The sequence below is a fragment of the Cibotium barometz genome, chromosome 62, assembly GCF_041138505.1.
Source record: "Cibotium barometz isolate CiBa-2024 chromosome 62, ASM4113850v1, whole genome shotgun sequence".
NCBI lineage: Eukaryota > Viridiplantae > Streptophyta > Polypodiopsida > Cyatheales > Cibotiaceae > Cibotium > Cibotium barometz.
Window position 1 is genome coordinate 15,093,111 of NC_141107.1, and position 271,504 is coordinate 15,364,614.

The 271,504-nt window shown below is 45.5% G+C and overlaps 1 protein-coding gene across 1 annotated transcript; it reads left to right on the forward strand.

The window, feature by feature from the left end:
- Window positions 1-10,060: 10,060 nt before the first annotated feature.
- LOC147604175 (calcium-dependent lipid-binding family protein) lies at window positions 10,061-239,026 on the forward strand. Its single transcript, XM_086795561.1, has 66 exons — window positions 10,061-10,326; window positions 10,440-10,525; window positions 10,994-11,075; window positions 31,958-32,061; window positions 32,596-32,691; window positions 51,829-51,876; window positions 57,355-57,411; window positions 92,919-93,022; window positions 93,254-93,371; window positions 93,620-93,721; window positions 93,905-94,105; window positions 94,248-94,408; window positions 95,880-96,038; window positions 96,208-96,303; window positions 96,502-96,862; window positions 96,995-97,108; window positions 97,244-97,339; window positions 97,460-97,527; window positions 97,627-97,750; window positions 97,842-98,081; window positions 98,176-98,403; window positions 98,503-98,612; window positions 98,763-98,859; window positions 100,832-100,930; window positions 101,018-101,158; window positions 101,528-101,596; window positions 101,711-102,199; window positions 102,290-102,610; window positions 102,841-102,972; window positions 103,238-103,351; window positions 103,444-103,628; window positions 103,745-103,853; window positions 103,935-104,078; window positions 105,391-105,705; window positions 151,617-152,258; window positions 171,614-171,838; window positions 195,874-195,977; window positions 196,106-196,398; window positions 196,481-196,565; window positions 196,646-196,954; window positions 197,174-197,563; window positions 197,657-197,975; window positions 204,671-204,829; window positions 204,973-205,136; window positions 205,266-205,449; window positions 205,543-205,809; window positions 205,893-206,102; window positions 206,197-206,251; window positions 206,359-206,528; window positions 206,773-207,306; window positions 207,386-208,207; window positions 208,316-208,392; window positions 209,756-210,215; window positions 210,363-210,449; window positions 211,864-212,019; window positions 212,168-212,352; window positions 212,445-212,993; window positions 235,528-235,705; window positions 235,813-235,961; window positions 236,145-236,271; window positions 236,405-236,626; window positions 236,760-237,119; window positions 237,410-237,568; window positions 237,681-237,995; window positions 238,072-238,226; window positions 238,416-239,026. The coding sequence occupies exons 2-65, from the start codon at window positions 10,511-10,513 to the stop codon at window positions 238,213-238,215; spliced, it is 12,999 nt and encodes a 4,332-aa protein (XP_086651687.1). The 5' UTR covers window positions 10,061-10,326; window positions 10,440-10,510; the 3' UTR covers window positions 238,216-238,226; window positions 238,416-239,026.
- Window positions 239,027-271,504: the final 32,478 nt, after the last annotated feature.

Sequence of the window (271,504 nt, forward strand, 5' to 3'; positions counted from 1 at the left end):
TAAATCATACCACCACTAAATGTCCACAGTTAAGGGTAAGACCATTACTTTATTGTGTGCACTGTGTAAAATTGGGAAATCATAACACATCAGTGTGTAGATTTCCAAGGTTTCAAAATGTGGCATAAGTACCAGCAAACAGAGCCCCATTGGCTTTGCTGGCACCACCCATGCAGATCACCCATGCAGATCACTGCCACTTCTGGACAACCCAACTCTTCCTACTTACCTAGGGGAATGTTCCGAGTACAAGACGCTTCGCCCTCGCGACCACCAGTTCTACCGCCACAACCACCACAGGCTAAGATCAATCAAGTAGTGATTGAAGAGGCATCAGAGAATGTTGAGCTAGTGCGGGAATTAGAACTTAACGGGGAATACTACGAGGACATGGGTGAGGTCACACTAGAATACTATGTCCTATAGAATAATACGCCGGTACCTGTGTTTCAAACCATGGTACAATGAAAGGGAAAGGAAATAAACTCAAATTTGAGAAGAGGACCTTTACAATGCTATGGTTGCAGTGGGCCATAATCGAGTGTCCAAACAAGAATTTGAATCATACACACCAACCACAACAAGTGGTGACCACACCCAATGACATGTTAGTGCTCACCTGCACTAAATGTGGAATTGATCATTTGATCATTGTCCCTACCGAGCAAGTGGTTCTGCTTCTACTGCCAATTAGGCTACCATCCGTACCATTGGTGTACAATCTGGGAAGATCACACCGCTCAATGTCCTAACACGAGCTCAAGCTTAATTAGGAGATAAGGGAAGGAACTGGGCAGCTGCGACTATTTCCAGATCTAGCCGCAGGAGAAGAGTGAAGAAATTAGGAAAGGGGGACACACGGGTTACAATCCAAGACGGATTCGAAGAAGATACAATTGATATCCGATCCACACAATCAAAGGAAGAAGGGGGTCAAGGGACCAACCTTGGAGGATTAGACCAAGGAAAGCAAGGAGAACAACTAGTAACTCCAAAGGGGGTTGGTGAATATCCCAATGTTGAGACGAAGAAATAAGGAAGCTAAAAGATGCCAAAGAGTACGAACAACTTCATGAAACTAAGCCAAGGGCTAGTCGAGTAAGGGATACCATCTATCCACGAGATGAACTACCCCAGAGTAGGGTCTTGAACATGCTAATCTCGATTTTGGAAGAAACAGAAGAGGACTCCCAAACAAACACAATGTCTAGAATGTTTGAGGGAAATGAGTTGGGGGGATCTATTCATTCCTCCCCATGGAAGAATACGAAGACACCTACATGGGAAGAACCCTCTATATCCAAGGAACCCATGGATATAGGAAGCCTCGCAAACTGTACTATCCACACCTGTCTAGATGCCCTTGGGGCAACCGTTACACAATTCACCCACCTTATGGATTGATGTAAAATAATGGGTCATCGAGGGAGGTCTGAGGCCAGCCAATAATACAGATGAGACTCTGCCACCCCTGGCGGCAGAAAGAACCTTGAAGCATACAAGGGAAACCCGAGGCGTTAAGATACCAGTTAACCAACTGGGACGCTACTATGAAAGTGACGACACGAACGCTACCATTCCGATTCATCATATGAATACCAGGCATTGGCTATCCTGGATGATGAAGTAGGGGTTAGCATCATTACCAAACGTTGCTGGGAAAATTGGGAGAAACTTGATCTAAAAAAAGCAGATCTAATCGAATTTCATAAGGGAATCCAAATTGGTGCATGATTGGGCTTTGGATCATGTGTATGTACGTAGTGTATGTACGTAGGGACTCACAAATCTTGAAGATTGATCTAAGAGCATAGAAAGCACACCCCATGGACGAGCAATTGTTCGGTAATGACTCGGTCACAAAACAAAGCAAACCACATCCCTATAGATATACCAACCTATAGAGGGGGAAACCAAGGATAAGGAGGAAACAAGAATGTATGTGTCACTACCTCTCCTAGATTTCAGTGAAAATTGGATGCATGTGTTGGCTACCATTGATGTAATGCAACCCAAGGGAACCCAGTATTTGGAATCTGGAACCGTTCCCACAACTTCTATCTGCATGGTTAATTGGCAAACATGGATGAGGAATCAAGAGGGGAAACATCAAGTACATAAGGTAATGTGGTACGAAGCCATAGTAGTGTCCAACGTCTCAGGCGATGGGCGGAGACAGAAACGGTACCTAGCCCGATGAAACGCCCTCCTACACACGGAGCAGACCTACGGATGCCCAATGGTTGAGATACCTTGAGGCTACAAAGGTACATGATGAATTCTCAAAGGACTGGGGTGAGAAGTTGAGCAAAATATCATTAGAAGGGAGGCACCAAGAGAAAATCACCCTTCAAGAAATCGATACACCCAAGCTTACAAAAGCGGGACGCTAAAAATGCAACAAAGCCTTAGTAGAGGCAGAGCGTGAGGCCAAGAAGATCATGGCAGAAGCCAAAAAGGACAATGAGGACAAAACAAATGTGCTTTCAGTACTCAACCATTTCAAGAACTATACAATAGATGATCGGAGAGTGGTATGGCTAACAGCCACTAGGGTAAAAGAGGAAGGGCTGTCTCGGCATCATACAATGGTCTGATAGAAGTCAAGGAGGTTAATATTGTGGGACCAGGGGAAGAAGCACGGCCCGTATACATTACTAAAGATTTGACTTTTGCAGAGGAAGAAGAACTCATTACTCTCCTCAAGGAATATAAGGATTGTTTTGCCTGGAATTATAAGGAAATGAAAGGGGTACCGCCGGAAGTGGTACAACATACGATTCCAATCATGGAAGGCTCAAGACCACAACCAGGCAGAAACCATACCAGAAGATAAATCCAAAGTATGTAGCAATTGTAAAGGAGCAAATTGATAAGCTCATTGCTGCAAACTTTATCTATGAGATCGAGCATATAGATTGGTTGTCACCTATTGTGATACTGCCTAAAAAGAATGGGAAATTGAGAGTATGTGTCGATCTTAAAAAAGTAAATGGCGGCCACTCGGAAGGACCATTACCCACCACTACCTTATACTGAACATGTCTTGGAAAGAGTGGCTGGGAGGGAAGCATATAGCTTTTTGGATGGGTTTTTCGGGTACAATCAGGTGTCCAGAGCACGAGAAGACCAACATAAGACAATGTGGGGGACATTTGCTTACAAGGTCATGCTGTTCGGTCTCACAAATGCCACGGCAACCTTTGAACGATTGATGTGCACAGCTTTTAAGGACTACTTGCAAAAGTGGTTGGAAGTGTTTTTTGATGATCTATGTGTACATTCTGGATGGGAAGATCATTTGACCTGCTTAAGGAAAGTGTTTGAACGTTGCCGATTATATCAGATATCATTAAACCCCTTGAAGTGTCAATTCTAGGTCAAGCATCGATGCATCAAATTTTGCTATTGGGGTTGTGTGCTAGCCCAACCTCATTGGACTATCCAATTTGCTTCGCTAGTCGTTAGTTGAATGATGTAGAGGTGAACTACACCACTACAGAAAGAGAAGTATTGGCCATGGTCTATGCAGTCAAGAAATATTGACATCATCTCTCTTGGCCAATAAATATTGACATTATCTCTCTTGGCCAATAAATTCATATTTTTTGTAGACCATCAAGCCTTGCTATATCTAGTGAATAAACCTTGCACTACAGGAAGAATAACCCGTTGGCTACTATTGTGTGTTGGAATTTGAATTTACTGTCACGGTAAGGAAGAGAACACAACATGTGTTGGCCGACCACCTGTCCAAAATTCCGAATGGAGAACTAGCAACTGGTGTCGATGATGACCTTCCTGATGCTTGTTTATTCAAGTTGGATATGGTACTTGAGTGGAGCGAAGAGATCTCGGAGTATCTAGCTTATGGTTTTCCGTAGCTTACCCTTGAACAAGGATAAGATGCGGTGACAGCTTATCAAGCTTGTGGCACCATATCAATTGATTGCCCAGAGAACTATATAGGCTAGGCAAAGACAATGTGCTCAGACGATGCATAAGAGAGGATGAATTCGTGACCGTACTGGAAGAATTTTATTCAAGGATAGCATGCGAGCATTTTGCTAGAGAAATTATAGGTCGGAAGGTGCTTCAAGCTAGACTTTGGTGGCCTACGCTATTCGGGGATGCCATAGAGTTTGTCAAAAGATGCGAGGAATGCCAATGTTTTGCTATTCTGCCAACAAAGAGACAAGATGCCACTAACCCCCATCATCGTAAGGCAACCATTTGAGGAATGGGGGATAGATTTTGTGGGGCTGATTAGTCTAGCGGCACATCCATCCTCCCAAGCCCACTTCATAATTATGGCCACGGACTATTTCACAAAGTGGGCGAAAGACAGAGCTTCGAAGAAAGCTTATGTGCGAACAACTGCAAAATTTGTATATGAGCAAATCATATCAAGGTTCAGCTGCCCATTAGAATTAGTGAGTGATCGTGGCTCACATTTCATCAATGAGGTGATTAATCATTTGCTTGCAGGATTCTTAGTAATCCATCGAAAATCATCACCTTACTACCCACAAGAAGCCAATGGTCAAGCAGAAAGTACCAACAAGATTTTGTGTACCATCTTGACAAAAACATTGGAAGCAAATCGAATAGATTGGGAGCATAAGCTGACAGCAGCTCTTTGGGCCTACTACACTTCATAAAAGGTAGCGACTTAATATACTCCTTTTCATCTAGCTTATGGTGTTGAAGCGATTATGCCCATGAAATACCTAGTCCCAAGCTTAAGGATTGCTGTACAGGAGCATCTTACTGAGAATGCATTAGCTGAAAGGCTAATTGACTTGGAAGAATTGGATGAGACCCGATTGATAGCATCACATGGGCTCATGGTCGAAAAGTTACATAGGAAACACTAGTTTGATAGAAACTACAAATAAAAAGAACTAAAAACGAGGGACCTTGTCCTCATGTATGGTGTGGGAAACGCCAGGAAAAAGAAACTTAAATACCGAGGCCTGGGACCATTCCGAATATCAGAAATCACACCTCAAGGGTCTGTCCGAATAGAAACAATTGGCGGCATCCAAATGGAGGGCTATGTCAATGGGAGTAAACTGGAAAAATATTTTGGATGATTAACCTAAGAGATGCTCTTGCAAGAACACCTCTTAAAACAACAAAAACAACTGGCAAAAGAAAAAATCTAGCAAGCACAAAACGAAGCTAAGGCTAGGCAAGTCAAAGCTAAAATGCAGAAAGGCCTGATTCATGTCAACATGGTGTTCGTAACCCTTGTGAACGAAGGAGATCTAAACACTGAGGTAGCATGACTCAAGTTGGGACTCACAACAACTAAGGACATTGCAAAAAGTGTTGCATTAACAGATACAGGGTCCAACCCCACAACTCAATCTCATATGATACTTGGATAGCCTTAGGGAGACCACACCTTGAACACACAGATGCGCAAGTTAGTAGTGTGCACCTAACAACCACAAAGGCCGAAGGGTATTTAAATGTTAATATTTCCATCAGTAATAATCCCTTGGTTGGAAAGGTGTTTGTGATGCCTACAGGTACAGTGGAAGAAGAGATGATCCTAGGACAATCCTGGATCTGTGCCAACAAGTGCAATATCCAATGGGAAGAAATAACAGCATCGCTGAGCATTGGTGAGAAGGTCATGTCCGTACCATTATGGACCTCGGCAAATTAAGGGAAACAAATCACTGCAGACAACACCTCGAAAAATAGAATCTGCACCCATTATGTTGAATTTGCCCACATACAAGGGCACACATAAATGGGTGATCAAGAATCAACTCAAGGATCAACTAGAGAGGAAGGACACAATGAGTAATAAACGTATTCTGTGTCTTTAACTCAGACTACTCAGCTATGCATGATATATCAGGTCAATGACGTTGTTGAGACTCATAGAGTGCATATGCATTATACGGGTTATTGTTGTCTCACACAGGAGTAATAAGGTGCAGTATCTGATTTTTTGACAAGTTTCCTATCATCGATTTCTTTGAGTTTGTTATTCTGCACCTTTTAAGGTTTCAATGTGTTTTTTTTGGGCATATATAATAATTTATGGATGCCCCAACATCACATGAATATCGGTTTAATATTATCTCTGTGTGTGGGGTTGATAGTCGATAAACATAATAGCATGTTGTAAAAAATGCATGCATTCGCACTGTTGAACATGTTAAAGCACGATGTTAAAAATGCATGTATTCAAGAAGATTTTTCGATATCTTTCTGAAGTGTTGCAGGACATCTCCTATCGGAATCATTTAGGTTATGTTATAATTTTTTTTAGAGATAACCGGATGTATATTTGGATGGATATACATAACATATTCTGGTTTCTAATGATACCATAGGATTATAATACTAAGATTACTATGCAGGTTCATGGTCATTAATCTTCGCATATTTGATGGGACCTTGTATTAAACATCATGTTTCAATTACATCTAAAGGATAGGCAGAGGGATTAAATAGCTTGACCGAGTTGAAAACCCCAAGATCAAGAAACCTATTATTTAAAGCATTCAAAACATCTTGTACAAATGTCCTTCCAATGCAAATACATTCACCGAGGGAACCACTTGCACTTCCAGCATCATGAGGCAGTACATTGAGATCAAGAGTTGCATCCTCCTCTTCTGAATCACTTACTGCTCTGCCTCGTTTCTTTTTTTGAGCTAATTTTGGAACTGGTACAAAAGTGTAGCACATGCTTATGAGTAAACCCATTAGAATCAACATATAACATATTCCCATCTTTTGACATGTTCAAAGACTTTGTAAGCTGTTTTGAACCAGCACCAAATTGGCCCTCATAAGATATATACCTTTTAGTGAGCTTCTCAAATGTCAAATCCAAGTAGACTCCAATCATAGTAACATCCATGTTCTCCCTCTGAAATTTTGCATTTAATTTATTCAATTCAACCAAAACATCAGCCAACAAATGCATCATAAGCTAGACTTGAAAGATTGTAGCATAATTGTACCATTTTTTCTCATGCATTGCTCCAAAATAGCAGGCATTAAGGGAACCAATCTTTCCATTACTTGGCCTCTAGATAGCCATCGAATTGCATGGATTTGTAAAACTTTCAAGTCTGCAATATGATACTCATGCATCAAGTTTTGAAGTTCGACATGTCGATTTGTTGATTTCCCTAGCCATGCATATACCTTGTTTGCAACCTTATCAACAAAAGCAAACACATGAGGATTCGATGCAAAACCATCCTTTGCTATAAGTGCCTCACGGTGGGCAATACAATGCACGCCCATAATTCGTGAAGCCGATGCTTGAAACCGTGCCACTACACCTGTCTTATGACGTGTCATTGCGAGGCACCATCCGTTAAAAATGCAACTAGTTTCTTCAAATCCAGATTACTTTATGGAGATGCTTTCACCATCATATGGTATATGCTTGGAGCTTGGTTATGAGATAATACCACTTCTCGAGCATGCCTATACTACACATCCACATTCGTACATCCACTTCCACATCCGCATTCATACATACACATCCATACCCACATCCATACATCCACATCCACATCCACATCCACATCCATACATCCATTTGATCTGTAGATTTTGCATGCTCATTCAAGGCTGAAAGCTGAATGCTTTGGGATCCACCCATTGTGAAAGTATTCACTCTTCCATCTTCTTCACACCAAGTGCATTTTATGCGGTCCTCATTGCATGTAGACTTGCATAAATATGCCCAAGGATGTAGTAGAGTCCATCCACTTCCTTTTGGGTTTATTGGAAGAAGACTCTTGGGAAATCTCATTACAAGTTTTCGAGCTCCCACCACTACTCTCATGTCCTACATTGGCAATGGTTTGTCTTGACAAAAAAGAATCTATTGAAGGCTGTGACTTTTTCTTTTTGCTGCGTCCTCTATGAGGCACTAGATTGGGACGGTCAACCATGACTGAAAATATAAGAATAAAATAAGAAAAAGAAGCCACATGAGAATAAAGAGAAGAGAGCATACCTTAATGGTTAAGCACGTTCATTTATACAAGGCCGTTATACTCCTTAACAGTGGTTAAGCATGTTCATTTATACAAGGCAGTTATACTACTATAGCAGGGGACAACATATTAACAACAAAAACAAGACACAAAAGGGAGACACCCAATAGCTGAAGATAGCTTAACAAAATGTTAAAACAATCAAAATAAGAATCCAACCTGGAAATAAATTGCAGCCAGAGGTCCACGTCCTCCACCAAGATCAGAAGTAGCTAGCTATGAGCACAACTCACTAATCAAGATTCAAGAATCATAAAAGTAAGTTAAGAGAGAAAGACAGATAGAGAGCAATTTCATTTAACACAATCATACAATACAAAACCACCTCTACATATTATAACATTTGTCATGTTGTGGTATATGTCCAAGATGAGGACAAACAAGAGGATGTTTAGATCATTTGGAGGGCTGTGTAGGCTATTTGGAGTGCTGTGGACAGTTCTATGGATTGAAAATAAGCATCAACTTCAAGATTCCCAAATTGGCCTGGAGATATTGTACTATCCCAAAGGATGGAGAAGGTTTGGGCTTTTTTAACATCATTGATTTGGTAGACAAACTCTCAGCCAAATGGATCGTGAGAGCCTCTACTTCCCAAGGAGGATTGGGCTCTCCTGTTAAATAGGTACTTACATTTGAACTCCATCAAATGCTTCTAGAGATGTAAGGATCTTCCCTCCCTTCCTATGTTTTGTGGACCAGTTCAATAAAACCTCATGCTAGCCTCGTCATTAAAAGCCCTTTCAGTCTAACCTCCTGCCTTTCCTTCTCCCCCCTCTCTATGTCAGACTTAATGAATAAATGGCTCATTAACTGGCATAGTAATGAAAGTTCAGATTTCAACATGTTTGGTTTATAAGAATAGTTCCTTTTTGTAGCTTATCCTCCAAAAAGCGATATGGACAAATCAACGTGCTGCGAAGATTGGTATAGGCTCACGTCTCTGTCCTAGATGCAAAAGTGTGGAAGAAACCATAACCTACATGTTCACAAACTGTAATATGAAACTCTTGTATGTTGGCTTTCCTCCATGTGTGCATCAAATCAACTCACCCTATTGCTCTCAAACTAGAAATAAAATTTTATTAGGAGAAGCCAACGGACTGTTCAACCAAGCTGTGTAATATCATCGGATCAGAATTTCTATGGACTGTATGGAAGAATAAAATGCCTTTTCTCAGATAAAAGAACTAATATGTGCTTGGATTTGAAAACTTCATTTTTTTCCATATGAAAGGCTTACTGGACCTCAGGAAGAAGGCTATCTTTGGAGGGACAAAAAATTGCTAATATTCTGAAAACAAAATAAGATACAAGACCTTCCGAATCACGAGGACGATTTCTTCCCAAAAAAATTTCGATGGCAAGGAAGCTGATGGCGTACCGCAGCCTGCACAGGCAAGTAGCACTCGAACATTGGGCGTTGCCGCGTTCAGGGCCCCGGCCTAAATTTACAAGGGGACATGGGGACTCGCAGCCTGCAGGCTGTCCACGGTGACGTGTCCACCCATGCAAAATTGCAAATTATGCAAAATTCAAATTTCAAATCATGCAATAAATTACAATTTATGCAGTGTATTGTAATTTGTGCATCCGAAATTATATATATATATATATATATATATATATATATATATTATATATAAAATACACATTGCAAACTTGCAGTGATTGCACATTGCACATTGTGCAATGTGTATTTTATTTTATATATATATATATATATATATATATATAACACTTTTTAAAAAATGACATGTCATTTGAAAGGCATTTGAAATTAATGTATTTCAGAGTGAAAAGTTAATTCTAAGGCATTGCATGTTTTTTGACATAGTAAAAAAAAAAACCTTTTGTGACAGGCAAAATCGCCCTTGACAGGTAAAACACCCGGACGAACCAAAGGGCATATCACATGTAAACCTTTTGTGACAGGCAAAATCGCCCTTGACAGGTAAAACACCCGGACGAACCAAAGGGCATATCACATATAAACCAAAGGCATATAAAAACGAACCATAGTTTACGACTGTATGTGGCACAGTGTACACATACGCGAGACGCAGCCTACGACCAGGTCTTTCCCTGCGCACACCTCCTGTCCAGAACATCGATCTTGATCGCAGCGACGGAGAAGCGCCACCCTCATCGCGGAACTCTAATTCTGATTGCAGTGGTTAATCTTCACATCAGGGGTTTTTCGAACCCCTTATCATGATCGCAGCCGTTGAGAAACCCTAATCTCGCCTGCAGTTGTAGCTTTCTGCAGCAATTTCAGCTCGTGAGTGCGTTCAACTGTTGATGATTTAGTTTGCTGGTTTATGTTAAGCATTTTCCTTCAATTTTGTGTACTTTATCGTTCTTGTATTTTCTGCTTTCTGCTGTGGTTGTCAGATGGCCATGAAGATCAAACAGAGAGGGGAGAGAGGGCTAGCATTGTGAATTGCGGAAGGCGCAGCATCATCATGTTTGAAGCTCATGTAATCTCATGACCTAAAATTGTCATTCATCACTCAATCGTTTGCTTCATCATGTTTAAAGCTCATGTAATCACATGGTTCGATAAAAAAATGCCATCAATTATTCACAATCAACTAAGAGTCTTAAGGATTAAGACTGCCATTAATCACTTAAACATTCGCTTGATTTAATATTGTGATATATCACTTACATTTAATCACATGATTTATCCATGCTTGAAGCTCATATGATCACATGATTTAAGACTGCCCTTTCTCGCCCAAGCATTCTGTTCACATCATGGACAACTTACATGATTAGATTGTATGTTGGAATCTCATGTAACTTGTGGTTTAAAGCTTTGATTAATTTCAAGTATTCCTTTTAATAGAATGATTTAAGAACCCAAGCATCAGGTTCATCATGCAAATCACATGATCTAAGGATATTGATCTAGATATGACCTTTTTTTTGCCTACATGTGGCAGGTTTTGCATCTTTTGCGGCAATATTTAGGCGAATACGTCCATGGCTTGTCAGCTGAAGCTTTAAAAATCAGCGTTTGGCAAGGTATTTTTGTTAATCATTTCATTACCTTGAGCTTAATCTAGCAATTGATCGTCATGTGGGAGGTGGGCCATCTTCATGTCGTGATTCTATGGTGGTGGTGGTCTTCTGCAAGGGCACATCATCTGATCCTCATTTTAACCAATTCAAACTTGATCTCTCTACTCTCTCCCCTCAGAGACATAGTGGTCGGCGGTGCCGCTGCTGATCTTGTGCAAAGCCTTGTGGCATTGCTTGTTTGTATTTTCAAATGAGACATAGTGTCACCAGTCCTCTCAACTTTAGCCAAGGAACCCTTCTTTTTTAAGTCATTTGCCTTTGAAAAAAACATTACACTCCAGCTGATCCGCTGAAGAAGGTTCGTTCGATATCAAACAGTTCAAATAGATCTTTGAAATCTACATAATAGGTTTTGCTAATTGCATTGAATTCCGTCTTGCCTAGCTCTTCTCGCCCCCTACTCTCTCCCACAATGTTGTACTAATCTTATGCATGAGGTAGTTGCCAATCCACGGATGAATCACTTCCATTGCCATGAATATATGAGGAGAGGCATGCAACTGAGGCTTGCCCTTGGGGGAGTGGTTTGGAGATGGTAAGATGACCTGAACCAAGGTGGACAACCTCTTGGGCAACAACTTCTCGGTAACCCAGCAATGAGGTCACAAGCTGTGAGAAGAGCAAGCTTCAGAATGTGTCCCTGTGTCTGTGGAGCTCGAGCAGGAAGAGCCCTAGGCAACACTGGTTCGGGAAGTCAATGACCTAGAAAGTGGGCCTCTCCTCCTTGGGTCTCCGTATGAGCTCCTTGGTTTTGAAGGCGCACTCAGATCTCCCTGTTTCCACTCTGAGGTGGTCGGATGAAACTCGTATGTGGCCAATCGCAATCCGCATGGCATGGGACATGTGAACACTCAGGTAGCTTGGCTGTTGGATGAATCCATCCTTAGCGAACCCAAGGAAGTGATCTCTGTAGAAGTGCATCTTCGGTGGGAGCTTCGAAGGTGTGATCCATGTGCAGTGGGGTGTAGATGCTGAGAAGATCTAACCAGATAACCCGGTTGGTGTCCTAACGAGAGAGCTAGAAGAAAAGGGAGTCCAAATCATATTGAAGGGTTGGAGGCGGCCCATGTGGGTCCATATCATAAGAACCAAGTGGAAACTTGGGCATACCATACTCCAGGATGACCCTTGAGTGCTAGTTGTCTTGAGGACTCCAGGGCAAGCCTCGTGTACCTGAGGGGATCCATCTCAATGATGGTGATGGAGGTATGTGATTGTCTGGAAGAGTGCATCCACTACCATTGAGGCTGCAGCAAACTCTACCGGGATAATTTGGTGTGGGACTAATAGTTTGATGTGGATTATATGGGAGAACAGCATGACATGAGGCCTCTCAACTCGTTGCCAATTCTCATTGGATAAATCTGGCCCTAGAAGGCTGCTCCATACGTCAAGCTGGTGACAAAAAGCCAACCCTTCATCCTGGGCACCTAGAAATGTGCTTGGAAGCATTACCGCTCAAGTAAGCTCAAGGTTGCATATCCTTGTGTCACTCTGGCATGTGTTGTTGGAAGCATGGTGAAGCACAGGCCACTAAAATTGACACCAAGGTAGACATAGGAGGAGACAATCTTCAAAGGATGTCCTCTGTATGTCAAGCTCAATGTGGATGTGAAGGGGCGAGAGGTATTGAAGACCATTACCTTGGTTTTACCAAGGTTAATAGTGAGGTCCTTACTGATTGCAGAAGTCCTGTAAAGCATCCAAATGTCTTTGAAGCCCCTCAGTAGAATATGAAAGAAGGACGATGAGTACAGGGATCAATATTCGTAGCCCCGTTTCACCCTAATAGTGCTAGAAATTTCTTGCAATGTATCTCTTGGGGCTCTCACTCGTCCGTGGCCTCATAGAGGACAATGATGCTCTAAACCATGTTAGATGGGACTCATATCTCCTATAGACACTGGAGGAGGTGGGCTCGGGGTACACTATCAAAAGCTGTGTGGAAATCCACAAAGTAGACGTAAATCCTCTAATGTCATGCTCTACCCTCCTCGATGATGGCATGGAGGGTGAAGATGTGGTCAAGGGTAGAGTAGCTACTCCGAAAGCTTGCCTGTCCCGAGGCTCTGCATCCCTGTCTTAGTGCAAATGTACTGAGCTCTGCCTCTAGCACCGATCTATAGAGTTTGGCCAATGTGTGGCTGTCACCATTTGGTCCCTTCACCAGTCTTGACCAGTGTTTCACACACTTAGTAGAGCCAAGGTGTGAATGGGAAGGAGAAAGAAAGATAGCTGTATTAACGTCTACTAGAGGCCGAACTCGACCTATGAGACAAATCAATGTACAACTGTCAATGTCTTCTGGATGTCCAGAAAAAAAAAAAAGAACAAAAGGAACATGAAATAAAGTATGAAAGTACTGAGCTAGTGGGGGGGGTGATGGATGGAGCACTACTGCTAGAGGTTCAATATGCAACCTATATGCGTAGGGTATACAAGAATGCAATGCAGATCTGTCTTGCTCCAACCAGTATCATAATGGGGGTGTAATATGTGATACATAGGCGATGGCGAGGCAAAAATACCTCGGAGCAGGATCTCCGAGTGTGAGTGTAAGTGAGCTAGCCGCTCCTAGATATGGTGCTGATGTCGAGCCCGTATCTCTGTGATCTCCCTCTGATGTAGTCTGGGAGTCTGGTAGCCTGGTGCTCTCGGTCTCCGTCTGGCTCGGAGGTCCGCAGCGCGTTGAAGTGTAACCCCCTCCTGTGTCAGGGTAGGCATTGGGATAGATCTCTGGAAGAAATCAGTGAGCTGGAGCTGTCGCCCACCCTCCCTGTGGTATGAGTTTGATATCAGTGTCTCTCTGTGGTGTTGTGTCTCTAACAAGAACTGGCCAAATGAGAGAGAGAGAGAGAGAGAAATGAAATGAAATGTTATATTAACGTCTTCAAAAGGCCATAATGACCTATGAGACCAAAAGTTACATCATGGTGGATCTGATACAATGTCTGGATAAAAAAACCCAAAAAATTAAAAATAAAGATGATACTACTGGCACCTAGAAAATGAAACTGGAACATGAATATAGCGAGGGGGGGGTACGCTATGGAGGTGAGTGGAATATAGTGAGGGGATACAATATCATGTGGGACGGAGGGGTACACTATGGAGGTGCCTCCATCTCATAATATGTGCCGCATCGGACACTGGCGGATCTCCTCAATATCCTCTGTGGTCAGCACCCTGACTGGGTGTCCCGCATGCCTCGCAAGAATAATCCGAATCTGCCGCTGCAACCTCCGTCTATGCTAGGATGCCCCCCTCCGTAGTCGTGGGCGTCTGGACCACCCAAGCTCAATCGCACGATCAATCAGTGTACCCCTGGTGTGGGCGGTATCCATGTCCTGCTGCTGCTGTGGTCCATCTGGCGCAGTGATGGCTGGACTAAAGAAATCTCTAATGTGCCTCTGAGTCTGGCTCTCTGTGCGCCTAAGCAGGCTATCTCTATGTCTCCGCAGCTCAAGCAAGAACAATCCCAAACACCTCTGGTCCTGGTACCCCATGACTCTGGAAAGTGGTCCAAAACCCTCTCTGAATAAACAGTGGAAACGACCACATATCTCATAGTATGCAGTACAATGGCATATATAATGCAGCTCTGTCTCTGGCTCCCCATGGCATACTCGGCATATCCTGGCCTCAGCTGGTATACCTCTATATCGGCCAATCTCAATCTCAAGCTGGTGCGAGGATGTGCGAATTTGATCAATAGCACATCGTACTGCATGAGACAAGTGTACATCCATGTAACTGGGTCTGATCACAAAACCATCTGCTGTGAGCTGAAGAAAATGCTCTCTATAGAAAGCCATCTTCGTGCCCAGCTCCTCAGTCGGCTGTATCCATGTCCTCCTAATGTCCAGCTGAACTAAATCCTGACGGATGAGTCTGGTAATCTCTGTCCGTGTGAGAGTGAGAGAGGGTGCCTCCAGAGAATACTGGAAGGGAGGCAATCTGTCCATGCTAAAACCATGTGCCTGGAACCAAGATGTCATCTGTCCATACCAACAAGCCGTGTCTCCCTGTAACGCTAACTGTCGGGAGGACTCCAGGGCGAGGCGTGCATATCTGTCTCGGGGGAGATCCCACAAGCCATGTATGTAGGAGACTGATCTCGTAAGAGCCTCAATCACCAGAGGGGCAGCCGCCAGCTCTGCTCGAATAATCTCATGAGGTACCATGGCCTTGGCTCTAATAATCCTAGCAATCATAGATACCAAAGGCCTCTCCATACCTCTCCACCCGCCTGCGCTGTGATGGCCCACTGAAGGTCCCCATATCTGCACTCCATAAAGCATAGCTGATGTCACTAGAGTGTCAAAAAGCCAAAGTTTCGTTTGAGGTTCTTGAAACTGAACCTGCGAACACATCCTCTCCAAACCACCCAGGGCTGCATGTGCTCTAGTCAATCTAGTCTCTGCTGCACTCCTCATCGAAAACACTGGCCCACTGAATACTACCCCAAGATATGTATATGCATCTGTATACTCCACAATCTCTTGCCCATATGTAAATGTGGAAGCTGATCGCCTAACCCACTGTGGCGTGGTGTTAAACACCATAACCTTGGTTTTGCCAAGGTTGACAGACAATCCACTATCATGTGCAAACTCATGTAAAGCATCCAGATGACGCTGCATACCCTCAGGGGAATCAGAGATCAACACAATATCATCAGCATATAACAATAGTGGGATCCATGTACCTGCTAGCTGGGCTCCTCTGTCTCAATGTAGTCAGAAGCCTCATCCACATACATACCAAACAGTGAAGGAGATAACGGGCAACCTTGCTTCACTCCTATAGTGGAGTGAACCAAAGTAGAGACCCCCTCTGGGGTGCGTACCTGTCCAGCAACTGATCTATATAAAGCCATAATCCCCCATATGAGCTCTGTGGGTACCCCCATCTCCTGTAATCGCCTCATCAATCTGGCTTTGGGCACTGTATCAAATGCTTTGCGGAAGTCCACAAAGCTACAATAAATCCGTCGCCCATGCTTGGTCACACACTAGCACGATTGTATGCATCCATTCTTGAGCAGCAGTTGAGTAGATGGGCAGAGAGAGTTGGCATTCGAGCAGAGGGACAGGCAGGGTTCAGGAGAGGTTTCTCTACTCTTGACCACATCTTGACTCTGCGGGCCATTATTGAGGAGGGCAGAGAGAGAGAGAGAGAGAGAGAGAGAGAGAGAGAGAGAGAGAGAGAGAGTTGTATTAACGTCTACTAGAGGCCGAACTCGACCTATGAGACAAATCAATGTGTCACCAATTGGCCGACCATTTGGTCCATCTCCAGTTTTTGCGTCTCGTTCACTTGAGGCCAGGCCAGTGTCTCGTGTGAAGAGGCCAGTATCTTGCTGACATGGACGGGAGCCAGACTGGTGCCACCCGTGTGTTAGCAGGATGGTGTCGTATGGACGGGAGCCAGACCAGTGCCACCCGTGTATGACCTGGACTGTGTTCGACCCATGGGACTGTCACGCCATGGAAGAGCCAGTATTCGTGCCGTGTTTTGCCTATGGGACTGTCACACCATAGGGAAACTCGTGCCTGGAACCGTGTCTTACCTATGGGACTGTCACTCCATAGGAAGACCAGGTTTTTATGTTTTTATGTCGTGCCAGTTTTGTGCCGACAGATATTTTGTACTTGTTCCATGAACGGGAGATATGTCCATGTTACTATTTGCACATGCACACATGTTTTGCATGCTTGAAACTGTTTTCGCATGACATGTATTTGTGTGTTTGCCTGCTTGACGTGTTACTTACTGAGCGGGGACGCCTGCCAGTGAGTCGTGAAGTCTGCCCTGTATTCTGACGAGTTTTGGTGCATGTGAACAGGTGGTAAGTATGTTGCACATGTAGCTTTTAATATTTTATTCTAACCCTTTATTTTATAAGGTTAGGTGTTCACATTTATTTAAAAGTGGGCAACCCCTTTGGGCACCCACTTAGGGGCCAAGGTGGGGAGCCCCACTTTTAAGTGAGTGTGGGGGTGGGCATGGTCACCAACCCCCACTAGTCCCCCTTCATGCATGCGTGGGAAAACTCCAGTTGTAACTCCACATTAATTTTATTAAAAAAAGCATCAATCGTTTTCTCTCCTTCAAGCGTGGGCATCCATCGCTTCTATCTGGCGCATGTTCATCAACCGGCGATCATCTTCTCTTGCGCCTGTTTTTCCCCAGGCGGCTGGCTGCAACTGCTTCTGTACCCTCTGTACTGCAGGCTGTACCTTCTGTACTGCAGGCTGTGTACCTTCTGTACTGCAGGCTGTGTACAACTTCTCTCCCTCAAGCTGACGGCGGCGCTCACAGTTCTACAGGCTGCTGCGTACCTTCTCTCAACAAGGCATCTACACCATCTCTCAGGCGACTGTTGTCCCTTCAGCAGGTGGTTGCATATATACAGGCTGCGCTGCCTTTCACTCCTGCACACAGTCGTGGGCCTCCATCTACAGGCGGCTGTTAGAAGTCATCTCCTGTCTATTTGTATACACCAGGGCCTCTGTTGTGGGTGTGCCCGCCCGTATATCATTTTTCCACACTCCCCGTATTTTTTTCCCTATTTTTCCCATTTTTTCCTAGTGGCTGGAGGGCTGCCAGTTGATGCCAGGAGCACTCTGAAGCTGGCCGACTGCATCTGTAGCAGTCGTGGGCTGTCTGAGTGCTGGCCGACTTGTTCTGTGCAGACGTGGGGCACCAGATGCTGGCCGACTGCTGTTTTTCAGCAGTCGTGGGTTTTGTCCAGTCGTGGGCCTCTTTTAGAGCTGGCCGACTGCCCTCATGGGCTTGTATATATTGCCCCCCATCCTCCTCCACTTTCTCATTCAGTTATCTCCGGGATCTTGTGTATAGAGAAGAGTTTACACACATCTCTCAGTGTTTCTTGTGCTGATTATTTTCTGCAGTCTACTTGCTCTTGTCTACCCAAGTTTGGATATCATTTCCGCTGCATATTCTGACATGGTATCAGAGCCCTAGGCTCTAGTAGATCTTGGGCGTTTTTCTGAGCAAGAGGGGGAGCAACAGGTTGCTGATCGGTGGACTATTTCGGGCTGAACGGGAAGTGAAGGTGCAAGAGGAAGGCGGGCAGAGGGGCTGGACAGCCACTTGCATATATTCTGATTTTCAGATTTTTCCCACCCACCCACCCTTTCAGGTTACTCTCCGAGATGGCGGATTTACTCGAGATGGCAGAGAAGCACGTGAAGATTCCGACTCTTCCCACGTTCCCAGTGGATCGGCAGTTGGACGGGTCCAATTATGGCATCTGGAAGGTCATGATGGAGTCAGTTCTGGAGTCATATGATCTTGCTGATTTTATTATCAAAGGGGTGCCAAGGCCGGAAGCTGAGGAAGGGGAGGTTTTATCGACGAGGAAGGACCGAGAGGCACAGGCACAAATGTGGGACCGTGTCAACGCCAGGGTCCGGTCATTTATATTCCTCAATTGCACACCACAGGTGATCAACCATGTGAAGCACATGACGCTGGCGAGAGGCATATGGGAGCACTTGGCTTCTTTGTACAACAGGGTGTCACCCATGAAGCGGATATCCTTGGAAGTGCAGATGCGGGTTATGAACCCTGCAAAGTCTTCGACGATGCGGGAACACATTAACAAGCTGCAGGCCCTTCAGCAGGAAGTCCTTCAAGCTGGGAAAGAGATATCGTCCGAAGATATGGCCATCACGTTACTTTCCCACTTGCCTGGTCAGTATTCCGCTTTCTATTCCTCGTTGATCACTAGTGGCAGGCTCAGCACCATTACTTGGGAGGAGCTTGTGCCAATGGTCTTGGACCAGGAGGAACGTTTCACGAACCCTCCTCACGGCGGAGGTTCGGAGGCCTTAACTGGCCAACGGTCGAAAGGCCGTAATACCAACAAGGGCAAAGGGAAGGCTTCACCAGATAAGTCTTCCGAGAAGAAGCCTGATCCAGAACGAGAGAAGCTGAAGGCCGAAAGATCTTGTAATGATTGTGGCGAGAAAGGCCACTACTGGAGGAAGTGCCCTAAGCGGACAGGGAAGAGTGCTGAGTCCTCAGCCTCAGCTGCGAAGACTCCGGCATTTGTGCACTTGGAGATGGTGGACTCCGATGATTCATCGTCTTCGAGCGAGGAGGCAGTTGGCTTCACCGCAAAGGATACTCGGGAACGGATTCTCGACAGTGGTGCTTCCAGGCACATGACTCCATCATCCCGTGACTTCTTCCTGGATCTGAAGCGGCAGTCAGGTCGTATCTTTATTGGTGATAACTCCACTATTCCGATTCATAGTGAGGGCCGGATGGAGATCATTCCCGACGGCAAGGGGGGCAAGCATGCTTCCCGTGTTCTTTATGTCCCTGCTCTGGGCTTTCATCTTTTGTCAGTGCATGAGGTATGCAAGACTGGCTTTCGGGTGGAATTTGAGGAGCATTCAGTTGCTCTAAGGGACCGTGAGACAGGCAAAGTTGTTTGGGAAGGCGGTGTGGAGAACGGTATCTACAAACTCTCTGCACTCTCCTCACTGACAGGCTCTCAGGTCGGAGATTTGTGACACTTTCGTTTTGGCCACTTAAATGTGGATGCTTTGCGGCGCGCCTTCCGGGACCAGATGGTGGTTGGCTTGCCAGATGTTGGTAGTAGGCAAGGACGCTGCAGTTCTTGCATACGTGGTAAGCAGCACAGGGAATCCTTTCCGAAGCAGGCTTCCAGGCGGGCTTCGAAACCCTTGGAGTTGATTCACACTGACTTGTGTGGACCACAGCAGATACCATCCTTGGGAGGATCTCTCTACTTCATGCTGCTTGTTGATGATTGTACCAGATTCACGTGGGTCTACTTTCTTTCACAGAAGGACCAGGCTTTTGCTCGGTTCAAGGATTGGCACGTGATGGTGGAGAAAGAGTCTGGATTTCAGGTCAAGACTCTCAGGGCTGACAAAGGAGGGGAATTCTCCTCGACTGTATTCTTTCGGTTTTGTGCAGATCATGGCATCAAGAGGGAATTGGCCAATACCGGATCGCCTTCGGAGAATGGAGTTGTTGAACGTAAGAACAGGACTGTGGTGGAGATGGCGAGGACCATGCTGGAGCATCGTGATCTTCCTCGTCCACTTTGGGGTGAGGCTGTGGCGACAGCTGTCCACACCATTAACCGCTCTCCGACGACTTCTGTACCCCATATGACTCCATTTGAGGCATATTTTGGCAGGAAACCCGATGTCTCGCACTTCCGTGTCTTTGGGAGTGACGCGTATGTACATATTCCGAAGAAGCAGAGGGGGAAGCTTGACTCCAAGTCCCGCAAGCTGGTATTTGTGGGGTATAACTCTCTTTCCAAGGGATACAGGTTGTATGATCCAAAGAGGAACGAGATTGTTGTCAGCTGGGATGTGGTCTTTGACGAGCATGTTCCAGCATCCACTGTCGAGGAGCCGCCACTTCTTGGAGATCCAGAGTCTGATGATGATTCCCAGTCTACCACTCCAGTTGATCCACCTCAGTCATCACAGGAGGTTGAGCCCGCAGCTGGAGTTGAGCCCCCGCGACCACCACAGGAGGCTCCACGATCTGTTCGAGTACCTAGGTGGTTGATGGACACCCTTCGGGAGTCAGGTGTCACGGAGCTACCCTCCGAGTGGACCACAGAGGACGGCCCTCGAAGATCACATCGAGTTCGAGATAAAAGCAACACGGCGGAGCTTCTTCAGGTGAACTATGCTCTTATGTCTCGTATCATGCGGGATAAAGAGCCCACTTCCGTAAAGGAAGCCCTTTCACAGGATACTTGGAGGGAAGCCATGCAGGTGGAACTTGACGCCATCGAGAAGAACAACACTTGGGAGTTGGTACCGAGGCCGTCGAAGCGGTCAGTCATTGGTGTCAAATGGGTCTTTAAGACCAAGTACGCGGCTGATGGGTCGGTGGACAAACACAAAGCCAGGCTCGTGGCTAAGGGTTATGCTCAGCGGCCAGGCATCGACTACGAGGATACCTTTGCACCAACAGCGCGGATGACCACGATTCGGACCGTTCTTGCCCTTGCTTCTTCTCAGAGGTGGCCCGTGTACCAGATGGATGTAAAATCGGCGTTCCTTAATGGTGACCTGCAGGAGGAGGTGTACGTAGAGCAGCCTCCAGGCTTCATTGTTCCAGGATCGGAAGGGATGGTTTACAGGTTACGTAAGGCCTTGTATGGTCTTAAGCAGGCTCCGCGGGCTTGGAATCAGAAGATTGATTCCTTCTTTATTCGGACTGGATTCCAGAGATCGGTTGCAGATCCAAACCTGTATCTCTTTCGGGAACGCGGCATGGTCACACTCATCATCCTTTATGTGGATGATCTCATTCTCATCGGCGGTCATGTGGAGCACATTGGAGTGACGAAGGCTGCCTTGTCAAAGGAGTTTGAGATGACCGACTTAGGCTTACTCCACTTCTTCTTGGGATTGGAGATCTGGCAGACCCAGAGGGGGTTTTTCGTCTCTCAGCAGCGGTATGTTCATGAGTTGCTTGAGGCCTTTGGGATGGAGAACTGCAAGCCTATTACTTCGCCGATGGACCCGAACACGAAGTTAACCGTTACAGATCCTTGTGAGCCAGTTGATGCCTCGCAGTACCGGAAGTTGATTGGTTCATTGATCTGGTTGCTGAACACCAGATTGGACTTGAGCTTCTCCGTGGGGCTGTTGAGCTCTTTTATGCAGACGCCATTGAAGACTCATTAGGACGCAGGATTGCGGATCTTGCGGTATCTGCAGAGTACGAAGGATCTGGGACTCTTTTACACAGGAGGGAATGGAGTCAAGCTCCAAGGTTGGAGTGACTCAGATTGGGGAGGAGATCCAGACATGAGGAGATCTACTTCAGGATACACTTTTACCCTCGGCTCAGGAGCGGTTTCTTGGAGCAGCAAGAAGCAGCCGACTATTGCCCTTTCTTCGACAGAGGCAGAGTATCGGGCTGCTTGTGGTGCTGCTTGTGAGGTTGTATGGCTGCGGAGGCTGCTTGGCGAGATGGGGTTTCCACAGAGGGAGCCCACAGTCATCCAGTGTGATAACCAGAGTTGTATAGCTATTGCTCGGAACCCGGTTTTCCATGCCCGGACCAAGCATATAGAGATACAGTATCACTTTGTTCGTGAGAAGATCTTGGCGGGTGACATCTTGCTACTTTATTGTTCGACGGAGGACAATGCGGCGGACCTCTTCACGAAGTCTCTACCTCAGGCTACGCTCAGGCAGCACTCCAGCTCCCTGGGGTTGGTTACACAGCCAGGAGCTGAGAGGGGGTGTTAGAAGTCATCTCCTATCTATTTGTATACACCAAGGCCTCTGTTGTGGGTGTGCCCGCCCGTATATCATTTTTCCACACTCCCCGTATTTTTTTCCCTATTTTTCCCATTTTTTCCTAGTGGCTGGAGGGCTGCCAGTTGATGCCAGGAGCACTCTGAAGCTGGCCGACTGCATCTGTAGCAGTCGTGGGCTGTCTGAGTGCTGGCCGACTTGTTCTGTGCAGACGTGGGGCACCAGATGCTGGCCGACTGCTGTTTTTCAGCAGTCGTGGGTTTTGTCCAGTCGTGGGCCTCTTTTAGAGCTGGCCGACTGCCCTCATGGGCTTGTATATATTGCCCCCCATCCTCCTCCACTTTCTCATTCAGTTATCTCCGGGATCTTGTGTATAGAGAAGAGTTTACACACATCTCTCAGTGTTTCTTGTGCTGATTATTTTCTGCAGTCTACTTGCTCTTGTCTACCCAAGTTTGGATATCATTTCCGCTGCATATTCTGACAGCGGCTGCCCACCATCTACAGTTCACTACTTGCGCCTGTTTCTTCAGCAAGAATGCCCACAAACTACAGGCGGCTGCTCACCATCTTTCCTCCACGCTGCAGCCAGGCGGAGGGTATTCCTTCTCTCACAGCAGGCGGCTGTGGCCTTCTTCGGTGGTACCTGTCTTGGTGGTTCACCACAAGGCAATTGTTTCTTCAACAAGGGTGGCCTCAGCGAACCACAAGTATTGGTTTTCTATCAACCATCTACAAGTAAGTGAATTTTCAGATTTAAATAAAGTACTTTGTATTAAATCTGCTAAGGGATTCATTCCCTCTACGGCCACACCCGTTCGGTGCCGGGTTGTCCAAGCTCTATTGGAGAACCTCGGTCCAAAGGTGCTGAGATCGGGAGAGCCAGGCGTTAGTACGAGAGCGCCTGTTTGTGCGTGGTCTCGGAACACCAGTGAGGCGCTCTCGGCGGAGTCCAGTGAAAGCACAGGACCATAGCGATTGGACCACACTAGTGGTCGTTCTGCTTCGAGCTTCTACATCGAAATTCGAGCCTATTTGTTTGGTACTGTTTTCATATGTACATGGACATTATCTGGTTCTTGGCTCCCATGGAGCATTGTATTTATTAAATACTCCCAATAAATATATCATATATTGAGGGGGGGGTCGGCCCGTTCCGGCCCCAGTGCTGGTGTCCATTTTTCCATTTCATTTCATTTAAAATTCAAGTTGTTTTAAGTTGTCCATTTCATATTTGTGGTTTTAAAGTTGTGCTATTAAGCGTGTGGGTGTCCAACGGAGTATTTCCCACTTGACGGGATCGGTTTCATTGGTATCAGAGCACGGTTGTTTCCCTCTTCCTAGTGGGGAAACGAACCTGTGTACTGGACATCCCGCTTTTAGCAAACTTAAAACACAATGGACAGCCAAGGCAACCCTTTGGAAGTACCAAATTCGAGGGGTCCATCTAGTGCTTCTCGTGGGTCTGATGCCCTGCGTGGTAGGCACAAGCCCCTTGAAAGGGTTCGTGATAGTGAATCCAAGGGTCAACTGTCTCCAGGAAAGACAGTTATGCTTGAACAAGAGCCTGAAGCTATGAGGGCTGAAATGGAACATATGAGAAAACTTTTGCAGGCTCAAGAGCAAGAGTTAAAGTTCTTGCATGAAGATCCCCATCTACAAAGTGCTATTGAAGCCAGGAAGGCTGATGCTATGGTTGATGTAATTTTTGAATCAATGGCTCGTGAAGTGGGTAAGAAACCAAGGGAGTTGGCACTTGCCTATCTCCTTCGCAAAGGTGATATCAAAGAGGGGGATGACGGAGAGCTGAAATTCAGAAATCCACTTCGTTTGAAGCATGGAGATCCCGCATCCCAGAGGCTGAAATCTTTTATGCAAAAGGAAGAGGTGACTGTCACCTCTCGTCATGCATCCTCTCCACAAGGCACAAAGCCTGATAGATATATGTATGCTAGTGCTCATGGAGGGCATGAAAGTCACATGCATGCAAGATATGTATCTCATGGTGACAGGTCTACTTCTAGAAAAATTTTGCCTTCTGAGTTGTCTCATGGAGAGACCATGCCATATGCAGGTAAGTCACATGCATCTGAGTTTCGAGTTCGTGGAGCACATGCCACCGTGTCCCATGAAGCTTCTATGACGGCCCATGGAGTCCATGCAGATAGGGCTACCCCGTTGGATAAGGGGAAAAGAAAAAGAGAAGACCATGAGCCTCATGCCAGGAAGCTCAAGGAATTCAAAGCAGGTGATAAATCTGTCAAATTTGATGTCTTTCATGGTGAACATGATGCTTCTAAGGTGTTAGCATTTGTGGCACAGTTGGACATTGCTTTTAGCGATGAGGATTTCACAGAAAAGTCAAAGGTGCGCCATGCTAGCATGTTTTTAAAAGGGACTGCTGCTCATTGGTGGATCACTGAAAAGATCACCAAGGATCCCATCTCTACTTGGAAGGATTCAAAGATAGATTTTATGCTCAGTTCTTGCCACCCAATGCGGAGCAAACTCTCACTCAGCTCAAGATTAAGCAGGATCAAGGAGGTTCCAAGGGGAAGGACAAGGCTGTCCCAAATCAGCAAAAGGGTGGACAGCCACCTAAAAAGAACTTCCGGGAGCCTTACAAGGGTGGTAAAGCTGAAAATAACACATCTAAAGAATAGGGCCCAAGGAAGAACAAATTCGGCTTAACCCCGGAGCAAAGAGAGCAATATGCTAAGGATGGAAAATGCTTCTCTTGTGGTAGCAAAGACCACATGTTTCGGCAATGCCCAGATCGCAAATCAAAGCACGAGGACAAGCACACCAAAGCAAATGTTCATGCAGTTCCTGATGTGCAAGGTAATACAGGTCATGATGCAAAAGAGCGTATGGTTTGCAAAGCTTGGGGGCAAATCAAGGATAAGCCCGCACTCTTTATGTTTGATGACTGTGCAACTGACAATTTCATCTCTATGCAAATGGCAGCTGCATTGGGTATTGAGGTTGAAAACATGGGACCTCAGATTGAAGCTGAAGCTGCATTTATTGGCAAAGAGGTGCAGGTTACCCCTTTGATAGGGAAGTTGCGCATCCATATACAGGGCTATCTTGATAATGAGCATTTCCTAGTTGCTCCTCTGAATGGATGTGATGTATTGTTGGGCAAGCCATGGCATCATAGGCTTGAGCCCCGCAAAGACTACAAGTCCAATATGATTTCTTTTATGCATAAAGGCCGCATGCATTTTATTGATGCTGGCAAAGAAGGGGATTCTATCCCAGTTGTATCACACATCCAAATTAATAAAGCAATGAAAAAGAGTCTTTCAGCGTACTTGGTTTTTGTGCGTGATAGTCTTGTGCCAAATCATCAAAATGTGGATGCTATGTCTAATGATAGGCTGAATTTTCTTAATGCATTCAACGATTGTTTTGCTGACCCGTTGCTAGGTGAATTACCTCCCCAAAGGCCCGAAGATCACCGCATAGATCTTGTGCCAGGTAGTTCTCCTCCTAACAAACCCGCATACCGAGTGAGTGCCGCACAACAAGAAGAAATTATGAAGCAGGTAAACGAGCTTTTAGAGAAAGGTTTGGTTCAGCCCAGTTCCTCACCTTACTGCTCTCCTGTGCTTCTTGTTCAAAAGAAGGACGGATCATTCCGTATGTGTGTGGACTATAGAGCTTTGAACAAGCTTACCATCAAGAACAGATTCCCAATTCCACGTATTGATGATATCTTGGATAAGCTTGATGGTTCAGCTTGCTTTAGCAGACTTGATTTGAAGAGTGGTTATCACCAGATACGTGTGGTGCCACAAGATGTCCATAAGACTGCATTCAGGACAGCCTTCGGATTATATGAATTCTTGGTAATGCCTTTTGGTCTCACCAATGCTCCTGCTACTTTTAATCGTATGATGGATAGGATATTCCGACCCCATCGCAAGTTTACAGGAGTCTTCTTTGATGATATCTTGGTTTTCTCCAAGAATGAGCAGGAACACAGAACTCATTTGGTCACAGTGTTCGAAGAGTTGCGGAAGCATAAACTTTTCGTCAATGCCAAGAAAAGTGAGTTTTTCCTTTCAGAGATTCATTATCTGGGACATATTGTATCCAAAGATGGAGTTACAATGGATCCTGCAAAGTTAGAGACTATTCGGAATTGGCCCGAATTGCAAAACGTACATCAAGTACGTAGTTTTCTGGGATTATGTTCATATTACAGGCGTTTCATAAGGCATTTTGCTATGATTGCCACTCCTCTACATGATCTCACGAAGAAGAAAACTGCTTTCAAATGGACTTCAAAGGAACAGGATGCTTTCTTGGAGCTCAAGCATGCGATTATATGTGGTCCAGTATTGATTGTTCCTGACTTGCACAAGTCATTCGTGGTTGAATGTGATGCTTGTGGTGATTGCATAGGAGCTGTCCTAAATCAAGAAGGGCATGCAGTTGCATACGAGAGCCGTCGTTTGCATGATGCTGAGCTTCATATGGATATCTATGAGAAAGAGCTCTTGGCTGTAATTCACGCCTTAAAGATTTGGAAACACTACCTTCTTGGGGCTGAATTTGTAGTCAAGACAGACCATCAAAGCTTGAGATACTTTCTATCTCAAACCAAGCTTTCAGAGAAGCAGATGAGAATGGCAAACTTTCTTTCCATGTTTCATTTTCAGATTGTGCATACTCCAGGAAAGAAAAATGTGGTGGCCGATGCACTATCTAGGAGGCCTTATGTTGCTGCAGTCTCAGTGGCCTCTCATGGAGATCTATCTGCTATGAGAGATTTGTATCATTTGGATGCTGATTTTTGCCATATATGGACTGATTTGATGGCTGGTCATTCACATGCCTCTTATGTTATCAACGAGGGTTATCTCATGAAGGATAATTGCCTATGTGTGGTGAAGGATTTGCGTCCAAAGGTTATGGACGAATGTCACGCTCCACCTTATGCTGGTCATAGAGGTATTATGCCTACTACTTGCATGATTCAGAGGTATTTCTTTTGGCCAAGCATGCGTAAAGACATTGAGGCTTATGTGCGTGCATGTATTACTTGCCAAAAGGTGAAATTTGATAGGCAAAAGCCTCCAGGTTTGCTTCAGCCATTGCCTATTCCCTCGCAACCTTGGGAAAGTATCACGATGGATTTTATTATGGATTTGCCTAGATCCCAGCATGGGAATGATGCTATTTGGACTATTGTGGATAGGTTTAGCAAGCAAGCTCATTTCTTGCCCGTCAAGAAAACCATCAAAGCTGATCATATGGTAAAGCTTTTTCTTGCTAATATTTTCAAGCATCATGGTATGCCTAAATCCATTGTTGGAGATAGAGATCCCAGGACTACAAGCCTATTTTGGAGGGCTTTGTTTGATAATATGGGTACTAAGCTTGAGTTTTCATCAGCTTATCATCCCCAAACGGATGGCCAAAGTGAAGTTGCAAATTCAGCCGTGTTGGATTTGTTGAAGTGTTATGTGGCAGATCAAAAGAGTGCATGGGAGAAGTATCTTCCACTTGTTGAGTTTGCCTACAACAATACAATCCATGCTTCCACAGGAAAGGCTCCGTTTGAGATTATTTATGGCAGAGTGGTCTTGCCACCCATCCTTCGTACAAAGGATGAGATTTTTGCAGCTGATGAATATGTTCGTGACTTGGATGTTGCCTTTGGTCAGGTGCGGACAGCCATTGCAAGATCTCAGGATAAGCATAAAATGGCTGCTGACAAGCATAGAAGGGACATGGAAGTCAAAGAAGGTGATTGGGTATTGCTGAAATTTGAGAAGGCTAGGCTTCGGAAGAGGCCAGGACGAGAAGGATCATATCCTAAGCTTTCTCCTCGTTATTATGGACCCTTCAAGGTGATTCAGAAGATCAATGAAGTGTCCTACAGGCTTGCTTTACCTAGTCATTGGAAGATTCACAATGCTTTTCACGTGAGTCTATTTCGGAAATATGTGGGGCGAGATCCTGATGAGCCTGTCACAGAAGATCCGCCAAAAATTGAAGAGCTTGAGGAGATCCTCCAGCCAGAACAGATTGTTTTTCACAAGGAGAGAAAGCTACCTGCAGGAAAGCTTTCCAGGAGATACCTTGTGAAGTTTAAGAATTATTTGCCTATTGATGCCAAATGGGTAAATCAGGATTATTTTGCAGATTATCCGCAATTGTTGCAGGCATATCTTGAGGCTTTTCAGTTGAGGTTAACTCTTTAGAAGCCCGGGGGGATGTCACCAATTGGCCGACCATTTGGTCCATCTCCAGTTTTTGCGTCTCGTTCACTTGAGGCCAGGCCAGTGTCTCGTGTGAAGAGGCCAGTATCTTGCTGACATGGACGGGAGCCAGACTGGTGCCACCCGTGTGTTAGCAGGATGGTGTCGTATGGACGGGAGCCAGACCAGTGCCACCCGTGTATGACCTGGACTGTGTTCGACCCATGGGACTGTCACGCCATGGAAGAGCCAGTATTCGTGCCGTGTTTTGCCTATGGGACTGTCACACCATAGGGAAACTCGTGCCTGGAACCGTGTCTTACCTATGGGACTGTCACTCCATAGGAAGACCAGGTTTTTATGTTTTTATGTCGTGCCAGTTTTGTGCCGACAGATATTTTGTACTTGTTCCATGAACGGGAGATATGTCCATGTTACTATTTGCACATGCACACATGTTTTGCATGCTTGAAACTGTTTTCGCATGACATGTATTTGTGTGTTTGCCTGCTTGACGTGTTACTTACTGAGCGGGGACGCCTGCCAGTGAGTCGTGAAGTCTGCCCTGTATTCTGACGAGTTTTGGTGCATGTGAACAGGTGGTAAGTATGTTGCACATGTAGCTTTTAATATTTTATTCTAACCCTTTATTTTATAAGGTTAGGTGTTCACATTTATTTAAAAGTGGGCAACCCCTTTGGGCACCCACTTAGGGGCCAAGGTGGGGAGCCCCACTTTCAAGTGAGTGTGGGGGTGGGCATGGTCACCAACCCCCACTAGTCCCCCTTCATGCATGCGTGGGAAAACTCCAGTTGTAACTCCACATTAATTTTATTAAAAAAAGCATCAATCGTTTTCTCTCCTTCAAGCGTGGGCATCCATCGCTTCTATCTGGCGCATGTTCATCAACCAGCGATCATCTTCTCTTGCGCCTGTTTTTCCCCAGGCGGCTGGCTGCAACTGCTTCTGTACCCTCTGTACTGCAGGCTGTACCTTCTGTACTGCAGGCTGTGTACCTTCTGTACTGCAGGCTGTGTACAACTTCTCTCCCTCAAGCTGACGGCGGCGCTCACAGTTCTACAGGCTGCTGCGTACCTTCTCTCAACAAGGCATCTACACCATCTCTCAGGCGACTGCTGTCCCTTCAGCAGGTGGTTGCATATATACAGGCTGCGCTGCCTTTCACTCCTGCACACAGTCGTGGGTCTCCATCTACAGGCGGCTGCCCACCATCTACAGTTCACTACTTGCGCCTGTTTCTTCAGCAAGGTTGCCCACAAACTACAGGCGGCTGCTCACCATCTTTCCTCCACGCTGCAGCCAGGCGGAGGGTATTCCTTCTCTCACAGCAGGCGGCTGTGGCCTTCTTCGGTGGTACCTGTCTTGGTGGTTCACCACAAGGCAATTGTTTCTTCAACAAGGGTGGCCTCAACGAACCACAAGTATTGGTTTTCTATCAACCATCTACAAGTAAGTGAATTTTCAGATTTAAATAAAGTACTTTGTATTAAATCTGCTAAGGGATTCATTCCCTCTACGGCCACACCCGTTCGGTGCCGGGTTGTCCAAGCTCTATTGGAGAACCTCGGTCCAAAGGTGCTGAGATCGGGAGAGCCAGGCGTTAGTACGAGAGCGCCTGTTTGTGCGTGGTCTCGGAACACCAGTGAGGCGCTCTCCGCGGAGTCCAGTGAAAGCACAGGACCGTAGCGATTGGACCACACTAGTGGTCGTTCTGCTTCGAGCTTCTACATCGAAATTCGAGCCTATTTGTTTGGTACTGTTTTCATATGTACATGGACATTATCTGGTTCTTGGAACCCATGGAGCATTGTATTTATTAAATACTCCCAATAAATATATCATATATTGAGGGGGGGGTCGGCCCGTTCCGGCCCCAGTGCTGGTGTCCATTTTTCCATTTCATTTCATTTAAAATTCAAGTTGTTTTAAGTTGTCCATTTCATATTTGTGGTTTTAAAGTTGTGCTATTAAGCGTGTGGGTGTCCAACGGAGTCTTTCCCACTTGACGGGATCGGTTTCACAATGTACAACTGTCAATGTCTTCTGGATGTCCAGAAAAAAAACAAGGACAAAATGATTGAGAGATATTAAGCGTCTACTAAAGACCCAATGGGCCTATGAGACCAAAGTGGTATAATAATGTCCATGGCATATCTCATCATGGAATGGAAAATAAAACAGAATGAAAACGTAAATAAAGCTATCTCACTGGGATGATACAAAACTGTCCATGGAAACTCGTCATGGAAAACTAAGAACATAAAAACATGGGAGCAACATCAGCTCCGAGTAGATGGTATACCACTCTCCAAAATGTCAAGCATGGGGTTGATGAGTATGGCCGAGAGGTCTCCCTCAACTATGTCACGTGGAAAGGTAGCTCGATGGCGGTGGAGCATGTCGTGGATCTGGAGCTGATGAGGTGATCGTGGCCGACGGGGGGGTCGAGGGCGTCGGGCACGCTGGAGTGCAGAGGCTCAGTCCGAGGTAACTCCTCTCAGGCGAGGCTCCGGTGGAGGGTCCACAAGATCGAGAGGAGAGAGAGAGAGAGAGAGAGAGAGAGAGAGAGAGAGAGAGAGTTGTATTAACGTCTACAAGGTTCCATGAGATTACTTGGGACCATAAGTAATACAATGGTACCATGGATATACTGAGCCATTGAAGAATTGAAAAGGAAATGAGAAAATGGAGAAAAAAGACCAATGTGTGTATACATCCAGATAGCGGATGATGATCCTATGATCCCTCCTCAGCAAGTACGAATCTTAGGGCAGAAAGAGGGTCAGGCTTCTGATGGGAGCATGTCATGTCTGGAGAATCTCCCGGATCTGTCTGCGTGTGATGGAGGGTCCTGATGGTAGGGTTACATCTTGATTGAATTGGGAAAAATATATACACTACATTTATGTCTTTCTATAGGCCTTCAAGCCCTAAACAATGACATCATTGATTCAACATGCGTACCTCCTTTACCCTAAGAGCTATTTACACACAAAGCTACAAAAGAGTGACATCTTTTCAGAAAATATTTTTATCTAATGGTTGAATGGTTGGCTGGTGTAGTAGTAACAAGGAAAACAAGTGATTAAGGAAGCCTTAAAAAAAAAAAGTTATGAGGATTTTTGTTACTGAAATTATGCCATTCAGGCAGACATCTTGCGGGTGTAGTGCAGCAGGAAGTTAAAATAGAACCAGTAGGGGGCTAAGAAATATCATAGGTGGCCACACAACCGTTGAGTTCTCACTATCATCTCTGATTGATTAATGTTCAAATTTGTAATCATTGCAGGTGATGTGGTTCTTAAAGATCTGCAGCTGAAAGCTGAGGCTCTCAATTCGTTGAAGCTTCCTGTTACTGTTAAAGCTGGATTTTTGGGATCAGTCACATTGAAGGCAAGTTCCTGAACTATTCCGCAATGGCTAAACTACAGAGAAAATATACTTTCCGCAGCTACTATCTATATCCATTGTAGCTTAAGGAAGATATGTGCACATGGTCAGTTGAAAGAATCTGTGCAATCGTGGCATTTTGTTTATATGTAAAGACTGTAAAATTACTTTACATGATGCGTCAGTTTTCTTAGTACTGCAATGGTGCTTCTAAGGAGGTGGGCAGTCTAGAATGTTTGTGTGTGTGCTATTTTAATTCTACAATGGAATTTTGGGTTGTTGGTAAGTGTCTCATATTGGGAGGTCTTGTACCTTTTGGTCAACACTATATCTGCATTTGTTAGCCTGTTTACGATCAAGTGCCAAGCATTTTGTTAGCCTGTTTACGATCAAGTGCCAAGCATTTTGAATCGAATTAGTGGATTGTAACTGCTCAACATAAAAATGTAGATAGAAGTTTTAATTGATGTGGTAGCACAGTTGTTTGCAGCTTGTTGACTTCGGATGTTTGGTAACTTGGTGGAGCGACTTTTACAGGTTCCTTGGAATCGGCTTGGGAAAGAATCGGTTGTAGTTCTTCTAGATCGCATATTTATTCTTGCTGAGCCTATTCAAGATGAAAGGACCTCTAAGGTACGTCGGCTTTGGCTCAATTACTTTAACCCTTTTTGTCTCATTCTCTTACATATTGTTCTTATACCTTCTACCTGGCAACCCTTGTCTTAAAGGTGAGAAATGGGAAAGGTTCTCCATTGTACACTGTAGCTGCTATAGATGGTTGCCACCTTTTTCTTTGTGTGCAGCTATTTCCTCCTCTCGCTGGGCCAGCACCCCTGCCTTTTGGGTGCAAACATGCTTGCAGCACGCACCCGCCTCTGCTCCTCATTTTGCCTCTTGCTGCTCTGAGTGTCGTTAATACTTCCGGTGTCTCTCTGCCTCCACTGATCCCACCACTTTCAGCTTCCACTACCCTTTGCTCCTTCTATGGCTGTCAGTATGTACTGCCAGTGCCTCACTGAGCATTTTTGTAAAAAAGTTTTAATAGGGTTTTTAATCTGGAGAATATGAATACATGTCTGAAAAGTACTCTGCATGAGCTTTCTGGTAATATCTAATACGTGCAACATTAGCAACTGATGTGGCACTCTCAGCTTCCACTGCACTTTGCTCCTATGCGTGCCAGTATGTACTGCCATTAACTGTGCATTTCTGTAAATAGGGTTTGAATTAGGAGAATATGAATACGTGTCTGGAAGTACACTGCAATATGTGAAACATTAGCAACTGACGTGGCTGCAGCAACAGCAAAAATGCCATGCCTTTTTTTATTTGGGGGGGGGGTGGGTGGGGCTGGTTCCTAGGGTGTTGCAACATTTGGGACAAGAAAGGCAATATCTGGCAACTCCAGAAATTCTGGGTATGTAAGCATTTTTATTTTAGGACTGTTCTAGAGGCTTGTCTTTGACTTGCCTAAAAGATCTTAAATCAAAATAATCGTCAGATTTGAAGCTAGAATCTAGTAGATACTTATAGGAAAAGATTTCAGCAATTGATGATTGAAATTGTTGGCAATTTCTAGCATTGTTTTGTAGGTTTAAATAGAGAGCTTCTCTCCCTTACGTGTAATGAGTCTTCAGCCTCTTTCTACTAAGTGTATAGTGTCCAGATTTGCCATTGTACATTTTCTTTTAAAACAATTCAAGCTATTTCTCTCTACGAACAATCTTTTGTTTTTGCAATCTGAAATTGCTCTGCTCTCCATTCTAGTAATACAGATTTTCATTTCTATTGTATCTAGCATGTGCTCAGTTCTTTGGTATATTGCTCTCAGTTCTTTGCTATATTGCTAATGATGTCCAAGGAGTCTAGAGCATAGTAACAGGAAATGACTGTTTTCTAGCCAAAATTGCGGAAACTCCATTTCTCTAGAGGCATTGTTCCGTTTCTGTTTCCTGCTTCCTAATCTCACCTAAGGATTCTTTGCACACTTTTTTCCCTCTGGTTTTTTCGCAATTTGCCTTATTATCTTTTTTAAATCATAATCTATCCCAAGTTTCTCCTCTAATTCTCTCAACTTTTTCTCATCATTTTTATTTACATCTAGCACATGACGTTCAAGACAGCTGTTTCCGTTTCCTAGTTTCACGCCATTTCCATTGCATGCAACTATGTGGAGCCCTTGGAGCCACTGGAACACTAGTAGTGGATTTCCTTAAATGACTGAGCATAAGCGTGAACCTTTGCCATCCTTCTCGTAGAGGAGTGTTGGTCCTGCATCCATACGTTTTCTGACGTGACCATATGAAAGATCTTCAAATCCGAATTGAACAAATGCAAGATCCACTACAAAACTTGTTTTGCCTTCGAGCAGTTGCAGAAGCAATGATGCTTTGATTTCTGTGGAGCCCCACACTAGCCACAAGAGGTAGGGTGGTCGACAATGGCAACTTGCCATAGTATGGGTCTTTTGAGCTTGTGGGTTTGCCCATCGTACCTTACCTCACTCTTCTACATGCACTATACATTTTTTTGAAGTACCTGGCCTTCTTTTCTTGATTCCACCTTATTATTACTCAGCTCCATTTAAGAGACCTCTTTGAAGGTTGGACCAATAATAGTACCATAGTTACATGGTTGCATTGGCATAGCGAAGACTCTTAGGACAGTTTGGTGATGCAACCGACATATTTCAAGACTTGAGGGTGATGCATTATCCACATTTGGATGTGGGGGTTGAGGAGATAGCTATTGTTATGCTCATGCAAGTGCAAATTTGGATGGCCAAAGGCAGATGGACTAGGTCGGCTATAAGCAAGAAAGTTAGGTTTCTAAAGCTCACAGATCTTATAACGCTACTGGTAAAACTAGTTGAAGACAATCATGCAGTAGAGAGGGAGAGAATCCCATGGAGACTGGAAATCCATCACTCTCAACATGGCATCATTGTTTGCTTGCATTGACTCCCCTCAGTGATTTTGCATGTTGATGGGTGCAACTACTTCATTTGGAAATTCAAAGTGAAAAATGCCAACTTGTGAGAAAGAAATTGGACAATATAGAGAAAAAGATCATTTGATTGTTAAACATACAGTAATGAAAGCGTGCTATTTTAGAGTACTAATATGCATAAAACTGAATATATAGAGAGAATAGCAAGAGAAGAAGAGAGACGGCAACCGAAGAATTACTTTCTCAACCTAAACTATTGCATATATCAAATGATTGACTGAAAATTCGCAAGATCTAAATCCTAATGTGCATTACTCTAATGCTGGTCTGGATTGAATTCTACTACTTTCTTGATTGGACCTTCTCTCTCTTGGCTGCACTAGAAAGTCTTGTAGAAGATATGTAGAATGGGAAATTAGAAAACCTTTTCAAAGAAAAAATCAGTTGGAGGTGGGGGGCCAAGTATCGGGAGGTCACCCATCCCAGTTGTGTTCATGCCAATGCGTGCTTAACTGGAGGTTTCCACAGATTGGTCCAGCCATCCCAACCCCAAAACCTTAAGGCAATGGAGACCTCAAGTCTATCCATTTTGTGGAAATCTTCTAGTGCCACACTTTGGCACCACTTTTATTGTCCAATAACCCTAGTCAGCGAGCCTTTGTAAGCCGAAAAATAATATCACAAAAGTCACTATATGTGTTCAAATTGCGCACAAAGTTACCCAACCCTTGGCTCGTCATAGCGAGGCTGGTTTATAGATGTTTAGGTTGTCCAAAATTTTCCCCAAACCAGCACATTTTTACTCCATACTGATTCACCCCGTACAAGTATCCTCAACACTCATGGCACATGTATGTGAGGACGGATGCATGTGACATTACCATCCTAGGGATGCCGATGTCGGAATGCACAACGGAAAATGAGAGAATTTGCTGTGAAAGAAAATGCAGAAGTGTAGAGAGAGAAGCTGTATAAACTCTGCTATATACACAAGATCCGGTACAATACTGATACAACCAAGTGTGGGGGGCCATGGGGCAATATATATGGCCAAGGGTTGCTGGTCGGCTAGTAGAGAACAGGTCGACAGCCCATGAAAAAACCCATGATCGGGAAACAGTCCAGTCGGCTAGCATATATGGAGTGGGCTAGCCACAAACAAGTCGGCTAGCAAACAAAGAGCCCCTCCTGGTCGGCTAGCAACACTACAGCCGACAGCAGAACAAAACTGTCAGAATACGCAGCGGAGATGATGACCAGATATGGGAACACGAGCAAAAAAACGCATGCAGAAAAACAGCACAAGAGAGAGAGAGATGTAGGCGTGTAACTCTGCTCTGATATACACAAGAAGATCCTGGTATGATACACATGTGGTATGGGGGCTGGGGGCCTATTTATATGCCCCCAGAAGGGCAGTCGGCCTGCTGAAAAGTCCCTCCACGACTGTAGCAACAGTCGGCCAGCAGCAGCTGATAAGGCCCACGACTGCATACATCCAGTCGGCCAGCATCACAGGGGTCCACGACTGATGTCTGGGCAGTCGGCCAGCTACTGGTTCTCCAGCCGCCTCAGGGCTGCCTCCCAAGCCACAGAAAAAATGGAAAAAATAGGGGAAAAATGCAGAGTGGGGAAAAATGATAAAACACCTCATAAGGGCGGGCACACCCACAACAAAGGCCCTGGTGTATAAAACTGGACAGGAGATGACTTCTAACACCCCCTCTCAGCTCTTGGCTGTGTAACCAACCACTGGGAGCTGGGGTGCCGCCTGAGCAAATCCTGAGAGAGCGACTTCGTGAAGAGGTCCACTGTACTGTCCTCCGTCGAACAGAACTCTAGCAGGATGTCATCAGCAACGATCTGTTCACGAACAAAGTGCCTCTGGATGACCATGGGTTCCTCCAGTGGAAGCCCAAACCTGCAATGTAACCTCCTCCTGCTCCGTAAAACTGCTCCTGGGCCATAAGTAGATCTCCTCGTGTCCGGATCTCCTCCCCAAACCGAGTCACTCCAACCGTGGAGTCAGACTCCATCCAACAATCCCCCTCCTGTGTACAAGAGTCCCTGATCCTTCGCATGCCGCAGAAACCACAGGAAACGCAATCCTGCCTCCCAAAGAGACATCCGCAACCATGAGCTCAACCGCCTCATCAGGAAGCTCCCATCCAATCTGGTGTCCATCAACCAGATCAATGAACCATACAGCTTCTGAGTCACAGAGACATCACACTGCTCACAAGGATCAACACCTGTTACGGTGCACAAACAAGTCCTGGAAACCTGATGAAACCTGTCAACCACCCCCTCTGAATCTGGAACCACAAAGCCTGGAGAAACCACCTCCTTTTGCAAGTAAGCACCTGCCACCTGCCTGGCTTTCCGAAAGGTCCCTGTGGAAGGAACATCCTCAACTACTGGAAGTTCTATGTCCCGAACACTACGAGACATCAGAGCATAAGTGACCTGTTCAGCTTCCTCTGACTGATGAACACAAGAACTACCAACATCAGTACTGGAAAGTTCCTGCCAACTGCTGCCATGTACTGGCAAGCTATCCACCACCTGGAAAGCCCGCACCTGCAGCGTATCCACACTTAAGTGGCCATTACCAGACTGCCACTCATCACAACCCTGAGGACCTGGGAGAGAGAGTGCTGAAAGCTTGTAAACTCCATTCTCCACTCCACCTTCCCAAACCACTTGGCCTGTTGCTTTGTCCCGAAGAGCAACAAAATGCTCATCAAACACCACCCGTACGCCAGTCTTGCAAACCTGATGCACTGACAACAGAAAACCAAGTGCCGGAACATACAACACCTGGGAGGAATGCTTTCCCCCTCTGCCATCGGGAACTATCTCCATCCTGCCCTCACTGTGAACTAGTGGATGTATCACCAGTAAGAATATGACCAGAAAGCCTGCAGAGATCCTGTAAACCGGAACGGGAAGGAGTCATGTGCCTGGAAGCACCACTATCGAGAATCCACTCCCGAGTATCCGTTGCGGAGAGTCCTCCAATCTCCTCCCTGCCTGAAGAAAATGAAACATCGGTGTCAACCACCTCCAGGTGCACAAAAGCCGGAGTCTTCATGATTGCTGCTGAGGAATCTTCACCCTTCTCGGTCTTCCGCTTGGGACACTGCCTCCAATAGTGGCCTTTCTCGCCACAATCATTACAGGTCCTCTGTGCCTTCAGTTTCTTGCGGTCAGCGTCGAACTTCTTCTCAGAAGACTTCTCCGATGAAGCCTTCCCTTTGCCCGAGTTACGGCCTTTCGACCGTTGGCCAGTAAAGGCCTCCGAACCTCCACCCTGAGGAGGGTTCGTGAATCGTTCCTCCCGGTCCAGGACCATGGGCACAAGCTCCTCCCACGTGATGGTGCTGAGCCTGCCACCACTGGTAATCAAAGACGAGTAAAATGCTGAGTACGAAGAGGGCAAGTGTGACAGCAACGTGATGGCCATGTCCTCTGATGATATCTCCTTCCCAGCCTGAAGAACTTCTTGCTGAAGAGCCTGCAGCTTGTTAATATGCTCCCGCATCGTCGATGACTTTGCAGGGCTCATAACCCGCATCTGTACTTCCAAGGAAATCCTCTTCATGGGCGATACCCTGTTGTAAAGTGAGGCCAAATGCTGCCATATACCTCTGGCCAGCGTCATATGCTTTACATGATTGATTACCTGTGGTGTGCAGTTGAGGAAAATAAACGAACGGACCCTGGCGTTGACACGATCCCACATCTGTGTTTGGGCCTCCCGGTCCTTTCGGATGGACGGTAACTCCCCTTCCCCTACTTCCGGCCATGGAACACCAACAACGACGAAATCGGCGAGGTCGTAGGACTCCAAAACAGATTCCATCATCACCTTCCATATGCCGTAGTTGCTCCCGTCCAACTGACGGTCCACCGGGAACGTGGGGAGTGTCGGGATCTTCACATGTCTCTCGGCCATCTCAAACAGATCTGCCATAGCGGGGATGTACTCTAAAAAGGGTGGGTGGGTGGGAACAAAGAAGAACTAAAACCTGCAAGTGGCTGTCCAGCAAATCAGCCTGCCTTCCTCTTGCACCTTCTCTTCCCGATCAGCCCAAAACAGTCCACCAATCAGCCACAAAACAGTCCCCCTCTTGCTCACACAAATCCCAAGACCTATCTAGAGCCTAGGGCTCTGATACCATGTCAGAATACGTAGCGGAGATGATAACCAGATCTGGGAACACGAGCAAAAAAACGCATGCAGAAAAACAGCACAAGAGAGAGAGAGATGTAGGCGTGTAACTCTGCTCTGATATACACAAGAAGATCCCGGTATGATACACATGTGGTATGGGGGCTGGGGGCCTATTTATATGCCCCCAGAAGGGCAGTCGGCCTGCTGAAAAGTCCCTCCACGACTGTAGCAACAGTCGGCCAGCAGCAGCTGATAAGGCCCACGACTGCATACAGCCAGTCGGCCAGCATCACAGGGGTCCACGACTGATGTCTGGGCAGTCGGCCAGCCACTGGTCCTCCAGCCGCCTCAGGGCTGCCTCCCAAGCCACAGAAAAAATGGGAAAAATAGGAGAAAAATGCGGAGAGTGGGGAAAAATGATAAAACACCTCATAAGGGCGGGCACACCCACAACAAAGGCCCTGGTGTATAAAACTGGACAGGAGATGACTTCTAACAAACAGGAAAAAAATGGACAATGAGGAAAAATGGAGAGAACTCCTATCCGGGTGGGCACACCCCCATGGGTCTTACAAACAGGAAAAAAATGGACAATGAGGAAAAATGGAGAGAACTCCTATCCGGGTGGGCACACCCACAACAGAGGCCCTCACTCCCTACTAAGTAATATGGTACAGACAGGAGATGGCTGCTAACACCTCCTCTCAACTCTTGGATGTGGAACCAACCCCAGTGAGCTGGAGTGCTGATGGAGCATCGCCTGAGGTAGAGACTTCGTGAAGCGGGTCGCTGCATTATCCTCCGTCGAACAACAGATAAGCAAGATGTCACCAAGCAAAATCCTCTCACGAACAAAGTGATACTGTATCACTATGTGCTTGGTTCGGGCATTGAAGACTGGGTTCCGAGCAATAGCTATACAACTCTGGTTATCGCATTGAATGACCGTGGGTTCCTTCTGTGGAAACCCAATCTCGCCAAGTAACCTCCGCAGCCACACAAACTCGCAAGTAGCACCACAAGCAACCCGGTACTCTGCCTCTGTAGAAGACAAGGCAATAGTTGGCTGCCTCTTGCTGCTCCAAGAAATAGCTCTTGAGCCAAGGGTAAATCTGTAGCTTGATGTAGGTCTCATCGTGTCTAGATCTTCTCCCCAATCTGAGTCACTCCAACCTTGGAGTCTGACTCGGTCATTTGTTTTCCCTCTAGTGTCATAGAAGAGTCCAAGATCCTTCGTACCTTGCAGATACTGCAAGGTTTTCAATCCTGCGGCCCAATGAGTCTTCAAAGGTGTCTGCATGAATGAGCTCAACTGCCCCCACTGGAAAAATCAAGTCCAATGTGGTGTTCAACAACCAAATCAATGAACCAACAAGCTTCCAATACAAGGAGGCATCAACCTCCAGCAACTCATGAACATACCGCTGCTAAGAAAGAAAGAACCTTCTTTGGGTCTGCCAAATCTCCAATCCCAGAAAGAAATGGAGCAAGCCTAAATCCGTCATCTCAAACTCCTTTGACAAGGTAGCCTTCGTCACAGCTATGTGCTCCACATGACCGCCAGTGAGAATGAGATCATCCACATAAAGGATAATCAAGGTGACCATACCGCGTTCCCGAAAGAGATACAAGTTCGGATCTGCAACTGATCTTTGGAAACCCTTCCCGAGAAAGAAGGAATCAATCTTCTGATTTCAAGCCTTGGGCCTTCCGTAACCTGTAAACCATCCTCTTTGATCCCGGAATCTCAAAACCTGGAGGTTGTTCAACATACACCTCCTCCTGCAAGTCACCATTAAGGAACACACATTTTACATCCATCTGATACACCGGCCATCGTTGAGAAGAGGCAAGGGCAAGAACTGTCGGAATCGTGGTCATCCTCGCTGTTGGTGCAAAGGTGTCCTCATAGTCGATGCTAGGCCGCTGAGCATAGCCCTTAGCCACAAGTTTGGCCTTGTGCTTGTCCACCGACCCATCCGATGTATACTTGGTCTTATAGACCCACTTGACACCAATGACTGACTGTTTAGACGGCTGCGAAACCAACTCCCAAGTGTTATTCTTCTCAATGGCTTCAGGTTCCACTTGCATGGCTTTCCTTCAAGTCTCGTGACAAAGAGCTTCCTTAACGGAAGTGGGCTCTTTGTCCCGAATGATAGGAGACATCAAAGCATAGTTCACTTGTAACAACTCCTCTGATTGACTTTTATCACGAACTCTGTGCGATCTTTGAGGTCCATCCTCTATGGTCCACCAGGAGGGATACTGCATAACACCTAACTCCCGAATGGTGTCCAACAACCACTTTGGTACTCGAATAGAATGCGGAGCCTCTTGCTGCTGTTGGGGCTCATCTCCAATCTCGGGCTCAACCTCTACAATTGTTTGAGGCTTGAGCCTTGCTAGTTGGAACAATAGCCTGGGAATCATCCTCATACTCATCTGGTTCTCCAAGAAGTGGGGGCTCATCAATAGTGGAAGCTGGAACATGCTCATCAAAGACACCATCCCTGTTGACAACAACCTTGTTCCGCTCTAGGTCATACAACTTGTAGCCTTTGGAAAGAGAGTTATATCCCACAAATACAAGCTTCTGGGACTTCGAGTCAAGTTTCCCCCATTGCTTCTTTGGAATGTGAACATAGGCATCACTCCCAAAAACACGGAAATGGGAGACATTTGGTTTTGTGCCGAAATAAGCCTCATATGGAGTCATCTTAGGTTGAGGGTGTGGACAGTCGTAGCCACAGCCTCTCCCCAAAGTGGACGAGGAAGATCATGATGCTCCAACATCGTCCTTGCCATCTCCACCACAGTTCAGTTCTTACGCTCAACTACATTTTTTGAAGGCGATCTTGTATTGGCTAGCTCCCGCTTGATGCCATGCTCTGAACAAAACCGCACAAAAGCATTAGAAGAGAACTCCCCTCCTTTGTCAGCCCGAAGAGTCTTCACCTGCAATCCAGACGACTCCACTATAACATGCTACTCCTTGAACTGAGCAAAAGCTTGGTCCTTCTGGGAAAAAAAATAAACCCATGTAAACCTGCTACAATCATCCACAAGCAGCATAAAGTACACAGAACCTCCCAAAGATGGGGTCTGCATAGGTCCACACAAGTCAGTGTGTACCAACTCGAAAGGTTTCAAAGCCCGCTTAGTAGCCTGCTTTAGAAAAGATTCCCCGTGCTGCTTACCACGGATGCAAGAACTACAGTGTCCTTGTCTACTGCCAACATCTGGCAAGCTATCGACCATCTGGGCACCATTGGAAAGAGGAGATTGAGCCGGACCAAAAAGCTAAAAGGCTCTTTCTCAAAAAGCAACTCTAAGGCCAAAAAGCAAGGCCTTAAAGCTAGAAAAGCAATGCACCAAAAGTTGAGTAATATTTTATTAATAAAAGTAAAAAGAGCAAAAGCAAAGGCAAAAAGAAAAAAGGCAAAGCAAAAGCATGGACAAGCTTTTGGCAAAAAGCAGAGCCCTTTTCAAGTATAAAAAGGCTTGAACCTCTCTTGTAGCATCATGAAGGAGATCGTGGAGTGTGTGTGGGCATCATTCTGATCATGGAGAGCTTCTTCTTCGCCATCAACACCTTCTCCAACTTGCTTTTCAAATGTACGGTTAGCCCTAGACTTGTATGGGCATATGCATGGGCGATATGGATGCGTGTATGGAGCTGTACGGACATAAATTTCAAAAACCCTAAAATTGTCCCATAAACCCTAAAAACTGCTTTTTGGAGGTTTTTATCACCAAAAAAACCATTAAAACAAGTTTTATATTAGTTTTCTTGCTAGAAAGAGCTTTTCCATGGTTTTCTTCATCGACAAGGTTGTAGGAGTTGTGGAGATTACTCATGGGAACTTGGACTACTTGAACTTGGATATGGAACATAGAGCTTGGACATGGAGCATAGACATGGAGAGCTTGGACATAGAGCTTGGGCGTGGAACTTGGACATACACATGGAACTTAGACATATAACTTGGACATGGATCTAGACTAGGTTTTGGATTTGATTTAGACTTGGATTCATTGGATTTGGATTTGGATATTGGGTTTGGCACTAGCCTGGTGAGAGTTACTTGTGGGTCATCCCTATGGTGTGCTCGGCATCACAGATCTCGTGCATCGACATCAATATGGACTTGGATATCCTGCATTGGCATGTGTGTTTGTTTTGTATTCATCGATTGTATTGATCCTGGCCAGCATGCTCGTGGATTGTTCCTGAATAAATTCTTGAAAGAGGGCGGGGCTTGTTCCCTGCTCAATTTGTTGTAATGTACAAGATCACTATTCCCTTCTATCTCTCCCCTCTCTCTCTATATCTCTATCTCTTGGACACGTGGTTGAGTCTGTCACGGCACGCCCCGCTGGGCTTATAGTGGTATCAGAGTAGGATTTCTCTTGAAGAAACTTTCTTGGGGTGACAGAGCCATGTCGAGAGCAGAGGGAGACCAAGGGCCTAATGAAGGGAATAACTATAAGGCCGAACCAGGACTTTAGGATGAGAACCAGTGTCATCAGAAGAGTATCATGACTTTCAGCAGTTCAAGAGATTTCTCAGAGACAAAGTAGTCGTTGTTTGGAGACCCAAGAGGGAACATGACCAAAGAAGTGCTCAAATGTTTGAAGATTTCATCAATGATCAAGCCACCAAAGCCAAAGGAGTTGAAGCTGCTAAAGCCTATCTTTGGGCCAAAGGAGTCACAATTGCAGGAGGATCTAGAGCTACCTGCTCTATTTATCATGGAGGAGACAAGGAAGCTACTCCTAGGTCTACTCTTTCAGATGCAATTTCCTCAGGACAAGTAAGGGAAAGGAAGGCAAAGAAGCGAGAGAGATCGGAAGAAAATCAGATTGACATCATGCTAGGAAGTTCACCGAGTGGTTTGCAGTGGTGTTTAGCCCTTGCATATTTTGACAAATAAAGCCATGGAATCTTTGTGGACCAAAGCTGAAACAGAATTCTTTTGAAGCATTGAGACTTTATGCTAGCAAAGGACCAGTGTTGGATATTCTAGACTTTTTTTTGTGGTTGAACATGATGAGCTTGCATTGGAGTAGTCTTGAACCAAAAAGGCCATGCTGTGGCCTATGAACGTCAAAACCAACAAGGTAGCAGATGCATTATCTTGGAGAGCCTTGAGCCATGAGGTTTCTATAGGTTACCGTATAGATTTCACTTTGATGAAGGATCCTTATGCTACCAAAGAGGATTTCAAAGATGTTTTGGAACAGATTGTAGAATACAGATTTGGTGACTTTTTATGTCATTAAGAAGGGTTTTCTTATGATACAAACCCAGGTCGTGTGCAACACAAGGAATTGAGGCCAAAGTAATGGAAGAGTGCCATGCTCCTCCATATATGGGACATAGAGACACCTTGACTACAGTTCAAGGCTTTGGAGAGCTATTTCTATTGGCCTACTATAAGGAAGGACATTGAACTTTATGATTCGAGAATGTTTGTTTTGTCATAAGGTCAAGTTTGATTGACAAACACCAGCAGGATTATTGCACCCATTGAATGATCTATGGGGGAATATTGCTATGGATTTTATCTTTGGATTGCCAAAGTCAGGGAATGCTGATATATGGACCTTTCAGATTACCAAGAAGATCATTGGTTGGACCTTTCATATCATTGGAGGATGCCTTCAATGACAATTTATGGAAACCATGTACAGGGTTACTCCCAGAGGGGCTTATATTGAAGGATCCATCAGGGATGAAAAAGCCAGAATAGATGTTTCATTCTATGAGAAAAAGAGGAAATACAATGGTTAGAAAGTTTCTCTTGGACTTCGAGAATTATTCACTATTGGATGGTACCGGGAAAGTACTTCAAGGACCATCGAGATATACTTCAAGCTTATGAGGAAGTGGTTGGTCCAGATGTATTTGAAGTATAGATATGGACGTCTTGCGATCAAGACAGATTCAAGAGGGAGGGATTGTGCCTCTAGCTCTCTTCATTATATATATATATATTGGATTGGAACTGACCATTATTTTGCTTATAATGGTTACTTGGACATGCTCTATTTGGGTGGCAACGATGCCAAATAGCCCAAGGAGCAAGATTTGTATATGGATGGCAACGATGCCAGATGACTCATTGGACGGCAACGATGCCAAAACGAGATTTGTATATGGGAGGCGACGATGCCAGATGACCCATTGCATGGCAACGATGCCAGATATCTTGGACTTCGCAGTTGGGACGGTCATTGTGACCAGATGGCCTAGATGACTGTATTGGATTTCGAAGTCGGGCGGTCATTGCGACTAGATGGCCTAGATGACTGTATTGGATTTCATAGTCGTGCGGTCAATGTAACGAGATGGCCCAGATGACTATTGATGAACTCTCGGGCAGTTCTAGTGACCAGATGGCCTTGAGGTTTAAACATTTCCATTAATGCTTATTTTAAACCACAAAAAATAGGAAAAAAAAGCATTAAACTCACAAAATTCCCCCGCAACGTCGATTCATCCATTGAATAGTAATAACACGCATTCCAATCGCCATATCGATGATCCACGTGCAAATCATCAACACGAATCAACAAAATAACATTTTTATTAAAAGTGTTCCTGTGTTGCTAGTCATAGGTCACTAAACCCAAAGTTTTTGCATCAAAATCATCATGAATGTCATTACGTTTGAGCAGTCCTAGTGGCCAGATGGCTGAGCACAGTTTCGATGAAACTAGATAGGATAATCCATGAACAGGAGGATCATTACTTGTGCATTGCATACTGATGTATATCTGAATTTCTTTGACTTTGTGTGCTGTTTTGGATGCGTGGACAATGCTTGGATTTATGGCATGTGATAGTCCACTGGGCTCCAGACTACCTGGCCAGTACCTGGAATACCCAGTAGACGCGAATGATGCATACTTGTTTGTTGACTAGCTTGTGTCTAGATTTTGCAGGAGGTAAGTATGGAGTTATTATATCTAACACATATGACAGGCCATGAAGATGTACGATCAAGAACAAGGACATCGATCAAAGAAAAGACATTGAGATGTTGCCAGATGAGCAGATGACACAACGGATATGGGGAAAGACCAGATGCACAAGCTCACCAGATGGGGCTAGTATCTTGAAACATATGGATATACTTGATGTACTAGAGACATACGGACGTAATTGGATGCTTGGAACACTTGCGGTCCGCAGTTGAGGACAACTGTGATATAAGAGGGAGGGAATGTAACTATTTGGTTCTTCTAGCTCTATTTCACATGATGAAACCCATGCTCGGACACCACACAAGTGGAAGAAGACATGGGGATAGGGTCCATAAGGTTTGATTAAGAAAAAGCACCATTCTTGGTCAAAAAGTAGCAAAAAGCAAAAAGTCAAACAGGGTTGACCGCGAGCCAAGGGTATCATTGGAAAGAGGAGATTGAGCCGGACCAAAAAGCTAAAAGGTGCTTTCTCAAAAAGCAGCAAGGCCAAAAAGCAAGGCCTTAAAGCCATAAAAGCAAAGCACCAAAAGCTGAGTAATATTTTATTAGTAAAAGTAAAAAGAGCAAAAGCAAAGGCAAGGCAAAGCAAAAGCATGGACAAGCTTTTGGCAAAAAGCAGAGCCCTTTTCAAGTATAAAAAGGCTTGAACCTCTGTTGTAGCATCATGAAGGAGATCGTGGAGTGTGTGTGGGCATCATTCTGGTCATGATCATGGAGAGCTTCTTCTTCGCCATCAACACCTTCTCCAACTTGCTTTTCAAATGTACAGTTAGCCCTAGACTTGTATGAGCATATGCATGGGCGATATGGACGTGTGTATGGAGCTGTACGGATAGAAATTTTAGAAATCCTAAAACTGTCCCATAAACCCTAAAAATTACTTTTTGGAGGTTTTTATCACCCAAAAACCATTTAAACAGGTTTTATACCAGTTTTCTTGCTAGAAAGAGCTTTTCCATGGTTTTCTTCATCGACAAGGTTGTAGGAGTTGTGGAGATTACTCATGGAAACTTGGACTACTTGAACTTGGATATGGAACATAGAGCTTGGACATGGAGCATAGACATGGATAACTTGGACATAGAGCTTGGGCATGGAACTTGGACATAAACATGGAAGTTAGACATATAACTTGGACATGGATGTGGACTAGGTTTTTGATTTGATATGGACTTGGAACTTGGACTTGGATTCATTGAATTTGGATTTGGATATTGGATTTTTTTACTAGTCCGGTGAGAGATACTTGTGGGTCATCCCTGTGGTGTGCTCAGCATCAAAGATCTCGTGCATCGACATCAACATGGACTTGGATATCCTACATCGGCATATGTGTTTGTTTTGTATTAATTGATTGTATTGATTGTGGCCAGCGTGCCTGTGGATTGTTCCTGAATAAATTCCTGAAACGGGGCGGGGCGTGTTCCTCGCTCAATGTGTTGTATTGTACAAGATCGCTATTCTCTTCTATCTCTCCCCTCTCTCTCTATATCTCTATCTCTTGGGACATGTGGTTGAGTTTGTCATGGCATGCCCCACTGGCCTTACAGAATACAAAGCAACCGTCTCCTAAAATTTAACAAGGTTATTGTTTTTGGACAACTCCCAATGGAAATTCTGTTTGTGTCATTACGTCCGAAGTTAAGCAAACGGGGGGACTTGCTCAAGCACCTTTGACAAAATGTGTATGAGTTAAGATATTTTTATAGATGAAGTTTATAGGTGAGAACCATTTCTTAAATTGGGACATGTGGAACGATATTGGATCAAAGCGAGACAAGTGGCCTCACACTTGTCACCTCAGCTTTACATTAGTCATTATAGCTTTTACTTGCCATTGTAACTCATGAGAGCCGCAACTCTATAAATTGGAGTCCTCTCTCTTCATTTCAACAAGCTCTATTGGTGCAAATTTGCCTCTTATCATGTTGGCAACTCTCTTCTAGTCTTGGTGGTTCTGTACTTCAAGGTTATAGCTCTCTACCACCACTACAGGCTACCCTAATATTGGTTGTTCTGTGTCTCCCTCTTTGCAAGGCTGGCCATGAAGTATACCGGGTGTTGGGGAATGTTTAGATAACTTCCATCATGAAGAAATCTTGAAGGCAAGGGTATTTGATCATTATATTATGAATTTTCAGCCATTGGGCATTTGTCTTTTTAATTGGTTATATATGGACAGCCATTGGCCTCTTGCTATATCAATTGAGCATTTATTTGAGCCATTCGGCACTTGCTATTGCCATGCGGTATTGTATCTCAGCCATATGGGTTTATAGACAGCTTTATGGGCTTATGATTCAGCCATACAGGTTTATGGACAGCTATGTTGGTTATTGGATAAGCTTTATTTGCTAGTGTCCACATAGAATATACATATTCATATTCTTGGCATTTTCATGGGGCTATGTTTTTTAAATGATGACAGTTGGTGTAAATGAACTATTCATGGTTGTATGTGGATAAATCTGAAGTGTGTGCTCCTCCAAAGCTTGTACATGATATTATTCTCTGTGGTAATAAAATACTCCAAAGGGGGTCGACCCTTTTCGGCCTCTCTGTGGTGTGTGATGTGCACATCTTTCTTTCACAGTTTTGTGGAATTAAGTGCCTTCTGTTTGAGGTTGTACCAATTTTAAGTGTTTACTTGCATTAATGGTCAAGTGTTTTGGAAAACCCCTACCCATCACCGAGTTACATTGGTATTAGAGCCTTGGCTCTTTCACACGTGTGAAGATGATCCTATCGGGATATAAACATTGACTATTAGTGTAGTTAAACACTATGAGCCTATCCACTTATGGAAGCAGACATGCATCATGAGCATGAGCAGAAGAATGTCCAGCTAATGGATATATGAGTTTGTGTAATCTATTTTGGAAGCACGTACTTCACTTTTATGCATGGACCAATTTATTAGTATTTGGGTTATTCTATCAAAGCCCACAACAATCTCTTTTGGACTCACGATGAACTTGACAAACAAGAGATAAATACTTTTCCATTGTTGTCTGTTTTGTGTTTAGCAAATATGTATTTTGAATAAGGGCTTATCCTCTAGCTAATGAGAACCCCAATTCTATAAATTGCAGCCCTCTCTTTTCATTTGAGTAGGCTCTATTCCTGCAAACTAGCCTCTACCATGTTGGCAACTCTTCTCTAGTCTTGGTGGTTCTCTACTCCAAGGTTATGGCTTGCTACCGCTGCTATAGGTTATCCTAATGCTGGCTGCTCTCTTTCTCTCTCTCTTTGCAAGGCTGCCCATGAAGTATACCGGCTGTTGGGGACTGCTTAGAAGACATTCATCATGAAGAAATCTTGAAGGCAAGGGTATTTGATCATTATATTATGAATTTTTAGCCATTGGGCATTTGTCTTTTTAATTGGTTATATATGGACAGCCATTGGCCACTTGCTTCAGCAATTGGGCATGTATTTGAAGGAGCAGTTGTAGGTGAACGAGTAGAGGGTCCCTGCTGCCTCCTAATATGCAGCCTCCGGGGATGTGGGACAATCTCTAGCAAGATGACCTTGTTGGCAGCAAATATGGCACTGATATGAACTGCCACCAGTCGCCATCCTCTATTGAATGTGAACCATTCGGTCAGTGTAACAAGATGTAGCCATTAGTGATGAATGGGTGAGGAACAAGAACAAAAATTTGCGGCACCCCATCAAAAGTGGCAGTTACTGCTCCGAAAGCAGAGAAAGGTAATGTTAGAAGGACATGTGCTTCTAGGACCTAACCAAATGTAGCTCCTATGGAAGCCAACAGCTTCCAATAAACCCAATAGGCAAGAGTGGAACCTCATGTGTCGGGACTGATAATGGTCCTTCTCCTCATGAACAGGTTTGCATGCATCATGTTTAGCATGCTAGGTCAATGTTGGGAGGTGTAAACAGGAAGAAGCTCACTTTATGCTGTATCTAAGAATTGTTTTCGAACAAGCAAGCAAACAATCCCACATAGTTATTGGGGTTTATGGGCTTAATACTTATTGAAGATCTTATATTGGTGATTCCAATCCTACTGTAATCAAGAACAAGTAGTTGTGATTGCGGGCTGATGAGGGGACAACCTGGCAGATTGCCCCTTCTATGATTTTGGCAGGAAGAGACTTGAGTCGGAGATTATATCTGAGAGAGGGCTGAGCGAGACCCAAGAGAGTGGTCCCTTTTATGATTATGTAGAGCACAGTTTGAGAGAAACAAAGAATGAGGGATTATGTAGAGCACAACTTGAATGAAACAAAGAATGGAGGATGAATTACCGTCAGCAATAGGCTGACATGGTATACGATACGAAAAAGGTACAATGTGCATGCAATCTGTATTTGGAGATGCCTAGGGCACTGCTTCAAAACTATTCCAACAATGAAATGAGCAGGCAACTACAACACAACTGATGCTAGAAGCACCTTTAAGTACTAGTATGTTCTGGTATTCTCTTGTGCTAAGGCTGTATGTTCACTCAATGGGGTTACATATGCACCATAGAATCTTACCTTTGAAGGGCTTAGATGGTGATGCCTCCATGTGTCCATGAAACTTTTTCATGACCCCAATTTCCCCCAATTATTCCAATCGTCCTTGAGTCGTCTTGATTTTCCCGAGGTGTCCCGAATTCCCCCATTTTTTCCCAATTCCTCAATTTTGAATGTTTCCAAATGTTTTATTTATATGTTTTTTTAAAAAAAACATGAACTCTCTTAACGTACCTTATCTTGATGCATACTTTTCGTACTCTTACCGAACACATTAGAAACGTACTCTACCTAACGTTTCCATCCACCTTGGACCGAAACCACATTCACTACCCAAAGGAGATCACAGAGCAACTCGAGGAGACATCAACCAAGAAGCCAACTCTTTCAGATATGGGAAATTGGAGGGACTTGGGAGAAATTGGGGGAATTGGGCAATATTGAATAAATTAGGGAAATTGGGAAATATGGAAAAATTTAAGAGAATTTGAGGAAATTGAAAAAATTTAGGAGAAAAATACGAAGCAAGGCACCACATTCAAGTTGTTAGCAATTTTCTTTCCATTTTCAACCCAAACAACGCGAAAAAAACCTTATTTTCCATAGGTGTGGGGCAATATGAAGCTTACGGATCAGTACACGCAAACTTGTTTCGGTGTGTGGAATGCTGAGTGTTTTGAAATGCTGTCCCATGTGGTTTGGGTCTTGTAGACTAGTTTTCACCTCTTTTGCACTCTGTGTTAGCCAATCTATGAAACGAAAAACGTAGGGAATGCCTCCCTGTTGTCTTCCTCCATGCTATGCTTAGAGGAACCGAGGAAACCCTTTGTATGCTAAACAAGGGACTTTAGCATGTTTTTTGGTCTTCACCTCTCATGTGTTTGCCCACAAATCAAAGCATAATACGGTGCTATGAATTACGAAATAATGATTTATACCCAAAAATGATTTCTTGTCTTATTGTGCAGACTACTCTTAGCCTTATGTTGTTTTTGTTTTCTTTCTCAAGTTCAATTTTTTCTGTCACAAACCCCAGCTGCATAATATTGCTTCCAAATCTTATATATATTTATGGAGCATGATTGTTTTCTGTCTTTTCTTCCCATATCCTTTCACTTTCTTGAGTGAGTGAGCGAGAAGTGTTTGACATGTTGATGGGGTGAGCAGGAAAATGAGAAAGAGAAGCTTCTGGAGGCCAAGAGACGCCGACTTGAGGTTTGATAATTTCACATCTTTTTTTTCCCCCCCAAAACAGCCCTGCTATTTCAATATTTTGCCGTTTTTTGTGTGCTTTCAGGGTCTTGTCTTATTCACTGTTTCTGGCATGGACCTCTGAAGTTGGAGAGATGTTGTTATGTGAATTATTCCCATTTATTCTGTTAAGAAGTATATGTGAAATTTTGCCGAATGACTAAAGTCGAGTCTTGAAATTGATGTGCTCTTTTGTCTTTGAGCATGAGAGAAAGTCATCAGTTCAATGTTTTTTCTAGCTCAATCCTTCACATCGCTAGCATGAGACTTGTCGTCTCTTACTTATTGACAACTTGCTTGACCCATCTTGACCTCTTCCCATTCTGGGTACAAGGTACACACTGCCGACTTACAAGGCTCTGTATTACCCTTTTTGTAACCATAACATGGAATCTATAAGCAGCCTTAATAACAATCTCTTTAATTAGACTTTATCAAATCAGGGTGTACATAACGGATTGATTTGGGGTTTGAGCTCAGAAGTAACACCACCCCGGGATTCATTTGCCTCATGTTTGTGCTTTTTATTCTGCTCATCGTAGGGGTCAGTCAACCCCCTCATTTTCTATTCACTCTGCAGTCTATTGGCCTCTCCATGACTGCCGCAAAATTTATTGCACCCTGCTGGTTGCTATGCTTGCAAATCTTCTCACCTTAGGTTATCCACTAGTCTTGACTCTTCTCATGATGTTTATTATGGACCAGAAACTGCCCTTACAAACATCTGATGTACAATGATCTCCAGTTGCAAGTTGCAATCCATCATTGAATAACTTGAGCACCCTTACCATGTCCTATGATCCTAGAGTTGACAGAGCCTTCCTGACAATACTTGAAACGTAATACGATAGTCTAGTAAATGCTTAATCATCTTTTTGTTTTTACAACATTCTTCCCCTAAAGCTTTTCCTTCTATAATTGCCGTCAGCTCAATTGCACAAGAAGCTTTAAAGATTAATTGCATAATCACTTGCATGGACGGTCCTCGACTTTAACAATAGAAGAGAGAATTTTGATATTTTTTGATGCAGATAGTGTACCATGAAAAGATAGCTCGGATCAGCTTGCCTGCCTTGTTGACACAGAAACCACATGACTTTTGCCAATTGATCCGAGCTCTTGAGGCGAGGCAAAAATCCTCCACCATTGCCCCAAATTGGGGAAGGTTACCCTCTGAGCTCTCAAGGTATGCAATGATGTGATTGGCAAACTCGGAATCAAGGAGCTCCTTGAGAGTGCGGGTTCAAAGGCGAAGACCTTGGAGTCTTGTGTCTGGCACCTAGAGGTAAAAATGCATCACCTCCGCTACGAAAAAGAAGAGAAAGGGTGTTACTGGGAAGCCCTGCTGCAGAGTGCAAAATGGAAAAACAGTAACCTTGTTGAAACCCACTTGGAGGCCAGCCTTCATGAGGTCCCAATGCTGCATGAAGAGAGAAACCGGCAGTCTGTCCTTCTTAGGGCACTTTCTATGAGGGAATGTTACAAGAGCAAGCAGAAGCTTATCTGAGCAGAAAGGTAGAGGCGGTGATGTCCGGAGGGAATCTGAAAGTGCGAGACCCCGCCTCAGGCTGGGGGCAGTCTGTAATACTCTGAGGCGACGTCGTGACATAACTTTTTCGGAGATGAGGGGAATCTCCAGAGATTCACCGATGCAATAGAGGTCTTCTGCCATGCATCCGGCGCAAAGATCAACTGGCACAAGTCGTGTGGATTCTGGGTTGGCACATTGCCTGGCCCAACTTGGAGGCCAGCTGAGGCTTTGTAGTGGATCCCGAGTGGCACTCCTGTTTGTTATCTTGGATGCTAGGTTGCTATTGATATTTCCTCGGAGTAGCAGTTAGCCCCTCTTCTTTTGAGCATTCAGAAGAAGCTGAAATACTGGAGTTCAGCCATGCTTTCCTTAGCTGGCCGGGTTGTGGTGGTGAACCAGGTTCTTTTCACCACTATGTTTTGGGCTGGTAGTGTTGGGGGGGGGGGGGGGGGTTGGGGGGGGATTGTTGGGGGTTGGGCATCATCAACCCGTGTGAGGACAAGAGAGGCTCTTAAGTGGAAGATCAGAGGTTCTGGAGGTGAGAGCTGACCTGGGAGGACAACTGGAGGAGGCAGCTGGACCAGAAAGGGAGGTTGGGAGGGTGTAAGAGTGTCCGGATGTGTCAGCTAGAGGGCTGAGGACCTTGGAGCTGGGATTCTAGTGTCCCCTAGTTCTGATCCCGTTGTGTCTTCTTCTTGTGTGCTTGTCGGTGGTGTAGTAGAGGCCATCACCCAGCCACCACACAACATTAATATATCTTCATCTTCTTCTTCTTCTTTCTCTCTCTCTCTCTCTCTGCGCCAGATGGACCACAGCAGCAGCAGCAGCAGCAGCAGCAAGACATGGATACCGCCCACACCAGCGGTACACTGATTGATCGTGCGATTGAGCTTGGGTGGTCTAGACGCCCACGACTATACGGAGGAGGGCATCCCAGCATAGACGGAGGTTGCAGCGGCGGATTCGGATTATTCTTGCGAGACATGCGGGACACCCAGTCAAGGTGCTGACCACAGAGGATATTGAGGAGATCCGCCAGCGTCCGATGCGGCACATATTATGAGATGGAGGCACCTCCATAGTGTACCCCCCCCGGTCCCACATGATATTATATCCCCTCACTATACTCCACTCACCTCCATAGCGTAGCCCCCCCTCACTATATTCACACCCTATAAGGGTTTCTGTTTACCTTCGAGTTCCAGTTTCATTTTCTAGGTGCCAGTAGTATCATCTTTATTTTTCTTTTCCATTTTCTGGTTTTTTATCCAGACATTGTATTAGATCCACCATAATGTAACTTTGTGGTCTCATAGGTCATTATGGCCTTTTGAAGACGTTAATATAACATTTCATTTCATTTCATTTCTCTCTCTCACTTTCCCCGTGTGCACCATTGCCTTGGCTTGAGCTTCCATACCATCTCTCTACTTGCACTCTACTCCTACACATCTATCATGGATATCTTTCATCCTCCATAACTCCTCGTGGGAACTCCTCGTGGGATACCTTGATTCCAATATCTGAAACTTTGAGTATCACTCGGAGCAAGGCTCATGATCTTGGGAGAGCCACCAATCGAGTTGCCATGGGAGCCGACACAAGCTGCCGATCAAACCGATCTCAAGAAAGCCACCCTGAAAGTTGACAAGAGAGTTGCCACGATGATAGTCATGAGGGACGACCAACAGAGTCGCCATGACCATCATCGTAATGAGAGCTGACACTCTAGTCATCACATGTGTTGTTGGTTGCTAATGATTGCCATCATCATCTTTGGTGTCTCTCCTTTTTGAGATCTTTCATTGTTGAGTTTCACTTTTAGTTGTTCTTGTTTCCTTTCTCCATTTCCCCGACGATATTCCCGCAATAGATTGATTGGCTTAGATCTTGTTTTGAGACCTAGTAAACCCACATGTTGAAGATGATGAAGCCTCCCAAGTTCAATGGAAAGATGGATGTTGAAGATGATGAAGCCTTCCAAGTTCAATGGGGAAGTCACCAAATGGGCTCAAGAGATGTGGTTCCAAATGGTTCTAGTTGCACATTGCTTGGACAGCTTAAATCAAGTGAAGGGAGCATGATATTAATAGGCAACACACACTCATCACCATACACCAGACGTGGGAGGACTTTCTGAAGCACCATGGGTTCGGACTTGTGGCGGTTGTCATGGGAGTGGGCCTGCAGGAGTTTCCTTGGTGGACTACCAAGGCAACTTAAGTAGTGGGAAAATTTCTCTAAGAAGCAGGGTGTCAATTGTATCATTTTTGGTCTCATAGATCCATTGGGTCTTTTGGGGACATTTAATAAAACTTTCTTTCTTTCTTTCTACAAGTCCATTGGGCCAAAAGGGAGGTCGATAGATGCGGCCATATTTCACCTAAGTGCGTTTCAATGGCTCCATCTCATTGCTCCACTGCGTATTTCTCTCTTGTTAGGGCTGTTGTGCACAAGGACTCATCAGAGGCTCAATGCAACTGATTGCTCTCATGGCCTTCTTCGAACTGGGATGTGCACAATATGAAATTTAAAGCATATTGGATAAACAACTTTGTCGATTCCTTGGTGCTTTCTTATTGCATGCTTCTGAATCCTCACGTTTGATGCTTGTTTTCTTTAGAGATCTGGTGGCAAGCAAAGCCGTCTTGTGGGGTTGTGGAGCAGAGCTAGATTCAATTGGAGTAGTTGGGATTTGTGATTGGCTTTGCATGTCATCGTTTGCACCAACCTTGGTTTTCTCGGAAGCGTAACAGCTCTGTGGCTGGGTGGTGAGCTAGATGCCAGTGTCTGTGTGTTTCGTTTATGTTTATGCTTAATCGTAGGGTTTGTTAGCCTGGGGGCTTTACAACGGTCCAACCTCTTGCCTTTTTAAACTCGAGGAATGGGTCCTCACGCAGGTTATGCTACCACCAAATCTCTTCCGAGAGAAATTGCATTTCCATTTTTATGAGCTAGAACCCCCATATTTTGCCTAGGGAGTCACATGGGTCCACATGGCATCCCTAGAGCAAGGCACTGTGATGAGACAAGGATCGATGGGGCAGCTTGGCAAAAAGCTACAATTTCAAAAACTGTTTGTTTTTTCAATTAGATAAAATCAGAAAAAATTAAAGCCATCATTCCCAAAATTAGGATGCACAAGTCCCAAGGAGGATGGAGTGGATAGATTTTCCGCAGAAACAGAAATCAACAGGAACAGGGTAGACGGAGATGCTCCTTGTGTGGGACATCTTGGAATGCGAAGGTCCCTAGTATTGGTATGGAGGTTATTCTATTGGCTGAAGTTGTTTCCTTTTTCGTTTTTGTAACCAGCGCACATTTACCCAAAGACCTTGAATACTCGCTTGCTCATACATTGCATCATGCATAACTGAAAATTAAGCATTTGCAAAATATACACAATTGCTTTGCTACCTTATCCTAGAGGATCCCAGTCTCGGCACTCACTAGATCAGGCTTCATAGGCTGCATTACGGAAAGATTCAACATGCCATTGTCTCTCTCTTTGGATGTGTATCTTCTTGATGTTGCCAAATTAAAAGTTTTTTTTTGTGTACCGATATTCCTCCTGTCCAAAGTCATGATTCTTGAACTGAAGTGAAGGCTCAAGGGTGGAAGCAATTTATCGAGCATACGTGCTCAAAGTTCTGCTAGGATACACTATATTGTATTTGAAAATGCTGATTATGCAGTACAGTGTGTCACTTATGTGTGCTGTGTGTGCCAACTTTCGAATGGCTTTAAATTCTCTATGTTTCAGTCGGGTCTGCTGTAGAAGTGTGGACTCATTCTTGCTGTACGGTGGTGTGTTTTGATTGATGGAGTTTTGAATGATTAACAGGGGCTATCTTAATAAGCTTCAAATTAGCAAAGGATTTAATGGTAGTTATGGTTTTGACCTTTTACAGGAGGCCGAGTCAACAATGCTTGAAGCAAAGGAGAAGAAAACTACCAAAGCAGAGAATGTACGTGAAATAAGAACGTTGTTGTTTCTTTTCAAAAGTATGATCCTGCAATAATTTAGTCTGCAATAATTTAGTGTACTATATAGTTTATGTGAGGCATGGAGTTTTAATAAATCATGTTTGGTAAAAGAAGATGTGCTGTGTGCGGAATTCAATGTTGATTTAGCTGATTCATTGAAACGTGTCTTGTGAGGCCTCCTTCCAGCACACTGTCTCAATCTTCAGATAAAAGAATAAGAATAAATTCTAAAGATGGAGTGGCCTGACTGCACATCGAAGGCCATGGTGTCTGAAGGCTTGGTCACATCCTTGTGCCCTAGGGGAATAATGCATACATCCACGTTGTGTATGATGCTTTGTAGTGGTCGAAATTCATGCTCTATGCGGCGATCTTCTAGACATGCTGCAAATTTGGGCAAACATACCATGGTGATATGAATTTAAGTGACAAGCTCTGCCAATGCATAGAAATTTTATGTAGTGACAATATCTTGGCCGGATGGTCCCTAACAGTGAACGAGTCCTCACGTTTTCCAACATGCCCCACTTTCTCATCTTTCCCTACTTTCCATGTTATATTATTATGGTTGGATTTATTATTGTTTCAATGTTTGATTAGTGTGGAAAGACTAGCGTTATAGGTAGGATCTACATTGTGGTCCATAAATCCATTATAGGTAGGATCTATGTAGTGGAAAGACTAGCATTATAGGTAGGATCTACGTTGAGGTCCATAAATCCATTATGTGCTGATCGGTGGCTGCAAGCTACTGCTCTGTATGTTGAGTTACAGTAGCATAGTTGCACAAAATGGGCTGGGGTTTTCCAGGTTCCATTTTGAAACATTTTGTCTCTCAGAATGAAAATGGTGTGGTTTCAAGCAATAATATTTTTGAAGCTCTCAAATATAACTAAGCCTCTAGAAATCACTAGAAAGCAGTTTATGTAACCAGCACGTGTATCTTGGAGACCTTAATGATTCGCTTAATCAACAACATTGCACAATTGACCAAATGCGATTTTCATGCTTGTGCATAAATGTAGTACAACACACTAGGGGCCGAAGATATCCCCCTCCCCCTCCCTCCCCCCCCTCCCCCCCCCCCCCCCCCCCCCCCCCCCCCGGTTTCTTTATTTTTGTCTTGCCCTGGATTCTTTATTAGCAAAGAAACATTTGAGTACAAAGCTTTGCGGGCACCTAGGGACTTCTTCACCTGCGTTATTGGATTTTCAGGGCACCTAGGGACTTCTTCACCTGCGTTATTGGATTTTCAACACAACACAGCTATCCATTAGCTTACTGATCATCTCCCAATCCCATATTCTAGGTTGGGCCCGACTATATTGGATTTTCAAAACAACACAGTTATCAATTAGCTTAATGCCCATGTCTCCCAATCCCATATTCTAGGTTGGGCACGAGTTTATGGAGCTTGTTACAATCTGCTGGGAGCTGACTGCTCAATAGCTTTGGCGTGTGCTTTGCATCGCATTGTTGTTGGATGGTCTGAAATTCCCGGTTCCTCTAGAGCTCTAATTTTGATAAAATCTTTGTTGTTGTTGTCCTTGCTACCCAAATGATGAGTTCTCACTGTGGCTTTGTGAAAGTAGGACAAAAGAAGGAGTGGATTGGCCATTTCTCCATCCTTGTGGTAATCTCCCATAGATCCTTGTATACCAACAAGTTTGTTATCTTGAACTTTCATATTTGGTAATTTTTACCATCCAATTAACTATTCTCAGGCAAAACTATTACATCTGATTTCTCACCCATCTTTGTGTTAGCACATTCATCCCCAGTTTCTGCCCATTTCTGGTGTCCTTTTGGTCCCTTTTGCATGGCCCTTGATTGTGGGCTGGCCACCCCTATTTTACATATTTTTCTGGGATTTTTCCCAGCCCGTATGGCTTTTTCCCCAGTAGGCCAGTTCAGTCCTCCAGTAACAGGCTTTAGTAGCTCCAGTCGGCCAGCTCTCCCCACATATAAATAGGTGGGCTGGCCTCTCACTTTTTCATCTTGCCTTGTCTATCTTTTGCTCCCTCACTTATGAGACTACTTCTGTCTCTTGCTTGGGACTGTATTCCTTCAGTATATTCAGCATAGTTGCTCCATATCTCTCTCTCTCTCTTGCACTCTGTATTCAGCACACTCTAGTGCTCTTTTGCTTCCGCTCTGTGCACTCTTTCATGGTATCATCGCTCCCGGTTCAGCGATTCCATGTGCTGCCGCAGATTTAGCCCTATTTACAGCCCCTTAACCTCTGCATTTTTCTCAGATTTGCAGCCTTCTGCTTGCTACGTTTTCTGGACAGCTTTTGCTGGTTGTTCTCCTTCAGTTTGGCTTCATCGCTTTGATAGAAGTTGTTTTCTTCTAGAGGAGCAGTGTACCTGGCAGCTTGTTGTATTGCTTTTGTAAGTGAGTTGCTGTGGAGATTGCTTGTGGAGCTTTCCTGTCTTTTGTCTTTGACAGAGGACGACTTCTTCAGCTTCTCGGAGTTTGTTCAGCATGTGGTGCTGAGAGGGGGTGTTAGCACATTCATCCCCAGTTTCTGCCCATTTCTGGTGTCCTTTTGGTCCCTTTTGCATGGCCCTTGATTGTGGGCTGGCCACCCCTATTTTACACATTCTTTTGGGATTTTTCCCAACTCGTATGGTTTTTTTTTTCCCAGTCAGCCAGTTCAGTCCTCCAGTCGGACAGCTTCAGTAGCTCCAGTCGGCCAGCTCTCCCCACCTATAAATAGGTGGGTTGGCCTCTCACTTTTTCATCTTGCCTTGTCTATCTTTTGCTCCCTCACTTATGAGACAACTTCTGTCTCTTGCTTGGGACTGTATTGCTTCAGTATATTCAGCATAGTTGCTCCATATCTCTCTCTCTTGCACTCTGTATTCAGCACACTCTAGTGCTCTTTTGCTTTTGCACTGTGCACTCTTTCACTTTGTGACCCCTTTTAATGAAACAAAGTCGCGAGGTGAATGATATTTCCGATGGAACGTTCGAGAATGGCAAGGGTCTCTTTCCAAACATGGTGCCCGTATGGATGGAACACGGTCTGTTAACGTGGAGGGGTTCTGTGCTTTTTGTTTTCTGTCCCAAGCTCGTGGATTGTGCTCCATGAACTTGTAATTGGAAGAGATGACTCTTGTCGTCCCCCCAAACTATGCAGGCCTCCCATGCCGAGGAGCTGGAGTCAAAAGAGTGCCCAAATAGAATAAAAATCGAGTTTCACACTTCATTAAGCATGTGTGCCCGGGTGTTATGTAGCTAGGACTAACCCTTGGGGTTAAGGACTAATCTAGCAAGGTTAGGGGAGCCCTGGCATTAGGGAAAGCAGGTTGATTCGGGTGGCCAAGGTTCATATTTAATAAATCCAAGGTTATTGGCTATTTATGATTGGACTGTTATTTATAGCAGCAATAAGCACTATATAAGTAACTCTTGGGTTATTATTGATTATTGTGGTTTGAACTTGGACCAAGAGGCTTACTCCTGCCATGGACGTGGCAGATCACGGCCACTCTCTCTCTCTCTGCCTGCATTTCGCACGCCTGCACCTCTGCGCCCCCTTTTCTCTTCCCACACGCCTCGCTTCTCTCTCTTCGCCCCCCCCCCCCTATTTCTCTTCGCTTCTCTCTCTCTCTCTGCCTGCATTTCACCCACCTGCACCTCTGCGCCCCCTTTCCCCCGCTTCGCTTCTCTCTCTTCGCCCCCTTTCTCTTCGCTTCTCTCTCTCTCTGCCTGCATTTCGCCCGCCTGCACCCCCGCGCCCCCTTTCCCCACCCACCCTTGCTCAGGCCCCTAAGGTAGCAACATAACTCTCCCCTGCACCTGTAGCTGAGCATCTTGTAGGTCGCATTTTCTGAGTCTCCCCCAAAGGGGAGAGGGTACCCTTGAGGGGGGACTCGTTCCACCAACAGCCCTCTCCTTTATCAGCAGCAACACATGGAAAGTAAGAAGTCTTTTGCCTCAGTCACCGCTTCACGATTACCGCCCATTCCTCCACCCGTGAGCAAGCCGATGTCAGGCAAAAATCTGAAAGGTGTTTTGAGTCTGTGTACATATGGGATGCATGGTTTGCGGATAAGCTTTGCTCTGAATGCCCTGGCAAATGTATAGAGCGGGTGGTTTTGCAGTGAGCTGGTATGCGTGTCGTTTTTTTGGGAGCAGATGCTGGAGATTTGGAAGTTTTTTATTGCAACAGTGTGGTGTGCGGGTGGTTACCAAATGCAGGGCACTGACTGCAATGGTCGTGTTTGGTAATAATGATGCTGCTAATTGATGGCTGTGGGCAGCATTGTTTTGGAAGGTTGTGGGCGCCATTTGTTCAGGAAAAATACAAGGAAAGGAGGAGCCCTTGTAGCATTGTGGGGCCATCCTTGAGGCTTTGAGGCTTTAAAAATAAAAAAAATATATGAATTAACGTGGCCAACTTGTGAAGGGTCCACGTTGGGGTTCATTTTGGCTGCCAGCACACCATCTAGAAGGTGGTGGCGAAGACGCAAAGCTGTGAAGATGGCCGCCTCGTGAAGGGAGAGAGACCGCTGCTGGAATCGTGCAGATACCGGGCGCGAACAAGGGATAGTAGCCGCCTTGTGAGAAGTCGCCTGGCTGGGAGGATTCTGCAGACCACGGCGTGGAAAAGAAAGGTTGGCCGCCTTGTGCAAAAAGGCTCTCTGTAAGGTGTGCTGGCGGACGCACAGGGTTAGCTGGCGCAGAAGGGCTGGCAACGGCTGGGTGAAGACGCCTTGATGAAGACATTGGGCAACTGTGGTTTGCGATGACAACCGGGAGAAGCCGGTAGCTGGAGGTGGACCGCCGGGAGGGTTAAAAGCCGCCTAGGACAGCGGAGCTGAAGGTGCTGCAGCGAGTGTGGAGAGCAAGCAGTCGGGCTGGTGTGGTAGCCGCTGGGTGCGCAGGTGTAGCTGGCGAAGACGGGGAGGTTAGGAGCTGCCTTGGTACGAAGGACTGGTGGTCAGTTGAGGAAGGCTGGCTGCAGGCAAAGAGATGGACTGGTCGATGGGCCAGATACAAGGGGTTGCTGCCTTGTGAGAGAGAAGTTGACGAGCAGGGAAAGCTGCAGAGGCTCTGTGGTTGGCGAAGCTGCTGGTCATCACGACACACAGAGAGTGAGAGCTGCTGAAGTTGAGAGTTAGCTGGTGGGGCGCCCTCTGAAGAGAGAGTGGCTGGTTTTGTGTGGGCGACGACTGCAGGCAGAGAGTGGATGCTGACGAGAGAGAGAGCCTAGAGGGCAGTGCAGAGTTGGAGGCCGTCTCAAGTGTCACTGGCACGTAAAGTAGCTGCAGAGGTGGCTGGTAGTGCCGAAGACTGGTGGATGGGCCGGATGCAGGGAGAAGACCAGAGAGTTGAGGGTTGCTGGTGGGGCGCCCTCTGAAGAGAAACAAAGAACGGGAGACAGAGGCTTGGTTGTCAGACGCAAGGGTGAATTCCCTTGGCAGTAAATCCTGGCCAGAGTCCTGGTTTTTGGTATAATTGCTGAGTTTATACAGTGTGTATGGTGCTGTGTATGTTTTTTTGCTGAATGATCAACTGTCTATCGTGGTTTTGAGCTATCTTTCTGGTGTGGGTGGGTGGTGTTCCAGCCGGTGGGTGGCTGGTGGTGCCTCCGTTGTGTTTGTATTTCCAAGTTTGGGAGATGAAGGGCTATAGAGGCAGTGGTTCTTTTTTTTCTTTTTTTCACCTCTCATTCTTCTGGCGCCCCCACTGAGGATAGCTCAGGTATTTCTCTTACGAGGGTGTATGCCCCAGAGTAAGAGATTGAAGGAAGGTGTTTCCAGTTTTTCTTGGGATTTGAAGGTGAAGCTTGAGGATAATAATGATATCGTATCCAGAGTTTTTTGGTGGGCCTAATGAAGATGTAGCAGATTTTCTTGAAAGGATGGAGGTTGCATGCATAAGTAATCACATCAATGAGCCGGCACAGGTGTTGCGGTTGCTGAATATTTGCTTGAAGGGGGATGCAAGGATTTGGTACAGGACTTTTGAAGAGTCGTTAAAGGATGCTGAGCCACGCATTCTAATGACTGAGGATGGATTGAAGACTGCACCTTTGAACAGGTTCAAGAAGATTGAGGATCCAGATAGAGTTTGGCATGAAGTGCAGGGGTTGATACAGGGTGAATTGGAGCCAATTGATGATTATGTGAAGAAATTCTCTTTGCTGTGGGAGACTTTGTGCAGGGCTTTGGGGGAGAATCAAGTACCTTCGGACATGATGAAGAAGGATCGTTTTATTGCAGGATTGAAGGGAGGCATTCGTTGGAAGGTGGAATTAAAGAAGCCCAGATCTTATGAGGATGCAGTGGAGATTGCCAAATCAAAGGATTGGAAATTGCAACGGATGAACCAGCTGGGGATGGTTCCAGTGGCAGTAAGGTCTGAAATGAGAAGGGTAGAAGCAGTACCGATGAGAACCGTGCTGGAAAGAGTGCAACCAACAGAAGTTCAGGTGAATAATGTCACACCACAAGGGACCAAGGTGGCACCCATAGCTGTTACAGCTTCTGATGAAAGGCTTCAACAGGACATGAGGCAAATGGTGGATTGTATGAAGAATCTGAGCTTGAAGATGATGGAAAACACAGGTGGTGGACGTGGCCGAGGCAGAGGCTATAATCAGGAAGGAGTTGAAGGTTAGACAACAGGCTATGGAAGTGGCCGTGGTTTTGACAGGGGTAGACGGTTTATTCCTACATGCTGGAATTGTGGTGAACTTGGACATCTAAGTACAGATTGTGATAAGGAAGGACGTGGCCGAGGCAGAGGCTATAATCAGGAAGGAGTTGAAGGGTAGACAACAGGCTATGGACGTGGCCGTGGTTTTGACAGGGGTAGACGGTTTATTCCTACATGCTGGAATTGTGGTGAACTTGGACATCTAAGTACAGACTGTGATAAGCCTCAGCGAATGGGAGGTGATATGTATCCCTTACCCTCTCAGATTCCCGATAGGGCAAATGATTATGGAATTGAAATTAAAGGTCAAGCAGGGACCAGTGGATTGACAAATGAGGAGAAGGGTAAAACTAAGGTGATAGATGTGGTCACCCTCGAGAGTATCTGGCCCATCGACCAGTCCATCTCTTTGCCTGCAGCCAGCCTTTCTCAACTGACTACCAGTCCTTCGTACCAAGGCAGCTCCTAACCTCCCCGTCTTCGCCAGCTGCACCTGCGCACCCAGCGGCTACCACACCAGCCCGACTGCTTGCTCTCCACACTCGCTGCAACACCTTCAGCTCCGCTGTCCTAGGCGGCTTTTAACCCTCCTGGCGGTCCACCTCCAGCTACCGGCTTCTCCCGGTTGTCATCGCCAACCACAGCTGCCCAATGTCTTCATCAAGGCGTCTTCACCCAGCCGTCGCCAGCCCTTCTGCGCCGCCAGCTAACCCTGTGCGTCCGCCAGCACACCTTACAGAGAGCCTTTTTGCACAAGGCGGCCAACCTTTCTTTTCCACGCCGTGGTCTGCAGAATCCCCCTAGCCAGGCGACTTCTCACAAGGGCTACTATCCCTTGTTCGCGCCCGGTACCTGCACGATTCCAGCAGCGGTCTCTCTCCCTTCACGAGGCGGCCATCTTCACAGCTTTGCGTCTTCGCCACCACCTTCTAGATGGTGTGCTGGCAGCCAAAATGAACCCCAACGTGGACCCTTCACAAGTTGGCCACGTTAATTCATATATATTTTTTATTTTTAAAGCCTCAAAGCCTCAAGGATGGCCCCACAATGCTACAAGGGCTCCTCCTTTCCTTGTATTTTTCCTGAACAAATGGCGCCCACAACCTTCCAAAACAATGCTGCCCACAGCCATCAATTAGCAGCATCATTATTACCAAATACGACCATTGCAGTCAGTGCCCTGCATTTGGTAACCACCCGCACACCACACTGTTGCAATAAAAAACTTCCAAATCTCCAGCATCTGCTCCCAAAAAAACGACACGCATACTAGCTCACTGCAAAACCACGCGCTCTATACATTTGCCAGGGCATTCAGAGCAAAGCTTATCCGCAAACCATGCATCCCATATGTACACAGACTCAAAACACCTTTCAGATTTTTGCCTGACATACTTTGCCCAACCCCTAGCCTGCTGAATCATTCATGATCAGCAGCAAAAAGCATATGACCACGTTTATAGTATGTACGCATATCTTTTTAGTTATATGGTTATAGAAAAGAGAAGAAGAAAGAAGAAAATTCAGCCATTCATCTCTCTTGTGTTTCTCTCTCTCTCTCTCTCTCTCTCTCTCTCTCTCTCTCTCTCTCTCTCGTGTGTGTGTGTGTGTTTTCTTCTCGGGGGGTTCAACTCAAAAAATGTTAGTGTAACACGTGAGTTCAATAGGAGGGGTTTTTTAATTAGATACATTGAGAAAAATTAACACAATTACATTAACAACAATAGGGGTTTTTTAATTCAATTTTAGAAAAAAATCATTTAGTAAAGAGGGGTTGTTTATTGGGGGGAAAATTTTAGTTAAGGGGTTTTTAAAATACCTCTAAAAAATGCACACCGCTCCGTCAATCCTTTGAGCATCATACAGGGTAACCAAAACATCTCTATTCCATGTGATCAAAGAAACACTGTCATCTTCCACAGGCATAATTTTCCATCCCACATCCCACAACATAACATAAGATCTTCTGGAAACAAAGCTCTTCACATACATACCATCCTTCCTCATCTCAATTCCAAAATTACTGATATGATCAACACCAACATTGGAGAACCAGTGAAGTAATTCCTGTTGAGGGTAAAAACTGATGAAAGCTTCATCAAGAAAAACCTGCTGCACCATAACACTTTCTTGTCCATCCACATAAGAAGCATCACCATCAAAGCCAACCACTACAGGCAAAACAAACTCCTCTTCAAAAGGCACCATTCCCAAAGCATCCACCTCTGTTCCTGTATCCTCATCTTCATCAAGGCCAATAAGAAATTCATCTATCACAGCATCCATAATCTCATCCATAGCATCAATCTCATTCATAGTCTGCTGGCGTTGCTCTTCTTTCATAGCATCAATTCTGGTCGTGGCTTTCTTAACATTAATGCACATCTGGTCATCCAACTCCAACTCTGGTTCATCATCCTGCAGACTCTATATATCCCACTCATCCCATAAAGGTACATCATCCAAAGACTCAAAAGCAGACTCATTCACATCACATGCATACCTTTGCTCATGATTCACTTGTACCTCCTCGCATTCTTCCTGTATGGCCTCTTCTTGTTGGGCAACCTCATCACCAAGCACTTCCTCATCAATAACCAGGGCATCCATGTTTGCATCCTCCTCACTGGATGAAGTATCCTCTCTTCCCTCACTAGTAGTGGTGCTACTGGTCGTGTCATCAACACTCGAATCAGCTTCACTTTCCCTTTCATCATCAACAGGCTTCTGGTTAGCCTTCCTTCCAGCCATGTCCTCCTGCAAATTTTGTAGCTTTTCTGCCCAACCCCTAGTGGAAAATCAGTTACCTGAAACTTCCTACGAGACTTCCTCTTCTGCTTGATCTTTACATCCCCTTCTTCCTTCACTTTACCTTTCTTCTTGCTAAGGGGTTGCTGCCTTGTGAGAGAGAAGCTGACGAGCAAGGAAAGCTGCAGAGGCTCTGTGGTTGGCGAAGCTGCTGGTCACGACACAGAGAGCGAGAGCTGCTGAAGTTGAGGGTTAGCTGGTGGGGTGCCCTCTGAAGAGAGGGTGGCTGGTTTTGTGTGGGCGACGACTGCAGGCAGAGAGTGGATGCTGACGAGAGAGAGAGCCTAGAGCGCAGTGCAGAGTTGGAGGCCGTCTCAAGTGTCACTGGCTGAAACCGGCCTCTGATAGAAAACCAGAGGGCGGTAGAAGCAATCACCCGTCCACTTGTAGTCTAGATGAGAAACAAAACACAGATTGGAGCTAGAGTGCCCAAATCTGAAAACACAGCGACACCTGTTGGCCCCAAAGCTTGGCGCCCCTTGCGGTATTTCTTTATTCAATTATAATAAAATGAATGGTTGAGTACAACACAAAGACCAGCCAAGAGTTTACACCTGTAAGTCCAATCTGACGGCCCACAAATCCTTCTCAGCACAGAGGATCTATGCACACAGATCTGTGTCTTCAAACAACACACTGTGCCTCCCTCTGATCAGCCAAGATCACTAAGCAGGCCAGCCATGGGCATACATCTGGCATAACTCAAGTGCATGATACATCTTCTCAGCTCAAACATACATGTGCTGTCCAGTCTCTGTCTCAACCCTTGTCAATCTGCCATACCCCTCCTCTCACAAAGGGCCAGATAACACATATCTGCAACAGACATCAAGCAGTAGAAAGAGAGATAGATGAACAGAAACAGAGCTTACCAAGTTCAGCTCGTGAAACAACACTGGAGGAAGCAACAGCACCAATCTGTACTTGCAGGCACTTGTATCCACAACCCTGCTTCACACGTGTGCTTGTACTTGCCTGTATCCACCTCCTGATGTTCACTCTTATGCTGTCCTTGAAAAATACAGATCTGAAAATCAGCACTGTACCCGTCTGTACCGCCTCGGGATACGTGCCAAGAGTCGTACTTGCACAAACAGTCCGCTGTCCACTCCTGTACCTGCCTGAATCTGAGTACACAGACCTGTCCAGCACCTGTTTACGCCGCGCCTACAGCAGTTGTACTTGCTGTACCTGACTGTCCGTACACTGTACGGCAGTCGTACAGTAGGGTACGGGCTGTGTACTTGCTGGTACAGCCTCTACTGGCCTGTGCGCAGAGTATCCAGCAGAGAAAGGAATCAGCAGCAAGTCCTATGTGAAGCGTGGACCAAGAAGAAGCCTGCAGCCTGTCCGTACAGGGCTGTACGGCTGGTTTGCACAGTGAAAACAGCAGCCAGCAATCTCCAGCAGTCGCCTCTTCCTTCCCTTGTGCTTTTCCACGCTAGGGAACATGCGCATGAAGGCTCTTCCACTTTTGCTACACGACTCCCCAAAAAGGGAAGAGAGAGAGAGAGAGGAGAGAGAAACACTCCTCCCCAAAATTAATCCCTAGGGCCCCAAACTTTAATAAGTTCCTAGGGCCACTAAGGCCTAGGGGCAAACTTCAATAAACATTAAAACTTAATGTTTCTAGTTCCCCCCTTCACACCTAGGGATGTCCACACATCTTAAACTCTGTCCGGGCACCCCCCATGTGAATCATAAAATATTCTGACTCTGCAACCACCATGCCCACACTTGTCCTGCTCCATTTTCACAGGGCCATGACATACCCCCCTCTTGAAAAATGGCAAGCGTCCTCGATTGCATTCTGGTGATGCATCAAAATATCCAAAGTGAAATATACAATATGACAAGATCAGCGTCCCAATCTCTCTAAGCCGTACACATGTATCATCATTCACTGCAAACCAATGGCATAGTAATAGTCCAAGTTGTATACCACTGTGAACCATACATATCCACAACAATCTCCATGTGACTAGTACACATATATCATAGAAGTCCCATAAACAGATGTACTGTCAGCCTCAGTACTTTCGGATGAGATAAAATCTGCACCAAGCAACCTCTAGATGTCATCTGAGCCTGTCTGTATCAAGGGAGTGGAGGTGCTACCCCCCTCTTGAGCATCAGGTAATGCTCCAGACCCATGCTCTGCTGAACCTGAATGAGCCACAATAAGAGTCGGCTCTAACTCAAAGGCATCGAGATAAAGCTGCAAAACCTGAGGTGAATCTGTTAAGTCACCTTCCTCCATCCACTTCGCATCCATCGGTGAATAGTTCTTGAACTTCACAAGATAGCGACGGGAAACTTTACCTCGTACCTTCCTTTCTTTATGTGCCAGTATCTGCTCTGGAATCAGAACCTCATCAAGTTCCTCAACTTCCGGCTGAGCCTCATCTGATACATCCTCAGGCACATCCCCACGGAAAGGTCTAAGAAGACTCACGTGAAAAGCATTGTGAATCCTCCAGTGATCTGGTAACTTCAATCGATAGGTTATCTCACCAATCTTTTCCAAAACCTGAAAAGGCCCATAATAACGCATGCTCAACTTAGGGAATAAGCGCTCTTTACCCTTCATCTTCTTGAGTCTAGCCTTTTCAAAGCGCAAAAGAACTCAATCACCCAATGCAAACTGTAAATCACGTCTGTGTGACGGTCTGCGGCTTTCTTTTGCTTCTGCCGAGTTTTCTGGAGGGCCAACTTAACTCTCCGATAAGCTTCATCCAAGCTCTCCACATACTGATCAGCCTCAAAGATCTTATCCTTTGTATGCAAAATGGGCGGTACCTTCTTCCCTCCTTCTACAATCTCAAAAGGCGCCTTGCCTGTCGAGCTATGTACAGTGTTGTTATATGCAAACTCCACCAAAGGAAGATACTTTTCCCATTGTTGCTTGTGCTCTGACACATAACACTTGAGAAGATCCAACACTGTAGAGTTAGCCTCTTCTGACTGACCATCTGTCTGTGGATGAAATGACGATGAAAACTTGAGAGTTGTACCCATGTTGTCAAACAACCCTCTCCAAAACAAACTCGTCATCCGTGGATCACGGTCACTAATGATAGACGTAGGCAAGCCATGATACTTGAAGATGTTCGCCATGAACAACTTCACCATATGATCCACTTTAACTGTCTTCCGCACGGGAATGAAATGAGCCTGCTTACTGAACCTGCATAAGATAGTCCAGATGCCATCATTTCCCGTTTGTGTTCGTGGAAGATCAAATACAAAATCCATGGCAATGCTCTCCCAAGGTCTATCCGGAATAGGTAAAGGTTGTAATAACCCAGGTGTCTTCTGACGGTCAAACTTTACCTTCTGACATACGATGCATTGCCTCACAAAGGCATCAACATCTCTTCTCAAGGTTGGCCAATAAAAGAAAGTCTCCACTGCTTTGACCGTGGCGTCAATACCTCTATGACCTGCATACGGTGGAGCATGACTTTCAATCATAACCTTGAGTCGCAATGGCCTGGTAACACAGTCTGCCATGCATCAATAAAAACCCATCTCTAAGAGAGTAATGCTCATGCCGCTGACCCTCAGACATTTGATCATACAACCTTTCAAAATCCTCATCATGGGCATACTGCTCTTTCATTTCATCAAGCTCATGATGATAAGCAAGTGAAACTGCAGAGACCTGGGGCTTGCGCGACAAAGCATCTGCCACTACATTCTTTTTGCCTTCCACATGCACAATCTGGAAGTGAAACATTGACAAAAAGTTTGCCCAACGCATATGCTTCTCTGAAAGCTTAGTCTGCGTGAGGAAGTAACGCAAGGTCTGATGATCTGTCTGTACAGTGAAATCAGCCCCAAGCAAGTAGTGTTTCCATGTAGAAAGAGCGTGAATTACAGCCAACATCTCTTTCTCATACACCTGTAAATGCTTCTCAGCATCTTGCAAAACTCTACTCTCATAGGCTATGACATGTCCCTCTTGCATGAGAACTGCACCAATGCTACTTCCACATGCATCACACTGGACAACAAAAGCCTTTCGGAGGTCCGGTAACACCAATACTGGGTCCGAAGTATGCTTTTATTTGAGCTTTTTGAATGCTGTAATTTCCCGATCAGCCCATCTAAACGGAGTTGCTTTCTTCGTCAAAGCATGAAGAGGCGAAGCAATTTCAGCAAAGTGCCGTATGTAACGCCTGTAATAGGAACACAATCCTAGAAAGCTGCGTACATCATGCACGGTCCTCAAAGCTGGCCAATTAAGTATTGCTTCCACCTTTGCTGGATCCATACGGACTCCATGACCAGACACAATATGCCCCAAGAAATGTATCTCCTGCAAAAAGAACTCACTCTTCTTGCCATTAACCACCAACCTATGGTTTCTGAGTTCTGCAAACACAATGGCCAAATGCCTTCTATGCTCTTCCTCAGTTCGTGAATGCACAATCATATCATCAAAGAATGTGCCCACAAACTCTCTATGAGGCCTGAAAATCCTGTCCATCATTCTGTTAAATGTGGCAGGCGCATTCGTTAAACCAAAGGGCATAACCAAGAACTCATACAACCCAAACGTGGTTCGGAATGCTGTCTTATGCACATCCTCGGGTCTAATGCGTATCTGATGATACCCGCTTTTCAAGTCAATACGACTAAAAACTGTGGAGCCCTGTAAGCGGTCCAAGATGTCATCGATCCTCGGTATGGGGAATCGATTCTTGATGGTATTCTTATTCAGCGCCCTGTAATCTATACACATGCGCCAAGAACCATCCTTCTTCTGCACTAAGAGCACAGGTGAGCAAAAGGGTGATGAGCTAGGCTGAATCAACCCCTTATTCAATAGCTCCTGCACCTGACTCATAATCTCTTCTTGTTGGGCTGCACTAACACGGTACGGCGGTCTATTCGGTGGAGTACTACCAGGAATCAGATCTATAGCATGATCTTCTGGCCTCTCAGGAGGTAATTCTCCTGGCAATGACTCAGAAAAACAGTCTTGAAACCCACTTAAGAAATCAGCCCTGTCCTTATCTAACATTGACAAATTAGATTTAGACTCATCATCCTGTGCATCCTTTACATAAATCAAGTACGCGGAAAGATGCTTTTTCATTACTGATGAAATCGCCGAAGCGGATACAATAGGGACAGATTCCCCTTTGAGTTTTACATCCAATACATGCTCTTTCCCTCTATGAGTCAGAGTAATTTTCCTATTGTAAGTATCCACCACCGCATGTACCCTGTGGCACCATGGCAAACATCACAGCCATCCAAAGGCATGATGAAGAACTCCTCGCTGTCCACATAACCCTGCAAATGAAGCCGAAGCTTCCCAATGATAGGAGTAACGGGTTCTGCATACCCTGGACAAGCCATATTAGCCTCATGTAACGGCCCCATCTCCTCTGCGCGAATCCCCAATCGGCCAGCCAAATCTGGTGAAATGAAGTTGGCTCTAGCACCTGTGTCAAAGAAGATCAAAGCATTCTGATCTCTCACTTTGCCCCATGCCCTGCACAACTCTGTAGCTTCACCACTTAGCTGCTCCCCCACAAGATCAGGAACTAAGCCTGCAGCTTTGGTTTCTTTGGCTTGGGCTCTCCTTTATTGTCAGGGTCCTTTTTGGACGTTCTTTTGGGACAATTGAATGACATATGCCCCTCTTCAGTACAGTAAAAACACTTTTGAGCATCTCTCAAAGCCTGTCTTTCCTCAGAAGTCCTTTTGGGCATTGGCAACTTCTTATACTTTGTCTCTGAAGACCCTTTAGTATCACGAGAAGCATGCCCAAATTTTTCAGCTTTCTTGCCCAATTTCTTACTGCCTTTAAATCCAGATGAACCACCCGTGAGTAACGCATTAGCTGTCATAGCATTTTCAATCATTTGTGACATGTTCGTTACTCGTCTTTATACAATAATCTCGTACCTCCTTGGGCAGCCCACAACAATACTTCTCAACCTGCTCAGATAATGGCACGGCACGATAAGAAGTCACTGGGAGTAGAGCTTCCCAAAACTTCTTGTTATAATCCTCCAAACTATCACACTTTGAAGCATCTAGCTTGTGCCATGCTGTCATAACATCCACCTCAAATGTAGATGTGAGCCATACGGAAGAGAAAACATGTTTGAATTGGACCCATGTGGTGGGTGCTATGCCCTGCAAAAGAAGAGTAGACCACCACTGCAAAGCATTGCCCTTGAGAAAAGTGGCAGCTTTCCTCACCTTAGAGGACTCTGTATAATTCCCACCAGAAAAAGCAGCATCAAACTGCTGTAAAAAGATAAGTGCCTTCAATTTATCCTTGGCCTCACTGAAAGTGTCAAACTTCACTGCAGCTCCCCCTTCCTTGTAATCCTTCGCCTTTCCCATAGGCGTTAGATTATCATATGGAAGTGGTTTCGTAAGATTGCTGCCCCCAACATTCATACCCATCATTGGGTCAACATTTGCCATTCCCATGCCAGGCATACCATACATTCCAGCCATGTTTCCATACATTCCATTATGCATACCTGGCTGCATGCCACCAAACATATTGCCTTGCATCCCAGGTTGCATGCCTGCAAACATATTTCCAGCCATACCGGACTGCATACCACCATACATATTCCCCTGCATGCCAGGCTGAAAATTGGCTCCAAAAGGCCCATACATACCCATGCCTCCCTGAGGATAACCCCCAGTCATGGATTGGAACACCGAGCCACCACCAAAATAACCTGGATGCATGTTCTGCTGAGGAATAGGTGGCTGTCCATAGAAGGAACTCTGAGAGTTTGCACCATAAGCATGCTGCATATTCGGAAACTGGCCAAAAGATGGTTCCTGTGGGATGGCACCACTATGACCCTGAGGAAGATTCTTCGAACGAACCTTCTTCTTCTTTTTCTGGGGCTCTGTGCGGGGCTCTGTGCGAGATCTCAAAAATTCAGCAAATCTCTCGCTCTGTGTGAGCTGCATAAAAGTATCCATAACACTAGCCAAGCGATCTTTGAACCGAGCATCATCATCCTCTTTACCATGCACATCTTCTGGCTGTGTTACATCCTCATAAGGCTCAACATCTGCAGCCTGTTCTCCTGCAAAAATATCCTCAGATACATCTCTTTCAGGAGAAGTCTCTTGCTCTTCTTCTTCATGATAGAAGTACTCTTCCTCTGTATCAGACATGATTGCTGAATTTTCAGCGATGGCTTTCTTCAAAGCAACCACGAGCTCACCCCCTTCAGAAAGTTGATGATTGGTCCCGGGGACGGAACCTAGAAACCGGCCTCTGATAGAAAACCAGAGGGCGGTAGAAGCAATCACCCGTCCACTTGTAGTCTAGATGAGAAACAAAACACAGATTGGAGCTAGAGTGCCTAAATCTGAAAACACAGCGACACCTGTTGGCCCCAAAGCTTGGCGCCCCTTGCGGTATTTCTTTATTCAATTATAATAAAATGAATGGCTGAGTACAACACAAAGACCAGCCAAGAGTTTACACCTGTAAGTCCAATCTGACGGCCCACAAATCCTTCTCAGCACAGAGGATCTATGCACACAGATCTGTGTCTTCAAACAACACACTGTGCCTCCCTCTGATCAGCCAAGATCACTAAGCAGGCCAGCCATGGGCATACATCTGGCATAACTCAAGTGCATGATACATCTTCTCAGCTCAAACATACATGTGCTGTCCAGTCTCTGTCTCAACCCTTGTCAATCTGCCATACCCCTCCTCTCACAAGGGGCCAGATAACACATATCTGCAACAGACATCAAGCAGTAGAAAGAGAGATAGATGAACAGAAACAGAGCTTACCAAGTTCAGCTCATGAAACAACACTGGAGGAAGCAACAGCACCAATCTGTACTTGCAGGCACTTGTATCCACAACCCTGCTTCACACGTGTGCTTGTACTTGCCTGTATCCACCTCCTGATGTTCACTCTTATGCTGTCCTTGAAAAATACAGATCTGAAAATCAGCACTGTACCCGTTTGTACCGCCTCGGGATACGTGCCAGGAGTCGTACTTGCACAAACAGTCCGCTGTCCACTCCTGTACCTGCCTGAATCTGAGTACACAGACCTGTCCAGCACCTGTTTACGCCGCCTACAGCAGTTGTACTTGCTGCACCTGACTGTCCGTACACTGTACGGCAGTCGTACAGTAGGGTACGGGCTGTGTACTTGCTGGTACAGCCTGTACTGGCCTGTGCGCAGAGTATCCAGCAGAGAAAGGAATCAGCAGCAAGTCCTATGTGAAGCGTGGACCAAGAAGAAGCCTGCAGCCTGTCCGTACAGGGCTGTACGGCTGGTTTGCACAGTGAAAACAGCAGCCAGCAATCTCCAGCAGTCGCCTCTTCCTTCCCTTGTGCTTTTCCACGCTAGGGAACATGCGCATGAAGGCTCTTCCACTTTTGCTACACGACTCCCCAAAAAGGGAAGAGAGAGAGAGAGGAGAGAGAAACACTCCTCCCCAAAATTAATCCCTAGGGCCCCAAACTTTAATAAGTTCCTAGGGCCACTAAGGCCTAGGGGCAAACTTCAATAAACATTAAAACTTAATGTTTCTAGTTCCCCCCTTCACACCTAGGGATGTCCACACATCTTAAACTCTGTCCGGGCACCCCCCATGTGAATCATAAAATATTCTGACTCTGCAACCACCATGCCCACACTTGTCCTGCTCCATTTTCACAGGGCCATGACACTGGCACGTAAAGCAGCTGGAGAGGTGGTTGGTAGTGCCGAAGACTGGTGGATGGGCCGGATGCAGGGAGAAGACCAGAGAGTTGAGGGTTGCTGGTGGGGCGCCCTCTGAAGAGAAATAGAGACCAGGAGACAGAGGCTTGGTTGTCAGACGCAAGGGTGAATTCCCTTGGCAGTAAATCCTGGCCAGAGTCCTGGTTTTTGGTATAATTGCTGAGTTTATACAGTGTGTATGGTGCTGTGTATGTTTTTTTGCTGAATGATCAACTGTCTATCGTGGTTTTGAGCTATCTTTCTGGTGTGGGTGGGTGGTGAACAGTGAGAAGTGTTCCAGCCGGTGGCTGGTGGTGCCTCCGTTGTGTTTGTATTTCCAAGTTTGGGAGGTGAAGGGCTATAGAGGCAGTGGTTCTTTTTTTTCTTTTTTTCACCTTACAGCGACACCATGGGAAGCCTACCTCATGCAAGAACTGAAGAAACTCCAGGGAGAATTAGCAGCACTGAAACACGAGACTATCAAGAAAGATGAACAAATCAACAAACTGAAAGTGCAAGCGCAAGCCATGAAGACGAAGCAAGAGGAAGCACGAGAAGGACCCATACCTACAACACTACAAACAGAAACGACAAACCATGTTTCAAAGGTAAATTCAGTTAACTCACAAGATTTTGTTAAAGAAGTCATATTAGCGGTCAAAGAAAAGGAACGAATGGAAAGTAACAAAAAGGTAATCAGAGTCGGTGGTCTTCCTCAAGGCTGGGATAGGGCAGACATAGCTCAAGGGCTTCGAGAAGACTACATATTAGATACAGATGTACTTACAGCACAACTGAGCAAAGTAGTCCCCTTCGTGGTCTTAGGAGACTCTATCTCTATTATAGTAAAGGGTACACAGGCAAAAGTCTTCTATATGGACAACAATGAGAAAATAGCAGTGATGAAGCAAACAAGGTCTCTCCAAGGGACAAAGGTATGGATAGCTGATGAACTCACCCCGCTACAACTCAAGAACAGATTGACAGAGCTGAATAAAGTTAAAGAAGCAAGAAAGAATGGCAAATGGGCAATATACAGAGGAGGACAAGCAATCATTAAAGAATTCCGTACCCCACCCCCCTCAAGAGCAAATCCATCCATGGATGAAATATAGCTATTTTTATTTTGAACCTCAATTTCGAACTAGATGCAATAGAACCCATTGTAATTTAAACTCTTAAGAGTCTTAAGAGTTCATTTTGAGTTATTTTTTTTCAGTTTTTTATGCCTCTTTGGCATCGATACCCAGAGTGGAATGTAAATGGATGTACCTGATCTGTCCCATAGGTCGGATTCGGCCTCCCGTGGACGTTAATATAACTCTCTCTCTCTCTCTCTCTCTCTCTCTCTCTCTCTTACTTTTTTGTTCTTTTGTATCCATTTGATGTCCATTGAGACATGATGATGATGTACACATGTTTTGTCTCAAAGGCCGTTTTTTGGCATTTAGAAGACGTTAATAAAATCTCTCTCTCTCTCTCTCTCTCTCTCTCTCTCTCTCTCTCTCTCTCTCTGCGTGTAACCCGTGTCCCCTCCTGCTGCCCGCTTCGCTGCCCGCCTGCACCCCTCCCGCTGCCCGCTTCGCTCTTCGCCCACCCCTCCCGTTGCCCGCTTTGCCACTCCTCGCTTGCATTTCGCCACCCTTTCTCAGCCCGTCTCTCTCCTCTGTCACTGTTCGCCTGCATTCGCCCTCTCTGCGTGTAACCCGTGTCTGTCTGCGCCCGTTTCCCACCCACCCTTTCTCAGCCCGTCTCTCTCCTCTGTCACTGTTCGTCTGCATTCACCCTGTCTGCGTGTAACCCGTGTCTGTCTGCGCCCGTTTCCCACCCACCCTTGCTCAGGCCCCCAAGGCAGCAACATAATGGAGACTTGAATTTCATCCATTTCTTCTCTTTCTCTCCCACATATTTACCTGCTCCTTTCAAACATTCCCTCCCTCTACAATGGGAGAGTCTGTAGATGACAAAATCAGCCAGCTTGATCATATCCTTAGGGATCTTATCAAGGACCAGAAGAAGACATTGGATAGTACCATCACCGCCATCAAGAAGGACTTATTGACGCGCATGGGAAAGCTGGAGGCCGAAGCGGAAATATGGAAGGAAGAGAAGCTTACCATGCAAGAGGAGTGGGAGAAGGAAAAGCTCGCCATGCAGGAGGAAATCAACCTTTTGAAGGGCGAAGTGGCATCCTTACGCGATCGTCCACGGGAGGAAGGAGAGACTCTTGAGGTGGACAAAGAGGCAATCAAAGAAGAGATCACCAAAACCCTCACCCACACAATCGAGGGGAAAATGGAGGCGGCCCGCGAAGGATGGGTAGAAGTGATGAAGAAGAACATCAAAAAGGAGGTGCAAGAAGATGTACAAGTGATGAAGAAGAACATCAAGAAGGAGGTACAAGAAGATGTACACATGATGCAGTCTACTCTTGATGAAGAGAAGATGCGACGGATCCGGCGCCTCAACATCCGAGTCACAAGGATACCAGAGAGCACTACCTCCACGCCCGAGATTGACGGGCGGAACCTATGTACCAAGCTAGGACTAAAGGAGGATGAGCCGCTCCCATTCACTAGAGTATGGAGGACAACCCCAAAGGACTCCACCAAAGGCAAGGCCTTAGTGCTACAGTTCCCGGACGAGGAGAGTAGGATGAGCTTTATGAGAAGACGGGCTATCTTGAGGAGCTTGCTAGGGGACCCCATCTACTTCGATGATGATCTCACATGGATGCAACTGGAGCACAGAAGATTATGCATGCCGAAGATCAAGGCGGCACGCAAAGAAGGGAAGAAGGCACATTATAGGGATAGTCGCATCTACATTGATGGGAAGAGGGTCGAATAGCGCCATCTGGCCTATGAGACACGAAGGAAACAACATGAAGACAAAGAGATACACATAGCAATCTGGAACTGTAATGGAGTCCTATGGACACATCCAGGGAGACTTGAGAAGGTGATGGAGGGCCGGGATATCATCTTGATGACAGAGACACATGAGAGCCCGGAGAGGGGCTTACCACGGGTTGAGGGCTATCAGTGGGAGTCAGCTCACCGACAGGGGATGAGACAGGCCACCTCCCGAGGTTCAGGAGGTATTGCAGTGCTTTTCAGGCATGGGTTACATGAGCATGTTCGAGTCGTAGCACGAGACTCGGAGGCGAGATACATGTGGATTAGCTTACGTCTCTCGGAGACCAGATGGATTTATATCGCCCTTTGCTACTTTCCTCCGAAGGGGTCGCGGTTTGCCACCACCGAGGAGCCGGGTGGAGGAGAGGCTAGTGAGTCTCCATACTCTGTCTTATCTGAGGAGATCTTACACTATTCGACACTCGGAGAAGTCTTCTTGATGGGGGACTTCAATGCACGGACTCAGAGCAGACAGTGCGAGATCTATGACTTTGAGGATCCCTTGAGACTAGAGCGGCTAGCTACAGAGGATACAGGGACCACTCGGATCTCTGCTGATGGAGGAGCTGACAGCACTGGATATGGGCAACATTTGCTGGAGCTTGGGGCCCGACACCATCTTGTTATTTATAACGGGATGACTCAGTGGCCAAATTCAGGTGGGTTGACTTGCTTTCCAGTGGGAGGCGGCAGTAGTACAGTGGATTATGTGATGGGATCCCGGGAGGCAGCAGATATGGTGTCCCACTTCACCGTACCACCATGCCCCATTGGGGCGGATCATACATATCTATCCCTCACTTTCAGGAGCTTATTGGAGACCCACCCACCCATCATACAGCCACCACGCACTATTTTTCACTTCACTCAGGACCTAGCCGAGGTGTACGACTATCGTGTTCATGATCAGCTATTTGCCTTAGATCCATCGGCACCCATGGCCATGCTCACCTCCCAGCTCTCACATGTACTGCACTCCGCAGCCGCGAGGAGTTTCCCATACCACATACAGACAGGACGGCCACCTACATTTGGGAGCATGCCCCAGAACCGATGGTATGATGATGAGTGCAGAAACCTTTACCGCAGTCTCCGAGTGCAGAGGGCTCGCGGGGAGATCAACCAGAGGCAGGCAGGCAGGAGGATGCATACTCTCACCCACCCCGTAAGCGGCGAGCTTATGAGGAGGCTCAGTACTGGGACACATATCACATGCTCATGAGCAGAGATGTTGCTGTTGCTTGGAGGAGACTCAGAGAGCCCCGTCCTCCCACACCTATTGCCGATCCTCAGACCTGGCAGACATATGTAGAGAGACTTTATGATGTGCCCGCACAGCCCCCTATACCACAACCCACAGAGCCATGCTCCACAGTCTCCACCTTCTTCACCCCACCTATGGTTAGGAGGGCCATATGCTGACTCCAACATGGACGGGCGACATATCATACAGGATTACAGGGAGAGCATCTCATCTATGCTATTGATACATTGGCACCATTTCTCGCTCATCTCTTCGACAGAGCTCTGTCAGAGGGGTTTCCGGCTGAGTGGACGATGCACACTATTGTGCCGATCCATAAAGCGGGAGATGTACTAGACCCCGGGAACTACAGGACCATCATGATTGGCCATATATTGGCCAAACTATACGGGGCAGTTTTGGAGGCAGAGCCGAGCACTCATGCAGAGGTTGGGGGATTGAGAGCAGCAAGCCAGGCAGGCTTCCGTCGAGCCTTCTCGACCATCGATCACATTTTTACATTGAGGTGCCTGATTGATCAGGCCAAGGCACGGAGGCAACCGCTCTATTGTTGCTTTGTGGATTTCCGCAAGGCATTTGATACTGTGCCCAGAGAGCGCCTCTTTCGGCGACTACAGACACTAGGCATACCTTCAGACATGATGTGGGGCATATACAGGCTATATGAGCAGGTCTTTGGGAGAGTCCGATGCCCAGGAGGCTTGTCCGACACAGTTGCTAGCACCATTGGTGTGAAGCAGGGGTGCCCGCTCTCCCCCACGCTCTTTGGGCTCTATATTGATGAGGTGGTCGATTACATCACACAGGGAGGAGGCTCTGGGGTTGAGCTATCAGGTATTACTGTCCATGTTATGCTTTATGCTGATGACATCGTCTTGGTATCCGACACGCAGGTTGGGCTTCAAAGACACCTTGTGGCTCTTGATGACTTCTGCGCACAACAGGGGCTCACAGTGAACCTTGGGAAAACCAAGGTTATGATCTTCCACACTTCACCTGCAGTCAGGAGCCACACTACTCTCACATTAGCAGGAGGGCAGGTCGAGGTGGTGAGCTCTTATGTTTACCTTGGCATCACATTTACTAGCTCAGCTGGACGCTTCTCCATGGCTCAGGCAGTCCGAGACAGAGTGACCCGGGGGTATGCAGCTCTTGCTGGCCTTGAGCGTCAGTGTCATCAGGCACATTTTCAGGAACCCCGCACGAAGGGGTGGCTCTTTGATACATTAGTGACACCAGCCTTGATGTATGCAGCAGCGGTTTGGGCACCAGGGCTTGCAGCCTCCACATGGGTACAGCTGGAGAGACCACAGATCTTGATGCTCTCGAGGATGATACGCAGCAAACCATCCGTCCCGCACGACATTGTTCGAGCTGAGTTTGCTGCACCACCTATGGTAGTGGAGGCATTGTTCCAGATGATCTCCTTTATATACAGGATGAGGGAGATGCCCACGGAGAGATTATCCCGCCGAGCTTTTGAGGCATCCAGACAGCTGGCCGAGGCTGGACACACTGGATCTTGGTATGCACAGATGCTACAGTGGTTCTCACATCATGGGATAGACATTGAGCGGTTGCCACCTTTTCAGTATGATCAGTCTGCTCCACAGGGTTACCTCTCTCTCAATGAGAGGAACAGAGTGATGAGACAGGACATATGGCAGCACTACATATAGGAGACATGGACAGCACCAGAGAGCCCACTACCACCGAAGATGCTGTATTACAGCGACCACTTTATGAGCATCTCAGGGGATGGGTTTATACATCGACCGCGGTACATGGATGTATACATGCCACACAGCTCTCGCGTTGCTATTGGACAGCTACGAGTCTCATCACATCAGCTAGAGATAGAGGCTGGGAGAGCGGCACAGGTTCCCAGAGCTGAGCGGATATGCAGATTGTGCCGCAAGGAGGTGGAGACTGAGGATCATTTTGTATGTAGATGTAGAGCCCACTAGGGGTCAGAGATAGATATGTAGGATTGTTTGAGGAGCACTCTTCACTACATCAGTTGATGGAGGCCTCGGACCAGCGACAGCTTGGCAGACTACTACTAGAGCTTCATAGTTCTCGAGAGAGACTCCTCCAGACACCCGCTCCCACTAGGGGTGGGAGACAGTCCCAGCTCACAGATTTCTTCCAGAGAGCTATGCCAGTGCCAGCTGATGTACCACGTGGGGTGACCGCACAGAGAGCAGAGGAATTGAGAGCCAGGAGGAGACCTAGACAGACTGGACATAGAGCTCCCCGACTCCGTCACCGAGAGATAGCAGCTATCCATATGAGACACCAGATGGAGACACAGGAGAGGCTAGCTCGCTTTCATTCAGACTCAGGGTACATGTTCAAGCCATTCACAGCCTCAGCATCGGCGATGTATGATATCTTATATCCCTCTTATGGCACTGGATGGAGTTAGACATAGATCTGCATAGCATGCTTGTACTACCCCTTCAGCATATAGAGATGCATCTTGCCTTAGCACTCCATCCACATCCCCACCCCCCTTATATTGTTTGTATATGGGCTCCACCGATTCATGATGATTCACAGTTGTATCCAGACACACACATGCACACTTTTTCTTTTGTTTCTTTTCTTCCGATGACCGGAAGAACACAGTTGTATTATTTTGTCTCATAGGCCGACTTTGGCCTCTCGTAGACGTTAATATATCTTTCTTTCTTTCTTTCTTTCTCTCTCTCTCTCTCTCTCTCTCACACACTTTTTTTTTTTGGTAAAACTAGTTGAAATTGCATTATATCATGAATGTACAAAAGGGTTAGGCATCAGGAGGATGTCTAAACCCTAGAACTCAAAAAACAGCAGTAAAAAAGTTCTATGCAAGAGCAGGGCAGTGCTCAAGAAAAGAGCCTATGCCCTATCTATCAGAAACAGTAAAAGAAAAGCTGAACACAAGAAACATCCAAATCTCCCTCATGCACGGCATCATATAAAGACTGCCGCAACGAGGCTCGGAAGAACTCATAAGGCTGCTGAAGGGGTGAATTCAGATATGTATAATTTCGCTGTAGCCAGAGGGTCCACAAGGCCCAATATCTGATCCAATGGAAGAAAAGAGAATACTATGACAATGAAGCTGATAAGGTGCCAAACATCCAGAAAAACTTGTAGAATCTGTGTGCAGGAAATCTGAGAGATAAAAAATAGGAGATCTTGTCTAGAAGGATTCTGGAACATGAACAAGACCACAATAAATGCGGAACACTCTCAGTAGTATGATGACATCTTGGACAAAAAGGAGAGGCAATCCTTCTTTGAACCAATTTCACTCTCAGTTTTGCTTTCCACCAAGCTAAAGACTTATCCAGATGCCAAAGAGAATTAGCATGTTGAGCAATCCATGGAGGAGGTAATATCAATCGATAAGCCTGTATAGAAGTCAACTGATGCAAAGATTGAGAGGATAATCTTGAGCCTGAAGACTGAAGAAGCCAATCTTGAAGCCTGTCTCTTACATCCAATGTTGGAATCGGAATGAAAGGGTGTAAGAGATCTGCAATAACTTTCCATATAGATCTATGATGCATCCCAAGATTGTATTGTTGGCAAGCTGCCGGAAAAGAAAGAATTTGCCGTGTAGTATCCACTACATCATCGATGAAGCGGATGCCCAATTTCATAAGATTGTAAGCTCTGATTGGTTGTTGTACAGCAAGGGGAGAGTAAAAAACAGCACTCCAATGTATGCTTTCCATTCGAAGCGAGGAAGCTATAGAAGCAGGATGGGGAGACCATTTGATGCGGGAGAGCACTTTCTTCCAATCCTGAATCAAGGAAGTAGAAAATGGACAACCAGGGATTTTACCTTGAAATTTGCCAAGCACTACTTCCGATGGATCAACCAACCAGCGACCATAAGCATTTGTGCGCATACGACCACACAGAATAGCCAACATGATAGACCAAGGCTGTTCTTGCTGAAAGAAGATTTTGAGCACAGTGATCTTTCTTGCCAGCACATGAAATTTGATGTTTATAATATTCAAACCACCATGCATTTTTGGCGAGCAAAGCAGGTCCATTTTGAGCAGCCTTAAAGCTTTTTTATGAAGCTTAGTTTTCCAAAAAATTTCCATGGCTTGAGACATAAAAGAAGAAAGATCTCGAGATGACCAATGTAATAGAGGAAGGTAGAATTGGACATAAGCCAGAACAATGGACTGAACAATTCGAAGCCGTACATGTAATGGCCAAGTGGAGATCTTCCAATATTCTAATTTGTCCTTAATTTTGTTTAGCACCCAAGATATTTGTTGCTTATTTCTGATTTTCCAGCCAATGGGATAGCCCAAGTGTCTTACTATGCTTTCCGGATAAATAATCTGGCCAGGCCACAGGATAGCATGCCAATCACAATGCTTGAGAGGTAAAAGTTTCGATTTCTGAAAATTAATCTTTAAACCAGCTGCCAACCCAAAATCTGAAAGAGTATCCATCAATAGACGAAGCTCCACAGGACTGTTCTTTGGCATGAAGAATGAATCATCAGCATAAGCCTGTGCAATGAAAGGCCGTGAACCAGAAATCTGAAGCCCCTCTAACTGTCTAGTATCAACCAGATGATCCATGTAAAGAAGCAAAGGATGTGAAGCAATAGCATAGAACAGAGCACTGAGAGGGCATCCCTGTCGAACTGATCGTTCCGTTCTAGAGTCCAAGACTCAGATAAGTGTTTCCCTATAAAGCATTGAGCAGTGGAATCTGAGTAAAGCCAGTATATGACATTAACTAGCTTTGGCCCAAAACCAAGTTTAGACATGATTTGAGAAACATAATCCCACTGCACCGTATCAAATGCCTTTGCCACATCCACCTGCATGACCAAGACATCTTGAGCAGAGTATTTTGCATATTCCATTGCAATGAGAGTATTGGAGATATTATCATGTATATGCCTTCTTGGAACAAAACCATATTGCCTGGGATGAAGTCCATCATGAAGGATATCCTTTATCTGGTGTACCAGCATTTTAGCAATAAGTTTATATATAACAGGCATCAAAGTGATAGGCCTCCAGTCATCCATTGTTTCACACAGAGGTTTTTTGGGCAGAAGCTTAACCAGACCATGTTTCCAAGCCGAGGGAAGATGTTGATGCTGCCAGGCTACATTAACGAGCTTCAAGATTGGACCCTTCAATTCAGCCCAGAAGGCTACAAAAAATTCAACTGTCAAACCATCCCAACCTGGGGATTTATGTTTACCCAAATGCTTGAGGGCTTCATCCAATTCTGTATCCAAAAAGGACATTTCCAGCATTGAAGCTTTTTGCAAAGAAACAATAGGAGAAACAAGCTCAATAAATTTGCTCCGAGCCAATGCAGCCTGAGATGTAGAAGAAGATGGTAGAGAAAAAAGAACCCGAAAATGATCCAGGCATTGTTTTTCTAACTGAGATAGAGACTGGGTCCAAAGACCATCCGATTTCCTGACTCTCATGATAGATTGACTTTGTCTGTACGTGTGTAAATTTCGAAAGAAAGATTTCGAGGAGCAGCCCTTATCCAGCATAGGTTTAACTCTAGCCCTTGTCTGCCATTTGGAAAGCTTGCGTTTATCATTAGCATCAATTATGGAAGAAGCACAAGACAATGAATTCTGTTCAGAAGCAGAAAGAGACCTTTGATGGCTAATCTGTACCAAGGACTGCTTGTATGATTTTGCCCACTGGATATGCTGTCTAGTTTCTGCCATGTACCATCTTCCATATTCCTTAATGACATTTTGAATACGATGTACAAAGGAGTTCCAAGCAAAATCCAGATCCTCCCGAGCATGAGCTAACAATGGCTTACAAGCCAATCTGATCATTTGCTGGAATTTTTCATGAGAAAGATATAATTGATTAACCTGCAAGTGTCTGACTAAAGAGAGCTGAATGTCGTCCAGAGGCATACCAAAAGAAAGGTTGAGCCAGAGTGGAGTATGATCAGATAGTTGTTGAGAATAATCAGTCCACATTTGACATGTATAATCATCATATTGCTGAGCATGAATAAGATACCATCTATCAAGCCTGGCCCAATATTCTGTAAAAGCATTATGATGATATGTGAATCCCAAAACCGAAGGGTGAATTGCTGTCCATAAATCTGCAGTATGAAGAGAAGAATTCATATGTTCCCATCGCTGGATTTCAGAGGGAATCATATGGGATTTATGTGTGGTATTGTCTTTCTAGTGAGGGGAATTATTAAAATCACCACAAAGTAGAGCATTTGAAGACCAAGGATATTGGTTAATGGAGTCCCACATTTGAGCTCTAGAAGCTGAAATTTGATAAGCATACAAGGAGCCTATTTCAAAAATCTCTCCATTGATCATGCATTGGATAATCATCCATCGGCCATAAGGATCATTAAATGCTACACATGGCTGCAGATCATGTCTGGCTAAAATGCACAGCCCAGAGAAATGTCCAGATCCTGCATAAAATATATCATAGCCTGAAAAGAACCCATGCTGGCCAGCAAAAGAATGTTGATTATGCTCTTGCAGACACACCACATCAGGATGAGTATTGTTTATATAATGCCATAGGAGTCTCCATTTGTGCTGATTACAGAGGCCCTGTATATTATAAGAAAAACATTTAAGAGAAGTACGCATGAAAATATGTACAAGAGATGAGCAATCCTCAAAGAGAAAGGGAGGCATCAAGCCTCTGCCATTGCCACAGGGTCTTGCTGACCCTCAAAATCCAATTCCCTGACTAAATCATCTTCTTCACAAAGTGGAATACCCTTCTTAACTGCATTGACCCATGCTTTTGAGATGGGGCTGTCCGAAGAGGTAGAAGGTTGGCCAGGAGATGGAGCAGAAGCATCCCAATTGCGAGATTGGAGAGGTCTTTGTTTGAGAGGCACCGTCTTCTTTGCATTCTGCCAACCCTCGTGAGAAGATGAAATATTTTCCACTAGCTTGGTTTTTCCTTTATCCTTATTTTGGGCTAAATTGGCTTGGTTCCTGTAGGAAGTGAAGGCTTTGCTCCTTTTGCTTCAATCTTTTCCACATAAGTCTTTTGACCTCCTTTATTAGATGGTGGAGGAATGGCGGCTGGAGGAGGCGGATGAAGGATTGAGGGACACTCCGAAGCTAGATGCCCGAACTTGTGACAAGAGAAACAAGCTCCGGCACAAATGCCCCATTTCAAAGTGAAATATTTCTTTCCCAAATTAACACCCTCAATCTCAACTGCAATAGAAGAGGGGGTTGGTCTATCAGTATCCCATAAAATGCAAAAACGATTTTTGTTACCTGTGGGACGAGGGGGACAAATCACTTGTCCCAAAGTCATCGCTAAGCCTGGAAGCTCTGTTCTCATATAATCTGGGAAATCAACAACTTCAACCCATACAGGGCAGTGATGTTTGATGAGATTCTGATAATCCTTGTTAGGAGACCAGGGCATGACGTGCACCATTTGACGACCAAAAAATAAAGGGGACATTTCCAGCATCTTTTGTTTTGTCAATACATCCAAGAGATGAACTTCATAAAATCCTCTGGAGGCAAAATAGACTCCTTCTACATAGCATCCACCTAGGAGAGAATTCACCCATTGTCCCACATCATTAGCCGAGGGTATTTTACCTGGAAAAAAGATGATGACTGCAGTTTGAGAGAGCTTCTTCAGAGGATGCACAAGAGAAGGTAACTTCATCTTGTAAGTGAGTTCCGGAGCAGGTAGTGTCCATTCTCTTCTACTTTGTTGAAAATCCTCATTCAACATGTCAAACACATAGGAAGCATCTTCAGATGAAGCAGCTATGGGGGGCAGAGATTCCCTTGATTGTCTTTTAGGTTCAGGAGAAAGAGCTCTCTTGACATAAAACTTGCTTGATTCTGCCATCGAGACCAATCGATTCAGCAGGAAGACACAGATCAGGAAAAAAGGGGGAACAGCACTATTGGAATGCAATCTTACAAGGAGAGGAAAAACGGAGAGCTGAAGCGACATACAGAAGGGGAAAAACAGAGAGCTGAAGCGACTTATACAGAAGGGGAAAAATAGACCTGTAGCGAGGCACAGCACATACGCACACACACACACACTCCTATACACGCACTCAGGTCGAGGAAGAGATGAAAAAGAGCAGATTGGCGATGAGAAAAAAGAGCATCAGGGTAGCTTCAGAAGGTCGCGTAGATTACTGCAGGGCTGACACAGTATAGGCTACAGGGCCGATACAGTCCTGGGACAATCGCCTCACCACATGTGCTCTCACACGAGCAGGCGAATAGGATGAGGGAGCAGACGAGCAGGTCGACAGAGCAAGGGAGCAAGTCGAGAGCAGTCGAGCAGGTCTTCGGCGGCCACACCTCTCTCACACACACACACACACTCCACACACACACACCCACGCGCCACACACACACACACACACCACCTCTCTCACACACACACACACACACACACACACACACACACACACACACACACACTTTGCCCGATGCTAGGAGTGGACGGGATCGCCCCCCCCTCCCTTCCCCCCCTTCTTTGCAGACACATGGAGGGCAGGAAAGGATATGACACAAGAGCGACCCCTCATCATTAGATTCCCTGATGCCACCAGCAGACAGGCCTTCTTAGACAGGCGGGTTGCCCTCAAGGGCACACAGGTGCACATGTGAGATGAACTCACTCCAGCACAGGTGGCACATCAGCGTGAGGCGCTCATGAGGCCCGTAGAGCAGGCAAGTGGGCTATCTGCAGAGATGGTAGAGTCATTATCACTGAGCGTTGTCCCAAGTAGGGACGCGGGGTCTATGAGACCAAACACCTGGGGTTGGCAGTATGGAACTGCAATGGCATGCTGTGGTCGAATCCAGGAGGCTTGAGCGAGATTCTCACAGGCAAGGATGTCATTTTTTTTTATAGACTCATCAGAGCCCTGAGAGGGGCTTACCATACATAGCCGGGTATGAGTGGGAGTCAGCTTTTCGAGGCGAGACCAGCACATCAGGAGGAGTATGTGGCTCGGGGGGGTAGTTGTCCTTTTTAGATCCCATCTGTGATAGATTCTCAGCATCGTCCGGAAGGACGAGGATGCACGATATCTTTGGGTGCGGTACAGCTTAGCAGTGACAGAGTCATGCGCATGTTGTGTGTTATTTTGCACCACACCACTCCCCTTACGCCCCACAGCATGGCCAGCCACCGTACTTACCATTATATGAGGATATCATGGAGTTCTCACAGTTGGGGGAAGTCCTCCTACTCGGGGATTTCAACGCCAGGACGGGAAGTCAGCAGGTCCCACCACTTGATCTACACGACACTATCAGACTACAGGAGCTGGACATCACTGACACAGGGCTGTATAGCGATCATCACAGGACCGTGAGGAGGTCACAGTGTCCGGGATATATTTCTTAGAGATGGGAGCTGCACATGGTCTCGTTATCTATAACGGGATGTCCCGATGGCCCTCCTCCGGCGCCCTCACCTCCTTCGCTCGCTCAAGAGGTACTAGCACTGTGGACTACCTTATGGGATCTCCGGCTTTGGCACACCTCATCCCCGACTTCTCCATTCCGCCACCCTCTTTTGAAGCTGACCATGCCTACCTCTCTTTCACAATCTGAACACCACCCGTCCCTCCACCACCTCCCCCCATCTCACATTACACTCAGGTCCTCTTTGATCACGAGCTTGACCTTGTTTACTCCAACCACATCTACCGCCAACTCCAGGATGTGGAACCTACTGTCCCCCTGTCCACCCTCACAACACAACTCACCACCATACTCCACACATCCGCCACAGCTTCTTTCATCTGCATGCGGCGGTCTACCACCAAGCCACCCTACGGTTCCATGCCCCAGAACTGTTGGTATGATGACGAATTTTGGGCCACACGCTCCCATCTTAAGCATGAGGTCGGATTGGGCAAATCATGAAGCGCCAAGGGCAACGGATTTCTCAACGGCTCACCCGACGCCAGAAACAGGAGTTCTATGCTCGGAAAGAGGATGAGTTATACCGACTTTTCTTAGGGCCGAACTACAAAGAGGCATGGAGGAAACTCCGAGAACATCGCTCTCCCACACCTATCACCTGCCAGACACATGGCACTCCTATGCATGCTCCCTCTATCATATCCCCCAACCCCCATGAGCCACCCCTACCCCCACCACCTCCACCTTCTTCACAAAGGGCATGGTCCTCAAGGCCATTCGTAGACTACGCAATGGGCGAGCCCAGGATCATGAGGGACTCACTGCGGAGTACATCTCGCATGCCCATGATACCCTAGCGCCCCTACTATAGCCTACATGTTCAATAGAGCCCTTTGTGAAGGATTTCCACCCTCTTGGTCCACCAACACCATCACCCCCATCCTCAAAGCCGGAGATCCACTTGATCCTAATAACTATAGGACGATCATGATTGGCCACACATTGGCCAAACTCTATGGATCAGTGCTAGAGGCGGAGCTCAGTTTATTTCCAGAGAGCCAGGGATGCAAAGCCTCAAGACAGGCTGGCTTTCGGAGGAGCTAGTCTACCCTTGACCACATCTTCACCCTCCGTGCCATCATCGAGGAGGGTTGAGCACGACACTAGATGACTTACTACTGCTTTGTGGATTTCCGCAAAGTTTTTGATACTGAACCCCGAGCCCGTCTCTTACACCGTCTACTACAGGAGATCGGAGTCCCATCTGACATGGTTTGGAGCATCATCGCCCTCTATGAGTCCGTGACTGGACGAGTGAGAGCCCCAAAAGGTACATCACAGGAGATTTCTAGCACCATTGGGGTGAAACAGGGCTGCCCTCTATCACCCACGCTTTTCGGCCTCTACATTGATGAGATCTCGAGCTTTATTGATGGATTAGGCAGGGCTGGTCCCACATTGGCAGGCATAATGATCCCCATACTACTTTATGCATATGACATCGTCCTCCTCTCAGACTCAGCCGAAGGGCTTCAGAGACAGTTGGATGCCTTACATGACTTTTGCACTCAGCGCGACCTCTCTGTTAACGTTGGTAAAACACAGGTAACGGTCTTCAATACCTCTCGCCCCGTCACATCCAGATTGAGGTTCACATATAGAGGGGATCTTGTGGAGATTCTCTCATCCTATGTCTACCTTGGTGTCACTTTCAGTGGCCCACGCATTACCATGCTTCCTACAACACATGCTAGAGTGACACGGGGATATGCAACTTGAGCTTACTTGAGCAGCAGTGCTTCCAGGCACATTTCCAGGAGCCCAGAACGAAGGGTTGGCTTTTTGACACCCTCGTCACACCAGCCTTGATGTATGGAGAAGCTTGCTGGGGGCCATATTTATCCGATGAGGATTGGCAGCGAGTTGAGAGGCCCCAGGTCATGATGTTCTACCGTATGATCCGCAGCAAACCATCAGTCCCACACCAGATTATCTAGGCAGAGTTTGCTGCAGCCCCGATGGTAGTGGAGGCACTCTTCCAGACAGTCACGTACCTTCATCGCATCAGTCACATGGATACCCACAGGTACCCGAGGCTTGCCCTGGAGTCCTCTAGACAGCTAGCACCTTAGGGACACTCTGGAGTGTGGTATGCACTAGTTTCCACTTGGTTCTCAGTATATGGGCTCTGCATGGACCACCTACCCCCCCCTTCAGTACAGTTTGGACTCCCCTTTTTTCCAGCTGTCTCACAAGGATACCAACCGGGTTATTCGGTTAGATCTTCTTAGCCTCTACACACATTGCACATGGATCACACCCTCGGAGCTCCCCACGAAGATGCACTTTTACGGAGACCTATATCATTGTTTCAGATGTGGATCCGGATGTGGACTCCAGAGTCTCCACCATTCTGATTTTGTCCAAATATGGATTCGAATGTGGACTTTCGATAATTGCAACCTCTGGCTCACGATTGAAAATCTGAGTCCAAGTTTGAGATCAAGACTTAGGATTAAGGTTCTTGAACCTTAGAAAATCGCCTTGCTCTTGCGTCACGTTTTCCTCTTCTTGCATGGTGCTACTTCATCGGCTGACGCTCACGCTCACGCTCACGCTCACACCAAGCCAACCAACCATTGTCCACTCTTGCTTTGCCAATCTCCACATGCCAACGAACTTTCACATCCATCTTTTCACGGCAACACGACTGAGGCCTCATCTTGCCTATCTATGTTCCTTCGACCTTTCTCTGATTTGACTAGGCTGACATCAAGATCTTGATGACCTGTAGAACATTGTCATTTGCTTCTCAAATCGGTCCAACCCTGAGAATTGAATAATTAACATACCATTGAACTGGTGAATTGCATTAGAAATGGGAGAGCATCACAATTGCATGAGAAATTGTCAATTACAATGCTTGAGAGAGGTTGATATATGTACCCCTTCATAACTGATTTTACAAAGGCTGCATTGACACTAATTAGTAGTAATAATGTTCCTAAACATCTGTTAACATTGTATACACAAATAAACTTTAATAAAACCCTATCTATGATAAATATCTTATATATCGTTGCAAAGCTCTTGGCGAGAACTATCCAATTAAACATAGAATAAACAAGAATGCTCCACAGTCGTTATAGTGATTGTTATCTTTGATCAACATATATGTGAAAGATCCTACTTCTTGTGAGTGTTCTCTTCTATACACTGCACGTTGTATTCTCTTACAAAGATCCTTCAGCTTGCACTTCTGTTCCATTGAGAAGAGTAACAAGGATGGGTGCAAGGTTGGATGCTTTTAGTAGTAAGTTGGATGGTAAGAATTATGAAATAAGGAAATTCAAGGTTACAAACTTGTTGTTTTTTTTAAATTTAAAAAATCGTTAAGTAATATATTTTCTTGAGAGAAAACATGCGAGTTTTAAAAGCTCCCTGTAGTAGCATACTGTTGGTACTGGACTTTTGTTTGTTTTTTTTCCCATTGTTCAATACACTTGAAGGTTGGCTTTCCAATTTTGAGCATTTCAGTCACAATCATTATTTCATGCTTGAAAATTTGAGCCGAGAATGAAAAAAAAGTTTCTGTTTATAATGTTATAGAGACCTGAAAAGAAACTCTGAGCTAATGCCATGTGCCTCTTCGCTTTTTTAGTCTGCAGAAGCAAGCTCTTGGCTGGGTTCCCTAATTGCAACAATCATTGGCAACTTAAAGATTTCAATCACAAATGTGCACATTCGATATGAGGATAGTACAAGGTTTGTTCCCTTGCTCTAACCATGTTGTGGAAGTTGTGTAGAAAACAAGGTTCTGCAGATGTCTGAGTTAGAGGATGTAAGGCAACTTGTTCGTTTCTTTCTATTTTTCGACAGAAAAATATTGCATGTGAGGACAACTGTCTCCTTGTGTTTTAACTGCGAAATTGCTAATGAGTAGCATTTAAATCACCTGGGGTGGCTTTTATTTGTTGTCCATTTGACCATTATCAGCAACCCTGGGAAACCTTTCTGTTCTGGAGTTACTCTATCAAGGCTTGCTGCTGTGACAATAGACGAAAATGCCAAGGAAACATTTGTTCCTAGTGGAGCACTTGATAAGCTTCACAAGGTCAGTCTTATATGTTTGTTGTTTCTCTGTTTTTGGGCTGTATGTTATACCTTCCATATTTAGCTGCCATGGGTTGAACACACACCCCTTTTGGTTGGGCAGAAAGCCAGTCAAGCCAGGGCCACAAACCCACAGCTATAAGCATTTGTGAATCTCCCATTGCTTTAGCTTTACAGGTTTAATCAGCTTTTGTTTTTTTTAATGACAAGTTATGCATGTTCATATGTGTTTGCATCATCTGATTGCAGTCCTTACATTTGGAACGGTTAGCAATATACCATGATTCAAACAGATCGCCTTGGAAGGTGGGCAAGAATTGGGATGACATGACTCCAGCGGAATGGAGTGAGGTAAAAAGAAATCAATTTTGGAATGGGACTGAGAGATCAATTGTGCTACACCAATTTTTTCTTGTCTAGTATCCTATGCAAAATATCAAGGCCTAATGTGGAAAAAAGAATTATATGCTTCCGGCCAAGCAAATAAGGTATATTCTTTCATGCAGACTTTTTTTTTTGGGATCCAAAATGCAGGTTTTTGAAGCAGGAATAAACCAAGAACCTTCTCAAGAGTCATTGTCAATAAAACAATTGGATGAGCCTCAGTACCTTTTGCGTCCAATCAATGGTGTTTTAAATTATCATCGATGTGGAAAGAAAGAAAAGCGAGATCCCACAATGGCTCTTCAGAATATCTCTCTTGTGCTTAATGAAGTCTCTCTCACTATATCAGAGGTGCTAGTTTAAATGATGGAGCAAGCATGTTGTTGTTTCTCAGCTAGGTTACACTGATCAAACAGACATCTTCTCTGGTGATGCCCCAGTATGGAATGTGAAGATTGGACTTGATCATTAGTTTACTCTTCTTTGTACCCAGGCCCAATATTGTGATGGATTGAAGCTACTGGAGGGGGTTTCAAGATACAGAAAACGGATTGAATTTTCGCACTTTCGACCTTGGGTCCCTGTGCTTGAGAATCCACGGACCTGGTGGGTGTATGCTTGTCAAGCAGGACTAAAGCAGCAGAAGAAAGCATGGTAAGGAAGAAATTTCTCATTGAAGAGACAAATGGCATGCATAAAGTTTGGGTTACTAAGGAGAACAAAAATTATCATCCACTCTGGGATACAGATCATGTGAGATAAAATATATTGTAACACAATTCAATACAACTTTATTTGTTTCAACTGCCCAAAAGTGTGATTAGGTGAATTCAGCACCAATTAGTTAGATGAGGGAAGGGATAGTAGCTTTGAAAGATGAGGAGAATGCTCCTCCATCTCTTCTTTTGGGTTTTTTTGTGATAAATGCATAGAATGCTTACCTTAACAGGTACTCCTCTACAAGAATTCTACTGTCCATCCCGAAGAAGGTCTAAGGATGGGTGACAATTCTTGGACTCACCCCTCTGCGATGCCATGCTTGTTCCCCTTTGTAAATTTGTAAATAAAACACACAAAGCCAGGCGGGGACCAAAGGCAAACACCCACAACTAGGTTGTTCAAAAGTCAAAACACACCGTTACTTTAGGAACGGAATCAGTTTAGTATCGTTGGGCCACAGCAATGCAGTGTGGGGTACAACCACACGATGTTTACAAGAGTGTCTAGCCGTGTCAAAAGGTTATATTAGACTGGTGGAGGTAGTTTGATTGCTACATGAGTGGGAATGGATAGCGGCCTATGACCTTTGTGTAGTGAGCTGTGCAAATTTGCAATGAGGATGGGTTGCTGATTATTTCTTCCAGGAATCGATGGAGGATATTGGGTAGTCTGGCGGCGACCAAAGAGGGCCACAGTAGGAAGGGTCTCAACTAGTGACTCTAACCATTGGCTCTATCAGCTGCCACTTCCTCGGCTGCTGATTGCAATTAAGGAAAATGATGGTTCCTTTTTTACCACTCCAAGTGCGGCTCCAGTATTGCATAGGAAAGGGAAGTAGTACGGAGGCAGTCGTGAGAAATGGCATGTGACTTGGAAGACATAAATGTCCTCCTCTGCTAGGTTAGCGTGGAATGGGTTAGCGGAATAGAACGACCATCTTTGCACCCACCCGTAAGGGGCTTTTGGAAAATTAAACTTGAGCTGGAGGAAACCCTTGTGAAACCAAGCATACATTGTTGAAGTGCTATACGGTTTCCTCAGAAAAATCCAGTAATTAACCAATCTCTGACTTGGGATAGGAGCCATGGATGTTACCAATCAAAGAATGGGTGCTATCTGATCCCATGGTGGGTGTGTCTGCTTGGGCTTTTTTTCAGCAAAGAAGATTGTTCTCCTACTTGGTGGACACGGACAAGGTTTTGCTGAGGATGTTATGGTTATGCAAGTTTTTTAAATTCTTATGCCTCTGTATAGCACACCTAGATGATTGTCTTTTGTGATGAGGTCTTTGAATTCCTTTTTGCCTCTCAGCAGGAATTATATGTATGCAAGAAATTAATTTCAAGTGGATGACATTTTATCTTATGCCGTGTGATTGAGCTGTTAGTGCATCCTGTATTTGCAGGTCTCATCTTTCCTGGGGGAGAGTTGACCATCTGTGTTCTTTGAGGAGGAAGTACGTGCAGCTCTATGCAGAATCACTGCAGCACAAGTCCAAAACGGAGAGTACTGAGATAAGAGAGATTGAAGAGGAGGTGGATACAGAAGTTTTACTTTTGTGGAGGTATGTTGATATTTATGGAGTAGAACGTGTGAACTTCTTTGGATAGATAAAGCTGCAGTATTTGCGAGCTTAGTATTTTTGTGGCAGTTTCGGCTAAATGTAAAACGTTGTTGATGCTTCTTTCTTTTCCCATGGGTCCTGAGTTTTTTTTTGGGTGGGTGATGGGCAGACTATTAGCACGTGCCAAGGCAGAAAGCTTGAAGTCCAAAGAAGCAAATTCACAGCGTGATAAAGTAAGAAAAGGTGGATGGTGGGGATTTGGATGGTGAGTACTGTAGTTTACCAGCAGCTGTCTTGGCTGGTAGTTTCAAACATCCGTCATCTATGTGGAAAACTCATTTTTCTCTGTGATATGCCGAACTCCTTTTTTTTTTTTTGGTGGAAAATCCATTTTTCTTTTCTCTCTGTGATATGCCCAACTGTTAAAGACCATGCTAAACAAAACTGCATTGCTGCATTGCAGGAGAACTACAGTTGCGGACAACTCTAGCTCTATGCCAGAAGCTAGCATACAGAAGCAAGACAGAGAGCTAGGGGACTTTACCAAGGAAGAGTGGGGCAAAATCAATGAGCTTCTGAACTACCATCCGGGTGAAGACTCGTCCTTTCTGTCTACACAGGAAGCACCAGACTCTTTGCAGATGTCTGTTGATGCAACTATCAAAGAAAGTGCAGTGCGATTTCTTGACCATAAAAAGGCAGAAATACTGTGTGGAACTTTTGTGACCTTAAGTGTCGGGCTCAATGTTTATCCAAAGACATTAGAGTGCCATGTAAAGCTGTGGTCATATGGCCTCTCTGCACCTGAAGGTTCTCTCATTAAGGTGGATCATTAAATTATTTTAAATTGCCTCTTTTTTTGCTCAATGTTAGATCGTGTACCATTTTTTTAACAGTTTCAATTGGGAGTGTCTTGGTGAAGCTTGTAAACCTACCTTGATTGATCTTTTATGCAGAGTGTAAGCGGTGGGGATAATGAACAAGCCCTAAGAGCCTGCTACGTGCACCACCCTTTGGATTCACATTTGGATTGGAAAGTATCTGCAACCATATTGCCATGCTATGTGACGGTAATAAATCTGTAGCTTTCTCGAACTTTCCTAACAGGTTCAAGAATCTCGAAGGATAGTGCTATCGAGGTAGACAATGCTAAGTTTATGATGTCCTTAATTATTTTTGCTGATGCCAGAGCTCCCATTGTTTAGGTTTGGTTTGCAAGTTTTGAGCGATTTATGCAGTTTTTGAAGAGCAGTCATGCTGTCAGCCCAGATGTTGCATCAGAAACAGCTGCTGCTTTACAGGTTAATAGTACTGTATTTGGTGACTCCCTTTATGTGTACAGTGCTTCATGTACCCAACCATCCAAGCCCTATTTGGAGCTTGAAGCATAATCTGTCAGTTCTCCATTTTTGCCAATGCAGAATAAACTGGAGAAAGTTCGACGCCGCGCTCAGGAGCAGTTGAAATTAGCATTAGAAGAAGAGAGTAGGCAAGTAGCAGATTCCCTTCGAAAGTGTTCTTTCTCTACTTTAGCCTGCGATGGATGGATTTACTGAATTCTATGCTTTTTTAACTTCTCCTTTTTCAGGTTTTCCATTCACCTTGATTTGGATGCACCAAAAGTCCGGCTACCTGCAGTTACAAAACTAACAAAGGGTCTAGACACTCAGCTGCTATTGGATCTGGGGCACTTCACATTACATACAGAAAATGTCTGTTGATTTCAGCATTCGTCCACTTTGGCGATTGATAATTCTGTTGCAAAATATAGTTTTCTTATTAAATCAAATTTTTCTTGGACAGGAAGAAAAAGGGATTGAGCAAGGCAATGCTGGACATGGCCTTTACTCCCAATGCTACATATGTGGAAGTGATATAGCTGCTTATCTGGTGGATGGATCATTTGACTGGTCAGAAATGCAAGATTTAATAACGTTGGAGGCAGGCTGTACCGGCATGAGGCATGATCCTAGCACTCACAAAGATGGGCCAATCTTATTACCTGTCCTAGATCGTTGTCGCATGTTCCTTCTGTTTGAAAAGGTCAGATTTGGCCTACACCTATTGTAGAAGTTTATTTACCTGTTTGAAATACTTTGATTGATGGATATTGACTTTATTTCATGCTTCCTTTTAGTTGCGCATACCACACCCGGCATATCCGTTGACACACATTGCCTTACAAGTTCCACACCTTGGCTTGCATTTCTCACCTGGAAGATATCAGAGACTTGCACAGCTGATTGCTGCATTTGACAATTCAAATGGTTCAAAAGATGAGATGGAGCTGTCAGAGAAGGTTCAGATAAAAGCTTCATGGTATCCTGCTGATCATGAAGGAAGTATGCGGGTCTTAGTTTGGAAGGTATGGGCTTTTGTAAATTGTAATGGGTTACAAGATTTTTGGACTATGGTTAGTGTATTTTAAGCTCTCAGGTGACAGTGAGCTCTTAACATTATACAGGGATTGGGAAATGCTGTGGCAGAATGGCAGCCTTGCTGGGTTGTCTTATCTGGATCATATCTATATGTTTTGGAGTCGGTCAACTCACTAACGTATCAACGCTGCTGCAGGTGCAAGGTTTTCCTTCATGATAATCTTAGCTCAAACTTTCTTGCTGACTTTGGGTTTGTGTACCCCATGATTGAATTATAAATTCTTTCTTTAAGCAGAAGTAAAATGCTTGTCTTTTCAATAGGTAATTGTTTTTTTAATTGGTGCAGCATGAATGGAAGGCAGGTTCTAGAGGTTCCTCCCTCTAACATTGGAGGCTCTGAATTTGTACTTGCTGTTTGCAACCGGGCAATGGAATTGCAAAAGGCAAGTGTTTTACTCCAATCTTTGGTTTTATCTTGAGCTCTCTGCATAAGTAGATTCGTTAATGATATGTATCCGCATAAGGTCATAAATCAAGCACTGGTCTACTTGTTTAGTCGTTATGCAACTTTGGGCTTGTGCATGTGCATGTGTGTGTGTTGGAAAAGAGTGATGCTTGCTTCTTGGCAAGAAGGCCTTGTGAAATTGGTTCCAAAAAAGAATGTATGCATAAATTTGGCTGATTGGAGACCTGTAACTTCAACGCCAGTGCTATACAAATTGGTAACAAAGATGATCTCCAATAGAATAGCCAATGTGCTTGACAAAGGGTTGCATCCTGCCCAATAAGGGTTCATTCCTAGATGACAAATAACAAACAACATATGTAATTCTTATGTGGGAATGGAGTACGCCAAAGATACTGGTCAAGAGCTGTTGTTACTGCTGGTAGACATTGCCAAAGCATTTGATACAATGCACTTGGGACTTTATGCTGCCACCATGAAACGTCTGGGGTTTGGTCTGAAAATGACCGTAGTCATCTATGTACTGGTTGTATTATGCAGATAGCACAGCTAGATGTATCATTGGGAAAGGATTATCATCACCTTGGACTTTGGAAAACCTGTTAGGCTGCCCACTAAGCGCAATGTTGTATGAAATTCCATTCATCCTCTGCCGATGTATATGGATATACTTACTTGGAAAGGAGAATTACATGGACTAGTGCATCGAGGTGGGTCATCAATGGTTGCGCATGCATACTCTTTTTTCTTCGCGGCAGATACTCCAAGGGATTTGGCAATGATTATGGATGTTTTGCAATTGTTTGGTACAGAAGCGGGGCTGAAAATCAACTTTAGAAAGTCGAAGTTGCTACCGCTAAAACAAGTTGATTGACATAGTATACTATGGCCAAGAGATATACCACCCCCAAGCCAAATCACTAGGCATTTGGGATATCCTTTGGTTTGGAACGTACCTTTCTCAGAAGTAGTTGCATGAGTGCTCACAAAAGTCAAATGAAAGGTTGATTACTGGCACTTGTCTACATGGCCTTTGCATGTCAGGTTGCGAATAGTACAATCCAGCATAATGCTTACTTACAATTCTTTTTGCCGTTGTTCATGTCATTAGCAATGGAATTGTAATGGAAAACAAGCATTGATAGGAAGGCTTTAAGGCTATTGAAAATAGAGTATGTTTGCAACCATAAAACGCACGTGTGGCATATGAACAAGTCCTTAGGCTGGTGGAAAGGAAATTTGGGAAAGATATGGCAAAGCATATTGCCTTTAAATTAGAAAGTTTTTCTATGGAGGTGTCTCATGGGAACGCTCCCAGTAGGAGAGTATTTGGCAAAGCGGAAAATTGTGACCCCAAATTGTTTGTGATACCATCATCACATGGAGAGTACTTATTGTTTGCTATGGGCATGCATATGGGATTTTTTGAATCGTCTATTTTCAGATATGTGAAAAGATTCCTTGGGGTGACATTTGGGAAAATGTTTTGGATGTTTGGAAGATATCCTTCCAGACTACAAGAATATGCACTTTTCTTTGCCTGGGCGAGATATTGGGCTATATGGACAATATGGCTAGATCGTAATTATGAGGTGCTTGCACAACCTCGGATCGACAAGTATATATACTTCCGTTAATCGTTACATCGGTCATTGCTGCGTGACAGTTTTGAGCTGCAGCAGAGTGATCAACACAATTATGAAGTGTTTTTCCATTGTTTTTAGATGTACTTTAATGAGAGTCTCTCACTCTGAGGGTTCCCGAATATAAAATAAAAAAGTGTCACAAAAAAAAAAAAAGTGTTTGTGTGTTGGTGTATGGGTAGGCAAGCTCAAACTATCAAATGTTTTGTTAAGTCACCTCAATAGCCCATATCATTCACATCACAAACATCCTATCCTTATATTAATTCACAAAAGTCAGTGTATTCTTTGCCATTATTTTTGCAGGGTCTTGAATCATCAAGCACTGTTATCATGAAACTTGCAGATGAGGAAGACAAAGAAATGTGGCTGAAAATCTTGACATCAGCGGTTTATAGAGCATCTGTAAGTGTACCAAGCACATCTCCAAAATGTCTTTATGCTCTCATGTCCAGAAGACTGTTCATCTGTTCATTGGAATTATGTTTGCAGTCCCCTGTGTCTTTGTCTTTACCTGAAGAGCTCATGGATGAAGTTGAAGATATGGATGTCAGGCCAGTTGACTTCTTGGGCCAGCCAGTTCTTTTTGTCACAGGAATTTTACATGAATTGCAGCTATCTATATATGCAGTGGTATGCTTTTATTATCAGTAGTCAATGCTGGGATAAATGTTTGTAGAGTATGATGGGTCCCTTCCCCCCTCTCTCTCCCTCTTCGAATATAACAACCTACCCACCCCCCCACCCCCCCACGCCCCCACCGCACAACCCCCCCACCTTACGTGTACCTTTCTTTTTCCAAACTACCACAATCACCAGCAAAGTGAAAGGTGTTTGGAATCTCTTATCACTTTGCCAGCCCCTGTGCAAATGCTTGCCTCTATACGGGTAGTGGTTCTTGTTTGAAATGGCTATGTTTTCTTTCTAGTAAGGTTTAAGCATTGTAGGGGGTCAAATCAGTCTTTTGCCTAAGATTTCACCCCCTTTGGCCATGTGAGTCAGACAGATGTGGATCCTCATGGAATCAATGGCGAATCTCTTATTTTGAGCTTGCAAGCTGGTGGGGGGAAGGTATTTTTCTTCTTAAATATTTTTTTAATGATTATAGATGTTGCTGAAGTAGCCCTTTTTTAATGATAGTTCTGAAGACTGATCGTCCTGAAGACTGATTGTCCTGTTTGGCAGGTGAATGTGTTGCAGCGACAATATGATTTGACTGTGAGAATGAATCTGTATTACTTAAAAATTGAGGATAAGCTCCAAGGCTCTACAGCTCCATCCTGCAAGTACATAGCACGATCTGTTCTTAACAAAAACACTTCAAGACCAGATCATGGGCTATGTGATAGGTCTGCTAAAGCTGGGATCCAACTGAGAGATGAGGACGATATCTTTAATGATGCTTTGGCAGAATTCGGAGGTTCCCCAAGTTCATCACCAGGAAGCTCTATGAATGTTATGCATAATGGACTTGTAGGAACAAACAAAGAAGTGATCTCATTTATTGAAGGGGATTTCTTAGCTTGGGGGCTTGAGCATTTTAAGCTTTCTCCAGGAGAGTGCTTGATGGATAAGCTTTTCGTGGAAACAAATGGTGAACTGAGAAGTTTTGTTAGCATGCACATCATTACAAGGCAGTTTGAGTCTCCAGATTATGATGGAACCGACGTCCAGGTGAACTGGGTCCATCTTTCAGTCTCTGATTTGTGGTGCTTTCATTTTGGATACATTTTTTAATTTTCTATCTTGTGGTGACTGCAACAGATGAGCATCTCTATGGCTACTTTGGAATTCTTTTGCAATCGGCAAACTGTGGTTGCGTTGATCAAGTTTGGTACAGAAATCAGTGAGATTGTGGAACAGCAGTCTGAGGCCTCCGACAGTCCTAAAACAAATGCAGTTTTGTTGAGTGACATGGAGCCATCTGCAGAGAGTGTAGTTGTGAAAGGGCTGCTCGGTCAAGGGAAGTCTAGAATTGTGTTTCAGCTGAAGATGAACATGGATAGTGTCCGAATTTTTCTAAATTTGGAGGATGGAACCCAATTAGCTATGTTAGACCAGGAGAGGTTTCAAATGGATCTCAAAGTAAGAAGCCCCTTAATATGTATTGATTCCCTCGGTAGATGTAGCGTTTTCTGCCCATCTATTTCTGAAAAGGTGTCTCTTTGGCGCCCTTCTTTGATGGCTCAGTTCTGGTACTTTGGCTTGTCGTTGATGGCTCAGTTGTGCTAGTTGAGTGAGCTATTATAGCTCTGCCTGTTGTCTATTGTTGAAGTTTGGCAAACTGAGTTTTTCTCCTAATGTATCGGTCACAGGTTTTTCCAGGATCATTTGGTATCAGCGCAACGCTTGGAAATCTTAGAGTTTGTGACATGACCCTTGGTCCAGACCACCAGTGGGGTTGGATGTGCGATATACGTGATCCTGGTTGTGATTCGCTAGTCAAGGTATAACCATCTGAGTGTGGCGGTGTCATGATTGCTAGTATAAAATGCTTACGTGATGCTTAACACCACATGTATTTTACCTGCTGAAGCTGGTCATTTGGAGACTTTCATATTTCCCAACCTGATGGTCGGGCCAGCATCTTGTTTGATGTGTTCACTAGAGGATGTCAATGATGCCTTTAACTTTCGTGTGCAACACTGTCAACTAGAGAAAATAATTTGAGGTCCAGGTTGCTTCTCTCATGTGCAACATTGTTAAATGCAGTTGGAGTTCCAATCCTTTAACGTGGATGAGGAGGACTATCAGGGTTATGATTACAGTCTTGAGGGAAGGCTCTCATCTGTACGCATTGTCTTCTTGTATAGATTTATCCAAGAGGTAAGAACATTTTATTGAAACTGCATGTGACACATTGTTTTCTCCCAAGTCACTCAGACTTGAATTGTCTTAATAGAATATCACCTGTACAGGTCACTGCTTATTTCACGGCCCTCTCGGCACCACATGCACAGCAATTCACCCGTGTTGTTGACAAAGTTGGTGGAATTGAGAGGCTTGTTCCACAGTCTGCCATTGAAGGATCACCAGCTTTGAAATTAAATGTTTCTTTGGAAACTCCCATCATAAATCTGCCTAGATGCTCAGCAAGTGAAGAGTATGCAACTTTTACTTCTAAAAAAAGGACCAGCATGCTCTTGAAATTTATTGATTGTTCTTCAGAATGAGATGCTGAATTCAATGAATGAGATGCTGAATTCAATGAATACACAGGTTCATGCAGCTGGACCTGGGTTATCTGAAAGTATCCAACGAATTTGAGTGGCATGGTGCCTCAAAAGAAGATGCTTCTGCCGTACATCTTGATGTACTTTCAGCAGAGGTACTGCTCCATTTGCAATCTGAAGTGAGCTGTGTTTTTCAATTTGAATTAGTGCTAATGCCTTTCTTTTACTTTTTGTAGATATCGGGTATAAATCTGGTCGTGGGTATAGGTGGTCTTGAAGGAAAACCTATGATACAGGAGGTTCAAGGACTTCATGTAAGAGTACGCCGCCCCTTGAGGGACTTGTTCAGAAGGGTACCTGAAGTGCAAGTAGATGTAAAGGTAAATGTTTTGACTCTACATTTGGATTATGAACCCTTGTACGGTTTACCAGACATAAATAATTATGTTTCTCAAGCAAAACTATATTGATCTGCTTGAAAATTTGACATCTCCTCTGTATCTTTTTGAGCTTGCAAAAAATTCTTATATTAGGTAAAAAACGAACAGCCATAGGCTAATTGTACTTGCTCAGAACCCTTAAAGAGGCAAAGTAGGAAGTGGGCAGTGTAGTTCCCTCCATGGTTGGCTGCCCTTGGAGGGAACCTACACCTCATGAGGGAGGGGTTGGGGAGAGCCATACAGGCGGACTGTAATGCCAAGTGATCTCGCCATCCTGATCAGAGAGAAAGGGACCTGAGCGGCCCCATGTATATAAAAAAGCCTTGTCGTCTATGCATGTGAACCTCCCTGTAGCTTCCCCAAGTGGCCGCAGAGGGTATGTATGATGTCAATCTATACGGAACGGATGGACTCAGCCGCACCGCGCGGGGCGGGGGGGGGGTGGGGGGCGGGCACGGCCCCACCATATAATGCCGTGCAGCCATGCTGCTGATGATTTCCCATCTCTGACTAGTCCCCGGAGACCAAGGCTCTGATGATCTGTCGGGAGTGGGAACAATATTAATCTTGTAGTAAGAGAGATGGAGAGCCTGTTCTCCGGTTGCCTCCTCGTAGGAGAGAGCGAGGCCAATCTAAGTCACCCAGGCTTCTGCCCCCGAGGTGATCGTGATCCCAATAGCTTGGAATGGATAGAAGAACAGAGCTAAGCCTTGGGCTAGTCCCCATCGGTGGCGCCAAATATGTTCCCAGTCCAGAATGCTGCATGAGGGAGAGGTGAGTGATGGGGGAACAGTCGATCAGGCGGGGAGTGCACAAGTGAGAACGGTGTTGGGAAGCTATGCCCGGGGTCGGGGGGGGGGTGTCGGGCTGCTGCAGGTTGCATGATGGAGGAGGGGGCGGGCTGCTAGGCGGGGAGTCTAACTCTTGGATAGCCTTTTGGTAGATTTACAAGCCTAGGGACTTTACTTATGGGAACTCATTCTAGTCAGATGATGGGCCACCTTGCTGCTATGCATGACCTCATTGCCATACTCTTTAGAAGGGTGGTGATTGAACATATACAGTCGGGCCATTTCTGTTACATCTGGCCTGCAAACAGTCTATTAAGGAAACATTCTGTAGATGGATAAGCATCAAATAAAGGGTTCCATGTTTTCCTAACCAAGCAGAGATGCATGATACATTGATACCAAATCATGGGTGTTCTATGCAAGCTCAAGCTATGAAACAATATTATCTTGTTTCTGTCCAGGTACAAATGCTCAGAGGTATTATGTCAGACAAGGAGTACATGGTAATAACTGGCTGTGCTTCATCAAACATTGCAGAAGTACCACATTTGCCACCAGATTTTAGAACATTTACTGCAGAGCAGGCTACTTTGACCGAAGGAAGTGCAGACACATTAAAGGGTTCACAAATTAAGAGGTTTTCTTCTGAAAAAAGCAACAGTTCGAGGCAAGAAATGACAGCATGGACAACAGTTCGTGTAAATTTGGAAGTTCAGAATGCTGAATTGGAGTTGCACAATGGGTTAGAGAGAGAATCGGCACTTGCTCGTGTAGAGGTATAACAATCTCTTCAAATGCATTGTCTATAGGATGCAGGAAGTTAATTTTTCAGTTTGACTCTCAAGGATAAAATCTGCTGATCTAGTGCTTCTTTAATTTTAGAGCCAGAATGCCTTGCATGATTGCATCCTGATCTTGTTTGTTTGTTTTTGAGTTGGTTTTGTAATTTCCTTCATGTCTGTCTCAGCTGGCTCCTCCCTCCGTCTCCTCGTGTGGTATAAACTAGGACCCCAGCTCCATCTAGTAGTGCGGGTGTGACTAGTGTGTCAAATAGCTAGAGTTTCGTCCGCGGCTCCTGAAACTGTATCTGTGAGCACTGCCTCTCAAGTGAGCCCAGGGCTGCGTAGCCGCACATCAATCTGGTTTTGGCTGCCATCCGCATAGAGGAACACGGTCTGGTAAAAGTGATCCCAAGCTATACATACGAGGTCACATGCTCCACTGGCTCCCCGCTATATGTAAACTGTTCTGTAGATCTGCGTATCCACTGCGAGGAGGTGTTAAAGATAATAACCTTGGTCTTCCCAAGGTTTTTGGTGAGGTCCCGATCCTCGCAAAGGGCCTGTAATGCATCCAAGTGTCTCTGCAGCCCAGCCCCTCTGGTGAGTCAGAAATGAGGACAATGTCATCTGCATACAATAGAATGGGTATCAAAACGCATGCCGAAAGTGCTCCTGGACCTCTGTGTCTGTCTATGTAGTCAGACACCTCATCAATGTAGAGCCCAAATAGAGTGGGAGATAAGGGACAGCCCTGTTTCACCCTGATAGTGCTATGTATGTCCTCTGATCCCCCTTGGGGCCCGCACTCTGCCAATGACAGACTCATAGAGTGTGAGGATCCCCCAAAGCATCTCTGTCGGTACTCCCATTTCCTGCAGTCTCCTTATCAATCTGGCCCGTGGGTCTGTGTCAAAAGCCTTGCGGAAATCCACAAAGCAGCAGTATATCCGGTGCCCATGTACTCTCCCCTGCTCAATGATACTCCGTAATGTGAAGATGTGGTCCAGTGTGGAGTGCCCTATCTGGGAACCTGCCTGCCCTGTTGCTTTGAGTCTCTGCTCCTCCACCCATCTGCTGAGCTCATGCTCCAAGATCGGTCCATAAATCTTGACCAATCATAATAGTCCTGTAGTTACCGGGATCCATGAGGTCACCTGCTTTCAAAATGGGCACAATGATATAAGAAGACCAAGTGGTGAGGAAACGCTCGCATAGGGCCCTGTTAAACATATGAACCAGAAATGGAGCCAATACATCCCTTGCATGTGAGAAATGCTCGGCAATCAGCCCGTCATGATCCTGTGCTCTTCCATTCTGCATCCTGTCATTACCATCTCTTACCACTCAGGAGGGTAGGGGAGAGATGGTTGTCCGGGGACGTGGTAAAGGGAGGTGGCATATGCATGGTGGTAACCTAGGTAGGCTCACTTCTTCCTCTGTACGAGACAGTGGATGATCTGTCGTGCTTGCTGGTGAGTGGAGCGCAGAGCGGCCTCCCGCTGTAGGCGGGCACGGGTCTCGCGGCACTCCTCATCATACCAACTGTTCTGTGGAACACCCTCCAGGTGGTCCGGGGGTGGCTCTGGTGTGAGGGAAAGTGGCTCCGGCGGATGTGTGAAGGGTGGCTGCAAGCTGTGGTAAGCTCATCAAGTGGGATGTGTGGGTCAAGGTTGGAGAGGGTGCAGAAAGTGTGGTCAGAGTAGACAGAAGAGGTATCCCTGGTGAAGTTGTATCTTGGGTGGCGGTGGTTTGGTAAGGCCAGTGGCTGGATGGTGTATTGGCATGTGAGGGAGAAAGCAAAGTATGCGTGATCAGCCCCAACATCAATGGGGCAGGGAGAAATGGTCAAATCTGAGATGAGGGGTATCAAGGAGAGAGAGCCCACCAAGTAGTCCACTGTACTAGCTCCATGTCTGAAGGGGTAGCAAGGGAAGGTGCTGGAGCCAGGCCACGGGGCGAGGCCATTATAAATGGCTAATCCATGAGCTCGTCCAAGGGCTAGGAGGTACTCCCCATAGTCTGTACGGGCTTTCATGTCGTGTGATGTCCACTCGAGATCTATGCCCATAGTGTCGATCTCGTGGTACATGGGATCCTCTTTCTCAAAGAAAGGTACCTGTGCACTGGCGGTGCAGGCGTTGAAGTCTCCAGCAAGTAGGATATCTCCTAGATTGGAGAACTTCAAAATCTCCTCATAGAGTGGCACGTATGGAGACACGGGTGGCATATCTGGATGTGGATGGTGCCAAGTAGCACCCTGCAAGGTAGATATATCTGACCCTCTCCGTCCTGATCCTTACTCACATGAATTGTGCATCCTCATCTCGTCTGACCACGTGTATCACATGGTGCAGTCCTTCTCTGTATAATATGGTCACTCCTCTTGAACCGCTAGTGCTGCCTACGGTGCATTGCTGTGGGCGGTGGACGGCGGACTCCCATTTGTATCCCCGCACCTCAGATAAACAGCTCCCCTGGCACTGGTGTGTCTCTGTATAAAGGCCCATGTCACGCCCTCTAAATGTTGCTTCAAACAGACCTGCATCTATTTGTAGAGCACCATTGCAGTTCGAGACCGCAATCTAATATAGTGTGGTCTCATAGGTCGTGCACTGTCATGGAGTGCGCCGCTCGGTGATAATCATCCTCCCTTCTCTGTACACTGCCCACTTTCCTGCCTTACGTGCTTCCAATATGCGAGGCATGCACTCCCTCTTGTGTGCCACCTGGGCTGGTGTAATGTCATCCTCAAGGTAAGTCTTTTCCCCTTTTAATGTCCGTCTTTTGGCGAGGAATGTCTGCCTTGTCTCTACCCCCTCAAACTTGAAGATGAGTGCGCTCCTTTGTGGTGTCTTTCCCCACCCTCCATGCCTCAACAAAGGGAGTGTCGGGAATCTCCATCTTGCTGCATGGAGCTATGGCGTCTTCCTTCGGCGAGAACCTTCTGTCCATCCCACCACTCTCACATTGAGTGCTCGGATCTTCCTTCTCTTCTCTTTTTCAAGCGTGTCGTTGATGATATTCGGGACTGATGGTAGGTTTCGTTGCCTCTTGGCAACCTCAATCAAATTGCACCGCTTCTGCGGCTTGTTGCTGCATCTTCTTGATTATTTCAGCCCCCATGTCTGCTTCATTGGCCTTCTTCTCCTCTTGGGCTCGGAGGGTTTGCACTTGCTCCCTAAGTGTATTCAGCTCCTCATTGAGGGATGGCTGAATTTCCCCTTCTTCATATTGGGTGCATGCCTTCAAGTGGTTGTTTTCCTCTTTAAGAATGGCTACTTGAGCCTCTGAATCCGAGATTAGGGAGGCTTGATGGCTGGTTTTATCTTCCAGCATCTGAACCATTTCCTCTTGCATCTTGTTGAGCTGGCTCACCATGTGGGCCTGCATCTCTTCCGTCCACCTGTCCATCTCCTCTTGCATAGAGGTGTGCAGCCCCTGTAAGAGTTCGTCCTGACCTTCTACAAGCTTCTTTTCAAGGCTTTCTAAATCTGTACCTTGCAGTTTGCATCTCTTTCATGGCTGTCATGCATGTTTTAGCATGGGGGTTGCTGATTTTCTGTGTATTCACCCATACAGTGCTGTATTTCCTTTCCTTCTCACCCCTAGTTCTTGTATCTGGAGAGCACTCCATGTTGGAGAAGAGACTGGAAATGCAATATACTGGTAAGCGAAAAGTATTCAGATAAGAGAGAGAGAGAGGAAAGAGAGACGGGGCCCAAGTGGGCTGCCTTGCTACCTTGGGGGCCTGAGCCATAGTCACATGAAACGGGAAACGGAACAAGAACGACAAGGCTATCGGAAACGGAAATGACTTAATCTTGGAATTGGAAACGGATAAGAAACTGCTGCTTGGAAACAACACAGTTATATTTTGTATGCAACCTTAAGAGTTTCATCAAGCAACGGCACAAAGGAAACGAGAAACGGGTGACATTGGAAACAGAGTTTCCGATCCGATAGGCCCCGAAATGGAGTTTCCTTGTGACTGTGGCGTGAGCGAAGATTGGGCGGGTATAGTGCGGCCGTAGCACAGAGAATGGCGGGTGCAAGTGCTGCCCGAAGGCGGGCAAAGAAAGGGAAGCTGGAATACACGGAACACAGAGAATGGCGGGCGCAGATGCTGGGCCGGTACCGGGGAGCTGGAGCACAGACAATGGCGGGCACAAGTGCTAGGCGGAGGCAGGCAGAGAAAGAGGAGCCGGAAGTCATGGAACACAGAGAGAAAGAAAGATATATTAAGCGTCTAATGAATATCCAATGGGCCTATGGGACCAAAACAATACAATAATGTCCATAGCATATCTCATCATGGAATGGAAAATAAACGAGAAACAAAACATAAACATGGCTATCTCTTTGGGGTGATACAAAATTGTCCATGGAAACTCATCATGGAATGCCAAGAACATAAAAACATGAGAGCAGCATCAGCCTCCAATAGATGCTATACAACTCTCCAAAATATCAAGCATTAGCCCCGAGAGAGAGAGAGAGAAAGAAAGAAAGAAAGATATATTAACGTCTGCAAAAGGCCAAAATTGGCCTATGAGACAAACAAGTAGTACAATGATGTTCCTCCAGTCATCAAGAGAGAAATGAAATGAAATGAAATGTTATATTAACGTCTTCAAAAGGCCATAATGACCTATGAGACCAAAAGTTACATCATGGTGGATCTGATACAATGTCTGGATAAAAAAAGCCCAGAAAATGAAAAATAAAGATGATACTACTGGCACCTAGAAAATGAAACTGGAACTAGAAGGTAAACAGAAACCCTTATAGGGTGTGAATATAGTGAGGGGGGGTACGCTATGGAGGTGAGTGGAATATAGTGAGGGGATACAATATCATGTGGGACAGAGGGGTACACTATGGAGGTGCCTCCATCTCATAATATGTGCCAGAGAGAGAGAGAGAGAGAGAGAGAGAGGAATTGAAATGTTATATTAACGTCTTCAAAAGGCCAAAGTGACCTATGAGACCAAAGTTACAACCATGTGACATCTGATACACTGTTTGGAAAAGAAAAGAAAGAACTGAAGGTAAGTATCTAGCCCTACAATACATTAGTAGGGAGCATCTGGAAGCAGCAGCTAGGGAGAGTGGGAAGCTAATGCTACTAGTCAAAATGGGGTACATGAGTACATGGATACATGAATACATGAATATGGGGGAGTACAAAAGTGACAATGAGTACAACAGTATATGGCTGGAGTGGTAATCATCCTAGGAGCTCTAGCATGGGTCTCTGCCGGATGGCCTGGATATTTGCCATAGTGAGATGCCTGGTCGGACGAGCCCGATGCCTCGTAATGATGCTCTGAATCCTCCGGTGTAGGCACTGTCTCCGATGTCAGGATCCGCGAGCCCTCGGGCGTCTGGATCTGCCCAACTTGATAGCTCTCTCAACTAGAGTCCCACGGGGTGCCCACTGCTGGGCTGTCGGCTGTGTCCCCTCCCGAGTAGTCCCTCTAAAGAAGTCTTTAATCTGTCTCTGTGTAGACTCCCTGCCAGTCGGGCGTCTGCTCTTGATAATGGACTCTCTGAGCCTGCGGATCTCCCGGAGATAAAAACCCAAGCATCGCTGATCACAATAGTCCATGACTCTAGCCAGTGGTCCAAATCCCTCTGTGAAAAGGCTATCGTAGCGCCTTCGAATCTCATGATATGCTGTGAAGCGACAGTCTACAGATGTAGTGCTCCTCCGTCTCTGGCTCTATCCAACAAATCTGACAAATCCTGTCCCTTGCAGGTATGCCTCTAAATCTGCCTGTCTCTATCTCCAACTGATGTGAAGAGGTGCGGATCTGCCCAATGGCGCACCTCAATCGATGAGACAGATGGGTATCCATGTAGCTCGGTCTAACTATAAAGCCATCCTCAGTGGTGCAGAGAAGATGGTCTCTATAGAAAGCCATCTTCGTCCCCAACTCCTGTGAGGGCACTAGCCATGTCCTCCTAGTGTCCAACTGAATGAGGTCCTGTCTGATGACTACTAATCTCAGAATGTGTCAAGGTGAGAGAGGGTGCCTCCCGAGAGTACTGGAAGGGTGGAAGTCTGTCTAAATTGAACCCGTGGAGCTCAAACCAGGATGCTATCTGCGCATACCAACATGAAGTGTCTCCCTCCATGGCTAGCTGATGAGAGGACTCTAAAGCAAGTCGTGCATACCGGTGTCTGGGACGCTCCCAGGTGCTATGAATGAAGGACATTGATTTGGCAAGAGCCTCGACTACGATCGATGGTGCTCCCATCTCGGCTTTGATAATCTCATGGGGTACCGAGGCCTTAGCCCGAATCATCCTGGAGATCATGGACACAAGTGGTCTCTGCATCGATCTCCATCCATCGTATGTGCGTCCTGATCGACTGTGACGATCTAGGCTAGGCCCCCAGATCTGTACTCCATATAGCATAGCAAGTGACCAGCGCGTCAAAAAGCCAGAGAGAGAGAGAGAGTTATATTAACGTCTAACGGAAGATCCCAAGGGCCTATGAGACCAAAAGTAATACAATGGTACCATGGATGTACTGGGCCATGGAGAACTAAAAGCATCTGGCGGTACATGTGATCAACATATGATCGTGTGTAGACTGAGATATGCTATGATCAGCTAATGACGATACCCGCCTCGGCCAGAACCGATCTGATAGTGGAGTGAATGTCAGCCTTTTGTGATGGGAGCGTGTCATGTCGGTGGAGAACCTCACGACTGTCTCTGTGTGGTGGAGGGTCCTGATGATCTGGGTCGGGGACGTTTGGCTTGTAGAATGGATCAGCTCTCTCGCTAAGAACTCCTTTGGGGCGTGGAGCTAAAGGGTGGGTACGGGTGGTGGGCTCTGATGTCGTAGTAGAGGAACTGTTGTGGGTAGTGGATTCCGATGTGGATATGTGCACCACAAAGAAATCTGTGATGGCTCTCTATGAAGTGTCCTGTCGGAGCGAGGGTTCTCTCTCAGTATGTTGCCTCAACACTTCATCCCTGTGTCGTCTGAGCTCCATCCAGTACATGCCCAAGCACCTCTGATCCTCAAACTGTATCACCTAGAGAGAGAGAGAGAGAGAGAGAGAGAGAGAGAGAGAGAGAGATTTTATTAATGTCTTCCAAAAGACCGAACTCGGCCTATGAGACAAATCGGAGTACCTGTATGGGGTATCCTCTGTCATCCCAACAAAATGAAAAAGTACTGAATAAAAAAGCTGAATCTGGGTGTGCAGGGGATGGAGCTCTATTACTAGGAGAATGCAAAGCTATATGCATGGAGTATACAATCATGATATGCAACCTAGCTAGCTCCATCCTGTACCATACTGGGGGTATAAAATGGTATACATCAGTGAAGGGGGTGTCCACAGCTCCCTGAAGAACATGCCTGGGTGTGCTCTGAAGCGAGCCAGTCGCTCCGCACCCTCTCTGTGAAACTGAGCTCTGATCTCTGTCATCTCTCTCTGGTATAGGCGTGGTGTCCGAAAGCCAGGTGTCCTCTGTCTCCTGCGGGCTCTAAGTGTCTCTGCTCTCTGGAGAGTAATTCCCTGCCGTGTAGGGGCTGGGAGAGGTATGGATCTCTGAAAAAATGTAGTAATCTGTGTCTGTCGCCCCCCCTCTGGAGCTGTCTGAGCCTGTAATAATGTCTCTCTGTGGCGCTGTATGTCTAGAATGTATCTCCCCAGTATGCGCTGGTCTGCTGTCTCAAAGATCTGGCGTAGGGAATGTGGCTCTCTGAATAAAATGGGATATCTCTCTCTGATGGCTGTATATGCTCTGCATCTGCATACATAATGCTCCTCACTCTCCACCTCCTCTCTGCACAATCTGCATACCCTCTCCTCTCGGGGGATCCGTGCTGCTCTGCCAGTCTCAATCTCCAATCGGTGTGATGAAACTCTGAGCTGACCAATAGCCACTCGGGAGCCGTGTGGTAAAAAGCCCTCCATGTATCTAGGCCTCTCTATAAATCCATCATCAGTGATACTCATGAAGTGATCTCTGTAGTATAGCATCTTCGGTGGAAGAGGCTATGTAGGCGATATCCATGTCTCTCGTGTATAGAGCTGCCATAGATCCTGTCTCAATACTCTGTTCCTCTCACTATGAGAGAGACGGATATGTGGTGCATCCCTGTCATACTGGAATGGTGGTAGATGATCCATGTCTAGGCCATGCTGTGAGAACCAATGTGTGACCTGTGCATACCATGATCCTCTGTCTCCTGCCTCAGCCAACTGTCTAGATGCCTGAAAAGCTCTGTATGATAATCTGTCCTGTGGCATCTCTCTGAATCTGTCTAGTAGGCATATAGTCTGAAATATGGCCTCTATCATCATAGGAGGCGCAGCAAACTCTGCTCGGATAATGTCATGAGGTACTGACGGTTTGCTGCGTATCATGCGTGCCATCATGAGGGCCTGTGGTCTCTCTATCTGTGTCCACCAATGAGTAGCAAGGCCTGGCGCCCATACTGCTGCTCCATACATCAATGCCGGTGTGACTAATGTGTCAAATAGCCACCCCTTCGTCCGGGGCTCCTGAAAATGCGCCTGGTGGCACTGTCTCTCTAGCATAGCCAATGCTGCATATCCCCGTGTCAATCTAGCTCTGGCTGCTGAACCCATGGTAAAGCGTGTGGCTGCTGCAGAGAAGGTAACCCCTAGGTACACGTATGATGTCACCACCTCCACCTGGCATCCTGCGAGAGTGAATGTCAGCTGACTCCTGCCCTGTCTCGATGTATGAAAGACCATAACCTTGGTTTTCCCAAGGTTCACAGTAAGACCCCTCTGTGTGCAGAAATCATGGAGTGCATGTAGATGCTGCTGTAGACCACCTGGGGACTCAGACACCAATACAATATCATCAGCATAGAGCATAATATGTACTGAGGTACCTGCTAAATCAACTCCATCTCCGCCTCCCCGAGAGATTTTATTAACGTCTTCCAAAAGACCGAACTCGGCCTATGAGACAAATCGGAGTACATGTATGGGGTATCCTCTGTCATCCCAACAAAATGAAAAAGTACTGAATAAAAAAGCTGAATCTGGGTGTGCAGGGGATGGAGCTCTATTACTAGGAGAATGCAAAGCTATATGCATGGAGTATACAATCATGATATGCAACCTAGCTAGCTCCATCCTGTACCATACTGGGGGTATAAAATGGTATACATCAGTGAAGGGGGTGTCCACAGCTCCCTGAAGAACATGCCTGGGTGTGCTCTGAAGCGAGCCAGTCGCTCCGCACCCTCTCTGTGAAACTGAGCTCTGATCTCTATCATCTCTCTCTGGTATAGGCGTGGTGTCCGAAAGCCAGGTGTCCTCTGTCTCCTGCGGGCTCTAAGTGTCTCTGCTCTCTGGAGAGTAATTCCCTGCCGTGTAGGGGCTGGGAGGGGTATGGATCTCTGAAAAAATGTAGTAATCTGTGTCTGTCGCCCCCCCTCTGGAGCTGTCTGAGCCTGTAATAATGTCTCTCTGTGGCGCTGTATGTCTAGAATGTATCTCCCCAGTATGCGCTGGTCTGCTGCCTCAAAGATCTGGCGTAGGGAATGTGGCTCTCTGAATAAAATGGGATATCTCTCTCTGATGGCTGTATATGCTCTGCATCTGCATACATAATGCTCCTCACTCTCCACCTCCTCTCTGCACAATCTGCATACCCTCTCCTCTCGGGGGATCCGTGCTGCTCTGCCAGTCTCAATCTCCAATCGGTGTGATGAAACTCTGAGCTGACCAATAGCCACTCGGGAGCCGTGTGGTAAAAAGCCCTCCATGTATCTAGGCCTCTCTATAAATCCATCATCAGTGATACTCATGAAGTGATCTCTGTAGTATAGCATCTTCGGTGGAAGAGGCTATGTAGGCGATATCCATGTCTCTCGTGTATAGAGCTGCCATAGATCCTGTCTCAATACTCTGTTCCTCTCACTATGAGAGAGACGGATATGTGGTGCATCCCTGTCATACTGGAATGGTGGTAGATGATCCATGTCTAGGCCATGCTGTGAGAACCAATGTGTGACCTGTGCATACCATGATCCTCTGTCTCCTGCCTCAGCCAACTGTCTAGATGCCTGAAAAGCTCTGTATGATAATCTGTCCTGTGGCATCTCTCTGAATCTGTCTAGCAGGCATATAGTCTGAAATATGGCCTCTACCATCATAGGAGGCGCAACAAACTCTGCTCGGATAATGTCATGAGGTACTGACGGTTTGCTGCGTATCATGCGTGCCATCATGAGGGCCTGTGGTCTCTCTATCTTTGTCCACCAATGGGTAGCAAGGCTTGGCGCCCATACTGCTGCTCCATACATCAATGCCGGTGTGACTAATGTGTCAAATAGCCACCCCTTCGTCCGGGGCTCCTGAAAATGCGCCTGGTGGCACTGTCTCTCTAGCATAGCCAATGCTGCATATCCCCGTGTCAATCTAGCTCTGGCTGCTGAACCCATGGTAAAGCGTGTGGCTGCTGTAGAGAAGGTAACCCCTAGGTACACGTATGATGTCACCACCTCCACCTGGCATCCTGCGAGAGTGAATGTCAGCTGACTCCTGCCCTGTCTCGATGTATAAAAGACCATAACCTTGGTTTTCCCAAGGTTCACAGTAAGACCCCTCTGTGTGCAGAAATCATGGAGTGCATGTAGATGCTGCTGTAGACCACCTGGGGACTCAGACACTAATACAATATCATCAGCATAGAGCATAATATGTACTGAGGTACCTGCTAAATCAACTCCATCTCCGCCTCCCCGTGTAATGAAGTCAGCCACCTCATCAATGTATAACCCAAATAGCGTGGGGGAAAGTGGGCATCCTTGCTTCACACCAATGGTGCTAGCAATCATACCTCCTGGACATCTGACTCGCCCAAAAACCTGCTCATATAATGCATAGATGCCCCATGTCATATCTGCTGGTATGCCAAGAGACTGCAGGCGCTGAAAGAGCCTCTCTCGTGGTACTGTGTCAAATGCCTTGCGGAAATCCACAAAGCAGCAATAGAGCTTTCTCTTCCTCACTCTGGCCTGATCAATCATACATCTCAAAGTGAATACATGGTCAGTGGTAGAGAAAGCTCTCCTGAAGCCTGCCTGCCCTGATGAGCGTAAACCTGCTTGCTCAGCATATAAGCTAAGCTCCTGCTCCAGCACTGCACCATAGAGTTTGGCCAGCACGTGGCCAACCATAACCGTCCTGTAGTTGCTCGGATCGAGCATATCCCCTGTTTTGTGAATCGGCACAATGGTGTGCATCGTCCACTCCGCAGGCAAACCCTCTGCTAGTGCCCTGTTAAACAGGTGTGCAAGAAAAGGAGCTAAAGAATCTACTGCATATATGAGATGCTCACCCTGCAGGCCCATATGGTCGGTGGCCCGTCCATGCTATAGGCGGCGGATAGCTTCCTGTACCATCGAGTGGGTAAAGAAGCTAGCTGTGGTAGGTCGAGGCTCCTGTGGCTGAGGTATAGGTGGCTGCTGTGGGGCATGGTATAGACCCTCTGCATATGTGTGCCATGTCTGTGGGTCTGCAATAGGTGTCGGGGTCCGGGGCTCTCTGAAGTGCCGCCATGAGACAGGGCTATCTCTACTCATGAAGAAATGAAAGATCTCTAGCTCCTGTATCTCTGCGAAGGCCCGCCTTTTGCGGCGAGTAAGTCTCCTCATCTCTCTCCTCGACTCCTGCTCTGTGATGGCTCCCAAGGCTCTCTGTATGCGGAGTCGTGAGTATAGGGCTCTGCACTCGTCATCATACCATCTGTTCTGGGGCATAGTCCCAGGTCTCGCAGGCTCTCCTGAGTGTACACGATGTGGGAAGCTCTGTAATGCAGCCGTGTGTAGGAGTGATGCGAGCTGGGCTGTATTGGTATCCATAGATTCCAGGGGATCCATGAGTAGGAGCCCATCCTCTACTCTGCCAGTGTATATGTCTGCCATGTCATGTGTGAAGTAGATGGGTGTGGCGTCGGTATGTGGGGGGCTAGTGATACTGGTGATCCGGCTAGTGAAAATGCCAAGTATGTATGATCTGCCCCAATAGGACGAGGTGGAATGGAGAATGAGGTGACAAGCTGTGATGCCTCCAAAGACCCCATAATGTAGTCTACCACCGTGCCTCCGGTCCGTGTATGACCCCCATGTGGGAAGCATGTCAGCCCTCCTGATCCCGGCCACTGTAGCATCCCGTTATAAATAACGAGACGATGCCTGGCTCCCAACTCTAGTAAGTGGTCCCCATAATGTCCTCTGTGTGGTCCAGTGTCATGGCCCTGTGAAAATGGAGCAGGACAAGTGTGGGCATGGTGGTTGCAGGGTCAGAATATTTTATGATTCACATGGGGGGTGCTCGGACAGTGTTTAAGATGTGTGGACAACCCTAGGTGTGAAGGGGGGAACTAGAAACATTAATTTTTAATGTTTATTGGAGTTTGCCCCTAGGCCTTAGTGGCCCTAGGAACTTATTAAGTTGGGGCCCTAGGGATTAAATTGGGGAGTAGTTTTCTCTCTCTTCTCTCTCTCTCTTCCCTTTTTGGGGAGTCGTGTAGCAAAAGGAGAACTCCCCTCATGCGCTTGTGTACTAGCGTGGAAAAGCTCAAGAGAAAGGAGAAGGCGGCTGTTTTGTTGTGGCTGTAGCTGTTTTTCTGAGTAGAATCAGCCGTACAGCACTGTACGGCCAGAACTGGGCACTCTCTCTCTCTCTCTTTCTCCTCTGTTGCTGGCGGCGCACAGGACAGCTGCTGGAAACTCTGCGCAGAAGCCCTGTACAGGCTGTACAGACTGTTTTCCAGCAAGTACACCTTGTACAGCTGCCGTACAGTGTACGGGCAGCAAGGTACAGAAGGTACAGTTGCTGCAGAGGTGTTAACAGGTGCTGGACAGGTGCTGGACAGGCCTGTTTTCTCAAGTTCAGGCAGGTACAGAAGTGGACAGCAGGCTGTTTATGCAAGTACAACGCCTGGCACGTATCCCGAGGCGGTACAGTCAAGTACAGTGCTGATTTTCAGATCTGTACTTTCAAGGACAGCATAGGAGTGAGCATCAGGAGGAGGATACAGGCAAGAGCAAGCACACGTGTGAAGCAGGATTGTGGATTCAAGTGCCTGCAGGCACAGATTAGTGCTGTTGCTTCCTCCAGTGTTGTTTCACGAGCTGAACTTGGTAAGCCTTGACTCTGTTCATCTATCTCTCTTTCTATTGCTTGATGTCTGCTACAGGTATGTGTTATCTGGCTCCTTGTGAGAGGAGGAGTTTGGCAGATTGACAAGGGATTAAGACAGAGATTGGACAGCATATGTATGTTTGAGCTGAGAAGATTTATCATGCTCTTGAGTTATGCCAGATGTATGCCCATGGCTGGCCTGCTTTGTGATCTTGGCTGATCAGAGGGAGGCACAGTGTGTTGCTTGAGGACACAGATTTGTGTGCATAGATCCTCTGTGCTGAGAAGGATTTGTGGGCAGTCAGATTGGACTTACAGGTGTAAACTCTTGGCTGGTTTTTGTGTTGTACTCAGCCATACATATTATTTTAATTGAATAAAGAAATACCGCAAGGGGCGCCAAGCTTTGGGGCCAAGAGGTGTCGTTGTGTTTTCAGATTTGGGCACTCTAGCTCCAATCTGTATTTTGTTTCTCATCTAGACTACAAGTGGACGGGTGATTGCTCCTACCGCACTCTGGTTTCTATCAGAGGCCGGTTTCAAGGTTCCGTTGCCGGGACCAATCATCAACTTTCTGAAGGGGGTGAGCTCGTGGTTGTTTTGGAGAAAGCCATCGCTGAAAATTCAGCAATCATGTCTGATACAGAGGATGAGTACTTCTATCAAGAAGAAGAAGAGCAAGAGACTTCTCCTGAAAGAGATGTATCTGAGGATATTTTTGCAGGAGAACAGGCTGCAGATGTTGAGCCTTATGAGGATGTAACACAGCCAGAAGATGTGCATGGTAAAGAGGATGATGATGTTCGGTTCAAAGATCGCTTGGCTAGTGTTATGGATACTTTTATGCAGCTCACTCAGAGTGAGAGATTTGCTGAATTTTTAAGATCTCGCTCAGAGCCCCGCACAGAGCCCCAGAAAAAGAAGAAGAAGGTTCGTTCGAAGAATCTTTCTCAAGGTCATAGTGGTACCACTCCACAGGATCCATCTCCTGCACAATTTCCGAACATGCAGCATGCTTTTGGTGCTAACCCACAGAGTTCCTTCTATGGACAGCCACCTATTCCTCAGCAGAACATGCATCCAGGTTATTTTGGTGGTGGTTCGGTGTTCCAATCCATGACTGGGGGTTATCCTCAGGGAGGCATGGGTATGTATGGGCCTTTTGGAGCCAATCTTCAGCCTGGCATGCAAGGGAATATGTATGGTGGTATGCAGTCCGGTATGGCTGGAAATGTGTTTGGAAGCATGCAACCTGGGATGCAAGGCAATATGTTTGGTGGCATGCAGCCAGGTATGCAGCATGGAATGTATGGAAACATGGCTGGGATGTATGGTATGCCTGGTGTTGGAATGGGAAATGTTGACCCAATGATGGGTATGAATGTTGGGGGCAGCAATCTCACGAAACCACTTCCATATGATAATCTAACGCCTATGGGAAAGGCGAAGGATTACAAGGAAGGGGGAGCTGCAGTGAAGTTTGACACTTTCAGTGGGGCCAAGGATAAATTGAAGGCACTTACCTTTTTACAGCAGTTTGATGCTGCTTTTTCTGGTGGGAATTACACAGAGTCCTCAAAGGTGAGGAAAGCTGCCACTTTTCTCAAGGGCAATGCTTTGCAGTGGTGGTCTACTCTTCTTTTGCAGGGCATAGCACCCACTACATGGGTTCAATTCAAACAGGTTTTCTCTTCTGTATGGCTCACATCTACATTTGAGGTGGATGTTATGACCGCATGGCACAAGCTGGATGCTTCAAAGTGTGATAGTTTGGAGGATTATAACAAGAAGTTTTGGGAAGCTTTACTCCCAGTGACTTCTTATCGTGCCGTGCCATTATCTGAGCAGGTTGAGAAATATTGTTGTGGGCTGCCCAAGGAGGTACGAGACTATTGTATAAAGACAAGAGTAACGAACATGTCACAGATGATTGAAAATGCTATGACAGCTAATGCGTTACTCACAGGTGGTTCATCTGGATTTAAAGGCAGTAAGAAGTTGGGCAAGAAAGCTGAAAAATTTGGGCATGCTTCTCGTGATGCTAAAGGGTCTACAGAGACAACGTATAAGAAGTTGCCAATGCCCAAAAGGACTTCTGAGGAAAGACAGGCTTTGAGAGATGCTCAAAAGTGTTTCTACTGTACTGAAGAGGGGCATATGTCATTCAATTGTCCCAAAAGAACGTCCAAAAAGGATCCTGACAATAAAGGAGAGCCCAAGCCAAAGAAACCAAAGCCTTCTGCAGGCTTAGTTCCTGATCTTGTGGGGGAGCAGCTAAGTGGTGAAGCTACAGAGTTGTGCAGGGCATGGGGCAAAGTGAGAGATCAGAATGCTTTGATCTTCTTTGACACAGGTGCTAGAGCCAACTTCATTTCACCAGATTTGGCTAGCCGATTGGGGATTCGCGCAGAGGAGATGGGGCCGTTACATGAGGCAAATATGGCTTGTCCAGGGTATGCAGAACCCGTTACTCCTATCATTGGGAAGCTTCGGCTTCATTTGCAGGGTTATGTGGACAGCGAGGAGTTCTTCATCATGCCTTTGGATGGCTGTGATGTTTGCCATGGTGCCACAGGGTACATGCGGTGGTGGATACTTACAATAGGAAAATTACTCTGACTCATAGAGGGAAAGAGCATGTATTGAATGTAAAACTCAAAGGGGAATCTGTCCCTATTGTATCCGCTTCGGTGATTTCATCAGTAATGAAAAAGCATCTTTCCGCGTACTTGATTTATGTAAAGGATGCACAGGATGATGAGTCTAAGTCTAATTTGTCAATGTTAGATAAGGACAGGGCTGATTTCTTAAGTGGGTTTCAAGACTGTTTTTCCGAGTCATTGCCAGGAGAATTACCTCCTGAGAGGCCAGAAGATCATGCCATAGATCTGATTCCTGGTAGTACTCCACCGAATAGACCGCCGTATCGTGTTAGTGCAGCCCAACAGGAAGAGATTATGAGTCAGGTGCAGGAGCTATTGAATAAGGGGTTGATTCAGCCTAGCTCATCACCCTTTTGCTCACCTGTGCTCTTAGTGCAGAAGAAGGATGGCTCTTGGCGCATGTGTATAGATTACAGGGCGCTGAATAAGAATACCATCAAGAATCGATTCCCCATACCGAGGATCGATGACATCTTGGACCGCTTACAGGGCTCCACAGTTTTTAGTCGTATTGACTTGAAAAGCGGGTATCATCAGATACGCATTAGACCCGAGGATGTGCATAAGATAGCATTCCGAACCACGTTTGGGTTGTATGAGTTCTTGGTTATGCCCTTTGGTTTGACAAATGCGCCTGCCACATTTAACAGAATGATGGACAGGATTTTCAGGCCTCATAGAGAGTTTGTGGGCACATTCTTTGATGATATGATTGTGCATTCACAAAATGAGGAAGAGCATAGAAGGCATTTGGCCATTGTGTTTGCAGAACTCAGAAACCATAGGTTGGTGGTTAATGGCAAGAAGAGTGAGTTTTTCTTGCAGGATATACATTTCTTGGGGCATATTGTGTCTGGTCATGGAGTCCGTATGGATCCAGCAAAGGTGGAAGCAATACTTAATTGGCCAGCTTTGAGGACCGTGCATGATGTACGCAGTTTTCTAGGATTGTGTTCCTATTACAGGCGTTACATACGGCACTTTGCTGAAATTGCTTCGCCTCTTCATGCTTTGACGAAGAAAGCAACTCCGTTTAGATGGGCTGATCGGGAAATTACAGCATTCAAAAAGCTCAAAGAAAAGCTTACTTCGGACCCAGTATTGGTGTTACCGGACCTCCGAAAGGCTTTTGTTGTCCAGTGTGATGCATGTGGAAGTAGCATTGGTGCAGTTCTCATGCAAGAGGGACATGTGATAGCCTATGAGAGTAGAGTTTTGCAAGATGCTGAGAAGCATTTACAGGTGTATGAGAAAGAGATGTTGGCTGTACTTCACGCTCTTTCTACATGGAAACACTACTTGCTTGGGGCTGATTTCACTGTGCAGACAGATCATCAGACCTTGCGTTATTTCCTCACGCAGACTAAGCTTTCAGAGAAGCATATGCGTTGGGCAAACTTTTTGTCTATGTTTCACTTCCAGATTGTGCATGTGGAAGGCAAAAAGAATGTAGTGGCAGATGCTTTGTCACGCAAACCACAGGTCTCTGGAGTTTCACTTGCTTATCATCATGAGCTTGATGAAATGAAAGAGCAGTATGCCCATGATGAGGACTTTGAAAGGTTGTATGATCAGATGTCTGAGGGTCAGCGGCATGAGCATTACACTCTCAGAGATGGGTTTTTATTGATGCATGGCAGACTGTGTGTTACCAGGCCATTGCGACTCAAGGTTATGATTGAAAGTCATGCTCCACCGTATGCAGGTCATAGAGGAATTGACGCCACGGTCAAAGCAGTGGAGACTTTCTTTTATTGGCCAACCTTGAGAAGAGATGTTGATGCCTTTGTGAGGCAATGCATCGTATGTCAGAAGGTAAAGTTTGACCGTCAGAAGACACCAGGGTTATTACAGCCTTTACCTATTCCGGATAGACCTTGGGAGAGCATTGCCATGGATTTTGTATTTGATCTTCCACGGACACAAACGGGAAATGATGGCATCTGGACAATCATATGCAGGTTCAGTAAGCAGGCTCATTTCATTCTCGTGCTGAAGGCAATTAAAGTGGATCATATGGTGAAGTTGTTCATGGCGAACATCTTCAAGTATCATGGCTTGCCTACGTCTATCATTAGTGACCGTGATCCACGGATGACGAGTTTGTTTTGGAGAGGGTTGTTCGACAACATGGGTACAACTCTCAAGTTTTCATCGTCATTTCATCCACAGACAGATGGTCAGTCAGAAGAGGCTAACTCTATAGTGTTGGATCTTCTCAAGTGTTATGTGTCAGAGCACAAGCAACAATGGGAAAAGTATCTTCCTTTGGTGGAGTTTGCATATAACAACACTGTACATAGCTCGACAGGCAAGGCGCCTTTTGAGATTGTAGAAGGCGGGAAGAAGGTTCCACCCATTTTGCATACAAAGGATAAGATCTTTGAGGCTGATCAGTATGTGGAGAGCTTGGATGAAGCTTATCGGAGAGTTAAGTTGGCCCTCCAAAAAACTCAGCAGAAGCAAAAGAAAGCCGCAGACCGTCACAGACGTGATTTACAGTTTGCATTGGGTGATTGGGTTCTTTTGCGCTTTGAAAAGGCTAGACTCAAGAAGATGAAGGGTAAAGAGCGCTTATTCCCTAAGTTGAGTATGCGATATTATGGGCCTTTTCAGGTTTTGGAAAAGATTGGTGAGGTAACCTATCGTTTGAAGTTACCAGATCACTGGAGGATTCACAATGCTTTTCACGTGAGTCTTCTTAGACCTTTCCGTGGGGATGTGCCTGAGGATGTATCAGATGAGGCTCAGCCGGAAGTTGAGGAACTTGATGAGGTTTTGATTCCAGAGCAAATACTGGCACATAAAGAAAGGAAGGTACGAGGTAAAGTTTCCCGTCGCTATCTTGTGAAGTTCAAGAACTATTCACCGATGGATGCGAAGTGGATGGAGGAAGGTGACTTAACAGATTCACCTCAGGTTTTGCAGCTTTATCTCGATGCCTTTGAGTTAGAGCCGACTCTTATTGTGGCTCATTCAGGTTCAGCAGAGCATGGGTCTGGAGCATTACCTGATGCTCAAGAGGGGGGTAGCACCTCCACTCCCTTGATACAGACAGGCTCAGATGACATCTAGAGGTTGCTTGGTGCAGATTTTATCTCATCCGAAGGTACTGAGGCTGACAGTACATCTGTTTATGGGACTTCTATGATATATGTGTACTAGTCACATGGAGATTTTTGTGGATATGTATGGTTCACAGTGGTATACAACTTGGACTATTACTATGCCATTGGTTTGCAGTGAATGTTGCTACATGTATATGGCTCAGAGAGATTGGGACGCTGATCTTGCCATATTGTATATTTCACTTTGGATATTTTGATGCAACACCAGCATGCAATCGAGGACGCTTGCCATCTTTCAAGAGGGGGGTATGTCATGGCCCTGTGAAAATGGAGCAGGACAAGTGTGGGCATGGTGGTTGCAGGGTCAGAATATTTTATGATTCACATGGGGGGTGCCCGGACAGTGTTTAAGATGTGTGGACAACCCTAGGTGTGAAGGGGGGAACTAGAAACATTAATTTTTAATGTTTATTGGAGTTTGCCCCTAGGCCTTAGTGGCCCTAGGAACTTATTAAGTTGGGGCCCTAGGGATTAAATTGGGGAGTAGTTTTCTCTCTCTTCTCTCTCTCTCTTCCCTTTTTGGGGAGTCGTGTAGCAAAAGGAGAACTCCCCTCATGCGCTTGTGTACTAGCGTGGAAAAGCTCAAGAGAAAGGAGAAGGCGGCTGTTTTGTTGTGGCTGTAGCTGTTTTTCTGAGTAGAATCAGCCGTACAGCACTGTACGGCCAGAACTGGGCACTCTCTCTCTCTCTCTCTTTCTCCTCTGTTGCTGGCGGCGCACAGGACAGCTGCTGGAAACTCTGCGCAGAAGCCCTGTACAGGCTGTACAGACTGTTTTCCAGCAAGTACACCTTGTACAGCTGCCGTACAGTGTACGGGCAGCAAGGTACAGAAGGTACAGTTGCTGCAGAGGTGTTAACAGGTGCTGGACAGGTGCTGGACAGGCCTGTTTTCTCAAGTTCAGGCAGGTACAGAAGTGGACAGCAGGCTGTTTATGCAAGTACAACGCTTGGCACGTATCCCGAGGCGGTACAATCAAGTACAGTGCTGATTTTCAGATCTGTACTTTCAAGGACAGCATAGGAGTGAGCATCAGGAGGAGGATACAGGCAAGAGCAAGCACACGTGTGAAGCAGGATTGTGGATTCAAGTGCCTGCAGGCACAGATTAGTGCTGTTGCTTCCTCCAGTGTTGTTTCACGAGCTGAACTTGGTAAGCCTTGACTCTGTTCATCTATCTCTCTTTCTATTGCTTGATGTCTGCTACAGGTATGTGTTATCTGGCTCCTTGTGAGAGGAGGAGTTTGGCAGATTGACAAGGGATTAAGACAGAGATTGGACAGCATATGTATGTTTGAGCTGAGAAGATTTATTATGATCTTGAGTTATGCCAGATGTATGCCCATGGCTGGCCTGCTTTGTGATCTTGGCTGATCAGAGGGAGGCACAGTGTGTTGCTTGAGGACACAGATCTGTGTGCATAGATCCTCTGTGCTGAGAAGGATTTGTGGGCAGTCAGATTGGACTTACAGGTGTAAACTCTTGGCTGGTTTTTGTGTTGTACTCAGCCATACATATTATTTTAATTGAATAAAGAAATACCGCAAGGGGCGCCAAGCTTTGGGGCCAAGAGGTGTCGTTGTGTTTTCAGATTTGGGCACTCTAGCTCCAATCTGTATTTTGTTTCTCATCTAGACTACAAGTGGACGGGTGATTGCTCCTACCGCACTCTGGTTTCTATCAGAGGCCGGTTTCAACAGTGTCCTCTGATGCCCGACTAGCCCCTATCTCCTCTGGATCCACAGGGTGGAGGATCTCCATGTCATCATAGTCATACACCTCACACTGTCTGCTCTGTGTGTGGGCATTGAAGTCGCCCGTAAGAAATACTTCCCCTAGTGTAGAATAATGCATAATCTTCTCTGACAGACAAGTGTATGGCGAGGCTCCTATCTCCTCCTCCTGTGGCATGTCCTCTGTAATGACATAGGAGGATCCTGATGGAGAAAAGTAACATAGAGCTATGTATATAACCCTGTCCTGTGAGAGCTGTAAGCTGATCCACATGTATCTGGCCTCTGGATCCTGTGCTACCACTCTCAGTCTCCCCTGTAGCTCTCGTCTGAATAGGACTGCTACTCCCCCCGACCCTCTCGAGGTACCCTGGCGTGTGGTCCTCCTGTATGCTGACTCCCACTGGAATCCCTCTACTCGAGGTAGCCCTCTCTCTGGGCTCTGATGTGTCTCTGTCAGAAGTATGATGTCTCTCCCCACCATAACATGCTCCAGTCGTCCAGGCTGCACCCATAGTGAACCATTACAGTTCCATATTGCTATGTGTATCTCTGTCAGTGGCTTGGTTTGTGTCCCATAGGCCCCAAACCGCTAATCCATGGGCCGGCCATCAATGATGACCCGACCATCTCGATAGAAGGCCTTCTTGCCTTCTCTCCTCGCGTGTAAGACTCGTGGCATGCAAGTTCTCCTATGCTCAAGGTGCATCCTCGTGAGATCATCATCCAAGAAAATAGGAGCTCCCTCTAAACCCCGTAGTATAACCCTCTTCCTCATGAAGGTGACCCTCTCCGTCTCTCCTGCAAACTGTAGGATGAGGGCTCGCTTGCGTGTTGAGTCTTTCCCGGCTCTCCATGCTTTGGTGAAGGGGAGAGGGTGCTCTTCCTTGTAGCCGAGCTTCATGCATAGAAGCTGTCCATCTTTCTCGGGAGTGGAGTCGGGTGTCTCGGCTATACCTGTGACTCGAATGTTGAGGCGGCGGGCATGCCTCATCTTCTCCTCCTCAATGGTGGTGTGAATGATTTGGTTTTCTTCCCTTTGAGTTTCCTCTCTCACTTCTTTACGGATGTTCTTCTTCACCACCTCGACCCATCCTGACTGCTTGGCTTCGAGCTTTCCTTCCATGTCCTTTGTGATCTCCTTGGAGATCTCTTCTTTGATGGCCGTGAGAGTGTTGTCATTGATCTCCCCTTCTTCCTTCTCAGCATTCTTGATGGCTACCATTTCCACTTTCAATGCACTCACCTCCTGCTTGAGTGCCGTGTTCTCTTGTTCGAGGTTCGTGACCCGTGCTTCGAGAGCTATGATGTGCTTGTGTAGTTTGTTTTCCACCTCATTGAGGTTGGAATCGGATGTCTTCTTGTTCTCCTTGATTGATGCCTTCATTGCCATCTCGAGGGCCTCGAGTTTCTCTTGGAGACTCGGGGCCATTCCTCCAAATCACTCTGCAGTCCTTCCCACAGGCAGGGAGGAGAGAGAGAGAGAGAGTTATGTTTCTGCCTTGGGGGCCAGAGAGGCGAACTGGGCAGCGAACAGAGAGGCGAAAATGGCGAACTGGCGGGGGCAGAGAGGCGAACTGAGAGGCGAACTGACGCCTAACGCGAACTGTGGCGAACTAGGGGGGGGGCAAAAAGGCAAAAATGGCGAACTGGCGGGGGCAGAGAGGCGAACTGGGCAGCGAACAGAGAGGCGAAAATGGCGAACTGGAGAGAGAGAGAGAGAGAGAGAGAGAGAGAGAGAGAGAGAGAGAGAGAGAGAGAGAGAGAGAGAGAGAGAGAGAGAGAGAGAGAGAGAGAGAGAGGTCTCAAGCTAGAGCAGCAGAGGCTGTTGGTTTTGCTGAACCCAGCGTAAGAAGACCACCGTGGACAGTAGTCAACACCGACTAGCAGTGCACACAACACAGAGCCGACACAGTACACACAGTGGAAGCACAAAGCCCACTAATGGGCATACAGTGGTAGCACAGAGCTGAGAGAGAGAGAGAGAGAGAGAGAGAGAGAGAGAGAGAGAGATGATGAAATGATATGATATGATATGATATATTAACGTCTTCAGAAGGCCAAAATGACCTATGAGACCAAAAAGGTTACAACAATTGGTGGATCTGATACAATGTCTGTGTAAGAAAAGCAAAAAACAACTAACTGAAACTAAAATAACTATGAGGAAAAGTACGGTACTAGGAGCTCCTAATGGATAACATCTGGGAGGAAAACTCCAGCAACAAAGGTAAGCATCATACACATCACTATCCAAAGATGTCTCTCATCGGTCGATGGCGGATATCCTCCCATGGTGAGTACTCTGACTGGACGTCTCCCATGCCGTGCTAGTATGGTCCTGATCCTCTGTTGTAGTCTCCGCCGATGTCGAGATGGGCCTCTCATCTTCAGAAGGCCAAAATGACCTATGAGACCAAAAAGGTTACAACAATTGGTGGATCTGATACAATGTAATGACCTATGAGATCAAAAAGGTTACAACAATTGGTGGATCTGATACAATGTTTGTGTAAGAAAAGCTAAAAACAACTAAACAACTAACTGAAACTGAAATAACTATGAGGAAAAGTAAGGTACTAAGAGCTCCTAATGGATAACATCTAGGAGGAAAACTCCAGCAACAAAGGTAAGCATCATATACATCACTATCCAGAGATGTCTCTCATCGGTCGATGGCGGATATTCTCAATGTCCTCCATGGTGAGTACTCTGACTAGACGTCTCTCATGAAGGCCTAATGACTGTTAGGGTTAGGGTTTGGAGATGCTGCAAACACAAGCATGGAGAGCAACAGAGAGAGAACACGACTTCTTGTGTATTCAGATGATAAAATGTGAAGTACAATAGCCACATAATAAGTGACCTAAAGAGATGTGTTCACATGTCCGGCCATAAAATGTGCTGGGTGGACCAAAACACTTATAAACTGCTTATAAGTGAAACTAAGCTAAACTGGGGGAAAAAACCTCCACTAACTGAAGTAAAAAGTGCCCCAGTAATCTACTGATGATCACTAGCACTCCTCTGGGTGCATACACAGCATAAAACCCAACAAACCCCCCTGGAGTGATATGTGATCACTGTACATCATCCACCAAAAGGAAACAAATTCAAAGCAGTGCGGAATGCTTCGAATTTCGGACGTGGTAATGCCTTGGTGAAGATGTCTGCCACATTCTGATCTGTAGGACAGTAGATCAGACTGATATCTCCTGCCTGGAGTCTCTCCCGAACAAAATGATAGTGAATCTTAATGTGTTTCGTGCGAGCATGAAACACAGGATTCCTGGCCACAGCAATGGCACTCTGACTATCAGTATAGATAGGTGTAGGCTCCTCCATTGAAATATCCATATCAGTCATGAGACGACGCAGCCAAACACACTCAACAGTAGTGGTGTAGGCTGCTCTGTACTCTGTCTCACAAGACGAAGTGGCCACTGTGGTCTGTTTCTTGCTTAGCCAAGAAATGCATGAAGAGCCAAGGAAGAAACAATTTCCACTAGTGGAATGTCTGGAATCATAATCACCAGCCCAATCTGAATCACTGTAAGCGTATAACTACATGTCACCCCCCTCAGGATAAAGCAATCCAAGAGACAAGGTATCTTGCAAATAACGGAATACACGCTTCACAGCTTGCCAATGTGACAATCGCGGGCTGTGCATGAATCTGCTCAACTGAGAGACTGCATACTGAATATCTGGCCGTGTAGTACACAAGTAAATAAGGCACCCAACAGCCTGAGCATATGTAGTGGCATCAAAGGAAATACTGTCATCTTGTAGTGACAGTTTCATCCCAAGCTCCATAGGAGTACTAATAGGCTTGCAATCCTGAAATTTAAACTTCTCCAGAAGTTTAGCAACATACCGAGATTGCAACAACCCAATGCCTTCGTTATCCTGCACAAACTGTATGCCCAAATAGTAGTGTACAAGCCCCAAGTCAGACATGTCAAATGTCTGTTGCAGTATCTCTTTAAAAGCTGCAATTTTGTCGTCATTTGATCCCATGAGCAAGAGATCATCTACATAAAGACTGATGACCAGCAGATCTGTCTCTTCTTTCTTTACATACAGAGTGGCTTCTGATGGACTGTTCACAAATCCCTGAGTGAGTAGGAAAGCATCTATCTTTGCATACCAAGCTCGTGGAGCTTGTTTCAAACCATACAAGGCCTTTTTCAGCCTGCATACTTTCCTTTCATGACCATGTTCTGCAAAACCCATGGGCTGATATACATAAACTTCCTCCTCGAGGTCCCCATGTAGGAAAGCAGTCTTTATGTCCAACTGGTGAACAACCCAACCACGATGTGCAGCCAATGCAATGACACACCTAAGTGTCGACATATGGAATGTAGGAGCAAATGTCTCCTCATAATCAATGCCCTTCTTCTGTGCATAGCCCTTTGCAACTAGACGGGCTTTGTACCTGTCAATGGATCCATCTGCATGTCTTTTCAACTTATAGACCCATTTAGTACCAATTGCTTTCTTGCCGTTGGGCATATCAACCAAATCCCATGTTTGATTCCTTTTAATAGAATCAAGCTCATCCTGCATGGCTTTGTTCCAATGCACATTATCTCGTGCATCTACAAATGAATCAGGCTCATCATCATCCTGTAAGCTGGCTGCCATAACCAGATTCAAATCCATGATGTGTGCATGCTCATTGGTCCGTGTCTCCCTACGAGTACGACCAGCAAGAGGACCCTCTAAATGGCTGTCCTGTAATGTCCTCAAATACCATCTAGGTATGTGTCTAACCTGTGGTGCATACTGCCCCATATTTGGTTCAGCTTCTGGCTCAATTTGCTGCTGAATTTCTGCACCACCTTCATCATTTGCTGGCTGTCCTGTACCCTCATGAGTTGGATCACCAACTGTGGAATGAAACTCCATAGGTAGTAGACCTTCAAACACATTATTTTCAGCCTGATTTGCATCATAACCAGCCATGGATATTTCTGATTTTTCATCAAAAATCACATCCCGACTAGTGAATATCTTCCTGGATAGTGGGTCATATAACCGGTAGCCCTTGCTCTCACGGCTATACCCAACAAAAATGCATTTTGTGGCTTTATCATCCAACTTCCTCCTCAACTCTTTGGGTATGTGTGCATATGCAAGACACCCAAAGATACGAAAATGTGATACAGAAGGCTTGCGGCCATGCCAAGCCTCAAAAGGAGTAATGGAAACCAATGCCTTTGTGGGACATCGATTCAAAATATGACAAGCACACATGACAGCTTCCACCCAAAAGATATGTGGTAGCCTCTTTGCCTTTAGCATACATCTGGCCATCTCCATGAGTGACCGATTCTTCCTTTCTGCAACTCCATTCTGCTGTGGAGTATAAGGAGTAGTAAACTGATGTTTTATACCTCTACTCTCAAGAAAGGAATTCAACATGTGTGACATATATTCCCCCCCTCGGTCAGAACGGAGAGTCTTAACCTTGCATCCTGACTCTGTCTCAGCAAGTGCTACAAAGGCCAAAAATGCATCATATACCTGTGATTTCTGTGTCAAAGGATAGACCCAGCATATACGAGAGAAGTCATCAATAAATGTTGCAAAATAGAAGCAACCACCTAATGACTTCGTCTGCATGGGACCACAAAGATCACTGTGTATAAGCTGCAACCTTGCAGTTGCTCGTAGAGCCTGATCACGTGGGAAGGAAAACCTATGCATCTTTCCCAAAATACATCCTTCACAAATGTGATCTGGAGGCTTCTCCATGAGAGGTAGATCTGTAAACATGTTATGTCGCTGCATAAGCATAAGACTACCAAAATTTACGTGCCCCATGCGAGCATGCCATAACTCCGCATCAACCATAGCTGGAGTAAGAGTGAATGCATTATAAGCAGACTGATCCACTGGCTGAAATGCATCCAACTGATAAAGTCCATGACATAATGTACCAGTAAGCATCAAGGTCAAAGCATTAGCTTTATCTCTGACCATGCATTTATCATCATCAAAGTGGACTTGCATACCACAATGTGCTAAAGAAGAAATGGACAACAAATTCTTCTTTATCCCTGGTACATATAAGGCATCTGGAAGGCGGAGAATGGAGCCATCAATGGCTGTGAGCTGAATCTCCCCAATGCCACGAACTGGATATGAAGCATTGTTGGCACACTGAACAGTTTTGCCAACAAGGGCAGGGCCAACATGACAAAACAAATCCCTGCGAGATGTGATATGCTTTGAGGCACCACTATCAAAATACCAAGTACATGCATGCTCTGTCATACTGAGTGCCTGTGAAGACCAAGAGGCATCATAGCTGCATGTACAGAAACAGTAATCCCTGTCCTCAACAAAAGAAGCAGTCTCTGGAGGAGCTTTAGAAGCATCATTTACAGACATCCTAGCTTCCTTTGCCTTCTCTTTGGCAATCCTCTTTCTACACTCTGTGATGTAGTGACCTGGCTTCTTACAGTAATGACATTTGCCCTTCTTCTTGGGCTGCTCCATCACCTTTCTTGGTATCCTGAGATGAACCACCATCACCTCAATTCTGATTTGAACTCTTTGGCTGAGTTTTTCCTTTCCCCTTTTGACCTGTACTAAATGCTTGTTCAGCACTTGTGTTCATATTCATATTCTTCCTCATTTGCTCTTCTTGTAGCAAGAGAGCAACAAGTTCCTCATACTTAAGGGGTTCAACAGCATTCCTCATGCTGAGGTTCAAAGAGGTATGAAAAGCCAAGTAAGATCTTGGCAAAGAGTGCAAGATGGTGGACACAAGCTGTGTCTCAGGAATAATCTCATCCACATTGATGAGTTGCTCTCTCAAATCCTGCAGCTTGTTTAAGTGGCTAGACATATCATCTCCTTCATGCATTTTCTGATTTTCCAGCTCTCTTTTCAAAAATGAGATCCGAGCCTCATTACGAGCAGCATACATCTGCTCCAAAGTCACCCATGCATTCTGTGAAGAGCCAGCTGAACGAATATGAGGTATAATAGACCTCTGTACTGACAATGCAATGAGTGACAAAGCTTGTGCATCCTTGGCATCCCATGTCTTCTGAGCATTTGTTCTTTGAACAGGCAATGGTTGCCCTGGAGCCTGTACCTGTTGTCCTCGTCCACGAGCACCCCCTTGGGGAGGAGTCTCTGGAGCCAATGGACCTTGACGTGGTTCATCACCACTAACAAAATCCCAAAGACCTTTTGCCACAAGCACATTTTTCAGCATAAAACTCCACAAGGAGTAGTTCGTGCCGTCCAATTTGTCTTCCTTAGACAAATACGTGAATACATCACTCTGCTGTTGATTTGCCATTATGCCTATGCACAATGTTGTACCTGTGTATCAAAAAACCCAATAGCAAGAACCCTGAAAGCAACTGTACTCCACTGAATACAGTTCACCCAAATATGCCTGCACTCTCAATCCTCTGAATGTGCAGCTCAATGCACCAATGACTGAGTAGAGCAGCAAAAAATGGCGTACACAGTGCCAAAATGCCCCAAAAATGCCCAAAATTACTGCACCCAAAACTGTGCAAAAAAGCCTGTAGACTTCTTTGCAAGAAAGTCTGCCTGTAGTGCCTGTAGATTTTCACAGAGAAAATAGAAATGCCCAAAAATCAAAATTTGTAATGCTTACCACAGTTGTACTGAGTAGGTTGTGGTACCAAATGAACATATGCAGGTACAGTCCACCAAATGAACAAGTACAGTTGATTGTACTGTGCAGGTATAGTCGACTGGTACTGTACAGAAGTAGTACTGAAGCAGGGCGTGCAAGTACAGTACGGAACAGGAGGCTACTGTTGACAGATATGCGTAGCAAGTACTGTGCAGGTACGTTTACTCTACTGAGCACAGTACGGAGCAGGGCGACCAGGTACAGCTGGTACACTTCGTATGTTGGTGCAGTCGACTGTATGCAGGCAGGCAGGTACAGTACGATGCCAGATGAAGGGCGCTGACAGGTGCTGTAGACGGCGCTGACAGTGTACGGGCAGGTACATGTACGGAATGCTGCTGTCGGCGTCTGGTACGGAAGCTGTTGCTGGCGAGGCTGTACGGTCAGTGCAGTACGGCCAGAACCTGAAGGCGGCTGTGTACGGGCTGGGCAAAGGCAGGCCTACTTGGCTCTGATACCAAATGAAGGCCTAATGACTGTTAGGGTTAGGGTTTGGAGATGCTGCAAACACAGGCGTGGAGAGCAACAGAGAGAGAACACGACTTCTTGTGTATTCAGATGATAAAATGTGAAGTACAATAGCCACATAATAAGTGACCTAAAGAGATGTGTTCACATGTCCGGCCATAAAATGTGCCGGGTGGACCAAAACACTTATAAACTGCTTATAAGTGAAACTAAGCTAAACTGGGGGAAAAAACCTCCACTAACTGAAGTAAAAAGTGCCCCAATAATCTACTGATGATCACTAGCACTCCTCTGGGTGCATACACAGCATAAAACCCAACATCTCATGCCGTGCTAGTATGGTCCTGATCCTCTGTTGTTGTCTCTGCCGGTGTTGAGATGGGCCTCTCATCTTGGGGCGCCTAGACCGCCCCAGCTCTATAGCCCGATCAATCAGTGTACCTCTGGTGTGCGGCTATACTCTAGGGCTAGCTGTAATGCCTGCTGGCCTGACTGCTCAATCTCTGGTCGAAAGAAGTCCGTAATCTGCCTCTGTAGGTCTCAAGAGACCCTCTCTATGTCTACGCAGCTCCAGCAAGTATAATCCGAGGCATCTTTGATCCTGGTATCTCATGACTCTAGAAAGTGGTCCGAAACCCTCTCTGAACAGGCAGTGAAAACGGCCTCGTATCTCATAATATACTGGATAGTGACATATGTAATGTAACTCTGTCTCTGGCTCCATCTGGCACAGCTGACAAATCCTGGCCTCAGCTGGTACTCCTCTGAATCTGCCAGTCTCAATCTCTAGCTGGTGTGAGGATGTGCGCATCTGACCAATAGCACACCATACCCCACGAGAAAGATGAGTATCCATGTAGCTGGGTCTAATCACAAACCCATCCTCCGTGAGCTGGAGAAGATGATCTCTATAGAAAGCCATCTTCGTACCAAGCTCGTGTGTCGGCTGTATCCATGTCCTCCTAGTGTCGAGCTGAGTCAAGTCCTGCCTGATAAGTCTGGTAATCTCTGCCCGTGTGAGAGAGAGGGAGGGTGCATCCAGGGAGTACTGAAATGGAGGTAGCCTATCCATACTAAAGCCATGCAGTTGGAACCAAGCTGTCATCTGTGCATACCAACATGATCCGTCTCCCTGTGATGCCAACTGTCGTGAAGACTCCAGGGCTAAGCGAGCATATCTGTCTCTAGGGAGAGCCCAAGTGCTATGTATAACGGATACTGATCGAGTGAGTGCCTCTACTACCAATGGGGGGGCAGCCATCTCTGCACGGATAATATCATGTGGTACGGAGGCCTTGGCCCTAATCATCCGAGAAATTATAGAAACCAAGGGCCTCTCCATACATCTCCATCCATCAATGCTACCAGCTCGGTTGTGGTGATCCATTGAGGGTCCCCATATCTCCCCTTCATACAGCATGGCTGAAGTGACCAAAGTGTCAAAGAGCCAGAGCTTTGTTCGAGGTTCGTGAAACTGAACCTGCGAACACATCCTCTCTAGTCTCCCTAATGTTGCATAAGCTCTGGTCAATCTGGTCTCCATTGCTCTCCTCAAGGAAAATAGTGGGCCGCTAAAAACCACACCAAGGTAAGTATATGCATATGTATACTCCACTGTCTCTTGACCATATGTAAAGGTGGGTACTGACCTCCTAACCCACTGTGCTGTGGTGTGAAACACCATAACCTTTGTTTTACCAAGGTTAACAGACAATCCACTGTCCTGTGCAAACGTGTGCAATGCATCCAAATGATGCTGCATCCCCTCTGGAGAATCTGAGATCAGCACAATATCATCAGCATACAATAACAGCGGAATCCATGTCCCTGCTAGCTGTGCTCCTCTCTCACCCTCCCGATACTAAAGACGCAATGGGCCTATGAGATCAAAGTGATACGATAATGTCTGGCATATCTCATCATGGAATGGAAAATAAAACAGAAAGAAAACATAAACATAGCTATCTCACTGGGGTGATACAAAACTGTCTATGGAAACTCATCATGGAATACTAAGAACATAGAAACATGGGAGCAACATCAGGTTCGAGTAAATAGTATACCCCTCTCCAAAATATCAAGCATAGGGCTAATTAGTATGGCCGAGACGTCTCCCTCAGCTATGTCACGTGGAAAGGTAGCTCGATGGTGGTGGAGCATGTCCTGGATCTGGAGCTGATGAGGTGATTGTGGCCGACGGGGAGGGAGAGAGAGAAATATATATATATATATTAAGCGTCTACTAAAGACCCAAGGGGCCTATGAGACCAAAGGGACACAATAATGTCCATGCCATATCTCATCATGGAGTTGAAAATAAAACAGAAAGAAAACATAAACATACCTATCTCACTGGGGTGATACAAAACTGTCCATGATGGAAACTCATCATGGAATACTTAGAACATAGAAACATGAGAGTAGCATCAGCTCCGAGTAGATTGTATACAACTCTTCAAAATATTAAGCATGGGGCTAATGAGTATGGCCGAGATGTCTCCCTCAGATATGTCACGTGGAAAGGCAGCTCGATGGTGGTGGAGCATGTCCTGGATTTGGAGAGAGAAAGATATATTGAGCGTCTACTAAATACCCAATGGGCCAACGAGACCAAAGTGATACAATAATGTTCATGGCATATCTCATCATCGAATGGAAAATAAAACAGAAAGAAAACATAAACATAGTTATCTCATCGGGGTGATACGAAACTGTCCATGGAAACATATCATGGAATACTAAGAACATCGAAACATGAGAGCAGCATTAGGTCCGAGTAGATGGTATACCACTCTCCAAAATATCAAGCATCGGGTTAATGAGTATGGTCGAGAGGTCTCCCTCAGCTATGTCACGTGGAAAGGTAGCTCGATGGTGGTGGAGCATGTCCTGGATCTGGAGTTAATGAGGTGATCGTGGCCGATGGTCGGGGCTGGTCGAGGAAATCCATGATCTTGGAAAGTGGTCTTAATCCATCTCGGAAGAGGTAGTGGAACCTCTCCCCCTAATCTCATAGTATACTGGGCATCTGCAGACATAGTGGGTCTTTGTCTAAGCCTTTATGTGAGAAAGCCAACATATCTCGTCCTTTGGTGCGCTGTCCGCGGCCCATATCTGGCTGTCTCCACTCTCAACTAATGGGATAAGGTGCGGATCTGTCCAATCGCACATCGAACCCTTATGACAGATGTGTATCCATGTAGTGCGGGCATGTGATGACTGTCCTCTATCAAGCGAAGAAAATGGTCCCTATAAAATGCCATCTTCGTCCCAAGGTGCTAGACGGGTGGGTGCCAAGTCCTATGAGTATCCAGTCTCACGATTTCCTTCTTGATGACCCTGTTCAGCTCTGTGCGCATGAGAGCAAAGGAGGGCGCCTCTATGCTATACTGGAACGGAGGGAGTGCCTCCATCTGGATGCCATGCATACCAAACCAAGTGCTCACCTGGGCATACCAACACTACGTGTCTCCGTCTACTCTAGGACGAGCCTGGGGTATTTGTCTGGTGGGAGCTCCCATAATCTGTGCCAGATGTCATTGTTAGGAAAATAGCCTGTGTCACAATCGGTTGAGCCCCTATCTCCGCCCAGACAATCTCGTGTGGCACTGGTGGCTTACTTCTAATCATGCGTGAGATCATCATCACTAGTGGCCTCTCCATCGGCTTCCACCCATCATATACATCCTCTATGTCTGTCTCTTTTGGCTCCTCTCTCCATCTCCTGCTGTGTTTTAAAGTAGGACCCCAGATGGGAGCTCCATATAGTAGTGCGGGTGTGGTGTCAGTATGCAACCTATATGTGTAGGGTATACAAGAATGCAATGCAGATCTGTCTAGCTCCAACTAGTACCATAATGGGGGTGTAATATGTGATACATAGGTGATGGCAAGGCAAAAATACCTCGGAGCATGATCTCCGGGTGTGAGTGTAAGTGAGCTAGCCGCTCCTACATATGGTGCTGATGTCGAGCCCGTATCTCTGTGATCTCCCTTTGATGTAGTTTGGGAGTCTGGTAGTCTGGTGCTCTCGGTCTCCGTCTGGCTCGGAGGTCCACAGCGCTGAAGTGTAACCCCCTCCTTTGTCAGGGTAGGCACTGGGACAGATCTCTAGAAGAAATCAATGAGCTAGAGCTGGAGCTATCCCCCACAACTCCGTATGGTATGAGTCCGTATCAGTGTCTCTCTGTGGCGCGCTGTCTCTAACAAGAACTGGCCAAATTTGCGCTGGTCTGCGGACTCCATGATTTGGCGCAGTGAGGGATGCCCACTGAAGATGGTGGTGTATCTCTCTCTAATGACACTATATGCCCTGCATCTGCATACATACTGTTCCTCACTCTCAACCTCCTGGCATAGTCTGCATATCCTCTCTGCTCTCGGGATCCGTGCTGCCCTACCTGCCTCAATCTCAAGCTGGTGTGATGACACTTTGAGATGACCAATCTCCACTCTGGGGATCCGTGTTGCCCTACTTGCCACGAGAGAGAGAGAAAGAAAGAAAGAAAGAAAGATATATTAAGCGTCTACTAAAGACCCAATGGGCCTACGAGACCAAAGTGGTACAATAATGTCCATGGCATATCTCATCATGGAATTGAAAATAAAACAGAATGAAAACATAAATATAGCTATCTCACTGGGGTGATACAAAACTGTCCATGGAAACTCGTCATGGAATACTACGAACATAAAAAAACATGGGAGCAACATCAGCTCCGAGTAGATAGTATACCACTCTCCAAAATGTCAAGCATGGGGTTGACGAGTATGGCCGAGAGGTCTCCCTCAACTATGTCACGTGGAAAGGGAGCTCGATGGTGGTGGAGCATGTCTTGGATCTAGAGCTGATGAGGTGATCGTGGCCGACAGGGGGGTTGAGGGCATCGGGCACGTTGGAGTGTAGAGGCTCGGTCCGAGGTAACTTCTCTCAAAAACAGGGTAGGTTCAGAGCAGCTCGTGGAGGGTCCACAAGATCCACTATATGTCGGTGTCCCCCATCTCCTGGGTCCGGAAGAAAGTGGTAATGGTTGGCTGTCGAGGGAGGGGGCGGGGTGGCTGGGGCCTTGTGGGAGGGCGATGTTCTCGGAGTTTCCTCCATTCCTCTTTGCAGTTCGGCCTTAAGAAAAGTCGGTATAACTCATCCTCTTTCCGAGCATAGAACTCCCGTTTCTTGCGTCGGGTGAGCCGTTGAGATATGCGTTGCGCTTGGCGCTTCGTGATTTGCCCAATCCGTACCTCATGCTTAAGACGGGAGCGTGTGGCCCGACATTCGTCATCATACCAACAGTTCTGGGGCATGGAACTGCAAGGTGGCTTGGCGGTAGACCGCCGCGTGCAGATGAAAGAAGGTGTGGCGGATGTGTGGAGTATGGTGGTGAATTGTGTTGTGAGGGTGGATAAGGGGACAATAGGTTCCACATCCTAGAGTTGGCGGTAGATGTGGTTGGAGTATACAAGGTCAAGCTCGTGATCAAAGAGGGCCTGAGTGTAATGTGAGATGGGGGGAGGTGGTGGAGGGACGGGTGGCGTGCAGGTAAGAGTGAAAGAGAGGTAGGCATGGTCAGCTTCAAAAGGGGGTGGCGGAACGGAGAAGTCGGGGATAAGGTGTGCCAAATCCGGAGATCCCATAAGGTAGTCCACAGTGCTAGTACCTCCCGAGCGAGGGAAGGAGGTGAGGGCGCCGGAGGAGGGCCATCGGGACATCCCGTTATAGATAACGAGACCATGTGCAGCTCCCATCTCTAAGAAATATCTCCCGAACACTGTGACCTCCTCACGGTCCTGTGATGATCGCTGCGGCCCCGTGTCAGTGATGTCCAGCTCCTGTAGTCTGATAGGGTCGTCTAGATCGAGTAGTGGGACCTGTTGACTTCCCGTCCTGGCGTTGAAATTCCCGAGTAGGAGGACTTCCCCCAATTGTGAGAACTCCATGATATCCTCATATAATGGTAAGTACGGTGACTGGCCATGCTGTGTGCTGTAAGGGGAGTGGCGTGGTGCAAAATAACACACAGAAATGTAGATGACTCTATCACTGCTAAGCTGTAGCCGCACCCAAAGATATCGTGCATCCTCGTCCTTTCGGACGATGCTGAGAATCTGTCCGAGATGGGATCTAAAGAGGACAGCCCCCCCCCCCCCACCCAGAGCCACGTACTCCTGCTGATGTGCGGGTCTCGCCTCGAAAAGCTGATTCCCACTCATACCCGGCTATGTATGGTAAGCCCCTCTCAAGGCTCTGATGAGTCTCTGTATAAAAAAATGACATCCCTGCCTGTGAGAATCTCGCTCAAGCCTCCTGGATTCGGCTACAACATGCCATTGCAGTTCCATACTGCGAACCCCAAGTGTTTGGTCTCATAGACCCCGCGTCCCTATTTTGGACGGTGCTCAGTGATAATGACTCTACCATCTCTGAAGATAGCCCACTTGCCTGCACTGTGGGCCTCATGAACAGTCACCATCACCTCACGCCGTTGTGCCACCTGTGCTGGAGTGAGATCATCTCCCATGTACACTTGTGTGCCCTTGAGGGCAGCCCGCCTGTCTAAGAAGGCCTGTCTGCTGGTTGCATCAGGGAATCTAATGATGAGTGGTCGCTTTCGTGTCATATCCTTTCCTGCCCTCCATGTGTCTGCAAAGGGGGGGGCGATCCTGTCCACTCCTAGCATTTGGCAAAGTGTCATGGCATCCTCCTTTGGGGAAGCCCCCGCCTGTAGGCCCCGTACTCACCCATGGAGGGCCCTATCCTTCCTGCGTTTCTCCTCCTCGAGAGTCTCATGTATGATGCTCTGCGGGGGTTTGTGCTTCTTCACCACCTCCACCCAATCTTTCTTTGTGGTCTGCAGTTCTTCCCGCAGCTTCTCACTCGCAGCTTTCAACTGCTCCAAGTCAGTCCTTAAACTCTTTTGAATATTGAGTTCCCCTTCCTCCCCTGTGTGGTCCTTGACCGTAGCCTTTAGGGCTTCCATGTCTGCCCGGATTTCCCCTGTCATTGGGGCAGCTTCTGGCATTCATGTTTGTTGCAGTTGGGTCTTTTTCAACATCTGAATCACCTCTTCCTGGTGGTTGACTTGGGCTGTCAGTTCTTTCCTTGCATCTCCTTGCGGCCAACTGTTTTTCACGTTGGTTCAGGACCCTGTCCAACACCTTGTTTTGTTCGCCCAGTAATTTCTTGGTGTTGTCCTCCATTGTCTTGATGTATGCCTCCAGCTCCCGTAGGTTCATTGCGTTATTTCCCCTACTTGCTGTCTTGGGGGCCGGAGCAAGGGTAGGTGGGAACACCCGGTGGGAGTGCGCCTGTGTATAGCACGGAAGCAGGGGTGTGGAGTGAAAGCAGGGAGGGTGGAACACCAGGTGGGAGTGCGCCTGTGTACAGCACGGAAGCAGGGGTGTGCAGTGTAAGCAAGGAGGGCGGAACACCAGGTGGGAGCCTGAGCAAGGGGGCTCCCACCTGGTGTATCTGTGTCCACCTCTTGGGTCTGGAAGAAACTGGTGATGGTTGGCTAGCGCGGGAGGGGGCGTGGTGTCTGGGGCCGAAGCTCTCTCAAGAAAGTGTTCTTGTTTCTGCCGAGCTCAAGCAGGAAGAGGCCTAGACAACATTGGTCTGGGAAGTCAATGATCGTGGAGAGTGGACCAAAACGGTCATGAAATAGACAGTGAAACCTCCGGTGGATCTCATAGTATATTGGGCAGGGCATATGTAATGCTCCTCTTTCTCAACATTTGTTTGGCATAATCGGTAGATCCTCCGTATGAGCCTCCCGGCTTTTAAGATGTGCTGGGTATATGAGAGACCAAAGTGATAGAATAATATGCATGGCTTATTTTATTATAGAATATAAAATAAAATAGAACAAAACAAAAATGCCCATGGATAGCTCATCATGGAATACAAGGAATATGAAACATGAGAGGAGCATAAGCCCCCAATGGATGGTATGCCACTCTCCATTATATCAAGCATGGGACTAATGAGTATGGCCGAGAGGTCTTCCTTAGCTACCCCACGTGGAAAGGTAGCTTGATGGCGGTGATGACTTGATCGAGGTTGTCAACCGGGGGGCCGTGGAGGGCACCCGCGCACGTTGGAGTGCGCAGACTTGGTCCGAGGCAACTCCTCTCGGGTGAGGTGAGTTCGCAATAGCACAAGGTGGCAAGGTGGGTCCTTAGGAACCAATGTGTTGGCGTCCTCCTCCTGAGTCCGGAAGAAGCTGGTAATGGTTGGTTGGCAAGGGAGGGGGTGGGTGGCTTGGGCCTAGGCTCTCTCAAGAATATGTTGAGTAGGAAGAGCGCTAGGTAGCATTGGTCCGAGAAGTCAACAATTGTCAAAAGTGGGCCAACCCCTCCATGGAATAGACTGAAACCTCCCACAGATCTCATAGTATAATGGGCAGCGACATATGTAATGCTCCTTTGTCTCAACCTTTGTGTGGCATAATTGGTAGATCCTCTCCTCCCTGGGTCTCGGTGTGAGTCCCCGGCTCTGAAGACATGCTGAGCTCTCCTTCTCTCCACTTTCAAGCGGTGGGATGAAACCCCTATCTCGCCAATCGCAATCCACATGGCATGGGACGTGAACACTCGGGTAGCGTGGTTGTTGGAAGAATCCATCCTCATTGAGCGCGAGGAAGTGATCTTTGTAGAAGTGGATTTTCGGTGGAAGCTCCGAAGGTGTGATCCATGTGCAATGGGAGTAGAGGATCTATTTGGATAACCCAGTCGGTGTCCCCATGAGAGAGCTGGAGAAAAGGGAAGTCCAGACTGCATTGAAGGGGTGGAAGGCGGTAATATGAAGCCCATATCCTGAGAACCAAGTGGAAACTCGGGCATGGCATACTCCATGGTGGCCCTCGAGTGCTAGCTGTCTTGAGGACTCGAGGGCAAGCCTTGGGTACCTTTGGGGATCCATCTGGGCCCCGATGTCTTGTAGGCGAGGGCCAAGGAACAGTAACAAAAGCTATGCGGAAGTCCACAAAGCAACCATAGCTCCTCTGATGGTTTGCTCTGCCATCAGTGGATGACCGATCCACTTGACCCCACTAACACCATCACCCCCATCCTCTAGCACCGATCGATAGAGCTTGGCCAATGTGTGGCCAATCATGATGCTCCTGTAGTTATTGGGGTCAAGTGGTCTCCGGCTTTGAGTATGGGGGTGATGGTGTTAGTGGGGTCAAGTGGATCTCCAGACCAAGGTGGGAATCCTTCAAACATGGCTCTATTGAACATGTAGGCCAGTAAGGGCACAAGTGTGTCATTGGCAGTTACTCCCTCATGGTCCGGGTCTTGTCCATTCCTAGTGTGAAGAAAGTGGGGGTGGATTGCCTGGTATCATAATCACCAACCCAAGGTGATGGTGTTAGTGGGGTCAAGTGGATCTCCAGACCAAGGTGGGAATCCTTCAAACATGGCTCTATTGAACATGTAGGCCAGTAAGGGCACAAGTGTGTCATTGGCAGTTACTCCCTCATGGTCCGGGTCTTGTCCATTCCTAGTGTGAAGAAAGTGGGGGTGGATTGCCTGGTATCATAATCACCAACCCAATCTGAATCATCGTATGCAAAAAGCTGTAAGTTGTCCCGCCTGGGATAGAGCAAACCAAGATCCAGGGTACCCTAAAGATAACGGAAAATGAGTTTGACTACTTGCCAATGCTTTGTGCTTGGGCTGTGCATCCAGTTTTCTTCACATACAATGTACTTTCAGCTGGACTATCACATAATCCTCGCTAGTTAGATGAGCATGTATTTTTTCATACCAAGCTCTTGGAGCTTGCTTTAACCCATACAATGCTTTGTGTAACCTACATACTTTATGTTCCTCGCCAAGAACTATAAAACCAATGGGCTGATCTACATATACTTCCTCCTACAAATCCCCATTTAAGAATGCAGTTTTGATGTCCAAGTGATGTACTTTCCATCCTTTATGTGCAGCCAATGCAATCACTGATTCGATTGTAGTCACCCTGGAAGTAGGAGTAATAGTCTCCTCATAATCTATTCCCTTTTTCTGAGAATAGCCTTTAGCCACAAGTCTTGCTTTGTACCTATCAACGGTATCATCTGACTTGCTTTTGACTTTGTACACCCACTTTGTTCCAATGACATTCTTGCCTTTCAACAAGTCCACAAGATCCCAAGTATTGTTCTTGATGATAGAAGAGATTTCATCCTTGCACCCAGTGGTCATTCTCCAGTGCTTCTTCATAAGAAGAAGGCTCTTTTGAATCAAAGAGACCACCCATGGGTAATGCAGACTCCCCATGATGCATATTCAATGCATGGCTGGAACTAGCCCTTGTTCTACCTGTTAGTGGAGCTGTAAGTTTGCTATCTCGCAAAGTTTTCAGCAACCATCTTGGCACCAACTTGGCTGTGTCCATGGCTCTTTGCTCTTCCCTTACAAGATCTTCAACCTCTTCCATAGAAAGGAGCTGAATTGCTATTTTCCTGTGTAGGGGCTGGCTGATCTGAATCTCCCCTAATTGTAATGGGTAATAGCCCATCAAACATGTCATGTATGCCTGTATGATGACTTTTATACAAGCTGTACATGGGCTGAACTGAATTTTCAGTGAATACCAAATCTCTACTGACAAAAATCCAGCGTGTTGCTGGATTATAACGACAATATCCTTTGCTCTCATTGTTGTAGCCTACAAAAATGTATTTTATTGCTTTATCATCTAGCTTTGTTCGTAGTTGTTTTAGCACATGTGCATATGCCAAACACCCAAATGTAAGCATATAATCCACTTTTGGCTTTCAGCTATACGAAGCCTCAAATGGTGTTATGGTCTTCAAAGCTTTCGTTGGACACCTGTTCAACACATGAGTTGCACACATTATAGCTTCCATCCAAAAGTTGTGAGCCAACTTATGTGCTTTCACCATGCATCTTGCCATCTGCAAATTCAACCTTTAAACCTTGGTCGTTTATGCCTGAGACGGTGGGCAGATTTTTCTTTTATCCGTGGAACATACAACACTTCTGTCATACATATATTTGCATCATTGGCTGCAACAAGTATGACATTGCCAATTCCCGTTACTGGATAAGTGGTATGATCTGCACATGATACAGTGCGGCCATTAGAAGCATAAACCAACTCTTGAAATACATCTTTGCATGAAGTGATGTGGCTTGAAGCACCACTATCAAAATACCATGATACATGTTGTCTGTCGGATGCAATGCAAGACATATCATTCCCTGAAGCTAGGCTTGTTTGCATCCCCTTTGTCAAACTTTTCACCACCGGAAGAGGGCTTTCCATTACCAGCCTTACTAGACAGGTATTACCCATGCTTAAAGCTCTTTGCTTTACCCTTATCCTTGGCTGTAAATGCTTTGTCTCGACCATGGTTGCTAGATAGGTTTACTCTTGTGTTGGTCTTTCTGCAAGAATAAACCTACCAGCTCTTCAAAAGTGATGGGATTAGCACCTCCTCTCATAGAGAGGTTGAGAGAGGTGTGAAAGCCCAAATAGGGGGGTGGTAAAGAATTAAGAGTGTTGGTGACCATGTGTCTGTCTGGGATAACCTCATCAATGTCGAGCAATTGTTCCTGCAAATCTCTCACTCTGGTGAGGTGATCTGACATGGAGTCACCCTCATTCATAGAAAGAAGATCCAATTGCCTCTTCAAGTAGGCAACTCTTGCCTTGTTGCATACCTAATACATTGCTTCCAAAGTGTCCCATGCAAGTTTAGATGTCTTGTAGGACCGAATGTGTAGAATAATAGAGCTTTTCACTGAAAGGGCTACCAAGGACATGGCATGTGCATCCCTGGAGTCCCATCTCTAGTGCTTTTGTGTGGGAGCAGGTTCACCCACGTTCTGACAACGAGACTGTGGTGGGCTAATGAAGAGTGTGACCTTCCTTGGCCAAAAGTTGTCGCACATTCGCTTCCAAAAATCTCCTAGGAATGGTGGGGGGCACCAAGCCATTGGTGATATCCTGCATGTCACATCTCTCCAAATACCATACATCCTTTAAAGAGGAAAAATTTGGTACATCATACTTCCCTGGGAGTGGGGGGAACTTCAGGCCCAAATGGCAGCACTTGAGCCCAAAAGATGGGGAAATCAGCAAACATCTAGTACTTGCAGCTGATGTGGAGCAGGTAAAGGCTGTAAATGACAAGCTGTGGAAAGAGCTACACCACCAAATCTGACTGGATAGAAGTGGTCAAAAAACAGAGGCTGCCACATGCTATCATGAGAGGAGGAGAGACGCAAGAAGGCAAGGGCCCTACATGTGTGTGTCAGAGGGTTACCAACAGGGGCATCTCCCAAGGCCGATGCACTTACCCCATGCCAGCACTCGGGATTGATGGGACCCCCTCTGTAGATGCGTGGAGAACCAGGAAAGACATGCTCATGAGAGGCCTCTTCTCATCCACTTCCCTGACACCACCAGTCCACGGGCCTTCTTGGATGGACGGGCTGCCCTCAAGGGCGCACAGATATTCATTGTGGATGATTTGACTCCCACACAGGTAGCACACCGTCAAGAGGCCATGGTGACTGCACAGGAGGCCTGCAAGGCGGGCAAGTCGGCTGTCTACAAAGGTGGACGCATCATCATCACCAAGCCTCGCCCCAAATAGGGGCATGGGGTTTATGAGACCACAAAGTTGACGCTAGCCGAATGCGACTGCAACGGCACACTGTGACCTAGGAGGGATGACCAAGACCCTCACAGGTAGGGACATCATCTTCTACACAGACACCAGAGCCCCCAGAGGGGACTACCATACATAGAGTGGGAGTCAAGGGTGAGACCCCACGTCAGGAAGGGTACAAGGCTCAGGAGGCGTTGCGATCCTCTATAGATCACACCTCAGGCATATTCTTAGCATCGTCCGGAAGGGCGAGAAGCCACGGTACCTATGGGTGCGGCTACATGTGACTAAAGAGAGCTATCCATATTGCAGCATGCTATTTTCCACCGAGCCACTCCCGTTATGCTAAGCAGCATGGCCAGTCACCTTTCCTACCACTCTACAATGATATCATGGAGTTCTCTTGCCTAGGTGAAGTCCTCCTACTGCAAGACTTCAAAGCCAGGACTGGGAGCTGCCAAGTTCCTTTAATTGATTTGGATGACCCCATCAGACTGCACGAGCTAGACATCAGTGTCACAGGCCTCATGAGATCATCATACAACAGGAAGGTGACAGCATCTGGGAGATACCTCTTGGAGCTCGGAGCTGCGCACGGTTTCATTATCTATAACGGGATGCCGCACTGGCCCTCCTCAGGCGCCTTGACCTTTCCACATCGAGGAGGCTCCAGCACCGTGGATTATCTAGTGGGATCTCCGGCTTTGGCATGCCACATCCCTGACTTCTCCACCCCACCACCCCCTGTCGACACCGTCCAAACCTATCTCCACTTCACCTTCATGTGCACGCTACCCACCCTCCCACCACCACCCCCCACCCCCCAGTACACCCAGGTCCATTTTGATCAAGAGCTTGATGGTGTTTACTTAGACCACATTTATCGCCACCTCCAGGATGTGGACCCTCTTGTCCCCCTACCCACCCTCACATCCCAGCTCACCACCATCCTTCACACATCTGCCACCTCCTTGATATGCACACCCCACTCCACTCCCAAAATGGTTCGTATGACGACAAATGCTGGGCAACTTGCTCCCGTCTCAAGCATGAGGTATTTATTGCAAAAATCTCCAGGCGCTTAGCGCAACGTATTTCCCAGCATAGTACCAAACGCAAGAAACAAGAGTTCTACACCCGGAAAGAGAATGAATTATATCGACTCTTCCTAGGGCCTAACTGCAAGGACGCTTGGAGACAACTCCATGAGCACCACCCCCCACCCCCATCCCATGCCTAGACACTTGGTACTCATATGCACACTCACGCAATGGATTTCCCGATGTATTACCAAATGCAAGAAACGAGAGTTCTGCAGTCGGAAAGAGGATGAGTTATATCGAATCTTCCTAGGGCGTAACTACAAGGACGCGCTTGGAGACAACTCCGTGAGCAACACCCCCCATGCCAAGACACTTGGTACTCATATGCACTCTCTCTCTACCACGTCCATGACCGGTCATCTCTACTACCCCCACCCCACCCCCGCCCCATATCTTGGCTGAGCAAAAAGTAAACCACTTGTTGCTACATCTACTTGTTGCGAGGCCGAGTACAGGGCAGTCTTCACAACTATAATAGATTGTGTATGGTTGAGGAGATTATTGGCTAATCTTTGTGAGTGTCAGCAGACACCCACCACCATTCTCACTGATAGCCAGAGTGCTATGGCCGTGGCATGGAATCCCGTATTTCATGCACGTACCAAGCACATTGAGATTCATTATCACTATGTCAGAGAGAGGTTACATGGAGGGAGATCAATTTATCTTACTACTCTACACAAGATAATGTTGCAGATCTGTTCACATAGGCTTTAACCTCGAGAGAAGTTTGAAGCTTTTAGCAAAGCTTTGGTCTTACTCTCATAGAGAGAGTGATCCGCTACCTTGTACAAGTTCACACTTACACGACGGGGGCATATGCTCACTTACAGAAGTGCTACGTGTGAACAGGGCTTAACTGAAGGCACTTTTTCCCATGTGGTTTTTCCCCTTGGATATCAAGTGTGAAAGGACACTATCCATATAACGTCTGTACTTGGATATTATATGGATGTGACTCACATGCAAGGGTTGAATTGCATTTGTGATCAACCACACACTTTGTGTCTTGCTCTCTCTCTCTCTCTCTCTCTCTCATAGGCCGAGTTCGGTCTTTTGGAAGACGTTAATAAATTCTTTCTTTCTTTCTTTCTTTCTTTCTTTCTCTCTCTCTCTTTGTGTGAGCTTCCTGTTTCTGTAGCTAACCCTAATCTGCAAGAAACCCTAGTGTTTATTAGTGTGTGAGTCCCAACATCCCCAGCACAAAATCACAAGCACAAACTGTGGTGCAAGTGGTGAATTTTAATAGTACGGATACGAGGATTATCTGATATTTTGTGAATAGAGACGAACTTGCTCTTGTTCTTCTTGATCGGACAAGCCTTGGGCGTTTGGTTGTACTCAAAGCAGGCCCGTGTCTTCCTTGCTTTCCTCCTTTTGGGTTGCCTTGCGTTTTTGTCGAGCCTTTGTACTTTGCTAAGGTTGATCGGTTTTGACTGTTGCCTTGCGTTTTTTGTCGAGCCACCGCGGGATTGTTTTTTATTGCCAAATCCCTATCTTTAAGAACATCTGGACTTGATGAATTCTTCGATCATCGACCGCACCAATCGAGTCGAAGTAAGTCGTTCACTGGTCCAACTAGTTCTTGACTATAGATTCCTCGCACTTCTTTTTCTTGCCAGAAAAAGGCGTGGCCTAAAACTGTAATTGGCTTTGAGGGCCAACGAGCCAACTGAAAGCTTATAACATTGTTTCAAGTGCGGCGTGACATGATTAGTCACGGTAGTGATGGTAGTTTGCAAAGTATTAAGACTTTTCTCCATCCAAACATGGTGCCCAATTGTGAAAGGAATATGCGTGGGATCATTATGTTGAGAAATAACTTGTGGGCTTCCTGTAGTGGTAGTGGCTGTTTGGCCTCCATGGTAAGGAGGTGAAAGGCTCAAAAGAGGATGTAAGGGTAGATGAGAGTTGTGCAGTGAGGTAGAGATCGGGGCATAGCGATGGTGCACGTCAATCATTCAAGCCTTGTGAGTATGAGCAAATAGGATGGGCTAGGCTGAATTTATAGTGTATGGAGCAGTTATAAAAAGCTTGCTTTAATTTTGCGCTTTTGTATAAAAGTTAAGGCTTAAAATAAAAGCCCCCCACTTTTAGCACAAGAAAAAGTCCACCTGCTTTTTATTATTATAAAAAACCTGTCTCCACATCACTAAACATGCCCTCCCCTGCTTTCCCTGGGCGCCCAGCTTCCTTGCTTTTTCCTATGCGCTAAGTATGCGAGTTTCCCTGTTTTTTATATGCGCCAGATTTTCTGCCTGATGTAGCCACCTCCTCCTTAGTCAGCCGCCCTGTACCATGCTCAGATTCCTGCTGTCCCGTCAATGCACAGGTTTCTATCCCGCCTGTGTGATCAGCATGGTGGCCTGGTTGTTGCCTAGTCCTACTGGCGCTTGCTATTACAGACCCCACTTTTAGCACAAGAAAGAGCTTACATGCTTTTTATTATTATAAAAAAACCGTCTCCACATCACTAAACATGCCCACCCTTGCTTTCTCCTAAGCATGCAGCTTCCTTGCTTTTTCCTATGTGCTAAGTATGCGAGTTTCCCTGTTTTTTATATGCGCCAGATTTGCTGCCTGTTGCAGCTGCCTCCTACCTAGTCAGCTGCCCTGTACCATGCTGGCATGCCTGTTGTCCTGTCAATGCACATGTTTCTATCCCGCCTGTGTGATCAGCATGGTAGCCTTGCTCCTGCCTAGTCCTACTGGCGCTTGCTATTACTGAATCCCCCCCGCAGCCCCCCCCCCCCCCCCCCCCGGCGCAGTTGTATGAGGTAGTTCCCTCCGAGAGCAGCCAAACATGGAGGGAGACTTTCTCGAAGTCATTTGAGGGTTCTGACATTTACGTGTAGCCTATGGCTGTTTGATTGTAACTATAGAAGGATATTTTCTCCAAGCCAAAAACGAAAAAAGATTGTTTCATTTTGGGATCAAGGGAGTGTGGCTTAGGATTGCTCCCTTTTTTAAAAGGATCATGGGAAAGCCATAGAATGAAAACAATAAAAGAAACTGTAGGAAATGAATCTCGTCTGAAAGACAGCAACTTCTTGTTATAAAGGAAAAGTTCGATGGTCTTTGCATTATGTGAAACTAATTGTGTGCAATGAATGGGACACCATAAACCGTCTGATTGCCTAGTTACTTAGTAGTAGTGAGGGCTTTTGAGGTCCGTTGGTGGAATGATATAATTGTGGATACTGTGTTTTAATTTATTGTAAAAGAAATTTTTTTTTTTCCTGACTGGCAGTTTTCTTTGAGAGTTTATAATGGCTCCATTGTAAATTGACCACTTAATGACTTGCAATTTATTTCTGCAATACAGCTACATGGTTTATGGCTGAATTATCGAAGCACCTCCATGCAAGAAATGTATGTGCTTTTAACACTTCCAAGGCTGTGTGTTCTGGATCTTCGTGCTGGCACAAAGCCCGAAATGCGCCTTATGCTGGGGTCAATGGCAGACACAGAAACTAGCATTGTATCAAGTAGGGAGGGACAATCTGTTGATGAACCAGCTTCTTCAAAAGGTCCCCGCCCACCGATGCTGGTGATGGATGCAAAAATGAAACAAGAGTCACAGGCCTTTATCATAAGAATTCAACATCCACGACTTTTGGTGGTCATAGATTTTCTTCTTGCTGTGGGGGAGTTCTTTGTGCCTTCCTTAGCAACAATAACTGGCAAGGAGGAAAGTATGGATGTTTGCAATGACCCAATAATAGTTCAGGAGCACATAAGGCTTGCAAACACCTACCATAAACAAGAAGAAGCAGTGGTGACCATATCACCTAGTCGAAAGCTCATTGCTGATTACCCTGATTTTGTTGAGTTTACCTATGATGGATGCGGGAATACTCTTTGCTTAGATGTATTTGATACTAATGTGTCTCGCCAAGCAGTGGTTGAACCAGTGATTCTTATTGGGGCTGGGAAGAAGCTTATTTTTAAAAATGTCAAAATCAAGGTAATATACCCATTTCCAAAGTTTGACAGCATTTGATTTCTTTGTTTGACAATCAAATCTCTTTTTGTCTTTTGCAATGCGTCGAATGTTTAATGGTTTGGTGATTTTGTTACTTTTTGAATCTCTATTGCTTGGATAGGTAGGGGGTTTTATTTGACTACTGCTTTGAACTTCAGTATACTGTGGGCAAGTCTATTGAAAGAGTGATCTTTCAAAAATAATTGGTATTGTACTGTGGACAAGTCTATTGAAAGAGTGATCTTTAAAAAATAATTAGTATTGTACTGTGGACAAGTCTATTGAAAGAGTGATCTTTAAAAAATAATTAGTATTGTACTGTCTGTTTCATGTGTGCAAAGAAATTGTCTAGGTTTAAGGATATATGGATAAATACATATGTTTTATGGAGTAGCTCAAAAGGAACCTGACTGTTACTACTTGCTGTGTAAAGAGAAAAAGATGCATAGGCCTGTTGTCCTTCCTTGCTTCTCTTCCTCTTCTTGCCAAGTTTCGTGACAGGATAGTTCATATGCCTGCTTTAGGCTAATCCGGCACTTGTCAGACATGGTTGAAGTCGATCAAAACGAGTGTCATAAGGTGCACAGCTTGTCTATGCACCTTTCAGTCATATTAATATTTTATACTTTCAATCATCAGGTGGCATTGCTGCTCAATTAGTAATAATACTTTTGATCATCAGATGGCATCGCAGCTCAGTTAGTGATAATTCATATTGGATAGTTTTGATCATCAGGTGCCATTTGCTGCTGACTTAATGACGAAGAGCTTTCTTTAGTGCTGGAAATTCTGCATTTGGGAATGGTGGAAATACATAAAGTTCTGATTTTATCCACCCCATTGCAGGCATAAAATAGGCAGCCTTTAGGGATGTAAACTTTGAATGCTTTTATACCTATGGCGCACAGCCACACCCTTGATGCAGGCCGGCAATAAATGGGCATTTGTTTTCTTTCTAACAAACTGGGCAAATACAGAACTGTGCAAGGATTTCCTCATCGTGTGCATCCTACCCTGCAGCGACTCCCGTGGTGGTCCATGGCCCCGTGCCATGAGGTGAATTATCTTAACAGCACCTGCCGTCTGTAGGCTTAGCATCTCCCTTGAAGATAAGTTTGCGGCCAGCCTTTTTCAGGCCTAGGAGGCATTATGCCCGGCCCTCTTCTAGTCACCTCCCACCATTGACACGGAGTGTCATCCTCAGCCCCTGATGAACCTATTTTTGGATGTCAGCTATTCTAGTCTCCTCGGTCTCGGTGGACCTCGGAGACTCAAGTGTGTGAGAGGTGGGAGATCGTCAGCAACATTTTTGCCAAGCATATCTGGCGGTGGGCTAGATGTAGGTGACCACTCTGCCCACAATGTTATGTACCTGGTGCTAATCTTTAAGATTGGTGGTCTACTCCAATAGGGTTAGGGGAGCCCTGGGATTAGAGGAAGAAGGCTGATACAGGTGGCTAAGGCTCATGGTTAATGATACCAAGTATACTAGCTGTTTATGACCGGACATTTATTTATAGCAATAGTAGCCACTATATAAGTGAGTCTTGGGTTATTATTGTTCAGAAAGAGTTATTCACTCGATGGACAAACATTACTATTGGGAACATGATTGAATTCGATGGGTCACAGACGGTCATGCCGAAGGCCTCAGTAAGCAAGTGTTGGTGGTATACTAGTGCTGACTGGCATGGTTTGTGGGATTGGAGCCTTGGCCTCTGGCTCGGGGGTGGTTTGAAGCATAGGACCTTCGGTTGGGAGGTGAGCTAGCCTGCACCCCTCTTAGGGAGTTGGTACTAATCACTCATGTTTTGCGTTTAGGAGACCCGTGGGGTTGTAACACTTGGTATATCAGAGTGGCCTAAACGCGGAAGGTATCACGATGCAAAGGAGAAGGTCTCTGTAAGCTTTTCTGTTTTTTTTCCCCGGACTAGCCTTAAGCCCAAGATCCTCCCATAATTACTGATTTTTCACTGCCCGTGGGCGCTTAATTATCCGCCCATAGGCGATGCTGCCGAGGAAGCACCAAGGGGGGTTTTGAACCCAGGATGTAAGCTTTTCCGTTTTACTTTCATGGATTCGCAAGATCCAGGTATCTTGTGCTAAGGTTGATTGGTATTACTCTACACCATTCCTAAGTTTTCATCTCAGGAAAAAAGTTTATGCTTTTCCGGGTTCTGCTGACATGTTAGGTTACATGGATTCTGAGAGAGAGGGAATATGCGAGATTCATGCGTATAAGGGATGTGCAGAAATCTGAGCACTCTTATTTATCCTGGTTGACTCTCTGAAGGCTGTGCGTTTTAGGTTTTTGTACCCCAGACATGTAAAGCAACATGTGGGCAAGGGTACACTTGGATGTGCAGCCCTGGGCGGTACTCAGCCTCTGCACACCAGACAGCAGGGCTATAGGCACATACAAGGGCATGGGACTAGTTGTGCAGCCACATGGTGGACCTGTAGGCGTAGCATGACAGCTGACTGATGCTGGATTAGTTGGGTGCAATGGGACAGCCATGTTATTAACGCAGCACACAGGGCTGGTCAGTGCAGATTGGGTCAGTGCAGTCAGTGCAGAGAGATGGAGACAGCTGGGCGTTCGTGCACCAGACTCTGCCAGAAGCCTCGAGGCGCTGACAGAAGCAGGCTGCCAAGCAGCCAGAAAAGCCTTTTTTTTTGTGTTTTTTTTGGGGGGGCGGGTCTGAAAAATAGTTTAAAACAAAAAGCATCTTGTTGTTTGAGGAGGACCTGCTTAACAAGCTTAGTTGGCCACTTTTGGGAGTTTAAAGGAGCGCCCAGTTTGTAAGGGAAAAAAGCATTATAGGTTTAAAAAAAACAAAGCAGCTTTTTAATAGAGCACTTAGTCCCTCTCAAACCATCACACTGTGAGATGCTTACCAGTGATCGGCGTGGGACAAAACTGTGGTGAGCAGAATTCGCACTTCACTTTTTGTACACGGAACGCTAGGTAAGTGGTTTATGCAATGATCTCAAATTTTTACAAGTTTTTTCTATGTTTTTTCCCCTTTTCCTTTCCTGAACATCCATAATCAGCAGATTTGTAGTAGCGAAAGAAACCCTTTTTCCCTATTGATGGTTAGGATGACCAAGGAGTAGCATGACCATTAGATGGTCTTTTGAGAGTGAAATAGGCACTTGTGGCTTGATAGCTATGGTCACAAGAGGACCACTTGTTTACTGTGGCACCTTCTTTCACCTCTCAGATATATGTGAGTAAGGAGGAGACATGGGGAAAAGTAGACATTGGCAGACATTATGTTTTTATAGCATAGGCCAATGGGGAAACTTGGTTTGATTCTATAGGATATTTTGTGCTTTCCTGCTCCACCAAACCCTTACCTCATTGTGTAAGGGGCCTCCATTAGAGAGAACTGTGGCCTTCACACCCATGAGGAGCAGACGTGTAGAAGGAGCGTTGCTTGAATATGTTGTCAGAAGCAGATTTCTTGATAGCTTCTTGATTTGTATGCGCTCGTAATGCCTTTGCTAAACAACTTGCACAATTCTCCTTGATTACCCGCACTCGTGGTAGAATCGATCTAAAGGAGTAGATTCGGACCATTGCAGGGTTGATTTGAGGGAGGAGACCCAAGAGTGGTTGATCTTAGATGGAGATACACCTTTTGGAGACGTATACCTTGGTGTTCCATTTGGTCCGCGGCGATAGTGTTGACAGTTTATTGTATTGGATATTTGAGTGGGTACAGTTGCAGAGGGGTGTTTTACTTCTAGTTAAAATTTGTGATCTGTCGAGAAGAATTTATAGTTCCCATTGAGACCATTGACTCGGGAGACCAAAGAGCCTTCTTTGGCTGGTCTTGCCAAGGTAACCATGAGTTTGTGCAGATGAAGTCTCGGATGCGGATAAACTTTGATGTTTATTCCATCACCCGTGTGTTGTAAAAGTGGGAACTCACGTCTTTTGTGGAGATCCTAGTTATTGCACGCTACCTGGCATGATTCAAGAGAGGATAAGAAGGATCGATAACATGACTTTGATAGTTATATGTATTCTATGCACTTATCGAATTTTATTTTGCCGGTAGAGTTGTCATGATCGATAATCCCTTTGTGCATAGGACACCGATCGGGAAGCCTCAACGAAGGAATTTGGTTAGGCATTTGCTTCGATTGCAATCTGTGTGTGTTGCAGCCGAGTGCTAGTGCCAGCTTTGTGACTACTTGTAGTTTGCTGAATTGACAAGAGACGCACAATGAGCCGGAACGGCCGGCCCCTGCCTCAAATAAAGTATATTGATCTTGGGAGAATTAAGTACATAGTGTCATGGGCAGTTTTAACCGGATTTCCATACCAACCATATGAATACAGTATTGCAAACAATGTGGTTGTCGGTGTAGACTTGCAACTCACACTACCCTCTCAAGTGCCCATGTTTCCTACCATTTGCTCTCTAATGTTCCACCAACACATGGAAGGAACAATTTGCAAGAGAGCACGTAGGACAAGAGAACACTACACAAGGTATGAGAACACTACACAGGGTATGTGAACATGGAGTCCTTCTCCTCCCTTCTGCTACTTGCTTCCATATCTAAGTATCAAAGCTTACCAATTGCAAGTAGAGTTGATGAGAGCAGAAGGCTTCGCGATGGAACATTTGGAGTGTTGAAATCTTCAATTTGTTGCGATCCTTCGCGACAAAAGTCTTCAAGAGGATGAAGAGAACCCTGGGAAAGCTTTCCCTATGGTTCTACTTGAGAAAGGAAGGCTGAAATTAGGGTTTTTCAAGAAAAAGACCAAAAACTACAGCAAATATAAGAGCTGTTTCACTGAATTTCCGTCATTGGGAGTGTGCAGGACAGTAAATATCATCAAGAAACACTCTTGGAAGGTTGAAAAATACACTAGCAAGCTTGGATATGGAGTTGGGAAGGAGAAAAAGTGTTGAAAAGACAACCAAAAAGGCCTCATGAAGGAGGCGCCTACTTCTAGAGAGAGGAAAGAGAGAGATGGTGAGATGTCTAGTCTAGGTGTCAGGTAGAGAAAGAAAGAAAGAGATATTAAGCGTCTACTAAAGACCCAATGGTCCTGTGAGACCAAAGCGATACAATAACGTCCATGGCATATCTCATCATGGAATGGAAAATAAAACATAAATATAGCTATCTCATTGGGGTGATACAAGCTGGGATGCACACTTGGCTGGTTGCTCCGTTTGTACAAAGGGGATAAGGTTTGGGCGGTGGGCATTGGGTTTGTTCACCTGGGGACATTAGTGTGTGCGAACATATGGCTGGTCATAATTTATAAGTGAGTTTTGGTCATCCAGAACTTATTGAAGTGTGTACACACTCACTTATAAATTAATGCTAATTCCTAAGGATAGGTTTATGACCAATACTTATCACTTGTCACATGCCACATAACCATGTCAGCACAAAGTTTCACATGCACGGTTCATGGGTGGGCGTTCCCTTACCCGGAACTACACATTGGTCAGTCAAGCATGAAAACAACATGCAATTTAAATTGCAGGCAAGCACATGAAGATGATATGCAATGCAGCATTGGTATGGACAATCCCCCTTCACGAGACTATACCAAAATAGATGTGCTCCAGGCAAGTACACGAGGTACTAGATCCAACGGAACACCAATTCCTCCAAGCATTTCCGGGCATGTACACACAGGCACAAGTCCCAGCAGAAAGCCAAGTCCACAGTATCAGATGAATGTCATTGATTGACCAAAAGGCATAACAAGATACTCATAAAGGCCAAATGCTGTCTGAAAAGCAGTTTTATGTACATCCTCAGGCACCACTCACACTTGATGATACCCACTCTTGAGATCAATTTGGCTAAAGCATGGCGATCCATCCAACTTGTCAAGGATGTCGTCTATGCATGGAATCAGAAACTGATTCTTGATGGTAAGCTTATTTAAAGCTCTATAATCCACACACATAGGAAAAGATGCATCCTTCTTTTGAACCAAGAGGATGGGTGAACAATATGGGAAAGACCTTGGCTAAACCAAACCCTTCTTAATAGTTCAGTTACTTGGTTCATGATCTCCTCTTTTTGGGATGCACTTACACAATAGGCTGGCCTACTAGGTGTTGAGCTTCTCGGCACAAGATCAATACGATGATCTGCCGCATGGGTGACAACTCATTAGGTGGTCGTAGGGGTGACAACTCATTTGGTAACTCATCAGCAAACAAGAATTTCAGGCTATCATTACTAAGAGAGTTTACATGCACATTATTTTCTTCAACATGATCACGTATAAAAATCGAGTACACAAAAACTCTGTTTTTCATTACTTTCCTAATTTGTATATGAGATATAAGGGGAATGGTATCACCCTCTTGACGAGCATCAATCACATGCTTTCGGCCTTTATGCGTGAAGGTGATCCTGTTGGTGTTGTTAGCCTTGCATGGATCAATGGGTGTGTGCCAAGGCCTTCCAAGCAATACATCACAGCTATTCAAAGGCGCTAGAAGAAAGTGCTCAGTCTTGGATGGGTATGCGCAACTTGCCAATAATAGGCATAACCCACACTTCTCTACTAACAAAGACAGCCCTTGCATCAATGTGAGGATCCATGTCCTCCACTTCAATACCCAAAGTAGGTGCCATCTGTGTAGATATGAAGTTCTCAGTTGCACAATCATCAAACATGAACAAAGCATGCTGATCCTTAAGCTGTCCCCAAGGTTTACATAAAACCCTATCTTTGCTATCATGGGAAGTGTTGCCCTGCACATTTGGAACCATATGCACATTGGACTTTGATGCATTCGCATTATCACGCTTTTTCTTGTTTGGGCATGCATTTGCAATATACTCAGTGCTACCACAACTAAAGTGTTTTCCCTTGCTCATATATTGCTTTTTTTGCTCTGGAGTGAGGCCATAGTTTCTCACTTGGAAGGGACGCTTCTTGGTTGATCTATTTTCAGCCTTTGGACCATTTTTATCTTGGTTTTGGTCCTTTTTAGGTGGCTGTCCATTATTTTGTAGGTTTTTGACAGTCCTCTCTTTGCCTTGAAATGAGGGTTTAGCCTTATTGGATGGACACAACTTGAGTTCCAATAGCTCAGTGGCAGTGGCGGCTGCGATTAGTTGGTGTAAGATGTGACCAGGATACATTTGTAGTTGCGCTTTATACATGTATTGCAATCCAGATTGAAACCTTCTCTTCCTTTCTTTGTTTCTTGTAGGGTTAAAGATCCTTCAATTAGTTAAAGGAAAAAAAAAAGCCACAAAGGGCTAAGTACAACCACGACGGGCTAGATACAAGCTTGCCTCATATAAGGGCGAGAAACAATTGATCATAAGGGGAAGAGATGCTTCTCGTGCGGTTGGCCACTCTGTGAGGAGAAGGCTATCTCATACAGGGGGAGGAACAACCACACAGGTGGTTTGTAATGCCAAATGGGGTAACCGCCTTTATCTGTGAGGAAAGGTCCAGGCCTCCAAAGTCTCAAGAAGGCTTCCCGCTGCTTCCGCATGCAGTTAGGACCTCCTTGTAAGAAAAGTTGGATGGATCACCATGCTTTAGCCAAATTGATCTCAAGAGTGGGTATCATCTAGTGTGTGTGGTGCGTGAGGATGTACATAAAACTGCTTTCCGGACAGCACTTGGGCTTTATGAGTATCTTGTTATGCCTTTTGGTCTTACGAATGCCCCGGCTACGTTCAATAGAATGATCGATCGCATACATAGTTGCAATGAAACGCATTTCGTTCAATCTGAATGAAACGAAACGTTTCGTAAACGTTTCATGAAACGCGTTTCATTTGTTTCCACCTGGGAGCTGTACAATATAAGCATTTTTTATCCAAATTCTTTAGTTTTAGCTTGAAAACATGTTTTAATGTGTAAATGATGCATGTTTAATATTGTTTTGCAGAGAAGGCAACATATTTTTTTACATATTATAAACTTATATATAAAATTTGAGGCCTGTAACCTCCCTGTTTTGTATGAAACGTTTTTGAAATGTTTATGAAACGCATTTCATGAAACGCCTGGCAACTATGCTTGTAACGTCCCCCACTGGCTGCATATATTGTGAATAATATCAAGCCATATGCTCCTGATGGTCTCAGTCGGCGGAGTGTGGGTACCCTAGATAGCCTCACAGCATCTAACATGGCAAATGTCCTGGATGTAATGCTACTGCAAATCTCCCATCTTTTTCATAAGCCTGGCCGCCAGTCACTTGTAGGAGGGGCTGTGGTGGCTGGTATTGTTGCAATACGATGGTGAGAGACCTAAAGGGCTAGCCCTCCCCCATCCTCCTCATAAGCCCCGATTGCTCCAACGTCTATCGCCCAAGCGACAATGCCCCAAGTGATGATCCGGGTCGATGTCCTATCCATAGAGAATATGGTACCAAATCTGCCAATGTCGCTGAGACTCTTGATGGTGGTTCCACCGCGGACAAGCTGCAGACTGACCTTCAATTGCCAGCCAAGTACCGACTACCAAACTCCTGTGCACCATCAACCAAAGAAAGAGTGTGATCTTTGTAGGCGCTGAAAGCTGTCCCAAAGAGTCTTCCAAAAATCTGAAACAAAGCGTTGTGATAGACCTTGTGGTTGCCAATGTGCCAATGTGCTGCTACTATTGGTGTGCCATCTATCTTAGGCATCTGGATCCTGCGGCCTAGCCGTGCTGTGTATGCAAAGAAGGGGGCGTCCAAAGTCTCCTTCCGATCCACACGATCATGCCAAGTCCACTCTCCCGGGTCCCACTGCAGCCGCGTGAGAGGTCGGCACTTCCAAATCCATGGGGTACCTCTGCGGCCACGGGCCCCCAAGGCTCGGAGTGCGGGCTAAAATCCGGGCCAATAAGAAATCCTTCCAGGGCTCGCCACTCGGAAGGAGTCCTCTAGCAATTAGCTTACCTAGCAGGGCACGGCTCTGAATAGCAGGAGTGATGAGGCCAAGGCCCCCTCTGCTACGTGGCTGAATGATCACTCGCCATGCCACCTTGGCCGTGGTTGGCCTCCCATCACTTTTATGGCCCATGAGAAGTTCCAGATTAATCGCTGTACCTGGCCAATGCATATGCCCGAGAAAGGCCCAGCACGAAGTGATGTACCACATGGTGGCTAGAAGTACCTGGCTCACCACCACCATTCTGCTTGCTAGGGAGAGTGTTGCCGAGCTCCAAAATCATAGCTTCTTCCGAATACTTAGATGAAGTGCAGCGAGCTGCTGGTCGGGAGAGATATCAATGTCAACCTGGCAACTAAGATATCGAGCTGGAGTGCCCCTCGGGATCCACAAAAAATTCTCAACTGGTCGCCAAGTCAGGGCGGGTGCTGAGCCTACCCAAAAAACCACACAACTTGTGCCAATTGATCTATGCTCCTGATGCGTGGCACAAAACCTCGATCACCTACGCAAATCTCTGTAGATTCCCCACATCTCCTGCAAGGAAAGCTGCTGTGTCGTCTGCAAACATTGAGTCCGTCAGCGGGAGAGCGCCTTTTTCATGTCACAATTTGCTTCCCTAGACTCCGCCGCGAGTACCTTCTGCTCCTTTCTAGGATAGGGGCATTGGTGGGCTCGGTGCTTGAGACTGGCCCCACAACAGCTTCAGTGGTGGCTAGAGCAGCTGGCCTGCCTTCAGTCAGGGTTTTGGTTCCTGACATCTCCTCCCTTCCGAAGGTCATTCAGCTACCTAGGATAGGGGGGGGATGGATTGATCACAGAGTGGAGTTCTCGGGGCTCCCGAACCAGTGCTTTATATGCAGGCAGGTCGGTCACCTGGCCAAGGCCTGCTGCCCTCGCAGGAGACCCCGACCTTCACCACAGCAGCAGGCCCACGATGGCCTGCCACACAGATGCGGCTCGGCAGGCAGCCTCCGGGACACCTGCTCAGCCCACGGAGACCTCAGATTGGCAACCTGGAGAGGGGCGCCGTAAAGGGAGGCAGCCACAGCAGCAGGCCCAGAGGCCGATGCAGCAGCAGTCACAGTCTCAGCATCACTGGGTTCCAGTGAGGAACAGCTTTGCTCCCCTCCAGGAGGAGACCCCAGCGCAGCCTGAGGATCTGGAGATGCCAGCACCCCCTCCTTCGCCCCCACCCCCCCCTCCCCCCTCCCGCCTCGCTTCCGCCTTCGCCTCCTCCCGTTCCCACTCCAGTTTTGTCAGCGGCTCCTTCTCCACCCCCTTCTCCCCCCTCCCCCCTCCCCCTCCGCTTGCCTCAGCTCCCTGGGAGGCCTTGGCAGTACCTTGGCGCTCACCTGCTGTACGGCGGGCACTGAGCATCGACCTTGCTCGAGCTCCGCAGAGGAGACCTACCATGCCGATTCGGGCTTCACGGATATCTTCTATCCGCAGTCGGCTGAGTAGGCTCGACGCTCGACAGCGCTCGGAGGCTTTTGACTACTCCTTCACACGGCTTTTTGGAGCGGAGGACCCCCATGAGCCAGCACCCATCAGAGTGCATGTGGTGATACCTCCGGCCCGAGGGGAGGAGGCAGTTGATTCAGCGGTGGCCTTCTCCTTCCCTCTTTGCGGCACTAGTGACCGGGAGTGGACTCTGGATCTCGCTCTTAGCATTCTGAAGAATCAGGCAGTTGAGTTTTCTCACCATGTGAGCGATCTGGAGGTGACAGACGTGATAGGCCAACTTTGGGACCTGGCTCACTTCTTTGATTCCGGGAGTGCGGATGCCTCTGGGGTTCGCCACTTAGTGGTCCGCATAGTGGCAGAAATAGCACGCGACCCTGGGACACAGCCATTGGCGCCTGATCTGAGATTCTTGCAGCACACCAGGTGGGCAGATTCGTAGCCGCTCGGATGGGGACTATTCTCCATCCAAGCCGCTTGCGAGGGCCCGCCGTATGACTGAGAGAGCCTCCACCTCAGCAGGTCATCCATGAGCATCATCTCATGGAATGTACAGGGCCTTGGCGGCGCACACTATGTACGCTATCGTGGATGCTTGAGGCAGGAGCTTGAGAGATGCCTGGTTGGGGGCAGTATTGATATTCTGATGATGCAGGAGCACCATTTGAGTGAGAGCAGGATTCGGAGATATGGTTCCGTGATGCCTGGGAGATGGGACACATTTTGGTCTGCAGGGTTTGACCCCTTGGGTGGGCAGGGAGGAGTATGTATGGTCATTGCAGATGCATGGCGGTAGGCCATTGTGGATCGCGGGGTCATTGCGCCGGGTAGAGCACAGTATGTTATTCTGAGGATGCATGATGAGCTCTTTGGCGTGCTCAATGTCTATGCGCCTAAACATGCTAGTGCCAGAGCAGAGTTCTGGACCCTGTTACAGATGCATTGCCCGAGGCCGCACATTGGTGTGTCGGAGGAGACTTCAACATGCTTGAGGACCCGGCAGATAGGGTGGGAGGCAGTCATGTTACCGTGCACGGCACGGAGCTCGCAGCTTGGGAGCGATTTTGCATGACACTGCGGATTCATGATGCATGGCAGCATGAGGCTTTCTCTCGCTCTCAGGTCAGTCTTAGTTTTTCTCGGTCGGATCGCCGGCAGGGAGGGACTAATCTATCACGGATTGATCGCTTCTATGTGGGCGACAGGTTCGGGGAGCGTGGGGGCTCCGTTGGCATTCTCGCTGGCACTTCTTTTTCTGACCATGCGCCAGTTATTTTGACACTTGAGGAGGGGACTAGGGAGACCAGCTTGCAGTCGAGGATCCCAGAGAGGATACTCACAGATTCCAGTCTTTCTGAGGACATTGAGAGGATATGGCATGACAGCCAGAGCTCTTAACTGGATGCAGCAGGCCAGTGTGCCCAGGGACTCATTGAGCTCAGCTCTTTTTTGCACGCTGTAGCCTTGACACGGCTGGGGGAGAGACGAGAGCGGGAGCGCTGCTTGAGGCGTAGCCTTGCTTCGCTCCAGCATCTTCAGGAGCAGCAGCCTACATGTGAGTGGGTGGCGTCCCAGCTGAGCCAGGCACGCCAGGAGGTTAGAGAGGCAGAGGAGCAGAGACATGAGTTCTACTATCATCGCCAGGCCTCACAGTGGACGCAGCTTGGTGATAGAGTGACGGGGGAGTTTTTTGAGATTACCGGACCCCGCCATGCTTGAGCAGGTGTACGCCAGCTCAGGAGACAGGACGGCTCGTTAGCCACTGAGCCATTGCCACTGAGTTCTAAAGAGACCTGCTCTCAGCGGAGCCAGCCACACGGAGGCACGTGATGCTTGCAGACAGACTGTGTGGGCCCATGTATAGAGGAGGGTCACAGATCGTATGCGCACAGTTCTGGGTGAGCCTCTTTCAGAGGATGAGCTGGTTGAGGCTTTGAGGGTCCTTCCGTGCCATGGTTGCCCTTTGGAGGACGGTTTGATACCAGCCTTTTTTATGCGTTATTGGGACATTTTGGGGCCAGGCCTCCGTAGGGGCTTTCAGTATGTTTTGGATACTGGGGTGATGCCACAGAGCTTTTCAGAGGGCTTGATCTTTCTCATCCCCAAGGGGGAGGGAGTGTCTGATGATATTCGGCAGTGGAGACCTATTACGATCCTGAATACTGTCTACAAGGTCCTGGCCAAGGCCTTGAGTTTGAGGATCCAGCCCTTCCTTGGGGAGTTGATTCATGCTACCCAGACAGGATTCGTCAAGGAGCGCAGTATCCTTGACAACATTTTCACCTTCTGGGAGGCGACGGCCCGAGCTAGATTTCTCGGCGAGGACCTGGTCGTTATGCTTCTCGACTTTGAGAAGGCATACGATAGAGTCGATTGGGGTTTCCTAGAGGGCACTATGCTTCATCTGGGTTTTGAGCCAGTCTGGATTCGAGGGGTGGCGGCTCTATATTCCACAGCTCGTAGCGAGGTGTTGATGGCAGGAGAACGGGGGCCGAGTTTTGAGTTGACCAGATCAGTCCGTCAGGGATGCCCTCTCGCCCCGTTTCTTTTTCTCTTCTTTGCTGAGGCCATGAGTATGTATTTGACAGCAGAGGAGGTTGGTTTGATAGGACTCCAGCTCCCAGTCCGGGGAGAGGACGTGCTCGATTCTGAGTTTGCTGATGACACGGGATTATTTTTGCATGGCCAGGAGGCCAATCTTCAGAGGGCAGAGCAGTCGCTTCAGGTTTTTGGGACAGCTTCGGGAGCATTGATCAGTAGCGCTCCCACTCCGGCATGGAGCCCAGACCCGGGTTTTAGATGGATTCCTCCTGGCACAGCAGTGCGGTATTTGGGATGCCAGATTGGACTTGATTTGTCACCTGAGCAGCAGATCGCCCCGCTTCTTCTGAGTATTCGAAAGAAGCTTTTGTGTTGGAGTATAGCTCGGCTATCCTTGGCTGGGAGGGTGGTGGTGACAAATCAGGTGCTTTTAGCGACCATGTGGTACATCACGTCTTGTTGGATCTTCTCGAGTTCTTGTATCAGCCAGGTACAGAGGCTGATCAGGAACTTTCTTTTGTCTGGGCGGGACGGTCAGCTTGCCCGGGCTAAGGTTGCTTGGGCAGTTATTACTCTTCCGCTGGCCCAGGGAGGCTTGGGCATTATAGATCCAGTTGATCAGAGTAGAGCCTTATTGGGGAAGCTTATTGTTCGGGGGCTGCTTCCAGGCGCTGAGCCTTGGAAGGAGCTTCTTTTTCAGTGAGACTGCTGCAGGCTAGGGCTCCTCCAGCAGGGGACACTTGGGCACCAGAGATACGATGGATCTTCATAGAGATGAGGTGGACAGGCCTCAGTAGAGGATGGGAGGATAGATTTGCCTCGAGCATCCTGCGAGCTTGGGAGCTGCTGAGACCGGGGCTTTCTCAGAGACCTCCAACTTGTGATGAGGAGCAGGCCAGACAGCCGCTCATATGGAGCCCCGCGATACGCACTGAGCAGGGTCATATGCTCGGCTCTCGGCCTCGTCTAGCCTGGGGACCATTGGCGGCGGCAGGCCCAGCACGCAGTTTTGGAGACTGGCAGGCCTTTTGCAGTCTCCCAGAGGAGGTCCAGGTGGAGAGGCTGAGTCACTTCATAGGGGGGCTGATTATGCGGGATGACATTCAGGAGGCACTCACTGAGGAGTGGTTCACGCCTTTCGAGCCAGCGGCCCCACGATGGATGGGAGCCTTTACACAGTTGGAGATCTTGATTGCTGTCAGAGCTTGCACTGAGGATGGTAGATGCCTCTACTATGAGATCTAGGATGAGGGCAGACTTCACAGAGTGGAGGCGGAGTTGCCTTTGGTTGTAGAGTGCATCTTTCAGAGGATACGCGTAGTGGCCGCCGCTTCTCGGAAGTGGCATATTGATCCAAACCCTGCAGATGTGGATTCTGATTGGCGCATTTGGGCATATGATGTGCGCCCTTTGGCCCGGCTCCAGTGGGACCCTGGCGAGTACGAGTGGCATGATCCTTATGCGTCCGCCGAGGCCATAGAGATTTCCTTTTTCCAATACACTTCGGTTGGGGAGGCATATTCTGACTGCGAGGAGGATGGTCTCTCCAGCCGCTGTGGAGCATTGGCGGCTCTACAGGGACTCTTACAGGAGTTCCTGGAGGATTTTTGGGCCAGGCTTTGGGCTAGTCGACAAGCACGCAGGATCTCGACTTTTCAGTGGCTGGTTGCCCACAGGGGCTCTGCAGTTGGCACCTGGCTTGTCTACAGTGGTCTTCTGGCAGCCTGTGTCCGATGCGGCCACCCTTTGGAGACACAGAGACACTGCCTATGGGACTGTCCACAGGCACAGCAGATTTGGCTGAGGATGCTGCGCATTTTGGTCCCCCTCTCTCTAGAGGGCATGTATACGTGGGGTGCCGCTGCTTGGTCGACACTGTCAGGGCCTGCTCTGGGATACGAGACGGAGCAGGACAGCCAGGCTATTAGATTCATTAGGGGCCAGCCTCACCTTGTTCCTTCACCGGACTTCTCGTCTGCCATCTGGACACAGGAGAGGGATCTACAATGGGAGCTCCTGAGCAGCCTCACCATCTGGTTCACTTGGAGAGCCGGGTGTTTCAGGGCCTTTGAGGGGAGACTGGAGCCACCAGAGCAGAGGAGCTGATCCACACCCTGCGCGGACAGTATGACCGCATCCGGGGCGACTCGGATGCGGCGATCTTGCGGCACCAGGCCTTCCACACCACTTGGCGCAGCGGTACACTACACACGGGAGCCCCCCGCTGGCATTACAGGCCACCTGTTTGGCTTTTCCCCCCTCCTATTGTATGATATAGCTTTCAGTTTCTTGTACTGATCTTTGTACCCTTTTTGCACCTAGGGAGAGTCCCTAGCTGCCTTGATTGGATCTCTGCTCTGCCTTCTTATGAGCAAGAGAGGTTTTTTTGTAGCCTAGTGGGCGGTTTTTTAAAATAAAAAAAAACTAATGAAAGGATCTTTTCTCGAAAAAAAAACTTCCGCACGTAATTCTCAACAAAGGATTTCATCCGTGTTCAATAGAAATGCCAGCCATCGAAGGCAATGGTTCTATGTATGCCAGGCTGCCCCACGCTAGGTACGTTATGGCACTCATGCAATATCAAAGCTTGGACGTCGAGATCACTGGGTACACAAACCTTACCATCCTTGAATATCAATATCTTTTATGGAATACCTATCCAATATCTTTCTGTTAGCAGCACTCATGGGATCTCATGGGCTGCAACTACCCACCTGGACCAAGTGCCAGATTTGACCAAAATGGGAATCAAGTTGACAATGCCCTTTGAGAGATGTTATCTCAGTAGAATAGATAGCATTGACCTTGGCGGGGATCCTACTAAGGGCGTTAGCAACCCGATTAGTTGCTCCCCTACGGTAACCGAACTCAAAGTCAAACTCGTGCATGAGGTCAACCCATCTGGCTTTCCGACCCTTCAGTTCAGGTTGATCACAAATATACTTGAACGAGTGGTGATGTGTCCAGACAACAGATTGAGAGCCATACAAATAGTGTCTCTTCACATGGATAGCAGCTAGAAGCTCCTTTTCGTGCTTAGGATACCTCGTCTGTGCATTTGAAAGCTTCTTGCTCTCAAAAGCTATGGGTCTCCCATCTTGGTACAAGGCAACATAATCACTGGCATCCGTTTCAACCACAAGGTTTAATAGGATCATGATCTGCAACATAGGTGCTGAGGTGACTAGCTCCTTCAGTGCTCTAAAACATTGATCGAGTGTCTCATTCCAAACCACCGGAGGACTTTTCTTGCCCTTCTTGCTTCTTATCCCCTTTAAAAGCTGAGTTACACGAGTAGCAATCTTGGCATAAGCCTTGTTGAACTTCTTGAAAAAGCTAGTGAAACCAAGAAATGGTTTCTCTTGCCTAATCGTCCATGGAATTGGCCATTCCAGCACCCTCTGAACCTTATCTGGATCAATTCTCACACCATCAACAGACATGATGTGACTGAGATACAAGAGTTACTGCTTCCACTTACACAGTTTCTCTTGTCTGAGTATCTCCAAGACAATTTTGAGATGTATGTGCTCTTCCAATGGCCTACTATATAAATCAATAGGTCATCTAAGAGGACAACGATTCACTTTTCCATATATGGACGAAATGAATCGCTCATCATCTGCTGGAAAGTAGGAGCAGCATTGGTCAACCCAAAAGATAGGACCAAAAACTCATAGTGGCCATGGTGCATCTAAAAAACAGCCCTAGGTATGTTTGTAGGTTTCATTCTTATTTGATGATAGCTAGATTGTAGATCAATGTTGGTGAAATACTTAGCACCCTGAAGACGATCTACCAGGTTATCCATCCTTGGTAAAGGATACATGTTGTTGACAATGAGTTTATTCAAGCCTTTGTAAGCTACACAGAAGTTCATGCTACCATCTTTCTTCCGTGAGAGAAGAATGGGAGCGCTCCATGGAGACTTACTAGACTGAACAAAAGTTGTATTAAGATAATCTTATAGTTGTAGAGCAATCTCATCGTCCTCCTCCTTCCAGGTAAAGCGATAAGGTTGCCGGGAGATGGGGTTACTACCAAGTAATAGCTCAATCGCATGATCAACGCCCCTCTCCAATAGCGGATTCTCTAGTATATCACTCGGAAATACATCACGAACTCTTAAAATATCATCCAAAATTTGTTGTTCTTTAGAAAGTTCACTGCTTGAGATAGAATTACATTCACAAGTAGATGATCTTAACAAACTTTCAGACTAGAAAAGATCATGAAAACAACAATATGATTCATAATTTGGATTACAAAGAGCTGCGTATCTATCCTCGGCCAACGATTGAGTTGAGTTTACATCACAAAATCCACACGGTTTATCACCCCAGATTACATACAGTTCACCATCATGAACAATTGAGTCTCTATGAGACCGATAATCCAACATCATCGTCTCACTCTTATCAAAAAGCTAGGACACTCCACCTTCTAAAGATTCATGGTGTGGAAGTCCAAAGCCTCTCGGTGGTCTTGAATTCGGACTTCCAACTTAGGCACCGTTCGATCCCACACTTCCACATATGTACCCCTGGTGAGATTGATCACATAACGATGATCACTTGCGAAGCGCCCAGCTGAACGTAGCCGGCCTGTGATACTCCAGCATGCAGCCCAGTACATGCCTACAAGGGAGTGCCCCAAGCTGTGTAGCCTAACTGTGAGATACTCCACAGCTGGGTGCACAAGCAAGGCGCCCAAGCATTGAGCACTGTGGACAAGGTGGGTTCGCACCTGCACAGCCTGCCTGTGATGTGGAATGCAGCCGCCTTCTCTGTGTGCCCGGCGCCCGCTCCTTAGGGATCCTTGACAGTGATGATGGCGGCCCCTGTACTGTGTGTTGCACGATGCTCGCCTCCCTTCCCTACTGTGTGCTGGCGGCTCTCCTCTGATTGTCGTGAAGAGCTCCACGCACCTTATGATCGCGGGTGGTGGCCTTTGGTTTCTCAAAGGTTCACCCCCTCAATGTTCACATTAAAGGATTGGCCAGCCATAGTCAAAAACTTCCAAGCATTAGAATCCCTTTACATGGTTTAACTCAACAAGCTCCAATCCTCATGGAATTCAACTGGGGGCAAGCCTAGTAACTCAATTCATGCCGTCTCCCGAAGAACGAACCATTCAGGGCGCACTGATCCCACAACACCGCGTCATGACTAATGTGGTGTGGGAATTCTCTACACACCTAAAACATTGATATGACCTATTTGAAGGGTTGACTAATCATGAACTCTGAAAACAAGCATTCCACCTGAGACCAGCCCAACTCGAGACTGTTGGCCTGTAGCTCGCTACAACTCCGAGATATGCTTAGTGCCGTGTGGGGATCTGCCCTCGCACCATTGTAACGAGTCCAACTCATCACCAGCGTTTTGGGGGGGGGGGGGTGGGGGGGCGGTGCGCAGGGGTGTGTGTGTGTGTGTGTGTGTTTGCTATGCATGTCTAGGGGAGCTACAGATTTTGCCATCTTTTACAACTTACAACTGTGTCCTATGAAAAGGTCTTGCAATGGGGGCTAAGTACTTTTTATGCACTTGACCCTCAATACTAGCTGACTTGACTTGATGTAAAGGGTAGCAGGAGCAACATCGTGCTATGGTGAATGGTTCATTTCTAGCAGTGTTGTTTCTCCCTTTGTTACAATAGAGCTTGGCAATTCCTATAAAAAGGGTTAAGGGACCACAGGCGATTTATTTTTTTTCCCCTTTTGATTTACTTCTGAAAGTTGCCCCATTATATTCAGGTCAATTGTGAGACTGAAGAGTAGGATTTGTTCCAAATCTATCAGTTATACTGGGCAGTACAGATGCATGGAGCTATTCCACTTGAATGAGATGCTGTAGGCCATGTGAACTTCCCTCGAGTTGTGGTTATACAGGCATAAAATGGTGTAATAATCTACATTTTGAGGACATTTTAGCATCAGAGTGTTTTGGCTCCCATGTCCCATCTCAGCTGTAAAGATGTTCAGCTTTACCCAAACTGAAATCGTTTGTTAACGTATATAGCATGTACGTGCAACTTTGGTCCATGAAAATACATCTATTGTGTATTAAAATCTTCGAATCCTGCAACTATTGATAGGGGAGTAGAATACATTTAGTTGTGGAACTTTGGTCCATCAGATACATTTATTATGTTTATAAATCTTGATATTCTACAACTGGTAGGGAACCAGAACAGGCGAGGTTTTAGTCAGCAGAAAACATACCTTGTTTTCTTCGGGTTCTGTTGGGATTGGGGGTGTTTTTTTTTTTTTGGGGGGGGGGGGGGGGTGGTGGTGGTTGCTTAGTTACCAAAGGCTTCATTCTATTATGTGCAGCACTGCAGAAGTTACCATGATTGTTTTTAATGCTTTTTTCTTCAACGCAGCACTGATATCACTGTGCCCTTCTGAACATAATTGGATCTAATTATTGCAGAACGGTTTAAGGTTAAAGGATTGTGTACAGCTCCACTCTCACAGTAGCTATAGTGTCTTAGTGGAGGATGCAGTGGTATTGGATGGATCAACTACTGGCTCTAAATCAGAACTGCAAGTTGGAGCTTTATCTGAGCAAACTGACATGAAGTTGATCACATCAGGAAGTTCAAGCACTAGCCAAACTCATTCTGATGCGGCAACAAACTTCATCCTCGATGTACAGGTAAAATTTACTGAAGCTCTGTACTTTCAAATTTTAGCTCTAACGATCAATTGCTTTTTCTGCTTAATTTTGCTCGGATGGACCTCAGAATAAGTGTAGTAATAATCTAAGCTGTTCTGCCTGCTTCGAGCCTTCTTTTTGTCACTCCTTCGGCCTGCCATGACTAAGTTTCCCCTTGTTCTGGTCTTCCTCCTCAGACCTGCGGTCTCCCTCCGACTCCGCCTGCACCCTGCTGCCCCCACCCCCATGCTACTCTTTCCTCATCTGCCCTGGAGCTTCTTCTGCCTGCACCCACCCTCCCTGCCTTTTGCCCCCACCCCTGCCCTTCCTCTGTTGCCTCTGCCCTGGTGTTATTACCTGCCTTTCTGGGCCCCTTTTTCTTTCCCGCCCCTTGACATCAGCATCTTGAGGCATGAGGTTGGATCTATTAATGTTTAATGTTAGAATACATTACGCTAACCTACGGTTTAAAGCCTTTAATGCCCAAGATAAAAGGATGAATGGGCCTACAAGCGAAAAAATAAATTCGATTAATTAGTTGATGGCTTTTTTTTGTTACCTTTGATGCTGCGCCTCTGCTCTATGCGCACCTCTTTGCTGCGCCTCTGCCCGCCTCTCTGCTGAGATGACCTGCTGCGCCTCTGCTCTATGCGCATTTCTGTAGCCCGCCTCTCTGCTCAACTCTGTGCGCACCAACCTGCGCACCTCGGCCCGCCTCTCTGCTCTGACCTGTGCACCTCTGCTCTATGCGCACCTCTGTAGCCCGCCTCTCTGCTGTGACTTGTGCAGAGGCAGCTGCCCGCCTCTCTGCTCTGACCTGTGCGCCTCTGACTTGTGCACAGGCATCTGCCCCCCGTTTCCCACCTACCCTTGCGCTGCATGCCTCTGCCCGTCTCTCTGCTGTGAGTTGTGCGCAGGCAGCTGCCCCCCGTTTCCCACCCACCCTTGTGCGTAGGCAGCTGCCCCCTGTTTCCCACCCACCCTTGCTCAGGGCCTCAAGGCAGCAACTAGTGGAAAACATATCTCAACCCCTGGAGGGAGAACATGATGGTGAGACAACCTTTCACACCCCCACGAAGGCACCAAATACCTACCGCAAAAGACTGAGGGAAGGGATCATGTCCCTTGGGTCACGAAGGCTTGCGAAGATGGCCCGACGAGATGAGGCCATTTATGAGGAGATACAGCTTCACATAAGGCCAGAGATGAACACCATGCGACAGGAGCTTGAAAAGGAATGGACCGAGCAGATGCATGCCCAAAGGAAAGTGATATACGAAACGCTGAAGGAAGAGATATATGTCTAATTGAAGGGAGACATGCAAGCCCAAGTACGGGTTGAGATGGAATTAGCCCAAGCCTTGATGCACACGGAAATGAAAAAAGAGATCCAAAAATGGAAAGATGACATGCTCCGGGAGATTGGCACAACAGTTGCATCGTACGAAGGCACTTTGAAGACATGTATGGCTGACCGCGAAAAAGACATCATAGAAATGCAAAACACTTTGGAATCATGTAAGGTTAAAGTGGCTGCAGGTGAGAAGGAGATGCATTCATGGGCTGAAATTGCCAGTGCCACAAAGAAACAAATTGAGGAAGTCAACTCATGGATTGAAGTAGTAAAAAAGCAGAGGGATACACCAGTCAATAAAAGTAGAGGTGATGAATGCTACATTGGAAGAGGAAGCCAAGAGACGGGCATGTGCCTTACATGTACGCATAGTTGGGTGGGAAGATAAGGGAAATCCCCAAGAGGATGCAAAAGCTCTTGCAACAAAAATTGGAGCCACGAATATACCCATTACCGGAGCATGGCAAGTAGGCAGAGATGAAACCAGGGCAAAGATATTGATCATCAGGTTTGGTGACTTGGAGAAGAAGAAGGCCTTTCTCTTCAGAAGGATGGCCCTTAAGGGGGAAAAGATTTATTTGGATGAGGACCTTACACCGGCACAGATAGCACACCGGAAGGAACACATGCCATGTGTGCTTGAGGCAAGGAAAGAGGGGAAATTTGCGGTATACAGAGATGGTCGAGTCATCATTACGGAGAGGAGGCCCCTTGACGGTGCGCGGCCTATGAGACCTTGCGATTCACGGTGTGGAATTGCAACGGAGCCCTTAGAATAGATGCAGGATACTTTGAGGATACTTTCAGACACAGTGATATTGCTATGTATACGGAGACCCATCAGTGCACAAATAAGAGGCTTCCTGACGTGCAGGGTTATAGATGGGAATCGGTTTTCCGCCCTCAGCACGCACAGTGGGAGGTACCAGAGGATTTGGAGGAGTGGCAATACTTTTCAGGGAGGAGCTTCGTGACAAAACACATGTGGTTTATAGAGGTGCAGATGCGAGGTACATGTAGGTCCGAATATGGGGAGAGGGACTCCGCGAGCTATATGTGGTGGTATGCTACTTTCCCCCAGCCCACTCTAGGTTTGCACCATCAAGAGAGCCGCCCTATACGCCACTATATGATGATATCATGAGGTTTGCCAGCATGGGAAACATATTACTATTGGGGGACTTTAATGCACGTACAGGCACAGAGCAGACAGAGCTATATGATACTCAAGAGGCTATGTACTGGGAGATCATGACAGAGGATGTAGGGTTGCAGAGACCAGCACAAGATGAGGGGGAGATTATAGATTATGGCAGGCATTTTCTCACACTAGGGAGTGCACATGGGTTGGTCATATAGAATGGCTTGTCGAGATGGCAAGGATCAGATGCTCTCAGACACTGGAACTCTAAAGGGGGAACGAGCAAAGTGGACTACTTGATTGGATCTCCTTCATTGATACCTGATGTGTGGGGTTTCACGATTTCCAGTCGGTCCATTGGCCTAGCAGCCGATCATGCATACCTGAGTTTCACACTAGTAGGTAGATCCCCGAGAGATGGGCCAGCAACTCATCTACCTAGATATCCAAGAACTCACGTGAGACAGTTGGGGTTTACCGAGATGTAGTATCTGATGGCTTGTTCGCTTTAGACCCGCATAGCCCTCTGGACGAGATCCCGAGAGGATTGGCAGGTGTACTACATGCATCCGCCTCATATGCGTTTCCCTGCACTATGATCCCTTCCACCCACCCCCAAAGCATTGCCCCACAGAACAGTTGGTATGATGATGAGTGTCGTGAGACACGAGCACAACTACAGTGTGAGATTGCCATTGGGACTCACACGCATAGACAGAGGCCAGGATGATCTTTCGGCACCTTGAGCTAGAGGAGGAGATCTACCATTTCTTCCTGGGGAAGGACAGCACTTGAGGCATGTCATACTTATGCTAGAGAGCTATATGATGCACCAGGACAGCCCGCCACCCCCCCCTCCACTGGGAGCTAGACCGGCTAGCAGCACCTTTTTTACTATGCAGATGGTGCTAGATGCGATAGACAGGTTACAGAATGGAAAGGCCCAAGATCATGATGGGTTAGTTGGAGAGCACTTCTCATATGCACGCGACACTTTGGCTCCGCTCATCGTACATGTGTTTAATCGTGCCATTTGTGAGGGTTTCCCGGCAAGCTGGACAGCATATCATTGTGAGTGGGGACCCCATGTTACCAGGAAACTACAGGACGATCATGATTGGTCATTACTTGGCCAAACTATATGGCTCTATATTGGAGTCGGAGCTGAGCCGTTGGGCAGAGAGGGATGGTCATCGAGCGCATGGACAGGCAGAGTATTTACTACCTTAGATCACATACTGACACTTCGGGCACTTATTGAAGAGGGCAGGGCACAGAAGAGAAGGATATATTGCTGCTATGTGGACTTCCGCAAAGCCTTCGATATCGTACCACGTGCTAGCCTGATGCACATATTACCTTTTTACAGGAGCTATGGGAGCTCCCTCAGCAGAGGTACTCCCGATTGGCATTGACCTCATCCATACAGCTGGTAGAGGATGGAGATACTCATTGCTGGTACGCTCAGATGAGATCATGGTTTGACCTACATGGTTTGCGGATAGAGGCACTACCACCCTTTCAGTACCGTCTGGATTGTCCATTTTTGGATCTCACCCGCTCAGAGCAAAACCGTGTGATCAGGATGGATATCATCAGAGAGGACACAGAGAGGACATGGACTAGCCCCCTTGAGCCCTTAGGCACGAAAATGGCTCATTACAAGAGCCATTTGCTACACCTCTCACCAGATGATTTTATCACCCGCCCGGTGCACATGGATGTACACCTATCACATGGGATATGTTGTGCCATTGGAGAGATCGGGACCTCATGACACCAGCTGCGGATTGAGACAGGGCGATACGTACATCAGATCTTGGATGACCGCATTTGTCAGCTATATTACCAAGAGGCAGAGACAGAGGAGCACTACATTTGCCGATGTACAGTCTATTAGGAGATCCGAGGGAGATATCTTTGCCTCTTGCGAGAGGGTTTTGGGCCCTTACGTAGGGTCATGGAGTTTGAGGATCAGAGATGCCTGGGATTGTTCCTACTTGAGCTGAGGAGACACAGAGAGACCCTCTTGGCAGATAGGAGACCGAGCCATGATGTACCTAGACAGAGGACCTTGACAGATTTCTTCGGCATTAGCACCAGCAAGCCAGCCCACACACCTCTTGATACCTTCTCCATTGGGCCATCAGGGCACTGACCACGGTCCCAAGGAGTCACCACTGATAGAGCAGTCATCTTATGTCGTGCTGGTCAGCCACACCCACCAGGAGCCTGTTCACGGCATCCTCACCATCGCCAGATCAGAGCCATTATTGCTCGGCATTGGAGGCGCCTACCTGGCTTCTACAACCTCTCCATTCTAGACAGCCCCATGGCAGAGATACTTGATCTAAGGAGAGCGCAACACTTCAACTGATCAGCATACATGGATCTACCTGTTATACATTTTCCAGTATTTTCTACTCAGTATCATCTCGGAGTCTTACAATTCATTTTTTATAACTGTAAGACAATCAGTTTATTGTACTTTTTAGTCTCATTTAGTTGTTCTCTTTGATGAGACACCAACTTCAGATGTACTCTCAGTTTTGGTCTCATAGGCCATTATGGCCTCTTAGAGACGTTAATATATCATTTCATTTCATTTCTCTCACCTGGCTTTGCCCTTGGGATGACATGGACCCACCTAGGTTCAAGTCTCTCCATCGATTGGTCTCTCTAGATCAATAAGTCGACGTTAAGCAGTCTTGTCTCCCAGGTGCTCCATCCTTGTTGCGTGTGCCTTCTGTCTCTTTCTGCCATTCTCTACACTCTGCATCTTTTTTCCTCTTTCCCAGCCCAGGCTGTGCTTCCCAACTGCACTGCAGTAGTCCTGTTCTTCCAGACAGTTGGATGACGCCCTTTGGTCTTCCCCTTTTGGAGGATTCCATGGCTGTCCTGGAGCTTGTTTGAGGCTGCACTGAGATGTCAACATTTGAATGCAGACCTCCCGCTCCTTGCCTGTATGGTGGATTCTCTTGAATCCAACACCTGGTTTTGCAAGGTCGCCTGCAGCAGGTTGGCCAGATGACAGATTTGAGACCTCGTTCCATGCTTGTCGGCGAGCAGGGTCGCTTTGCACATGTGTAGTGTCATGCTAAGGAGGATAGAGTGTGACTGGGCCACCCAGCCTTGTTGCAGTACGGGGCTCCCATGCCATTTGGAAGCATGGTTTCTGTCCGAGTTCATCATCCGCACATGCCCTCTTGGACCTACCTCTCCTTCTCTATAGCCTTTACACCACCCAGCCCACCGCCACCCGCACCCATCTCCCACTATACCAAAATCCACCCAACAGCTCCCCTTGCCATCCTCACCGCCCAACTCACCGACAGCATACATTCTGCAGTCATAGCCAGCTTTCCATACACCCCCTACTCCAATGTTAAGCATTGGAGAGGTACCATGCCGTAGAATGGTTGGTAAGACGACGAGTGCTGCACCACATGTGCTCGTCTCAAGGGGGAGATAGCGACTGGTCAAATCCTGGAGTGTGATGCTCATAGGATTAACCGCTCTGTCACTCGCTGCAAGAAACGAGCATATGTTTTAAGAAGTACTGGGAGATTACCAACTCTTCTTGAGCAGCAACTCTGAGGAAACCTGGCATTGGTTGAGGGAACAATGGCCATCCTCTCATCTGGCACACACTTATGGATGCTTATTTTACCGTATTCCCAATCAGCCTCCACGCCCACGCAGACCCAAACCTCGCCCCACTAAATCCACTTTCTTCACATCAACCATGGTGGAAAAGGTCATCTGGAAATTCCAAAATGGCCGCTCCCAGGATTAGGAGGGGATCAAATCGGAGCACCTATCACATGCAGCCAACACCCCTGCACCCCTCTTGGCTTACATGTTTAACATGGCACTGGCAGAAGGCTTTCCCCACACTTGGTCACCACACATCATGTTATCCATACACAGTACTGGGGACACTTTGAAGCCCAAAAACTTGGGAGGGGGCGAGTATGAAAGTGGCATGGGACGTGAATAGGATAAATCATGGGAGGCGAGCATGAAAAAGAAAAGAGGAGGGGGAGGCGAGTATGACCGGCCCGCGGGGGGGGGGGGGGCACAGTTGCATAGAAACGCGTTTCATACAGGTTCGAAACGTACGAAACGTTTCGAAACGTTTCGTCCTATATGAAACGCGTTTTTTTCATCATCCATTTTTTTTTTTTTTTGTGTGTACAATGTAGAGACGGATTGCATTGAGAGTTCTCTCCCAGGATTGCAGTTCAGGGCCTTGTGAGAGAAACTGGAGTACATGGGCTCTTTTTCACACGAAAAAGAGAAATAGACTCTCCTAAGCACAATTGGAGAGGCTTGTCTGATTGCTAGAACAAAAGGGTCATCCCATTGAGCCTCTCCAAGTGAATCCAGATAAGATTGATATCATGAAGTGCAAGGAGATTCCCGACATTCCTCAGGAGGAGAGAGACATCTATTCTATGCTCTATGAGGAGATCATGGCTCCGGCTCGCACTACACGATCTTCTCGAGAGGCTAGTACTAGTGGTGCACCTGCACCTCTAGAGGATGAGGCATTTGAGGATGAGGCTACCGGCAGTGACCTTGAGAGTGAGGCTGCAAAGGCAAAAGATGCAAATGAGGATGAGCATGAGGATGCAGATGAGGATGCAGATAGTAGCTAGCAGCTGCTGCCAGTATCATTTTATTTGGACATGTTATTTAGTTTGAACTTTGGACATGCTATTTATTTTGATCTTGGATTTTGAGTCATGACTCATCACCCACGTGGTGATCCTTTTGATTTCTGCTTAGTCATCAGTGATCACCCACGTGATTTGTGATATCATCATATCTTACATGTATTTTGTTTTTATTGAAATGAATTCAATGTGGTCTCTTATAAGTTATGTCAACAGTTTTTTCTTTTCTATATTTCAAGTTAAAAATATACATGTTTTTTCTATTTTGTATGAAACCTTTTTGTACCCGTTTCTTACCTTTTATGAAACGTTTCAAAATGTATGAAACCCGTTTCATACCTGCCGTTTCTGAAACGCCTGGCAACTATGGGGGGGGGGGGGGGGGGGGGGGGGGGGGTTGGGGTCCATCCTAATGAATATGAATATTGTTGCCAAAAAAAACTGAAAATAGGGAGAGGGAAAATGTAGGAGTATGAAAGGGGGCACTGGAAGGGCGTGTATGAGAAATGTTGTCATGGCGGAGGGGAGGCGAGTAGAATTGGTTGAGGGAGGCGAGTAATGTGGGGGGGTGGCGAGACGTATAGATGGAGGAGTTGGGGGTGACGAGAAAAAGCCAATAAGCTGAAGGGCGATGGGTGGGGTCAACGGAAAGGAAGGTTTTGGGTGGGAGGGGGGCGGGGGGGTGGAGCAGTGGGAGGATAGGTCGGAGGAGGGACTGATAAGTGCAGTGGGAGGCAATAAGTTGTGGAAGCTGCGATAAGAGAAGAGAGAGAAAGCAAGAGAGGCCTGGATAATCATAAAGAGAAGAGGCTGTCGTTATTTGGGTGTGAAGTAGCTTGCCTGTGTGCAGGATAACATGGCACACTGAGCCATTGTGAAGGCGCGCCAAGCAGGTTCAGGAGCGAGGTGTGTCGTGGCACCGAGTACTGTGAGAAGAGCTGGGAAGCGTATAGCGTTGCAGCATGGAAAGATAGCGGATGGCACCACAGTCTCGTAGTTGTTCCTTTCGACGTTGCGGCCCCATGATGCTGAGTAACAACTGCCACCATCAGCACGATGCTGAGGTGGGTGGATGGGTTTGCTAGAGGGGTGAGCAAGCATGGGAAGGCGCCAAGACGTCAGTCTGAAGGGCCGGCAGAGGTGCAAACCAAGAACTGTGGAAACCAGAGTCGGATGACGAGCAGCATGACCAATAGTTTTGGAGTAGGTGGTGGCGTGAGCAAGGCAATGGACAATACCAGCAGGCCCTGACGTATGTGAGGCGCTGACTAAGCTGCAAGTTGGGTGACTGAGAGAAAAGAGAGAGGGGGCGGAGGGGGGGGGGGATGATGGTTGTTGACAGGGGGTGAGTAAGATATGATGGGGGTGAGTATGAGGAGATGGAAGAGGGGGCGAGTACGATGGTTGACACGGGTGAGTAGGAGGTGGTGGTGGGCAAGCATGAGGAGATGGAAAGAGAGGGTGAGTATGATGGGTGACGAAGTGGGGAGGCGAGCAGGAGATCACATAAGATGGGCCAAAGGGGGTCAAGCAGGCGAGGAGGGGGGGGGGGGGGGGGGGGGGGAGGCTAATAGGAGATGGTGAGAAGGGGCGACCGCCATGAAGTGTGAAGGGGGTGAGTGAAATAGAGGAGAGAGCGAGGTGATAGAAGGTGGGGGCGTGCATGAATTATTTGGCTATAGGGAGAGATATCAGTGATGGGGCGAGTGTGAAGGTCGCCTTGTGGAGTAGGCGAGCATGACATGGGTGAAGGGGGCGACCATGAAGTGGGTGCCCAGAGTGAGATTTGTATGCGGCATGAGAAGGTGTGAAGGAGAGCACACCTTTTTTTGGATGTGTTTTAAAGTTTTGGAGGCATAGAAGTCACGTTGACTTCTTACTCGTTTTTGTACAATCAGAGCAATGCTTCTGCCATCATGAAAACTCCCAAAAACCAAAGCAAGAAAACGAATGTAGAACATGATGAAATCATTGATGACGAGCTATGGTAGGGGAAAATTGGGAGTCGCAGAAGAAATTTTGAAAATTTATGGGAAAAGAGTGTGAAGGAAAATAATAGGAGGGGTGTAAAAGAAATTATAGAATGGGGCGTGCCTCTTCCCCTTGGTTTGGATTGCTCCTCATCCGGGTTCAAGTTGGCCTTTTTCTTCGATTAGCATCATGGCTAATCGATCTCCCTCGGCCGGACGAACCATTGTTTTTTCCGAAGCCGAGCTCACGGTCCTCTACACCGAAATCGAGAAAGACTCCAAAACGACCCTCATTGCTAGAATCTTTGGATCTCAGCCTTCGCGTCTCCAGGCTCTTGGGATCGGGTCCTGGCGGCTCTGCCCTCCGACCTCACCTCACACTTTCGAGATGTCAGGTTTCTTTGAAGAGGTTTCTTCCAAGTGGATTTTGATTCTGAGGACAGCTTCAGAGGTTTTGAAGGGCAGCCCTTTGCCATTGGGCCCGAGGAAGATATTCTTTCTTCCCTACTCCAGCTATTTTGACCCTGTTGAGGAAGACCGGAACCGTTGCCCGATTACTCTCAGATTCCCAGGTCTTCCTCGCGCATATTGGCCTATGTTAGAGGCCATCGGGTCTGCCTTTGGGTTGGTTCTTCAAGTGTCCCCTGTCCACGCATTGCCGACATCTTCTGCCCAGGTGGTCACTGCCTTGGCAGATGCTGTCCCCAGGGTCATGGTTCTTGCCCGTGACATTGAGCTCTTTGAGGACTATGTTTTGCTTTCGGGCCCTTGTGGCCCTTTGAAGCAACGTATGGAGATTGTAGGTAAACCCAATCAGTGCCAAGTTTGTCACCAACAGGGTCACTTTGCTCGAGATTGTTCTCGGGCTCGAGGTCGCAGGAGGCCTCCCAAGCGTGCTTCTGAGGCGCCACCTCCTTGGTTCCTTCCCGTCCTTCAATCCGCCAGGTGTGGCAAGGTGTCTCTCACGCGCGCCCCCCTGGTGCGATTGATGGGAAGGCCTCCTCGGATCATGTACATATAGATGATGTTTTTGGTCAGAGGGATGTGTCAGCTGATGCATCTTTGTAGAGAGATGATATCTCAGATCAGGATTGCTGGATTTTTCATAAGGGCTGCATTGGCCATCTTTGTCGCCTTACTCAAAACTTTCTTTGGTCTTGATGGAAATGCACACACCAGGGCCAAAGTTGCTTGGGAAACCATTATCAGGCCTAAGCAGGAAGGGGGATTGAATATCATTGACTCTGAGGTGCAATGTAAGGCTTTGCTTTCTAAGCTTGTGGTTAGGGGATTTCTTCCGGGCACTGAGCCGTGGAAGGACTTTCTCATGCAGCAGATCACGAAGTGTGTCCCTGTTCACGGAGGTGACTGGGCTCTCAGCTCACACTTTATTTTTTCGGATGCAGTTCACTGCTCCCCTTTATCCCCCTTGGTTAGGTGCCTCCTACGGGCCTGGGACTGCTTGAGGAGTTTTTTGGTACACATCCCCCCGCGTTCAGTGGAGGAAGCTAATCGGCAGCCCATTCTGTGGAATGATTTGATCTTAGATGTGCATGCCAGACCTCATGGGGCAGCTATGCATATTCTTTGGGCTGGCTGGGAGACCCTATGCCCCACAGTGTTGACTTGGAAGAGCTTTCAGAGCCTCACTGAGGTGCAAAGATAGGATTTCACGCAGCATTTGAGAGGCTCTAGCCGGAGGATTGCACAGATTGATGTAGCCATTTTCAGCCACTTGATTACTGGATCTTTTTTGGAAGGTCGTCATCATTCTTGGTTTGGGGTTTTTTCTGGGACAGGTGTTCCTCTTCAGGTTATGGGTCTCCCCTTGCCTAGGGAGGATGATGTACCGGTCTTTTTTTCTGTACAGGATGGATGGCAGCTGGAGAGATGTGGCGTGGAGGACCTTATTGAGGGCCCCCAGATTGGTCCAGTCAGAGTTGTTGGCAGGTTAGGGAAGCACGTCTTTGTTGCCCCCCCAAGGGATGATCACATAGAGTGTTAGCCTTTGGTTGTATGGTGGCTGCCCTATCAGACATTTGCATTGGGACCCCGCTGAGTGGGAGTGGAAGGATACGTGTAACCCTTTGAAAAGCATGCGTTTTCTTAGTTATATAGTGCGGAATGCCAGACATCTTCTCTTGGGACACAATCAGAGTGTCCCTACTCTTAGACCCCATTGGGAATCTTACGGCATTTCGACTGACATTCAGAGGGTATTTTGGCGGAGATTGTGGCATTCTTATAGGAAGCCACATATTTCCTTCTTTATCTGGGTTTCTCTTCATGGTGGTCTGGCCACCAATCAGTGGAGGTCTGTTACTGGTGTTTGCCCAGCATGCCCTAGATGTGCAGGAGTTTCGGAGTCAGTTTACCATTGTTTATGGGAATGCAGGGAAGCACAGAGGGTTTGGTCTGCGATTGCACACCTCTTTGGTAGGATTAAGAGGGATACTATCATTTCTTTTGGTTCTATCATTTGGTTGACACAGTCTGGGCCTCAGCTGAGGTTCGAGGGGACTGATAGGAGCTTGGCCATTATGGTTAGGCAAGGAGTTGCTCGGCAGTGTTGTCTTCAGGATTTGCCACTTTCACACTTTGTCCCTCCGGCACAGAGGGTCGACAGCTCTTGGGAGATTATTGCTAGCATCTTAGCCTAGAATATCTGGAAGGCTAGATGCACTGAGGCCATTGAGGGTACTCCCGTTCTTGTTTCTCAGTGTCTTTGCAGGATTTGGAGTGATATTATTCACACCATTATCGCTACCTGGGCCATAATCGAGGGATCTTCGAGGGCTGCGGAGAGGAAGCGTGGCGAGTTTATGAGAGAGTGGGACATTGGTATCTTTTTCACATCCTCTCATTCAGAACCCTATTGGCAGCACAGGGCTCCTGATTGGTTGAGATCTCCCCCTTGCTTGGTGTGAAATCTCCATTTTGTAAATTTTTTCATACTTAATAGAAGTCTCCTTTTCAGAAAAAGAAAAAATATTAGAATGGAAAAATAAGATAGAGTAGTAAGACGAAAAAATAAATAAATAGGAATTTCAAAATAATAGTTGGAGTTTGTGTGAGAAAAGTAGAAGACCTTGGGCTGCCCTTCTGCAGAGGCACATTATGCGATTGCTTGTGTGCACGAGAAGCTTGGGTGCCTGTACCATGCTGGATGCCCACGTTCAGGGACAGAGAAGTGTCGTCGCTATCCCCTTTATTGCAAACATTGACATGATTAAAATCCACTTTGGGGCGACCAAGGACATTGGTCGTTCCATGGGCTTCCACTCTGTTACATGCCAAGCCATCCATGTCATGGAGCCAATCAAGGATTTCCGAGTCATCATTGTAGGGTATCACACCCTCCTCCTCTTGTGGAGACTCATGGGGCACTGCTATGTTGGCTCCCTGGACACCATAATCCATACGATCCTCTAGTTGGAGTTGAAGGTGCCAGTTGCTTGAGGAAGCCACAACTTGTCTCCTTTGCAGTCCTGCAGCACTCCAGCTTACCTCAACCTCGGACGTCCGATCAAAAGGGAGTAAGCACCCCGAACTTGTGGTAGTCTGATAACCACAAAATACAAAAAAAACTTAGTGCCTTGCACATCTAGTGTGACCTGCTCCACAATGCCCACAGGGGTAACATCCCGCTGGTCAGCCATCCTGACAGAAATTTGCAGGTCTAGTGATTTGAAGGACCACAGCTTCCAAGGTGAAGTCAGGCATCAGATTCACTCCAGATCCTCAGCCAAGGATGGCACCAGAGAGATACTCCATTGATTTGAACTGTGAGGTGAGGGCTGCGATAATCAGTGGCTGCGGTAATCAGTGAGGGAGGCAGTGGAAAAACCAATCCCTAGACAGCCAGTTACTTGTCCTGTTGGATTTTCCACGAGTCGCCCACCACTAGAAGACTCTGTATTGTCCAGCTTGGCTATGGTCTGGAGCAGATTGCTGACCTTTTGGCGCATAGTTGGGCTTGTGTGGAGTAGATTATACAAGCAGACTTCTACCTTAGATTGGTGGAGGGTAACCATGGAGAGGGCTGTGGATCTAATCTCCGTGCGGGCGGCAGCTAGCTGACTCTCAATCCATGGGATATCTGCGGAACGCTCCTGGAGCCGTTGTAAGGATGCCACGCCCCTCCTCAACCTTCGCTCTTGCTCCCAAAATCCCTCCAGTGTGCATGTAAGCCCAACGGAGCGTGTAGTGACAGATAAAACCACGTGTACGAGAGATGAAGATAGAGATGGTGCAAACACCTCTTTTCTGGGCAGAGGTCGTAATCAATATTTAGGTGGCAGTAGTACACAGATAAGAGCTGCGCACAGGTGCTGTAGGTACAGGTCTGGTACGGGCGCTGGCAGCGCAGCCAGTAAGAGGGGAATATTCACTGGGCAGTAGATGGAGGTGTTGTTGACGGGCTTTTCTATACTGTGCAGGCAGCGTTTCAGAGATAGCTGCAACAGAGGCGGCACAGGTGGGGGATCTCCATGTCATCATAGTCATACACCCCACACTGCCTGCTCTGTGTGTGGGCATTGAAGTCACCCGTAAGAAATACTTCCCCTAGTGTAGAATAATGCATAATCTCCTCTAACAGACAAGTGTATGGCGAGGCTCTTGTCTCCTCCTCCTGTGGCATGTCCTCTGTAATGACATACGAGGATCCTGATGGAGGAAAGTAACATAGGGCTATGTATATAACCCTGTCCTGTGAGAGCTGTAAGCTGATCCACATGTATCTGGCCTCTGGATCCTGTGCTACCACTCTCAGTCTCCCCTGTAGCTCCCATCTGAATAGAACTCCTACTCCCCCCGACCCTCTCGAGGTACCCTTGCGTGTGGTCCTCCTGTATGCTGACTCCCACTGGAATCCCTCTACTCGAGGTAGCCCTCTCTCTGGGCTCTGATGTGTCTCTCTCAGAAGAATGATGTCTCTCCCCACCATAACATGCTCGAGTTGTCTAGGCTGCATCCATAGTGAACCATTACAGTTCCATACTGCCATGTGTATCTCTGTCAGTGGCTTGGTCTATGTCCCATAGGCCCCAAACCGCTAATCCATGGGGCGGCCATCAATCATGACCCGACCATCTCGATAGAAGGCCTTCTTGCCTTCTCTCCTCGCGTGTAAGACTCGTGGCATGCAAGCTCTCCTATGCTCTAGCTGCATCCTCGTGAGATCATCATCCAAGAAAATAGGAGCTCCCTCTAAGCCTCGTAGTATGACCCTCTTCCTCATGAAGGTGACCCTCTACGTCTCTCTTGCAAACTGTAGGATGAGGGCTCGCTTGCGTGTTGAGTCTTTCCCGGCTCTCCATGCTTTGGTGAAGGGGAGAGGGTCCTCTTCCCTGTAGCCTAGCTTCATGCATAGAAGCTGTCCATCTTTCTCGGGAGTCGAGTTGGGTGTCTCGGCTATACCTGTGACTCGAATGTTGAGGCGGCGGACATGCCTCATCTTCTCCTCCTCAATGGTGGTGTGAATGAATTGATGTTCTTCCCTTTGAGTCTCCCCCCTCACTTCTTAACGGATGTTCTTCTTCACCACCTCAACCCATCCTGACTGCTTGGCTTCGAGTTTTCCCTCCATGTCCTTTGTGATCTCCTTGGAGATCTCTTCTTTGATGGCCGTGAGAGTGTTCTCATTGATCTCCCCTTCTTACTTCTTGATGTTCTTGACGGCTACCAGTTCCACTTTCAATGCACTCACCTCCACCTTGAGTGCTGTGTTCTCTTGTTCAAGGCCCGTGACCTGTGCTTCGAGGGCCATGATGTGTCAGTGTAGTTTGTTCTCCAACTCATTGAGGTTGGAACCAGATGTCTTCTTATTCTCCTTGATTAGTGCCTTCATTGCCGTCTTGAGGGCCTCGGGTTTTTCTTGGAGACTCGGGGCCATTCCTCGAGATTGAGGAGAGAGAAAGAAAGAAAGAAAGAAAGATTTTATTAACGTCTTCCAAAAGACCGAACCCGGCCTATGAGACAAATCGGAGTACCTGTATGGGGTATCCTCTATCATCCCAACAAAATGAAAAAGTACTTAATAAAAAAAGCTGAATCTGGGTGTGCAGGGGATGGAACTCTACTACTAGGAGAATGCAAAGCTATATGCATGGAGTATACAATCATGATATGCAACCTAGCTAGCTCCATCCTGTACCATACTGGGGGTATAAAATGGTATACATCAGTGAAGGGGGTGTCCACAGCTCCCTGAAGAACATGCCTGGGTGTGCTCTGAAGCGAGCCAGTCGCTCCGCACCCTCTCTGTGAAACTGAGCTCTGATCTCTGTCATCTCTCTCTGGTATAGGCGTGGTGTCCGAAAGCCAGGTGTCCTCTGTCTCCTGCGGGCTCTAAGTGTCTCTGCTCTCTGGAGAGTAATTCCCTGCCGTGTAGGGGCTGGGAGGGGGATGGATCTCTGAAAAAATGTAGTAATCTGTGTCTGTCACCCCCCCTCTGGAGCTGTCTGAGCCTGTAATAATGTCTCTCTGTGGCGCTGTATGTCTAGAATGTATCTCCCCAGTATGCGCTGGTCTGCTGCCTCAAAGATCTGGCGTAGGGAATGTGGCTCTCTGAATAAAATGGGATATCTCTCTCTGATGGCTGTATATGCTCTGCATCTGCATACATAATGCTCCTCACTCTCCACCTCCTCTCTGCACAATTTGCATACCCTCTCCTCTCGGGGGATCCGTGCTGCTCTGCCAGTCTCAATCTCTAATCGGTGTGATGAAACTCTGAGCTGACCAATAGCCACTCGGGAGCCGTGTGGTAAAAAGCCCTCCATGTATCTAGGCCTCTCTATAAATCCATCATCAGTGATACTTATGAAGTGATCTCTGTAGTATAGCATCTTCGGTGGAAGAGGCTGTGTAGGCGATATGTCTCCTGCCTCAGCCAACTGTCTAGATGCCTCAAAAGCTCTGTATGATAATCTGTCCTGTGGCATCTCTCTGAATCTGTCTAGCAGGCATATAGTCTGAAATATGGCCTCTACCATCATAGGAGGCGCAGCAAACTCTGCTCGGATAATGTCATGAGGTACTGACGGTTTTCTGCGTATCATGCGTGCCATCATGAGGGCCTGTGGTCTCTCTATCTGTGTCCACCAATGGGTAGCAAGGCCTGGCGCCCATACTGCTGCTCCATACATCAATGCCGGTGTGACTAATGTGTCAAATAGCCACCCCTTCGTCCGGGGCTCCTGAAAATGCGCCTGGTGGCACTGTCTCTCTAGCATAGCCAATGCTGCATATCCCCGTGTCAATCTAGCTCTGGCTGCTGAACCCATGGTGAAGCGTGTGGCTGCTGCAGAGAAGGTAACCCCTAGGTACACGTATGATGTCACCACCTCCACCTGGCATCCTGCGAGAGTGAATGTCAGCTGACTCCTGCCTTGTCTCGATGTATGAAAGACCATAACCTTGGTTTTCCCAAGGTTCACAGTAAGACCCCTCTGTGTGCAGAAATCATCGAGTGCATGTAGATGCTGCTGTAGACCACCTGGGGACTCAGACACTAATACAATATCATTAGCATAGAGCATAATATGTACTGAGGTACCTGCTAAATCAACTCCATCTCCGCCTCCCCGTGTAATGAAGTCAGCCACCTCATCAATGTATAACCCAAATAGCGTGGGGGAAAGTGGGCATCCTTGCTTCACACCAATGGTGCTAGCAATAGTCTCGGACATACCTCCTGGACATCTGACTCGCCCAAAAACCTGCTCATATAATGCATAGATGCCCCATGTCATATCTGCTGGTATGCCAAGAGACTGCAGGCGCTGAAAGAGCCTCTCTCGTGGTACTGTGTCAAATGCCTTGCGGAAATCCACAAAGCAGCAATAGAGCTTTCTCTTCCTCACTCTGGCCTGATCAATCATACATCTCAAAGTGAATACATGGTCAGTGGTAGAGAAAGCTCTCCTGAAGCCTGCCTGCCCTGATGAGCGTAAACCTGCTCGCTTAGCATATAAGCTAAGCTCTTGCTCCAGCACTGCACCATAGAGTTTGGCCAGCACGTGGCCAACCATAACCGTCCTGTAGTTGCTCGGATCGAGCATATCCCCTGTTTTGTGAATCGGCACAATGGTGTGCATCGTCCACTCCGCAGGCAAACCCTCAGCTAGTGCCCTGTTAAACAGGTGTGCAAGAAAAGGAGCTAAAGAATCTACTGCATATATGAGATGCTCACCCTGCAGGCCCATATGGTCGGCGGCCCGTCCATGCTGTAGGCGGCGGATAGCTTCCTGTACCATCGAGTGGGTAAAGAAGCTAGCTGTGGTAGGTCGAGGCTCCTGTGGCTGAGGTATAGGTGGCTGCTGTGGGGCATGGTATAGACCCTCTGCATATGTGTGCCATGTCTGTGGGTCTGCAATAGGTGTCGGGGTCCGGGGCTCTCTGAAGTGCCGCCATGAGACAGGGCTATCTCTACTCATGAAGAAATGAAAGATCTCTAGCTCCTGTATCTCTGCGAAGGCCCGCCTTTTGCGGCGAGTAAGTCTTCTCATCTCTCTCCTCGACTCCTGCTCTGTGATGGCTCCCAAGGCTCTCTGTATGCGGAGTCGTGAGTATAGGGCTCTGCACTCGTCATCATACCATCTGTTCTGGGGCATAGTCCCAGGTCTCGCAGGCTCTCCCGAGTGTACATGATGTGGGAAGCTCTGTAATGCAGCCGTGTGTAGGAGTGATGCCAGCTGGGCTGTAATGGTATCCATAGATGCCGGGGGATCCATGAGTAGGAGCCCATCCTCTACTCTGCCAGTGTATATGTCTGCCATGTCATGTGTGAAGTAGATGGTAGTGTGTGGCGTTGGTATGTGGGGGGCTGGTGATACCGGTGATCCGGCTAGTGAAAATGCCAAGTATGTATGATCTGCCCCAATAGGACGAGGTGGAATGGAGAATGAGGTGACAAGCTGTGATGCCTCCAAAGACCCCATAATGTAGTCTACCACCGTGCCTCCGGTCCGTGTATGACCCCCATGTGGGAAGCATGTCAGCCCTCCTGATCCCGGCCACTGTAGCATCCCGTTATAAATAACGAGATGATGCCTGGCTCCCAACTCTAGTAAGTGGTCCCCATAATGTCCTCTATCTGGTCCAGTGTCCTCTGATGCCCGACTAGCCCCTATCTCCTCTGGATCCACAGGGTGGAGGATCTCCATGTCATCATAGTCATACACCTCACACTGTCTGCTCTGTGTGGGCATTGAAGTCGCCCGTAAGAAATACTTCCCCTAGTGTAGAATAATGCACAATCTCCTTTGACAGACTAAGTGTATGGCGAGGCTCCTGTCTCCTCCTCCTGTGGCATGTCCTCTGTAATGACATAGGAGGATCCTGATGGAGAAAAGTAACATAGAGCTATGTATATAACCCTGTCCTGTGAGAGCTGTAAGCTGATCCACATGTATCTGGCCTCTATATCCTGTGCTACCACTCTCAGTCTCCCCTGTAGCTCCGGTCTGAATAGGACTGCTACTCCCCCCGACCCTCTCGAGGTACCCTGGCGTGTGGTCCTCCTGTATGCTGACTCCCACTGGAATCCCTCTACTCGAGGTAGCCCTCTACTCATTACAGTAGCGAACAAAGGAGAGGGCGGCGAACAGAGAGTTCAGCCGCGGCCTGCGACCGTGTGCGGGAGGGAGGGACAGAGCAAGAGGGACGGAGCGAGAGAGAGAGAGAGAGAGAGAGAGAGAGAGAGAGAGAGAAGTGTGGTAGCCACAAAATGCAAGTCAACTCTTGCATGTGTGTCACATCCATATAATATAGAAGTACAAAATATTATATGTATGAGTGTCCTTTCACACTTGATCTCCAAGGGGAAAAACCATATGGAAAAAAGTACCCTTGGTTAAGCCCTGTTCACACATAGCACTACCATAAGTGAGCATATGCCCAAAAATCCAACTGTAGTGAAAGTGTGAACCTGTACAAGGTAGCAGATCACTCCCTGTATGAGAGTAAGCCCAAAGCTTTGCGGAAAGCTTCAAACTTTTCTTGAGGTAACGCCTTTGTGAATACATCTGCAACATTATCCTGTGTACAGCAATAAGATAAACTTTTCTCCCCTGGATGTAACCTCTCTCTAACATAGTGATAATGAATATCAATGTCCTTGGTACGTGCATGAAATACGGGATTTCGTGCCACGGCCATAGCACTGTGGCTATCAGTGAGAATGGTGGTGGGTGTCTACTGACAGTCACGAAGATCAGCCAATAATCTCCTCAACCATACACAATCTACTGTAGCCTCACAAGTAAATGTGGCTATAGTGGGTTGCTTTTTGCTCAACCAAGATATGCATGAACTTCCAAGAAAAAAACAATTCCCACTGGTGGATTCCCTGGTATCATAATCACCAGCCCAATCAGAATCACTGTATGCATAAAGCTGCAAGCTGCCACCCTGGGATAGAACAAACCAACATCCAGGGTACCCTACAGATAACGAAAAATGCGTTTGATTGCTTGCCAATGATTTGTGCCTGGGCTGTGCATGAATTTGCTCAACAAAGACACCCCAAACGATATGTTTCGCCTCGTGTTACTCAAGTAAATGAGGCATCCCATTGCCTGGCTGTAAATGCCGGCCTCAAAAGGCTCTCCAATATCATGCATAGTAAGCCATACACCTGGTTCTACTGGAGTAGAAATGGGCTTACATTCATCCATGTGAAACTTTTTTAGCAAACTTTTTACGTACTTAGTTTACTTCATAACAATGCCATCATCTGTATGCATAAGCTGCATGCCGAAATAGTAGTGTAAGAGTCCCAAATCTGACATATCAAATTCAGCTTTGAAATCTGAAATTTGTGCTTTGCTAGTACTTGTAATGAGGATGTCATACATACAAGATGACTAGGAGAATATCGGCGCTGGTTTTTGTAACTTGGTTGAACACAATGCTAATCAATACACTTAAATACACTAAGATTTGATGGACACTTGCTCAAATACAAGAAGTTAATTGCTGAATTGACAAGAGACACAATGAGCCGGAACGGCCGACCCCTCCCTCAAATAAAGTATATTGATCTTGGGAGAATCAAGTACATAGTGTCATGGACATTTTTGAACACGATTTCCATACCAACGCATATGAATACAGTATTTCAAACAAGTGGTTGTCCTTGTAGACTTGCAATCCACACTACCCTCTCAAGTGCCCATGTTCCCTACCATCTGCTCTCTATTGTTCCACCAACACATGGTAGCAACAATCTGCAAGAGAGCACGTAGGACAAGAGAACACTACATAGGGTATGTGATCTTGTAATCCGGTTCCTCCCTCCTGCTACTTGCTTCCATATTTAAGCATTAAAGCTTACCAATTGCAAGTAGAGTCGATGACAGCGGAAGTCTTCGCGATGGAAGTCCTTGGAGTGAAGAGATTGTCGATTTGTCGCAATTCTTCGTGACAAAAGTCTTCAAGAGGATGAAGGGAACCTTGGGAAAGCTTCCCCTATGGTTCAACTTGACGAAGGAGGGCTGAATTTAGGGATTTCAGCAAAAAGACCAGAAATTAAGGCAATAAAGAGAGCTGTTTTGCTGAATTTCGGTCATTGGTAGTGTGTAGGAGAGTGATTAGCATCCGGAATCACTCTTGGAATCTTGAAAATCACCTTAGCAAGCTTGGAAATGGAGTTGGGAAGGAGAATGTGCAGAAAATGCAGCCCAACAGCCCTCATGAAGAAGGCGCCAATCTCTAGAGAGAGGAGGAGGAGAGAGGTGGTGAGTTGTCCAGTGTAGGTGGCAAGTAGGTGCTTTGTGGAGCAAGCTAGAGTGGACACATGGCTGGTTACTCTCTTTGTACAAAGGGGACAAGGTCTGGGCGGTGGACATTGGGTTATGTCCACCTCGGGACATCAGTGTGTGTAAACACCGGGCTGGTCATAATTTATAAGTGAGTTTTTGTCGCCCAAAACTTAATGAAGTGTGTACACACTCACTTATAAATTAGTGCTAACTCCTAAGGCTAGGTTTATGACCAATACTTACCACCTGTCACATGCAACATAACCATGTCAGCAGACAGTTTCACAGGCACGGTTTGTGGGCGGGCGTCCCATTACCCGGAACTACACATTGGTCAAGCAAGCATGAAAACAGCATGCAATTTCAATTGCAAGCAAGCACATAAAGATGCTATGCAATGCAGCATTGGTATGGACAATCAACGTTCATGAGACTATACCAAAATAGACGTGCTCCAAGCAAGTACACAAGGTACCAAACCCAATGGAACACCAATCCACCAAGCATTTCCGGGCATGTACACGGAGGCACAAGTCCCAACGGAAAGCCAAGTCCACAGTATCACATGAGTGGCATCAATCCCCGGCATAAACGACTGCCATGGACACCAGTCCAATGTACAGACATGCTAAGAAAGCACGGGTGGACCAATTTGGTGGCCAAATGGTGATAGTTTTCTTCACATTCAATGTGCTTTCAGCTGGACTATTCACATACCCTTGGCTGGTTAGATGAGCGTGTACATTGGTGTTTAATGCCCTTTTGAAGCATATAATCCATGAATGCATTTGACATGTATTCGCCACCTCTATCTAAGCGGAGTGTTTGGACTTTACATCCACACATTTTTTCAGTCATTGCTACAAAGTGTCGAAAGCATGTAAACACTCGGAGATGATGCGGAAGATGTGATCAGAGTAGACGAAGGACGTCTCCGTGGGTGAAGTGGTATCTCGGGTGGTGGCGGCATGGTAAGGTAGATGGATGAGCGGTGTACTAGCATGTGAGGGGGAAGGCTAGGTAGGCATGATCACCTACCACACCAATGGGGCAGGGCGAGATGAACTCTGAAATGAGCGGTATCAAGGAGGGAGATCCCATCAAGTAGTCCACTATATTGGCTCTATGTCTAAAGGGGTAGCAGGTGAAGGAGTTGGAACCAGGCCACCGGGCTAGGCCATTGTAAATGACTAGTCCATGAGCCCCACCAAGGGCGATAAAGTACTCCCCGTAGTGTATGCATGTCACCGTGTCCTGTGATGTACACTCTAGATCCGTGCCCACATTGTCTATATCCTGATATATGGGATCATTTGTCTTGAAGAGGGGTGCTTGTGCGCACTGGTAGTACGGGTGTTGAAGTCTCTAGCACAGGGAGGATATCTCCTAGTTTTGAGAATCTCATAATATCATCATATAGTGGCAGGTGGGGACTCCCCAACTGGTGGCATATTTGGATGTAGATGGTGCAACGTAGTGCACCGCAATGTGTGTAACCATGTCTATGTGTCCACCAGCGTGTGTGTGTGTGTGTTTGTATACATACCCAAAAAGGGTGTGAACACTCACTTATGTGTTGTGTGTGTGTTTTGGTGTGAACCCATGCTTGCACGACATCATTGCTGATGTCATGCAAAAGGACCTTCAAAGGTTATAAAAGGCATTGTACTTTCTCTCTGCAGAATCTGCACGATGGACTATCACCCTCCATAGCATCCCCCTGCACATGCCTTGACTTTCAGACACTACACTCATGAGCTCTTTTGTATTGTATTGATATTGAGATATACCTTTAACGTGGTCTAGACATGGTACCCGCTATGGTCCTGTATCCAGTTCATTTTCTTTTGTTTCCATGATCATGTTATGTCATGGAACTATATGAACACTTTTTGGTCTCAAAGAACCTTTGGGTCTTTTGTAGACATTTAATATATCTTTCTTTCTTTCTTTCTTTTTTTATGGTGTAATCAGTCAGGCAGCTGATCATGTGAAGTAGGTCCAATAGGGGTGAGTGATAGGGATTATTGCTGCACTTATGCTCAGCCAAATAGGAGCTGCCCTTCAACCTGATAGTTTGTGTAACGTCAGCACAAATGATAGAATGTGACAACAATTAAAGGATCTGTTTAGATACCTGCAGTTATTTTGAGTGGTCATCAAAAAATTAATGTAGAACATAGAAAAACGGGCACTAATTTCTTCCAAATATGTCATTTTGAAGGGTGTCCCAGCCTGCCAAAAATCATCCTTGAGTGGATAGATATGCTGATTTGATTTATCTAGTGCTCTTGCAATATTACGCACCTACGTACCTAGACCTTGTATGCTAGAAAGGAGATGTAGTATGTTAAGATTTGGATAACAAAGTATTGATGGAGACTCTGCATCTATCTTTCTTGCTCAAATAGGAGTGAGTGTGTGATAAGGGTTATATTGCCACAGAGTTGCATCAATACGGCGTTTTCGTTTAATCAATGTATGTATGAGAGATGGGGGCCTTTTTGCGTTATAACGTATGCGAGCTTTTAGCCTCTGGAAATATAGCTTTTTTCTAGTAAAATATAGCTTTTGCCTATTAAAATATATGTTTCCCATGATGCCATGCTGTATTGATCCGCATTAAATTATTGGTATTAAATTTTAGAATTGCCGTATTCGTACGTTTAACTAGAGGCCATATTGAATACATTCTGCCATAATGAAAACTATGATTGCTGCACCTAAGCTCAGCCATCCTGGAGCTGCCCTGCAACCTGATAGTTTGTGTAACATTGGTTCAAATGATAATGTGACTGCAATTTAAGGATCTGTGTACCCTTAATAGCCTCAGTGCATCTAGCTTTTCAAATCTTTCTTGCTCGAAGGTTCGTGGTGCTGTGTGAATTACTGAATCGGTGGAACAAATGTTGCATGTGAGGAGACTGAAGCACGTTATGTAGGGCAACTTGCTGCATTGCAGGATGATGCATATTTAGGGCACAATGAATGAGTCTTATGCCAGTCCTCTTTTATATTCTTGGGCATGGTTTATATTTTAGTCAGTTCTGTAGTGAATTTTTTAAAAAGAAATTCTAGTTAGAGTTCAGTAAGCAGCTAATTTTTGGCTTCCACTGATGGCAGGCTGTTGCTCCTGAGCTGACATTTTATGATAGCGAGAGGTTCTCTTCTGCAAGTTTACAGAGACGAGAAAAGCTTCTGAGAGTGAAGATGGATCTCAATCTGATGTATGCTACACCATTTAGGCCATTTGTTGTTTTCTCACTATTACATTCCACTTCTATTTTTTTTTGTAATACATCTTGATGATAACCCTTTTTTGTAATTAGTCATTTAAACCAGGTTGATTTTCCAGGTACGCATGCAAGGAAAGTGATGTATGGCTTCGCGGTCATGTAAAAGGGTTTTCGATGGATGGTGGTTCAGGACTTACAGTGGTGGAACCAATGGTCATTTCCATGGAATATGCTTGTGTTAAAGAGAAAACAAGTCTGAACGTTTTTGCTTCAGATGTTTCTGTTCAACTATCCTTCAGTTTAATTCGTCTATTGCTACGTCTTCATGGTGATGTGATGTCCACTTTCCAGTTTGGGGGAGGTCACGTCCTCTCAAGATGTTCTCATTTTGACCGAATTTGGGTGAATACAGGTATTGTTTTTCATATCAAAACATGAGTTTATATTGACGAACATGAGAAACAATCAGTATTAATTCCTATCAATCTGTTCAGAGCACATGTCTGGGCAAAGAATTGCAATATGGCGACCAAGAGCACCACCAGGCTATGCGATCTTAAGTGACTCTGTAACGTCAGGGTGTGTGCTTTTTTTGGATTCACTGCACAGCACACCTTTTGCTGCTTTTTCTAATCTTTAAAGGTTTTTGGTGATCACAGAGAAGCACCTCCATCGCAGGCTGTTATGGCTATCAGAAACACATACCATCGTGTTAGAAAACCATTGGGTTTCGATCTTGTTTGGGTACTACATGACTCCACCTTGAGTGACTTGAGCACAACTAAGGACTTGGCTAAAGGGTGTTCGATCTGGAGACCCGTGGCTCCTCCTGGTTATGTTGCAGTTGGTTGTGTTGCTAAGATTGGCCCTACACCACCTGCCCTAAGTTCTGTCTGTTGTGTACGGTCAGACCTTGTAACATCAGCATCGATCAATGACTGTGTGCTCTTTGTACCTTCTCATCCAGGGTACACAGTTTTTTTTATATTTTTTCTTTTGAAACGGTTGTCTTTCTACAGTTAATACCCCTTGTCACTGTAGTTAAATAATTGGTAAAACCATGTATTCGAGAGCTGCAACCTGTGAGAGGCTAAGACATACCTTCTCTTGCATAGTGTCCAACACAAGTTATATCTTATCCATCACAGAAAACATTCATCAACTCTTTTTGTATGTTTGCTTCACAGGACTGCAAAGGGTTTCAGTTTATGGCGCATTGAGAATGCAGCTGGATCATTCTTTGCACATCAGTCCACTGAACCTCCACCAAACTTATCAATTTATGATTTACGGGGTATAACTTATGAAGGAGGTAGCCCTGGCGGAAGTGGCTTGGATTCACTGGATTCTAGTAATAAATCAAAGGGTGGAAGACCCAACAAGTTCGAACGAAAGGAAAGCATTTCAGGGCTAGAAAATTTTGGAGTTGCAGCTAAAGTAGGTCGTCTGATTGCCACTACTGCTCAGTTTGAACGGATGTGGTGGGGTAAAGGAAGTGATAATCACCGTATTATTTCAATCTGGAGGCCTATTCCACCTCCTGGCTACGCAATTGTCGGTGATCACATTACTGAGGGGTAACATGATTTTTTCTTTCTTTCGGGATTTCTGGTAACTTATTTATCTTTTAAACACTAACGTTTCTTTCTTTCTCTCTTTGATGAGAGCAGATTGGAGCCGCCAAGTGTGGGTATTGTTTTACAAGATGACAACTCTGGAAGGCTGGCAGACCCTATCCGTTTTGTGCAGTGTATGCATTCACCAGGAAAAGGACTGGAAGAGCTTTATGTTTGGTATCCTGTAGCACCTGCAGGGTATGTTACCTTAGGTTGTGTGGTTTCAAAAGATGAAGACAAAAGTTCCTTGAGTACAGTTCGTTGTGTGCGTGCCAACCTTGTTAGTGAGGCCAATATCTCAAGAAGACCAATTTGGAGTGTTTCGGGGTACAAAGGTGGCTATAACTGCAGCTTATGGAAATTACAGAACCAAGTGAGTGCTTTAATTTCCTATCACTCTACTATATCTGGGGTTTGTTTTTAGGACATACTTGTAGCATCTTAAGGAATCTGAACATTCCAACACTCTAACCACTTGAGGTATGCGGTGGTCGACATCGGGTTCGATTCTCTTGGTCTGCGGGTGGTTGTGACATGGTAAGGGCGTGTAGAGAGGCACCATATACATGTGTGTGAGTGAAAGAAAAGGGTCGACGTAACCAATCTGCCACTAAGAAATAATCTGAATACTGTAGTTCTTCCCCCCCCCCCCCCCCAAAAAAAAAATGATCCTTCAACTAGTAGTTGGAAAAAGGCTCTCCATTCAAGAACAGACTACAACCTACCGCCGTAGAGGGGGGACTCACTCTATGGCTGGCCACTCTTGGAGGGAGGCTAAGTAAATGACCAGTCTCAATCATTGTACTCTGTATGAGATTATCTCCTTAATCTTGTATTAATCCATAATAATTATCCCACATCTCATCTTTATGATCGCAGACAAGAAAAACAAATGGGGAACAGAGAAGGGCTCTTCCTCGCTGGCTGGCTGCTGTCCTAGTGAGGGAAGGTTCAGGGTGGTTGTGACCATATGCGGAAGCATCGGGAAGCCTTCCTGAGGATTTGGCGACCTGGTCTTTTTCTCATAGATAGAGGAGTCGAGCCCACTTGGCACCTGTGTGGTTATTCCCTCCCCCTTTCCTTGTATGAGATAGCCTTGTCCTTATAGAGTGGCCGCATCCTTGCTTCCATTTTGTTCTTTGATCCTCGCTCTGTACATGGAGATTAGCCCTTTTGAGACAGTTTTTTGTTAACTATTAGAAGGATCTTGTTTCCCCCCAAAAAAAAAAGTGATTGTGCATGCTGGTGTAGGTCTATGGTGAAAATGTGGAGGATCCGCAGCTAAACGTGTTGCGCCTTGGGACAATCCCAAAGGCTATGCTAAACATAGAGCCGGCTAACGTCCTGAAACAGGTCCTAACAAGTCCTCGTAAGGGCTGTGGCACAGGTACCTAGCTTATCTTCAAGAAAACAACAAAATTCATAAAACCTTGAGAAAGTCTGAAAATAAACAAAAGAGAGAGAGTAGAGAGAGAAGACACCACACTAGCAGTCGGAATAGCCTTGGGCCGACCCCCGCCTCCCCTTCCGAGTCATATACGATAAAACCTCTTACAGGAGTTTCGAGTACAAGTTCTTAGAGCTAGAGAGCTCTCTTGTCTTTTCACATGTCTCAACAATGAGAGAATTGTTGATTTTATAGTTCTTGCCCAAAAGCACCTGGGAAAAGCGCTTTCAAACTCACTTATAGCCCACTCGTTCACTCGTTTTAAAGATTTCGGCAGGCCTTGGCTCCCAGTATGGTACAGGATGGAGCTAGTAGGTTGCATATCATGATTGTATACTCCGTGCATATAGCTTTGCATTCTCCTAGTAGTAGAGCTCCATCCCCTCCCCCACTCATTGTACTTATTGCACACCCATATTCAGCTTTTTAGTTCAGTACTTTTTCATTTTGTTGGGATGATAGAGGATACCCCACACAGGTACACTGATTTGTCTCATAGGCCGAGTTCGATCTTGGCGTTAATAAAATCTTTCTTTCTTTCTCTCGGACCAGCGACAGCTTGGCAGACTACTACTAGAGCTTCATAGTTCTCGAGAGAGACTCCTCCAAACACCCGCTTCCACTAGGGGTGGGAGATAGTCCTAGCTCACAGATTTCTTCCAGAGAGCTACGCCAGTGCCAGCTGATGTACCACGTGGGGTGACCGCAAAGAGAGCAGAGGAATTGAGAGCCAGGAGGAGACCTAGACAGACTAGACATAGAGCACCCCGACTCCGTCACCGAGAGAGAGCAGCTATCCGAATGAGACACCAGATGGAGACACAGGAGAGGCTAGCTCGCTGTCATTCAGACTCAGGGTACATGTTCAAGCCATTCACAGCCTCATTATCGGCGATGTATGATATCTTATATCCCTCTTATGGCACTGGATGGAGTTAGCCATAGATCTGCATAGCATGCTTGTACTACCCCTTCAGCATATAGAGATGCATCTTGCCTTAGCACTCCATCCACATCCCCACCCCCCCTTATATTGTTTGTATATGGGCTCCACCGATCCATGATGATTCACAGTTGTATCCAGACACATGCACACTTTTTCTTTTCTTTCTTTTCTTCCGATGACCGGAAGAACACAGTTGTATTATTTTTTGTCTCATAGGCCGACTTTGGCCTCTCGTAGACGTTAATATATCTTTCTTCTTTCTTTCTTTCTGTCTCTTTCTCTCTCAGGGGACAGTCGCTCATGGTATACACAGGTAGTCCACTGCCTCCAGAGTTTTGGGTATGATATGGACCGATTACCACCTACCGAGTATGATCTGCATGCCCCACACCTCTCCCTCTCACACACTGAGAGGAATAGAGTCATCAGGCAGGAGCTGATTCAAATACAGATCATGCGCACATGGGTGACACTATCACAGCCTCTCCGTACGAAGATTGTATACTACAGAGATCATTTCTTGATGCTAACTTATGATGGTTTCATTCAAAGACCGCACTACATGGATCTATATCTTCCACATGGTCCGAGAGTAGTGATTGGACAGCTCCGAGTATCATCACACCCCCTAGAGATTGAGGCTGGACGAGCAGCCCGCATCCCGCGGGAGGAGAGATTATGCAGAGAGGATGTGGAGAGCGAGTCACACTTTGTATGCAGATGTCCATATTATGATGGGATCAGAGCCACCTACCCTACTCTCTTCAAAGGAGCAGACACATCTTTTCAGTTCATCCTGCAAATATCAGACCAACGAGTACTTGGGTGCTTGTTAGTAGAGATATACTGACACAGAGAGCAGTTACTCCAGCCAAGAGAGAGGAGAGCCCAGATGCGATAGACTCGGCTAACTGATTTCTTCCAAAGGACAGCCATGCCAGATTCCACAGTGATGGGCCGAGGGTCACTTTGAGGAGAGCAAAGGAGATTCGAGCAGTGCGGCGTCCATGAGCGCCCGGATACCGACCTTCACACAGACATCGACATATGAGGAGGGACATTCAGGCACGACACCAGAGGCGAGTACAGGAGAGGAGAGCCGGGACCCATTGATCTGGCGGCCATCTTGCATATCATTACAACTGGCGTTGACATGTATGACATATTACACCCCCCCCTCACCATAGGATGGAGGTGACTAGGAGCATGCCCGCATTGAGCATCGTTGTATCACCCTGGCATAATAAAGTTGTGCATTTACCCCAATAGTGCTCCATCCTTATATATGTACATACATCCCGACCTCACATTAGTAGTTTTCTTCCAGTTGTTGTATTGTGTACTGAGCACCTGATACCACATACATTGTACATGGTTTTGTCTCATAGGCCAGTTCTCTTTGGCCTGAGAGAGACGTTAATACAATCTTTCTTTCTTTGTTTCTCTCTCTCTCGTATGATCAGCAGCAGCAAACCATCAGTCCCACACCAGATTATCCAGGCAGAGTTTGCTGCAGTCCCGATGGTAGTGGAGGCACTCTTCCAGACAGTCACATACCTCCATCGCATCAGTCACATGGATCCCCACAGGTACGCAAGGCTTGCCCCGGAGTCCTCCAGACAACTAGCACTTGAGGGGCACTCTGGAGTATGGTATGCACTAGTTTCCACTTGGTTCTCAGTATATGGGCTCTGCATGGACCGCCTCCCTTCACAGTACAATTTGGACTCCCGTTTTCTCCGGCTGTCTCACGAGGATACCAACCGAGTTATCTGGTCAGATCTTCTTAGCCTCTACACACATTGCACATGGATCACACCCAGATGGAGAGGGTTACCTTCATGAGGACGAGGGTCATACTACGAGGTTTAGAGGGAGCTCCTATTTTCTTGGATGATGATCTCATGAGGATGCAGCTTGAGCATAGGAGAGCTTGCATGCCACGAGTCTTACACACGAGGAGAGAAGGCAAGAAGGCCTTCTATCGAGATGGTCGGGTCATTATTGATGGCCGGCCGATGGATTAGCGGTTTGGGGCCTATGGGACACAGACCAGGCCATTGACAGAGATACACATGGCAGTATGGAACCATAATGGTTCACTATGGGTGCAGCCTGGACGACTGGAGCATGTTATGGTGGGGAGAGACATCATACTTCTGATAGAGACACATCAGATCATCCGAGAGAGAGAGGGCTACCTCGAGTAGAGGGATTCGAGTGGGAGTCAGCATACAGGAGGACCGCACGCCAGGGTACCTCGAGAGGGTCGGCGGGGGGGTAGCAATTCTATTCAGACGGGAGCTACGCAGGAGACTGAGAGTGGTAGCACAGGATCTAGAGGCCAGATACATGTGGATCAGCTTACAGCTCTCACAGGACAGGGTTATATACATAGCCCTATGTTACTTTCCTCCATCAAGATCCTCCTATGTCATTATAGAGGACATCGTGAAGGGATCTTGCCACTTCCACTCACCAAGGTCCCAGTGTAGATGCATCAATGGCAGCCATCCCATAACCATAATCTCCAAGTTCTCTCTCTAGCCACTTTTTGCCAGAGGTGGGTGGACGTGCCATCTAAGATCATGAAATCCAATCACTCTCACCCTTGTAAAGTGCAGCTGCTGAGGTCCTTTGTCAGGGGGGGGGGGGGGGGGCGTGGGGGGATCAGCTCAATCTGCCCTGAGGCCCTATAGAGAAAGTCAGGAGTGTGCCTCCATTTGCATGATGGACACCATCGGGATATAATATTTGGTAAAAACCCCTACCCACTCAGGGGCAGGCGGATTTTGGACCAGTGTGAGCCCCTTAGGAGGGATGGAGGAGTCGATGTCGAGGGTGAGTCTATCTCTGCCTTGGATCACAGCTAGGCTCCTCTCCTGAGCCTCTAGCTGGAGCCGTCCCAATAAAAAACTCCAATTTTATTCTCAAAAAAAATTCCAAAAAAATAATATTTTTTGGGGGTAATGGTCTTGTTTTTTCTTGTCTATGGCTGTTTGAGCCTCCTCTGTACTATGATGCTTCCCTCCTTTTTAAAATACTCCATATCTCGAATTGAAAATACCTTAAGTTTTTAAGTATTTTTTTAAAACACTGTATTTTATCGTACGATAAGGAAAAAATTATATCATACCGTATTTTCCCATATGGTATCGTACATGACAACTATGGCACCTCTTGATCAATGATGCCCAAGCGCCCCATAAGAATAAAAACCTCCTATTGAGAAACTCTAATGCATGGACAACAGTCTTGCAGGAATAATCATTTCTGAAAGTTCTGAAGGATACAGTGATACTTCTAGTGATGCTGTCATGTGATGTAAGCACTCGATGACATTGAGACAAGCCACTGGATGACATTGAGACAAGCCACAAGTAGTATAGAGCTATCCATAGACATGGGAAGAACACATGGTCTCCTCATTTTTAATGGGAAGAAAATTGGCATGCATTCTTAAGCTTCCCATGCTGTTCACATGTGGGTGGTAGGAGAGTGATCAATAAACTCATTGTCCCCACCTTTGAGCCACAATTTCCATGTATTCCTTTCCTGCTTAGTAGTCCTCATAGGCCACCACTGTCTTTTATAGATAAAGTGACATTGAATCAATTTATAGTCAGAATCTGTCAACATCTCCTGATTTATATAAATGGGTTTTTTTGGCTTCTGAAGTACTGCATCCCGACAGGCTTTCTCTCCTTTTTCTCACCTTAGAGGAGACTTCTATTAAGTAAAAGAGAACATACAAGAATTGTAAAGGTGGGACTTATTAAGAATATAAACTGCTGAAGTGATTCAAAAATTTAAAATCACTGATGGCAAAGCCAATCGTGAAGTTAAAAATTGCCATGTATTCCCTGAAGGAGAAAGGACTGTTACCCTAAATGCTCAAGGAAACAGATCGTCTCCCCTGCTGGTCCTTGAATCTTGCTAAATAGCAGAAAGAATGTGAGAGACATCACACCAGATGATCCATTGTGACTACATATGAAATGGCTTAGTACTGGCAATGGCCTTTGTACATATGTCCTCTCAATTTGGATTCTGCAATGCTGCCATACTCTTAAAAGCTCCCTAGTTGAGCCTGTTGTAAAGTGATGCAGTCTAGATGGAGACTGGGAACCTCTGAGTTTTGAAATGTACTGTCCCGTGGGTAGTGTAGAGAGCACCATTTTCAGGGACATCTGGGGTCCTGAATCAATGAGCTATGACATCAAATCCCAGGTGATATTGCTAGACATGAAAGTTAATCCACTGCCATGCTCTATGCATTTGCAAATGCATTGCTGAATGGTCTCTGACGGCTTAGTGCATCCGGGTCAACGAAGGGGTTGACCTGTGACTGATTTCTATTAATCGATAGGCAATCCACCAAGTGTACCTCGGACAAGACAAAAGTGTCTCAGCAAAAGGATTCAAGTAGAATGAGGTCAGTTTCAACTTAACCATCCAATTTCAGCAGAATTAGGTTTCTTCTCTTTGTATAGGATTCGTACTTATTTTTTCTTATAATTGAAAGAGTGAATATTTTTCATCTGAACTTTCAGCAGCTGTAGTCTGAGTTTGACATGTATCATTCGTTTCTCTACGCAAGGATTTAGATCTGTACTAGCTTAACAATATTGCAACATCATTTTAGTGTGCTCACAGGTGAAAATTTTGATTGCAGGCAAATACATTTCTAGCACGGCCAGACTTGAAGAAGCCGTCAGCTCGAATGGCTTATGGTCTAGTAGAGACAGTTCAGAGCAGATTGGAAGACAATTTGACTGCAGATATCAAAATTGCCAAAATTTCAATTACTATTCTTGATGATTTGAGAGGCTTGGTGGGTCAGTTGCCCTTGTTATTTAGGTGTGATCTGTAGATTGCTCATCTTGTGCGTTGTTTTGGACATTATGATTGTCTGTTAAGATGACTTGATTGAATCTTTTTTTCTGAGTCAGATCTTTTAAATCATGTGTGATACAGATTACACCCTTGGCAGATGTCACGGTAACAAGCATTAACCTTGCTGCTAATGGCCGGGCAGAAGCTTTCAGTGGTGTTTGTGTAGCTTCTATTGCTGCCTCAACATTTAATGCTCAGCTTGAAGCTTGGGAGCCATTGATAGAACCTTTTGAGGGAATTTTCAAGTGAGTAATTATTCTCATTGGTAATTTGTCTAGTTTAGATTGTTTCCAATATTTGTGGGTCTGAAGACATGGAGAAACAAGTTACTAGATAGTCAAAAAATGTTTCTGACCTTATCGCTGTTATGGTAGATATGAGTCACATGATTCCCAATCTGGTTCTACTTTTAAAGTTGGGAAGCGTATTCGTATCACTACGGCCAATATAGTTAATGTGAATGTCACTTCTGCAAATGTTGATGCCCTTATGGATTCAATTTCATCATGGAGGAGACAATCTGAGCTTGAACTGTTAGCTTTCAATAAGATGGAGCTGGTATGAATCTGTTCTCTGTTACTGCAGCCTGATGTAGTAATGCTTTGAAGGTTATTCCGCTTACAACGTGTTGAAAGTGGGCTGCCTGGACAGGAAAGTGATGGCATCGTTGAACCTTTCATGGCACACATTAACTCTGCACTGGAGGAAGATGATTCAGAGAAGCTTGTGATAGAAAATAAATTGGGGTGTGGTGTGTTTCTCCGCACGTTTGAGCATGAGTTTAGGGATTGTAAAGTAATGGAATCTGGAAACAATTTGCAAGTACACATGCCTCCCCCAAACTTTCGAGACAAGCTCAGATCAGGAGGGCTTAAAATCCCTCACCAGCATGTTGCTATCCATATTTCAGAGGCGAGGGTATGGTATCTTTGCAGTGAAAGAACTCTCTTAGTTTAGTTAGACAAAGCAGCAGCTCATGTGTTTTTTGGACTGCTTTACAGGGTTTGCCTGTGAACAATGATGGCAATGGGCAGGAGTACTTCTATAGCTTGCGTGTTGCATCTATCAAGCAACTTGCACAAGGACAGAAAAGCCCTGGTCAAAGTGCAAGATCTCGGTGTGTTAGGCCTGTGGCTCTCATGCAAAGTGGAAACAGAATGGTAGCAACTGCAGCGTGGAATGAAATCTTTGTATTTGATTTACCACATCAGGTACTTCGAAAAGTGGATCCACTGTATGCAGAATCATTTCTTGGTGTTTTAAAGCTCAGTCGATAAACCCATCACATGCCCTGTCACTGTGCAGGGCATTGCAAATATGGACATCCGAGTAAGCAATCAGGCGGCAAATGCTGGAAGAGGTGATGGGTGTCTTGTTCTGTTTTACACTCGTAATGCTGAAGTGTTTAGCTAGCGTCAACCTTTTGGTGATATTCAATCTGACCTTGGTGCATGTTTTTTTGTGCAGGAGAAGTGATTGGGATGCTTTCACTTCCTCTGAGGGCGGAGAGTGACCAGGAGGCCAAATTGCCACCTTCACACTGGAAGCTTATTCAGCAGTCTCTTTCTCAAGCATACCAAAGTAGTTGGCCTTTGGTACAGGAGAAAACATTTTCTCTAGAGTTTCCAAGAAAACAGGTTTGGTTGTACTGAAAATATATAAAAACCATATGTAGGAGTTTCGAAAAGCACAACATGTAGCCAGCAGGCTCTAGTCCCCATGGTTGCAACTGGGCCTGCTGAAAGGCAGGTCCCTGGTTTGAACCCTGGCACATGAGATTACGAAAAACTCACCAAAAAAGAGCAAAATGAACAGCATGTAAGTCTTTTGTTCACTAACTTGTCAGTTAATCTGTATTGACATACGGAACATTATGATTAGGTGCTCAATAACCTGGATGAAGCCACAAGTACTGATCATGGATCTCTAGTAGTCAGTATCTACTTCTTCACAGAAAAAGCCAATCGACCTGCGGAAGAGGACATAGACAGAAACGAGCATCATTTAAAGGATACTGGATTATTGATAGGGTTAAGCTCAAGTGGACCGTGGACGAGTATCCGGTCAGTTCTGGCATTAGGGACGGTTCCTATTAAAATTATGAATGGCTACATGGCGCTGGAAGTGGCAATGAATGGAGGACAAAAGTTTGCTACCTTGCGTAGTCTTGTGATGCTTTGTAACGATACAGATAATGTTCTTGAAGTCTGTGTTTGCCCAATGTCCCTTTTCACTAGCCAGGAGGAAGTTCCACTTTCTGTCAACAATGAGCCTGTGGCTGAAATGGAAGAAATCTTTGAGAATCAGAGGTATCAACCCTTGGCAGGCTGGGGCAGCAAATGGCCTGGACATTTCCTTCCCACTGATCCTGGTCGATGGAGTACTCGCGACAACCAAAAATCTTCTCAATCTTGGGTATGCTTGTTTTTGTGCAACTTGATAAGAAATTGGGTTGAAAATAGCACTTAAACCCTTCTCTCTTCCTTTTATGTAGGAAGATCTGGAACCTCGCTTGCCTCCTGGATGGATCTGGACTACAGACTGGGTCATTGACAAAGCTGGCTATGTTGATGATGACGGTTGGGCCTACGGACCTGATTTTCAAAGTTTGAGGTGGCCACCCAATTCACTCAAGTCTTGTAAGAAGTCTGCTTTTGACTTCATAAGGCGTCGACGGTGGTCTCGTAGCCGTCAACGGGTCCCAGACAGTGATCAGGTCCATTCTAGACAACTCATCTCTGTTGTACAACCTGGAGGGAGTATTCCCATCCCTTTAGGCTACACGCTATCACAAGCAGACTACTGCCTTCAAGTGCGGCCTCAGGCAGAGTCAACAGTCGCAAGATATTTGTGGGGTCGCTCAGTCAGTGCTGCAAATCAGTCTAACAGAAGTGATGGTGGCCAATCCTCAAGCAAACGCTTTTCTCGATTTAACAAGAGCGGCATGCCTATCTCCTTGTTCATGCTGAACCATCTAGAAAAGACAGAAGAGCTGCTCATGTGCCCTCCAGTAAATCCTTCTGCCTCTAGGACCGCTTGGTGGCTAAGTATGGAATCTGATGCCAATATTTTGTATGATGAGGTGAACTCACCAGTTTATGACTGGAAGCTTTCAGTTAGTTCTCCGTTGAAGCTAGAGAATCTTCTCCCTTGTAATGCGGAATATACTATCTGGGAGAAACACAGAGAAGGCAGTCCAGTTCAAAGATATCGAGGTGTAGCACCAGCAGGAGGCACTATACACATTTTCTCTGTAGACATACGGAGGCAAGTTTATCTGACATGGCTTGTGCAAGGTGGATGGAAACCCGAAAAGGTGCTTGTTTTAATAAAAACAAAAATATTCTGCGGATTTGATTTAATTTGATGTGAATTTCATTTTAAAGCTAATGCTTGCTTTGGATGTTTTGGTATCTGAATAAAGGAAATAGTGCTCATCTCAGACCCTATGAGAGAGGAGCTACCTTCTGCATTTTCTCTCATCAACCAGCAGAGCCGTAGGTAAATTCCAAGATTTATGTGCTGCCCAACAGATCACTTTCTTGTTCATAATTAGGTTTCACATCAGGGTCACCCCCAAAAAAATTCATCAGTATGTTTAGAAATTATGTAATTTTTCAATACTTAGTATTTTGTCAATAAGCTAATCATAGAATGATCTCTTTTGAGTTGAGCTGCGAGCTGCTCGACCTGTTCTGCCATTCTTGTTGAATCCCGTAATCTTTTATCTTTGGATTTGCTTCATGTGTATCTATCCTTGAGTATATCCACCACGTGTCTTGACTGGGTGCTCTTTCTTCCACCACGTGTCTTGACTGGGTGCTTTTTCTTCCACCTACGGTAACTGTATGCTATCATGTAGGTGACAAGGCACATTTCGAGAAAATCTTGTAATTGTGGGTTAGCAAGCCTGGTGGTACTGCCACATTCTCCCACAGAGTACTAGGGCAGGTTACCAGAGTGTTACTGTAAGCCTCAGGAAAAATCCTTGTTATTGGGTTGAATGGGGTCACTTGCATGAGCACCTTGAAGAACAACTTTGGCTAGAGTGTTGGGTTTCCAACTTTGATCACGTCTTAATAATCTGTATTTGACAGCTAGACCAAAATGTCTTCATTATGATACTCAACAGGTAACTACATAGATTGGGTATTTACCTCTATGTAGCTTGCTATTATAGGCTTCGGGGTTGGTAGCTCCTCAGGGGCTAGTGTGTCAGTGGGAAAGTCATGTTGTAGAGAAGAAAATTTTATGGTAGTTTATCCGTCAGTGTTAGTAGGCTCTGGGGCTTGTTTTAGTAGAACGGAGGAGTGTAGAAGATAGAGGCCTATGTAGTGGGTATGTATATATGGATATGCACCTTACGCTTCTTTGTCATCATCAAACTTTTTAGGGGTCGAGGGGATTTAGTGGTATTTAAAAATGTATTAAGTTCTAATTATTCCTCATGAGATCCAAGGAAAAGTCATATACCACCGATATCAAAATTTATCCTTCATTTTAAGATACTGTAAGAGTGGTATGAAGTACTTTCATGAAGACTTAGGTACATATATGTATAGTAGGCCTCTACCCACCCTGCAAAAGAGTTAGAAAGGGTTTCAAAATTAGCAGGGGTGGAGGGAAGGTTAGGGGGCATCAAGAGTTCTAAAAGCTCTTCTCTATCATCCAAAATTATAGAGTTCATTAAGAATCTACACCATGACCTAAAATTAAGAACTATAGGAGCATAGCATATGTATACATGGTCTGTAAGATATATATCATAGTAAAACTTGGTAAAAAATCATGTTCACATGTGAAAGCCATTTTGATAGAAAGTCATGTTCATATGGGAAAGTGAAACTTTTTCTGGTTTTTGCAGGACACTGCAACTTAGCTTGGAGCATGATTTTGGAAGCAGTAATGCTGCTTCCAGAACCGTGCGAGTTTTTGTTCCTTATTGGCTTTGCAATAAAGCTGCTCTCCCATTATCCTACTGCCTTGTCGAGGTTGAGCCTGCTAAAGGATCGGATGGAGACACCCCTTGGCTAATGAGGGCGGTCAAAGCTGCCAAACATGCATCCTCTCGCCCTTCACACTCCCAACAAAGCAAGAGTTCAAGAATACAAAGAGTGATTCAATGCCTTGAATTTCTTGAAAATACTGGTGGGACTCCAACTATGCTGTCACCCCAAGCCCAGCTCAACAGAACAGGTTTCATGCCGTTTTCTCCCCGTGCACCAGATGATGGCATGTTACCCCCACGACTGGGAATTTCAGTTTGTGCTTCACGCTCAAATGACTTCAAGTCTGGAATCTCCTTTAAAGATTTGGAAGACAATGTAACAATTCTTACATGCATGTTTGTTTTTCAAATGCGAGATGTTAGCATTGAGCTGGTGCTGTTGTCCTCCTCAAAGAAGCAGGTAATGGCGTTTTTAATATGAATTAATGCTGACTGAATACCTTTGGTAATTTGTTTTTGTTAGGAACGTATTATTGTGAAGGCTATGGATGAGAGTGGAGCTTACTACAAGCTGTCGGTTTTTCTAGTTATGTCATCAGAGAGGACCAAGGTAAGAATGGCAGAATATGAATTTAATTGTCAAGCTTTCTTAAAACCTTGAACTGAAGTTCTGTAATATTTGCTTAAAGTGCATAGTGATCTAGAAAGAAAGAAAGAAAGATCTTGTAAATGTCTTTAGAAGACCTAAAGGGCCTCTCAAACAAAGTGTTACAATAGTTCCATGAGATAACTCTATCATGGAAAAGAAAAACAGAAACAACTAGCTACATGGACAATGACGATGACAATAGGCATCTCTGGATGCACGTGAAAATGTACATCTTCATATCATGGCAGTACAAAACAAAGCTCATGTGTCGGGATTTATCCTCATCCATCTAGGATATCCAGCGTATGGGAGTCCATGACTGTCAAGAGGCTCACTATATCCACTTCTAGTGGGAAATTGTCTCTCTGATGCTGGAGGACGGTTCTATAACCAGGCTTGCTTATTTTGGACCACATTTTTTCTTCGAGGGCAGGGACCATGACACTGCCATTATAATTGACAGAGAACTCGCCCGAAAGTGAACACTACAGGATATTTCTCGGGGTCACACTACACCACCCTCAGGGAGGCTTGACGCCACTTGGGAGATTATATCACAGCCTGAAGATCTGGAAAGCTAGATGCATATAGGCGATTGAGGACATTCAAATATATGGCCACTTGGGCCATATACAAGGGCTGTCTAGATCAGTGCAAAAGTGCATTATCTCATGAAGGAGTGGGATCACATGATCTTCTTCTCATTTGACTCCCACTGCACTTTCTTTTCATCACTGCACCCCTGATTGGCTGCCACTATGATGAGGATATCTGGCTTTCAGCCATGATTTTGTATTTGTTCTTTCTTACTTAATAGAAGTCTCTCTTTTTTCTTTTTCTTTTCTCTTTTTTCTTTTTTCCTTTTTTTTTGGGGGGGGGGGGGGGGGAGGGGGGGGGAGCAGTGACAATTGTTGCAAGATAGATTTAAAAATTGTTGTGTCGGCGGCTCTACAAGCATGTCTAATTCTGGGCATCCAGTGCAAGCATCCCTTAAGTTTTACAGGACTGTTTCCATGGCAACATCGGAAGTGTATTTAGTAGTGGCTTAATAAAAAGAACATTTTGGCCAATAAGGTGATAGCCCAAGTGGTGAAGGTGTTTTCCTAGGACCAGGAGGTCCTGGGTTCAAAACCCCCCAAGGTGCTTCCTCAGCGGCATCGCCTCTACGGGTGGATAAAAATGCACCTACGGGCAGTGAAAAATGGTAACTACAGGAGGACCTTGGGCCTAAGGTTGGGGGGGGGGGGGGGGGGGGGGGGGGGTGAGAAAGAACATTTTGAAATTTTTCTCTCAATGTTATGATCGGTGATGATCCATGAAATTTGGTGCAGTCTGAGATAGCAGACCTGGAACTAATGTATTTTCTGATGGTCAGGTGGTGAACTTTCAACCTCACACTCTATTTGTGAATCGGCTTGGCCAGCAGCTTTATTTACGGCAATGTGACCTTGACTGTGCGGAGTTGCTGTATCCAAATGACCCGCCTAAAGTTGTCCTGTGGCAGTCAGCCACAGAGCGCGAATTGATAAAGGTACTTTCTATGCAAGCTTTTGTCTTGCATCAACCATTGCAGTAAGTGTGTCTGTTTCAATCATTGCAGTAAAAGTGTGTTTCATATTTCTGCAGCTATTTGATATCTTTGGATGGGGTTACGATATTGTCGTCTTATCTTGCTGCAGGTTTGTGTGGATGGTTATAAATGGAGCACTCCATTCAGTGTGGACAGTGAGGGGACATCACATATCATACTAAGAAGTGAAAACAGTAGCAAGAATATGCTTATCAGAGCTGAAATTCGGAACGGGACTACAGAATCACGTTATCTTGTTATCTTCCGTCATGTGTCTTTCACTAGTCCTTACCGGTATGAGCTCACCATTTAGTGTGCTCTTACGATTAAGTTACCAAACGTGGCTTTTCATTTAAGTCTTTTTTTTTTTATGACTAATCTTGCAGAATTGAGAACCAATCCATAGTGTTTCCCATACGCTTCCGTCAGGTTGGTGGTGGTAATGATTCCTGGCAGTTTCTGCCACCAGGTTCTGCTGTGCCTTTTGCATGGGAGGATCATCAGAGGGAACACAAGCTAGAAATCATTGTTGATGGTGCAGAGCCATCAAAGTCCAGGACATACGCAATTGATGAATGTGCAGATTACCAACCAATCATGACAGAAGGTACACCAGTTGCAGCATTTCACGTAAAAACTGTCAGAGAAGGGTCCACACAAGTGGTGAAAGTTGGTGATTGGATGCCAAGTAACAAAGAGTTGTCCATTGTTCCTTTTGGAAGCCCCATCAAAATGGCAACTCAAGAACAAGCTCAATTTCACGACACAAAGCAATCTTTTCAACAACATGAAATTGAAGATCAGGTGCATGTGTTACTTGAACTGGCTGAGCTTGGTCTTTCTCTAGTGGATCACACTCCAGAGGAGATTTTGTATCTATCAATGCAAAACTTTACTCTAGCGTACGCCACTGGACTCGGTTCTGGAATAAGCAGGTAATTTTTTGAGCACTTTATGTTCAGTTATTATTAACCATCACCCATGAGTTTTTTTAGCTCATGGTTTTCTGCATTTTGTTTAAGCACAGCAAGCTCTGCTTGTCTGATTTTTGCAACTACTTTGAGGCCTGGAATTTTGAGGCTACAGAGCGAGGCTTTCCCTTAGCCGGCCGAGGGTGGTGGTGAACTAGGTTCTTCTTGCCACCATGTGGTATATTACTTCCTGTGAGGCCTTCTCCAAGGCCTACATTGGTCAGGTTCAGCGGTTGATCCACAATTTTCTATGGGCGGGCAGCGATGGGAGGCCTGCCCAAGCCAAGGTGGCCTGGAGTGATCAGAGAGCCAGGCCAAAGAGGGGGCCTAGGCATCATCGACCTGGCCCTTTTCTCACAGATAGAGTCTGGCAACCTGGCCCTTTTCTCACAAATAGAGGTGGTGAGCCCACTTGGCACTACTAACCTCTCCCACCCCTTGTATGAGATAGCCTTTTGCTCATACAGCGGCCAGCCGGACCCCTTTTTTTCTTTGGTCCTCGCTCCATACATGGAGGCGAGTTTGTATTTAGCCCTTCGAGGCTATTTTTTTGTTAACTAATAGAAGGATCTCGTTTCTAGAAAAAAAAAAAAGAACCCTTGACTCACACACACACAAGCAACCTAGAAGACTGAGCCGTAATCTTCTTGTTCAAGAGAGATTTTTCATTACTATGAGGGCTTTGTCTTCTATTGTTGTAGATGTTTTTGCTTCCTCTTCATTTTCTTTTCTTTCCTAGAAAGGAGACTTCTATTAAGTATGAGAAATTTTACAAAATGGAGATTTCACAACAAGCAAGGTGGAGATCTCAACCAATCAGGAACCCTGTGCTGCCAATAGGGTCCCGAATGAGAGGATGTGAAAAAGATACCAATGTCCCACTCTCTCATAAATTGGTTGCGCTTCATCTCCGCAGCCCTCGAAGATCCCTGGATTCTGGCCCAGGTAGCCATAATGGTGTGAATAATATCACTCCAAATCCTGCAAAGACACTGAGAAACAAGAATGGTAGTACCCTCAATGGCCTCAGTACATCTAGCCTCCCAAATATTCCAGGCTGAGATGCTAGCAATAATCTCCCAAGAACTGTCTCACCTTTGTGCCGGAGGGACAAAGTGTGAACCCCTCGAATTGCTGCTGAGGCCCAGACTGTGTCAACCAAATGATAGAACCAAAAGAAATGATAGCATCCCTCTTAATCCTACCAAATAGGTGTGCAATCGTAGACCAAACCCTTCGTGCTTTCTTGCATTCCCATAAACAATGGTAAACTGACTCCGAAACTCCTGCACATCTAGGGCATGCTGGGCAAGCACCAATAACAGACCTCCACTGATTGGTGGACAGACCACCATGAAGGGAAACCCAGATAAAGGAGAAAATTTGTGGCTTCCTATAAGAATGCCACAATCTCCGCCAAAATACCCTCTGAATGTCAATCGAAATGCCATAAGACTCCCAATGGGGTCTAAGAGTAGGGACACTCTAAATGTGTCCCAAGATAAGATGTCTGGCATTCTGCACCGTATAACTGAAAAAAGGCATGCTTTTCAAAGGGTTACAAGCATCCTTCCACTCCCACTCACCGAGGTCCCAATGCTAATGTCTGATAGGGCAACCACCATACAACCAAAGGCTTACACTCTGTGTGATCATCCGCGGGGGGGGGGGGGGGGGGGGGGGGGTCAACAAAGACGTGCTTCCCTAACATGCCAACAACTCTAACTGGACGAATCTGGGGTCCCTCAATAAGGTCCTGCACATCACATCTCTCCAGCTGCCATCCATCCGGTACAGAAAAAAAGATCCAATAATCCAGTGGTTGGGAATGGTTGCATCAATCTGTGCAATCCTCCGGCTAGAGCCTCTCAAATGCTGTGTGAAATCCAATCTTTGCACCTCGGTGAGGCTCTGAAGCCTCTTCCAAGCCAGCACTGTGGGGCATAGGGTCTCCCAGCCAGCGCAAAGAATATGCATAGCTACCCCAAGAGGCCTACCATGCACATCTAATATGAAATCATTCCACAGAATGGGCTACCGGTTAGCTTCCTCCACTGAACGCGGGGGGATGTGTACCAAAAAACTCCTTAGGCAGTCCCAGGCCCATAGGAGGGACCTAATGAGGGGGGATGAAGGGGAGCAGTGAACTCCTTCCTCTTCATTTTCACCTCCTCCTCCTACCAGATTTGCATGTATTTGTGCTTGATCTCTGGCAATGAAACCGGCCTCTGGTAGAAACCAAAGTGCGGTGGACTAGCAGTCACCCAAACACAGTTGTAGTCTAGCAAACAAGACAGACAAAAGGGAGCTAGAGTGCTCCTACACAAAAAGAACAGCGACACCTGTTGGCCCTAAAGCTTGGTGCCCCTTTCGGTATTTCTTTATTCACATTCAATGGAAGAGTTTAACTGAATACATCATGGCCATTCATGGCTTATACATATGCATGTCCAAACTGCTAGTCCTCTGGACCTCTTAGCATAGAGGTTTCACACAGCCCTATGCCCCAAAACACCACATTGTTATTCACCTCTAATCAGCCAAGATAGTACATCCATGAGGCCTTGTAAACACGGTCAATTTGCCTATGCACATAGCCAAAAACACAGCCATAAAACAGTCCATGAACCCTTCCTGAAACATTCAATTGTTGCTCTTGTTCCTGCCCTCTTGGGCTGCAAATTCCTCTCACAAGGAACCGAGAGAAGAACATCCGAACAGCCCTCTGACTGGAAGAAAGAGAAGCTATGTACTCCTTAGGCTCGCATGCGTGTGATCAGAGCAGCCATCATCCTTGCCTCAATCTCCATCTTCACCAAGACCGATCGAGAGAGAGAGAGAGAGAGAGAGAGAGAGAGAGAAGAAAGGCTCCGGCTGCAACTTGAGTGTAGCTTCAAGTGTTTCCCTTGCAGTCCAGCAACTCACGAAGAGAGAGAGAGAGAGAGAGAGAGAGAGAGAGAAGATGGGAGAGAGAGACCTGCTGTCCTGCTGTCCTGGCCACCGGCCTTCTCACAAAGAGAGAATTGTTCATCTGCAGACTGCCCGCCCTGTGCTTTTATGCAGCCAGCCAATCATCAAGAAAGAGAGAGAGAGAGAGAGAGAGAGAGAGAGAGAGAAGAAATAAAGCTGTATTAACGTCTACTAGAGGCCGAACTCGACCTATGAGACAAATCAATGTACAACTGACAATGTCTTCTGGATGTCCAGAAAAAAAAAGGACAAAATGAACATGAAATAAACTGTGAAAGTACTGAGCTAGTGGGGGGGTGTGATGGATGGAGCACTACTGCTAGAGGCTCAGTATGCAACCTATATGCGCAGGGTATACAAGAATGCAATGCAGATCTGGCTAGCTCCAACCAGTACCATAATGGGGGTGTAGTATGTGATACATAGGCGATGGCGAGGCAAAAATACCTCGGAGCATGATCTCCGGGTGTGAGTGTAAGTGAGCTAGCCGCTCCTGGATATGGTGTCGATGTCGAGACTGTATCTATGTGATCTCCCTCTGATGTAGTCTGGGAGTCTGGTAGCCTGGTCCTCTCGGTCTCCGTCTGGCTCAGAGGTCCGCAGCGCGCTGAAGTGTAACCCCCTCCTGTGTCAGGATAGGCACTGGGATAGATCTCTGGAAGAAATCAGTGAACTGAAGCTGTCGCCCACCTCTCCTTGTGGTATGAGTCCGTAGCAGTGTCTCTCTATGGCGCTATGTCTCTAGCAACAACTGGCCAAATGTGCGCTGGTCTGCGGACTCCATGATCTAGCGGAGTGAGGGATGTCCACTGAAGATGGTGGTGTCTCTCTCTCTAATGACACTATATGCTCTGAAAAGTCTCCTGTCCAACTCCCGCTTGCCAACCTGCTGTCGACTGCCTCTCTGTCGAGCCCGTGAGCAGTACAGCTTGCGTTCCCTGCAGCCGGGGCCTGGCGCCAAAGGAGAGAGAATAGAAACACCTACGCCTTTGTCTCCTGCTAGCCCCTCCTCCACGTGTAGCATCCAGCCCAACTCTCCAAAAAGCCACACCCACTAATAGCGTGGGCTTCCCCTAAAAAGGCCACGATCCACTTCAAAAGGTTTTTCTTAATTATTAAGGCTTTAAACCTGTGTCACCTTGTCCCCTCCACACATGGGGTTTTATTAGTTTTTAAAACCTTTGTTCCCTTGTCCCCTCCACACATGGGGTTTATAAAAAAGGACCTTATTAATTCCTAATGTCACCCTTTTCCCAAGTGTGAACATTGAAAAATATGTCTTGCTCACCGACCACCATGCTCACACTTATGCTACACAAATTCACAGGGTCGTGAGAGGCAACTTTTTAAAGCACCTTCCTAATGTCCAAGCTTTTTGCAACAGTAACTGCACCTAATTCTTTTTTTCCCCGTCTAGTTGAGAGCCATAGAATTGTCAGGGTTGAATGCTTTCGGCTTGCTCCTTAAGCTGTCTGTCCTCTTCTATATGTATCGCAGTCATGTCTTCGATGTTGAAGCCTTGGAGCTCACATGGTGTGCAAAAGTAGGAGACTGCGCAGAGAAATGAAAGTACAGGGGCCTTTTTATAGGCTTGGATGATGAGCCTTATCTTTGGCTAAATTAAAGGCCTAAATCAAAGGAGATAATGTCTACCTAAAAGGTGCTGACATCACTACTTAGCTAAAAGGCTTAAGAGAATGTTCCCATGTATACACACTTACTCATAAGAGTAGGGCTATACGAGGGTTATTTAGGACGAACTCTCACACACACATAAAGGGCGGACACAAGGCGGCGGACTACGAAACCCAACAAACCCCCTTCGGCATCAGCGAGGTGTTATGTGGGTAGCCTTCGTCTTCATGATGATTTGGACCCACGGCTATTACTTGATACAAAAGATCACAGCGTACCAACACATAAAACTCTCATGTCAGGCCTGATAGGAGCTTGACCACACATGATATCCCTCAGCTCCCAGAACTAGCCCTCTCTCACTCTATACAGACCCCACGGGAGATGCCGGATTATCCATATACAAATGCCATAACACAGCCCAACACGAGGCAACCAAGCCGGAACATAGGTTGTAGAAATGCCGAGCCAACAATATAATCCATATACCTCCATGTGGGTACTGATTCTTCCCCAAAAAACCACGGGTCTTCATGCAATAGAAAGGGTACAGCAAGTACAACTCTCCATTCAGCTGGTACAGCCGGTACGGTGGCTGGTACAGCAGGTACAGCAAGTACAGAAGCTGGTACAGTCGGTACAAGGGCTGGTACAGCAGGTACAGTGGCTGGTACAGCTGTTACGATGGCTGGTACAGTAGGTACAGCAAGTATAGAAGCTGGTACAACCGGTACAATGGGTGGTACAACAAGTACAAAAGCTGGTACAGCCAGTACAAGGGCTGGTACAGCAAGTACAACAAGTACAAATGCTGGTACAAGTACAATGGCTAGAAATCATAATAAATGATTAAATACCCTTGCCTTCAGTATTTCTTCGCGATGGAAGCCTCCAAAACAGTCCCCAACAGCCGGTATTCTGCATGGGCAGCCTTCAAGTGAGAGAGAAAGAGAGTAGCCATCATTAGGGCAGCCTGTAACGGTGGTAGAGGCTAGTGTGCAGCAAGAGAGCCTCCATTAATGAAGAGAGAGGGCTCCAATTTATAGATTTGGGCCTCCCATGAACTAAAATGGCAAGAGAAGGCTACAATGACAAGTGGAGAGCCACACAATAGCTGAAGTGACAAGTGTGAGGCCACTTGTCTCACTTTGATCCATTTTCTAACAAGTGTTAGGCCACTTGTCTCACTTTGATCCACTTTCTTGCCACATGTCCCAATCTAAGAGATGGGTTCTCCCATAATCTTTAGCTCTAAAAATATCCCAACTAGTAGACATTCTGTCATAGGCACTTTGCCAACTCTTGGTATCTGCTCAATTCCAGATGTAATGACGCGAACAGAATTTCCATCGGAGTCAGGTCAAAAATAGCAACTCTCCTAAATTTTAGGAGTGTGGTCCTTTGTATTCTAGGATAATCCCCCATTTCCAAAGCTTGTACTTTCCAAATATTTAAACATCCTGGAGTCCACCAGACCCCTTTCAGACTGGGAAATGTCCAGGCTGGTGACATCCTCCCCAACGTCTTAAAAGTTGTCCGCAACTTTAAGCTTCAAACCATATATTCAAGATATAATCATGTCCCATCGATTGGGCGAGACGAGAGTCTCAAAAATCCAATATAACTGAAGAATCCATGTCCCAAAGAAATGGGTGAGACTAAATAAGTCTCCATAATACCAATATCAAAATCATGTCCCAAGATAAATGGGTGAGACAAAAACAGTCCCATAAGTCTAGATATCATAATCATATCCCAAGATAAATGGGCGAGACAAATCAGTCCCATAAGTCCAGATATCATAATCCATGTCCCAAGTAAATGGGCGAGACAAAACAGTCCCATAAGTCCAGATATCATAATCCATGTCCCAAGTAAATGGGCGAGACAAAACAGTCCCATAAGTCCAGATATCATAATCCATGTCCCAAGTAAATGGGCGAGACAAAATAAGTCTCCTGCCAACAAGACATCGGTCCACATGACCCTTGGCATAGACATAAGTCTCGTCATGTCCACTTTACCACTTGCACTCCGTGTTGGTACTCTGACCACACACCTTGGATGAGAGGTGGGCTCAAGTAACACGATAAAACAATCACTCGCAGGCATAGATAACCTGGTGTTCCATAAGCATTTCTGCTACACACAGTTTATAGGCATTTCGGCCACCAATAGTTTGTAGGCATTTCGGCCACCAACTCACACTACCCTCTCAAGTGCCCATGTTCCCTTCCATCTGCTCTCTATTGTTCCACCCACACATGGTAGAAACAATCTTCAAGAGAGCACGTAGGACAAGAGAACACTACACAAGGTATGTTGTGCTTGTCACTACCCTTTAAAGTGCCCATGTTCCCTTCCATCTGCTCTCTATTGTTCCACCCTCACATGGTAGAAACAATCTTCAAGAGAGCACGTAGGACAAGAGAACACTACACAGGATATGTGAATCATGAGTTTCATAAGTCCAATGCATCCCAAATAAAGGGAGCCAAAAAGAATAATCCATCCCAGTAAAAGGGAGCCATAAACATAATCCATAAACCTGAGGATGGATCCAAATCCCTAGAAAAGAAGTCCAGGAATCCATAGACCTGTATACCATAATCCTTGTATACCATAACTCTTACCACATACTCCGTGCTAACCACACGCCTTGGAGTAGAGGTGGACTTTATCCATAAAAGCATCATATCCATGAGATATCCAAAGATTTCTTCTCTATAAACTTGGACAAATTCGTCCATAGAAATTGCTTGTGAAGCCCAATATCCATATAAATCTCGTCCAAGAAAGAAATCTCCATGGATATAATCCATCCCAATAAAGGGAGCCATGAAAAGAATTCATCCCATTAAAGGGAGCCATAAACAATGTTTCCCTGAAACCATCTCAAGGCAAACAACAACACCTTTCTTCTTGCATAGCTATACAAGGGTTAGTGAGCATCAAAAACACTTCATAGTAAATAGCCAAAGCACCAACTTTGCAAACTCAAAGTATACTTAGCTTTTCTTTGCCAGGTTGGTCATGAAGCCAAAAGAAATATCTCGTCACCATATCCTTAAGATATCCTGAGATATATCTCCATATAGCTTGCCTGTAAGCTTGATAATATAATCCACAATATCCATATGGAAAGAATGTTAAACGTGTGCACATAAAGCCAACTTCACACTTCCACGATAAAATTCTGTGAATTCATAAATCCTTAGATCAACAAGCTGTCTACTGCTCATGCTCTTGCTTCATAAGCTATGAAGCGGCTGGCCATGCTTAACAGCAATGATGGTAAGTGTGGTCCCCACTTGAGACCTTTTCTCTTCCTTATTGATAGAAGGAAGCCTCCGCTTCCAAGAAAGCCTATGCTCTGATACCAATGAAACTCGCGGCGGGTGCCCGGGGGACTAGGGCCTTTGACACACTTGTTGATACCATCAATGCATGTTAAAACACTTAAACATGGCCACAGCCTTAACACATATCCATCATCACTTTGCATAAAACATAAAGCTGGACAAAACATCCACAAATGCTGAAAATGGAGCTTGCACGTGTGACACCGCATGGAGGCCGGAATGGGCCGATCCCCCCCCCCCCCCCCCCCCCCCCCCCCTTGGAGTATTTTATTACCCAAGGAGAATAATATCATGTACAAGCTTTGAGGGCCTTACTCTACTTTGATCCATTTTCTAGCAAGTGTTAGGCCACTTGTCTCACTTTGATCCACTTTCTTGCCACATGTCCCAATCTAAGAGATGGGTTCTCCCATAATCTTTAGCTCTAAAAATATTCCAACTAGTAGACATTCTATCATAGGCACTTTGCCAACTCTTGGTATCTGCTCAATTCCAGATGTAATGACGCGAACAGAATTTCCATCGGAGTCAGGTCAAAAATAGCAACTCTCCTAAATTTTAGGAGTGTGGTCCTTTGTATTCTAGGATAATCCCCCATTCCCAAAGCTTGTACTTTCCAAATATTTAAACATCCTGGAGTCCACCAGACCCCTTTCAGACTGGGAAATGTCCAGGCTGGTGACAGCTACCATACTTTCATATGGCATTTCGCGGGACACTCGAAGTGAAGAAAGCGTTTCTTTGTGTTGGGAGAGACTGGCTGCGCAGCACACGGTTTTTGTTCACAGAGGCTGATATCAGGACACCATCTTCTCCTCTTATTGCAGCCATTGTCACAACATGGAGAAGCATGAGGCCATTTTTGAGACAAAGGCTTCCTAGGTCTTTGGATGAGGCTAACCGACAACCTATTATGTGGAACAAGTTCATCAGGGATGAGGCCGGTTGGCCACTTGGTGCATCTCGTTACATGCAGTGGTCAAGATGGGAGAGGTGTGTATACACAGTTCTTGCTTGGAAGACCTTTAAGAGTCTTATGGTGCATCGGAGAGCTGCATCCATTCAACATCTTGGGGCCTCTCGCATACGTATTGATAAGATTGTAGGAGCTATTCCGCATGAGTGGCTTCCTGGGACCTTTCATGGAGACTATCAATCCGAGTTGGTTGGGAATCTTTTCGAGGATAGGCATACCTCTGTAGGTCATTACTCTCCCAGACTAGGAGGCTACAGATTGCATCATCTATTCTATCATGCCTGGAGGGAGATTGAGATGTAGCATGGAGGAGATCATCCCAGATACTAGGCTTAGTCCAGTGAGGATTGTTGGTCATTTGGAAGCATTGGTTCATTGATCCTTCTTCTCAGATAGTGACTCAGGGCTCTTGGTGTTTGTGGCTATATGGTGGCAGTCCTATCAGATATCTTCAGTGGGATCCAGGAGAGTGGGAGTAGATTGTTGCCTTCGATCCATTGAAAAGCCTTCCCTTTTTCAGTTTCACGATCCGGAATGCCAGGCTTCTCCTCACTCGATAGATGCGTAGGATCCCTACTCTGAGGCCTCATTGGGAGAGCCATGATATCTCTCCAGTGATACAGCGCAGATATTGGCATAGGCTTTGGCATACATACAGAAGGAGCTAGATCTCTCATTTCTTTTGGTTATTTTTACACGGTGGTCTCCCCACCAATCAGTGGAGATCAGTTTTCGGTTTAGCACCTATTTGCCCGAGATGTGCGGCAGATTCTGAGACTGTACAGCATTGTTTATGGGTTGCAGTAGTGCATGGCACATTTGGGGTTCTATAGCTTAACTTATGGGCAAATTGAGTGGCCGCGCCATGTATGTGACTTGGGGGACAGTTGCTTGGCTTTCCCAGCCTGGCCCGTAGCTTTTCTACGAGGACAGTGGTACAGACTCTCCTATTTTCATTCATAGAGGTATTGCCCAGCATGGTTTAGTGCAGGATGTCCCTCACTCCGATTATACACCACCACCCCCCCCCCCCCGAGACAGAGGATTGACACCAATTGGGAGATTGTTGCTAGTATTACAGCTTGGCAGATCTGGAGAGCTAGATGCACAGAGGCTATAGAGGTTTTCCAGATTTTTGGGTCTCAGTGCATTAGTACTATATGGGGTGATATCATATCCATACTCTCATGGCTACTTGGGCTCGTATTCAGGGGTCCTCTCGTTCCGCGCAGGCAAAGCGCGTTGTACTAATGCGGGAGTGGGGCCATGGCATTTTCTTTTCCTTTAGTCCCACTGGTCTCTCATGGCATCATGATGCTCCTTAGTGGGTTGAAATCACCTTACATATTGGGTGATTCTATTCTATTCCAGCTTATAGCCATGAATGTTGTATGGTTTTTTTCATACTTAATAGAAGTCTCTTTCTTGAAAAAAAAAAAAGCGTTTCTTTGTACTTCTTGGTTTCTTCTAGGTTGGAGAGTAGCACAGCTTTCTTGTTGTCCTCGTCGAGATGTGCATTTAATGCACTAAGTTGTTGTAGGAGAGAGCCGATGTTGCTAAGATGTTCTTGAAGAGTTTGATGCTCTTTCATTTTCAAATTGTAGTATTTTTGTTTGAGAAAAACTTTAGAATTATTAATTTTGTTACCAAATAGATTCTCAAGCTTATCTCATATCTCTTTTGCTGTTTTGTCCAAATCAAGATGATGGATAAGATTATCTGCAAGACTAAGGCCGATGTGAGCAAGTGCCTTGTCATCATGCTCGTTCCAGGACTTTATTACAGTTGACAATGGTGTGCCTTCGAGCTTTTCTTCATTTCCTTTGACAATCCCCCAGACCCCATCTCACATGAGAAGAAGTCTTATCTTTGTCTGCCAAGTAGAGAAATTTGTTCCAGAGAACTTCTACAGAGAAAGAAGCTTTTCCAAAGCTTTGGAAGAATCCATGAGTGCTTAATGGATAGGATGGATTGTACTGCTCTTGCTCTGCAGGTGATGGAAAGATAGCTGCAGCTTGTAGTAGGTGAACCATGCACTTACATGATTTGTTTAGAAGCCTTGAAGAAGCCTGTTGGTCATCCTAAAGAACATATACCGAAGCTGGATCTGCAGTGGACTGAAGTAGGTAGCCAAGCAAGCAAACAGTAACGAGCAGAACTGTGCACTGCAGCAGGCGGGCTGACATGGTAGCAGTGAGCAGAGCTGATGTGGCTGCTGTGCAGCACCGGTGCAGATCTGAGACAGCGCAGATCTGTACAGCTGGGAGATGGCGCAGATGTTTCAAGTCGTAGACAGGCAGTCAGACGGTGAGGTGCATGATTGTTGAGGGGCGAAGGCGCGAAGTTGGCGAGGGTGGCGAGGTGCAAGACTGTCGAGGGGTGAAGACGCGAAGTTGGCGAGGTGGGCGTTGCAGGCCTAGACCCTGCAGGTGCTGATCAGCGTCAATGGGCTGCAGCCAGGAAGGTGAGGCGAGCAGGCAGAGAAGAATGTGCGTGCGCAGCCTTGGTGGGTAGACGAGCAGCCCCGGGCTCTGATACCATGCTCACATGGTGTGCAGGGGTAGGAGATTGTGGAGAGAGTGATAACGACTCAAAGTGAGTGTTTGTGAGTAAAAGTACAAGAATGACTGGCACAAGTACTTCTTTGATTGATATGAAATGAAAGTACAGGGGCCTTTTATAGGCTTGGCTGAGCGTTATCTTTGGCTAAATTAAAGGCCTAAATCAAAGGAGATAATATCTACCTAAAAGTTGCTGACATCAGTGCTTAGCTAAATGGCTTAAGAGAGTGTTCCCATGTACACACTCATAAGAGTAGGGCTATACGAGGGTCATTTAGGAGGAACACATACTCACACATAAAGGGCGGACACAAGGAAGACTATGAAACCCAACATTCAAAAGTATTACTCGGCCCACTTAGAGATAGGTCATAATCTCGGAAGACATTTCCTATGTTGGATAGAAGGACTGACTTCTTATCATCTTCATCCACATTTACTCCCAAAGCAGAGAGTTGTAGAATAGAACCAAGATTACTTAAGTGTCCTCCCAAAGCATCAGACTCCTTCATTTTTAGACCAGAAAACTTCTGCTTGAGAAAGACTTGAGAATTGATAATTTTTTTGCCAAAAATAAGATTTTGAAGTCTACGAGATGGATAAGATTGTTGTGGATAACCTGAGCCCAATGAGTGCCATTGCCCTATCATTCCGGTCCTCCCAAGTACAGATCTTCTCAGCACTTTGGTCATCTTTGGCCTGCATCAACAATGACCTCCATGGAGTCCATAGTTGTTTCTCATACCGGTACGAATGGGTTCGTACCGTACGATTCGTACGGTTCGATATCGTACGGTACGAGTTCCCTCCTCCCCCCAAAAAAAAAAATTTTCTTGAAAAAAAAATTCCAAATGCTTTAAAAAAATATAGAAACCCTGCTTAACGAAGATCCCAAATGCTCGCAATACTTCGCAACTTTCGTGTCCACTCAGTATTCCATATGGGGTTGTTGAGAGACCTAAAAAATCTGGTGAGGTAGACTGGTAGTGTACACTTGATTGGTAGGATGAGAGAATCTTGCTACATCACTTGGAGATCCCTAGTATAGGTAGGCTAGACACTTAGATTCTCAAGTTATGTACAAGGGAGAAGATTTGGACATGGCCATTTTGATCTAGAGAGGAGTCCCTAAACCTATTACCCTAGATGCACTGCTCGTATTTGTGCAAGGACGGTCTCTTAGTCATAAACGCTACACTAGGAGACCTTTGGTATTGCATTACCCATCCAGGTTCTATTTTGGAGACAATCGGGAGATCCAAGTGGGAGAGACACATATCGATGTTCTGGTTCCTCAAGCACTGTAGACTTCTCCCCCTCCATTCAAGCTTGAAGCTCCATAGGTTGTAAGTGTAAAAAATAAAAACCGTATTTTATCGTATGGTATCCGAAAATTTCATATCGTACCAAAAATTCCGGTACGGTATCGTATTTTCGTACCGTGACAACCATGATGGAGTCAAATAAGAGCGGATTCACAACGAAGAAAATCAATGGAAGGAGTTTTTCGACATGGCAGACAAAGATGCATCTCGTCTTAATGAGAGATGGTGTGCGGAATGTGGTCAACGGCAAAGACAAGAAACCGACAGAAGCTCTGCTAGATGTGGACTGCCACGTGGTTGCTGATGTGGTAGCAGCGCGTGTGCTGAAGTGGCAGCAGCGTGTGTACAGCAGGTGTTGCTTAGGTGGGAGCTGATGATGGGCAGCTTGGCAGATGTCGGTGCTGGGCGCTGCATTGGAACTGACGGCGGGCGGTGGCGGAAGTGGAAACAAGGGCGGTAGTGGCAGCGGCAAGCAGAGGTGGTGGCGGAATCGGCAGCAAGCAACAACGGCAATGGCAGCTGCGGCAGGCAGCAAAGGCGGGAGCAGGAGCAGAGGCAGAGGGTGATGGTGATGGTCAAAGCGGGAGCAAAGGTAGAGGGCAAGGGCGAGGGCGGCTAAGTTAGCAGGCTATGGATACCATGTTAGAAGTGGGGAGATAAGGTAGAGAGAGAGGGAAGGTAGTCATGGAGAGAGAGAGTGAAGATTTGCACGACTCACAAAAGCTCAATTATTATTGATGTGATGGTTACATTATATAGGGCAAGAGGCCCATCTACCTCTATGACCTTACATTAAATGCACACTTATCCACTCCCCTAAGAGTGGGTTCACACGCACATAGGGGCGCACACACACATGAGACTCCAAATCTCAACACCCACAAAGCTTCTAAGAAATGAATTCTCCTTAGATAATAAAATACTAAAGGGGTGGTTGTTTGGGTTGATTTGGGGGGGTGTGTATATTATGTGGTAATGAAGTGAATGATTTAAGTGCTCCGTGATAAAGCTTCCTGTTACGTTGGTATCAGAGAGAAGGCTTCGCACAATCTTGTGAAGACGCATCTTACTCATGAATCTAAGCTGCTTGCTTGATTTGCTCACGATAGCCAGCCATACTCCAAATGATGTGCAAGCCAACTATTGGAAATGAAGGCCATGGAGCACCGGCAAAGCCAAGAAGAGCAAGTGAGTAAAGTGGAGGCATCGAGACATCAGATTCCACGTCTCCATGTGGAGGCCACATTGTTGTAAATGAAGGCCATGGAGAAGCCTGAGAAGAGCAAGTCATTGAAGTTGAGGCCTTGAGGCGTCAGGTTTGACATCTCCATGGTGAAATCGTCAAGTCCAAGACTACATGAAGTGTCACAGAACAGGGCACGTGAATACATGTTACCAAGGCACAACATACATTCAGCATCCATCACATCATAAACATGTTCCAATAAAACTGTCACAAATATCAAGAACATATACATCCTGTAAACACAAAAGACAACCTTGTACATGACATAGTACTAGGGGCTGAAGTTGGGCTAGGCCCCCCCCCCTCTTGAGGTATCTTTATTGCCAACAGAGTATTCTCTTGTACAAGATGTGGGTGCCCGAGAGTTCATACTCTACCGGCAGCACCAGACTTATCCAAATCAATGTAATACAAAATAGAAAAACAAACCCTTGGTCACCAACCCGAGCAGAGCAGTCAACAACCGCTCTCTTAATTAACTCAGGGCACTAGTCAAGCCCACCCGAGTGCTAGTACGTGATTACACCATCTAGCTTAATGCTGTCCACACAGTTGTTTGCACAACCAGCTATGTTTCAACCTTTCCAGCCACCCATAGGTTCCACCAGATCATACATATGACCACCATGCTTGCCCGGAATGATGCCCCCTCTGTCTCCTAAACTGAAAACAGCACGTAAACAAATCCGCCAGCTGTGGGGATCTTTGTGTGTTAGTCGACCAGCCCTGAGATGCCTTGTGTGCAAGTAGACTGCCCTGTGGAGCCTTGTTTGCAAGTCAACCAGCTGTCTAGAGTCGACCAGCAGATGGAGAGAAGAGAGAGAGTAAAGTCGAGCAAGCCTGTAGAGGCCTGCTAAGCACTGAGCCAGCCCATATATGCCTGTAGTGCACTCTAGCTAGCCTTGTTTGCATGTAGAACCAGTCGCCCTTCTCTCTGGCAGCCCTTGGACAGCCTACGTGTGAAGTTGTCCACCGTTCAAGTCATATTCATGCCTAAATTAGCTGGAGCAACCCAAAAAAGAACTCCCAAGTCCATCTTAACAACTCTAGCAAACAAAGCAATAATATTTAAATAAAGTAAGTGTGCACACTTACCACCTGCAAAACACATAAAACCACTGCCTTAGTCCCAGACAGGTGTGCACATACGTGTCCACGGAGTGTCCAAGTGTCCCTAGTGCCCATGGACATTCACAAGCAAAAATACCAAGCAATCAAAACAAGTCAGGCATGCACATGCAATTTCACAGACATGCTCATGTACGATAGTTTGGATTAAATCTCCCAACTTGCCATCTTTTACACCAAAGTAATCGGAGTCGCCCATGCAAGATCCAGACTCCAAATACTCACCAGAGCAGCTGCCCTTCTATGAGTTCAGATGAGACTCACTAGGGTTACCACCCTTCCATGAGTGAGTCCGTCATGCTTTTGGATACTCCTAAGACAACATCCTGGAGATCCTTCCACACATCACAACTCTAGAGGGTTGTGACATCCCCCCCGGCTTCTAATCAGTTGCTTGCAACTAAAAAGCGTCCAAATAGGCAATAAGGAGATCTGAGTACTCCTTAAACTAAGCCTCATCAACCCATTTCGCATCAAGTGCTAGATAGTTTCTGAATTTGACAAGATATCTACGAACAATCTTGCCACCAGCAGCTTTTGGTTCCTTGTGAGAGACAATCTGCTCAGGTTGTTGCAGGATCTCTTGGAGTTTGTCCACCTCAAGTTGGTCCTCCGTCACCAGTTCCACCGGCTCAAGACCAACATACTGCTTCAAGAGATTGATATGAAAGGCATTATGTATCCGCCGATAATCTGGTAACACCAATGGAAAAGCTACCTCATTGATCTTTTCCAAGATCTGAAATGGTCCATAATACCTACAAGATAGCTTTGGATACATGGCCTCTTTGCCTGTCCTCTTTTACGAAGGCGGGCTTTTTGGAATTTCAACAAAACCCAATCACCCCGCTTTAATTCCAATTGTTTCCAATTCTTATTTGCAGCTTTCTTATGCTTATCTTATTGTAAGCAAACTCAACAAGTAGTAAATACTTCTCCCAGTATGATTTGTGGTTAGAGACAACATTTCAACAAATCAAGGAGTTTTGCTTTCCTGCATAAGTAGGGTAGCAATAGGGCCAAAGAATCTATCCTGCATGATCTTCTCTCTTGCTTCAATAATCAAAGGATTTGACACTACAGTAATTGCAAGCAAGGAGGCTTTTCTGCTGAGGGCATCTGCTACCACATTTTCTTTGCCTGGGCGGTACTTGATTTCAAAATCAAATTCCTGCAGGGTCTGCATTCACCTTGCAAATCAGCCCATATATGTTGAAAATCATCATCTGTATGATATGCATCACGCATATCTGAGAGATCTTGATAATAGGCGACGGTAATGGCATGCACTTGAGGCCTTCGAGAAAGCGCATCAACTACTACGTTCTTCTTTTTGAGAGCATGTAAAATCTGAAAATGAAACATAGAGAGGAAATTTGCCCATCTTATATGTTTTTCAGATAACTTAGGTTGCGTCAGAAAATAGCGTAGACTTTGATGATCCGTCTTAACAATGAATTCAACTCCCAACAAATAATGTTTCCACATCATGAGAGCATGGATCACTGCTAAAAGCTCTTTCTCATAAACCCATAAGTGGAGTTCCGCATGTTACAACCAACGGCTTTCAGATGGTACAGTATGTCCTTCCTAGTTTAACATTGCACCAATACAATCTCCACATGCATCACATTCAACCGAGAACGGTTTATGCAAATCTGGCACAATGAAAACGAGTCCAGACATAATGGCTTTCTTTAAACCATGAAAAGCCTTCTTTGTACATCTCCCCATTGAAATGTAGCCTTTTTCTTGGTCAAATTGTGCAATGGCAAAGCAATTTCAGCAAAGTGCTTAATAAAATGATGGTAATATGAGCACAATCTCAGAAAACTTCGAACTTCATGTACAGCTCGCAATTCTGGCCAATCCTTAATTGCTTGCAACTTGGCTGGATCCATCCGTACGTCTTCCTTGGATACAATGTGACCAAGATGGTGGATTTCTGATAAGAAGAATTCACTCTTTTTACCCTTAATGTAGAGCTTATGACTACGAAGCTTTTCGAACATAATATCTAAGTGCTCTCGGTGTTGTGCCTCATCTTTAGAAAACACAATGTGTTTTTTGAAAATCGTGTCCACCATACGATTAAATGTGGCCATTGTATTGGTAAGTCCAAACGGCACTACCAAAAACTCATAAAGTCCAAATAGCGTACGGAAGGAAGTTTTATGTACATCTTGTGGTGCCACACGTATCTGATGGTAGCCGCTCTTGAGATCAATTCGGCTAAAGCAAGCTGCACCTTCCAGCTTGTCCAGAATGTCGTCAATGCGTGGAATTGGAAACCTATTCTTTATCGTTACCTTATTAAGGGTTGATACAACCCAGCTCTTCTACCCATTGTTCACCTGTGTTATTGGTGCAAAAGAAAGATGGTACATACAAACATAGTTGTTTCGTACCATACGATACCGTACGAGAAAATACGGTATGATATAAAAAATTTCCTTATCGAACAGTAAAATACAATCTTTTAAAAAAATACTTACAAACTTTGGTATTCTCAATTAGTTGTCACATGACAATCCAAAATTCCAAAAAACCAAGTTGAAAACATACACATAGATGATAGGCTAAGTCATACAATGCGAGAGGCTCTGGGTGCAAGTAGTAGTAAGTACAAGAAGTGGTGTACAAAAAAAGAGAGGCTAGAGGGTTGGGGCTAGAATCTAGATGGAGAAGTGTTCACTATCAAAATCAGAGCTCTTGCTAGGATCATCTCCATCAGAAGAGTGCCCATCAGAGCGCTCGAGGAAGTCACCTTCGCTAAGGATGTTGCCCTCATCATCAAACTTGGGCTCTCTAATGTCCTGTGGCAAGGCAATTGGAGCGTCCTCAATCGCAGAAGAGGAGGAAGAACTTCTGGAACTTGTCCTATGTAGGTTTTCACTGTGCTACTCGAGCTAGGACGAAAGGTGTATCCGCGAGTGCCTACTCGCACTCTCTGCTACTAGGCCGAGTTGTTGCACGCCCACGACGAGTACGAGAAACTCGTCGATCAATCTCCTCAAGCTCCGCACAGAGCTCCGCATACAATCTCTCCTCCTCATCTACCTCCTTGTGGACACTCTTGAGAGAGTCGCTTGTGAGCTTGAACTCGTCCACATTGACCTACAAGCGATAATGTGCATTGAGACACAAATATTATCAAATAAAACTCAAAAAGAAAAAAGTTAGAAGTTTACAACTTAAGTTTTAACTTTTAAGTGGTCATTAGTTGTAACTTATATCTGTCTAGCCGAGTCCATCTTGTGCATGGCACGCAGCATGGGCAAGTTAGTGCGGCAATAGACTAGTCGCTCTAACTGTCGTGTGCTCAAACGATTGCGGAGCTTCGTGTGTATGAGAGAGTAGGTGCTCCAATTTCTCTCACATAGTAATCCCGACCCACGGGCGCCACCCATGCAGGATCCAAAAACTCACCAGAGCAACTTCCCTTCCATGAGTTCACATAACACACACCACCCTTCCATGAGTGAGTCTATCATGCTCAAGGCAACATCGTGGAGATCTTTATGCATGTCACAGCTCTGGAGGATTGTGACATGAAGACTTCCAAAGAACGGAAGACCATGTTTGTGATCATGACAAGGGAACGTCAGACCGTTCACTCATCACGAAGATTAGCGAAGGATGTCATAAACAACAGTTCAAAGAGTGCAAATCCATATAATGTAATCTTCACTTTAGTAATAAGTAAGCTTTTATGAGTCGTGCAAATCTTCACTCGACTGAGGAGCTGGGCACGAAGATGGCTTTCTACAGAGACCATTTTCTTCAGCTCACAGCAGATGGTTTTGTGATCAGACCCAGTTACATGGATGTACACTTGTCTCATGCAGTACGATGTGCTATTGGTCAGATTCGCACATCCTCACACCAGCTTGAGATTGAGATTGGCCGATATAGAGGTATACCAGCTGAGGCCAGGATATGCCGAGTATGCCATGGGGAGCCAGAGACAGAGCTGCATTATATATGCCATTGTACTGCATACTATGAGATACGTGGTCGTTTCCACTGTTTATTCAGAGAGGGTTTTGGACCACTTTCCAGAGTCATGGGGTACCAGGACCAGAGGTGTTTGGGATTGTTCTTGCTTGAGCTGCGGAGACATAGAGATAGCCTGCTTAGGCGCACAGAGAGCCAAACTCAGAGGCACATTACAGACTTCTTTAGTCCGGCCATCACTGCGCCAGATGGACCACAGCAGCAGCAGGACATGGATACCGCCCACACCAGGGGTACACTGATTGATCGTGCGATTGAGCTTGGGTGGTCCAGACGCCCACGACCACGGAGGAGGGCATCCCAGCATAGACGGAGGTTGCAGCGGCAGATCCGGATTATTCTTGCGAGGCATGCGAGACACCCAGTCAGGGTGCTGACCACAGAGGATATTGAGGAGATCCGCCAGTGTCCGATGCGGCACATATTATGAGATGGAGGTACCTCCATAGTGTACCTTCCAGTTCTAGTTTCATTTTCTAGGTGCCAGTAGTATCATCTTTATTTTCATTTTCTGGGTTTTTTTATCCAGACATTGTATCAGATCCACCATGATGTAACTTTTGGTCTCATAGGTCATTATGGCCTTTTGAAGACGTTAATATAACATTTCATTTCATTTCATTTCTCTCCACGACTACCTTCACTCTCTCTATCACTAGCCTAGACATCTTTAGTGTCTAAAGGGGTCAGCTGGATCCCGGGATGCCCAAATATGCATTATCTTGGACAAAAGATCAAGCGCTTGAAGCTGGTCAAGGCGCCTGAGATGGTTTCTTGGACACAGAAATGGGCATTGGAGCTCAAATGTCAAGTGAAAAGTATGTAAGGCAAGATCCGGAGGATTTGGGAGGGATATAAACATGTTTCTACATGGTGCTCACATATACATTTCTAATGGGCATTGGAGCTCAAATGTCAAGTGAAAAGTATGTAAGGCAAGATCCGGAGGATTTGGAAGGGATCTAAACATTTTTCTACATGGTGCTCACATACATTTCTAATAAGGTGAAATACAAAGGAACGGACTCCTAAAATTTAGGAGGGTCACTATTTTGGGACAACCCCCAATGGAAATTATGTTCGCGTCATGCATCCGTAAGCTAAGCAAATGGGGAGACTTGCCGAAGCACCTTTGACAGAAGGTCTACAAGTCAAGATATTTTCAGAGATGAAATTTATTGGGTCGCGGGGCAAGGGGGTGGGGGGTAGGGGAGGGGGGAGGATCTCTTAAATTGGGACATCTAGCAGGACAGTGTATCAAATTGACACAAGTGGCCTCACACACTTGTCATTATAGCTTTTTCTTGCCATTCTATCTCATGAGAGCCCCAAATCTATAAATTGGAGTCCCAACTCTTCATTTGAGCAGGCTCTCTTGCTGTAAAGTGGCCTCTACTATGTTGGCTGCCCGCATTCTTGTCTACAACCCTCTATGGAGATTCTCTACTGACGTTACTTTCCTCTACAAAAGGATACTCTACCTCGCTAGCTTTTCTATGGTGGTATTCTTGCTATATCAGGTGCATGTGGTGCTAATACCCGACTTGTTCATGATACCTGGGATGGTGCCTAAAGCTGTCTGGACTGTTCTACACCAGTTTTGCCAGTCATTAATGGTTTCTCAGATTATTATCCACCATGGTTTTAAATACATGCACTCTAAACCATAATATCAACCATAATAATGATTCGCTTGAATTAGGAAGGGTTTGTCTTTACACTTAACCACTTGCAAGACCCATGTGAAATCACCTGTTAGTTTACTATAGGATTAAGTACACACGTCCTTTTGGTTCCCACATGTTTTCAGCTCCCGTAGACATTTACAAGCAATAAATCCAGGCAATGTCCACACCAGAAAACAATTTCACGGGCACAAGTTATTTCCCATCAAGTAGGTAAAGTATGATTGCATAAACAAATGGTGTAAGATAAATTCCCATCTTTCAATCCTTTTACCAAGTAAATCTGCAGGCAAAGGGTCATCAAACGATCCACTGTTCTTACTACAGGCTAGCAGTTGGCTATCCTCGAAGTTTCAGCATTCCATCACACTTTCCTGGCAGAGGTTGCTTCTATGTCATGTTTGAATGCTACTGCTGCTAAGGTTTTCATAGAAATTTGGGGCAGGAGCCCCTGTTTTCTACACCTATTCAATTTAGCATGATCAGGCAGGTGATTGTTTTAGTGGCATACACCTTCTGGAGCATGGTTGTCACGGTACGAAAATACGATACCGTACGATAGGATACCGTACGGGAATTTTTGGTACAATATGAAATTTTCGGATACCGTACGAAAAAATACGGTTTTTATTTTTTACACTTACAACCTATGGAGCTTCAAGCTTGAATGTGAGGGAAGGTTGGGAGGGGAGGAGTCTACAGTGCTTGAGGAACCAGAACATGGATATGTGTCTCTCCCGGTTGGATCTCCCGATTGTCTCCAAAAAAGAACCTGGATGGGTAATGCAATACCAAAGGTCTCCCAGTGTAGCGTTTATGACTAAGGGACCGTCCTTGCACAAATACGAGGAGTGCATCTAGGGTGATAAGTTTAGGGACTCCTCTCTAGATCAAAATGGCCATGTCCAAATCTTCTCCCTCGTGCATAACTTGAGAATCTAATTGTCTAGCCTACCTATACCAGGGATCCCCAAGCGATGTAGCAAGATTCTCTCATCCTACCAATCAAGTGTACACTACCAGTCTACCTCGCCAGATTTTTTACGTCTCTCAACAACCCCATATGGAATACTGAGTGGACACGAAAGTTGCGAAGTATTGCGAGCATTTGGAATCTTCGTAAAGCAGGGTTTCTATATTTTTTTTAGCATTTGGGGGGGGGGGGGGGGGGACAAACAAACTCGTACCATACGATATCGTACGGTATTGTGCCGTACGATATCGTACGGTATCGTGCCGTACGAACCCATTCGTACCGGTACGAGAAACAACTATGTTTTGAAGGATGACTGACTCCTTTTGGAAGTCTGATCCCCTATTCTGTTTTACTTTGACGGACTTAGAGAAAGTTGAGGCTTATGGCTCATTGTTGCTTTGTAAAGAAGGTACACAGTTCTCTCTTGACAACACCATAGGCATTTCTTTATAATAAGGTTAAGAATTTATTTGATGTTTCACCCAGTTTATTTCTTTGCCGTCTTCAAAGTCTTAGAAATACTGAACTCTTTTTAACTGATTAGGAACTAAATTGTTACTTTACACTCTGTTCTCTATCCTTTTGTAACTAAAATGTAGTTTGATTATGTGGCTCAGGCTTAAAGTGCGAGTTGATGGTCTTCAAGTAGACAATCAGCTGCCCTTAACTCCAATGCCTGTTCTTTTCCGGACCCCTGTGCCAGCAAATCCTTTGGACTTTGTATTCAAGTGCACCATAACCTTGCAAGACAATGGGTCTTCAAACAGATATTTATATCCTTATATTGGAGTACAGGTGAGCTGTCAGAACGATTTCTTCAGGGACACTGTCAGCAGCAAGTTGTGATTATTTCAATGCTATCCCTCATTTATTGATATAGCTCACATCGTGTGCTGTTTTAGGGCCCCAGTACAGCTAATACAGCTTTCTTCATCAATATCCATGAGCCAATAATTTGGCGTTTGCATCAGATGTTTCAGCATCTTAATTTGAACAGACTAACAGCCAGTCAAACAACTGATGTTTCTGTAGATCCAATCGTCTACATTGGGTAAGATATTTCTTGTGGGTGTGGAGCATGCTTGTGCCAGAGGACAGAGTAGAGAGAGTGTGAAGCTTGTAGTGGTTGGGATGTCGCACATGGAGGATCACATGCATGCCTACATTTCTAAGTATGGATATGGGTTTAAGAAGCCTACCATATGTATTTATTCTTTGCTTCCTATTTTTGCAGGCTTTTAAACACATCAGAAATTCGGTTTAAAGTATCATTGGTTATGTCTCCCACTCAACGGCCTCGGGGTGCCCTTGGATTTTGGGCATCACTCATGACAGCTCTTGGAAACACTGACGACCTGCAAGTGAGTTAATTACGATCAAGTGATTTTAAGTATCTGATGTTGTGAGGCTGTACATGAGCATAGTAAGTGGTCTTGCATTTTACAGTTCTAGGATTATCGAGTTCGTAAAACGTCGAGCCTTTTTCTTAAACAGGTCAGGATTGCACCTCGTGTTCATGAAGACATATGCATGCGTCAAAGTTCCCTTTTGGCTGCTTGTATGGCAAGTATAAGAAAAGATCTCCTGAGTCATCCACTGCTGCTGCTTTCTGGAGTAGATATACTAGGAAATGCAAGCAGTGCCCTTGGCCATATGAGCAAAGGTGTAGCTGCTCTTTCAATGGACAAAAAATTTATAAGAAGCCGACAGAAACAGGTAGGCATTTGTGATCTGCTTCTTATTTGGCTAAACAAGGCCACAGTAAAGAAGGGCTTATATAGATTACTTAGAATTTTAGTTTGATTAAAGAAGGCAATAGTAAAGGAGTCAGTTATCTTTTAAAATGCAGGACACAAAGGCATCTGTAGAGGGCTTTGGAGATGGATTTCGAGAGGGAGCAGAAGCTTTCGGCAAAGGATTGTTCAGAGGTGTAACTGGCATTCTTACAAAACCATTTGAGGGGGCCAGGTCTTCGGGAATGGAAGGCTTTGTGCAAGGTGTTGGGAAAGGTATCATTGGAGTAGCAGCTCAGCCTGTTAGTGGTGTGCTTGATCTGCTTTCCAAAACAACTGAAGGAGCAAATGCAATGAAGACAAAGATTGCTGCAGTTATAACTTCTGAGGGAGTGCTGTTGCGCCGCCGCCTTCCTCAAGTTATTGGGGCTGACAATATTCTTCGCCCATATGATGAATTCAAGGCTCAAGGGCAGGTACTGTACTACAATCAACCTTCTGAAAACCGGGTTTTAGGAGATTCGCCATGATATTGCAGGACTTTCCACATAGATTATCCTAGAATGGATAGTATTGAGGGGCGGCATGCTTGAGAACAGCTGGTAATGTGTTATGCATGCCTTTTCACAGGAACAAATCATCCTGGACTGGATAGTATTGAGGGGCAATGCTTTAAAAACTCCTGTAAAAGTGTTATGCATGCGTACGTCATCTTGTTGTCTTGGCATACCCTCTCACTTTTGTGGCTGTTTGTGAAACAAAACAGATCTTATTGCAACTTGCAGAAGGTGGTTCAATATTTGGACCCATGGATATTTTCAAGATTCGTGGGAAGTTTGCAATGTCAGATGCCTATGAAGACCATTACAATCTTCCTAAAGGAAGGACATTGATCATCACCCATCGCCGAGTTATCTTGCTTCAAGTAAGAGAGCACATCTCACAATTAGTTTACATCCACTTGGCTTTCTTTGCTTTTCTTTATGATCTCCGCAATGAAACTTCTAACATTTCTCTTTTGTTGTTGACATACAAAGCATCCAACTAGTATCATTGTACAAAAAAAACCAGACCTTATGAAAGATCCTTGCTCAGTACTTTGGGATGTGACATGGAAAGATCTAAGAAGCATGGAATTGATTCCTGGAAAACGTGATCCACAAAATGAAAGGCCATCACGGTTGGTCTTGCACCTTCAGAGTGGACCAGTGGATGCTCATAGGATTGATTCAAAAGATCTTGTTCGCATTGTGAAATGTAAACCAGACACTGATCAAGCTGCTGAGATTCGTGCTGCCATTCAACAGGCTATGTCTACATATGGACCTGATCGATCATCCTCTGCAATTCGGGTACTTGCCATCATTGTAAAAGCAACATGTTCTGACTTCAACAAGCACGTCTTATCACATTCGCTGGATTTTGCAGAGGACACAACAAAAGAATGTGAAGAGGCCATATTCTGGCCCTGTTCAAGATCCAACACCTATGTGTCCCTTTGAAGGGCTAGGAACAGCTGTGAATTTGCCTCCCATTGCAACATTTAGTGCCCTCATGGAGACTACAAGCTAATCAAAATGAAGGTACCATACTTAAGAGCACCCACTTGTCCTGCCATTTTTGTTTACCATTCACAGGGTATGGTGGGGAGGTGGGACAAGTCTCTTCTTGAAACAATAATCATAGGGGGTTGCAATTATAAGTTTGGGAGGCATTAATATTTTGATTACTGATTTATTGCAACAGCTTGATATCTCGGGTGCATTTTTCAGGGTGACATCACAACGTGATGGTAACAATCATTTCATGTCACTGGCTTTTAAGGCAAGTTCAAGATACAGGCATAGTGAAGCTTTAGGTAGCAATAATCCAAACAAACTGCTACTTTATGAGGGTGCACCAATGCTTGATGCAAGGGATTCTCATTTTGGGGAATAGAAAACGGTTTTGGAGGCTTTTGTCTCTCACTCGTGTTCTAGGCTTGGAGTAACTTGCAAGGGCTGCTTTCGCACTGCATGCTGTACTTATAGGCAAAAAGAGGGTGAATGCTCTATGCATGTCTCAAAAGGAATACCTGCTTACATACGATCATTCCACACCATGGAAGCTTCACGAGCTATGAAGAAGAGAAGGTTGTTGCAAAGGATCAAGAACAAACACTTCTTACTTTTTGTGGTGTTATCCACTTATAGCCTAAGTGGCAGGGAACTTACCTTCAGTGGGTTTTTTGGACCGCATTGTTGGATGTATTCTGCGTTGTCATTCTTTGGGTGAGATGGTGATCCTTCATCGATTCTATGGTGAGCTACATCACTACCTGTGTTGGATTTTTTGGCTCTAGTGGGAGCAGATTCATGTCTTAATGGTTCAATTTTTAGGAATAGCTTATCTATTTGTAATTGATCAAGTGGGTGATCAATCATTCATTCATCAGTAGAAAATTAACGTGTCTAGAACTGTTAAGTCAAATGTAACTAGCTAGTTCGAGTATAGGTAGAGTCAAAAGCTGGTGTGATTAGAGTGAATATAAGAGTCTGTGAATCAATTGAGGGAATTCTTTATGGTTTTGGGAGTCTGAGATGCCTGGGTGACCCTATATGTAGATTAGTGTACGCTTGATTCATGAGTTGTATCTCTTCCAAGTGATTAATATAATTTTGAAGTTGAGTGATCTCTTTGTAAAAAATTCTTCTTTATTTCTCGAGTTTTTACATTCTTCATCTATTGTCAAAATCTTGTCAATATGTCCACGTGCATACCTAGAAAAAGGAACCATATATTGATCATGCAACGGCATCCCCATCTAAAACTTGCAAGATGCATGGAGGAAGTAAGTGCCATCAGAGGAACGCAATCAAGAGCAAGAGACTCTGGAGATGCTCGGGTGACCCTATATGTAGAGTCTTCAGTACAGAAGTGTACTCTTGAAGATAAGCAACATCTGTCTGAGTGGTCAAGTTCCCATTTCAACGAGAAAGAGAGAAATATCAAATGTCTTCAAAAGACGATCAAAAGTGGTACAAGAGTTTCGGCCAAGGAAAAACCTAACAAAAGAAAAAGAGAGAGAGAGAGTGTGTGTGTGTGTGTGTAATATTAACGTTTCCTCTTGGATCTATATCTTTTGGAGGATTATGGTGCTTTGGGTCGGGGTTGGTCAACATAATAGATCAAGCTCTATCACTAAGGACCCCTCTAGAGCGTGGGGCTGGACCACTATTGCAGGTGGTGGGCTTTGATGTGGATGCATGTAGACTAAAGAAATTGGTAATGGCCCTCTGAGAAGTATCATGTCAGGTCTGCCTCTCGGTATGTTGTCTCAGTACGACATCCCTATGACGTTTGAGCTGTAATAAATACATGCGAGTCATCTTTGATATAATCATCATACTGCATTACCTATGCAAGTGGATCATACCCCACTTGGAAGAGACAATGGAATCTTACTGGAAAGAAGACTGTCTCTGGAAAAGGGACTTCATCGTATCTCATAGTAGTCCCCACAACTAAGTATGTAGTGCACCTCATTGTCCACCTGTGGTGTGTACTTTGCATATCTAATCCTCTAGTGAGGTATCATAAGCTCTGCTAGTCTCCTCACTAAGGTGTTTCGAGGATAACTTGAGTTGGCCAATTACGATATGCATGGCATGTGACATGCACGTATATGTATCTTGAAACCTCAATGGATCCATCCCCCAAAACACCCAGGAAGTAGTTCTTATAAAATTGGGATTTTGTGCCAAGCGTCAAGGGAACACCCATGTCTAATTGTATATGAAGACCTAGTAGATCCAACCCTATTATCCTGTTGATCTCCTACTATGAGAGGTCCAAGGATGGAGAGTCGAGACTCTATTGAAAAGAAGGGAGTGATCCATTTGGAGGCTGTGTATCAAACCACCCAACTACCTCAAAGTATGGCAGCGATAATGATGGTGATGGGTGTTGATGAGGAGGAGGGTGGTCCTACCAGCCTAGTTTGCTCCCTCTCCCTCACCAAACTACATAGAAGAAGACTCTAGTGCTAACCATCTTCTATGTAGTTAGGTGAGGGAGAGGGTAGTCCCACCAGCCTAATTTGCTCCCCCTCCCTCACCGAACTACATAGAAGAAGACTCTAGTGCTAACCATCTTCTATGTAGTTACTCCCTCCCCCTTACCTAACTACATAGAAGAAGATTCTAGTGCCAACCTCCATACATGTTGGATATGGTTGATCATGTGTGACATCATCATCACATGTCCTCTCTATGCTATTCCATGTAGCCTTACTTAGCCCTAGTCCCCAAAAATTGCACTATACATAGGTGTTGGGCATACCAAAGTGGTAAAAAGACAACACTTGGTATAAGGCTCATGGAAGTCCAAACATTCTCTCTAGATGGGCTAGGGAGGCATGGCCTCTCAATGGTGGTAGTCATGGTCATGCAAGAGCAAGGACCCAAAAAGGTGACAGCCTTGTCTTATTGATGTCTTGAAACCAATGCAAGGCTTTTATAGTCTTTCATTTTCTTCTCTTAGAGACTCTCCTAGGCCATAATGCATACTTTTAATTTATAATTAGCTTTGCTCAACAAAAGGAGGGTTAGTACCTACATCGAGTTGTGTTTTCTCAATGGTCAATCTCATTACTTGGTCTAGTCAATAATTAGTGATAAACTAGCTATAGTGGCTTGTCAAAGCACAAGGTTATGCTCATAAATGTGCATAAACTAACACCTTAGATTATTTGATAGATGAGTTCAAGATTTTATAGAAAGTTAAGGTTAACTAGACTAGGAATGAATTTTGACTTTAGATTCATAATTCAAATGAACTTCTTGAGTTTGGAACATACACAAATAAGTGAAATTTTTCTAATTATATTTTTCATTAAATCAAGCTCTCTCTCTCTCTCTCTCTCTCAAAGGAGAGCCATAACAAAGGGACACCTATGGTGTTAGGGTACGTATGGGAGTCTGTTCATAGGACCTTGACTCATATCTCCGAGAGAGGTGTCTCAAGAGGTCTGGGTTGCTTATTTAGGCCTCACCTATCTAGATCACTGACAATGGCTACACAAGATGAAGAGGCCCAATTTAGGTGGATACGCCTAGCCAAGCTTTGAGGTTTAGAGTTTACGTATTGCAATGTGTTACTCCTCGCCCAAGATGTCTACGTCACACAGGGCTTGGTGCAAGATGAATGGTTTTCATATGTCCCTTGTTGAAAGTCATTATGAAGTTCTTCCAACAAGGAGATATCCTCTTGTTGGGAGACTTTAACGCACAAGTAGTTCAGTCTTATCTACTTTCCACATGGAGAAGTGTCAAGCATTATGGATTACTTGATGGAGTTTCTTGCTCTTATGACACTCTCATGACTTTACCATCCCACCACCCCCCATTGCGTCTAATCACACATTCCTAGATTTCACATCTTACTCACTTTTGCCACCCACATCTTAACCCCCTATCCACTTTCACTTGCATTCATTTTCATCATGATCTAGACCATGACTATTGAGGATTCTCTCTCTTACCGCATTTATACCTTGATCTCACACCATCCCTTTCAACTCACATCACTATTCTCTTTCATTATCCATGATTTATTACAAGTTGATTCTTCCACATCATTTTCTCTAGTGATAAGCCTCATGGGCTCACAGCCACATGACATGGGATATTGATAATGAAGGTAACAATATAGGACATCACCTCTTGCAAGAGTAGACGTGTGGGAAAATCTCTACATGTGAAATGCAAAGACGCTTTCACCATTTTATTGTCCAAATTGAGAAAATATGAGATGGTAACCACAAGATATGACAAATAATAATTGGACACTTATTATTAATATTGAAAGCCAATTGCAAAGTATGTATTAAAGAAAAAACTATGATCAGTAAACTGACAACGAAGGCATAAAGCCAACCTCAACCTTAAGAAGAAAAACTAAAGTAGAATCACACAACCCAAAAAAAAGGGACTTGGTTTAGAGCTAGAATGCTTGTTACAAATTTTTTTTTTTCAAATGATCTCTCTTCAATCTCAAAACCAACATCTTTGTCGACAACCTCCAAGGTCTCAACCTCCAATCGCTCCCTTCAAAAAAAGCATGCCTCTTTACCCAACACCACCATTAAATACACCCCCCCTTGTACGATGATAGCCACAACCAATAATGGGTGCCAAAACCTCTATTGTTTGCCTAGTTCTACTTTGATGGGAATACTAAATTTTGGATCCCAAAGAAACTATCCAATAATACCAAAAAAAACAACCTAAGAATTTGCAACGAAAAAAGATGAAACACTACAAGAACCCATCTTCTATGAGGGTTGTTATGTGAGGGACCTCAACTCCAAGTCTAATTTGACCTAGAGCCAACAATAGTTTCTAGCATCAAAATAATTTAACTGTGATATCTAGAATCTTCCATTGGTTATTGCGAGAGTAGTGTAGATTTCTTCCACACCTCAAAAGGTTGCTCCACAATGGTTTCCTTCAGTGTAGATTTCTTCCATACCTCAAAAGGTTGCTCTAATCTAATGAGGCTCTATCCAAGTTCAACCATCTAAGGCAACTCTTTACCATTATAGAAAAATGTTGCTGAAAGAAGCTAAAGAGTTTAACAAAGCTAAAAGTGTTGGAGGAAATGAAATTAGAAAAAAGAATAAAGCAAACCAGTTGGAGATGATACATAAGCATGAGCTAACGATTTGGTCCAAACCTCTTCAAGGAGAGCCTTTTTGCCTACCAAAGCCTTACACCCTAAAAGCCTTCCCCCAACTAGGAGCTACCTTGCATCCATAATCCCATAATCCGCAACTACATGGTGGCTTCAATCATGTGGTGACCAACATCCCAATGGGTTGACAATGAAATAGTGTGTTCTACCCAGGTGTTACACCATGCTAGTGTGCTTTTTTAATCCATCATTCATCTTGTGTTAGCCAATGCAACATTGTGCATAAATCCTCATCTAAGGTAACCCAATCCAAATGATCATCTTCTTCAATCTAACCTCGTGACATGGTGCATGCATCCCAGATGCATCTTTTGGATATCTAAACCAAACGTTGATTGCAATATGACTATTACAAGGTCGACTTAAAGCAACCCAAAGATCACTCTTAAATAGTTGATCTACTCAACTTATCATAATTGCTTCACCAATGGATGCTCGAACCCTTTCCACACCAATATAGCTAGGACAACCATGAAGCCATTCACACGAGCTACCATGATAGGAGAACTCAACATGTACATAAAGATTATTTATAATTATTGTTTAAAAAATACTACATCAACTACCAAAAACAAACAAGCCTAGTGAAACTCTAACATGGAGCATCATCAACACCTCCAGTCAAAGAGTCCTAAATGAAGTGCAACAATCTACAACCAAGACCATGTGATGAATGAGAACTCTCCTTATTCTGATGGTTGTGTGCATGTTCCTCCCTTGCCACTTGCTTTTTCTAACCTTTTTTTTCCTTACCACTTCTAGCTCCACATTCACTTACGTCAATGCTAATAAGAGCATTGGTGATAGACTCCTTCATAAGCCTCAAAAAACCAAAAGCATCTTAAAACACACAAAAAAAAAGTCCAAAGAAAATGAGAGCAAAAAATACTTACAAAATAAAAAGACAATTAAAAATGGGAATGGTCACTGAGGGAGCTTGTTGGTGGAAGGAGATTTTCTTGGCTGTTCTCTCTCTACTTGAACAATCTCTCTCTAACTATTGTCACCACCATCTTCGCCCACCATGACCCAACCCAGCCCCCAGTCCACACCATCCTCTCTCTCTCCCACCCTCTTCTCTCCCTCTCTCTCTCTCCTCTCCCTTTCCCTCTCCCACCCTTCCTCTCATTCTCTCTAGGAGAGAGTATGGTGTGGGCTATATCCACCTCTATATCATCCTCTCCTTCTCCCACCCTCTCTCTCTCTCCTTGTCCCACCACCGTCCAACCCACACCACCCTCCTCTCACCCTCTTCCCTCCCCCTCTCTCTTCTCTCCCTCTTCCTTTCCCACGCTCCCTCTCTCTCTAGGAGAGAGATTGTATTGTGGGCTATATCATCTCTATATCCTCCTCTCCTTCTTCCACCCTCCCTCTCTCTCTCCCTTTCACTCTCCCACCCTCCCTCACTATCCTTCTCCCACCCTCCCTCTCTCCTCTCTCCCTTCCTTTCACTCTCCCACCCTCCCTCTCTCCTCTCCCACCCTCTTCCCTCTCTCTCTCTCCTTGTCCCACCACCGCCTTGCCCACACCACCCTCTCTCTCCTTCTCCCACCCTCTTCCTTTCCCTTCTCTCTTCCCTTCCTTTCTCTCTCCCACCCTCCCTCTCTCACTCTCTCTATCTTTGTCTCTCTTTGCTAACACTCTCTCTCTTCTATTACCACCATCCATTTCTCTCCCTCTCCCACCCTTCCTTCCACTCTCCCACTCTCCCTCTCTATCCTTCCTCTTACCTCCTATCCTCCTTCCCTCTCTCGCTCTCTATATCCTCCTCACCCTCTCTATCCTTCTCTTACCTCTTATGCCTCTTTTCTATCTCGCTCTCCATATCCTCCTCTCTCTCTCTAACCATCTCTTTGTTCACTCTCTATCCTCCTCCCCTCTCTCGCTCTCTATATCCTCATCTCTCTCTCTCTCTCTCTCTCTCTCTCTCTCTCTCCATTTGACTCTCGATCTTTCTCTATCCCTCTCTCTTTCTATCCTTCTCTTTGCTAACACTCTATCTTTCTCTTAGCTCTCCTTTTCTCTCTCTATCCTTCTCTTTGCTAACTCTTCAATCCTCTTTGCTCACTCTCACCTTCCTCTCTCTCTACCCCTTCTCTTTGCTCTCTCTCTCTCTAAGTTCTTTTTTTTGTTTACTCTCTCTATCTTTTCTCTCTCTTCCTCTACGCTTCTCTCTCACTCTTTCAATCCCTTTCTTTACTCACTCTCTTTATCCTCCCTCTTTTCCCTTCTCTTTACTCTCGCTTCCTCTCTCTCTTTCTCTCACACTCACTCTTTGTCCTTCTCTTTGCTCACTCTCTCTATATTTCTTTCTCATTTCTCAAGAAAGCTTACACAATATAGAAAATATCGATTCTTTATTAGTTTGTAAGATATGTTGTATATAAACATCGTTGCATATAGGGGAATGATATCTTATTGCAAAACCCCAACATACGTTAATCTCGTCCTCTTTCTCTCTTTTTTAATATGAAAAATAAGATCATGACACAATCATAAACAATTGTTACAAATAAGATCATAACCCAATCACTTGAATATTCATAAATAAATATGTTTACTGTACTACAATGAAATCTTCATCAAGATACCCTCCACTATATCCTCTTCGAGATCAATACAAACAATGTTCATTCTTAATTTTTGTGCTACCATAGCACAACCTCCACATGCAACATAAAGCTCTACTATCACTTATCCTTGCTTTACATGACGTCTCAACAAGCTATCCCAAAAGTCGTATCCACACTGAGATCCACCTTTCAAAGAAAACATCTCTTAATTTCACTAAAAAATGTAAGGTCCTTATTTTGGAGCACATGAAGAGTTAACTCCATACCTCGTCATGTTGTTCCATCTGGTCATATGTCCCAATGCATCATGCTGCAAGGATCAATGATATAATCAAGTGAGGTTGTGTATGGTTTTGTCCAACTATGCTCGTGAAGGGAGCAGCGACGAGGGTATATATCTACATAAGAGTATGAGATGATTTTTTGTAGCAAAAAGTAATGCTCAATGGAAACCTCTATGGTTAGTGTTGCTTTCCTCTTGTCCAAAGGTCCTTCCAATCTACGTTGTACATCGCACATTCACGAGAGTGTCTAAGGAGAAGCTAGAGCCCTCTCGGCATGAGCTATAATGATTGCCACTTAATACACAATACTGATGATAATAATCTATTGTAACTTTATCACTTAGGTCTTCACGACCTCATTCACAAGATGGTCAAAATGCTTCCCCAGCATTCTTGACATAAAACAGTCATTTAAAAACAAGTCATAAATACAATTTCTAACGAACTCTCATCTTTCCACATTGTTCCACATCATTTCTCGTTATTCCACATTCTTCTACATCAATTCGCATTGCTTAATCCACATCCAATCATATGTATTCCCATCATCCTTCATCCATTATCATCTAGTCACATCATATTACATCTCATCACATCTATCCTCATCATATCTCATCCATTCACATCTACCCATATCCATATCACATCACATCACATTCATTTATTTAAGCAAGCTATCACTATAAGAACCTGCTTCCCGCTATCCTCATTGAATTCAATAAGGATAGCGTCAACACAAGGATGTCTTGATATGCGACATTCTTGAATGCTACGGTTAGATAGTGTAAATCTAATTAGTTTCAAAACTATTTTATAAAATAAAAGATCGCATTCAAAAAAGTAGGCAATTTAAGTTGACTCGCATTTATTAATCTCCTCCATCCATGCCACAACTCGATGATTGTCGTCCCACACCTACATCTTGTTTCTCACTCTGTGCCTTCTTTGATCATATTCTCGAACTCCTCGTTCATCCCATGCAATAACATCATCTTGAGTCACTTATCTAAGAGGATTATGGGATGAGTAGATGGAGCAAATGAACCTGCATCTATCGGTAACATAGCCATTCATATAAAATTTCCTTGCTAGCTTCTTGTACCTAAACTGCACTCTTCGTATAGAGGGGTTAGGCACAAGTCTGCACAAGGGAATAGGTGGCAAAGGAGTAGATTTTACCACATACAATGCACACACACACGTAATGCTTGGTAATCCAAAAGATACCTTATGTAAGATTTGATAAAAAAAAGTGGTTAAGAATTACCTTCACTTTGTTAAGACTGTCTTGTAAGAGTTCTAATCGTCGCAAGCGAGTTGCATGAGTCACCATGAAACTCTCTTCATTCTTACCTTCTTTTTCAATTCACTCATCCACCTCTCCTACTTCCTTAGTTTCTTTTTAATGGTTTTTGAAGAAGCATCTTTCTTCGAAGACTTAGCAACTCGACTTGGATTCCTTCGAGGAGGACTCCAATCATCATCCTCCTCTTACACTTTCTTTCTCTTCTTGGTACTTGTCACTTCTTGGCTTGCTTGCTTGGCAGGTGTGCTCTTTACACGTTTTGCACACTTCGGATGTGGGGTTTTCTTTTATGTGTTTGTAACAATCTAAACACAATGACATATACAAGACAGATTGCTCTCAAAAAAATCACTAAAAAAGAGCATAATTGGAAAGGTGGAAAGAGATAAAATAAGACTTACACAATCTCTGGCTGGCCACACAATGATGTATCCTTTAGTTTGATTTAACTTGTCGATATCACCATCTTCGAGGGGAAAAGGAAGAGGAGCTTTTCCAACTTCAACATCTTCTATCGACACGTCAACATGACCAAGCGGCAAAGCAATTCCATGGACAGTATCCACGATGGGGTCTACATGCAAAACAGTCCCAGTAGCTACCTTGGTATCACTGAACATCAAGAACACTTGTGTCCCTCTTTGGAATTGGGGAGACGCCATGACGACAAAGCAGTAGCACGAGAAGGAGATTTAACAAGGAAGAAAGATTCCTAAAAGATATAAGAAAGTAAAAGATAAAAATAGAGAAAAAAAGCAATAGATATAAATAGAGGGATAAATATAAATAGAGAAAAAAAGTATTAAATTAAAAAATTTAGGATTTTGAAAGAAGATAAAGAAGGAAGAAACAAAGAACAAGAGAGGAAGGAGAAGAAATAATGAAGAAAAGAGAGAAGGAAAAGGAATAGAGAGAGAGCGGAAAAAAGAGAGTTAAGGAAGGGTTGGTGATGAGAGAGAGAGAGAAAAGGAGAGTTTCGTGGTGAGGAGAGAGAGAAAAGGAGAGTTTCGTGGTGAGGAGAGAGAGAAAGAGAGTGTGTAGTAAGAGAGAGGGAGGGAGGGAGAGGGCTATCCTCTTAGGATTTTGGGTGGGAGAGAGTCTGTGAGAGAGAAGGAGAGAGTGCTATTGTTTTATGGGGGAGAGGTGAGAGTTTTGCTTTTTAAGGAGGGGAGGGGACGTTTTGCTGCTAGGAGGGAGGGGGGAGGGAGAGGGCGTTTTTCTTTAGGGAGGGGGAAGAGTGTGTTTAGCTTTAGGGGGGGAGAGGGCTGTCGTGTTTAGCTTTGGGAGTGGGGGAAGAGAGAGTGGCTGTCGCGTTTTGTTTAGGTGGGGGAGGCTCAAGCATTTAATGGAGGAGGGGGAGGGCACGTGCACCCCCCACTAAGGGTGACGGTCACCCTTAGTGGGGGGGGCGACCATCGCCCTTAGTGTCCCACCCCCCACTAAGGGTGACGGTCACCCTTAGTGGGGGGGGCGACCATCGCCCTTAGTGTCCCACCTCCCACTAAGGGAGACAGTCGCCCTTAGTGGGGGGTGTTCACACTCCCCCCACCAAGGGCGATCATCGCCCTTAGTGGGGGGGGGTGTGGGACACCCCCACCAACATGGTCGCCCTTAGTTGGTGGGGGGGAGGGGGGTCGCCAACTAAGGGGCGACCATTCTCCCCTCCCCTCCCCCCACCTACTAAGGCTGACCATCACCCTTAGTAGGTGGGGGGGCTCCCCAAGGGCAATGGTCGCCCTTAGTTGGTGACCCCTCCCCCCCCAGCCACTTAAGGGGCGACCCACCAACATGGTCGCCCTTGGTTGGTGGGGGGGAGGGGGGTGGCCAACTAAGGGAGACCATTCTCCTCTCCCCTCCCCCCACCGACTAAGGGCGACCATCACCCTTAGTAGGTGGGGGGGCTCGCCAAGGGCGACGGTCGCCCTTAGTTGGTGATCCCTCCCCCCCACCCACTTAAGGGCGATCGTCACCCTTAAGTGGGTGGTTTAGGGCGGTGGGGTCGCCCTTAGTGGGCGACCCCTCCCAGCCACCCACTTAACGGCAAACATCGCCCCTTAAGTGGGTTTAGGGGCGCGGGTCTCCCTTAGTGGCCAACCCGTCCCCCCACCCACTTAAGGGCGACGATCGCCCTTAAGTGGGTTTAAGAGGGGGGTCGCCCTTAGTTAGTGGGTCATGGTTCATCGTGAGGAGTCGCCCCCCCTTAGTTGGTGGGGGGCGGGTCGCCCCCCTTAGTTGGCAACCCTCCCCCCCCCAGCCACTAAGGTTCAATTAATTAATCAATCACACGTACGATGTTATTGTCCAACGTCGACTCCATGGGGTGATGGAAGGACATTGTTCTTATGTCACATTGCATATGCATTCTCTTATGCTAGGAAGTTGTGCCTAAACTACCCACTCTTTCCAAGCAATGCCTAAACTACCCACTCTTTTCAAGCACATCTTTACTTGGGGTTAAAATCAGTAACTTAAGAACTATACAATACAAGGATGTACTCTTTACTTGAAATAAAAATGGATGGAATCATAAAAAGAGATGGCAGAAAGGTTATAACTTAAAATTGGGATCACAGCAGAGATATAAAGGTTATGCAATCATTATATGAGAGTTAGTTATGGAATAATCATTAAATAAGAGTTAGTTTTACCCTTAAGTGGGTGTGAGGGTCGCCCTTAGTGGTGGGCGACCCCCACCCACTTAAAGGGCAACCATCGCCTCCTTAAGTGAGTAGGAAGAATTAGTTGGTGGGGGGGTTGCATCCTTAGTGGGTCATGGTTCATCGTGAGAAGTTGCCCTTAGTTGTTGTGGGAGGGGTCGCCCTTAGTTAGCAAACCCCCCCAGCCCCACTAAGGTTCGATCGCTTCTTGGTTTGGGGGGGATCGCCCATAGTGAGCGATCCCCCCCCTCCCCCCCCAAAACCACCTAAGAGTAACCAAACCTTAGTGGTTGGGGGGGTTCACCAACTAAGGGTGACCCGCCCCCCACCAACTAAGGGCGACTCCTCACGAGATGAACCATGACGACCCACTAAGGAAGAAAACCCCCACCAACTAATACCTCTCTCTCTCTCTCTCTCTCTCTCTCTCTCTCTCTCTCTCTCTCTCTCTCTCTCTCTCACACACACACACACACACACACGATCAATTAATTAATCAATCACATGTATGACGTTATTGTCCAACATCGACTCCATGGGGTGATGGAAGGACATTGTTCTTATGTCACATTGCATATGCATTCTCTTATGCTAGGAAGAAGTAATGCCTAAACTACCCACTCTTTCCAAGCAATGCCTAAAGTACCCACTCTTTTCAAGCAATGTGACATAAGAACACACACACACACGATCAATCAATTAATCAATCACATGTACGACGTTATTGTCCAACATCGACTCCATCGGGTGATGGAAGGACATTGTTCTTATGTCACATTGCATATGCATTCTCTTATACTAGGAAGTTATGCCTAAACTACCCACTCTTTCCAAGCAATGCCTAAAGTACCCACTCTATTCAAGCACATCTTTACATGGGGTTAAAATCAGTTGCTTAAGAACTATACAATACAAGGATGTTCTCTTTACTTAAAATAAAAATGGATGGAATCATAAAAAGAGATGGCAGAAAGATTATAACTTAAATTGGGATCACATCAAAGATATAAAGGTTATGCAATCATTATATGAGAGTCAGTTATGGAATAATCATTAAATAAGAGTTAGTTATGCAAACATTTATTATATAGTATAATTATTGAAAATGAATTTTAGATTTTGTGTATTAATGACATTATTTATAGTGATCATTTTTTAAAAATAATTATAATTTTTTTTATAAAAATTCGAATATGTATAGAATTCATGTTTAGATTTTGAATTCGTTGTTATTAGTTTGTTGTGTGTGTAAGTTGGTTTTCTGAGAGATTTTCTTGCCACCATGGACAACACTTCTTTTCACATTTTTGTGGGAGATTTAGAGAGTGGTCCTATTGTTAGAATTGTACAGGGTAATTTTTTATATTACTAAAGCTAATGATTTTAATGGAATATTATGTCCTCACTCTAGATTGAAAGTTTTTGCAATCAAACCACAAGATGATGGTTTGATTGCAGTCAGCTAGACCCGCCCGCCGGCAGAGAAACCATGTTATATCTTTGATAAAGATATAACAACAGAATACCTTGTTATTCCAATAATAAGAGAGTCAAGCAACACTACAGCAAGCACCACAAAAGAAGTCATTATTGATTTTACAATAGGAGATTTTCCCACAGGTACACCCTTCTCAAGAGTGTGGTCAAATACTTATTCTCTAAGAAATTTCATGTTGGTGTTCTTCATAGATTGTTATTAGAAAGCACACATATTGAGAAAGTAGAAGAGATTTCTCAAATCTATAATGGTAATGTGGCTTTTAAGTTGCCAAATGTACGTGATCCTTCAGCGTCTCCAATGCAAGGAATGGATCAAGCACATGATGGCCATTGTTGGGTGAAACCTGTAGAGAGTCATGTGAAGTTTCATGGAGTTGTACGAAAGAGTTATTGTGGAGGCTTATTTGAGTGCACTTATGCCTTGTGTGAAAGTAGAACGATGAATGGCACACCAAATACAACATCATGGATTGGTAAGCTTATTGTCTTGGCTTAATTTCAGTAAACTTTGATTTATAAGAGTATTTATTAAAACTTTATAATTTTTCACATAATAGACAAGCTCACACAGAAACTTACCTCTCTAGGCTTAACAACGGATGAATATGGATCACTAGCTTGTTTCTACTGCTGTAAGAACAAACCTATATGTAGAAGAATGTGTGGTGCTATGGTGTACTATTGTATGCCTACTGATTCACATGTGTTGAGATTGATGATACATCAAGGGAAACATTTGCATGAGTTGCAAAGGGGGAACATCAAGGCATGCATTGTAAAAGATAAGAGAACTTGTGCAAGAGTTTCAGAGGTGGCTAGTGGCCCAAGGAAGGTACAAATGGATATCACCAAACAACTCATATTGGATGTAGTTATCACACAGGAAGCATATGAAGAATGAATCAAATATTAGCAACATGGAGTTGTCACTATTATTGGAACACATGCATCCCCTAATTCGATGTCAAAGGTAATGTTCTTTCCATATTGATTTTAATTGTTTGATAATTCTTGTGAATGAGCGTTTACATAGTTTGTTAAGTTGTCCAATTCTCTCAACGATTCAATGCAAGGAGCAGAGTTAAGTATCTTAGAATTGAAGAGACAATGCGCTTTTGAGTTCTTTCATAGTAGTCGTTTTCTTGGGCAAGCTTTGAATGAGTCGAACCGGTGTTATGTGTTTAAAATATCAACCATAAGACCTACATCGAGTTTAGATCTAGTGAACTGTATGTGCCAAACAGGAGACAGAGATTTGAGGAAGGCTTGGGCTTGTTTTAATCACGTCAGGCATGTGCAAGGATGGATAACAATGGCTGCACATGTATATGATCCAAGATAGAGTTTGACCTTGTAAAGTTATTTAAAAATTTAATCTTGTTTTTAGTACTTTTTCAATTGTCGTATAATAGTTACAAGAGCTCATGACAATTGTAACTTGCCAACCACCAATCTAGCAGAAACGAAACATGCAAGTTGGTTAACATGAGAGGGTTTCAGGGGAACCATCTCTTTATATGATTTAGTTGTTTTTTAGACCTCGCTAATGCCCTTGTAATCCACAAAGAAGCATGCATTCATATAAGGTAAATATCATGGAGCAAGCTCTACAATAACAAAGTTGATGGAGAAGGCCAAAACATCAAACGCTTCAAGTCCGTCAAGCAATAGCAGATTGGTGGGGGAATTAGCGAGTGCCACACCAATGCACGTGTAACTGAACTTTTTTGGTGATAACATTACTGGTAGCCGGCGTCGAAAACCCACAATTATAAATCTTGAGGAAGATAACTCGTCACATCGTCCAGAGTATGTCACAGAAAACCAGCCATGCAAGAAACAAGGTAGGAGATTAAGCTTTTCACCCACTATTCCTTTAGCTACAGGTGGTTAACACAATGCAAAGAGAGACAATTGAAGCAGAGGTGTAGAAAATTATGGAGAGTGATATATACGATTCAATGTGGGCTATACGTCGAACATCTCTACACACAACAAGGTAACTTGCCAGTATGGTTAGGTGGCCAAGATGGCAAGTGCAAAAAGAGCATCAAGAACTGAGGGCAAGGTGTTCCAGCTCCTTCTTTCTATGGTATGAGAATATGGTTTGGGGGGCAAAGACGTCAGTTCATGTAGTTTTGTAATAGCAGTGTGGATCATACTTAGAGAGTATGTAACACCATCTGTCAATCACCTACTAGACCCCCGACGATTGTTTGGCTAGTGGGACAAGGTACAAACCTGATTGCGGATGAGATCCGAGCATTGGAGGCTAATGGGTTTGTGTTACAAAAGGGACAATATCAGGAAGCAAATGACCTAGGCCAATAATAAACAAGGTACAGAATTGGCATATCAAATATGGCAGCCAAGAGAATAGATTTGGCAATTTCAAGTACAGCTACAATCTTTGAGCATTTAGTCCTCGTTAAGGTCAGGTAGATGGAAGTGTTTCTAATTGAAACTGAGGAACCACACTAGTACACAATGAAAAATACCAAGTGATTATGGGAAAGAATCCATCATGCACATGTCCCGATTTGCAAATCAAGGTAGGTGCTAGACGACCATATTGTGCATGCAAGCACCTTTATTTTGTATATTTGTGTATCTTTGGGTTAGATGCAAACTATAATATGTTTATACATTAACCCACTCTAAAAAAAGGAGGACCTAGTAGTGAGAATGTTCAGTAAGAGAATAGTTTGAAAAGGACCTAGTATTATTGATAACATTGTACTATAGTTTTGAAAAGAGCCTTCATATATTGCAATAATAAAATGTCCTTTGTCTCAATTCTCTAGCAAGGACTATTTACTTTTTGTTTTTTTAATGTTTTAGAAAGACAATTAATATGGTTATATGTCAATGGCTTGAATATGTTCATCCCATTCATCTACTTTTTTAAATGAAGTGGATAGCCATGCATTTACTTTTCTAAATTTAGGGAAAAGCCATGCATGTACTTTTCTAAATTTAGAGAAAAGTCATACATCTTTTCTAAATTTAGTGGATAACCATGCAAAGTATCTTTTTGCTTTGTGTATCTATAAATTTGACCCCTACCTCTTATTCTAATCCTCACTTCCAAATCTTGTTGCCTCCCCCTCCCTCTCATTGTATTTCTCTCCCTCACTATTGTTCTCTTCTTTACAACCCTCACCACCATCAACTAACCTTTGTTCATCTCTAATGGCTTCTTCTAATGGCCCTAGCTATACTCTGAAGGAAACCTTAGAAAGGGTTGTAGAGATTTATCCAACAAAACGGGTGGAGATGCAATAGAACATCGCAGAATCATGGTGGCAAAGGCCTGTAATCTTTGGATGAAGATGCTAGGTGGATGAGCCTATTGATTTTGGAGATTTATTCATGTGGAACATGAAGATTGGAAGCGCCATTGACACTTGGCAAAGTTTTGGATATATTGCCGAAGAGATGGAGGAGCCCCTTCGGGAGGAGTTAAAGAATAGAGTAGCCCAAAAAAGTGTATAGGTGTAGGATCCATAGGTAGTTATGGTATATTTTTAATTTTAAACAATATTAGATTGTAGTAACCCATGTAATAACCTTTTTTGGAATAAAGTGGTCTCAACTATAGATCGCCTTGTCTTTTATATTAATTTCCTTGGTAAATTTAATCATGTCAAATTCTAAATTTATTGTATGTTTTGAATAACAATTATGATAGAAGAGTTGTATTTGGAAGGTGTATGCAAATGAACTTGGTTTTATCTGTAATTGAAAGCGGTATTTTTTATCCTAAGGATGTAATGTCGTCATGTTCTTATCTATCTCTCTCTCTCTCTCAAATAATTAGGCCATGATCTCAATGATATTTTAAAAATTATTGACCTTAATAAATTTACATTCTTCATTGCTTCTTACGCAAGGCATAGTAGATATCTTGCCTAGAATGAAATTATCATGTATGTATAATTCTTGAAATTATTCACCTTGTTAATTGTACTCACATGCAATGATATGTAGTCACATGCAAAAGGCTTCAAATGATAAGAAATCACATGCAAAGGCATGCAATGACATGCAACATTATGCTAATGACATGCAACACTATGCAAAGGGCATGGACTACCATGCAATGACATGCACATGTAATAACATCCAGATGCAAAATCCATGCCATTCAATGAAATGTATTGTAATGGCACATACATGCATTGGCATGCATTTGGATAATAAAGGCATGCAATGACATGCAACACTATGTAAAGGGCATGGAGTACCATGCAACACTATGTAAAGGCGGCATGGAGTACCATGCAATGACATGCACATGTAATAACATCCACATGCAATGCCATGCCATGTAATGCAATGTATTGTAATGGCACATACATGCATTAACATACAATTGGATAATAAAGAGAAACCCATGTCATGCTAACGTAAAAATACAAATGTAGAAAATAAAATCACATGCAATGTTATGAAAATGCATGTGAAGATGAGGAAGATAGAGAGAAATGAGGTGGAAGAAGAGATTAGTCATAGGGAGGGTGGGACAAGGAGAGAGAGAGAGAGAGAGAGAGGGAGAGAGAGAGAAATGAAATGAAATGAAATGTTATATTAACGTCTTCAAAAGGCCAAAGTGACCTATGAGACCAAAGTTACAACCATATGACATGTGATACACTATCTGGAAAAGAAAAGAAAGGACTGAAGGTAAGTATCTAGCCCTACAATACATTAGGGAGCATCCAGAAGCAGCAACTAGGGAGAGTGGGAAGCTAATGCTACTAGTCGAAATGGGGTACATGAGTACATGGATACATGGATACATGAATATGGGGGAGTACAAAAGTGACAGTGAGTACAACAGTATATGGCTGGAGTAGTAATCATCCTAGGAGCTCTAGCATGGGTCTCTGCCGGATGGTGGCCTGGATATCTGCCATAGTGAGATGCCTGGTCGGACGAGCCCGATGCCTTGCAATGATGCTCTGAATCCTCCGATGTAGGCACCGTCTCTAATGTAAGGATCCGCGAACCCTCGGGCGTCTGGATCTGCCCAATTGGATAGCTCTCTCAACTAGAGTCCCACGGGGTGCCCACTGTTGGTGGGCTGTCGGCGGCTGTGTGTCCTCCCGGGTAGTCCCTCTAAAGAAGTCAGTAATGTGTCTCTGTGTGGACTCCCTGCCAGTCGGGCATCTGCTCCTCATCATAATGGACTCTTTGAGCCTGCGGATCTCCAGGAGATAAAAACCCAAGCATCGCTGATCATCACAATAGTCCATGACTCTAGCCAGTGGTCCAAATCCCTCTCTGAAAAGGCAATGGTAGCGCCCTCGAACCTCATAATATGCTGTGCAGCGAGACAGATGTCTGGCTCTATCCAACAAATCTGACATATCTTGTCCCCCCAGAGAGAGAGAGAGAGAGAGAGAGAGAGAGAGAGAGAGAGAGAGAGAGAGAGAGAGAGAGAGAGAGAGAGAGAGGGAGGGAGGGAGGGAGGGAGGGAAGAGGGTAGAGAGGAGAGGGAGGGAGGGAGGGAGGGAGGGAAGAGGGTAGAGAGGAGAGGGAGGGTGGGAGAGTGAAAGGGAGGGAGGGAGAGGAGAGAGCGGGAGGGTGAGAGAAGGAGAGAGAGGGAGGGTGGGAGAGTGAAAGGGAGGGAAGAGGGTGGGGGAGGGAAGAGGGTGGGAGAAGGAGAGAGAGGGTAGTGTGGGATGGGCGGTGGTGGGACAAGGAGAGAGAGAGAGAGAGAGAGAATGAAAGGGAGGGAGAGAGAGGGAAGAGGGTGGAGAGGAGAGAGAGGGAGGGTGGAAGAGTGAAAGGGAGGGAGGCAGAGGGAATTAAAGGAGAGGGAGGGTGGAAGAGTGAAAGGGAGGGAGGCAGAGGGAATTAAAGGAGAGAGAGGGGGGGAGGATACAGAGAGATAGCAAAGAGAGCAAAGGATAAAGAGAGTTAGGAAAGAGAAGGATAGCAAGAGTGAGATAGGGAGGACACAGAGAATGTGTTATCATATGCAAGGGTGGGAGAGAGGGCCCACATGCATGTGTGTGAGTGTAGATCTCTCTAGGAAAAAAGATGTAAAAAGAATTTAGATGAAAGAAAAAAATAATAATCTTTAGTAGATATTATCTTACTAGAATGCATCTCCATATATTCTTGATTATGACTAGGATAAATGGTACCAGGTGATGGTGAACTTGAGTATTTAACTTTTGAGCACCTAAACTAAACACAAATGGAGAACTAAAATAAACTGGGCAAGGGGCCATTAAGTTTTATCTAGCCTAATCAATTTTTTACTTTGATAACTTATTATTATTAAGCATCCAAATGACAAACATTAGGGGAAAACTTGAGCCCCAAGTCTGAAGGAACAGGAGAGCAAGCTAACTCTAAGTACAAAAAGGAAAGATGGCAAACATAATGAAATGGAAATGAAAGGAAATGAAAGTAATGAAAGCAATGAACAAGTACTTACATGTAGACCAAGATAGCTTGATTTGATTGATGTGACACACAAGAAAGTACATCACTCTTATAGAGTGAACACACACACTCAAGTACCATATGCTTATGGGATAACTCCCAAAGTGACACATGGCACTCTCTCACACAAAGACTCATAAACTAGTTCCTAGTACACACTAGAACACACTCTTTGACTATGATTTCTCCAACATCCCCCCTCAAAGCAAAGAGTGTGAGACCCAATACGCAAGGAGTAAACCGATCCCCCCTCCACCGCAATACTGCAAAGAGCAAGTCCAACTGACCAGCACCTCCCGTGTGTCAGTGACTACTCAATCAGCTTACGACCGTCAGTGAGAACCATCAATCATCACCCCCTCTTACTCTGAACTGGGTGTCAATACTTCATATCAAAGTAAAAACAATACACATTTTTGGGGGACAACCCAGGCAGAGGACCCTTACTGACCATCACACATCACACTGTTTATTTCATCCATTTCATGCATAATGCAAGGGCAGAGCACCCATACACACATAGAAGAAATCAAAAACAATAATCTTTGTCATCCTCATCGAGGGTGCAATGGGCAGAAAGTGCATGATCTTCGAGAGAAGCTCGTTTGGTGGTTCATCACAGCAACAAGATTAGCATGGTGTTGTTCTTGTTCTTTCTCCTTCTTCTTGAAGCAATTGGCTTCAATATGACCTTTCCGCTTACAGTATCCACACAGATGATGTTTTTGTTGGCTTTCCATCTGCTAGCGGAGATAAGCGCCTCGTCAGTGCTTGAGGTCAAGGATGTAGAAGTGGTTTCCTTGTTCTGGTGGTCTTTCTCAATGAGAAGAGCAACCAAGTCATCATATGTAGTAGCGGCCAGGCGTAATACTTTAATGGTCTGCTCAAAGTGAGAAATGCCTTGCATGCTTTTGATTAGTATTGCCATCTTGTCCTCATCATCTGGAGAACACTTCAAACTTGATAATTGTTGAACAAGAGAATTAAGTTTGGAGAGATGATCACTTAGCTCTTCATTGTCTTGCATTTTCAGCTCATAAAACTTCAATTTCAAAAAAACTTTAGAATTAGTGACCTTGTTACCAAAGATGCTCTCCAATTGATGCCAGATCTCCTTAGCCGTGGATGTAAAGTCGACATGATGAATGAGAGAGTTTGCCAGGCAGAGACCAATGAGGGCAATGGCTTTTGCAATTTGTTGCTTTCAAATTTTTCTTTGTGGCTGATCAAGTGCATCAAATATGTCATTCTCAACAACTTCCCAAACTCCTTCATGCATAAGTAGCAATTGCATCTTGGTTTGCCATGTGGGAAAGCCTTCCCCCTTGAACTTATCCATGAACAATGTACTAGAAGATAGCGAAGTCATGACTCAAATCTGAATTGAAAACTTTAGATCAAAAGACTTGAAGGTGTAGCAGATGGGTAGGAAGTTTTTAGCTTCATGTGAAAGCCCCCTATTTGTGGTGAAGTGTAAAGCCAAAAAGAAATAAGAACCTTATCCCAAACAAATTCCAAATAAAGGTTGTGAAACAAGTGTTGGAGAAGACTGGTGAGACGAGTGAAAGACTATGGGGGCTGCGATGGAGAAGACTATGGTGGACGATGGGATTGGCGTGAGCAACTAAGGACGTGCGACGACTTCATGCAACCGGAGCGCGGCCAGTGGGGGACGAGGCCCAGGCATTGCTGTTGCCAGAGCCTACCTGCACTAACGCCAGCTCAAGGGGCTGTCTAGCGCAAAGCACGACCCAATGGGAGATGAGGCCCAACCATTGCTATTGTCAGGGCCTACGTGTGCCAATGCCAACTCAAGGGGTTGTCTAGCATTCAGCAGAGTTAGTTGGTCTTGTTCTTCTGCATAACTTTTCACAGGTTGCATTCAGCAGAAGCTACGCTTCACCTATGCTCAGAGCCTCCATGTAGTTGTGTTTGCGTTCAATAGAGTTAGCTTGGAGAGTTATGGCGATTATGCTCATGCGGTGGCAAGCTTCAGAGAGCCAAAGAAGAGGCTGGTGGTTTGTGAGAGCAGTGAGCAAGATGGTGACGAGATAGTGGTTGTGGGCAAGATGGTGATGAGATAGCTTAGAGATGGACATCCAAAGGAGGAAGGCCAACTTCCATTTATGGGTGAGCCTTCACCCCCCAAGGGTTGCCCATGGAGAAGCATGGCTCTGATACCACATGAAGGAACAGGAGAGCAACCTAACTCTAGGTGCAGAAAGGAAAGATGGCGAACATAATGAAATGGAAATGAAAGGAAATGAAAGCAATGAACAAGTACTTACACGTAGACCAAGATACCTTGATTTGATTGATGTGACACACAAGAAAGTACATCACTCTTATAGAGTGAACACACACACACTCAAGTACCATATGCTTATGGGATAACTCCCAAAGTGACACATGGCACTCTCTCACACAAAGACTCATAAACTAGCTAGTACACACTAGAACACACTCTTTGACTATGATTTCTCCAACAAAGTCTAGCTCTCCATCATATTTCCCATTGATCCATTTCCCCCAATGATCATAATTTCATGATTAAGGTAGGAACAATGAATGCCTATGGGTATGCATGGATGAGTCACAAGTAATAATTCAAAATAATCAAGACTTTATGTACTTATACTATCTAATAATTTAATGAGGCTTTCTATACCTGAGTATAAATAAGAGTTTCTTTACTATCAAATAATTTAATGAGGTTTTCTATACTTGAGTATAACTATACTTATAGTATCTAATAATTCAATGAGACTATAGTCCAACACTGTTCAATCATTTTTAATGGATGTAGCCCTTTCCGCTTATGCCCCACACCCCACCGCCATGAGACATAAGCTTTTTCTTATGTGCAAGGTGGGAACACATGAGCCAGAATGACAATGAAAGTAGGGACAATAAGGGTAGCAATGACAATATAAGAGGGGAATCATAATGGGCTATAACAGAAGTAGGGGTGGGGGAGTAGGGGAGGCGGTAGAAAGGGCTAGAGAATAACAAAGGCAGTGGTGGCGGGTGGGGTAAGGGCTATCGTTGTAGCACCCGAGCTCGCCCAAATGGAAAAAGTGTGCCTCTCTTATAAAACCTTAAAATTTTTGTTAAGAAGTAACCTTGAAATTTGCAAGCATAGTATTGGATATGTGCCACTTTTATCTAGTAGTAAATATGTGACTCTCTTATCTAACCTTAAGTTGTAAAGAAATAACCTTTAAACTTATGAGCATAGTATTAAAAAGAAAAAACACATGTTTGAAACCTTTAAACTTATGAGCATAGTATTAAAAAGAAAAAACACATGTTTGAAACCTTGAAACTTATGAGCATAGTATTTAAAAGCAAAAACACCTATTTGAAACCTTGAAACTTATGAGCATAGTATTTAAAAGCAAAAACACCTATTTGAAACCTTGAAACTTATGAGCATAGTATTAATAAGAAAAAACACATATTTGTGTAGTATCTCTACATAATCCACAAATGGGGCGAGTTGGTGGTAGCAAGCATGGGTTGGTACCTCTACATAATCCACAAATGGGGCATGTTGGTGTAGCATGCTGGCTCTCAAGTAGAGAGCGTGTGTTCGTACCTCACCCCCAAAAAATAAATTGCTCAAGTAGTGAGCTTAGATTGGAGCCCTTGCCTTCTCAACATTAAATCCTTCAATACCCATCCTTCACAGAAAAAAAAGGATCAATAATCCACGAACGGCCTTCCACAAAAAGAAAAGTTTTGGAATGCTCACTTGATCTAGTTGACATATTAATTCATTTATGGGGATTCTTGCTCGGACTAATTAATGATAAGCTCTAATTGTAGTCTATATAAAGTTTGGAATCCACTTCCCTCTTAGCCCCTTTCAGCCAACCACCATGTAGAATCAATACTCCTACTTCAACAACTTACCTCAATGGTAGTGACTCCACCCTCCTACTTGCGTATGTCACTAACCCCACACTTTTCCCATTCCTTTACATCCACCCTATGTGATTGTTGCTGACATGCACCTTCTCAACATTAAGAGATTATTAATGTCTTTCAAAAGACCCAGTGGGTCTATGTCTTTCATAGACCCAGTGGGTCTATGATACAAAAGGTGTGCAATGTGTCCATGGAATCTCATCATGGGAAAAAAAAAAGACAACAAAACTAACACTAATCCCTAGGTAAATGTACATATGTATGGATCATCATCATCATCCTCATCAAGGAGGATCGCCATCCTCATCATCCTAGATACAAAGTGGGTGTAGAGGATATGGGGGTGTGAATGTGGAGAGGGATCTATCCATCGATGTATGGTAGGGGTCAATAAAGGATGTCCAACATCGAGGCGAGGGGGTGGGGAGGGCCCCTAGATCTGTAGGGTCTAGGAGAAGTTGGGATGAGGTAGCATCTACTACATATGTCAGTGGTAGTGAGAGAGGATCTCATCAATCTAGATCTAGTGAACCTGGAGTGCTCAAGGTCTAGGAGAGTGAGGCCATTTGGCTCTCTGAAGTGCAGTGGCATGAGGCAAGGTAACTCTAGTTAAAGTGGGCCCCTCATCTCGCTACTATGGTGGCCTCATCCGTCTGAGTGTCCTCCTCTTGTGGGCAGAAAAAACTGGTGATGTGGAGACTAAGATGAGTGCCAGGGTCGAGGAGATGGTGCCCCAACAATAATCTAGAGAGAAAGAGGACATGTTTGAAGCATGCAGAAAAGCATAAGATTTTGGACATTTTTATACTTTAAAAATGAGCTATATTATATTATTCCTAATTTATGTGAATCATCCATGAAAGTCGTAATTGGAACATGCTTGGATAAAATTATTGAAACCTGAATTAAGCAAGGATCTCATAATATATGCATTCTTAATGGATTACTCCTTCTTGATTTTTTAATGCTGACCACTCATGTAACAACTTTGATAAATTTGAAATGCTATGGGAGGTGCTAAGTACTATACTATTTATGCACTTAACTGGGAAGTGCTAAGTACTATACTATTTATGCACTTAACTGGGAAGTGGTAAGTACTAGACTATTTCTCTACTTAACCTTCAGTTAAAGATATATATTGATAGCATACTTAGTGCCTAGTTTTTATGCAACCCTACATCCTTATGAGAGCACATTTAGTGCTAATTTTAAATGCACTCCTAGATACTTATAATTTTTTTCCCCGACGCTATTGCAAGGAGGTTTGTTTCTTTAATCATAATGTAATGAAGCAAAACTAAGGTCCAAAACATGTAAATAATGGGCCATGGACAAGGCTAGTATAAATAGGGCCTTGGGTTCATTGTAGGGATCTTTTGGTCATTCATATCTTGGACACTTAGGGCCGGTTCACATTGGAGCGGCGGAAAACATACTCTCAAACACACTTTTCCAGGTGGTACTCTTACAAAATGCACACTTCCGCCGTCCAAGTGTTCACATAGGGAGGGGGAAGTAAAAGGGAGCCTGACTTCTTCCGCCGCCCACTGTGAACACTGGGGGGCGGCGGAAGAAAGAGTAAACACCATACCAAAAACCATACAACAAAGCTATATTATGTCCACAAAGCATAGTGTAAATACAAAAATAAAGAAGCCACACTACAAACCACAATAAGCCAGACAAAAGACATGTATTACAAAGGATTAATCGGAGTTGGTAGGTGACTCCAGCTCCTCTAAAGCCGCCCTTCCAAAGACTTGTAGGACATTCATCCTTGCTTGCTCTCTATACATTGTTCGGGCAAGACTATCTCGCCGCTCCGAGCCAACTCCAAGGTCACTCGTACCCCCTTCATTGCCTCCTTGAGCGCGCTCCATTGCATCCTCTATGTCAACTTCACGTATTGCTTGAAGCTCCCTCATGGAGGTAGCTATTGCTCTTCGATCCTCTTCTACACGTCCAGAGCATGCTGCCAATTCTGCTTCCGCCTCACGTACCCACTCCATATCAAAAGACTCTCCATGTTGGATACAAATGTTGTGTAGCACAAGACAAGCCGCAACAAGATCTGGGACATGACGTAGATTCATGTCACATCTTTTTAGCAAGATGCGAAACCTTGCCTTGAGCATACCAAACGCTCTCTCAACTGGCATCCTTGTGCTCGATTGAATGAAATTCCAATGGTACTTTAGACGTGTCAACCCTTCCTTGCATCCTTTGAAAGGCACTAACATGTATGGCCGTGCGGGGTAAGCACAGTCGCCAACCAAACAATAGTTACCCAGCTTGCCCCTTGCACATGCTTGCCCTATATCACTTCTGGAGAAGTTCAAGGAGTCATGCGCTGATCCGGCCCAACCGACATCATAATTCCATACTGAGCAATTGGCGGCTACTGTTAGTTGTAGCAAAATAGAGTGGAACCCTTTCCGATTGAAGTAGTCAACATGGTTGTCACGGGGTGCAATGATGGGGATGTGAGAACCATCTATCGCACCAACGACGTAGGGAATTCCCCTAAGTGCCTCAAACTCTCGTGCTAAAGTTGCTAGCCGAGATCTTGAAGGCCATCTTATGTACATATTCCGGAGGCCCGATTTCACAATTGCCTTGGAAAATGCAAGGATTATTTCACAACATGTGCTCTTAGCGCAACCATAGGTGTCACCAAGGCCCTGTAGTCCATCTCCTGTAGCAAGTCTGCTTAGAGCAATGGCTACCCTATCTTGAATAGACACAGGCGCACGAAAGTTTGTGGTTTTCTTTTGCATGAATGGTGCTAGACTCCCACAAAGGTAATGAAAGGTTTCTTTGCTAACCCTAAGACGCCGCTTGAACATGGTAGCACTATAAGCACTTAGGAGATAGCATTTTACAAAGCCTTGAGGCCGTGGATATGCCCACGCTTGTCTGTGTTCATGACCCCTCCTACGGTTCGCAATCTTCCTCAACCTCACAGGTCGTGCCATGCATTCGGTAACATGCAACCAAGTCTGCACTATGCACTCATCATTGTGCATGCTTGGTTCTTTAAGCAATTCATAGATCGCTATAGAACACAACCACGCACAATAGAGTGCAATGTCTTTGGACATGCCCATTGTCACCTGCAAATCCAAAACAAGTTGATACATATTAAATTCTCAGCTTAACATGCTTCTTAGGAGCTTAGAAACATTCATAAATCCATACAACGCATAGGAACAAAGCAACGTCGAGATCCCAAACTTTATAAACTCATACAATAATAATAACAAGAATTTCCTCCACCAAGGCTACTTGTTGCCCCCCCTTCCTTCCTTAAGGAATTCACTCATTGTGGCATGCAATCCTGCCAATATCTTCAGTCGCTCCCTCTCCAAGGCAACATTTTGGCTAGAGGTCTCCTTGAGATGGTCCAATAGATGTTTCCCAGTATCGGCCATTGTGGCCAAAGATTCCTCATACTTGGGAGTCACTCGACGACTTGAGGACATGGGTGCTTGTGGCTTCTCGTCATCTAGTGCTATAGTTACTTCATCCTTGTCACCGCCGGGGAAAGTAGCATCATCCATTGTTGATGAAGAAGCGTGGCTAAGAGGAGTGACCGTGGCTCTATCGTGGTAATACTCATCCACCACATCGAACCATTTACATGTGTGCCTCCTGTCATTGCCAGATACCGAGTTGTGAGCTTTGTCCACTCTGTATTTTGCTAGCACCGCTTGCCACTTCTTGCGACAACTTTCACTATCCTTATTGAAATCAGGGTAAATGCCGGCTAGCTTTGTGGCCACCTTTGCCCACAAGTTGACCCCTTGTTTCCCAGGATTGTTGAACTCCTCACTCATGCCCCCCCTGACATGAATGAGTTGGTCAACCCAAAATTCTTGCCACTTGCTTTTCTTATTGTCGTTGTCGTCATCTTCCCCCAAGTCCACCACCACCTTCTTTTTGGAGTTCCTGGTTTTCTTTGGCGCAGGTTGGGTCTCTAACACAATCTCCTCATCGCTAGGCTCCTTCCTCATGCCACGAACTCGCTTTGGTTGAGAAGATAAAGGGGGGTTATTGAGTGAGTTGGGTGATGGTTGGCTTCCTAGGGAATTGGGAATGGAACCCATGTTTGGGATACCTAGGGGGGATGATCGATTAGGAGGTTGCACTACCATAGGTGAATGGGGGGGGCGAAACATGAAGGGAGAGTTTGGAGAAAAGGAAGGAGAATTGAGCATGGCTTGGAAGCCATGAGGTGGCACATGAAAAGGAGGAGGGGGAAATGAATAGAAATTAGAGTGCGGGAGAGAAGTTTGGGAGAAAATAGGATCATCGTCGCCTCGTTGTTGCGATGAATCAATTTCATGGCTCGTGTTGGAATCCATAGTACCTACATCAAACACGAAGAGAATATTAGCACCACATAAAATAAAAACACATACATAAGTCATGATAATGGAAATGCGGTTTGTGAGGGGTCACCTTATGCGCTCGCTTCACGTTGCCTCCCGCCCTTTTCGCACACCCCTAAAAGAAAAACAAAAGCACACAATGTCAAAGGCATGGCAAGTGTACCACAAAAACATTAAAAGAAAGGTAAATGAAAGGTAAATGGGTGGATAAAAAGAAAGCATGATTGAAGTGCATGTAAAAGCACCTTGGAGAATGGAAATTGTGAAGCTTATTATGTTCTCTAGAAATTCTAGAGAGTACAAAATCTCACCCTAGACCCTTTAATTTATAGGAAATTGAAGGGTGTTGGGGGGGAGGGACGTTGGAAAATGGACTTTCGAAAGTAGAAAGTGGCCGTTGGGAAAAAGGCCGTTGGGAAAATATTCCGTTGGGAATGCGTTTTTGGAAACGTTGCAGGCTGGAAGCCGTTTTGGGCGAGGGGGGGGGTCGGCACATTATCAACTCAACGACTCCATGACATGGCAAGGGGGGGGTGGATTTCCACCGCCCGCTGTGAACGCAGAGTGCCATGGGGCACTCTGCGATTGCACGGCAGGAAGGCGGCAGCTTGGCTGCCGCCTTATCTGAACCCACCCTTACATGTACTCTTGGCCCCTTTCATGGAGATGGCCTTTCATGGTCTAGGTCTCATGGCAAGCTTGATAGTCATCCTCATGGTAGTGAGAGGTTAAATCACTTAGGTCTTACGGACATACCTTCTTTGCTACATGTGCATGTGGATTTATTCTCTTTTCATCATAATCACATGGATTTCTCATATGTGTTTGATGCCCATCAAATAGATGCTAGATTTAGACTTTATGTGTTGATTTCTTGATATTTTGTCTAAATCCATTTCAATTGGTATCAGAGCTTCCACTTTCTTGAAATTTCTTGAAAATCTTTTGAGTTCTCTTGATTTTCTTGATCAAGAACTTGGGAATGGGAAATTTGGATGGTTGAATTTCTTCGTCTTTTGTTTGTTTCCGAGCTTTTGGGGCCATGGGCTTGATTGCGATCAAATTATGGGAGAGCTGCACCAAAAAAAATTAAATTTGAATGCTTGGACCAGAATTGGAGAAAATTCACTAATCTTGATTAGTGCTAATCCGAAACATTTTCCCCTTTGTTGCGGATTTAGGTGAGGGATGATGCCTTCATCTTGCAACAATTAGCTTGGCAAAGGTAGGGTTTTGATTAGGCATGATCTAAGCGTCACAAAGAGGGCTATAATGGTGGATTTTGTGAACGCCTACAGCCGTGAGGATGGCAACGATCTGCGCCATTTCTGCCTTCGTTCCATGATTTGTTGGCTTACAATGTGGTTGCATAAGCCTAGCAAAACCTATGGCTAATTACAAGCCTTGAAATGGAGATTAATGGATTTGATTTCGACCGTGAAGCGACTGTGAGGCTGCCGCCGATTTCTTCAGGTCGTGGTGTTTGGGATGGCTTGAATCCTTGGCAAGCAAGCTAACAGTCACGATTTCTTCTCTTCGTTTGATTTCTTACCTCAAAAAAAAAAAAGAGAAAAAGAAAAAAGTTGCGTTTTTCTTTTTCTTTTTCTTTTTAATTTTGGAGAGAAACACCGGTTTATATAACACACCGGACTCCAGTTACAAGGACGCGCAACACCGTAGAGAGCGCAGATCGAACCCGCACCACCGGCTGGGACATCGTCCACTTTAACCACTCCACTACAGCCGAGTTCGCAATATTGCGTTTTTCTACATGCAAAGCCATAAGCCACCGTTAAGCCTCAAATGATTTCCATTCCCAAGCATTAGATTGCATGTCCTTGCAAATGAGGGTTTCGTGGGAACTTTCATTGGAATTGGTTGTGATTAATTCCATAAGCCATCATTAAACCTCTAATGCTTTCCATTTCCAAGTATTGGATTGCATGTTCCTTGCATTATGGCATTTTATGGGAACTTTCATTTTCATGTAATTTTGAAATTTCTTGAAAAATTTAGGGTTTCATGGGAGCTTTCATTTTCTTGCAATTTCAAAAATTCTTAGGAAAATCAGGGTTCTTTCATCATCATATGTTGGGATAGAGTTACCTTCTATTCACTTTTGCTTTTCTATCAAGCTATTAATGCACATTACATGTTGTAATCAAGTCATTAATCATCATATGTTTAGATACTTCTAAGATTAGTCATTCTCAGCTTTTCATTGATTCATGGGAAGCCCTAGGGTTGCACATATTCCTTCATGATGTCTATTAACTCATGAATACAATGGTATTAATCACATGATGCATAATCACATACTTGGATGTGCTTGCTTTATTCATGGGAGCTAGCTTAAGCTCTTGAATTGTGAGCAAGCACATGGCTTCTCCAAGCTTTGCCATTGATCAAGATTTTAATGCTTCCCTCATTAAGCCTTGATTACATATTAATCAACTTGCCAAGAAAATCATAGGAACCACATTATGGTTATTGGATTGTCTTGATTGAATACATTATGGAAAGGGGGATTGCATTGAGTAATGGATGCATTATGATGGATTTGGCTCATACTTATGCTGAATGTGGATGCCTTTCTTTGTACTCTTGAGCCCATGGTGAGGGGCTTTGTACTAGAATCATTTGGAAAAAGCAAAAGGCTATCGGATCTATGAGTTGTAATGATTAGCATGTTCTATAAATGCCATTAGTATGTGTCTCATGCTCTCATCCATTTCTATGCTTTCCATTGATTCTTACACTATTAGAAAGCTAGTTATGTGGTGAGGATACCTTGGCAATTGGTGAAAAGTCAAAGGGGAGAATGTCTTGAATCCGGTGTGCTATGATTGCCTTGGAAAAGTGGTACATCGGAGGATTAGGTACATGAAGTGAAGACATGGCCTCAACTCTTGCCATTGGATTTCAAACTTTGGTAAGAGGGTGAGAAGGCTTGACGGCTAGCAAGATCTCTCCATTGACTTGCTACATTGAATCAAATGCAATTGAATCAATGGGATTTTGTAAGGATGCATAGTTGGCATTATTTGGCACATTGGTATTGATATATAGATTGAGATTGGCTCCTAAATGCATTAAAGTCATGCCAAAATTTTACCAAAATCTCGTCAAAATGCCTTGATGATGCAAACTGGATGCATATTGATGCCATAAATATGCCGAGATGCAAGTATGCATTGATTTGCAAGATGGTTGCTTGTGGTTGACATTTGGGCATAATTTACAGATTTTGCAAGAGTGTAATTCAGTCCGAGGGGTTTTGGACTGACCCAAATTGGACACCTACACTTCATTTCCCATCTCAGCACCTTCCAAAAAAGCCAAACGGCATACCATTTGGAGATATTGGTGAGCGATTACGCCCGTTTTCATGGGGCAGTCCTGTTTTGGCAGTTTGTATACCAAAAGTGATCTTATGGACTGAACTTTGATGGGTGTTTAGTACTCCTCAAAAGGATCCTAACAAGATAAAGATTTCCCAAATCAGACTCTCGAGTAGGGAGTTACGTCCCATTTTTGGTGAAAGCATGTTTCATAAAAACCCAAAGCAGAGAGTATTAGGGCCCGATTGAACTTAAACTAATCACATAGACTTAAACTAATCACATAGACTTATTCCTCATCTCATTACCTTTGAATAGAGCCTTAGTTTATTAAAATCGGATAACCCTCGCTCCACTTTTTGGTAATTTTCTCAAATCACTCCATTATGGCCGGCAAGCCAAAAGGTCAGCCCTGGAAGCTATCATTGGTCACAGGAGACATGGAAGGAGAAGAGTTAATGGAGCATGGCAACATGGATGCAATGGGGGAGTTGGAAGTGCAATTGATTGTGACAAGCACTCACAAAAGCACTTCTCCATCAATGGGGCAAGCTTTAAAGGAAATTGAAGGAGAGGCAAGTATGGGAGGCACTCGTAAAGCACACATCTCAAGGTGCACAAGACATTTTAAACGATGCCCTCTTGCAATTACTTGTGGAAAGACTCGATTTCAAGACACTTATGGAGAGATTGGATGTCATCGACCATACCTTAAATACGAGGTTTGAATTCATGCCTACCAATATTGGGGCTATTGAAGACCAATATGAAGTTTCATGGACTTCCTTACATTTGGAGAGCATATTTTGGACCTTCACCACTTCCCATTGATTTCATCTGAGGCTATGTTGAATTTTAGATATCTTGTATGATTTTGAGGACAAAATCTTTGGGAAGGGATGGTTTGTAATGAAGCAAACTAAGGTCCAAAACATGTAAATAACGGGACATGGGCAAGGCTACTATAAATAGGGCCTTGGATTCATTGTAGGGATATTTTGGTCATTCATATCTTGGACACTTTACATGTACTCTTGGCTCCTTTCATGGAGATGGCCTTTCATGGTCTAGGGCTACTATAAACAATGGGCCATGGGCAAGGCTACTATAAATAGGGCCTTGGGTTCATTGTTGTAAGGATCTTTTGGTCATTCATATCTTGGACACTTACATGTACTCTTGGCTCCTTTCATGGAGATGGCCTTTCATGGTCTAGGACTCATGGCAAGCTTGATAGCCATCCTTATGGTGGTGAGAGGTTAAATCACTTGGGCCTTATGTACATACCTTCTTTGCTATACATGTGCATGTGGATTTCTTCTCTTTTCATCACAATCACATGGATTTCTCATATGTGTTTGATGCCCATCAAATGACTATGTGTTGATTTCTTGATATTTGGTCTAGGGCTCATGGCAAGCTTGATAGCCATCCTTATGGTGAGAGGTTAAATCACTTGGGCCTTATGTACATACCTTCTTTGCTACATGTGCATGTGGATTTCTTCTCTTTTCATCACAATCACATGGATTTCTCATATGTGTTTGATGCCCAAAATGACTTTGTGTTGATTTCTTGATATTTGGTCTAAATCCATTTCAATATCATAACCTCTCTCTTTTTTTGGGGGGGGGGGGGGGGGGGGGAGGGGAGTTTCGAACTCATGTGCTTGCACTATAGAGCAT

Bases quoted from the DNA above. Each gene is read 5' to 3' on its own strand.
- LOC147604175 (XM_086795561.1), top strand. The intron at 101,159-101,527 runs GTATGCTTTTAT...CATGTGAGTCAG, and splicing joins AGCTATCTATATATGCAGTG to ACAGATGTGGATCCTCATGG. The intron at 212,020-212,167 runs GTACTTTCTATG...ATCTTGCTGCAG, and splicing joins CAGAGCGCGAATTGATAAAG to GTTTGTGTGGATGGTTATAA.